This window comes from Paroedura picta, chromosome 4 (genome assembly GCF_049243985.1).
Source record: "Paroedura picta isolate Pp20150507F chromosome 4, Ppicta_v3.0, whole genome shotgun sequence".
Lineage (NCBI taxonomy): Eukaryota > Metazoa > Chordata > Lepidosauria > Squamata > Gekkonidae > Paroedura > Paroedura picta.
The window spans coordinates 113,755,519-114,033,445 of NC_135372.1; the positions used below are offsets into that span (position 1 = coordinate 113,755,519).

At 42.9% G+C, this 277,927-nt stretch overlaps 4 protein-coding genes and 1 long non-coding RNA gene across 17 annotated transcripts; 3 read left to right on the top strand and 2 right to left on the bottom strand.

Moving 5' to 3' along the window:
• Window positions 1–15,021: 15,021 nt before the first annotated feature.
• Window positions 15,022–143,602, top strand: CHD6 (chromodomain helicase DNA binding protein 6). 10 transcript variants are annotated; one of them, XM_077335234.1, is made up of 42 exons: window positions 15,288–15,509; window positions 24,750–24,896; window positions 38,641–38,791; window positions 47,687–47,784; window positions 60,082–60,225; window positions 64,630–64,682; window positions 76,637–77,148; window positions 86,471–86,618; window positions 88,027–88,176; window positions 89,502–89,567; window positions 89,924–89,982; window positions 90,422–90,539; window positions 92,162–92,248; window positions 93,601–93,735; window positions 94,379–94,500; window positions 94,712–94,955; window positions 95,222–95,398; window positions 96,091–96,234; window positions 97,087–97,342; window positions 98,913–99,123; window positions 100,364–100,559; window positions 101,046–101,210; window positions 101,379–101,558; window positions 102,575–102,685; window positions 107,317–107,519; window positions 107,952–108,151; window positions 109,198–109,357; window positions 110,640–110,729; window positions 113,602–113,705; window positions 114,513–114,642; window positions 115,308–115,368; window positions 115,660–115,714; window positions 119,080–119,299; window positions 121,417–121,625; window positions 124,072–125,688; window positions 127,144–127,292; window positions 129,266–129,472; window positions 130,022–130,468; window positions 131,782–131,964; window positions 132,046–132,165; window positions 136,969–137,073; window positions 140,289–143,602. In XM_077335234.1, the coding sequence occupies exons 6-42, from the start codon at window positions 64,650–64,652 to the stop codon at window positions 141,192–141,194; spliced, it is 8,280 nt and encodes a 2,759-aa protein (XP_077191349.1). In that variant the 5' UTR covers window positions 15,288–15,509; window positions 24,750–24,896; window positions 38,641–38,791; window positions 47,687–47,784; window positions 60,082–60,225; window positions 64,630–64,649; the 3' UTR covers window positions 141,195–143,602. The 10 variants fall into 10 exon arrangements, with proteins under 10 accessions (XP_077191356.1, XP_077191349.1, XP_077191357.1 ...); XM_077335242.1 differs by lacking the exon at window positions 47,687–47,784 and having other exon boundaries at window positions 64,630–64,713; XM_077335233.1 differs by lacking the exon at window positions 47,687–47,784.
• A 4,006-nt stretch (window positions 143,603–147,608) lies between these two features.
• Window positions 147,609–186,167, top strand: RBL1 (RB transcriptional corepressor like 1). 3 transcript variants are annotated; one of them, XM_077335243.1, is made up of 22 exons: window positions 147,609–147,812; window positions 151,097–151,230; window positions 151,967–152,167; window positions 153,993–154,057; window positions 154,145–154,273; window positions 154,366–154,526; window positions 158,802–158,851; window positions 159,721–159,904; window positions 161,169–161,335; window positions 162,980–163,092; window positions 163,352–163,455; window positions 164,520–164,657; window positions 165,606–165,770; window positions 166,178–166,313; window positions 175,879–176,145; window positions 176,662–176,879; window positions 177,459–177,635; window positions 179,231–179,302; window positions 179,460–179,532; window positions 179,829–179,995; window positions 182,466–182,630; window positions 183,366–186,167. In XM_077335243.1, exons 1-22 carry the CDS (start codon window positions 147,654–147,656, stop codon window positions 183,534–183,536), a joined length of 3,216 nt encoding a protein of 1,071 aa, XP_077191358.1. In that variant the 5' UTR covers window positions 147,609–147,653; the 3' UTR covers window positions 183,537–186,167. The 3 variants fall into 3 exon arrangements, with proteins under 3 accessions (XP_077191358.1, XP_077191359.1, XP_077191360.1); XM_077335244.1 differs by having other exon boundaries at window positions 182,470–182,630; XM_077335245.1 differs by having other exon boundaries at window positions 147,659–147,812; window positions 151,019–151,230.
• LOC143836222 (uncharacterized) lies at window positions 169,345–190,926 on the bottom strand. The gene is made up of 3 exons (XR_013230548.1): window positions 190,637–190,926; window positions 187,825–187,930; window positions 169,345–171,084 (listed from the first exon to the last, which is right to left on the bottom strand). It is a non-coding gene; the product is annotated as an uncharacterized LOC143836222 (long non-coding RNA).
• Window positions 190,911–213,547, top strand: SAMHD1 (SAM and HD domain containing deoxynucleoside triphosphate triphosphohydrolase 1). 2 transcript variants are annotated; one of them, XM_077335246.1, is made up of 16 exons: window positions 190,911–191,202; window positions 195,198–195,264; window positions 197,532–197,601; window positions 198,417–198,577; window positions 201,032–201,147; window positions 202,431–202,501; window positions 203,569–203,718; window positions 205,000–205,100; window positions 205,397–205,505; window positions 206,830–206,921; window positions 207,502–207,617; window positions 208,279–208,418; window positions 209,206–209,310; window positions 210,810–210,914; window positions 211,190–211,327; window positions 212,333–213,547. In XM_077335246.1, the coding sequence occupies exons 1-16, from the start codon at window positions 190,992–190,994 to the stop codon at window positions 212,453–212,455; spliced, it is 1,875 nt and encodes a 624-aa protein (XP_077191361.1). In that variant the 5' UTR covers window positions 190,911–190,991; the 3' UTR covers window positions 212,456–213,547. The 2 variants fall into 2 exon arrangements, with proteins under 2 accessions (XP_077191361.1, XP_077191362.1); XM_077335247.1 differs by lacking the exon at window positions 190,911–191,202 and adding an exon at window positions 191,210–191,393.
• A 6,038-nt stretch (window positions 213,548–219,585) lies between these two features.
• Window positions 219,586–229,097, bottom strand: TLDC2 (TBC/LysM-associated domain containing 2). Its single transcript, XM_077335248.1, has 6 exons — window positions 228,838–229,097; window positions 227,478–227,612; window positions 226,033–226,185; window positions 224,742–224,837; window positions 222,888–222,961; window positions 219,586–221,105 (listed from the first exon to the last, which is right to left on the bottom strand). The coding sequence occupies exons 1-6, from the start codon at window positions 228,868–228,870 to the stop codon at window positions 220,970–220,972; spliced, it is 627 nt and encodes a 208-aa protein (XP_077191363.1). The 5' UTR covers window positions 228,871–229,097; the 3' UTR covers window positions 219,586–220,969.
• Window positions 229,098–277,927: the final 48,830 nt, after the last annotated feature.

Here is a 277,927-nt window from a genome sequence, read left to right on the forward strand (position 1 = left end):
CATTCTCCTACCACATGTGAGAACTAATTGCTTATCAATTTTACCACATGTAAACATGGTGGGCAGAAAGGCCATGATAGGATCCTGTAGTATAATGTGGCAAATATCTCATATGGGCATATATGATATATAATATTGTATAGATGATACTGTGGCAAATGTCCACTCACCTGCTTGTCCCACCCTTTGAGTAGCCTCCTGCCATCCCTCCCCTCATACCAGTTGCTTGCAGGCTAGAGAAGAGCCCTGGGTGGGCTGGTTTCAGCCAGCAGGCAATATGTCACCTCTAATTTAAGTGTTTTATAATCAGCACAATTCTGGAACAGATTTATTTATTGCTGTACAATTGGATAGAATACCATCTATATGCTTTTATTTCTGTCTGTAGAAATACGATAGATTTTTTAAAAAGAAAGTAGAGAGTACAGGGGAGATAACCACCAATGCATAGTGGTTAGAGGTTCAGACTAAGACTGTTTCCACATGAAGAATCTGCCCCTAGACAGCTTCTGGTTGCTGGTGGGTTTTAGAGCCCTCTCCACATGATAGTGCCTGCATCCCAAGGCTGTCCAGGGGCAGGCTTGCGTTTTGCCCAGATTTGTCTCAGGATGAGGGAAATAGCAAAAATTGGATTTTCCACTTTTTATCTCTCATCCCATAGGCAAATCCATATGGAGGGGGAAATGCATGACAGTCTTGTTAGTACTGTCTGACCCTCACACCCACCCTCCCCTCTCCATTTTCTGCTCTCTCTATTTTTTTTAATGTCGCGGTCTACATTGCTGCAGGACCGCAAAGCTACATTGTCAAAGGTAAAATAAATAACAGTCTTTTTGGGATCAGGCAGGCAAAATACAGTTCCATTTGTGTTTTTTGGAGGTGAATGTGGAAAGAGCCCTCTCTTGATCATTCAGATGTGTGTGCTCCGTGTTTTAAAGCCTACCATTCACATAAAATTACTCTTTGGGCTCCAGTAACCATGTCCAGCCTCTCACAAATCAGGCAGGCAAGACACAGTCCAGTTTTTCTTTTCTGGTGGTGGGGAATTAATGGCCTTTTCGAGAGAAAGAAAGCTGCAATGGGTCAGAGGGAAAACATGGGAGGGGTTTCCTGTATGGAAGATTGCAAATGCAAGATTTACCGTCTCGTGTTTGTCATATTCTATATCTAGAATGTTTTCCCCAAACTACCAGATGATTTCCCACTTTGTCACAAATCTTGCGCCTCCCCCAGGTTTGCAGATCCCTAAATGGAGAGCCAACTTGGTGTAATGGTTAGGAGTGCAGACTTCTAATCTGCCGAACCAGGTTTGATTCTATGCTCCCCAACATGCAACCAGCTAGGTGGCCCTGGGCTTGCCACAGCAGTGAAAAAGCTGTTCTGACTGAGCAGTAATATCAGGGCACTCTCAGCCTCAGCTCCCTCACATGGTGTACTGCCCTATCTAGCCTCACCCAGTGGCAGCTGGGCAGGAGGTGCCTTGGCTGCGGAGCCAAGCCTGAGTTACCACACGAGAGCAAGGTCAGCATCCAGTCCAGGTCGTTACACGTATCGAAGCAAACAGAGTCAGGGGTGAGGTAAAGAGTGGTCGAGGAATACCCAAGGTCAGGATCCAGATAAGCAGGGGTAGTCATCAAAGCCAGTCCAGTTACTGGGAGTGAAGTCGAGAGCCATATGCCAAGGTCAGGGAAGAAGATAGGAAATCACGCAGGAGTTTGCAGAGCAAAGGGAATCCAGGTATGCTGCCCTAGCCGGGCACACGCAGGGTTAGTGCAAGGGCAAGCACGGTTACAGAGTCAAGCAAGTTCAAAGTACGTACCAGAGAGTAGTCAAAAGTCCAGTCCGGGTCTTATCAGGAATTGTTAACGGACGAAGTCCAAAGGAGAACCGAAAGAGTTGTCGTTTATCTTTACCAAGTTCAAGCCGGGAATCTGTGGAGCGTTCAATCAAAGCATAGTCTAGTCGGGTGAAGCAAGGGTCAAGCCGGGAATCAGTCAAACAGAGCTTCGCCGAAGCGTCGGTGAGAAGGAAACTAGTCAAGGCAACGGGTGGACATGTGCACAAGGTTGCAACCACACTGAGAAGCACTTCTGCTGTGCATAAGAACAAGTTGAGCTGTTACACCAAGTGGCTGCACCTAGCACTCAGCTTTCCTCCGATGAATGAGCCCCATCTGAGCCCCACCTAGCCTTTTTCAGGTTGCAGACAGCTGCCAAGGAGTAGGGGGAGAGCGCGACCCGGGGCCCCGTGCATGCGCGGCAGCCCCATGCAAACGTGCATGCACGGACCTGATGTGCATGCACGTTTGTGCCTGGCCTGACTGTAAACACGCACACGCTGCAGTTTTGAGCATGCGCACATGCATGGTGTTGCCATGCATGCACATTTGTGCTCCTGGTGGGGGCACAAACGCACATGCAAGCAGCTCTGCGCATGTGTGCATGTGCAAAACTGGTGCTCATGTGCGTTCGTGCCCCCATTGGGGACAAACAAGCATGCGCATTAGGTCCACACAGGCGCATTAGGTCCACATAGGCGCATTAGGTCCACGCAGGTGTGTTTGCGCTGCTGGTGTGCTGGCGGCCGCGCTTTCCTCTCCCCCCCCCCTCCTGCAGCAAGAAGGTTGCTGGGCCACAAGCTAATCAACCACTTTGGCGTTGGAGGGGGCATGACACAGGGTGTCTGTTGTGAGGAAAGGAAGGGGAAGGTAAGCCGCTTTGAGACCCCTTCAGGTAGAGAAAAGTGGCATATAAGAACCACCTCTTCTTCTGTTGTGACTGGCCCCATTGCTCAGTTTTCCTGTCCTCATTTGAACCATTCATTTTGTATTGAATACAGTAATTCTAGTACATTGTGTTGGTCTGTCTAATCCAGCATCTTGTTTCACACAGTGGCCATCTGGTTTCTCCGGAGGGCCAACAACAGGCATAGAGGTCAAGGCCTTCCCCTGATATTGCCTTCTGGCTCTAAGATTCAGAGGTTTAGTGCTTCTGAATATGGAGGTTACCCTCAGTCACCATGGCTAATAGCCACTGATAGCCAACCCTCCATATTTTTTTAGTTTTGACAAGATCAGGCTAGCCTGGTCCACTCACTCCTTAAAAGATGCTTGTCATGTAACCCCCGCCCAGTCCCCCCTGCCCACACACCTGGCAAACAGGCAGGCCTAGCAGCCCCTTCTGAAAATCTACAGGGAGGGTGTCCTCCTCACCTCTTTGGGGAGCCCATTCCACATAACTGGAAAATGCCCAGGCATGGGTCAATGCCCTAAGTTGTGGGCTAGCCAACGGAAGGCAGGTAGCCTCGTACCCATAGCTGGTGTACAGGGCCATATATAGAAGGAGACAGTCTTTTGGGTTAGAAAACAAACTACAAATCCTAATGTAAGTACATACATCAACATTAAGCACTTTTATAGCTTGATCAGAACTACCCATTTAAGTATTTGACATTTAAATTGCCCCTTAAGTAGCCAAAGTCAAATACTAGGTTGGCAGGGAAAATGCACAGAAATCTCCATTGCTACTGCTGTGAAAGAGCAGCTGCAAAAGCAACAAGAAAACCACGCAGTATCATTGCCACATGGAAGTTGCCTAATTTTCATGTAAGTGGAAAGAGAAATTCAACACAAGCTTTTCCCAGCATGAACATCAAGTGCTTGAAAGGTCCATCTACTGCATTTCTGCTAGTTGAGGGGGGAAATCCACCTAAAGATCACATTCTTTTAGTTCAGCCGTGGAATAGGCTGCCTAAGGAGTTGGTGAGCTCCCCCTCACTGGAAGTCTTCAAGCAAAGGTTGGATACACACTTTCCTTGGATGCTTTAGGATGCTTAGGGCTGATCCTGCGTAGAGCAGGGGGTTGGACTAGATGGCCTGTATGGCCCCTTCCAACTCTATGATTCTGTGATTCTGTATGCAACTAGGGACAATCACCTACCCATTTAGTAAGGCATGTTTACTTTCCAGCCCTTCTGTATGCAGATATTTGCAGCCCCTGATCTGTCCTGGACAATCAGGAATAAACCATAATTAAGACTTCTAAAACGTAATTGAGCTGCAGAGTTGCGTGTAGTTTGACCCTCAGGAGCTCCAGAACTCTGCAAATGACTAGAGCAGCTAAAGGGAAGGGAAAGCTTCCCAAATGGTAGCTGTAACAGGAAAAACGGCGCTTGCAATACGACCTTGGCAGCATCTGAGGTGTTTCCTCCCACTTCTCTTCCTTTCACCCTAAACTAATCCATGCTTCTCTCTCCCCACCCACCCCTTGTTTCCTGAAGCAGAACATACCAAGACTTTCGGAATAAATGTTTTGGTCTTTTCAATGATACTGGTGGAACTGAGGCAGAACAAAATGTTTCCTGGTAAACAGGGTGAACCAGTTGTTTGTATATTTTGTCTTGAGTTGTACCCAGCTGCTTAAGATGAGCAGCGTGGCTCAGAACTGCTCTCTGCCATGCTCCTCTGTCAGTGGGGAGAACGGACAAAGTGAGAGCTAAACAGTTTTCTGGGTGGCCATTGGCCTCTCCTTGCCCCTCTCAGGTACCACATGGTGGCAAACTGAACCCCCTGGCTGAAAGTACAGCTATTTGGATAGTTGCTCTTTTTTTTGCTTTCTTGGAAGTCCACCACAACTTAGGTTTGCATCCATATGACAGGATACTGAGCAATAATTTAGCTCCTCAACTGTCTTGCTCAAACAGGAAAATCTAATTACTAATGACTGGAATAATAGAACAATATAGTGTAATATCCTTTGATGACTGGAAGCAGCCAAGGTTTGAGAAACGGTCCTTACTGACAGAATGAGATAGCACCCTCCCTCCTAGAGAGGGGCTGCAAGTCCTGAATACATGCTATGCCATATCAGGGACAGAGATAAGGCTATAAAATCAGGCAGAGATGTGTATTTGTGATAAGAGCTTTAGACATCTGTACTGACTTCAGAAATGTGCACACTGAATATTAATTTGATAGCTCAAATCCCCAGAGCTCTTGTCCAAACGAGTGTTGCATTTGTTATTTCCCTGTAGTCCACTGCTGAGCACTGAATGCTGTATTAACTCAAATTCTGGAGGTGGGTAACTGGCTGGGGCTTTCCTGAACACCAAGAATGACATAATTCATCTTCTTTTACATCCCTTACAGCCTATCTAGCACATAGTCACTCAAAACAAAGCCTTCTATGCTCTGATAGTTATGGTCTTGCTCCTTACAGTGTGTGATACAGACTCTGTCTTTTTTTCCAGATTGCTAAATTCCCAAGCATATTGTAGGGTTGCCAGCTGGCAACTCTGCTGAAAACTCTGAGGAAGACGGCAGGTGGGCTTACTCAGGTAAGTGGTATCACACAATACTGCAACATCATTTCCAGTTTTTATCATAGAGATTTGGGAAAGCAATAGAACAGAGGTGATCAAGCTATGGCTTTCCAGATGTCCATGGACTACAATTCCCATGAGCCTTGCCACCATGAACCTGGCAGGAGCTAATGGGAATTGTAGTCCGTTAACATCTGGAGAGTCATTGTTTGTCAATCTGTACTGATGCTGGGTTATGTTCAAAATTTTACAAGCTAGGCTCCAGCAATGTGTTGACCGAGAACTTCCAGAAGTACAGGCAGGATTTCGAAGAGGCAGAGGAACTAGAGATCAAATTGCCAACATACACTGGATCATGGAGAAAGCTAGGGAGTTCCAGAAGAACATCTACTTCTGCTTCATTGACTATGCTAAAGCCTTTGATTGTGTGGATCACAACAAATTGTGGCAAGTTCTTAAAGAGATGGGAATACCAGAGCATCTTATTTGTCTCTTGAGAAACCTATATGCAGGTCAAGAAGCAACAGTGAGAACTGAACATGGAATCACTGATTGGTCCAAAATTGAGAAAGAAGTTCGGCAAGGCTGTATACTGTCACCTTGCCTATTTAACTTGTATGCGGAGCACATCATGAGAAAGGTGGGATTAGAGGAGTCACAAATTGGGATCAAGATTGCAGGGAGAAATATCAACAACCTCAGATATGCAGATGATACCACTCTAATGGCAGAAATTGAAGAGAAATAAAGAGCGTGTTGATGCAGGTGAAGGAGGAGAGTGAGAGAAGAATGCAGAGACACAGTGTCTCTCATACTAGAATCACAGCAATGTGTCAGAGTAGCTGGTCCCCACTGTTCCAAATAATACCGCTTTTCAAGAACAGGTCCTCGGTATTTGAAGTTTTGCTTTAGTTTAGTTCCAAGAAAAAAAAATCATAGCTGTAAATGCTGAAGTAATTGTCTGGCCTCTTATTCTACCATATAACTGAAACAATGATTCTCAGGTGTTTAAGTAAGGATTATTAAGCTCAAAGGGTGTTAAACTAGAAGTTGATTCACAGATCAATATTGCTATGTTCGTGTTTTTAACATTTATAACTCTCAAAGGAAACTTGTCTGTCTGGATACTCGGCATTATCATCATCACCATTTAATATTTCTAAAAATGGCTGAAGTGTTGCATCGACAACTTTCTTGGCACAGTTTAAAGAATATAGAAGCAGTTTCTGCAAAATGTAAAATTCCATTTAAAAAAAAAGGAAGAAGAAAAGAATAGGAGCAGTTTATAAAGTGTTGCTGGCTGTGGAAACAGAAGCATTCCAGATGTGCAGTGATGCATTCTGGATTCCCTGAGTGTGTAGGGCTGGAGAACAGGCTTCATCTTTGAAGGTGTCAGCTTTTAAACACCACAGTCTAGTTGACCCAGGTATTCTTGTAACTCAGGCCCCCTCAGGCTGTATGCAGTGTGGCTTGGAGCCCCCCCAAATACGCAAAAAGTTCCACATGCACCCATGGACACTTATGGCTTGTGATTCTAGAACATCAGGCACATTTTGAAATGGAATGGATTTTTAAATGAAACACTGAGATCAGCTGTTTAAACCTGCCTAAATTCTTTGGATCCTGGCCTGACCTAAGCTGCATTGTATCACATGGCCATGGATCCCTCAACATTTAATAAATGCTGATGCATTGCATCACAATTCACCAGGCACGTGTATTGAGATAACTTACAGTAATTTCAGAAGGGGCTGGTAGGAAGAGAATGCAATGGGTTGCGGTTCAATGCATTTTAATAACTTTTGTATATATTTGTTTAAAATGACTATAAAACAGCCATGGAGATGGAAGCAACAGAACAAGAAATGACCATGAATAAAAACAGCAAAAGCAACACAAATCCCTGGGTAAAAGGAACAGCGCCAGATAATATTAGAATCCAGTGATGGGTAATAGCCACAGGACAAACAAAGCAATACTGGTTTACTTAACCGGTAATTAAATTGTGGAATTCACGGCCATTGGACTGGTCCCCGTGATCCTCCTTCCCTTGTACACATACGCTGACCAATCATGGATCAGTTAGATTGTTTACTGTTATTGTTAGAATGTTATTTTCACTGCTTATTGCTATTGTTATTACTGTTACCTTTATTTGATATAGTCACAGAGTTCGAAGTGCTGTTCTTTGCTTTCTGTTCCATGTGAACTGGCCTGAGCCTTAGTAGAGGGCAGTATACAAATGTAATAAATAAATAATTAAAATAAATGAATAGGCCACAAGTATAGATGATTTTAAAAGGTAGTTAGACAAATTCAGGGAGCATAGGTCCATCAATCACTACTAGCTATAATTAAAGGAACCTCCATATTTAGAAGCAGTGAACCTCTGAAACCCAGTGCTAGGACACAACATCAGGGGAAGGCATTGGCCTCTGTTCCCTATTTGTTGACCTCCAGGGCAACTGATTGGCTGTTGTATAAAACCTGGCGCTAGAGTAGATGGACCGTTATTTTATTTCAGTAGGACTCTTCTTATATTAGACTACGAATAAAACCTGTTCTGGGAAAAGAAATGCAAACAAATAAATAAAATTTAAAAAATATAATGGACTCTAGAAAAATGTGGGAAAGCAGGAGCCACAGGCTATAGTAAAGATGGTGGTAAGGAGTTTTTGGCAGACTCCTCTGAAGCAGGGGGAGAGAGACCACTCTCTGTGTCTTCAGAAGGGGTGGGAGAAAGATCCTACCAAACAGCTCACTCTCCACAGCCTGGTAAGAGTCTGTAGGGAGGTATTTAAAGGGCCCACCAAACAGCTGATCTTCTGGATCAGCTGTTTAGCTGACTCCCCAGGCCCTACCAGGCTTTTTAAATATAAGTTGCAGGATGATAAAAAGGGTTCCTTATTTTCTCATGAAGGCCATTCCACAAAATGGGAGCCACAACAGAAAACTCATGTGTATTTGTAGTTGCTGATCTTACCTATTTGTTGGGTGGTGCTATTAGAAGACTTAAGGTAGTAATTTATGAAAAAAATAAGTTTTTAGTTTTCAATAACTGGAAAAAAGGCTCCCACATTTCTATAATTCTACAAATGAAAACTATTGTTTGGATTCAAGTGGGTAGCTGTGTTGGTCTGAAATAGCACAACAACATATGAGTGTTTTCTGGCATTGCTAAAAAAAGGAAAATGAAAGAACTTTACAACCAACAATGATTTATTCAAGGCATGAGCTTTTGAGTGCAAGCACTCTTCCTCAGACAATGGAACAAGGATCATGAAAATACAGATATAGGAGAAAGTAAATTAGTAGCAAATTAGTAAACTGTGTCATAACATCTTAAATATGCAGTATGATCATTCTTTGCTTAAAAAGCTAATCAGTCTTTTGGGTTCAGTTGTAGTTCACAAAAACATTGCTAACCTCATTCAACTCTTATATCCACAATCCCCTTTTTATTTTATTTGGGATGTGACTGTAATGTGATGTAAGCAGTATGTAATGTGATTTGGAATCTAGCTCTCTGATCTCAGGACAAGACAACAAACTCAGCAGGGTTTTTCACTTGTGGGAATGCTTCCATACTTGGGTGGAGATGGATGGGGTAAGCAACTAGTCTCCTTTAATTACTTTCACAACTGGGAAAGTGTCTGCCATTAACTACTAACCTTGACATTTTTATTTCTCCATCTCCTCTTCCTTTTCCAGCAAGTAAAAAAAAATCTGGGCAACTGATGACTAAACTTTGTTTTTAGATTTTAAATGTATTTAATTTAGGATTTCTTATATTTTATCTGTATATTTATTTTTATATGTGATTTTATTATGATGTAGTCCACGCTGAGTCTCAGGAAATGGAGCAGAAAATTATTATAATTATAAACAAACAAACAAAAAAGAGTTGGTTCTTAGAAGCCACTTTTCTCTACCTTAAGGAGTCTCAAAGCGGCTTACAATCACCTTCCCTTTTCCAACAACAGACACCTTGTGAGGTAGGTGAGGCTGAGAGAGCCCTATCTGTGCTGTGACAGGTCCCAAGGTCACTGTGGGGACCGGGAAATCATCCCTGGCTGGCCAGATTAGAAACCGCTGCTCTAAACCACTAAACCCAGCTGGCTACTACACTACACAAACAAACAAATAAATAAGGAAGGAGATTGCTGAGATATATGGTAATTTTGATCAAAAGTAACAGTGGTGCTATGCTAAGCAGAGTCTATAAAGCCCATTTACTTCAATGGATTTATAACTTAGAATGTAACTCAGTCTAGGACTGCACGGTAAATTGTCCAGTGAAAGTACTGGCATAAGATGTTCTGAGCAATCTCTCTCTGCTGGAGAAGCACCGTTTCAAGCTTATCATGACAAGGTGTTACTTTTTGCTGCTCTTGGCAATAGGATTTCAACTTGACAATCAATCCAGTTATGCAGTATTTATTTGGAGGGTGTGAGCTACCAAAAAGCAGTACCACCTGACTATAGTCCCTAGTTTTAAAATACGTCTTCTACAGCTAGGTGTTTCACGGGTAGCAGGCATGCTGCAATGCTGTTAATAATACAGGAGACTATCACACACAGTCTGCTCCTTTGCTGGGAGTTACGGCTGCTTTTGCCGTCTGGCCAAGAACAGCAGCACTGATTTAGCTCAGACTGGGAGTGGTAGATGAGCTTCCACTGCAAAGCCATATTTTTTAGATTTTTATAGCAAAGCTGTAAAAAACAAAATGTCCCGTGATGAAACTTACTAAATGCAGAGTCAGATTTGAGGAGATTTATTTCATTCTACATAGTGACTTTAGCTATCTACAACTCCACGATAGTTAGCTAGGTTTTTGTGCTTTGCTGAGATGAGAAAACTGAAGGATGTTCACCTACCTGGGATCAATTGCCATTGGACTCAGTGAGAGTTTCTTATGTGTAAGCACACAGGATCGTTAGGTTTTTTTTATAGCAATGTTACAGTTTACCCCAAAATTCCAGCCCTATCCCAAACCCTCTCAGACCACTCTCCCAAATCCCCCAGTGCTGTACACTAGCCTTTCTCAACTTTTTAACCATTGAGAAACCCCTGAAACATTCTTGAGGCTTCGAGAAACCCCAGAAATGGCACTATTGTGCAGAATATGGTTGGAAAGCATAGCTGTGTACATGCCCACCCAGGAATCCTCCCCTTTCTACACCCTCCAGGCCCATCATTGGCCATTTTTTTTGGGGGGGGGGAACATGTCAACATGACCACATATGACCATATCACCAGATAAATGTTTAACAAATTTAAAAAATATATGTTAAAGATAATTAACTCCCACTGATTCAGGAAATCCTTCTAGGGCCATCAAGAAACACCATGAAAGTCTTCTGGTACATCTTGCATTCAGGATTGCTGCAACAGAGTTAAAGTGTGGTTTTATACAACATTTAGTCGGGTGTTACTGATGATTCATTATTTCATCATTGTTTTATAGAGTTTTATACTATGTAAACTGCCTCGAAACGGGTAACTGAGAGGGGCGGTATATAAATATCAAAATCAATCAGTCAATCAAAGTATGTGCGAGAAGAGCTGATAAACATGGTAAAAATGGGAAGAGACACACCTGACAATCTAACCTACTTCTCAAACAGGAGGCCTGGATTTAGTAGTATCCCCAGACTCTCTCAGGTCTCTCTCAGAATCAAAACAATAGAATCTTCCAGGATATTAGCCCCCCCCCCCACCTTGTCTTGCCTAGCGTCTATGTTAGTATGTTCCACCCTTATCCAAGTTTGAATCTCCACTCCGCCATGGATACATATTAGGTAACCTTGGGCCAGTTTCAGACTAGCCTACCTCACACCTTTATGAGGATAAAAAGGAGGAAGAGAGAATAATATATGCAGTTTTGGATCCTGATTGGGGATAAAAGTATATAAATGAAGCAAATATATTAATAAATCCATGGCTACATTTTGAATATACCGAGTTTAGAGACAGCTGCTCGTTGTTTTGTTAATGAAATAAATAACTGGGACTCAGCATACTCATGACACATCTACAGGTGATCTTACTCATCCGCTTCATATTAAAAACCATTAGTGGCAACACTGATCCTTGCAAAACTCTCAATAAATTCCTAGGGGATCACTCAGAATCTCCATAGATGGCCCTGAATCCTTTCAGAAAGAGTTGGAATCACTGGATAGTTTGTTATTTCTAAGACTCCAAAGAAATGCTTGGAATGGAACAGTCTGATCAACCATGACCAAAGACAGTGAATGGACCAAAATAATCAACACAGAGGTATTCTATCATCCATCTGTAGGTGTAGATTACTCCCAGAATCTCCGGTAGTGTGTTGCGATTCTATGGTGCACACTCAGAGTTTCACTAGCAGATGAGTTGCCATGGAAAGGGTTCTATGAAAACCATTTGACTTGTCAGTGTGCAGTCAATGCAAAATTATCCCCCCCCCCCAAGTACAAAAATGTTAACTGTGTTATGGTATAACTCACTAAGGCAAGAAGTATAACGAATCAAACCAGACTGGAAAAAAAGAAGGCATGCCAGTTCTAGGCCCACAAATATAGGAAGAACCCAAGTTAAAGGAAGGAATGGTGATTTGTGACATGGTGTATTTTATGCATGGCATGGAAGGCCCTTTACACTCTAGTTGGGCCACTGGATCAGGATTAGCCATCAACAAAATAAGCTGGTGCATGCCCAACTGTTATAACACAAACCCTATTGCACTCACTGAGAACTCTGTAGTGTTTTCTGGCATTGCTAAAAAAAAGGAAAATGAAAGAACTTGGTGGTTTCTTAGGTCTGCTGGGGTCATATTCTGATTACCACCTCATTCTATTTGAGTACTTCCCTTCTGCAAATTTGAATGTCTGAATGGACTGTCCCCTCTAATTCTTACTTTCAGTTCTTAACAATAACTTCACTTTACGATAATGGTGTTCTGTTCCCCTGTTCCACCATTCCACCAAGAATTGAATCAGCAGCCATTATGTCTGCTAGGGTCTCTATGCCAACAGCATTAGTGTACAGGCTATGTAATGGTCAGGCTTCCACAATGGAAACTGAGCACAGGTTAAATAAGCCTTCATATAAAAGCAAAATGGTATGAAACCTTCCTTGTGAGTGGCACAGCTTCCAACAGCTATGGAGCATGACAACAGATGCAAGATGTGGAACGCCCAAAGAATGTCGAAAACGAAGCCCATCTTATACAATGGATGTGACTGCTAGGAAACTGATGTTTGGAATGAAAAATGTTTCCAGAAGTTGTGTTGAACATAGTCCATCAATTATTTTAGAAACGTGAGCACAATGTTTAACCCAGAAAGCGTAGGTGATGGAAAAATAATGAAGAGGGTATGTGAGAAAATTCCATTGGGAAGAAGGTAAAGGAAGTGATAATAAAAAGATAAGAAAAGCTACAATAACAAATGGAAGCAAGAACATGAACCTCTGGTGTAGCAGGCTTAGTTGATGAAGCTTATGAAACTATTCTGGAATAATTGCACCTAAGCATCAGCAATGCTTAATTTCTCAGTTCATGAAAACAACAAGGGAAAAGAATATTTTTGGTGGTGTAAACAGAAATGTTGAAGCTTTAATACCAAACTATCACTTTCTTTCATTGTTTTCCAGGCTCGGATATGCCCTGGCTTGAATGTTCCTTACTACTAAGCAGGTTAACAGAAGGAATCTTATCCATGTGGAATTTGTGTGTGAAGACTGAATAGTGACTCTGGAAAAAGTACAGATTGTCTTGGTGTGTCTTGATTATATGACTGAGGACTAATTAATACTCCTAAATTGGCATGTTCAGATTTTAAGTTGAGTGGGTCTGTTCCAATTAGGAACAGCTTGCGTAGGCTGCAAGATGTCAATAAAGTGCCTTTTAAACTGAAAGGCCTAGATCTCTTGCAACATCACAGAGACCATAGATTGTGCAGTGCAATGCCTTAGGAGGTCAAACTGACCAGTCTTCTGAAGGTTTTGGACATTACCTGTTTACTTTATGTAGTTCACCTTTCTTACTGAGCCTCAAGGCAGATTACAATAAAAATGCAATAAAGCTGTCTAATATGTTTAACAGTGTAGTAAAACTAAATCATGTAGAGAAGAGGTCCCCAACCTTTTTATGACCAGGGACCGGTCAACGCTTGACAATTTTACTGAGCCCGGGGGGGGGGTTCTTTTGCTGAAGGACGTCAATACTGTTCCTGCTCCACTTGCTTTCCCGCCAGCGCCCCTGACTTCCCACCGCCCGCTGGGGGGCGCTGCCAGCAGCAGCTGCGCAGTGCCACGCCAAGGGGGAGCCCCAGCTATGGCAGTTGTGGGAAAGCACCAAAGGTGAGCCAGTGGCAGAGTGACAGGGCAGCCCCAGAGGCAGCAGCCGGGGAGGGGGACGAGGAGGAGCCGCAGCCTGGTACTGACTGATCCACGGACTGGTCCCGGTCTCCAGACCGGGGGTTGGGGATCACTGATGTAGAGTAATAAGCAATGCAATAAAACAGGTAAGGTCATGCGCAAGAGGGAGGCTACTCCCCCCAATTTAAAAAAAAATAATACAAAAAGCTGCTCATTGAACCAATGGAAACCTGTTAACAATGGACTTAGGAAAACAACTGAAATAGAGTTTTAAAAATTCAAGAAAAAGTGAGAAAGAACCAATTAAAAAGTTTCATGAAGGTTTTGGAATGTATTGTAGCTCCACACCCCTTTAAAAATCCTGTGCAGGGGCCTGAAAACAGGACGGTACTTGGTGCCCAGTATATGCCATGCAGTCCGATGAAATCATCATATGAAGTCAGATGAAATCATCTACTTTATCTGGCAGTGGTTCTCTAAGAAACTCAGGCCTTTCCCAGTTCTGCTAGATGTCAGGAACTGAACCGGAGACCTTCTCTATGCACAGCTTCCACCCTGCCATAGACTCTTGCTAGTTTAAACAATCAACATTGGTTTCCTGCATCCTGGGCAACTGGGAAATCCACCAACATCTGCCATTTCATAACAAAGCTGGATCGAGCAATCTGTCATAAATGTGGGTTGGGATATGAACTGAGCATGTGGCGAACCAACTCTACGTCTCCTTCACCGTGTACAGATGTTTGGCATGACTCCGCTCCATCCCACCGTATCAATCTGGTCATATTTTCCGAAGACTAACACCGACTCCACAGCCTGCTTATGGAAAAATAAATAACCGTCGCAATATGAAAAAGTCTCCGACGTTTCTTTTCTAGGGGTTCCTCAACGAATACTTCATAGGAACGCTGTGGGAAGCGGCGTAATAATCGCCCGCACCGCCCTGGCACCTGCCTGGCACCAATTAAATCACATTAGCAATCAGTTAACAAAATGCAGGGCTTCGGGACGTGTTTTGTTAACGCTCGTTGCAGTGATCAGTACGCAGATTTGCTGGGCGGGGAGAACGGGTCTAGCAAGGAGCAGCCTGCCCCTCCGGAGTTCGCAGACGAAGGAAACTTGACCCCTCCCCACCCCTTCCCCGGTCCTTTGCCCGTTTCGTCTTCTTCCCAGATCCGAAAGACCTGCAGCGTCCTGCTGAGAGGTTGCACATCCCACCTCCAGACACTGTGCTTGAAATGCAGGAAATTTCACATCCGGGAAATGAAAAGCGAGCAAAGACGTGGAATGAAGGGGGGGGGAGAGGTTTTATTCCCTCCCTCCCTCCTCCTCCTCCGCTTTTAATGCTGGCTGAAGTAAGTAAAAACCCCCTTGATTGGAGGATGCGGGGGGAGAGGAATCTCCCCCACCCCTGCCACCCCTAGGAAGTTACAGCCTCCGCTGCCGCGGGTGGCAGAGCTGGGGACCTCCGAAGGGGGCCAGCGGAGGGCCGGGGCTGCGGATCCGGGAGGCGCACGGCATTACGCGGGGGAGGGGGGGAATTGCACGGTCCCTGCCCCAGCCAATCCCAGCCGCGATCACATCAATGCAAATAGGAGCACAATGGAGCTAGCAATAAGCGCGCTGCAGCCAAGCTTGGAGCGGGCCGCGCATGGCTGACGGGCCGCCTCTCCAATGGCAGGCGCTGGGGGGCTGCGGGTGGCCAGTGGCTGCGGCGTGGGGGCGTGCCGGGGCCAGGCTAGGCTGTCCTTGCAGGGTGTCTGGGCTAAACTTCACCAAATAATAGCTGTTTGTATTTTGGCTGCTGCAGGAGCCATTTTAGGTAAGTTGGGCTCTGAACTTTTTATTGGCGCGCCGGGCGGCGGCGAGGGGCGCGCGGGGTGCTGGGGCCGGCCCCGGGGCAGCCTATGAATGAACTCCGGGCTCGCGGGGCACGGTCGCCACCGGAGGCGGAGGAGCCGGCGGGCGGGCGGGTGAGCGGCCCGGGCGCGTTGGCGGCGGCGGCGGCGGGGGAGGGGGCTGGCCAGGCGCGTAGTTTCCCTCCCAGACACTGTCATGGCGTTGGGGCGGCTCTGTCCTTGGGAAGACAGAGAGGGAGAGAGAGGGAGGGGACGGTGCCTGTGATGCCCTTGCGCAGAGTTGCGAGGGAGGGAGGGAGGGAGGATGAGGATGCCCATGTGGAGCCAGCCGGGCAGGGATGCCCCGTAGGCTTCCCCTTGCAGCGCCAACCTGCCCCCTTCAAGCACAAGGCTCGGGAGAGGGGAGGGAGAGAGGCCGCAGCTCCTCCCCTCCTCCGGGCGGGCGGGCGGGCGGGCGGGCAAGCCGTGGGGGTAGGACTGTGGCCGCGCTGGCGCTGCCCCTCCAGCCCCCAGAAGTTCTCTGCGCCTGCCCACTGTCTCGCATGGGTGGCGATCCGAAGGATGCGCCGTCCAACCCCAGCGGCGACTCCCGCGGGTCTGGTCCCACGCACTGCAGTTTGCTGCCGCTCTTTCTCCACCCCCCCCTCTCCTCCCACCCCCGGCCAGGGGAAGAAAAAAAAATCCAGTCCAGCCCACCTGCCTCTTTTACAGATCCATCCACAATACGTCCATGAGTCATGTGCATTCCTGCAACCATGACCAAGTTTGGTGCAATTCGGGGGCTGGAGAGAGATTAGCATCGGTGGAGAGAGTTGGAAACTCCATCCGTCTCTCCACCCCTCCCTTTCATTGTTTTGTGTGCCTGCCAGCAACGTTGCCATCGGGGTGACCGGCCTGGAGCTGGTTGGGCTGGTCAGTCGTTGCAGGCTTGATCCCCTCCCCCCAGTTAGGATGCTTCAGAGATTTCCAAGGAGAAAGAAGCTGGTCCCCGCCTTGTGTGACAGCTGTAACTTCCATAGTGCAGTATGTTGTGGTTATGTGACTATGTTCTGTGATGATTCTAGAGTCATTTGCATAGTATGACACATGCAGCGCTGGGTGGCTGAATGGCATCATAAGGACAAATGTGAACCTGGGAAAGTGCGCACACTGACTCCAAGCACTAGTAACTTATGAAGTGCAGAGGTAGCACAGTATGATATGTAGCTAAGCAGAGCCCTTAGTCAGTGAAGTGTTCCCAAATAACCCTTTGGGATTGGGAATATGAATCAGTTCCTGTGCATGCTACAAAATGGTTATGAATGTGGGATGTACTAGTATCCAGTAGTATAATGTCTAATGTAGTGGAAATGCCAGTATGTGGTACCATTAGGACACTGTAATGTGAGAAAGATATCATAAAAGCTGCTGTTTTGTACTTTGCGTGGTATTTAGCAAAATGTAAATTCATATGGTCTAGTACGGTAACATGGCTAACAGCAAAACGTCTCATTGTTTTAGTGATATCTCAGGGCTTCTTGACCTAGGGCATGCAAGGACATCTTCTAACCCTGAACTGATTAGAAGAAACAAATGAAAGCAATTAATGAGCCAGGCTTTCTGTTCTTCACAAGCAGCTGTGGATAGCAATAGTCACCGGCTGCCAACTGATCCGTCCCATTTCTCTTGCTGTGCGTAGCGCAAACACAGATCTGTTGTGATGTTGCAGTGGTTGCCACAATATAAGAGGAATGGAAAGTTACATGAGAGTCACAGCTCATTAAGTCTTTTGCTGTTGTCTCCCTGCAAATTCATGGTTGCATTGCACTATCCTAATACTCATTGTTTTGATGACATCTTTGGGGAATTTTTAATGACTTGTACCAGGGATTCTTGCTGGTAATCGGAATGGATTTCTTAGGACTGATCAATATCCTTTTTAGGTTAAACAGTACAAGTCGGAGGGAAACCTGTGAACTAACAGAAAACATGTAAAGAGAGAAGGAGAAATAAATTGTCATGTGATTGCTGAATAGTGAGACCATTTTTAATACAAAGCTGAGTGTTTTCTCTATTGATTATATATTTCTACCAATTCTGTTAAACTTTAAGTAAAGTTGGAAAGTTCTGCGAGGCATTTTATATTTTTGGTGGTGTTCTTCAGTAAGGATGTTTCCCCAGTGATGGCTTAACTAGATGAGCTGCTGGGAGATCTGTGATATTGGTCTTTCTGGTGTGATTGGTTAGCAGTTTGGATCAGGGACTTGTGGATAGAGAAGAGGGCACTTATAACCCTACATGGTATTGGCAGACAGAACCAGGTTCCCAGTTGGACTCCTGTGAATGTGGGATGGAAAAAAATGACAGACAAATGGGGTGGTTGCCTTCTTTCTTTCCAAGGCTGATAATGGTATGGGAGGGTGGTGTAATTCTGCAAAGTCCTTTGGTGGTGGAGGAGTTAAACCCACTTTTTTGCCCCTGTGTTGTCCTTATCCAGATATAGGTGCCACACAAGTGCTTTTTCTACTTGGAATCATAGAGTTGGAAGGGTCCATAAAGGCCATCTAGTCCAATCTCCTGCTCAACTTTTGAAAACACTGATCTCCTAATGTCTCATTTAGTGAGACTCTGTCAGAGTGTGGTGTAGTGGGTGGGCAGCTGGAAAAAAATCAGTTTCCTGCTTACCTATGTAGCTAATTGGGTGACCTTCGATCAATCATTGTCTCTCAGCCTGACCTGTCTCTTCTACTCTGTCTTAAAATCCTTGGAAGAAGGTGGGATATAAACATTTAAAAAACATTGCAAACCCTTGAAGATTCTTTCTCTGACATAGAATTTGCGCTTTAGATTTAGACATACTTCTTACACAGGTGGTACGATCCGAACTGGCATGATTCTTTATATTGAAAGAAAAACATCCCTGCACGTAGAAGGTTAACATGTTAGGGAAATGATTCTGGCATCTGTTTTATATATGGAAAGAACCTGTTTGTACAGATGAAAAGTTGAATCCCTCTTGCCAGGAATGCAGCCAAGAATAGGCTGGCACCTCACTAAGAACTGGACTTTCTTTGTACTAGAGCTGGTAATATTTTATTGGGCTTTAAAAATAAAGTTAGGATGGGGAGCACTGATTGTTATTCCAGTGAGACTTTGTAAACTTAGATATTTTGATGCTGTTATTCAGTTAAATTGTCACAAGTCATATTCTTTAGGGGATGATAAAATCAGAGTCCAGTAGCACGTTTAAGACCAACTGTTATGATGGTCAGTTCTTAGTCTGATGAAGAGTGCTTGCACTCGAAAACTCACACCTTGAATGGATCTTTGTTGGTCTTAAAGGTGCTACTGGACTCTGATTTTATTGGACTCTGATTTTATTGTCCTACTTCAGACCAACACGGCTACTCATTTGAATCTATCTTTAGGGGATGATATTCTGGTGTTGTAGGCATACATATTGAAGTACATGTTCCAGATTTAACACGTCAATTATGTAAATTTGGAGGGATTACCTGCTACAGTTCTTGTAATAACAGCAGCCAAAAAAGGACTTTTCCTTTAATTAGAATGTGTGGCATATACCTACAGGCTATGCTTCTAGATTGTTATTCATTTTGAACCCTGTGTTCGGTTTGAATGACTGAAATATTTTGTCTCAGGGGATTGCCTGTATCTTTACATTACTGGCAGAGAGTTTGATGAATAAGTCCCCAAAGTTGAACTTTGCACACTTTGCACAACTGGGTAGTGCTAGTGCGTGATTTCAATAACACTGTTCACAGGTATATCTTGGTATCAGGGGAGACTGAAGTTGTGCCTCTTGGGACTCAGTAGGAACTGAACAACCTGGTCGTTGTAGTCCCTGGTAAGATGTTTTCTATGCAATCCTGCTGGAACGTCTGGTAAACGAGCGTATCTTTGTGGGATGCTCTTTCTCCGATACCGTTAATACACTTGGAGTCCTGTGATAGTCTTGGCAGAGGAATGTGAATTACTGGAACTTCGGCTGCAAACTTTTATTTGTATGTTTCTGTCTTCCCACTATCCAAACAGTATGTGGAAAGCAGAAGTAACTTACCTTGTCTTCACAAATAGGAGCTAATTGTTGGGCTAGGATCTGGAAAACCCACATTCAAATAACCACTTTGCCATAGAAGCTGGTTGCCTGCCCTTGGGCCAGTCACACAATCTTAGCGTAACCTGCGTTGCAAGGGTGTTCTGTGGATAAAGTGGAGGACAGGAGATTTGTGCAAGTCACTTTGGGTCCACTTTCGGAAGAAATGTGGGATATAAAGGTTAAAAATATGTTGTTTTTTTGAAATTTGACTTCATCATGGCCTAGTTTAATCATTATGCTCTCACAAATATGAGCCTCTGGAAGCATTGCTTTTAACCTTGGCTATAAATAAGGAAAATATGGTGATATTGTTACCCAAATTAGATTGGAATGAGAAATTTAGCTTGTGAGAAGGGTAACAATAGGATTCTCCACCTGTGTATTCCTTCCTTTAGCAACTCACACAGATATTAGCTTAAATAAAATCAAAGAATCATAGAGTTTGAAGAGACTTCCAGGTCATCTAGTCCAACCCCCTGAAGAATGTAGGGAATTCACAACTACAAGCCCACCTGCAGTGACCCAAATTCCATGCCCAGATGATCCCCCCCAAACAAAACAAAACACCTGGAGGAAATTCACCTCCTGACCACGAAGTGGCAATTGGCATTTCCCTGGGCATGCAAGAAAGGACCACAAGATCCAAGCACTGACACAATCCCTGCTGCCCACCCGTTTACAGTCTGCTCAGGTTTATAGAATCAGCGTGTCAGACGGCTATATAGTCTATGCTTAAGAACTTCCAAAGAAGGAAAGCCCACCACCTCCTGAGGAATCCTGTTCCATTGAGGATCTGCTTAACTGTCAGGACCTTCTTCCGGATGTTTAGCTGAAATTTTTTTTGAATTAATTTCATCCCATTAGCTCTGGTTTGACCCTCTGGGAAAACAGTAAAAACAAAGCTGCTCCATCCTCTCTCTGAAGGCCCTTCAAGTACTTGAAGCTGGATATCCTGACACCTCCTAGGTGTAAACTGCACGGAGCTTTTATTCCAATCTCAGGTCGATTCAGTCCCTGCCGTCTACACAGAATGCGATTTCTGTTTTGATTTCGGGCGATATAATTTTCCTTCTGCAGCAAGAAGGATTGATCTGGAGTGACCCTATCTTTATTGTGCGATATCTTAGAGGGCTTTTAAACCTCAATATTTTAAGATTTGGATTGAGAAAGCAGGCTGTTTTGAACCTTTGTGGTAGAGACACCCTGATTGGCCAAAGGTGGCCATGTGACAAGCTTGCCTTAAAGGAGAAGCCCCTAATTTCTCTCAACTTCTGTCGGTCTTGGATTTTTTCTCCCTCGTCTGCCTTCTTTGATCCTCTCCCCCCCCTCCTCCAAGAAAATAAAGAGGCTCCCTGCTTGGCTCCTCTCCCCCCTTTCAAGAAAAGAAAGAAGGAGGCTTGGCTCCCCCCCCTTCTGAACTACCCTAACCATGTGCAGAACACTTTCCTGTTTCAATGGGGAGGGGGGAAGAGGAAGACCTGAGTTCAAATCGATCTGAATTCAACAGGATTGACAATGGAATAAAAAAAGTAAGTGCAGACTCTGCCCTAGTCATCTTTGCTCTGGGCTAAATAGACTCTGGGTTCCCTCAACCTTTCCTTATACAACTTGGTTTCTAAACCCTTCTCCATCTTCGTTGCCGTTCTCTGGATGTGCTCCACTTTGTCTATATCCCTCTTTAATTGTGGTGCCCAAAACTGAACACAGTACTCTAAGTGAGGTCGAACCAGAGCAGAAAATGATTTTATTGGAAAACAAACTGAAAATAAAGCTAGCATATTTGCACCCAAAAGAAAAATACAGGTGAGATAGTGTGCTATGGCAGTATAATTGGGGGGGAAATAAATATATGTTTATTTTGTGAAGTCCAAGAAGAAACAGCAAATGTAACCAGTGCTCTGGGTATATGCAGGATATCTAGAGGAGACACACACAGAAGAAAAGTGAGTCCACACGTAATGGGAGTATGAGAAGAATCCCAGAGATTCTTTGGTGTGTGCCTTAAACAGCCAGATTTGTGTCTCTTCAACTTTCTCAAACAATGGACTTGACAAGATTGCTCTTGTAACGTAAAGAAATCAGGGAGGTGGAGTGGACAAGGTGTTCTTGTCTGGGGTGTACAAAACATGGAACTGGAGATGCTGGGGACTGAACCTGGGACCTTCTGCATGCCAAGCAGATGAAGATAAATAGAATTGGTTTTATGTACCCTGATTTTTACTGCCTGAAGAAGTCTCAAAGCAACTTACAATTGCCTATCCCTCTGCTCCACAACAGTAGGTGAGACTGAAGCTCTGAGAGGAACTGTGACTGGCCCAAGGTCACCCAGCTAGCTGCATGTAGAGGAGTGGGGAATCAAACCTGGTTCTCCAGATTAGAGGTCGTGCTCTTGTCCACTTCACCGTTAGCTCTTCCTCTGAGCTACAGACCCTTTTAGCTAACTTTTATTTAACAGGGACTCATAGTGATAGAGATGTAGAGGCCTGGGAAAAATCAGAAAAATCTAGAGTTCTTATGCACTCCCCCCCCCCCCGACCCTCAGTTTTTTTCAATGGAAAATTTAAATATTTTTTGAAACAAATTCTACAAAATACTTTCTGGTTCTGCATGAGTTATGTGCTTTTGAAGGCAAGGCTTTATTCTTAAAATGCTTTCTAAGAACTGTGGTGTGAAGTTTTTAAATGTATGAGTGAAGAAGAAGAAGAAGAAGAGTTGGTTCTTATATGCCGCTTTTCCCTACCCGAAGGAGGCTCAAAGCGGCTTACAGTCACCTTCCCATTCCTCTCCCCACAACAGACACCCTGTGGGGTGGGTGAGGCTGAGAGAGCCCTGATATCACTGCTCGGTCAGAACAGCTTTATCAGTGCCGTGGCGAGCCCAAGGTCACCCAGCTGGTTGCATGTGGGGGAGCGCAGAATCGAACCCGGCATGCCAGATTAGAAGTCCGCACTCCTAACCACTACACCAAACTGGCTAGAGAATGTTAATTCCTTTGACTGTGAAAAAAGGTCGTTAAGGTTTGGGCAGATGTCAAAGAGAGCTTATCTCATGTTCCTTAGCCATAGTGGTGAACAGAGCCTGGCTTCACGACTGAAATGGTTGATGTGCATGCCAACATAATGAATGCTTCTTGGCTTTGCTCCTCCCCCTTCAGCTACCTTTACAAATAAAAAAATAAACAAGTCCACATGTTTATCTGTTTATCCCATGAGAATAAATTTTGAAAAATGAATTTTTTTTTAAAGGGAACAACTTCTCTGGGAATTTGTGGTATAACAGTTATTTATTTAGAATGTTTGTATCTTGCTTTTCTTCCGAAAGGAATCCAAAGTGCTCTTTCTCTCTCTCTCCCCTGCCCTCTCAGACAAAACAATAATATGTCTTGGATTTGCTGAGATTCTGCACAAGGTTTACCCCAGGCACTGCGAGTCGTGGGATAAGAGCCCTGGAGCTCATGTTTCTGGATGTGCACTGTCAGTCAGTAGGTTTCCAGTATAAGGTGGAATCTGACAGACTGCGTCCATCATGCATTTGTACGGTAGTGTCCAGAACATGTATTTCTTGCATAGACTGGTTAATGGTCAGGATGCTGGTGATTACTTCTGAAGCCCTGAATGGTCTGGGACCTTCATAGCTGTTGAACCACATCTTCTGACATGTACTCCCCCCTGAAATTTACATTTTCGAACCTGCAATCTGCTTGTGTTGCCTAGCCCCCAGGATGTTCATCTGGCATCTACGAGGATGAGAGCCTTCTTTGTGATGGCCCCATCCTGGTAGAACCAGCTGTCAGATGGTACACAGGGCCTGCAGGACTTATCTAAGTTCTGCAGAGCCTGCAAAGCAGGCTCTTCGGATCTATTAGTCATTAGCTTTTCATTAGTCAGATATATTTTTGTGGGCTGTCTCATTTTTTTTGTATTATGTTTTTAATTGATGTTTGTTAATAAGAGTGTTAATACATTGTCTGTTAGCCACCTTAAGACTGCATGGCAGCAAGAGACAGCATATAAATTTAATAATAGTAATAGTGGGGGTCAAGTTGTTGAATGCCTAGTGGAATTTACCCAGAGCTTCTTTACCATATGACTAGATAATAGAAATGTCACCAATGCAATACAGGTTTAAGAAAGGTGCAAGTAGACAGGGATTTAGGAAGTGTTGCTCCAGCTTGGTCATGAAGATATTGGCATACTGTAGTACCATGTGGGTGCCCATGGCTGTACCATTAATCGGAAGGTACAAGTAATGATCAGATTTGAAGTCGTTATGGTTGAGAACAAAATGGTAGAATTTAGTGGCAAGGTTAGCTATTGTATTGCCAGAAATGTTTCTTATTTTATATCTGTATTCTCACCAGTCCTGAAGAGCTACGATGATGATGTTATCCGTTCAGTCATGTCCGACCCTCAGCGATTCTGTAGGAAAGTTGCCATATGTTTCTGTCAATGACTGCTTCGTTTAGAGCTATACATCCTCTAATTCATTTTTTGTCTTATTTGAAATAGTAGATTGGAATGTAATGAATGTAATGTAATTTGGGATGGTAGGTTGGAATGTATAAGGGGATGATAGAGCATGATAGCAGGGTCTCAGTTAATTACTCTCAGCATTCCTCTGTTAAGAAGGGTACATCTGCCCATCAATCTCCAATTTTGATATATTTATCTCTGTCCCTATGTTTTCCCCATGGAAAACAAACAACAGTGGTTATGTAAGCTAAGCTTGTTGTTCCAGATTGTTTAACACCTTTATTATGATGTATATTTTGATGTATATTACTTTGCTGCTCATCCTCTACCTGTATGTATGGTTTGATAAATTCCATTTCAATGTATCTGAAGAAGAGTGTGTGCATACAAAAGCTTATACCCTGAATAAAATTGTCACTGGACTAGAACTTTGTTCTGTTGTTTCAGACAAACATGACTATCCACCAGAATGTATCTCCAGCGTTAAAATTCAGTTATTCTGTACAAGTGAACTGTTGGTGTTTAAAAGGAAAAGTGTGTTTTTAATAATCTGTGCTGTGGGGTTTGGTTTGATTATTTGCTACTGCTAGATGCAAGCAAGCAACTTGAAATATTTGTTAATTCTTCTGAAGGTGTCTTGTGCAGAATTACTTCATTGGCCCATGTAGCTCCATGCTGTCTGCTTTCACCGGCATCAGCTGTCTTCCTTCTTAGGCAGAGAAAGATCCTTTCTACCACATGCTGCCTGAGGTCTGCAAAGTATGTGCTCTACCATTAAGGTAACTTCCCTTCCTTTTCTTAAAGCTACCCAGCATCTCAAAAAGGGAAAAAAAACCAAACCTGTGTTTACTTTATATTTTTATTGTTGTTTCCTAAGGGCTGAATGTGATTTTTTTCCTGATTGTTAGAAGTAGTAGTAATATTATTATATAATAATGTTGCCCTGTAATTTAGTACTCCATGTACATAATCACCTTGATCAGAGTACTGTGAATGAAGAAGTGTACAAATTATGCATAGACGTAAGCAAGCCCGCTGTAATCCCAATACAGCAGGCGCTAGGCAAGGGAGCCCCCGGCAGCTGCGCGCAGGGCAGCTGGCAGGGGCTCCCTGGCCGGTGGCCTGACGCGGCGAGAGGCGCTTCGCGTCAGGCCGCCTGCCAGGGCCGCCTGCCAGGGCCATGTCAGGCTGCCCCTTCTCTTGGCGTGTCAGGCTGCCGGCCAGGGAGCAACTGTGAGCCGCGCTATGCGCGGCTCACAGTTGCTCCGTTGTCGGCGGGGCGGGAATCGGAGAGTCCAATCGCGCTTCGCACCTGCCGATTGGCCCCGCCGATGGTCTCTCCGGAGGAAGGGGCCAATCGGCACCCTTCCTCATCCCGGACAGACCCTGCCCTAACTCCTCCCCCTAAGCCCTTACGGCTTTACGGGGTTAGGATCATCATGTGTATTAATCACAAGTGTATTTTTTGTTGAGGAACTTCTGGCAACCTGGTGCATGCATATACAGCAAAATAGATACATGCTCATTGTTTGCATATTCCCCCATTTATTTATTTCTGTAATGTGTATCTCATCCATCTGCCAAAACACTTTAGGTGGCATACACATAAAATGATGCAAATGTAAACATTAAACTAAAAATAATCAAGCCACCAGTAAAATGATTAACATAGAAGTGACTGTTACATGGAAGTGTTCTCCATGTAAGAAGAAAGTGGTTCTGAAAAATATGCAAGGCTTGCGTGGCAAATATTAACTAGGAAGCTCATAAAATTAGCATATACTATCACTATATTTATGTGTGTTTTGACCTATCCTGCAGTGTGCAGTTAAGCTGTATATATTTTAATTTAATTCAGTATAGTATTTCTATCCTGCGCTTCCCTAAAGGGCTCAGAGTGGATCGTAGCATATTAAAAAAATACAGGCATTTAAAAATCCTACAAAAATTTTAAATATACAATATTAAAATTCAAATAACTTACAGAGTTTCTCTGAACTTGTAAAAACTACCGGGCTGAATGGTATGTCCTTTTCTATGGTTGTTGCTGTGCTCTGACTCATATTTCATTGTATGACATAGTAGGCGCGTTGGAGATCTCATAACTGAATGTTACATTAAAACAACCGTCTTTCTCTTCAGTATTATGTCATTGGTGTTGCTTTTCTCTTGTTACGTCTCCCCCAGCACCCACCACCTATCTCAGGAGTCCATGCTACCTGTTGTTGATGGAAGTAGACAAATGTTGGTAGTCATTTGCCATATATGGCAGTAATGATATCTTCTCCTCACTCACTGTTTCTATCAACTGAAGAGACTAAGTCGTTTAATGCAAGGGTAGTCAACCTGTGGTGTTCCAGATGTCCATGGACTACAATTCCCATGAGCCTCTGCCTACGCTTGCTGGCAAGGGCACATGAGAATTGTAGTCCATGGACATCTGGAGGACCACAGGTTAACTACCCTTGGTTTAATGGACAGAAAGATAAGAGAAGAGCTGGTTTTTTGTACTGTGCATTTTACTACCCAAAGGAGTCTCAGAGTGGCTTACAACTGGCTACCCCAGACCCACTATATCAACTCATTGCTGTTCTTGGGGATCCCACAGACTCTTGAGGCAACATTTTAAGGGTGTCATGCATTGCAGCGGGAGGGTGGATGTAGAAAAGACCTTTTTCACAGTGAATTCCTCCTGAAGTCTTTGGATACAACCCAGGAAATTGTAAGGTTTGACTTCAAGTACCTGGTAAGCCATGAATTTCCGTGAGTATCATTAAGCCAGTAATAATTCCCTGTCAGGAGCTGAACATAAAATGGGATAGATTCAGGTGGGTAGCCTTGTTGATCTGAAGGAACAGAATAAAGTTTGAGTCTAGTGGCACCTTTAAGACCAACAGACTTTTATTTAAGATGTAAGCTTTTGTGTGCATGCACAGTTCTTCAGACACAATGAAATGGGAATTTACTAGTCCACACATATAGGCAGAGGGTGAGCAATACATTAGTATTCAGCATAATGAAGTTGTTTAAGAGATTCAAGGATGATATAGGAAAAAAGAGCTAAGTTTAAAACATCATTTGTTTGGGTTCAACTCTAGGGGGAAAACATAGTGAAGGAAATAAATATGTCAAGATTGGAGGCTAATGGATAGATGCATACCCAGTTGTAGAACTCTGATAATAAGTAACTGAAACTCTCCCATTTGTCTCCACCCAAGCTTGGAGGGGATGCCCCTAGTAAGAGAACAGAGGTTTCTAGTGACGGTTAATCGACACAGTGTCTCAACGACAAGGGCAGTTATTTTGCAGTGAAAATATGGGTAGGCGGGTATTTACTCCCAAATAAGGCCTAAGTAGAAGGAGAATCTTTCTAAGGAGGAGAAGGAGGACCCCTTCCTAGGTAGCAAAGGGGAATCAGGGGTGTATTTCCTAAAAGAACTTCATTCATCTAAGAAGGCAGTGGGGGACTGGTTCATCCAAAAAGGGGGAAAGTGGTGGTATAAGCTAAGCATGCCCACTTTCTAGGAGCCAAAGGGAGTCCAGGAAAACTCTGTAGATTAAAAGAACAAAGAAAAACAAACATTATTTGGGAATAAACACAGTAAAGAAACCTCTCAGTTTAAGGAAACATTAACATTTGAAAGAAAAATCTAAGAACATCTGAAAAGGCTGTAATTAAGAACAAGAAGCTGTGAAATAACTGATTTGTATAAAGAAAACTGATTCCTCAATTCCAACTACTCTTTCCCTCTTTGTAAATAAAATCTTTAATTAGTTTGTTAGTAGTAATGCCTCAGTGCCATTCTGACAAAGAGTTTCTTTTAAAAGAAAGGACAGGTCTACACCTTCTCAAAAGACTCCAGGGCTGAATAAAGCCCAAAAAATCTAACTGTGACAGGTTGGGACATTTATTGGAGAGCCAGTTTGGTGTAGTGGTTAGGAGTGTGGACTTCTAATCTGGCATGCCAGGCTCGATTCTGCACTCCCCACATGCAACCAGCTGGGTGACCTTGGGCTTGCCATGGCACTGATAAAACTGTTCTGACCAAGCAGTAATTTCTGGGCTCTCTCAGCCTCACCCACCCCACAGGGTGTCTGTTGTGGGGAGAGGAATGGGAAGGCGACTGTAAGCTGCTTTGAGCCTCCTTCGGGTAGGGAAAAGCGGCATATAAGAACCAACTCTTCTTCTTCTTCAAAAAAGCTATGCTGCAAAGGCTAACACCTTTTCTTTTTGGAGGCAAAACTTACTTCACAGTGGGGAAGTGTGTTTGGGAACCATCACACCAACTCCTGTGCAAGAAGGACACAGAACTCTTTCACAAACTTGTGCAAGAGAACTATCTAGTAGATTGCGCCCATGGTGCCTGCTTCCCCCTCATGGGAAGTTCAGCTCTGGAGCCAGCACTGCTATGGCAAGAAGTAGTGGTTGGAAGTAGGAGCCTATGAACCCAACCGGATGTCCACCAAAAGATTCACTATAAAAGCAGTTTCAGCTAGGCCCTGAGTGTCTGTCAGAATGCATCCAGTCTTCACAGGAATTGATTTTAGGTGTGTAGCTGTGTTGGTCTGAAGCAGCAGAATAAAGTTTGAGTCCAGTGGCGCATTTAGAAGAAGAGTTGGTTCTTATATGTTGCTTTTCTCTACCGAAAGGAGGCTCAAAGCGGCTTACAATCCCCTTCCCTTTCCACAAAAGACACCCTGTGGGTGAGGCTGAGAGAGCCCTGATATCACTGCTCGGTCAGAACAGTTTCATCAGTGCCGTGGCGAGCCCAAGGTCACCCAGCTGGCTGCATGTGGCGGAGTGCAGAATGGAACCCGGCGTGCCAGATTAGAAGTCCGCACTCCTAACTACTACACCAAACTGGACCAGCAGAGTTTTATACAAGGTATAAGCTTCTGGTGTTGCTAATAACAGCTGTGTGTAGTTGTTTGAACTGGAGGTCTATAGAAGACTTATATATCTACTTTTTATAGAGTACAGATCTTGGGTAGGATACATGTGGCCTGCTGCCAGGCTCTTTCCTTCTTATCTACGGACCATAATAAGAGTCAGCTGGATCAAATCAGTGGTCCACCAAGAAGAAGAAGAAGAGTTGGTTCTTATATGCTGCTTTTCCCTACCCGAAGGAGGCTCAAAGCGGCTTACAGTCGCCTTCCCATTCCTCTCCCCACAACAAACACCCTGTGGGATGGGTGAGGCTGAGAGAGCCCTGATATTACTGCTCGGTCAGAACAATTTTATCAGTGTCGTGGCGAGCCCAAGGTCACCCAGCTGGTTGCATGTGGGGGAGCGCAGAATCAAACCCGGCATGCCAGAATCGAACCCGGCATGCCTAGTGCAGCTTCATGCCATACACAATGGCCAGCCAGTTTCTCTGGAGGTCCAATAACAGGGTGTTGGCTCCTGGCACTGATGTTGCCTCCTGGCACTGGGATTCAGATGATTATTGCCTCTGAATGTGGAGGTTTCCTTTAGTCACCATGGATAATAGCCACTGATAAACCTGTCCTCCACAAAATGTCTCACCTTCTAAAGCCATCTGTGCCTGTGGCTATCACTATATCCTCTGGCAGCGAATTCCGCACTTCAGTGACTTGTTTAGAAAAATGGTATTTCCTTTCGTATGTGCTGAATCTACTACCTATCAGCCTCGTTGAATGCCTTCAGGTTCTGGTATTTTGGGGGAGGCAGAAAAATTTCTCTTTGCCAACTCTCTCCAAGCCTCTGTCATCTCCACCCCCCCCCCCCGCTTAGTCGTCATTTTAAAAATGAGGAGTCCTAAACTCTTCAGCCTTTCTTCATAGGGAAGGTGCTCTCTGACCCCCTGATCATCTTGGTTGTCCTCTTCTGTACACTTTTCAGTTATGTGATGTCGTTTTTGAAATACACTTATCAAAACTGCACACAGTATTCCAAATGAGACCATGCCATTGATCTATACAGGGTATCATAATATGGGTTGTTTAATTCTCGATCCCTTTGCTTATAATTCCCAAGACAGAGTTTGCTGTTTACACCAATACAGCACACTGAGTTGACACTTTCCTTGAGTTACCTACTACAACCTCCAAATCATTTTTCCTCCCTCTATGCCGGTCCAGAAGTCATTAGAGGAGTTGGGATTTTATTGTTCCAATATGCATCACCTTAAATTTAGCAACATTGAGTTTCATCTGCCACATTGTTGCCTACTCATCCACTTTGCAGAGATCCTCCTAAGAACTCTTCACAGTCAGGTTTGGTTTTGATCACCCTGAATAATAATGTCAACTGAAAACTTGGCCCCTACCTACACAACTCATCCCTAGTTCCAGTTTGTTTATTGACCATTAAATAGTACTCACCCCAATACTGACCCTTGTGGGACCCCTCTGCTTACTTCCCTCCATTGTGAGAACACTCCCTTTAGTCTTATTCTTTGCTTCCTGTCATTTAACCAATTTTTAACCGTAAGAGAAACCATTCTCTTATCCTATACTTGTGAAGTTTACTCAGGAATTTTTGGGGAGGTGCCTGCTTTTAAATGATATATTGGATCCACCATAGGCAGCCAGTGGTTAAGAAGTGAATTCATCCTCCACCAATGAAGTGTAAAGAATTTAATGCACTCAGAATTGCAGAAGAGATGCTGTGATAAAACCATTTCTGAAAATACTAGGTGCTGCAATTAAATTTCTACACACCGATGTCTGGGAATCTGAACACAATGGAAAAATGGGCAAATGAGAACATGATGCAATTTAATAAAGATAAGTGTAAAGTTCTGCATCTGGGTCAGAAAAATGAAAAGCATGCCTACTGGATGGGGGATACGCTTCTAGGTAACGCTGTGTGTGAACGAGACCTTGGAGTCTCGTTCACACACAGGCAGTGTGATGCAGTGTGATGCAGCCGTAAAAAAGGCAAATGCCATTTTGGGCTGTATCAACAGGGGCATCACATCAAAATCACAAGATGTCATAGTCCCATTGTATACGGCACTGGTCAGACCACACCTGGAGTACTGTGTGCAGTTCTGGAGGCCTCACTTCAAGAAGGATGTAGATAAAATTGAAAGGGTTCAGAGGAAAGCGACGAAGATGATCTGGGGCCAAGGGACCAAGCCCTATGAAGATAGGTTGAGGGACTTGGGAATGTTCAGCCTGGAGAAAAGGAGGTTGAGAGGGGACATGATAGCCCTCTTTAAGTATTTGAAAGGTTGTCACTTGGAGGCTGGCAGGATGCTATTTCCATTGGCTGCAGAGGAAAGGACACGCAGTAATGGGTTTAAACTTCAAGTACAACAATATAGGCTAGATATCAGGAAGAAAATTTTCATAGTCAGAGTAGTTCAGCAATGGAATAGGCTGCCTAAGGAGGTGGTGAGCTCCCCCTCACTGGCAGTCTTCAAGCAAAGGTTGGATACACACTTTTCTTGGATGTTTTAGGATGCTTAGGGCTGATCCTGCGTTGAGCAGGAGGTTGGACTAGATGGCCTGTATGGCCCCTTCCAACTCTATGATTCTATGAATTGGTGAGCTCTGCTGTAGCTGACAGCCTGGAGACCTACTGCCCATCAGAGAGGACAATACTGACCTAAGTAAACTCAGTATGTGGCAATGTCATGTATGCACACTCTGACTGGCAGTGGCTTTCCACGGACCCAGAAAGAGGTCCTTTCTGTGGCATTTTTTAGCTAGACATGCCAGGTATTGAACTTAGGACCTTCTACAAGTAATGTATCTGTGTGCTTTAGCACAGTGCTGCAAATGGAAGGTTAAAATCATTGACAGTTGTTTGCCTGCATGATACAGGGTGCAAATCACTTTCTGAATAAACAGATGGCAGATCCTGACTCTGACATGAAAGCTTCTGTGGGGCAGTTGCTGTGGGAATCTGAATCAAGGATTTCTCCATTAAGGAAAGCAACACAACATTGAACAGTAGGTACTGGTAGAGGTAATTGACATTATTAATAGGGTTGTTGTTGTTGTTGTTAGGTGCGAAGTTGTGTCTGACCCATCGCGACCCCATGGACAATGATCCTCCAGGCCTTCCTGTCCTCTACCATTCCCTGGAGTCCATTTAAGTTTACACCTACTGCTTCAGTGACTCCATCCAGCCACCTCATTCTCTATCGTCCCCTTCTTCTTTTGCCCTTGATCGCTCCCAGCATTAGCCTCTTCTCCAGGGAGTCCTTCCTTCTCATGAGGTGGCCAAAGTATTTGAGTTTCATCTTCAGGATCTGGCCTTCTAAAGAGCAGTCAGGGCTGATCTCCTCTAGGACTGACCGGTTTGTTTGCCTTGCTGTCCAAGTGACTCGCAAGAGTCTTCTCCAGCACCAGAGTTCAAAAGCCTCAATTTTTTGACGCTGGGCCTTCCTTATGGTCCAACTTTCACAGCCAGGAATTGAGAGGGCCGGATGCCATGATTTTTATTTTCTTGATGTTGAGTTTCAAGGTATATAGTGAATCTCTGTGATTCCTGTACAAACTAATGGATTGTAGTGGACTAAGGGCTTGTAGTAAGAGCCTCTTGTGGTGCAGAGTGGTAAGGTAGCAGACATGCAGTCTGAAAGCTCTGCCCATGAGGCTGGGAATTCAATCCCAGCAGCTGGCTCAAGGTTGACTCAACCTTCCATCCTTCCGAGGTAGGTAAAATGACTACCCAGCTTGTTGGGGGGTAAACGATAATGACTGGGGAAGGGAATGGCAAACCACCCCATATTGAGTCGCCCAAGAAAACGCTAGAGGGTGTCACCCCAAGGGTCAGACATGATCCAGTGCTTTCACAGGGCATACCTTTACCTTTAAGGGCTTGTAGTGGACACAAAGTACCTGTTATGCAAGTCATAGTGAGTTGTTTGAAGGTTTCCCAGGATCGCACATGTACAGTTTGCATTCACCTCTGTTCAAATATTTTGATAGTTACATTTTAGTAAACATAGTGAGTGTTTAAGTAAACAGCTGATCATTTTCAAACTATTCTAAGCATCTGTCAAAGTTCGTGTCATGGAAAATGTACAGAACTAGGTGAATAAAGGCAACTCGGGCATAGGGTAAAACTGAGGAATGTATTCTAAGCGTAAAAAATGAAAAGAAACTAAAACTTACTCCAGTCTACACAGTATCAAATCCTGGTTTCAATAAAACTCAAGTTAGACCTTATGGTGAAGTGTGATGCTGGTGGTCTCCAGAGAGGGGCATGGTTGCCATGAAAGGAACATGCATTCCTGAGTCCAGCTCCCTGATAGCCAGTCATTGTAATGTGCAGTGGGCCTGGAACTTGGGTCCTCTGAGTAGGCTTATTTACACTGATGATAATATTAGCTAATTTCATTTACTTTCATTTTTCTTTGTTACAACACTACACATGGTGTTTATATATGGTCTTTCCACTATTCCTTGCATCAGAAATCTGTTGTTATGCACTGTGCCTTCAATGCAGATTAGCATTTCCATGAGCACCTGGTGTTCTACTTGTGGAGCATGATTATTCTGCTTTCTGGCTCCCCCGCAAACCTGAAATGCCCCAGACATTTTGGGGTCCAGGGGAAGGGGGGAAATCACACTCCTCAAGTACAATTCCTTGCATCTATGGAAATACTATTCAGGATCCAAATATTTACTTATAACTGTATCAGTAAGGTATGGTTATACCAGAAGCTGTTTTTACTGAGCATATAAACTGAGTGGCTCCCTTTTTTGCAGTTTGTGAGACAAATTTATATCTACAAATGAGATAAGGAGAAGTAATTGGCTTCCAGATAGAAATCTACATAAACCTCAACAAACCTGGTCCTTTAGTACCCCTTCTGGGTGTGATCTTGTGGTTTCCCAGGCCTTTACACATGCTGTTAGTGTTTGGTGGTCATATTTTTATTGCTCCCCTATGTAAAAAACTCCCTGAAAGTGAAAAGCACATTAGAGAAATTCTAGCCTCTTTACATGTCTGGCTAACTATCCTCCCCTAAGTTCTTCTCTAGTTATTAAATAATAAATCTTAACCATTAGTGGCTCTAATTAGTCGTGCCCTCCCACTGCTAGCCCCTGTTGCATCCCTGGGTACAATGGACTTTGAGCCTACTATTGATATAAAGAACTATTGAAAAATGTAAACCCAGTCCTGTAGTTTGATGTGGTTTAGTCCAATCTATTGCCTTCTTCGTTGCTATTTTATTATTATGCATGTGTAGGTCAGGCCTCAGTTACAGAGGTTTTTATTTGGGGGGGGGAGGGTGGTCCATTCACTTTCATTTCTAAAGTAAATCCTCAAATTTCGCTCCAAATAAGGATGTATTATTTCTTTGTTTCCAGGTTGGAAAAAACATATACTATGGACAACTGAACAAATTGCAGTGACTGTGTTTACCTTTAGAAGTTAATATGTGGTTTAGACATTTGTGTCTAGCTATTTTATTTACCAAATGTGTTCCCTACCTTTCTTCCCAGTGGAGACTCCAGGTGGCTTACATATGCCTCCTGTCTTCCACTTTATCCACACAAGAATGCTGTGAAGTAGCCTAGACTGTGAACATGTGACTGGCTGAAGAAAACTTCTATGGAAGAATGGGGATTTGAACCGGGGTTTCTTGGCTCCTAGGGCAGCACTAACCACTACATCATTCTGGCTATTTATTTGGTATCTTTTTACTAGGTTTGGGCGCTTCAACCGCCGGTGCTGCCGTTCGCGTCTAAAACAGCCAGTGGAGCATGGCGGGAGGGGCGGCACAGGTGCGCCAGGCAGTGCACACTCACCGGCGCAGAGTGCCTCTGTGGTGCTGGCTGCTTTGGGCGCGAATGGCTGCTTTGGCGGCCGAAGCACCCAGCCCTACTTTTTACTTAGCTTTTTTTTCTCAGTGAAGATCCAAAAATGGCTTATAGCATCATTTCCCCCTTATCTGCTTTATCCTCTGAACCAGGGGTAGTCAAACTGTGGCCCTCCAGATGTCCATGGACTACAATTCCCTTGAGCCCATGCCAGCGAATGCTGGCAGGGGTTTCTGGGAATTGTAGTCCATGGGTATGGGTCAATTGCCCTTTGAGGTAGGTTAGATTGTGAGAGAGTGACTCAGCCACGCTCTGTCAGTGAGTTTCCATGGCAGAGGGAATTCTAAACTAGGGTTTCCCAGTTCCATGCCTGATGCTCTAACCATTAAGAGCCTTCTAAAACATAGTGTTAATCTTGAAGGACAGGCTCCTGAATGAAGCCATTGCAAATTAAGGGGAGCCATGCAAGAGAGTCAGCTTGGTGTGTTGGTTAAGAGAGGTGACCTCTTATTTATTAATTTAACTTATATATCATCCTACTCAGCAAGCTGAAGAACTGGGTTAGTTCCTCCACTCTTCAATATGCAGCCAGCTAGGTGACCCTGGGCCAGTTACAGTTCTCTGAGCTCTCTCAACCTCACGTACCTCACAGGTTGTCTATTGTGGGGAGAGGAAGAGTAAGTGATTGTAAATTGCTTTCAGATTCCTTTGGGTAGTAAAAAGTGGGATCCCAAAGAAATAATCCCTTCTTCCTCATTTTCTCAGAATCATGTAGCTCTCAGAAAATGCCTTGAACTGCTGGGCTGAGCCATATATATTTTTTATAGTATACCTAGAGGGGTGAATAAAATATTGAATAATTGTTTTCAAAATTTGAATGGGTTTACTTTAACAAAGAAAAATGATAATGCCTTTAGAAATAGAAGCCTGTTTGAAATTAAAAACATGTCAACCTACGTTAAGCCTTAAAACTCACTGTAATTTATTACATCACTTGAATTAAGTTTTTAAAAAATATGCTGACTCAAGAAGTCCTCATCAAACATTAATGACTTTTTATATGCTGGCTGTCCCCCCCTCCCATTTTCTTATATGGTACTCAGGAGGTAGAGGAATATCTTTAACTAGATTTCAAGGTCAATCTTTATAAATATAGATCAGGATGTCACACATTGAAGGATTGTGGCTTTAAACCAAAAGCTTAATCACATGGTTGATATTTTTCACACTTTTAAGAGATGTACCAAATTCAACTCAAGGGCTTTACAATGAATAAAGTAGTCAGTGTCGGTATTAGGTTTAAATATGAGGAGCTTTAAATATGGGCAGTGTTCTACCCCATGGAGCTGCTGATGCATACTGTTTCTTGATGTTGGCTGGGGTCTCGAGGCAGTCATAATATTGAGGCCTTCTAGGAAAAAGCAGTATTTCCACCTTGCAGTTCAAAGATGCATTGTGCAATTTAGAAATATAGAACCCGAGGTTTGTTCTTTGGTAAGGGGCCGGGAGTGGTTTATATGACTCAAGAGTAGGATTAAGGAACCTTCTCTGCTCCCTTCACCTCCAAACATCATACAAACGGTTGCTGAAAAAATTGATGATCTACAGTACAGCACAAGGTCCAGTGTGGTGAAGTAGTTAGGAGTGGCAGACTCTAATTTGGAGAGCTGGGTTTGTTTCCTGATTTGAAACTAGCTGGGTAATTGTGGGCCAGTCACAGTTCTTTCAACCCCACCTACCTCACAGGATGTCTGTTGTGGGGAGAGGAGGGGAAGGTGAGACTCCTTTGGGTAGTAAAAAAGAACCCAACTCTTTTTAGGAGAGTCCAGACATTTTGTGGGTTGCAGGCAAGATATAGGGCAGCATTTATTGTAAAAGAAAGTTGGTATGACACATTGATCACTTATTTATTCTTAAACTTTTATCCTGCCGATCACCAGGGCAGTATACAGATATAAAAATCCCATAAAACCCCAAGAAAAAACAAAATGGGTAGCCAGATTCCCCCTAACCCCTGAACAGACCAACCTAGAATGGTCATCATGTCCTTCTGCTGACTTTCTTCTTAATAAACAATCCCCGCTTGTGGTTATGATCTCACAGTATGCTATACTAATAATATTGCTTTTATCCATCAAACCCTTTCCACACATTACCTCATTGCTGGAATGTAGGAAGTACATTTTCCAGTTTTATTTTACTGGGGTTGGAGAGTGAAATCCATCCAGGATTAAGCTGCTTGGAACATGAAGGCTGGTTAGCTAACGAAAAGTCGGTAGAACCAGATTCAGTTACAAAGAATTTTGCTTTGGACTTGACTAGTCCCTAGAGTGGTTGTGCAAAATTAATATTAAAGAAAATTTAACATCCACAGGAAAATCTTAGAAGTGGGAGCATGAGGATTAGAGTATGAGAGGCCCGTCATAGTATGGGAGAAAATCCGGATTGCATGTAGATATGTCAGTTTAAGAACTCTACATATAATGAATTAAGTCTGCACTCAATCCCATTCTCAGTGCTGGAAGTTGAGAGCTATTAACTGGCTTTGCAGTGTGTGGAAACTGCATCTTCTTTATAGAGTTGCTTGAAGAATTGGTTTCCACTTCAAGAATGGGTTATTAGCCAAATATGTATTTGAAAAAATCTGATTCCCAAATTTATTGTCACGGAAAGGCTATAGCATTATTTACTAACTGTTTTCAGTTGTATAGTTTCTCTCTCAGCCTCACCCACCTCACAGGGTGTCTGTTGTGAGGAGAGGAAAGGGAAGGTGACTGTAAGCCGCTTTGAGCCTCCTTTGGGTAGAGAACAGTGGCATATAAGAACCAACTCTTTTTCTAGTAAGGTTAAATCACACTTGAAAATGTAATTGTGGAGAAATTGTTCTTGTAGAAAGTTTAACAGTGTACTTAGTGCCAGTTCTTAAACTTAGTAGCTTGTTCTTGGCAACAGGCAGAACTACTGTGGTTCATTTTTCTTCATGCTCCTTGCAACAGCAACCTCGGTTGGTATCCTCGTAATCTCAGTCCTGTCTATGACATTCAAAGATGCTTGTTGGTTAACTGACTATGAAAGCTGCTGCCCAGCAATACATCAGTTTCCAGTGTGCTTGAAGTCACATTCTGGAATCTGGTGGGCCTGATGGCCAGCTTCCCAAGAGAGAAGCTTCTTCCTGGGGTTTAATAGCCTGTGTTGTAATGTTAAGAACATGAAATGAAATTCCTTCCCCTAGAAATAAAAGGATGCTAGAAAAAATAGGATGCATTGGTTGTTTGTTGTTTTGTTAGAAAAGTCAGTAATACTTTATGAATAGAATAATCATAAATTTAAACTCTGGTTTCTTAATGATATAATATATTTACAACATTTAATTAATATTTTAATGGGAACTATAACAGCAGTAGGCACAGAAAGTTCTGTGCTATAATGCTACGATTCTGTGTCCAGTATTTTTGTCTATAGCATTTTTACCATGCCCCCTGTACTAGCTTCCTGGAGGACTATTAGTTTTCATCCCACTGAAGTTAACCACGTGGCTAAGGGTACGTTTCTTTACCTTTTTGAAAATGTGGACATACACAATACTTTTCAGTAGAAAGTGTCATAGCTGTGCTAAAGAAAATCATAGTCTTAATTTGGGAAAGAAAGCTGTCTTAACACTGTAGAAGAAATTAATGGTTTCATTCAGATGTCACACTAAACCACAATTAAACTAATTTGCTGTGATGGACATGAATGTAGATTGTTCACTGCGTTTCCCTCCTCTACCTGCAGCATCTTGTGTGGAACATGAAAAGAAAATCCTGGTGAAAGCTAACTCTTATTGGCTGTGATGTCCGACTGCATGTGTTTGGGAAAACTGAAGTTCTTGCTCTGAGGAAGAGGGCATCTTGGAATGTATGATTCCCACCAATTGCTCAGAGGGGTAAGACTGAACTCTTCCTGGCTCCTGGGTTGGAGTCATCCTACATGTCATAGGTCACTACTCTTGGAAGTCCCTTTCAATATTCCCTCAGAGCAAGAACGCAACCTTGGATACTCATTGTGAGGGTTTCTTTTGCTTGGAGGTTAGGAGGGCATCTCCCCCCCCCCCCCCGCAGAAAAACCTAGAAAGAAAAGAAAGAACAGAGGAACATCTACAGAAATAGGCTCCTGAATCTGATTAAACTACATCATCAGGTTGCAGGGAAAGATGTTTGCTGGGTCTAATCCTTCCTTAACCCCACTCATCTCTCTTTTCTGGTCATCATCGGTTATGTTTCTAACAGTGACTTACCTGTTCTGGTTGTTGTTTTCTCCCTCTTGAGTTCCTTCCTGTTCCTGGGCTCATTAACTTGTGAAGTAACCAGACTGGGCTGGGGCAACTCCCACCCAGGAGACAGGAAGAATTTGGTTCTGCCTCCCTGAGCAATTGATGAGACTCAAATATTCCAAGATGCCCTCCTAATTTCATGAGCAGAAAGAGCCCGCACAATGAGTATACAAGGTTCTGTTATCTTCAGAAGCTGGAATTCTATTCAATGGCTGAAGCACAGTTTAGAATCCCAATTTGTCTAGGTGTCTGCAGTCGGACATAGCAGGCAATTAGAGATGATTTTTTTTTGTCTCTGCACAAAAAATGAGAAGAGAAGCAAGGAACACAGCAAACAAGCTATGTCTGTCTATATTGCCAGAATTTAGTTTTAGTTCAGGCAATTCTCTGAGCCATGGTTTGGTGAATCATCGGAAATGAACCTGAATTTGTATAAATGGAGGATGGAATTAAGGCTGAACAGGAAATTGGTTTATATAAGTCAGTTCTTATGGAAAGAATGGTGTACACTCTACATAATGTAGACTGTTTACATGGGCTGTAATGCCAAGGCTTGTGTACAGAGCACTCCGTTCACTTAAGACCTTCTAAGGAGTGTCTTTGGGGAAAATTAGCATCGCTATGTAGATATTCTTCCCAGAATGAACCTGTTATGAGGTATGATATCTTTTGTCTTGACAAAAGTTTTATATCTTTGAATTTTGCATGGATCTTTCTATCTGAGTGACCTTGGATGCTTGTGTGACTCTGATCTGCTAGATCATATGATGATATCAAGATCCTAGTTCTTTGAGTGGGGTTGGCTTTGGAATAAATGAACATCATTTGGAACAGTGATGAAATGTATTGAAACGTATTGTGTAGTCTAACCCAAGAGCTTGTGGCACTGTAGGCAACATTTTTTTTTTACTTTGCTGCTTCCCTCATTCAGTACAGAAAAAAGAAGTACAAATATTTGAAACTTGTTTATATGAAAAAATATATTTAAATAATGTCTAATTTGGCACCCCTTAAAACTTGCCACTTTCGGTGACTGCATGGTCCACCTATATGACTGGTTCATCCCAGCTAATGCAGTATCTTCAAGAAAGTATTGTTCTTCATTTGCAGGAATGTTGCCCTTTCATCATAGTGCAGTGAGCTGTACTCATATGGCAAGAAATTAGGTGTGTGATGAGAAATCCTCTTAATTCTGGTGCTTTAAGAAAACTAGGTGACTTGCATAGCGGTTGCTGTTTTATTAGATTTCCTGTACATTTGAGAGAGCAGGCAAGCTGCTGAATGGCCTGATAGACTATTGAACTGGGAGGACATGGCAGGTAGAGGTGTGCAGCAAAAAAGGAAAAAAAATAATTATTTTGTATCTGGATATATTGGAGCCAAAAATATTGGCATTCCCAGTTTCCCTGGATCCAGATACTGGTAAGGTATTTGGATCCAAGATTTTTTCAGATTTCTGATATTTTTTTGTTTCATTATTCCGTATGGGAAATCTTTCCTGGGGGCTGGAGTGGTATTTTTAAACGTACTGGAACAAAAAATGCAGGGGAGCTGCGCAAAAAATAAAAGGATTTCTCCTCACACACCTAAGTAGCCCTCAGGTGTCCAATTCTATGGTCCTTTGAACAGAATGCCCCCAGCAAGCCTCCATTGTTTCCTGTGAAGGGAAAAACACCTGTGGAAAAATGTAAAACCTAAGAATCTTCTCTCATAAGAAGGCTATTGCAAGTTGTTTCTAAGCCCAACCAATGTAAAACCCAAGAATCCAAAACCATGTAAAACTCAAGAATCTGAATTAAAAAATATGTAAAATCCAAAGTATCCAAACCTATGTAAAATGTGAGAATCTCAACATAATTGTTTATGGTTTTAATTGTTAGCAACCTCGAGGCGACAAAAGTTGTGAGAGGTGGGATATAAATCCAAGTATAAACAAACAAACAAATAAAATACAACAATCCCAACCTGGCACAAACCAACTTCAGCAAAGAACAAACTTTTACAAAGTAACAAAAACACTTGAAACTAACAATCTCACTTAAAGCAGCTTGGCAAGCTATAACAAAGACATGGAAGACACAGAATCACAGGGGGAAGAGAAAAAAAAAAGAGAGGAATAAAACCATCCACCAAATTCTAGCTCCTGGATTTTTAAGGACTTTTTTTTGTATCCTAAAATATCTCGCATATATTTTGGCGACCTAATTATATCTGAAAAATGCCAATAAGGCATTTCAGGTACATATTTGACTCTGTTATATCTGAGTGTGTATAACTAATGGCAAGGCTTTGGAGAAGTAAAATGTGGCAGAACCTCCTCTGTATTAATCCTTAGCTGGCTAAAGTTGCTTGTATTTGTCTCAGTTTTGCAGGAGTTGATATATTAGCTTGTTGCAGCAAAAATAAATAGGAATTTTGTGGCATCTTACTGGCTAATCTGGTTGTGTTCTACCACAAGCTTTTGTGGTCTAAACCCAGTTACATCCGATGAAGTTGTCTCTAGTCCATATAAGCTTCTGTTTGTTGTTAAGGTACTATAAGGGCCCTAATTTGATTTAATCTTTAAGGCTCTGGAGGCTTGCTTTTTAAAAGTCAGCTCTTCTCATTGATTCCCGCGTTCTACTGTTTTTAATGGACGTGTGGAATTTGGGTTTCCTCCAGCATGTAAGGGATTTCTGTGTATTGTTGAGATGTACCCATGAATCTCTTTTGCCACCCTCCTGGGCCATTTTCGCAGTTGTCAGTTTTCTCCGGGTCTCCTTTGTATTGGCCTCTGGGGGTTGACTTCGCTTTTGCGCCTGGCCGTCCACACACGTAGTTTCCAAATGGCAATATCAAGGATTTGCTTTCTTTTCATGCTGTTCACATTAACTTCTGGACCAGTGGTCCCCAACCTTTTTCCGGCTGCGGACCGGCGGCAGCAGGGCGTCCGATTGCCTGGCTGCGCACGCATGAGTCATGCACAGCTGAAAACGTGCGCGCGCTGCACTTTAGCGCAAGCGCGCATGAACATTTTTGGCCACGCATGGCACATGCACCCCCCGCATGCGCATTGCGCGTATGTGACCCTGCTTCCCTCTCCCCCCCTCCCACAGTAAGAAGCTTCCCGGGCCGCAAGCTTGCGGCCTGGGAAGTTTCTTACTGTGGGGGGGGGCGGGGAGAGGGAGCCACGGCCCGGTGCCAGGGCCGTTGTGGCCCGGCACTGGGCCGCAGACCGGTGGTTGAGGACCATCGTTCTGGACCACGTGTTCTCATGTTTTTTTTGGAGATACGGGGCGGGCAGCCCTACCTCTTCCCCTTTTTCCTCATTTTTTGTCTTGCATACGCCCAATAATACATGTTCAATTTAATGTATTGGTTTCTTTGTATCTGAGGAAGTATGAATAAAATTTTGAATAAAACTTTGAGGTGCTGCTGGACTTTAAATTTGTATTTTAAAGCTGAAATGGGGGAGGGAGAGCCTGTTCAGGAAGAAGGCAAAAAGGAGGGGGGGGGGAAGAGAAAGAAAACAATGCCTTTTCAAACGCTTTCAAAGATGCTCTTGGTGGGGTGGGGAAAGAGAATCACCTGGGGAGTTATTTTTTTCCAGAGTGGGAACTGGTGCAGGCAGCCTGGAGATCCTGTGAGGATCTGCAGTCCAAATCAAGCGCAGCATGGCTGGGTTCTTTCTTATTTTGGATGGTAGCAAGATCAAATGCAAACCCTTACAATGCCAACCAATTTGATGAATGGTGGGGAGCAGCTCCTTGTCCCAAGATCGAGGGGTACTTGTTCACTGGTAAGCCTGCAGCTGGCTTTCTTTTTGGAAAGCTTTCCTGGTCTTTAAAACCAGATTGGGAAGAGTTTAAAAGAAAACTGGACATGAAAGAAATAATATTGTGACCCAAAGCAGATTTTCTTAGTGATATTTGGTTTTTTGGAAGTGTGGGGCACACAGCCCCGCCCCCTTCCTTTCCCCCTCTTTTTTCTTTGGGTATACCTCCTTAGGGGGGATTGGAGAGGTCCCTAAATTCCGAGCACAGATTAGATGGTCACCGTTTGGGCTTAGCTGCTAAATAGAGATAAGGGGGTGTCTTTCCGTCATGATTGTGTTTTCCTAATAACGATAGTGCATACCCAGCGTGAACTGAATTTTCTTTTTTAATGGTGGCAAGGTGAGGAGGGAATGAAATGAAAGGCAGAGGAGGTAGGAAGAATCGCAGGTCAGCGAAAGGGTGGGGAAAGAAGTGGAAAGCCACTTCGAATGTTGACCACACGCATTGGATTGCCATGAATTGCGTCCCCAGGAGAGGTGGCAATTCACAGTTTTCCAGAACTCCAGAAAGTTGTGCAATAGCAACATTTTCTCCAGATCTGTGCCTGAGGACCCCGATTTTTGTGTGGAATCAGGAAAATTCCACGCAGCTATAAGAATGCTGCTGCGAAATTTTAGGTCATTGTGGAATCACCCCTGGTGTTTTGCTCTCTGCTGTTTGGAAAGGAATAGTACTTTCCCAATGGGCACAGGAACAGCAATGAATGCAAAATAAACAAAAATGGTAGTTCTATCCCATTCTGGTCACAAATTGTCCTGATCGTTATTTTTTTTGCCATCCCTGTCTTCAGCTTCAGTCATCTAACCTGTATCTAGGACCCCTACCATAGATACCCCTGAACAAAGTATCAGAGTCAGATAATTAGGATTGGTCGAAACCTTTCTCCTATGCTGTACCTTGCTGATTTCCCTGCTTCTGGCAGCTTCTAAGAGCAAAGACATTTGCATACAGCTTAGCTAAGGAAGAGGAGTGTTTATGTATAAGCACAGTATGAGTCAGCCCTGCCTTTCTCGTCTTAGTTGTGTTACCAAATCCTACCTGGTCAGAAATGAATGGTGAGGTTTATCCTTTGATGTAGTTGTACCACGGAAATAAAATAAGCCTGGAATGGTAATTGAAATGCAATGCATGAGGTTTTATGGACGTATTCTAAGCAGATGTATGGAGTGATCTCTGATTTTATCCTTTAGCCCTTGCTATTTGCATGTATTGGGGAGAGCCAGGATCTCCTCCCAACTCACATTCGGCTGTACCCACAGCAGATTCCTCCCTTCACAGTCCAGCAGCTTGCTTGTATGCTGTATGCAACTTGTACAGCAAGGACACACAGAAAGATGGCCCTAGTTGTGGGCACTTCCTGCCCATGGCCCCCTAAAACCTGGAACCTGCCCTGGCTTCATTGATTGAAACATGCGGCCCACTGTGGCCCTTGACCTCAGCTTGGGCTGTACCAAATATACACAGACAGTATACATAGGCATGTGACTTGCCCTGTCCTTATTTCAATGTTTACATTGCTTTCCAGATTGCTGTGTCCCAGTTAGTTTTTCTGAACAAAAGTTACAGGTAACCTCAGGTGTTTTTTTTTTTTTTGCCTCCTAGCTCTATACTAGGGCTGTGTATGTATTACAAATAGGCACAGAAGACGTAGAGAGTAAGACTACAGAATTCAGGTATACTAACAATTGTCCTTCCCTTATGGACCTGTGAAGATGAGCTCAAAAAAGTACATGGTAAAAAGTGTAAGCATCTTGAATGGCAAGACAGTGGTGAAAATATGCAAATGTGTGCTATTTACATAGGTGGTAATAAATTTGTGTAATTCATACATGTTTGTGGCATTTAGCTTTCATAGGTGCAGAATATAGATTGCCGCAGGACTGAATTATTTATTTCAAAATGTGCATTGTACACACAGACTGCTCCCAGGAAGTCACCTTTCCGAGGGCTTTGTGCCCATGCTCTCGTCTCTTTATCATTCTTGTCACTGAGCTTCTGTTTAGTACCCCAACATAGAAGAAAAAGTGGGTGTTGGGGAAGGGTCTGCAGAGAAAACGAGGCCTCTTGGCTTCCTAGGAGGTCCCTGCCACATCCTGAGGCTGCCTGCTAGGCTTTCTGGCGCTCTGCTTCCAGAGGCAGTGAAGTGAGAACACAGAAGAGCTGCTTTCTTGCTCTGCTGTGCTGGAGTTTCAGCTTGGATTCCCACAGTAAATGCGCACTCTCCCATGGAAGAGCTCAGCAGCTGCAGCAAAGCTGTAAACAGCACTTGCTGCAGAATGCTGTGGAGATAAGGTTTGGAGGCACTGTATTCTCTCTCTCCCTTTCTCCCCCCCTACACACACACACACTGCGAAATGCACCTGTCCCTATCTCTTTTCAAGCATCTTGGCAAATTCCAGGGAAGGGAAGGAGACATTCCTCAGTGGGCTGGATGGCATGGCTAGCCGTATCTTTCACAGGGATGCTTTTCCACCCACTCCCCTTCAAACCGCAGGAATGTTGTTGTTGGAGTTCCCACTGGATTGCACCGCAGACACCATACTTTCAAGCTGCAGACGCCTCACTGGCCAAGACGTGTCCAGCCGAGCAGCCCTTGCTGCGAACAAAAGAGGATACATCAGTCTTTCCTTGCAGACAAGAGATGCTGTATGCATCTCTACTTACTTCAGGGATCTTAGTATAATCTTGATAAAGGCTGTAGGGCCAGTAGCTTTGCTTCTGGCCATTTATGCTAATTAGTGGCTCCTGTAAGCTACCAGAATCTTTTATCCTGGATGTACCAGCAAACTCTTCTTTTGATGCTAACCTGACTCAGTTCCTATTTTTTGTGTAGAATTTATGTAGACTACGGTGGGGCAACCTTTGCAGCTAATTAGCCAACATTCCAGCTAATCAAAATCTGTTTGCATATAACAAACAAAATACATTTATTATTAGTTTTATAGACCTTCCCTCCCCGCAAGCCAGCTCAGGGCCGTTTACATCATACATAAAGTGATTTTTCCTCTGAGTTCACGTTTGAGTTTAGTGGTGGGAATACCCTGGAGATGAATGGAGGGAGGCCTGTAGATTGGGTCTTCCCCTATTCAAGTCAGCTATTAGCAGATGCCTCTGTCGGGAATATGCAAGGCTGCCACTTGGTCCTCCATCTCCACATTTGTCAGACATTACAAGTTAGATGCATTCAGTTCTGCGGATGCATCCTTTGGCAGAATAGTGTTGTAACAGATCTTGGAGGTGGATGGAAATGTCCCCCCCCCGGGGTGTGATTACTGCTCTGGGAGTTCCCAGCCAAGATGCCTTCTGCCTCAGAAGGAGAAAGACCATTGATTACTTATTGAAAAGGGTCCTTATGAGGTAAGGAGGGCATCTTCTCCCTCCCCAAAAAAGATGCCTCTATCCACCTTTACCATCTGTCGCTTATCCATTTAGCATGCAGCAGTTGTTAAGTTTGATAGAGTTGGCTTAGAACAGGTCTACCGGACTTAAGTTTGCCATTTGTGTTTTGCTTCTTACTGAAATCTTCTTACATTTGATGTTTTTTCTAGTAATTGTTGTGAGAGTTCTAAATCTTTTAGCAGAAAGCTGTTTTCCCCCACTCAGCTCTTGGAATCCCTAACTGGCTTAGTGGTTCTTCCCACATAGGTAGTATATATAGCCATGTGACTTGCCCTGTCTTTATTTCAGTGTTTACATTGCCTTCTCCTGGCAATGGTAGCTTCCATTGCTTGCTTGTCTTTCTCTCTGTCTGTCTTTCTTTCTCTGCAATGAAGACCCAAAATGACTTTTACAAAATACTTTTACAAAGAATTTCTATTATTTTTTCCAGGTTAAAATATGCCCACTGCACAACAACAAAAGCAGTGTAGGCAAAATAGTGTGTTTTGAATTTGCAGTAGACCTAACACTAGGATAGATGTGTGTGTTTGTATATGCGTGCAGGGGCACTAGGGATGTGGTCTGGAAGCCCCCAAAAGTTTGGGAACTGCTGGTTTCAGGCAAAAGCCATCAGTGCGGCTTTTGATTTTATTTCGGTTTCAATATTGCTTGATACGTGCTCTGTAGTTTTTCTGAACAAGGCACCATTTGGGACTGTTCGACCCCATCAGGCTTTGGAGATGACCTGGAATGTGTGGGAAATGATAATGTTTGTGTAAATTGTTCAGCCTTGTAGCTGCATGGGAAGAAAGGCCATGGCTCAGTGGCAGAACACGTGGTTTGCATGCAGAAGGCCGCAGGTTCAGTCTCAGCATATTCTATATATATTTTTAAGTCTCTGCTAGTTATGTGGGCTGGGAAAAATCTTTGCCTGAAACCCTGGAGAGTTGCCAAATAGTGTAGGAAGTACTGTGCTTAATAAACCAGAACTCTCACTAAATATATGGCAGCTTCATATATATTTACCCACTACTACTGTACTCTTTGCATCTTGGGTGGGGTTCAAGGAAGTTCATAATCACTGTGGAATAGAGATGTCAAACTCATAGAAGTTTAGACCATTAAAAGCAGGTTTCCTTGTTTTATTTTTCAGGGAAAAAACAGAAATTTTGGAAAAATTGAAATCTATGCAATACTTACGTTCCTGTCAAACCTAAAATTATTTCACTGACAAATGCATACTATTATTATCACAAGTTTATATAATGGGTATTAGGCATATTTATGGATTTTAAAAGTATAAAATTTTCTGCAGGAGAACCTGCAAATACACCCCATGAGAGAGACAGATGGCAAGAGACAGAGGCAACCTTCTTTATCCTACCCTATATATCAGTTTTTTCCATCTGAGAGGTAAGACAAAATAAAAATGGAAGGCAGAAAACAAATGCTGTAGTGAACTAAAAGAAGTGTATAATTTGGACAAAAACAGTTTCATGCAGTAATATGTAGGGTTGTCAGCATATGTGGATAACAGTTAAGCTTCATAACATTAAAATTAGTAAACATGTAAATAACGTTATGTGCATCTGAGTGAAAGAGAGAAGAAGAGATGGCTTTTATACCTTACTTTTTACTACTCACAGGAATCTCTAAGTGGCTTACAATCGCCTTCCCGTCCTCTCCCCACAACAGACACCCTGTGTGGTAGGTGAGGCTGAGAGAGCTCTGACAGAACTGCTCTGAGAACAATTAGAGTTCTATTAGAGGACTATGACTAGCCCAAAGTCACCCAGCTGGCTGTATGCGGAGGAGCAGGGAATCAAATCTGGTAACAAGGCAATCTTACAAAACCAGGGTATAGTAGGTAAAAAACAAACACATTATTAGTGGCAGGCACTAAATGAAACATGAGCAATCTGTGACTAAATAGCATGCCTCCTGCTGAGTCATGAGCAAAGAGAGAGTGTCTTGCGTATAGCAGGACACGCAAACATACAAATCTTCTAAAAAGTAAACAACAGTAGCAAGCTCCTGCTTGAGGCAAGCTGCTTTTTCAAAAGCTGCTTCTTTTGCTCCCAGCTTTTGTTCCTTCTTTACATAAAGGACTAACAAATGTAATAATTCCAGTCACAGTTTGGGGTTCCTTGCACATTTTTACTACAGGATGGTGGAGAAGATGCTGAGGTTCATCTGGAGTCCCCTTCCTAAGGCTATTCAGAGCAATAAACCCTTGGAATGAAACTATCAACCTTCTTCTAGACTAGTATTGCCTTTTCTTCATGGTTCTCCCTCCCAAAACTAGGGTATGCTGCATAGCTGCCACCCAGCACAGCAAATTCAGCAAAAGTGTGCTTCTTAATCTAGTTGGGTGGGGGGGGGGGGCTGTTAAATTATGCAATGCAAATCTGAAAAAGAAAAGGAGGAGAGATCGATGGTGGTCAAACAGTTTTAAAAACTGGCTATTCCAAAGAATGACATGAACATGATCCTTCAAAGTGAAAGCCTAACAGTAGAGCAGTCTGCTGTTTGACAAAATATCAGATACACACTCTGATCTTGTTCCTGGAAGAAAGGATCCTTGGAAGCAAGCAGTGCAAATTCCAAGGGCAAGCAGATTCTAGCTAATGGGTATAAGCAGGTTCATGCCAGCCAATAAAGTGGTCAGTTCCACAGTTCTAGATTTGCGTTATGCAGAGGTGCAGGGAGGAGAGAGAGGAAAAAGTTAATGCAGAGTTGAAGACAACAGCTTCTAAGCAGGTGACCGCAGAGGCAGCGTTGGTGATTATGAGACCTTGGCAGACCACAAGGATGACACCCCGGAATCACTCAGCTGGTAGAAAGGGTTGATCAGCCAGCAGGTCCCCTAGAGCCCTACAATTGATTGACCTCCACCTCCACTGCCTGAGTCTGAGGAAGAGAGGAACAATTGTAGGGCAGCAGCTGGTGAAGCTGGCTGCAGGGCAGTGAGGGCCCCCTGCAGAGCCCCACCACACCAAAGCAACTGCCCTAGCTACCCCATGGCTAGGACTGCCCTTGAGCAAAAGAGAAAAGGGGGGTGGGGGAGATGCAAAGACCATGCAGTGTCCCTGCAAAGAAACCAAAGCTGGTTGCAAATTAAAATTCATTCTCCCAAAACAAGATTCCTTACTAGTTTATCTCACAGTATGATTCTGAACAACGAATTTATACCGGGGTGGTTTGTAGATTTGTGTTTGATGTGTGATTTTGTTACTTCAGTGCTTGGTTAATGTTGCTTTTATAAGTCACTCTGAGGATACAAGTAGACACGATGGCACTCCTAGAGGGGTAGAATCATAGAATCATAGAATCATAGAGTTGGAAGGGGCCATACAGGCCATCTAGTCCAACCCCCTGCTCAACGCAGGATTAGCCCTAAGCATCCTAAAGCAGTGCAGCCACCAGTGCTATACAGTCTAACAGAGACAATTTAAAAATTCTGCAAGGGCTGACCTGGATTGGGCATGCAGTGAGGTAAGATCTGGCACTCTATTTTATACCTCTCTCCTGTGTTTTTTTTCTGGTGTCAAACCAGATGAGGGAGGGGGGCGGATTTCAGCACTTGCAAAGATGCAGAGGGAAAGCACCTGGTCCCACCACTGCAGATCTGACAGCATTTTTAAATCAACCCTATTAGGCTCTAATATGATGGCACTGGAGCTCCCAGTCGGACCCAGGAACACAGCCACATCCAGGTGTGCCCTAAGCCATTCTGAAAAGCATAAAAGGTCAGATATATCCACTTCTATAAAGAAAGGAAAAATAGGCTGAGCATTTTGACTGATCAAGCATTTGTCAAGCATTTACAAAAAGAGAGATTTGTTAACTACACTAAACTCTCACGAGTCAATTTGCTGTTAAATAATAAAATATCAATACAATTTTCAGTTGTGGGGGATGTTTCTCCACAGCTTCATAGTTTACAGAAATATTAGATCTCTAGCTTATACCTACTGATATTAATTTCTGAGTGACTGCAGAGACAGATATTTAACAGGGCAATATGATCGCTACCAGACAAAGAGGTAATATATGAAAGTCAGACTGAAACAGGATTCCTGAGGCAGAGTAATCCTCTATGAAATAAGTAGCATACTGCTGCACTTCATATGGCTAAATGAGGAACTACAAGGGTTTGGTCAAAACAGAGAGAAAGAATGAGTAGCTTCAGGCACTCATAACTGGACAGCTGTGGCACCATGGAACAGTAGAGTAACCATAAAAGTTCCTTTCATTTGAGGAAGAAAAGGCAATCTTGCTTTGCTTAGATACTCCTTCTCCCATGATTCCTGGAGGCAGGAAACAGCTCACACTTTTTCACCCCAGAAGGACGATCCACCCTCTGCCATTCAGAAGCTTCCTTAGCTGTCCATTGATTGTGTGCCCTTCGTGTCAAACAAACTGAGAAGAAGAACAGGAATTCTCAGAGATACGTCTACAAACGTAGGTGAAAACGGACCTCCAGAAAATAGGGTGGATATCCAGGATGTCTCACTTTTCTTCATATAGAAAGTTCACAGTAAGTCCAATGGTCTGTAATCATTTAATGGAGAGGAAATCATCCTGATGTGCTTGGAATGACAAAGCCCATTCCCAACTGTCGATCAGGGAGTCTTTATCAACAACTCATTGAAGGGCCTGCCCCCTGAAGGATGCTTCCACCAGTGTGTAAAAAGTCCATTTTAGAGTACCCGATGGAGGGAGATGAAGAGGTCCATGTCATTGCTCTGCAAATGTCCAGTATTGATGCATTAGTATGAAATGCTTTATTGACAAAGGGACTCCTAGTTGAACAAGCAGTGATTCCATCTTGAGGCTGTAAAAATGAGTATGCCAGATCCATATCAATATATTCTTTAAGCCACCTACTGGGTGTGGCTTTACATATTTTTCTATCTCTAACAAGTGGATGGTAGAACATAAAAAAAATTGGTTCACTTATGGGAACTGGATGTCAGTGTATAGTCAGTGTATATACCCACATCATGCCAATTCTCTTCTCTGGGATGGATTGGCTTGAGGCAGAAGGAATGCAGATTCATTCAGAGTCAGAATGAATGTAGATTCATGCATTCCATGGAAGGTAGAATTCACCTTTGACATCAAAAGATCAAGGCAAAGAACTGACATTTCTTTTTGGAAGATGCACAGACCCTGTGCAGTGGGTAGGGCTCCTAGTTTTCATACATGCCAAGTCAATGTGATCACTGCTAAGAACAGAGCCTTAAGCACAAGGTGTTTCAGGCAAATGAAGGCTATGTTAGCACCTGCAGCATAACATGCAGCTTCTGATAGGAGGAATCCTGCAGGGATTTTTAGCAAATGCTTTAACTTACAGATGTCTGGCCAGGAGGAAACCTTTTGCCTGGGTTACAGTGGAACATAAGGCTGACACCTTCATATGAAGCATATTTAACCTGAGTACCTGTGACATCCCATCCTGCTTTGACTATCAGAAACTTATAACCCCAAATCTTGTGGGGCTCTGAAGTGCTACTGAACTCAAAACTGCCCCTTCTGCTCATTAACACAGCTACCCTCCTGAAAAACATCTATGCTGTGGCTCTCACTTTGTGGAATGGCCTACTTGAAATGAAGCTGTGTAAAAAACCAGATTTTTTAATAAGGTTATTTCTATATATCACCCTGCCAACAGAAGTGCGTCTAGTAAAGGCTATGGTATTCCCAGTTGCAATGTATGGCTGTGAAAGTTGGACCATAAGGAAGGCTAAGTGTCAAAGAACTGAGGCTTTTGAACTCTGGTGCTGGAGAAGACTCTTGTGAGTCCCTTGGACTGCAAGGCGAACAAACCGATCAATCCTAGAGGAGATCAGCCCTGACTGCTCCTTAGAAGGCCAGATCCTGAAGATGAAACTCAAATACTTTGGCCACCTCATGAGAAGGAAGGACACCCTGGAGAAGAGCCTAATGCTGGGAGCGATTGAGGGCAAAAGAAGAAGGGGACAACAGAGAATGAGGTGGCTGGATGGAGTCACTGAAGCAGTAGGTGCGAAAAGTGGACTCCGGGGAATGGTAGAGGACAGGAAGGCCTGGAGGATCATTGTCCATGGGGTCGCGATGGGTCGGACATGACTTCGCACCTAACAACAAAATTTCTATCAAGAGAATAAAGTGTAGCATAATGTAAGGATGAACATATTTATATAAGAGTTATATAACAGACTATTCCTTTGTTTACATACTATCTTGCTCTAAACGGCACTATTTTCTACTTTTGTAAAATAATATTTGTCATTCCACTATTGTATATAATAAATAAATATATCATGCCTATGACAAATGTCAGATACATTTTTTTTGCATTCTTTCTGATTTTTGTAATTCTAGTCCTACTGCATTGTTTGTTGGATATCTCATTCTATTTGACTGCCTTGTCTTACACTGTGTAATCCACCTTAATGCACAAAACGAAAAATTGGATTTAAATGAAGTACATAACAAATAATGGTAGGGCAGGAGTATAGGAGACCATCTGCTGTGTTGTCAATAGTACATTTGTGTATTTCATGACTAGAAGGTAACTGTAGTGAGAGACAAAACATTTGGAGGAGGGCAGGATGCTGTTTCCATTGGCTGCAGAGGAAAGTCGACTCTTAAAGGAAAGGAAAAACTTGGATTGTAAGAGTTAGTGAGTGAGGGAAAAATGCTAATTAAGGGACCAAGCCCTATGAAGATAGGTTGAGAGACTTGGGAATGTTCAGCCTGGAGAAAAGGAGGTTGAGAGGAGACATGATAGCCCACTTTAAGTATTTGAAAGGTTGTCATTTGGAGGAGGGCAGGATGCTGTTCCCATTGGCTGCAGAGGAAAGGACACGCAGTAATGGGTTTAAACTACAAGTACAACAATATAGGCTAGATATCAGGAAAAAAATTTTCACAGTCAGAGTAGTTCAGCAGTGGAATAGGCTGCCTAAGGAGGTGGTGAATTCCCCCTCACTGGCATCTTCAAGCAAAGGTTGGATACACACTTTTCTTGGATGCTTTGGGCTGATCCTGCGTTGAGCAGGGGGTTGGACTAGATGGCCTGTATGGCCCCTTCAAACTCTATGATTCTATGATTTCATGCTGGGCTTGCCAAAGAATTTTGTCACTTCCCAGAAAAGGTTCTGAGAAACAGACCATTTCCCATTATAGGCCTTAGGATATGGTACCAGCTGCTGATTTATGTGAGCCTTGGCTGTTATTTGCATTGTTGAGACACAACGTGTTGATGGTGAGGTCCAATTATGAACTGCTTCAGAGTATGGAAATCGCTCTGAGTTTATTCTCCTGGCTGTCTGTATCTGAGACACGATTCCCTGGACTTGAAACAAGGGGCAGTGTGGCCCCATAGTCCACCAGACAGGCATTTGTGGTGAATAGCAGATGCATTGATGGATGGATAGGCCTGCCCATGAGAAATGTGATTCAACTGTGATAAACACATCAACACACAAAGTTGCCTTATATTGAATCAGACCAGTAGGCCATCAAAGTCAATATTGTCTACTCAGAGTGGCAGTGGATCTCTAGGATCTTGAATTCAGGCCCTTCTCATTACCTACAACCTGATCCTTACTGGAGATTCTGGGGTTTGAACCTGAGACCTTCTGCAAGCCTGTGCTCATGGCATTGTCTCTGTCTCAATCAGTCAGAATTTTATTGTTGCGGCTAAAGACTATCACAATTGAATAGATAAAACATACAAATAAAACATGGACAAGAATAGCAAACAACAAGGCCATAATATTAAAAACGTAAAAGTTCATTGAAACATTAGCACCTTTAAGTAATAATGGAGTCTCAACCATTATTTGCAGTTCTTGAATTCTTAGCTGCCAGGGAAAACTGCTACTTTCTCATAGTCCGCGTAGGTAAGAAGGAGGGATAATTCCTCCACCACAAAGGGGAAAGCCAGGCCTTTCAGAATTTCTCTAATGAATTTGTTTCTGAACTCTGGATGCAAAGGACAGATCAGAATGTAGTGTGGAAGGTATTTGGGATTCGGGTGCCACAAACACAAAAATGGGCAGCAATTGATATTTGTGTATAGTGACGATCTAGAGAGGCTGAAAAGCATAGTTTGAACCTCAGAGAAGTTAAGCCATTCTAAGACTAGGAAAGGTGATTTGGTCAAATAACTCTTTAACTACTTGAACCACAGGAAAAATTTGGAGCAGAGAATTATACTTCACTCTTAATCGGGCAAGGGGACAGCCTGAAAGTCATCCACCAGAGAGTAACAGAAGACATTGTTGAAGCCAGCTATATGAATGGCATCTGAAAGCAGCAGTGTGTTGCTCTCCTCAGAAGAGGATTAGTGGAGATATTTCATTGTTTTCTGCAGAATCTAAATAAGGCCATGTGCAAATTAGTTTTAACAGAAGGCAACCCAAATTCAGCCCTCACTAGAGCTCCTAGAGCAGGGGTAGTCAAACTGCGGCCCTCCAGATGTCCATGGACTACAATTCCCAGGAGCTCCTGCCAGCGTTCGCGTTCGCGTTCTTCAGGATCAAACTCAGGGGAAACCAGTTCTGCAAGTTTGCAGTGGAGTTTGGTGGTAGGCCTGCTGATTGGTTTCTGCTTGGGACATCACAAAGACCCTGGAGCGCTTTGCAACTTTTCAGAAAAGTATATCTTTTAAAGAAAATGTATAAATAAGGTGATCAATGAACGTGACACTTATGCTGCCTGTGTTCCTTTCTGCTTTCACAAAGGAACTACTTATAACACTTGAGGCATACCATGTTTCTGAATTGAAGTTAGAGGCACATTACGCTCTCATACCCTTAAGGATTACTTTTAACATATATGAGTGAAAATTGCTTGAAAAGAAACCCATCCTCTTATCTTTCTGCACAAACCCAGATGTGCCTTCTCTGTGCAGCGTTTGCAGCTTCTCTGCATTGGGGAATAATTAGCCAATCACACCTGATGCTGCAGAGTTGGCTGTTCCAAGCAAAAAATGTTTGGAAGAAAACAAAGCTGGAGCACTGAATCTTGAAGAGGTGCAGTGGGCAACCTCCTCAATAGGTGTTTATTGGGGGGGGGGGATATAGTATTCTTTATGCTGAGGGGTGGTTAACAAACCAATTTATTTCTCATGGCACATTGCCCCAGCATGCAGGTTGGAAGTTTTTGGCATGCAGCATAAATGTGGTTTAGTCAAGATATGTTTTTGCACTTCTAAGTTTTCCAAAACTTTTTGAGCTTTTAAAACTGACACAACGTGTGTGTGTGTGTGTGTGTGTGTGTTTAAACTGATGCATTAGTACTGGGTTGGCTTTGCATCTCATTTGTAATGGAACAATTTAATCGTCTTAATTTTATTAATTTTACCTTCATGTTTGGAATCATGGCTTGTGTTGAGTAAACAGACACTGCTTTCGCACTGGAGGCTTTGCACTGGACTGCAGGCTGGAGTTCGAATTTGGGACAGGTTTTGAGAGCATTAGGGGAGCATTTGGCCTGGTGCACCTCGTCCACCCTGGATTTGTGCTCCCACATGGGCGTTGGGGCAGCAAAGTTCTTAGTGTGGAAAGGGTCAGAGTGATGCACTGGGGCTCGTGTATTTAGACATCATTATGCATTATACTTTGGCCACCTAATGAGAAGGAAAGACTCCCTGGAGAAAAGCCTAATGCTGGGAGCCATCGAGGGCAAAAGAAGAAGGGGACGACAGAGAATGAGGTGGCTGGATGGAGTCACTGAAGCAGTGGGTGCGAACTTAAATGGACTCCGGGGAATGGTAGAGGACAGGAAGGCCTGGCGGATCATGGTCCATGGGGTCATGATGGGTCAGACACGACTTTGCACCTAACAACAACAACAACAATGCATTAGAACGTGATCCAATTTGGAAGATTTGTATGAAGTTCTGTGCACAAGGGGGGGTGTTGAGAAGGTTGAGGGCTGCCTGCGATTATAGCAATATCTTTCATTTGTGCAAAACTTGGGCTTAATATCAGCTTGTTATGATGTCTTGACTATATCCCACTTTTTGTTTTACCCATTTGAAGCTGCAAATAGGGAGTCTTTAAAACTGAAATACAATAAGCCTTTGAATGAAGCTAAATGGACTATGCTGAGTCTTAGCACTATTTCTGGGCTGCTGCCATCTTTGTAAAGGTTGAATGGCCTCACACCTCTGGTGTAAGCTGGATTTTATAAAGGCAGAGAGGTTGCCTAGTGAATTGATTCTAGGAAGCATAGGCAATCATTCATTTGCCTTCTTTCTGACGTATCCCTCTGTGTTTCCTGACCTCGCTTTTCTCTGCCTTTGTTTGGATTTATTTCTATAACAGAATTTTCCTCCTACCAGGATGTCAGTAATGAATCCCATATTATGTATGCATGGAGGAAATTTGACCTGCAGAAAACTCCCAGCATGCTGTGTCCAACTAGTCTGGCACTTGCTAGTCAGATAGCTGCTTCTGCTGTGTGATTTCTTGTGTTCTTTTGTCACATGGCTTTTGCCTCTTAGCTAAGGAGTTGCTGTGCGACAATAATGAGTTTGGCACAAGAAAGCGGAAGATGCAGAAGAGCTCATGGGAATAGCACCACCGTAGTATCTCTGCCTGGGCCAAGCTTGTTCTGAGAGATCATCTGCAAATGAAGGGTATTGAATGAGAATATTGTGATAGACTCTGCATCGTGTGACTTCAGCTGATTCAGAATGTATCTGCAAGGCTGCTAACTAACACAAACAGGGATGTAAACATCATGCCAATATTTAAAGAACTCCTTTGATGCCAGCTGGTTTCTTGGCACAATTCAAAAGGCAGGTTTTGACCTATAAAAGTTCCTAATATCTTGGACTGGTATATTTTAAAGGCCACCTGCTCCCATAGGAACCTGTCCAGTTATAAAGGTCTTCATGAATGGCTCATCTGAATGTCCCCTATCTTGGGGATAACACAAGTGGCTACCAAGTAAGAGTGTGCCTACTGTTTAGTTTTTTGTATACATTTTAATGCTGCCTTTCCACTCAATGCTGCCTTTGATAGTTCAAGGCAGTGAACTATCAAAACCATTAAAATAAGCTTTTAAAAATACATAAAAGAGTAAAAAACCCCAACTTCACCAATTTAACAAAATAATATAAAAAGGAAGGAGGGTCATTGAGGGGCTGCCAATGCCATAGGCCTATGGCATTGGCAGCCCCTCACCTACTGGTGAAAGACAATGACAGAGTACCTGGGATTGGAATTCCATAATTTTAGTGTCAAAACTTTCTCAGGTTACTACCTATGTAGCCAAGCTGGCAAGGGCACCCAAAAAAAGGTCACTCAGGATTACTGCGGTGATCAGGTAGGTTCATATGGGAGTAGGCGATCCATAAGGTATATTGAATCCAAGTCATGTAGGTCTTTATTGGTCAATACCAGCAGACTGAATTCGGGCCAGAAGCTGATAAGGAGCCAATGTAGGTGGAATAAGATCAGACCAATATTTTTCTCACAACTTAATCCAGTTAATATCATTATATGCTAGTGGTAATTCTCTTCAAGGGCAACCCCATGTAGAGCTCATTGCAGTAGTCTAGCCTTGATGTTGAAGTCTTTCCCCATGTTTGTTTGACTTGCGCTGTTTTTGTGGTTTTCAGACTAAAGATGTGAAAGCCAGAAAGCCCACAGAGAAATTAAGGAGAGGTTGTTTCCTGTGGACTTTTTTCCAAGGGGAACACTAGAAAAAAACTCTTATAAAATATTTTCTCCTTTGGGACATGTGCATTAAGACAACGTTTTACTTTCATTACATAAAAATATTTAAAGATAATCTTCCGTATAAGGTAATAATCACTCCCTATACACACAAACACACACACACTAGTTTGCAAGCCCGTTGCATCCAAGAATGAAATGGGTGCTAGCAGTGCGCACCCCCAGAGAGGCCTGCCAGTGCCCAACCTCCCTTAGCAGTTCCGGTGGGGCAGTGGGCACACAGGTGGTTTAGCTGGTGCACAGTGGCCGAGGTGGGTGTCCTGCTGTTGGGTTGAGCGATGGCTGCACTGCTGGTTGGTCCGCCATGGCTGCTGGTGGGCGGGCTGACCGGCAACAGAGGCACAGCTCCACGGGACTGCCTTCCTCGTTGGCCAGGCAGTGTCTTGCTGCGAGGCTGGCTGAGCGCCTTGTGGCCAGCTTCTGGAGGCTGGCTCAATCCGCGTGCACCCAGCTTTCCTGGGCATGCCCGAATTGGCCCGTGCAGGCGGAAGCGCGGGCGGACACCCGGAGGTGACCCGGACAGCGCTTTTTTTAAATACTGAAAGGTGGGGTAAAATTTTTTTTAACCCTATGGTTTGGTTTCTCTGGGTTTTGTTTGCAAGATGTGCCCTCTCTAGACTGCAGTCAACAAAAAGTGGGTTGGCAACAACCTGGAGGAAAAAAGTTTCAGCAGAGGCTTAATCTTAAATGGGAAGATGAAGTTTTTCATTGCCCGGGGGGGGGGGGGAGTAAAATCCCATTAAGCCTTTCTTAAAGGAGTAGGACACCCTTTCTCTGGGCTGCTGGCAACTCTAGTTGATGAAGAAATTTCCCTTTGCTTCTTGGTGCACTTGACATTTGCTGCGTAGATACACTCTAAGGTTTCTGAGGAGCCCTGTTCTTCTGTTAGCACTGTGGGACTGGACTGATTTCACTTCTGAGAAACAGCTGAAGTTTGAACTTTGAGAGAATTTGTCTTTGGCCTTTCCCTAGAGCAGTGGTTCAATTTGGAGTTCATTGCTCTATATCACCAGATGAAGTGGGGATGAAAGCCTTTTGGGGGCTACGAAAACAATTACTTGCTTTGCTTCAGATGGCCCAGAGCAACGGTCCCCAACCTTTTTGCGGTTGACGACCGCCTCCGGGGGTTGGGGGAGAGCCGGCAGCCCGGGCACTGCACACGTGTGGCAGCTGCGTGCAAACGGACATGCACAGAGTTGCTGCGCATGTGTGTTTGTGTCCGCCAGCGTGCCGGCAGCCGCGCCTGACTCTCCCCCCCCCCCCACTCACAGTGAGAAGCTAGCCGGGCCACAAGCGAAGTAGCCGCTTTGGCTGCTGCTTCAGCGGCCGCTTCACTCGCGACCTGGCGAGCTTCTGGTTGCGGGAGGGGGGGGGAGGCAGGCGCGGTCGCCAGCAGCCTGGCACTGAGGGTTGCCGACTCCTGGCCCAGAGCACTTCTGTTTCTTACTACATATTGAAATTGTCATGTGGCTTATTGTCATCTAGTGGCCATCTTTAGAGTTTGTTTATGTTTTTTTGAAAGTATTTCTGTGATACTTTGCTGTTTCCTGTTGGAGATGTGGCTTGGAAATGCAGTTTCAGTCTTCAGGGCTCAAAGCCAAACATTGTGTAGCATCCTAGGGCAATCCCGTAGATATTTCAATTCACTGTGCCATGTGTAATACAGTGAGAAGAAACCTGTAGAGTTATATTGGCATTGTATCACTGTAGGTGCCACAGTACAGAGGCCAGCTAAGCTGCTGAGAGGACAGTGAAACTCCTTAGTAATATATTGAGGTCCTTTCTCTCAGCTTGTGATCTCTAATACTTTGTACAGCATCTGGTTATTTATGACCTATTATACATGGGGTCGTGTTGGGTCGGACACAACTTCGCACCTAACAACAACAATACATTTGACAGGGATTTTTTTCTTTGTGCAGCTTTGCTAATCCTCAGTCATTTCGGTGTCTTCCTTGCCTTCCAGGATGCTGAAGTAAGAACGTCCAGGCTCTGACTTGAGAGACTCCACATTTTTCTCGGTCCTTCTTCCCAACTGCACAAGATTCCTCATCCGTCTGCTTTCTACAGGCCACTTGGGATTCCTGGCAATGTATTGCTCTTGGAGAAGGCAAGCACATTTTCCTTCTTTGTGTGTATGTGCGTACATGTAGGTGTATGTGCCAAGGGCAGAAACAAGACTTTTTACATCTCAGTGAAGTTGAAAACAGTACCAGTTAAGTGGCAAGATACATGTTTTGAAATAAGGGTCCAAGTTCTGTGTTTTGCATCTCAGGGGCATATTGTATGTTTTTGACAGCAAACTCAAGTTTTGCCAGCAGCTAAAACTTTCAACAAGACAGCTGCAGTCTGCCATGTATCTTGATGAGCATACCTGTATGATACATATATTCATACTTCACTTTTTAAGTGTGCCTGTCATGTGTATGAAGTGACCTTGAAATGATCTCAGTTTGTAAAGTTTGGAAGAGTTCAGCTTCACTCACTGGGTAGTTGTTCCTCATAGAATTTGGCAGCTTTCTGTTAGATTGATTGCTGATCTGAGGTAAAGCAACTTACTATACACCTGGCCTCAACCAAATGCCTTTTGGAAGAGCTCTGTTGTACAGGCCCTGTGGAACTGCAAGAGCTCCAACTAGGCCCTTAGCTCTCAGCTCCGAAGGAGATCCTGCTTTTGATTTTAACACTCTGGCATGAGGAGAATGAATCTCTGTCTCTGTCTCTCTCTCTCTCACACACACATACTCACATACAAAAAACGGGTGCTTAAAACAAAGGATTATTATTTAGCAGAATAATCAGGAATAGTTATTGAGCAGAAGTATGATTCAGATGTATCATCAAAGGATTGTACATGTCCACAAGAATATGTAACTATCCGCAGTGCCTACAAAATATCTGGACACCTGCCTCCCCAGAACTCTTCTCTTTACAGAGCTGGATAGCTAAAATCCTTCTCTTTGTTCTCTTCTCCTCCTCCCCTAGAGTTACATGGTACATAAGATATCTAGCGATCCTCATGAACCTTAAGATTAAACATAAACCAATTGTGTCTGAAATTTTAGGAGGGAAGCTTGTAAAGAGAGCCGAATGGGAATTTAAATGTAGCTCCAGGATGTCATCTAAAGTGATCCAAAATGGAAAGCATATGGAGCAGGACTGAGTATGACAAGCAAGCACGAGTTGGAATAATAATAGAAGCTCTTGATTTTGGGGCCAGAGAATAAACAAAGCAAACATTTGGATATTTTGAGCTTAGAGGGAGGCAGAGTAAATTTAGGGGAAGTCAGAGAGAAGCCTTCTGAACAGCACAAGAGATTTGAGATGGAGAGAAGAACAAAAGAAGAGCCCTGCCAGATCAGATTGGTGGTTCATGTAGTCCTGAAACCTGTTTCAAGGTCTTCCCCCATAATTTCCTCCTAGTACTGGCATTTGGAGATTTGCTGACTCTGACTATGGAGGTTCCGTTTAGCCACTAAAGATGGTAACCATTGATGGACTTATTCTCCATGAATGTGTCTAACCACAAGTGTATCCAGAAGGGGCTTCCATGGTGGACGTCAGAGATGAGAAAGATGTCAGTTTACTAGGTGGCAAGCTGGTTTCACTGAGTGTCCTTTTGTTAGTGTATTGCACCTGATCAGATCTCGTTCTCTCTGGGTTTTCCATTGAACCAGGCTTCATCTTTCTGGGCTTGTCCAAGTTGAGTAAACTAGCCCTTGTTCCTTCATGACTATAATTAGAACATAAGCAGCCTGCTATCGTCCTGTGCTCTGCAAATACCCTCCAGAATGAGGAATGGCCATACCTTTCTGAATATGACAGAACAAGTCAGGTTCCTCACAGGCCAAGGGATAGAAGTTAATGCCAACATGATGCAGGTTGAAAGGTCATGGCAGCAGCCAGTCTAGACATATAGATTCTTAGTTGTATTGTGCATGGAGGACTGATAATGCTTCTGAGTTGCTTGGCATTACTGGTCCTTAATTAGTCAAATGGTGTACATTTGTTGGTGTAGACAGAGGAGATGTTTCAAGTCAGGAAATGCTTTTAGAAGATAAGGCTTTGTTTATTTAAAATAATTATACCCTGCATTTCTGCCATTAAAATGGCACATGTGGTTGCCCACAGCATGTTTAAAACATGCAGTTGTAATACAAGTTAAAAAATAAAAAACATCTCACACTAGCAGCTTGAAGCAGAATAAAAGCAATACCAAAAATAGCAGTAATACTTGGAAATAATAGAAGTGGCAGATATTGGCACAAGCAAATCAAAGAATTACACCTGAGATGCCTGAAGGTGGTTATTGTTAGTGTTGGGAGTTTGTAAATTGATCCTTAAACCTTATTGATGTGGTATTTCCCTGGGAAATCTCTTACTTTCTGCAACCATCTTATGTCTTCTTGTTTCTCAGGACAACTGTTGTTAGTCTTCCCTTTTCCTCTTTCTTGGAGAAGAGATACTTATTTTCTTTCTTCTTAGCTAGGGCAAAACATGAGGAATAGTTCCCTGAATGATCTAGGAACTCATGATGCAGTATCATTGTTGAAACTAAATCAGTGCCTAGATGGGAAAGCAGTATGATACTTTGAGTTTTTTGAATGGAAAAGCAGTATATAAACATAATATCATAGAATCTTAGTTGGAAGGGGCTATACAAGCCATCTAGTCCAATCTCCTGCTCAATGCAGGATCAGCCTGAGGCATCTGGGATAAGTATCTGTCCAGTCACTGTTTAAAGACTGCCAGTGATGGGGAGCTCACAACCTTCTTAGGCAGTTGATTCACCTGCTAAATTACTCTGTGAAATTTCTGTCCCTGATATCTAGCCGATCTTGTTCTCCATGTAGTTTAAACCCATCACTGTGGGTTCTTTCATCTGCTGCCAACAGGAACCTTTTCCTGCCCTCCTCTTTGTGACAACCTTTCAGATACTTAAAAACCACAGTCATGTCCCCTCTCAACCTCCTCTAGGCTGAACATTCCCAAGCCTTTCCTCATAGGGCTTGGTCCCTAGGCCCCAGATCATTCTCATCACTCTCCTCTGAACCCTCTCAATTTTGTCTATGTCCTTTTTGAAGCGAAGCCTCCAGAACTGCAGAGTACTCCCAAGTGGGGTCTAAACAATGCAATATACAGTGGAACTATGACATCTTGTGATTTTGATGTGATGCCTCTGTTGGTAAACAACGCCCATTGATTTTCCATTCTCATCACTCTCCTCATTCTCTAATAAGCCCATCACTTGGTCAGAGAAGGAAACCAAGCTGGTCTGGCAGGACCTGTTGGAGACAAATCCATACTGATTACCCTGGATCCAGATGATTGTAGGTCACCCCCTTTAAAACCTGCTTCTTTATCTTCACTGCAATTGAGGTCAGGCTCACTGGCCTCTAATTTCCCACGTCATCTCCCTTTTTAAAAGATTGGGATAACATTCACTCTCCTCCAGTCTTCTGGCACCTCTCCAGTCCTCCAAGAGGTCCTAAAGATGGTGGACAAAGGTTCCGGAAGCTCTCCAGAAAGTTCTTTGAGCACTCTTGGGTGCACAGCATCTGACCCAGGGAATGACTGTGATATAGTCAGCTGTGTTCACCAGGGTTGTTAAAAATAAGATACATTTTGCTGGACACTGGAAAATGGATTCAGGTTTTCAGAAATAGGGCAAAGTTGGTGTAACTGTGTAGTTTCAAGCTAATGATGAATACCTTTCCATATACTATACAGGTCCATCATAAAAGGTCATCTGACAATAAAGGACCCTTTGTGTCTTTATTCTATAAGAAGGGCCATTACTTGTAAGTGCAGTGGTGCCTTCTCACATTTAGGCCCCGTTTTCAAAAGAATTGTCATAGAATAGTAGAATTAGAAGGGACCTCCAAGATCATCTGGTCCAACCCCCTGCACAATGCAGGAACTCACAACTGCCTGCCTATCATCAGTGACCCCAATTTCATGCCCAAGTGATCCCCCCACCAAAAATCTTGTCACACTAGTCTCTTTCAGCAAAACCAACAAATGGTTATGGGGTCACTTCAGGACTAACAAATATATTATGGTGCTTACTTATATTACTGCTGTGTATTTGTGAATCTTTAATTTTGCCTGTTTTATTTACATTTCTTTATACCTTGCTTTTTCTCCTCAATCGGGACACTAAGTGGCTTACGACATCACTCTCCCCGCCTCCATTTTATCATCAGAACTACTACCCTATGAGGTACATTAGGCAGAGTGTCTGGTCCAAGGTGACCCCAGCAAGCTTCTGTAGCAGAGTTGGCTGAGTGGGAAAATTGGTTTTCCCAGGTCCTGGTCAGATACTCTAACCACCGCATCATACTGGTATGTTACTGCAGAACTCTTGGCTGGTGGAAGCTCTTACTTTTTGAATAACATTTTTAAATGGACCTTTTGTGAGATTAAAGCCTATATTTTCAAGGAAGGTATTATAATTATATGCTCATTTTCCTCAAGCAGACTTTTTGCAAGCCTTTTGTTTTGTGTTTTGCAGAAATATATATCCTGAAATTGATGATAATGAAAATACAGAAGAAAGAAAAACAGGTTGGTGAACTCCCCCCCTCCCAATGAATCAGTAAGTAAAACATTGCCTGCATGGTTGAGCAGTCCAGTTCTAATGTCTCCACTTGGATCTGAACAGATTGGACTCTGTTTTGTCATGTGAGGAAGGAGAACTTCTTTAACAGTGTTTGTTTCTGTGAGAAGTGGAATTCCCAAGATTCTTTGTATAAATACTATCCTTAGCTATAATTCTGCCATGGCTTCCCAGAGCCCTACTTGAATACTAGTAGATTTAGCAATAAATAAACAATTACTGAAGCATAAATGGAGAGTTACTTCAAGACAAAAATGCCCAGTCTAGTAGGAAAAAAAACCTGGGCTATTAATGAGGGTCCAAGGATTACTTTAGCCTTGGCAAATATCTTCTTGGTGCTGATTACATAGAAGGAGAAGAAGTCTTTTTAATGACGGGGCTAAGAATAGAATTTAGGAATAATAATAAACCAGGGGTTCTTTTAAATCTAGGAATAAAGTTTATTAAAATACATAATGATGATGATGATGAAGAAGAAATAATTTTGGAATATTTTGCCTGGCCTGACTTGAGACCTTTGGTCAAACAAGTCGACTCTTAAAGGAAAGGAAAAACTTGGATTGTAAGAGTTAGTGAATGAGGGAAAAATGCTAACAGTTGGGATTGAAAATAAGGCAAGCTAGAATGAGCCTCCTCCTTTCCTCTGTAGGATATGTTGCTGCTTTTTATATGCTCGTGCAGTTCACTAAATAAGTATGCCCGCAGATTGATGAATCAGTGGCCATTGTATTTCCTGTGTACATGTACATGACTGTGGCCTAAGTGATGAAGGGAAGGAATTTGTTTTAATGTATAGAAGCTGTGCTTTATGGGTGAAATACTTGCATAGAACAAACCAACCTGCTGCGTGTTGATTTGTGACCTGACTGCTATTAATAGGATTTTTTCAGCTGAGCTTCTTAGAAAAGGAATAAATCTGCTCTTCTAAGTGTGCCCTGAAACAAAGTCTTAAAGCAATTCTAGCTCATTTCCCCTAGGGTTTGACTTTAACACCCATGGAATTAAGGGAAAGGAGTTTAGTTCCGGCCTGCTTATCTGGTGATCCTGGATTGCATCCAAATAAAATTTTCCACTAATGGAAGGCATCCCATCAGCAGAACAGAACTTTTAATTTCTCTTCCTCTTGTACAGCAACTCATTGATCTCCTCAAAGTTCTGCCAGGAGTGGCACTGGTGGGGGGCTGCAGTAGGGAGGGGGAATGGACAGAAATTATACCTCCCCTTCTATTAAGGGAAAATTTAATTTAGATCCAACCTCTTCCTTCTAAAGAGTCTTTTTATCATTCTGTTTTGAAGATTGGAGTGCACTTAACCATTTCTTAGCCATCTTCTTATTGGTTCTTCTAGGAAGGCTGCCTTTCAATGCCCCTTCCCTGTTTTATTTTACATGCTTATTGAGAAATTTCATGTGCTCATGCTGATCTGGAAGCCGTGTTAGTTAGAAAAATATGGGGTAGCAGAGGTTTAATAAAAACCTTTAGGGTCAAATGATACCATAATATCTGTAAACCCAGCAAATTAAGTAAGACAGGTCAGAAAGAAGGTATTTTTTCTTAGGAAAAGGATATAGGAATTATTCATTCATTTATATTTATTTCTTAGATTTTTATACTGCCCTCCCATACAGTTCAGGCACTTTACATATAACACCGCGGGGTAATACTTGGAACGATCTAAACATATAACAGAGTAAGAAATAACATCAATAATACAACAGTGGTTTTAAATTAACATAATATCAGTGATTTTGATCAATAATAATATAACAGGAATCACATCTTAGATAGAACCCGTCAGACTGGTACAGGCCATGGAGGAGGTTTTGTGGGGAGGGACCTATAGATGTTATTGGGTTGGTCAGTCTCAGGGAAATGCCTGGTGGAGGAGCTGCCTTTTTCAGGCCCTGTGGAATTGTGGGAGTTCAGGCATTGCAGTATGTTATAGCATGTTATTTGGACAGCGCCTGGTGTTCATCAGTGTTAGGAAATCCCGAGTCTGCCCCTGGCTTCTCTGGAATCCAACAGAGACTGACACAATCTGTATGCAGGTTCAACTTCCTGTTTATATGGTAATAAGAGACTCCAACATCTTCTCCAAAATAAATAATAAAACTAATATTTTTCCTAAGTCCAGCAGCTTGCACAAACTCAGCCTGTACTACAAGTTGATGGTATCTGTATGATGGCTGTATCAAGAAACCTAGATTTTTCTGCTAAGGATACTGAAATTTTGCTGCCAGAATAAATGATGCATTTGCATACAGGGCTTCACAAGTGCAGTTGCCAATAGCGACCATATCTTTGATTCTGATAATTGCCTGCCTCTAACCCAGCATGAAGTGAGATGTGCCACCCCTTCTCAAGAGTTTTTTCCCATGCCACAGAGAACTTAGAAGATGGCTTTCCATTTGCATTGGGTGGAAGGGGAGGGGAGAGGGCAAGAGGAAAGCAAACTCTGCTCCCCCCCACTCTGCCCCACCCCAGGACTGTGGCTTTCCCAGAAGACTCTGATGTGCTTACAAGATTCTGGAAGAATCTTATTTCTGGCGTGCTAATTTTCAGAGGTACTTTGAAGCAGTGAGCCTCTTCAGGCTTTTTTGGGAAACTTTTGAAAGTTTTGAAAACAAATAAAATCCGTAAGACAGTTTGGCCGAATTTCAACAAGACTTGGAAATGTTTTTATTCTTGCTACTTTATTGAGGATTACGTACAATGTATTACTGGTAGCCCTTTCACACAGCTGTTTAGCTTAATGGAACAACTGGTGAAGCACAGATAATCCCTCAGCAGTCAGTTCACACCCAAAGATCAAGGTTGTAATAGAACTTTAGAACTATCACTGTTAAATAAGTTTTATATTGAATGTTCATTGTATTATACTGCATACGAGAGCTATAATGTAAATAAACTGTCCTGAGCCAAAAGGGAGGGTGGCATATATAAATAAAATAAATAAATAAAAACTAAACATATACCCTTGTGAACTATCAGTAAACAATTTAGGCAGAATGTTAGAAAGAAATATTATGAGATATTTTGCTGAATAATTGTATACTTACCAAAAGCCTTTACATTCTGCTCATTAGGGATGGGGCCAAGATGGAGCATCCGTTCTTGATATCAGAATCTGGTCTGTATTCCTGATATTTGACTCATTTCCAACCTAGGCTATCCGTTTATAGATGTTGGTGCAGTCTAAGAGTTCCCTTTCTAATCCATTCATGATTTAAGGTTTCCCTCTCAGCTGAGTCTTGACCATTCAATTCAAAAGGACTTTTAAGGTGCCAAGGAAGAAATCAGGAATAATCCATCACGTCCATCCCTTGACAGCTTAGCCAAATGGTGGAATGAGTCGAGGATTCACTTTGCTTTCCCAGCTCAGTTAATCATCATAAACCTGTCTCTCGATTTGTAGGGTATAATTTATGATCTAATTGCCCCATCCTAACAGAGTGTGTCTGTATTGTTCTAAGAGCACATTAATTCTTGTATAATAGCAGGTACAGGTCTAGGTGGATCTTTGGCTTGATGGAGCATGGAACAACTTCTTACATAATAGTGCAGACTCTTGGCGAAGACCAGGTCGTTGCAGGTGGATCTTGCACAAACCCTACTTTTTGTCTTATTGAGAAACTAGTAATCAAGCCCGCTGCAACTAATGCAGCGGGCTCTAGGGCAGGCAGCCCCCGGCAGTCGCGCTCCGCATGGCTGCCACGGGCTGCCTTGGCCGGCAGCCTGATGCAGCGAGAGGCGCTTTGCGCCTCTGGCCGCGTCAGGCGGCCGGGCAGGGAGCCCCCAGCAGCCGCGCAGAGCGCGACTGCTGGGGGCTGCCTTGGCCGGCGGCCTGATGCGGCGAGAGGCACTTAGCGCCTCTCACCGCGTCAGGGCGCCGACAAGGAAACAACTGCGAGCCGCGCTCTGCGCGGCTCTCAGTTGCTTCCTTGTTGGAAGGGCGGGAATTGGCCAGGCCAATCGGCAGCCGTTTGCGCCTACCAATTGGCCCGGCCGATGGTCTGTCCGGAGGAAGGGGCCAATCAGGCCCCTTCCTCATCACGGTCAAAGCCCACCCTAACTCCTCCCCCAAAGCACTTAGCGCTTTATTTAATCCACGGTGCCCGCGCCGCGGGCATGTTAAGGATTATTTTCATAGAATCATAGAATCATAGAGTTGGAAGGGACCTCCTGGGCCATCTAGTCCAACCCCCTATGCAGGACACTCACAACCCTATTGCTCATCCACTGTAACTTGCCACCCCCTTGAATCTTCAGCCTCTCCATCATATGGCTATCCAGCCTCTGTTTACAAATCTCCAAAGATAGAGAACCCACCACCTCCTGAAGAAGCCTGTTCCACTGAGAAACTGCTCTAACTGTGGATCACTGTGGCTAGGTGTTCCGGGGCAAAGTAGGGTGCTAGTAGTTTGGCTTGGCGAAGATGATAGTATGCCAGCTGTGCTACTTTCATGACCTGAGCCACCATTGAGAGGGAGGCATTGAGAATACATCCAGATTCCTGGCGTAGGGAGCCACTGATAGCTGCACTCCATCCAGGTTGGGTAAGCTCACTTCCTTGCTTGGACCCTTCATGCCCAGCCACAGGGCCTCCATGTTTGAAGGGGTGAGCTTCAGACGACTCCGTTGAGCCACCTTGTCACTGCTTCCAGGCAGCTGGCTAATGCTTCTGAGGGAGAATCAGGGCGGCCATTCATCAGGAGGAAGAGCTGGGTGTCATCTGCATATTGGTGACAACCCAGCCCAAACTTTCATAGCCGTTGAGCAAGGGGGTGCATAAAAATGTTGAATAGGATTGGAGAGAGAACTGCTTCCTGAGGGTGGCGGCTTGATGAACTCTTTCCTATTGCTACCTTGGTCTGTGATCCCGAAGAAAGGAGATCAGCTATTGAAGGTCAGCCCCCCTAATCCTAGCAGTGAGGTGGTGAGCTAGAAGCTCATGGTCGACTGTGTCAAATGCTGCTGAGAGGTCTAATAACACAAGCAGTGCCGACCTGCCCCAGTCCAACTGGTGATGGAGGCAATCCGTCAAGGTGACTAGTGCTGGAAACCTGACTGAGATGGTTCTAAGACTGAAGTTGCTTCCAAGAATTCTGATAGTTGGTCTGCGACAGCCAGGAAACCTGGGCTACAAATGTCAACAAATTTAATTGAAATCAGTAGAAGGTACCTGCAGTGGTGGCAGTGGTGAGGAGAGTGATCAGGAGCTGCAGCGGGCAACAGCAGGGGTAGAAGAAGTCGAAGAGGGGGAAAGGATTTCCCCTGTAAGTACCTTGGGTCCCTTCTTGTGTTTTCATAACTGCAAGATGTTGGTGTGTGTGGTTAGTTTTGCTTTATTTTATTTTTTTTAAGTCACTGAATGAGCACTTCTGAACAAATGTTTACAAAATGGTGTGTTTATTTGGTAGAACTTGTGTGATTATCACTCATTGCATTCAGTGACACATATCCCAAGGCTAACAATTGTGTGAGATAGTTGTGTACAGTAATAGGAGAGAATTTGCTGTTTAGGGAACTATTGCATTTCTGCAACTGCAAAACACTGCACATCAATTGTGCAAGAAGCAGGGAAATTTATAGCAGGCAGAAGGTCCATGAAATTGGATATGGTACCAGTAATATTCTGAGAATTGCAGGGATTATCAGGAGGAGCCTGGCCAACTTGATATAACCCAGTTGGCTGTGGGCCAGAGACTGGCATTTAGGTCAGGTGTGTTTAATTTCTTATGGCTGTTTTAAGTTCATGGCTGTTTGTAGCCAAGTGCATAGATGGTTACAGCAAATCTGTGACAAGGCTTGGAACAGTGAAGGGGTTTGTGAATAAACAGGATGGGTAGTTAATGCCCTGGAATCTCTATAAAAGCTTGGCTTTTTCGCCATGTCTCATAAACAGACTGGATGCTGCTTGGGGCTGACACAACAATGAAGAGTATAGCCTCTTTCTCACCTTGCCCCTCTTATCACCATTGTTTACTGTTCACTTGATCGTCTGTGCCCTTCTGTCTCTTCTTGGATCGTGTAGAAATCATTCTTTCATCTCTTCTTGTCTTAATATATCTTGTCTTAATCCTTATCCATGGTTCCTCTATATATTTGTGAAACAGGCTGGGGGGTGCAATGTGTCTGGCTGTCCAAGTTGGAATAGGGCCAATCAGGTTGCAGCTAGCAACACTGGCTGCACACTGATTGGCCCTGCCCCACAGCTCCCCTCCTCCCTCCCTGGACGCTAGCCATGTCCCTCTCAGACATGCCAGAGACAGAGAGACACACAGAGTCCTGCCAGACCAAACATGAGCCCTCATTCCCTCCTATTGCTCCTGCTGCGAGGGAGGCAGAGAGAGACACAGAGAGAGCTGTCCCAAGTTGCTGACAGAGATACAGAGAGAGCAGCCCCTACTGCGACGGAGGGAGAGGCAGACAGAGAGAGCTGCCCCAAACTGTACACCAGCCCTCCTTCCTTCCTACAAACCAGTCCCAATTACCTGCTATGCCTTCTGCTGTGAGGCACACCGAGACAAGCAGCAGCGAGAGAGGGAGAGAGAGAGACACACAGAGAGATCTGCACCTCCAGGTGTCCCCTGGGTCCTAGCGCCCATTGTACTCCTGCTTGTAGTGGGCTTTCTTGCTAGTATATAATATTAATATTACATTATAATACAGTCTACTGACATATGCTACTGACATATTATCAGAAGATGTGAGGGTAGGAAAAATACAGTCCTAGCACAGAAAGTAACAGCTTCCCTCACAGCTTTCTCCTTAAGAAACAGTCCATAGTACAGGAATGGCCAAACTTGGGCTCCCCAGATATCCACGGATTAGTCCCTTGCAGTAACCTGCTGTTGTTTGAGTCTAACTCCATGGCTCTAGGGTGAGCATTTCTTTCCTTTTTGTTCCAGAATTTTCTACTTCACAAAATGCAAGCTATTTTTTTCTAAACCAACAACAATTTGTCCCTTTGCAAATGTCCTCCTGTCCGTGGCAAGAAATTAACTTCTGTGTTGGGGAAAAAGCATGCCATTTATAATAAGAATGGCAGACGGGGTGCTTTTTGTCTCCATGGTAAGCACAGCTGAGGCGCACTGTGTGCACATCCCTTTGTTGTTCATACCAGGTTTTCATGGCAATGGGCACAGGCTGTGTACATGTTTTTAAGGTCTTTCTGGGGTGATAGGTTACAGGTCTGAAGTTAATTGGGGTGATGTTGGGTTAATTAAATTTTAGTGGCCCTCTGAAGTGTATTGTGGACCTGTGTAAGAAGCACAGTATATCTGCAAATGTGCAAACAGCAAAAAACTAGGTCACATTTTTGAGACCTACTAACCTTGACATTTAGCCTTTTTACTGCATTTCTCTTACTGTGTTCAAAGTGGCTTTTCTTGGGCAGCAAGGATACATTCTCCTACTCCATCCAGCTGTGGATATACTCGAATTCCCACCATTCTGTGTGATTCACAGTGCCTGAACAAGAATTTCATAAAGCTGAACAAACTTCACATTTTGGGTCTCTGCTTTAATGGGACCAAACAGCTTGGCTAGATATCACTGGAAGAGAGAGTCACCCAATGGACTTCCATAGCTAAGTGGGGATTTGAACTAGGTCCACACTCTCAGCCCTACAACACTCACCGAGGTTCTGCTAGTGGTCCGGCAATATGTCTGGTCTCACTTGTGTTTGTTTTCAGGAACTGACTTTCTTGACAACATCTGCGTTGTTCTGTGAGATGCATAGTAGTTTGAAATGATGTATTTCATGAGACCCTTATGGGTTTTTACGTTCTAGAGCCTAAGAGGAGTCCTGATAAATAATTTTTATAATTGCTGGGTATTCTCAGTACACCAGAGGGTCAGTAGCCTAGGTGGATGTTATGTTGGTGTGCTGATGAAGCCTGTGTACCTGCTTTGCAGGGGTAGTGACTCAGTTTAAATGAGATGCTGGATGAGAGCAAGATGGTGTGGGTGAGTCCCTTTGCCTCACCAGAATCATGCTTATGTGTGGCCTAAGGTGGTATATTTGGAGCAGGTGCCAAATCCTGCCCCCTTCAAGAAGGAGAAAAAAGGACAGCATGTGCTAATTGTTAAATATATCAGAATTTCAAACATATGTTTGAAGAGAACATCGGTGTTAATGTATTTACAAGCTGAGGGTAGTGCTGAGAAGTATAATTTTAAACAGTAGTTCTGTCCCTGTTTCTTTCCAGCAGGGGGCCTGAAGTATTTCGGTTATGAGGTCCTATGCAGAGCAATCATTATAGTGACTGTGTGTTATATTTCGTTTTATTGGGGAGGGGGCTAAAAGTATGGGTATAAGTGAGTAAAACGCTTACTGCTGAAATAATTCCCACAAAATTGATTCCACTTGCTCTTTTCATTATGGAAGGACAAATTTATATCACATATCATATTCAAAACATAGAACGGTGCAAACATGCAAAAAAGAAAAAGTTGTGCAGGTGTTTTGTATTTTTAAAAATTCTTAGCTTGGTCTTTATATACAGAAGCATGAGGTAAGAATGTAGTGGCAGAATGAATGTCAGTATTTTATATAGAGGCTGGTAGATTCCAGTTTTGAAAGCTGCTTTACTTTAAAAACCCCTCCTGCAAATGAGAATCATAGAATCATAGAGCTGGAAGGGGCCATTCAGGCCATCTAGTCCAACCCCCTGCTCAATGCAGGATCAGCCCAAAGCATCCTAAAGCATCCAAGAAAAGTGTGTATCCAACCTTTGCTTGAAGACTGCCAGTGAGGGGGAGCTCACCACCTTCTTAGGCAGCCTATTCCACTGCTGAACTACTCTGACTGTGAAAATTTTTTTCCTGATATCTAGCCTATATCATTGTACTTGTAGTTTAAACACATTACAAATTGAGAAAGTAGCTCAATATGGAGGTGGGTGCTGATCTAGATTTTTTTTACTACCGTGCATTTTTTTTATTTGCAAGGGTCTCTGTTATCACCCACCTTGGTCACATGGCCCATTCTACCAGCTCAGTACATTATTAGCTCATTTTTCTACTTGTTAAACCAAACTTCGAAAAGAGGGAAAGGGAGAAAAGAAAAAAGGTAATGCAAATTAGGTTTATACCAATACAGATGAGCTACTGATTACTAATATTCAGAGACTGGCATAATGCAATATTACATTACACTATTTAGCCTCTTAAGGCAGCTTATAATAAAAACCATACATGAAGTCAGCCAATATTCCTGTAACCTAAGAAAACTTAACATCAATAGGAATGGATCATGGGATAGCAAGAGCAAAAAACTTAGTCTTTTAATTCACTTTGTTTCGTATCTGTCTCTCACTTGTCTTATGCCAATAAAGGTATTATTATTAATTTATAGTTTGTCACTCCTGTGTGTAATACAGAACTTTATCAAACTTTATAAAAATTCAAGAGCCCTGCTTATAATGTGATTTTTAAATGATAGCAGATCCTAGTCTTTTTCCTTTCATAGTTAATTTGAGATGCATTTTGGAGTATATTCCATTACTCTGAAATCATACATTTAAGACCATTTATTGTTGTGGTTTTTCCAGTCTAATTTTGCAGGTATAGATAATCATGATCAGTGTGGTGTCTAGAAGAAGACTCAAATAAATTTAAAATTATTCTGGCCTTCATCCCTGTTTCAAGTCAGTTTCTTTGGAAACAGTTTGGGTTATTTTTACAAGTCTGAGAATGACCAGATGCAGCAGCATATGTTCTGTTTCCTAGAATTTTACTATGTGACTGAAGATAGCTATGCCGAGCCAAGCCAGGAGCCAAGAGTCTTGCTCCTTCCTGAAACTGGCAGGTGTGTCATGCTGCAGCTAAACATTCCTTCAATGTAATGTTTCCCTCTTTGGAAGTACTTTTGGAATGATGCCCATGGAAGAATACAACATTTGGAAAATATTACACTGAATTTGAAAATACACATGGACTTTCCAGAATTTTTTTTTTAATGCAGGAGTTGGCAGGAATCTAGCTTCTTGTTCCTACATCTTCCTTATTAAGTTAATGAGGTTGTTCAGTTGAGTGGATCAGTTTTCACTTGTATTCCCTGGAATAATTTCAAAAGTGCTCCTCCTTTAGAAGTGACACATGTAACACCTGTTTGGCAGCAGCGACCACTATGGCTGGTTTCCTGTACTCTGCCCCCATACTGTGCAGCCCATGGCTCATCCGCTGCCCCACTCTTGGATGGGAACTTGTCTGGAACAGAAGCAGCTCAAGGCACTTAGCATTGGTGTGATGAATCTTCCTGCCCTGCATTCAGTCCCATCTCTAATTGTTCATCGTGTGCACCTTGTTTTCTGCGCCCATCTAGCAATTGGCATGAGAGGATTAAAATTGGCCTGACTGACCCCCTACCTACAAATGTAAAATTTCCAGAAATGTTAAAGCCTTAGGTGGGAAACCCTGAACATTTGGGGAAATTTTAATATGTGCAATACTTATTTTCTAACAAACCTAAATATTTTACTGCTTTAACAACATGATTTTTAACTTAGCAGATAAAACTGTAGTGTTTGACATATTTGTGGAACATAACAGTATGAATATCTTAACTTTTCTATAAGAAAAAGAGCAAGTATACCTAATACTTTAGGAGAAGTTGCAAACTACTGCACCCTACGGTCCCATAGCATATATATATGTTAATTATTGGCATGTGTGAATAGGAAAAAATGAAAAGAACGTAGAAAGCAAATACAGTAGTAAACAGAAGAAAATATTGTTTGTACAGAAGCAATCTGGTACAGTCATAGTAGGTACTCTCTCATATTTGTATATTAATTAAACCTCATAACATTGAAAACACAGAACTCTTAATAATGTATTATCACTGAATTCATTATAGCATATTGTTGCCTAAATTATTCATATTTCAACAAAAGAAGTTTTAAAATGTTGTATAGCTCTACGGTATCCACAGGAATTACAAAGAATAAGAAAAGGAACCATGACGGCTGTCCAAATAAGAAAATTCCGCACTAGTCTCAAGATTGAAAAAGTTCTTGTTTATGTAGTTCAGATAGTGGGGCTTCATCAGAACGAGGTCTGGTACTTTTAATCTCATTTTCAATAACCTTTCCTCAGTGACAATGCTTCTAAAAGTACACATCCATTCTTGGTAATTTTTCAGACTCTTCAAGTATCCAAATGGCAAAAAACAGCCTTATCTGAGAGACTACAGACTGTTACACTTTCACTACCCCCACTCCAACAAAATGTGTGGAAGTCCATGTATTGCTGTGGAAATGCAACCAGCATCTTTTCCTTCTTCCCTGGCCAGTTTGGAGATGGTGTATGCTTGGCATCTCTCTTTGCTACATTGGCTTCCATTATTGCACCCTTTTGTAAACCACAAGCAAGGTGCTTCCGTTGCAATCTCTGCCCATTCTTATATCTGTTCTGTTATTTCTCATGAGAATGAAAGCTAAGTTGGAGCTTAGAAAGGATTTTGCCATTCCCACCTAGCTTGCCTTTCCAGGTGGGCAAAGAACAGCAAGAGGCAGATGAAGTGCCTTCAGCAGGCTTAGCAAGAGTAGTGATGGACATTTCCTTCTTGTTCACATTTCCATCATTTGTTCACATTTTTATACATTTTACCCAACTTATCTGGATAAAATATAAAGGGATGGCTTATTACATGGTGTTCTTCTAGCATTAGAATCAGCATCTTTCAATGAGCATGGAAAGCAGATGTAGTATTGGAAGAGATAACATGCCAAGCAGCATTGCAATGCCATTGTTAAAACAGAAATTATGTATTAATTTCCATTCAAAGTCATGCAAGCTGAACAGGCCCAGTTATTTAATACACTAGGAGTTTCATACAACATCTAGACACTTCATATGCATTTGTGGTGACTGTTCTTTCTGTTCTGTCTTTGTAGCTGGTGCATTTTAAAGTGCTGACTCACTCCCCAATGTCTGATGCCTCCATCACCTTCGGATGCAAGCCACAGTCCCCTTTTGACAATAGCACAGATCAGGATGATCTGCATGATCTGGTGACAATCTCCAATTTGGCCAGTGTGAGCCTGGCCCAGAAGGACCAGCAGAATGTGGTATCTGATGTGGTACCTGATGAGACTGTGCAGAACATGGTGACCTCCCATAATGGGGTGGAGGAGGATGGGGGTGGGGGCACCGCGGTGAAGAAGAAACGGAAGAAAAAAGAAGCGGGGCAGCAAGAGCTGAGTAGTGAAAGAGAAACAAAACCAAAGAGGAAGAGAGAGCCTAAGGAACCAAAAGAACCCAAAAAGCCCAAGGAGAAGTCTAAGGAGCCTAAACAGGAAGGCACCAAGAAACCACGTAAGCCACGGGAGCCCAAAGTCCCAAAGGACCCTAAAGAAAAGAAGAACAACTTGGAATCTCCCCCCAAAGCAAGGCCCAAGAAGTCTAGGTTGGTATTTATTACTTTGTATACAGTATTTGCGTGCATGCCTGGCAGCCCTTTTTTTCTCTCTTGTGGAACTACTTAGCTTTATCCTATGTATTATTGATCGGCTATACCAAGGATATTGTGGATGGTAAAGAGATGGCTTAGTTCTGTTGAAGAAGAAAGGTAAGGTAATGATTTAACACAAGGGTCATGATCTAGACTGGAAGACATATATGGAGTATGGACAACTCTCCTGTTATCTTCCTCTTTGGCCACTAATAGATTGAAAATTAAAGGTGAGTTTGCTCATGGAATTAGTAGTTAATAGTGGATTATTTACCTTATTTATAGTGTTTCATTTAGAACCATATTGCTGCCCTTTCAGCCTGCCTGTCAAAGCTGCAGGAGTTTCAGTTTCCAGATTACAGGGTAAAGGCCAGAAGGGACTTAATTATTTTAATTAATTAATTGAATGGAATGAAAATAAATATTTCCAGTTGGGATTCAACTGAAGGTCCACTAACTTGTAGGCAAGTGGCATGAGAGCCAGATCCTCATGGTACGATTCTAAGTAACTGATTTATAGGAAGGATTCACAGGAGTGTCCCTCTTTGACATGGCTGCATCTTTCGCACTTGGAAGTACCATGTGTATATATTGAAGAAGTCTTAAGTCGACGTTTGAATGCATTGATCAGTATAGTGCATGTTTTTGCCCTGGGCGTTAGGTAAAGGTATCCCCTGTGCAAGCATCGAGTCATGTCTGACCCTTGGGGTGATGCCCTCTAGCGTTTTCATGGCAGACTCAATACAGGGTGGTTTGCCAGTGCTTTCCCCAGTCATTACCGTTTACCCCCCAGCAAGCTGGGTACTCATTTTACCGACCTCGGAAGGATGGAAGGCTGAGTCAACCTTGAGCCGGCTGCTGGGATTGAACTCCCAACCTAATGGGCAAAGTTTTCAGACGGCTGCCTTACCACTCTGCGCCACAAGAGGCTCATAACGCCCTGGGCGTTACATGCCATGATTTGGAAAGAAGGAATACATTATTATGATGAATAACAGAATTAGTTGAAAACTGAAGGTGCTTTTTCTGTAAGGCCTTTTTATGTTTTGGTAATTATTCTCTGTCCTTCAAATGTGAGCAATGAAGAGAGGGAAACAGATAGAAAAACAGGTATCCAAAGTTTGAAGTGAGGCTATGGCAAAATTGGGAGGTGAATCCAGTTCTAGGCTTGAATCACTTTTCAGTGTGGCCTTTCTAGAGCTAACATACTTTCCCTCTAATAGCCAAAGGATATGCTTCCTCCCTGTCAGTGTTTGACCATGGCAGATGAGACTCTTGGAATTGTTTGAGGTGTTGCCCAAGCTAACGTAATTAAGAAGATGGTCAGGAGAGAGGAGCTGATAGATTGCAGCTGACTTATGGTGACCCCTTATGGGTTTCAAGGCAAGAGAGGTGGTTCGCCATGACCTTTCTTTGTATAGTGACTCTAATATTCCTTGATGATTTTCCATCCAAATATTAATCAGGCTGACCCTGCTTAGCTTCTGAGATCTGACAAGATAGGGCTAGGCTGGGCTATCCAGGTTGATAATAGGTGGTGGCAATATTTCAAGGTTTTGCAGCTGTTTCATGCTTTTGGCGGAGGAGAGTAAACCAGCATGGCCTCGGATGGATGGCTTTCAGAATTCACATGCAACGACAACAGTAAATGATAAGTCAAGGGATTGCCACTTGTTCCTCAAGGTGTGCAACAGAACAGTAAACAACAACCAAACTTGTACCCTGTCTGAAATTCTATATCCTAGCATATGCTGATTTTGCATTCATCCTCTATCTTAATGAGCCTCTTGTGGCGCAGAGTGGTAAGGCAGTGATATGCTGTCTGGAGTTGTCTGCCCATGAGGTTGGGAGTTCGATCCCAGCAGCCGGCTCAAGGTCGACTCAGCCTTCCATCCTTCCGAGGTCGGTAAAATGAGTACCCAGCTTGCTGGGGGGTAAGCGGTAATGACTGGGGAAGGCACTGGCAAACCACCCCGTATTGAGTCTGCCATGAAAACGCTGGAGGGCGTCACCCCAAGGGTCAGACATGACTCGGTGTTTGCACAGGGGATACCTTTACCTTTTACCTTTACCTCTATCTTAAGATCTATACGGAGTTATTTCTTATAAAGGCATTTAACTTGTGTCTAAAAGGAATTAGGTTCTGCCACTGCACTGTGGCCAGCATGTTAGATACTTCTGTAGAAATATTACAAGCACATTTCAGCATGGAATTTATGCAAATATTCCCATTCAGAGAAAGACAAAAAAGCAGTTTATCTGAAACTATGCTCATCGTGCATCAGGGTTTTTGCTCCTTGTTAGTCAAGTAAATCCTTGTCAGAAATTGTACTGCATTGGGTGTCCATTGTTGTTTAGCCAGGCTAGTGACAAACTGGTCATGCTTGCTGCTTCAGGTGCTCAAAACCCTGGATTTATGTCCAGTGGGCTACTCTACAGTTCATTTGTTGAAATAGATAGGTAAGGAAAGTTCCTTCCAAACAGGCAGGGTAAAAGCATTCATGCAAATTGAGTAATTGCTGCAGACTCTCTAAGCAGCTGCTAATAGTGGCATAATCTCCTCTAAATTATTTCTAATCACAGATAGATACAGCATTCATGAATGGATCAGTTAATTGTGACTACAAAATCAGTGTCTGGGGACCTACCATTGAAGCAGAAGCTCTAGCTTCCATGCAATTTCAGAGTTTCTGATTAATTTAAACGTGTGGCTGGGTCATATCTACCCTAGAAACTGCTTAGCAATTTATATTTTGCCCAACCCCCAGGCACCGTCACAGAAAACTGGAGCGTGATATATTTTGTTTAAAGCGCTTTCTTGCTACTAGTTGACCAAATGATAAAGTATATGCTGGCACCAGGTATGGGAAATTAAATGTCTGGCATTTCCTTCTGCCTGCTGAGACAAATGTACTGCAAATAAGCATTGTTTTAAGTTGGAGCTTTTGAATGTTAATGTGGGGGGAAACACTATAGTAAATTTGTGCTTGAGCTCTGCCTGATTTTGTACTTGGACAGTTATATGGTTTGCTGCTTGGTGAGGACAAAATGCTGAAGGCTCTGCTCTTTCTAGCTCTGCAGCTCTCTTTGCTTAGGGACTCTGGGAATTTTAGCAAAGTACATTTAAAAAGAGTATTTAAATCTGTCTTGTGAATAGAGCATCGTAATCACATGGAAGATTACTCACCTGTGGATGATCTCAGGACCAGGAGGAATTGAAAAGGAAATATAATTACAAGCACTCAGCTTGGTGCTGTCAGTCAAAATTAAGGGTTTTTAAAATGAAATAACAATTTTGGTATACCAGAAGTGGTGGTGTTAGTGAATTTCAGGAGAAAGGCAAAGAAAGACTCCTGTGGTATCTCTCATAGATTGTTGTTTATGGCATAAACATTTGTATGTAAGTAAGTATTTCATCTTCAAATACTTGAAGGGCTGTCATACAGAAGATGGAGCAAAGTTTTTTTCTATTGTCCCAGAGGCTTGGACCAGAACCATTGGGTTGAAATTAATTCAAAATAATGTTTGGCTAAATATCCGGAAGAAGTTCCTGACAGAGCGGTTCCTCAGTGAAACAGGCTTCCTTAGGAGGTGGTGTGTTCTCCTTCTTTGGAAGTTTTTAAGTAGGGATTAGATAGTCATCTGACAGAAATGCTGATTTTATGAACTTAGGCAGATTGTGAGTGGGTGGGCAGGAAGGGATGTGCCTGTGTTTAACTCTTGTGGACTTTCCTGCATACCCAGGGAATTGCTGATTACCACTATGGGATGGTCGGTGAATTTCCTCCAGGCCAGGCTGGATTCTGGAGATTTTTGGTGGGTGGATGGGGAATCACTTGGGCATGAAATTGGGATCACTGTGGCTAGGATTTTTTGGGGGGGAGGGGGAATTTCAAAATTTTGGGGGCCCATTATTCCCTGTGAGGGACTTGGGAAGGGGGTAGAGTGGCTGAATTTCAACTGAATGGCACCAGATTTACAAGAAGTTGCCTGAGGGATAAGCGGTTGAAATGCTAGCACCCTGGGATGAGCCTCTTTTCCCCTCATGCCACTTCCAGCCATCCTTTCTTCAGAAGACCTGCTGAATTCTATAGGAAATGGAGAAGGGGTAAAGGTAAAGGTAAAGGTATCCCCTGTGCAAGCACCGAGTCATGTCTGACCCTTGGGGTGACGCCCTCCAGCGTTTTCATGGCAGACTCAATACGGGGTGGTTTGCCAGTGCCTTCCCCAGTCATTACCGTTTTACCCCCCAGCAAGCTGGGTACTCATTTTACCGACCTCGGAAGGATGGAAGGCTGAGTCAACCTTGAGCCGGCTGCTGGGATTGAACTCCCAGCCTCATGGGCAAAGCTTTCAGACGGCTGCCTTACCACTCTGCGCCACAAGAGGCTCTTGGAGAAGGGGTACCCAGTCTCTTTTTCAATTTTTCCAGCAATCTCTGGATTATTGGGATGCATTCAAGTACTGGAAGACACTTGTATCCAAGGTACAGCCCAGATGACAGCTCAGACTGCTCCTTTTCCTACTGCTGAGGCCCAACAGCTGGAGAGGCAGCTTGTAGCAGGCCTCTACCAAATGCCAACACCTACACCAGTCATCTCTGCAGGTGCATTCCAGTGGCAGCCTCAATGAAGGCCCCGTTATTGTACCATCTGAGCCAGAGGATGGCATGATGGAAGGCTGCTGTGAGGCAGGTTTCCATAAAGCTGGGGGGAAAGCCATGGCCCTCCTTCCCTTTTGATGAACTCCCCCTCCCCAGCTCCTCTCCATCCCCCTTTTATTGCTCATTCTGTTCCATTGAATTACCTCACAAAAGTAAACTAGCTGTACTAAACTGTATTCTAAAACTGGACATAGATGGAGCTGCCCCTGAATGTGACTCACTGATCTGCTGCCCTTTTTCCCGCCCTCTTCAGTACTAACCTGCAGTTCCCTTCTTTAGCCTCCAAACTAACTTATTTGTTTTTGTAAAATTACTCCTAGACTTGCATCAATTGGATTAAAAAACTGGTTCCGACTTTCTAGCCTAAAAGAAGCTGGCTAATTTCTTTGTGGCAACTTGAAAGTATGGAACTCTTTTTCAAAGCTTCAATTAATGTTATTTTTCCTCATCTATGAGCAAAGCCTTAAAAAATTAAGCTAATCCCTTAGTCTTTCTGAAAATTGGACTTCAGTTTTTTGGAAGGCTAAAAGGTCAGCCTAAACCCTATTTTTAAAAAGCCTTCTGTCTTCAATTAAAACATAGGTGAAGACCGTCTAATAATGTTAGGTTAGACACCTAACATTATTTTGGAAGTCTGACCAAAGTCTATTATTGTTTTGTTTTGAGAACAATTAGTAAACTAAAATTTATTTTGTTTGTGTTTTTAAAATATCTCCACCCTACCTACAGTAAATGTATTGAAACCCAACTAGAATTTTTCTTCACAACAGTTACTTTTTCCAAGCCAACAGAAACTCACCAAAATCCCAATAAACCACTTCTCCCAAAACTCAAACAGATTTTTGAAACAACTGTAGAACAGTTTGGCACAAGAGTGCCAAAAGATAAATTTTTGAAAACAACAACCTTGGAACCCTCTCCCCTTTCCCATGTGTGAACTCTTTGAAAATTAAAATGCAAGGCAGATAAAATTAAAAATCCTAAAACATTTCAGGAGACCACAAAATAACAGTGTAAACCTTTAAACTTAAAATAGCAGAAAACAAAAGTAAACTATTCTTAGAAGAATCCCAAAGAAAGCAAAGCCCTCCCCCCCCCAATGAAACTGACTAGGAGGGTGGTAGGTTGAGACACTGCCATTTGGATTTCATTTGGATTTATAGCCCGCCACTCCCCTAAGGTTTGTGGCGGGTAACAGCATATAACCCCCCCTCCCAATAAAAACCCCTAATACATAAACACACTGTGAAGGAGTATAAAGCACAAGAAACATGTTCCTTGTTTTTAAATGGAAAATTTCTAATAGGGGGGGCGGTTATATAAATCCAAGTAATTAATATAAATTTCTGGGAGTTATACAGATAATTTGATAAACTCGACCTGTTGTGACTTTTCTGTTCTCCCTTTTAAAACAGGCACCTACAGGGTAATGTTTTCAGAAACAAACTGGGAAGGTGCTATGCTATACAGTTTCTTTGCATTTTTGTGCTGGGTTTGCTCTTGGTGAGAGAGGTGTAATCTGATCCCCTCTCAACAAAACCAGACAGTTTGTAATCCAGTTAACATAGTTCAGGGTTCTTGTTCAACCCTGTTTTCCTTTGAAGAAGACTCAACTGTGCCAAGTTACCCACTTGCAATGCAACACCCCAACCTAACTCCCCCCTACAGTAGGTTTAAAAAAAAACATTGCTTTGAATATCGCTGGCTGACAAAGAGTTCTTTGCAAAATTAAGGCATGTGCTTTTAGTATTTTTAATGTTAATTGTTTAAGCAAAAGTGCCTCTATATTATGGTTAGTAGGGTTGTTCTGTTTTGTTACGACTTACCTTAGTTTGCTGCCTTAGTTCTAATTAAAATATAAATGTACTGCAAAGCCATAGCTTACCTTGCCAAGCTGATTTCTCTGTTGAGATGGTATATATTGGGAGACACCAGTGGCACATCCTTGTCTGAATCTGTATTAACTATAAAACAGCCTGTTGGATCAGACCATTAGTTCATCTAGAACAGCATACTGTTTCTTACCAGAAGCCCTGGAGGACACAATAAACAAGGCATAGAGCATGAGTGGCCAAACTGTGGTTCTCCTTGGACTGCAAGGCGAACAAACCGGTCAGTCTTAGAGGAGATCAGGCCTGACTGCTCCTTAGAAGGCCAGATCCTGAAGATGAAACTCAAATACTTTGGCCACTTCATTAGAAGGAAAGACTCCCTGGAGAAGAGCCTAATGCTGGGAAGGATTGAGGGCAAAAGAAGAAGGGGACGACAGAGAATGAGGTGGCTGGATGGAGTCACTGAAGCAGTCAGTGCAAGCTTAAATGGACTCCAGGGAATGGTAGAGGACAGGAAGGCCTGGAGGATGGGTCCATGGGGTCGCGATAGGTTGGACACGACTTTGCAACTAACAACAATATAACAACATATGTTTTTTTAAATAATTGTTGCTTTATTTACATTGCAAGCTGCCTTAGTCCCACAAGATAGAAAGTCTGCTTATAAATGTTTTAAATAAATAAGAATAAACTCTTGGTTGAAATGAATGAATTTTTTGTCCATTTGCCATCTGTTTAATCTCCATAGAACATGTATTGATGCAGAGTTGGGGTTTAGATTTGGCTAATCTGAGCTAGAAAAAAACCTGAAAATACCTTGTCATATTTTCAACCTGTTAATTGGGGGGGGGGGGGGATTTTTCTGGCTACTGAAATGGCTGAGCCTAAAAAATCCCCACAGTACTGCCAGATACCTGGAGTTAACACATTTAAAGGAACCAAGATCTTTTAAAATGTTTCAGACTTCACTCCAAGCCCTGTGACTTCATGGCATGGAGTGGAGAAGGCCATTCTGGCTTTGAATGAACTGACTCAAAGGAATTTAAAGGGATCTCAGTCTCTTTAAATCCTCCGATTAATGAAGCATACCTTTAACGTAGAGGGCTGATATTCTTGGAAACAAACAGGGTTGCTTAGCTACTGTATTCCTGGACTATCTGTTGTAGGTGAACCTTAGGTAAGCAAGCAAATCTTCTTTGTCTAACTTTCATGCATTGTGAAATGGAGACATGATCACCAAGCATGATTGCTTCCATGTAGTGTTGGAGGAGCTTCATAATTTAGACCAGGAATGTACCTAGACAGAATGGTGGGCATGTTTTGCTTACAGTGCAACCCCCTCAGTCTTCACGATTGAACTAAAGGAATATGTGTGCATATGTGGAATAAACCATAATCACATGATTGGGAGGGATGCCAAAGAACAAATGTGCTTCTCCAAGGTACCCTCAAGAGTTAGTTAAGCTATGGGCCTTGTGTGAGTGACCAGTAAAATAAAATGTATCTGAAATGTTCACTGTGTCTTGTTTACTTTTTGGACAATTATCATCCAGGGCACTGTGTTGAGTTGTGTAGGCAGAAAAGTTTATGAAATCTAGACTAATGCTTTGTAGGGTTTCTGGGAGCTAAAAGTACTTCAGGCTGCCAGCTGGTTCTCTCTGATTAAAATATTGGCCCAGATTTGACTTTGGATAAAAAGGTGAACTGAGACTGCAACAATGTCATTGTATTTACCAGCTGAGTGCTTCCAAGAGCTGTGTGTCTGGTTAAGGCTTCTGCAAAAAGTAGCTGGGTTGTCTTGTTGATACTGGAATTAATTAAACCTTCTGATCCCAGCCTATATTCCCTCTTGCCCCTTTATTTTGGCTCAGTTTTCTGGTAGACAAGTTGGCATGCCTCTCTCTTTGCATCTTGACTTCCTTACCCAATTTTGCTTATCATTTCGGGGAAAAATATTTCCCCTATTTTGGTGTTCTTCTAAGAACATCAGCTTCTAACAGCCCCGAATCTTATTTTTAAAGAGTAATCAGCTGTCACATTTGGCAAAATAAAACCAAGAATATTTGATACCCACATATTGTATGGAGGCAGCAATAATTAAAGTTATCTCACTGAATGGAACAAAGGCTCTGTAAAAGTGCTATCAACTGACAAGAAGGCAAATACATGAAAAAACTGTTTTTTTTTTAGTTAAACCCTTGTCAAATATTCAGCTTCCATTTCTTGAATGATGTCAGTTGAGCACAACTGCCTGAGTTCACAGAAAGCCTGAAGTTCTGCAGTGATAGTCCTCTCAGAAGAATGTGGGCTGGACTCCAAAGTTTGCATGCCTAAAATTAATCTGGACATATACAAGTCTTTGCCTGATTTTCCCTTATGTTTACACTTTCTTACACTGCACTCAATATTACTTCAAGGTAGCCTGTGAGATATCTCTTGACCTTCAAGAGTGGTGTTGTTTTTTTAAGAAAGAGGCTGTGATGAGAACAGACCATTGAAAAGACCTGGCTGATGCCTTGCATGATCCTTTGGATTCTAAGGTGTTGACCCAAAGAGATGTGGTACAGCTGTCAAAATCATGATGGCTGATGCCTTGCATGATCCTTTGGATTCTAAGGTGTTGACCCAAAGAGATGTGGTACAGCTGTCAAAATCATGATAGCATAAAGGGAGATGTATTAGGGTGGCATTTTGTACAGAAATGCTAAACATGAAGTTGCATGCTGAGCCTGCTTCCTGAGAGATGCACTGTAATACTGTATGTATCAATTCGTGTATACAGCACAGAGCAAGGACCAACTCCTGTTGAGAAGAAGAAAAAAGGGAAGAGGAAACATGACACTTCAGTGGAAAGTCTGGAGCTAGATCAAAGCATCCTTTCGTTGTCTGGACAGAGCCCTGAGGAGTCTGCTGAATCCACTGACAGCCAGGTAAGCTTGGCCCTCTCATCTTTGTGGCTATAGATGGATCTGTCTTGAAGAATGACAGATACTCATACCATGAATCTGTGTGTAAATTGTGCTGCTATATAGCCATTATTGTCCCTGCTTTTTATGTGAACATTTTCTTCTTTATAATGAATTCCATGTTGGGAGTCCCTAAGGATTTCTATGGGTGTCAGTTTGTATTCAAAACCAGAAGTGTGGGAAGCTGTCAGACTGGAGTTTTACATTAAATATGAAAGGATCTCATTTTTATGCACCACCCTTTCATATGGGCAGCAAGGCCTGTGAAGACATTGTGCTTGCTATTGCTTGTGGGTGAGTGATATGGGATTGTTGGCATCTAGGGGTGCATGTGTAACACACACAACTTCTTGTGATCAGTTGGCTGGATGCAACCTCAGAGGCATAATTAGAATGAGGAGAACGTTCTTCCTGCTTCCAAGAATTTTCCTACTGTAGAAATTGGCATGGGATACACATAATGGGAAAGACAGCATTGGAAAACAGATCGGAGAGTGTGGGTGTGTTGGGGACACAGCTTTTGTACAGATATTATCAGGAGGTTGGTAAGAAATTGAAGAAAAAGATGGCAAGCCTCATCATGGAACATGGGTCAGGGCAGTTCCACACATGTATGGTCATTGTTTGTTAACTGCAGCATCAGATGGGAGCTGGTATGTGTTAGAGCCATTGTAGATTAAAAAACTGAACAGAAGTTCCAAAATTGCCTTATGCCAGTTCACGAATTCAGCCGCATATTGTCAGTTGCTGAATAATCATGTCACTAGGAAGCAAATTGTGGACATATGTGTACGAGCCAGCTCCCAAATGCACTCGTGCTACCTGAGAAGATTCCTGGGCAAGAGCCACTGGCACTGAAGAGGGGAGATGAAAGGAATGCTGAAGGGAGGGTTCTGGGACTGCAAGATAAAAGAAATAAGCACGGAGAACAGTTGAATGGATTTTGAGAATTAAACAAGGAAGCAAAGAGTATGTTGTTTGCTGTGATGGGATTAGTGTGCTTCTCAGAGGCAGCTCCAAAAAACGGGGATTACCTTCTGGGTGAGCAGTGTTGTACATATGGCAGTCTCACTGAATATAAAGTTATATATATATACATTTCCACATTTCTAATTCAGACAGAGTGGGGACACAGTTTTTAGATTGCCCATTGCTTCTCTACACCTCCAACCTCCTAGAGAGAGAACAGGTGGAGTATAAAATCACAGTGATATTATTTGTAGTGTAGGGAAGAATGGGAATGAATCATATAAATTCACTAGGTATGTGCCTCTGGAGTTATTCACATTCCCTATCCTGTGACCTGTCCTGGTTGTTACTTGGTTGGCTTAATGTCTAGGATATAACCGTAGTTTATGTGTGGTATGTGCAGAAGCGCCGCTCTGGACGCCAGGTGAAGCGCAGGAAGTACAATGAAGACCTGGATTTCAAGGTGGTGGATGATGATGGAGAAACAATAGCTGTGCTGGGAGCAGGCCGGGCTTCTGCACTCTCTGCATCTACCTTGGCCTGGCAAGCAGAGGTAGGGCCTGGCAAGCAGAGGTTGGGAAACAAGGTTTTGTCTTTTCACGTTTCTGTTGTGAGACTTCATTTATTTATATGAAGGACTAATGCAGTAGCGATGTGACTTGTGTGTGTATATGTTTTAGTTGTTGTACTAGGTTTGAAAGATTCAGGTGGGTAGCTGTGTTGGTCTGAAGTAGCACAACAAAAATAGAGTCCAATAGCACCTTTAAAACTTTGTTGGTCTTAAAGCTGCTATTGGACTCTATCTCGATTTGAAAGAAGAGTTATGTACATAGCTGGACCTGTGGCTGAACAGTGAATAGAATTTTGTTAGCTGAACTTTCATAAGTTACCTTGTCCCACTGTAGTTTCCAAGGAAGAATTTTCATGGGTGGGGGTCAATATGTTATAGAGATACAGTGATGACTTTCCCTTTTATTTTTCAGTGTGTATATTTCTGTGTAAGAGAGTATTAGAATGAATTACACTGTAGTCCTAGACTTATTCCAGTCTAAACTTATTGAAGTCAATAATAGTAGATTTGTTAGACTATGGCAGCAAAGTTAAGTGAAATTCCAGTGACACTTTAAAGAGTTCATGTTATGAGATGCTTGAAGTGTGTCCTGCTATTATTATGTGAGAGAAAATCGTCTCTTTCTCAGCCATTTAGTTCTTCTTCAAGGGATGGTATAGTCTGCCTTTGAAAAATTAGAAACCATCTGAAGAATGAGTCCCCAAATTTGAATAAACTTATGTAAATTATCACATGGTGGCCATCGTTCCATTCTTGGTCAAAGTGCTTAGGTAGGATGATGACTATGTAATTTCCTGATGGAGACAGATTATTTCAACCTATTTTAATCTGGGTTTAGGTCTGGTTTGGGTTGGAGCTTCAGTTCTTCAGTTTGCTTGAATTCCATTAATGCAATTAATTGGAGATTTTTGAAGTGTAAACAAAAAAGGATCATGTATGAAAATGACAAACATGGTGTTTGTAACAGTGTGGGTGGAACTAGCATATGGAATTATGCATAATTTATAGTTCTGTATAACCTTGGCAGCATTGGCGTTGCACAGTGTATCAAGCAGCTCTCAGCTCTTATCCGTACTTCTGTCCCTGTAGATGTCAGGAGTAATATGGAATGTTGACAGTCCTGCGTTCTTTTCCCAACAAGGTTCAGTAAAATCACAGCCCAGGATTAATCTAGGGCTTTACCCCTCAGATAATTCCGATGGGATTTGAGAGTTTGAGATGGTAACTTTGTCCATCTTGTTAATATTTGCTGTTTTGTGACTCTGGAGGTGGCTATAACTAAATTCTCTTCCTCTTGGGACTCACAGGAACCTCCAGAGGATGATGCTAACATCATCGAGAAAATTCTTGCCTCCAGAATGGTACAGAAAGAGGTAAGTGACATTTTGTCGTAGAGACCCTAATAGGCTCCAGGCTAGGGCTTTCCCTTTGTTCTTGGCTGAGTCTCTTGACTATACCATGTAAACTCTGTCAGCAGCAGAATGCTATTAAGCTATGTACCTTCCTCCTGCAGCACTCGGTGCCCTGGGGGGGAACGTAGTACAGAACCCATCCCTTCCTCTTTCTATTCAGGAAGGTGCTTGAGGACCCCTGCTGTCTTGTGCTGCACTCATTCTGCTAAATGAGACTAGTTCTCAGTCCATGTGAGCTCACATTAGCTGTGCAATGAGGTCCTTGTACCTGTCCTGTTCTCCTTGTAAATTATACTTACCACTTTCTGTTGTTCCAGACTCACCCTGGAGGACTGACTTATGAACAGGAGGAGTTCTACGTAAAATACCGTAATTTGTACGTATAGTGTGTGAAATTTCTCTCCCAACATGCTCCCATTGTACATTGACTGCAACGATCACCCTGAGTATTCCATGCACCCACCCAATCTTCTGCACCTTATCTTGATAGGGAAAACATGGTTCTTTGCTGCAGGAATTGGCTCTTTTATCCCTGCTTTGTCATCCTCTTGGGTAGAAAGTCTGGTGCCTGCCACCTCCTTCTTTATTAGCAGGTTGATCTGAACTTCACTCTCTTTATATACGGCAGGAGACAACTTCCTGTGGCTTCTGTCTGCCAGCCACTGGGTGCTCTTCTGCTCCTTCCCTTGATTTCCAGTTATGTCTTTTAAGATCCTAATGTTAAGGATGCCCTAGGTCTGCTTTCTCTTATTCTTTGAGGTGGGCAGTGTAGGGTATCTTTTCTTAATGTCTTAAATTGTATTTTCTGTTTGCAGTTCTTACTTGCATTGTAAATGGGCCATAATGGAAGAGCTGGAAAAGGATCCACGTATCTCCCAGAAGATAAAACGTTTTCGCAACAAACAGGCACAGATGAAGCACATTTTTACTGAGGTGAGCAGTGGAACTGACAGGCTTGTCTTGACATTTTCCCTTCTCCAAATATGTGATACATCACTTTGTCAGGTCTGCAGTAGCTGGCAAGGCCTTTTCAAGTGTCAGATTTCCAAGCAACGTGCAGGTATGGGAGGGAGGGAGGGAGGGAGGAAACCAGGTTCCCTAAAGTAGAAATGTGGCCACCTGTGACACACATAGTTTTGGGGATGATCCGATTTGTTCAGCTACATACCAGCACTTGTGCAGGAGCTTCATCTATTGGTCCCACTCAATATGAACAACATTTCACAGAATTTATTATTCTGCTGCTAGGCTTGTTACCTGTGGCTTCCCTCATGCATCCCTGGTGGGTGTAAATCAGGGCACTATGAAATTGAAATTGCTTTCTAACAGTGTCCGTAAATCCTGAGAATATTCATCCCTTTGTCTGAAAAGGTTCTTGGCACAAGTGTGAAGTGTTTCTGGCAGAAAGTGTCACATTATTCCCCAGTGTTTAGGATGAGCAGCTGCTTCTCTGTTAGTAACACAGGGAAGACTGTGGAAGTGTGATTGCTGAACATAGCATCGTTTCTTAAAATCCCACATGTTCTGGCATCGAAGGCTGTGGCTACCAGAGAAATTGACTTTCTTGCTAGGATGCTTGGAGGATAGTACTCATTTCTAGCAAGAAAGCCAGTTCTCTCTGGTATCTGTGGCGCTTCATGCCAGAATACATGCAATTTTAGAGAGGCTCTGCTGTTTAGGCAAACGCACTTCTACATTCGGCCTTCCATTACTATTAGTAGAGAGTAAGCGGAAACACAGGAAAGCACAAATGGCTGCTGACAGCCTAGAGCTTTGGAGTTGCTTCCCCAGCATCATTTATAAAACTGTCAGTTTCTTCATAGCCTGGGAAGGATTTGGGGTGATGGTGGTCCATTTTGATGAAAAATACATTGCAGGGATGCAAGATTTGTGTGACGGCATCTTGCACATTCCCAAATCTGTGGCGTTGCTTTATGGATGATTTGTGCCAGAAAATACTGCTTCCTTAGATGGATGCCACAGCTTTATTTTGCATGGTGGTATTAGGAACGTTATTGTGGAGATAGGAAACTGTTAGCTGGTGTTTCAGTCTGGCCTCTAATAGTTTCCCATCTGACACAGTGTATACCCGAAAAATACTGCTCTGTGTGTTTGTGGGTTGTTGTTGGTTTTTTTTTTTTTTGCACACTCCTACTGGTACCACTAATTCTTCTACCTCAAAACTCTGGTGAGAGATTTCTCCTTCATTCTGCTGCATGGATCAGCCCCTGAGTCAGTAGCTGAGGTTCGTAAGGAGAGGACCCTTCCTGAGCCTCTGTTCTTGCTGTGGAAGAGGTTATTAGAGAGCTTTTTCCTGTGGCTTAGGTTATGTGCAAGCAAGTTAGTGGGCAGACCAAATGCTGCTGGATCATCAGTCCTTGCTCAGCTCCAGATGTATTCCCTGCATATATAAAGAAGGATGTTGCAGAGGCTTTTTTATGCCATGATCATCTGACAGGACCCTGCATAATGGCAGAAGGGGCTCTTTGTGACCTCCCAATGTCTGATCTACTTTTATCTCTGTACCTCTGCTATTTTATTCCCTGCTCTTTTAGCCTGACGAAGACCTGTTTAACCCAGACTACGTGGAGGTTGATAGAATCTTGGAGGTGGCTCACACAAAAGATGCCGATACTGGGGAGGTAGATGGTATTCTCAGCATGATTATTATTTGCAGCTCACAGCTTCTTAGTTCCTTTAGTGTTATGTCTAACTGCAAGATAGAATGCAGAAGGAGCTTCTTAGCAACACACAGTACTATAAGCTTTTGGCTCCATTTGTTTGAGAGTTCTCAAGGATGTTATACTATGGTTATTTGCAGAAGTTTGAGTAATTTTATCCCATGACTCAGCAATCCCAGTGCCAAAAATAAAAAGTAAAATGCAGGGTTTATGTGAGGCAAATTCCAGGTTCTTGCAAGTCACGCTTATTTCTTCTCCTATCAACATTGAACTACTGGCTGCCTTGTAGTTTATGCATGAGGTTTGCATCAAGACCTAAGGGGAATGTATGAAGTGTGGCATGAATTAAAAAGAAGTTTGGAGAGCTATACATAAAAGAAGCTGGAGAGCTCAGGAAATTTCTTTAAATTGTTTCTGTACATCAGAAACACAAATGTACCCATATATATTTTCAATGCAACAATATATTTTCAGTGCAACAATTGTGCACATTTTCTCTTTGCCTAGCAATCAACACATAACTACAGATTCTTTTACATCTGATTCATGACTACCTGAGTAGTTCTACACAGTATTGTAGCCCCAGGTTGGAGCCAATGTGAGGGATCAAAATGGCAGTTCCAGGCAATTAAAAGTGTGAACATGCTGCTGCAAAGGGGTCACTGTAGTGTTTGTGTAAGGTCCTTGTTATTCCTGGTTTTTGCAGTAAAAATTACCTGCCTGCCTCTTCTTCCAGGAGAAGGGCATACACATACCCTAAAATATCTGTTTTTCAATTGACTGGGAGGCAGACTTTAATCTTATATGGTCTGCTTTGTTTTCTACTACAGCCCCCATAGTCCACTGGTGCACATTAAAATTTTAAATCAAAAGTGCATACCATGATTTTTCCTTATCAAGCTAAGATGAAGCTTTCTCCATAAAGTGAATTCCTTCTAGCCTGGTATTCTTTTAAATCCCATAACCAACAGCCACTGGATAGCTCTACACCTCTGAGTTAAGGTTTGTGTTTGCTTAAGCAAAGCCCCTCCTCTGCTCCAGGTAGCTTTTCATGACAGCAAGCTGTAATGTCATGTTGGTTAATGTTTACACTGTTGCACGCCTATTAACTTTGAGGCACGGCTGCTCTCCCAATCCCTTCCTGTTAGGGATCCTAATTTTTTTTTTTGATATTTCAGTTTGCTTGAGCAAACTTTTCTAGCTTTACAATGTCTCTTGGTTTGTGTACAGTAAGATTTTGTGAGGACTTTTGTCACTTGCTGTTTGTTACTTTTATGAATGCTCAGTGCATTTTCCCCCCACCTGGGTTGCAGGAGGTGACTCACTACCTGGTAAAGTGGTGCTCATTGCCCTACGAGGAAAGCACTTGGGAGCTGGAAGAAGATGTTGATCCAGGGAAGATAAAAGAGTTTGAATCTCTACAAGTCCCACCAGAGATCAAACCCTTGGTAAGAAATTGTGAATAAACTGATCGTTCATTCAGGTCAATGCTGCTAGTACAGAACAGGTGCAATTGAAGGTTATAGTATTTGGTACTGCTGATTAATTGGCAGTCTTTCTCATGGCGGTGCTTGTGCCGTGGTCTTCCTCTTGTTATCTTTACTGAGGTTACTCAGCGCTGACCAATAACTTTCTGTTACTAAACTTTTCCCTGTTTTCATCCAGATCTTTCATATAGTATATGCTGTCTGGCCTTGGCGATTCATGTGGTGTTGCTATTGGCTAGTCACAGACATTTTTATGGGGGCTCTTTCATCTTTGTTGTGCTGCAAGCTCTTTAGGGTGCTTCTGAGTATCTTCTACAGCACAAACTACAGGACTGCTTTGATGAGTAGATCTCTTCCCTCTTTGAATGACAGTCGGAATTCCAAACCTTTCCTGTCTGATCAGCCTGCTTCTGGTTTTGCCCCTTTCCATTTTTTTTACCTTTTTCTCAAAAAAAGTTGATATACAGGCTGAGAGCGTGTATGAGGATATAATTCAGCCAGCCAGGTGGATGGGTTTTTCTTTTACATATAGTTTACTCATTTTTATAAGAGAAAAGTATAAAGAAAAATTTGGTCCACTATTCTTTCTGGTTATCCTTTCTAGGAGCGCCCTGCCTCTGAAACTTGGCAAAAGTTGGGGAAGTCTCGAGATTATAAAAACAATAACCAATTACGGGAGTACCAGCTGGAGGGAATGAATTGGCTGCTGTTTAATTGGTATAACAGGTAGGTTGTGGACACCAGTGAGTCAGTCTGAGTGGATGTCATCCAAGACCTAATGCTGAGGCAGTAAGTTTCTAAGGAAGTGAGAAGGCGCCAACAAGTAAAGAGGCTTGTCTGTTGGATGTGTTACATTGGTGCAGGAATAGTAGGAGAAGTTCTTATTCAGTGGTGAACTTCCTGGGGCTTGTAATGACTGTTTGTGTTCATTCTATAGGAAGAACTGCATCCTAGCTGATGAAATGGGTCTTGGGAAGACAATTCAGTCAATTACATTCCTCTATGAGATTTTCCTGATGAGTCTTCGAGGTCCATTTCTCATCATTGCTCCACTTTCAACCATCACAAATTGGGAGCGGGAGTTCCGCACATGGACTGAGATGAATGCCATTGTGTACCATGGCAGCCAAATTAGCCGCCAGATGATCCAGCAGTATGAGATGGTATACCGTGATGCACAGGTATGTGATTCGTTCAAATCATAGACAACAAGAGCCCTTGCTTCTGACTGCTTGCTTCCAACGGAAATGTGCCTTGCAGAATTTCCCGTGATGTTTCAGGGTGAGTGGGCTGAGATTGTCATTTGTCTAGTCCCTAAGGGTAGCTGTTGGATCCCTCCTCACTTTAGTTCTGCATTTATTGGTGTAATTCATGGGTTTTGCGTGAATAAGGGATTTTTCTCTACACTAGAGAATAAACATCTGCCTCTTGTTTTGGTGGTCCTTAGGGCAGCCCTCTTCATGGGCTCTTTAAGTTCCATGTGGTCATCACTACCTTTGAGATGATCCTTGCTGATTGCCCTGAGCTGAAGAAAATCCAGTGGCGTTGTGTGGTCATCGATGAGGCCCATCGGCTTAAAAACAGGAACTGCAAGTTGCTGGAAGGACTGAAGCTGATGTCTTTGGTGAGAAATTTGTGAGAACTGAGATTCTTATCCTTGTGAATGGTAGGAATGTATGAAGGATACCAATTAGCATGTACTTGAGAGAGGTACTACATGTATGTGTACTCATTTCTAGTGCTGTGGCCTGTAACCAGTCACTTCTGTGCCCTGCTGTAGTGCAGCACATGCCCTGAAGTTTGTGACGTTCCATAAAGAGCTGTTTTTCATCATTGTACAGCTCTGAAAAGACAACAGAGGAAAGATGATCTTACAGATGCCTGCTAGTTGTATAGTGCTTTCTTCACATGCATAATAGAGACGGACAGCACAGCTTTTCTCCACCCTGGTTTTGAAATATGACACTTGTGTTCCATCACTGCAGTTCTCCTACAGGTCAATCCATGTGGCTACTCATGGTCCCATTTACAGCAAGTTTCTTGAAATTGGAAGAGATTTCCAGTAGGAAAACGGCTCACAGCCATTTGACTTGGCAAAGGGTGTTTGCCCATTCCTTAGATGGCAGTGGTTTGGAAGAGCCAGTGTTTCCCCTAAGATGATGTAAGAACATGTTAGAAGCTGTTTTCTCTTTGATATGCTAGGGGAGGAACCCACTTGCAAACTGCTCTGAGTCCACTGCCTTAGTCTCAGAAGTGCAGTCATTTCTATTATATCACTTGAGCAACTGCCCTGATTTTTCTTTGTATGGTGAACAGGAACACAAAGTGCTACTGACTGGGACACCCCTGCAGAACTCTGTGGAGGAACTCTTCAGCCTGCTTAACTTCCTGGAGCCACAGCAGTTTCCATCTGAGACTGCCTTCCTGGAGGAGTTTGGGGACCTCAAGACTGAGGAGCAGGTATACAGAAGGGTTTTTGCAGAGTTAATTGTATGCTAATGAGCAGGACAGGGGCTTAGTTCAGTATTAGAAATCACTACCAATGCAAGCTGAGTGGTGCTGATAACTGCTTGAGCAACTAGGTTCCTGTACAAGGTGGTACTCTGTGAATAAGTCAAACTGTGAACAAGATACTTTGGGGGGATTGTCTCTAATTTTTCTAATTCTAGTCCTATTCCCTGTATATTCAATGTCTCACACTTTTTGATTGCATGGTTTTATACTGTGTAATTTGGCTTGAGGCTCTGCAAGGCAGGCAAACTGTAAATGAAGTAAATAATAAATAACATGTTCTTAAATAGAGGATGCCCCACCAAAGTACATCTGTGCACATAGCTGCACACGCACACACAGTACTCCTTCAGCTATATCTTTTCATCCTTCATGGAAAAGACCTGCAGTGTGCCTCAGTATACATAGATTAATGTGATTTACTTTAGGAGTATTTAGCAAATCTCAAATACATAATTCTAAGATACATTTGTTGCATTTCATCTGTGCTTATACATATAAGTATACATATTTTTCATATCTAGAGTGCATAGTCTATGCTTACTCGCCTTCTGCACACACAGACTACATTTCTAGCCACAAGTATCTTTGCGTGCTTTGGTTTTTTCTACCTGACACTGGCAGAAGGGAGCAGAGGAGGCCATTAAAATGATTGTGCCCTTAAAATTTGCAGGTCTGGGGTTCAGATAAATTCCAAATTTCACCAACACACATGTCATCACTGAGAACTATTCAGATTTTGCTTATTTTGGATAAGTTAACAAGCAGTATTATAGGCGGTCTTTCTTTCTATCCTAACAGGTTAAGAAGCTCCAGTCCCTCCTGAAACCCATGATGCTGCGACGGCTGAAGGATGATGTGGAAAAGAATCTGGCACCCAAACAAGAGACCATCATCGAGGTAGAGCTGACCAATATCCAGAAGAAATACTATCGGGCTATCCTGGAGAAGAATTTCACCTTCCTATCCAAGGGTGCAAACCAGCATAACATGCCCAACCTAATCAACACCATGATGGAGCTGCGGAAGTGCTGCAACCACCCCTACCTCATCAATGGTAAGGAGGAGGATTGGAAGCTAGTTACTGCAACACCTTCGGCCTTTATGACGGGGGAAGTGATGGCTACCACACTTCCTTCTCTGCCAATCATTTAGGAAGGTGGGACTTTCCTCGGTACAGGAATTTGTTTATCTTCCTTGTAATAGAGGAGCAGGGTCTTCTTTGGGTCTCTCTTCACATAAATGATATGGCCTGCTTAGTGCTTACAATTAGTGATCTGAGACATAGTTAAAAACATATGATTGGCACAGAAAAACAAAACAGGAGCCTTTTGATACCAATAATGTCTAATTTTTTAAAATATTCTGGTATAAGCTTTTGTGGACTAGATTTTGTTAGTCCTTAAGATGAAGAAGAGAATAAAAGAGTTTTTTTAGCCCGGTTTTCACTACCAGGAGTCCCAAAGCGACTTAAAAATACCTTCCTCTCCCCACAACAGACACCCTTGGGCTGAAGGAGGTCTGAGAGAACAGCTCTAAGGTAACTGTGACTAGCCCAAGGTCACCTTGCTGGCTGCATGTGGAGGAGTAGGAAATCAAACCCAGTTTTCCAGATTTGAGTTTGCTGCTCTTTAACCACTACACCACACTGGCTGTCAAAATGTGGGGCCTACCCTTGTCCCTGACCCAGAAATTGCAACTAGTCCAGAATGCAGGGCCTGAGTCCTCTCTAGAACATCTTGGAGGGCCCATATCCAACTTGCACTCAGGCAGCTGCACTGGCTTCTAGTTGAATTCCAGATCAAATTGAAGGTATTGGTATTTACCTTTAAGGCCATTTGTGGTCTGGGACTGATGTATCTGAGGGACCGCCTGATAATATCTTCCCAAAGAGTGCTTTGCTCCACCAATGCAAACATGCTGGTAATCCCTGATCCAAGAGATGTACATTTGGCCCCAACTGCAAGCTGGTGGAATGAACTCCTGGAAGAGATGTGGACCCTGTAGGAACTGCAACAGCTCCAAAGGACTTGCAAGACGGACTCTTTTGCCAGGTGCTTGGTTGGGGTCAGGTCAGTGAATCTACTAAACATCATTAATAAGGGCCCTCCTCTGTAGTCTTCTCCCATCCTGTCCATCTGATTTGTGAGCTAATTACTACATTTGGCAGCTACAGGGAACAGAATCATGTTTAAAGATTTAAACTTCTAAAACTTTTAAATTGTTTAATGGTTTTACTGAATTGAATTGTTTTATCAAATTGCTGTAAAATGCCCCAAGATGGCTATGCTAAAAGGGGCAGTCATAGAAATCAAATAATAAATAAGACTCTTGTTTGTCTTTTTCTGCATGAATGCTTTAGTATGAGCCTGCACTGAGCAGGGGATTGGACTAGTTGGCCCCTTCCAATTCCATGATTCTAAAAGACTAACATGGCTATCCTTCCAGAATTCTGATTGACAGTAGGGCCAACTGTATATGACTGAGAGGTAGAATGAGTATGGGTCGTTTATGTGTGCCAAAGAAACCTGGAACTGTCTTCTACCCTTCTTCCTGTGCATTATCCAAATTGGGCTCCTGGTGATTCCCCCCAACCCCCTTTTTGTTTTTTCTTTACTGTGGTCCAGGGGCAGAGGAGAAGATTCTAGAGGATTTCCGGAAAACACACAGCCCGGATGCTCTTGACTTCCAGTTGCAGGCAATGATCCAGGCAGCAGGCAAGCTGGTGCTGATTGATAAACTGTTACCAAAGCTGATTGCAGGCGGGCACAAGGTGCTGATCTTCTCCCAGATGGTGCGCTGTCTTGATATCCTGGAGGATTATCTCATCCAGAGGCGGTCAGTAGAGCCCAAGGAGTTTTCACCTTAGAGATCATCACCCAAATCAATGTAATCTTTCCAGAGCATGCTTAACTGACAGTCTGTTTTCTTATCTCTGGGTTTTGCGTGTGTGTCATATACACTGTTTCTTCTGTGCCATATATGATGTTTTCTCCTTCCCCTCTGTGCAAGTGCTCTTTTAAACACCCTGTTTGTTAGAAAAACAAAGCAGAATTGCTGCTCCATGCTAATTCTCCTGGAATGTGTTACTGGAAAAAGTGCCAACTCTTGGGCATTTTCCAAAGTTTATACTGCCAAGGAAAGTGGGGAGCTAGAGGTAGAAGAGACATGTAAGGAAGAGTGGAGGTATTAGGTATTAGGGCATCTCATTGTTCATATGCATTATATTTATATATATGTACTAGTAAAAAAGCCCATTGTATCCGAAATACAATGGGCGCTAGCAGACTGGGGCAGAGTAAAAGGTGGCTTACCGTTGAGCGGGCGGGCTCCCTTGCAGCGTCTTCTGGGTTGCAGAGCCGCGGAGCGCCTTCCCCGGGGCCTGGGGAGCCTTTTTCCTTCCCCCCCCCTGTTGCGGAAAAAAGCTCCCTGGGGCCTGGGGAGCCTTTTTCCTTCCCCCCCGTTGCGGAAAAAAGCTCCCCAGGCCTTGGGAAAGGCGCTCCGCGGCTCACCCCGGGCCTGGGGAGCCTTTTTCCCCTGGCCGGCGGCCTGACGCGTCGGAGGTGCTTTGCGCGCAAAGCGCGGCTCGCAGTTGCTTCCTTGTGAGTAGGGTGGGAATCGGGGCCAATCGGCACCCTTGCTCATCCCGGACCGAGCCTGCCCTAACTCCTCCCACACAACCCTTACAGCTTTATTTAGTCCGCAGCGCCCGTGGTGCCGCGGGCTGTGTTAAGATATGCTCAAAAGATGTCACACATGTTATCTCAAGCTTTGGAACCACCCTATTAATGATGCTTCCACACAAGCATTAAACAGTGAGTGATGGCCACCTTTTGCCCAAGGCTATCCAAGTGTCAGACTAAGTGCAACCTGGAACAGAGTTATATACTTCTAAGACCTTAGACTTCAGTAGTTTCAGCAGAGTGTGACTCTGCTTAGGATTGTACAGTATCTGACGTATTATCCTAATAGATTTGCTTTTTCTTCACCTACAATTGGAAACTGAAGATCATGATCTCAGGTGGTGGTATTCCTTTCTGTTGTTCCCAAAGCAACCCTTGTCCACCTCTTTATACAGATACACGTATGAGCGCATTGATGGACGAGTGCGTGGGAATTTACGCCAGGCTGCCATTGACCGCTTCTGCAAGCCAGATTCAGACCGTTTTGTCTTCCTGCTCTGCACTCGGGCAGGTGGACTGGGCATCAATCTCACAGCTGCTGACACATGCATCATCTTTGACTCGGATTGGAACCCCCAGAATGACCTGCAGGTATTGGCCATCAGAAAGCCTTAGAGTGAGACCATCTGGATGAAAGGGCTATACACATAGCTTTGTTTTATTTGCAGGGGGGGGGGGTATATGAAATATAACTGGAAGGAATGAATGCAGCTTCTTAGAAGGCAACAGTGTTCCTGCACTTGAAAAGAGGCATCTACCACAGCATACACTTTTCCAGAATTATTATCTACTCCAGATTTATCTGTAAATTTGCTTCTTTTTATGGTGCTCTTTAGTAAAAATAAGCTCTGAAGTATTTTTATGTTGGCATCTTTCATATCAATCTGTGCTATCAGAAGCCCCGAGGGGCAATTAGCCCCTCCTTTCTGATTTCAGCTGTGGAGAATCTTCTGTGGGGGAGGGGGGCTTTTAGGGTATGGCAGTGGTGTGAAGAGTGCTCTCCTTGGCGGAAGTATGACCTCCCCTTCATCTGCCAGCTCTGCTTCAAGTGTTACTTGCACTTTCTTTCTCTCATAGGCTCAGGCTCGCTGCCACCGGATAGGGCAAAGCAAGGCAGTGAAGGTTTATCGCCTTATCACCAGGAATTCTTATGAGCGAGAGATGTTTGACAAGGCCAGCTTGAAGCTGGGTTTGGACAAAGCCGTACTACAGGACATCAACCGTAAAGGTGGCAACAATGGGGTAAGGGAGGGAGCCTCGTAGCACTCAGGAACTCAGGACCTGTGGCTACCTTTTGTTCCTGTCCAAAATTTCTTCAGTTACCGGTTTGTAGAAATTGCCAGAGTTCCTGTCTCCCCCCCCCCCCCGTCCTAAATTGAATCTGAGGGATCACTGTCTTGTCTCTGGCAGGTTCAGCAGCTGTCTAAGATGGAAGTTGAAGATTTGTTGCGAAAGGGAGCTTATGGGGCACTTATGGATGAGGAAGATGAAGGCTCCAAATTCTGTGAGGAAGATATTGATCAGATCCTGCAACGGAGAACGCAGACCATCACTATTCAGACTGAGGGGAAGGGTTCTACATTTTCCAAGGTTAGTTTGCTCTCATTGGGGCAGAAACAAGTTAGGCCCACAAAGTGAGGATACTGGTTACTGATCAGTAGTGTTAGTTATGATGGATAAAAAGCAGAATATTTTCCTGAAATCTTTCAGCTGTAGCTTTCCACGGTTGTTTTTTTCCCCAAAGCCTCTCCCTGTTTCTGGGAAGAATTTCTTTTTGTAAAAAGTTAAGCCTCTTCTGCCTTCATACCCCACTGATCCTCAGAATCCCTCAAGCAGCTACAATCCCATCTTCTTTCTGTGATACCATTGATGGCTGCTGAAGAGGTGTGGTGGAATTAGATGAATAGTATTGCTATAAATCTTAATTGCGATTGTGTGATGAGGACCAGTCATAAAGAAGGGGAGGACTATCACCCTTTGATCAAGTATAGCTGCATGGCTAGATGGAGCACTCTTATGGATTGTTTCTATCCAGCAAGGATGTCCACTTCCTTGAGCTCGGGATATGCTCTTTGCTTTTCTTACCCAAGTGAAATCTCTGTGCAGGGCTTCTTTCTTTTCAAATAACCACTTTGCAAGCCTTGCGGAACAATATCTCCAACAGTGTTTTCAAGGAGCAGGAATTAAAGGTTCTGGTTTTAGCTGTCTTTGTTACCTTTTAAGTCACTTGTCTCCACTATTCCCAATTTTAATGTGATCCATATTTTAAAAAATCCCATCCCAGCTTGTCAATAAATCCTTTCTAAACTGTGTCCAAGAAGGTAAATGTAGTGCCCAGTGTAGTAGAATCACTCGAGAAAACCTACTTTGAGCTCCTTCTGGTGTCTGCTAGGCTCTAAATAGGGTATTGTTATCCTAGGTCTTCATGCCCTTATGGAGCAGAAAGTCACTTGCTGGTCCAACTGTAGTTTCAATTAACAGTTTTACAGCTGTGCTTTGGTGTTATTTCGGTCAATGCAGACATGCCACTGTGGCTCTGCACAAGGAATGTACAGCTACTACTGTTGGGTGAGGCATGCCTCTGCTAACTTTCATTTCACTCCCAGGCCAGCTTTGTTGCTTCTGGGAACAGAACTGACATTTCATTGGATGATCCCAACTTCTGGCAGAAATGGGCAAAAATAGCAGAGCTGGATACAGACGCGAAAAATGAAAAGGTACTGCTACTGCCTAAACAGCTGTTTGCTGCAAACTCTGTTAGTTACTTTGATGTGGAGTGTGCATGTATATTTGTTTTAATGTTTTTAATTGTTCACAACCTTGGAGACAAGTTGAGTGAAAAAGTGGCATAAAACTATTTTAATTAAATAATAATAAACCTCTTCTTGGCTATCTATCCACATATGAAGCTTCTTTATGGTATAATCAGATCATTGGTCTCTCAAGGTCAATACTGTCTGCTATGATTGGTGTTGGCTTTCCAGAATCTTAGATGGAGGTCTTTCAAATCACTTGCCCTCCTGATACTTTCAAGCAGTGGTCCCCAACCTTTTTATTGCCGGGGACCAGTCAACGCTTGATAATTTTACTGAGGCCCAGGAGGGGGTAGTCTTTTGCCAAGGGACATTGCCGCTGCCGCCTGAGCCTCTGCTCCACTTGCTTTCCTGCTGGCGCCCCTGACTTCCCGCCACCTGCTGGGGGTGCTGCCAGCAGCAGCTGTGCAGTGCCATGCCGAGGGGGAGCCCCAGCCATGGCGGCTGCTGGAGAGCACCAAAGGTGAGCTGGGGCAGAGTGGCAAGGCAGCCCCTGAGGCAGCAGCCAGGAAGGAGTACAAGGAGGAGCCACAGCCCAGTACTGACTGATCTACGGACCAGTACTGGTCCATGGACCGGGGTTGGGGACCGCTGCTTTTAAGGAGAGATGCTAGAGATTGAACCTGGGTCCGTCTGCATGCAAAGCAGATACTTTTAAAGATTTTCCCGCAATACTTTTTAAAGATTTCCTCAAAATTGATAAAAGCATCTGTGGTAGCTAATAGTAGGGAAATGGAGTGAGAGGGAAAGGGCCAAGATGTATTTTCCATGGATGTTATTGTTCCCATTGACATCATATCCCCAGTGCTTGTGCTGCATTTTAAAAATCCTAGAAAACAGTCACAGATTGTGCTGTCCTAGCCAGGCACACGCAGTGTTATTGCAAGGGCAAGCACGGTTACTGAGTCAAGCAAGTTCAAAGTACGTACCAGAGAGTAGTCAAAAGTCCAGTCCGGGTCTTATCAGGAATTGTTAGCTGACGAAGTCCAAAGGAGAACCGAAAGAGTTGTCTATCTTTACAAAGGTCAAGCTGGGAATCAGTCAAACAGAGCTTCACCGAAGTATCACAGAGCAGGAAACCAGTCAAGGCACCGGATGGACATGTGCATAAGGTTGCAACCACACTGAGAAGCACTTCTGCTGTGCTTAAGAACAAGCTGAGCTGTCACACCAAGTCGCTGCACCTGGCACTCAGCCTTCCTCCGATGAATGAGCCCCACCTGAGCCCAACCTACCCTGTTGCTTTAGTCTAAGCCGAGCACTTTTCCTGCGTGTTGCCAACGTTGTCCTCCTGCATTCCCCCCTGCGCTCTGGAGATGAGTCTGGGCTGTTCAGGGGTGTTGCTGCAGGCTGAGGTAATGCTGGTGCAGAGGGCATGGTGCTTGTCTGGCTGAGTCCTGGTTGTGTCTCCCTATCGGGACTTGCCTCTCTAAGCAGCATCCTGCTGCTTTGCTCCAGCTCCTCCACTTCTTCCTCTGAGGGAGCTGGCAGAATGAGCTCAGGCAGTGGTGCAGAGGCACCCTCTGGAGATGGGGCCATGACACAGAATTACACAAATATGTAGATCTGACATAGATTTTTGCCTCTGCCCTTGCTCTTAGAGGTGGCCAGCTGTGATTAAGAGCTCTCTGTTAAATTCATCAATTTGCACCCTGTCTCTCAAAATTTGCTTATCCTTCCCTTCTTTCTTTATTAAAACTTTTATTTTATATCCCTTTTTGTCTACTACAGAAACCACCAGATAGTTTGCAGCAAAATATAAAACACTATATAACAATAAAAAAGAACAACAGAATAAGTTGACAGAACAGCCATAAGTCAGCAGGATAGTATTCTTCATCACGCAAATGCACGCATGCTTTGTACTCATTAAGTACATTTGCATAGTAGAGCCCAGTGTTGCATAGAATGATGATGAAGTCAGCAAGAGAAGAGAAAGCCTTTTAATGAAGTAAATGTAGCTGCTTCCAAAAGATATGTAAAAAGGCAAAATACAGTGACTGAAGTTAGTTTTAACATTCTGAATGAAGCTAGTACAATTTTTATAACAGCTGATTGTTCAGTACTTGTTTCAATTTTAAAACAGTCTCTAAATTAAGCACTAGATGCAATTTATCCTCAGTTCTTATGCTTAGCAATTTAAATTCTCTGTGATGTAAAATCAAATCAACTGACATTGTGGGAATGTAAAATCCAAGCATACAATTAAGCCTTTTTCTTTTTAAAATGATCTACTTTTTTTCCTTTTCTGATTTCTCTAACACTGCTTCACAGTGAAAAATCAGCTTGAGGCCTGTGCAAACAGCATGCTATAGAGGGAAACTTTATAACTGTGATATTGTATTTCTTTCAGTAGTCAGTACATTGACAATTGACTGTTCCCTTGGGGTGAAAACAGTGGAGCTTACAGTTGTTATTTGTTTTAAATTGTTTTAATGTTGTTGTTATCCGTTCAGTCGTGTCCGACCCTCGGCGATTCTATAGGAAAGTCTTCGCCATGTGTCCCTGTCTCTTTTAATATTGATAAACTATTCTGTGTATTTTTAACAAATTGGCTGTGAATTTGTGCCTTTAACCACAAAGAGCAGAACTCTGTGGCTTTTCATAGGAATGGGAATCCTTTCTCCTGTATAAGGCTACTGAGAAATGCAGACCATGATTCAGCCTGCAGATTTTGAACTCCTCTGATATTGGCATATATCAGCAGCAGTTACTCCCTCCCCTGTACACTGTACTCTGCTGGAGGCAAGACTGTGGAGTCCTCAAGAGGATGCAGTCAGTCTTGCCTCATCCTTTTGTGCTCACTTATAAGGCAGTTGCTGGCATTGTAGGCAAAAGAGGCTGTCTTCCAGTGTTCCACAACCCCCCTCCCCCCGGCTGATATATGAGATTCCCATCGCCAGCAGCAGTAGGCATCTGGGGCATTGGCCTGCTGTAGCTGTGGCAGCCAATCTTTTTAGCCAGCAGCATCACTGGAAACAAAGCATGTGGTTGCTGTTTATTGTCAAGGAGAGAAGAGCAATGGAACTGCATCTCTACCTGGAAGAATAAGCAGACATATGTGGTTTCCTCTTCCAGAGCTGATCCATTGTGCCCACTTGCTCTGTCAACCAGCTGATTTGCTGTTGTCAAGCCCGCTGTGGCAGAAGTAGTCATCTGCGTGCTGTCTTTGCCTTGGCATATACCCCAGGGGGTCCAGCTTTCTAAAACTCCAGCTAGGGTAGCAGCAGCCAAGGCAGAAGGGGGCTTAGATAGCAGCAGAGGGGTGGATTGCTAGGCAACGAAGCACAAAGAGTTTTTCTTCAACACTGAGATTCACACACACAAATATGCATGTGTGTGGAGAGAATCAAAAATCAGCGTGGCAAACAAGCAGGAAGGCAGGGAAGGAATGGAGTCTTTATTTTTTTGTGCAGGGAAGTCCTTTGAATAAAATTACCAGAGGATGGTCCTTCTGAATGTAGAATTAACACTTTTAAATTCATATGTACATCTGAAAAATCTATAGAATTCCTTTCACAAAGACTTTGATCTTGGTGTTAATTGTGAATAGATTCAAGCCCGTACGATCTTTTACATTTTTATTTGTCAAGCTGCTTTTTAAAAATACTAGCTTTGTGAACAAATACAATATATATTTCAAAATCAGGTCAAATATGAATTCTTATAGCTAATAATGATCACAGAATTGATTTTTAAATCAATCAAATCTCGAGTGTAGATTCTCATAGCTTATTTCTGACATCCCAGATCCTGTATGTTTGTTTGTTTATTTTGTTTATGTAGAAAATGTATCTGATACCTCTGCAGACACCTGTTTAAGATAGCTAACAACTAAAACAGTTCAACCAAGCCATTAAAATCTAATAATTACAAACAAAATATAGCCATTAAAAAAAAAACAAGCCAAGGCATCAAAATAGCATAAAAAACATGGAACAACCAAAAATGATCTTGACAAGATTGTTCTCAAACCAAAAGACCATAAAACAGCATAAAAGGTACATCTTAGATTAAAATCTGGGTTAAAAGGAATGGCACATACAGAGAGTTAAGGGCATTCCAAAAGTTGGGAGCCACAACAGAAAAAAACAGCCTCTGATCATCACCTAGCTCACAGGGGCATACGTAACAGGACTTCAAAAATGGTTCTTAATTGAGGGACTCCACAGCACATGGATCTTCAAGTATACCCCCCATACACACATGCTGTTCTAACTGTGAACACAGAAAGTAGAAATTAATAGCCTCTCCTAGTTGCTAAATAGGGTAAGATTAGGAGCTCTGTTCATTGATGAGGTAAAGAATCCTTAACACAAGAAACTAGCTTTGTTTCCAGGTGTATATCTCAACACAAGAGAGAGGCATAGTCTTAGATTCACATTTTTTCTATAATATAATGGAATTATATATAGAAAAAATAATGTTGATGTTATAATGCAGGACATATAAATCAGTATTTTACTTTTAGAAGCATTTAACCCTAAGGAGTTTGATGAGCAGATATGAGTAGTTCTCTCTCTCTTAACTTGCAGGAGAGCCTAGTGATTGACAGACCCCGAGTCCGTAAGCAGACCAAGCACTACAACTCATTTGAGGAGGATGAGCTTATGGAGTTTTCTGAGCTAGACAGTGACTCTGATGAACGGCCCACGCGCTCACGGCGTCTCAATGAGAAAACGAGGCGCTACTTACGGGCAGAATGTTTCCGTGTGGAGAAGAACTTGCTTATATTTGGGTATGTCTCTGTTACACTTACCCTGGGAACGATACTACCCTGGAATGTTTTCACTTTCTTTAGGTTTAGGAATCTAATAGGAAGGGACCTTGTTCAGTAATCTCTGTGTCCAAATTGGAACAGCTGACCTCAAATTCCAGCACCTATGATTTTTCCCTCCTTATTTCTAGAAGAAAATGCATGGATAGAATAGTTATTTCTGTAGCTGGAACAGGACTAACAATCAGGATCTCTATGGGTGAATTCCTGCCTTTTTCATCAATATCTTATTGATTCTTCATTTCACACTTTCCCTGTTTGTATATCATCTGTTTCCTTGATGTAGCCAGGCTTCATTAATAAAATTCTAATAAAGGATAGAATATGAAAGAGCCAAAGAAATTGCAAGATCCCTACCTTGTATTTATGATATATCTGTTTTGTTTTTTCAAGCTGGGGACGCTGGAAAGACATCTTAACTCATGGCCGGTTTAAATGGCATCTCAATGAGAAAGACATGGAAATGATCTGTCGAGCACTCCTAGTCTATTGTGTCAAACATTATAAGGGGGATGAGAAGATTAAAAGTTTTATCTGGGATTTGATTACCCCCACAAAGGATGGACAGAACCAGGCTCTGCAGAACCATTCAGGTATCACAGACTTCTTTGGCTATTGCCATTTTAATCAGGTTTCATAAACTTTAGCTTTGTTGCACACACAGTTAAAGTAGTTTAATAATAGTGATAGTTTGTTGCACTCAGTTATAGTTGAATCAAAAAGAGTCAGACAATCGTTTAGCTCAATCAATGTGGCTGTTGGGGAGCACTGAGAGAAGGAAATGACCTGCCAAAAAGGGAGAGTAGATAGCATCAGAGGAGAATGAGCAGTGAGTAATCCCAGGAGGCATAATTAGGAAAATTACACACAAGGATTTCTTCAGGAAAGAGGTTCCATGAGTTCTGATTTCATTCAGCATGGTTGTTAGGGATTGAGATCCCAGACCAAATGCTTGAATCTTGAAATCAGTGAGGTTAAACTAGATACACTGGAGAGATGCCACTGGAGGATAACTTCTCTAGGCTTCTACAAAACCTGGAGCCAGCCCTGCATTTGTACATACCTTTGAAATTCAGAAAAAGCACTTGTATCAGCCTGATAGTTTGGGTTAACTTTTGGAAACAGGTTATTGGTGTTGCATGGTTAGGGTTCAGAAGTGGCCAGGAACCAGATTGTTTATTTTCTTGTGTTCAGGCTACTTGAGAGCCAGCTTGGTGTAGTGGTTAGGAGCGTGGATTTCTAATCTGGCAAGCCTGGTTTGATTCCTCCACATGCAGGCAGCTGGGTGATCTTGGGCTTACAAAGCACTGATAAAGCTTTTCTGACCGAGCAGTAATATCAAGGCTCCCTCAGCCTCACCTACTGTTGTGGAGAGAGGAAAGCGAAGGCAATTGTAAGCTGCTTTGAGACTCCTTCGGGTACAGAAAAGCGGCATATAAGAACCAACTCTTCTTCTTCTGCTTTACATAGGATATAAAACTTGGGATAAATGAGTTATTTGAATCTGATGAGTTGTTATTTGATTCTCTAAGGTGTACCAGTTGAACTTCTGCCTGACCTTTTTCAGTTGAATTTAAAAGTATCCAAAGCTATCTGGAGCCTTTGGTGCTATTCACGTGCTTCCCTTTGCATGTTTCAGGCTTGTCAGCGCCAGTGCCAAGGGGAAGGAAGGGAAAGAAACCAAAGAACCAGATGCTGCTTCCTGAGATCAAGAATGCAGACTGGCTTAGTACCTGCAATCCTGAGATTGTCCTGCATGATGACAGCTACAAAAAGCACCTAAAGCAGCATTGCAACAAGTGAGAGAATGGGACATGACCAGGGGACTCCTGAATACATTTGTCCAGTACTGTTTGGCCTTTGAACTGCTGTGTATGTACGCAATTGAGATGCTTCATATCCCCCCTACGGAAGTCCACTCCTGCTTTCATCTCTTTGTACCCCAAACTTAGATTTCCTCTCTGCAACTTTGAGCCAACAGTGACATTTAACAATATGTTTCTTAAAAAATGGAGATTGCTGTCTGGAAGATCCTTGTAGGAAATGGAGGAAAAGTCTTTTCCCCTTAGCTAATGTCACAGATGCAGGAGGTTCAAGAGTTGGGCCCTCTCCTCATTTTCCAGATTGTGTGGAAATTCAAGAGGCTGGAAAACTATAAAAGGAAAATACACCTATCCCCTTAAATTCTAGAACTTGTGCTTCCTTCCCATGGGATTTACAGGTTGTGACCCCTTTTTCTTTAAATCAGTGAGGGAAATGCATTCCATTGACTTGAATGGGGAATACAACTAATAAAATACTTGGATTTCTTCATGATTTCCATGAGAGGCTCTATGCCTGAGAAGCTCTGGTGCTTTTGGTAATACACAGCAGACCCATAGCCTAGTGCTTCTGTTCATATGTCTTTGATGGGTAGACAGTATGGAGAAAGTCAGTATGAAGATAGCGAGAGAGTATGTTTCTTTGTTAACAGTCTGGCTTTAGCTAGTCTGAGATTTCTCTTGGTTGTATTTTGCTTGCAGTTTACCATCCTCCATTATATTGCATGTGCAATTTTTATCTTTTTACACAACCCAGTACCCAGTTTGTTTGTTGTAGCAACTGGGGCTTGCTTTCCTGCTTCTTATTCGATGCTTTCTCAGGGGCCTTAGAGCTGGCTGCTCAATATGCTGATCGAGATAGGAGAGTGAGGTCTCTCTTAGACCGTTTATGCGCTGGAGGTTTCATGCTGGGCTGCAGGCTGGAGTTTGAGTCGTGGCAGGTGGCCCCACCTCTTCCTGCACCCACACGGAGGAGCATTTGGCCCATTGCACATCATCTGCCCTCAAATTGTGCTCCTGCACGAGAGCTGGGGTAGTGAAGTGCCCAGTGCATAAACGGTCTTAGTCACTGCTTCTCATTCACTAGCATAAATTCTAGAACTGGGTTTTATCTCCTGTAGTGATAGGAGCCTCTGGTCTAGTTTAGTTTCCAAACTAGCCTGTTGTTTGGATCTGCAGATTGTGACTGTTGATCTGGAACCAAGAATGCTGGAAACTATGGTTTACTTTCTGTATCACCTATGGCTATTCCTTTTGGCAGGGTGCTGTTGCGAGTGCGAATGCTGTACTACTTGAAAGCTGAAGTACTGGGGGAGGCAGCCGACAAAGCCTTTGAAGGAACTCCTGCCAAGTATGTTATGCTAGCCCTCTGGAATTTGCTGTAGAATTTCCTGAAGATTATACTCTAAAGCAGCCTTTCTCAACTTTTTTACCATTAAGAAACCCGTGAAACATTCTTCAGGCTTTGGGAAACTCCAGAAATGGTGCAGTCCTGCAGAATATGGTTGGGAAGCATAACTGTGTACATGCCCAACCGTTACCCCTCCCCTTCCCATCCCCTTCAAGCCCATCAACCATCTGGGAGTCAACATGACCATATATGGTTATATCACCCGATAAATGTTTAACAAATTTTTAAAAATAGACAAAAAAATTAATTAACTCTCACCCATTTGGGAAACCTTTCCAGAGCCATCAATAAACCCCAAGTTTTCACAAAATCCTGGTTGAGAAAGCCTGCTCTAAAGACATACATCTTGTAAATTTTTCCTGGTTCTGGAAATATATGCAGATGAGAATGAAAATAACGACATCTGCATTTGAAAGAAGGTCAGTGAATAGCAAACCTCCAGAAGCAGACAGAAAATATTTTAATCCAACCATTCCTTCTGAAGTCATTTTCAGTTCAGTACTATGCAGTTACTTCACTGCTAATTATTTTCGCAATCTTAGACTAGAGCACCATTGCATAGGAATGCACTCCCTGCCAGCCTTGTAAACTGAAAAGCATCTATTGAAGGCAAGCACAGAATTATTTTTAACAAATTCAATGTTTGGAGCTGTCAGTGAGATTCCCCCCGCCCCAAATGACAGAACCATATCTAAACAACATAAAATAAAAATTTTAAAACAGTCATAAATTACCAACAAAAGTCAATGGCCCTAGATAGCAACAGATTTTTAATGAATAAAGAATAGTTAATATGAACAAATAAAAATAGTGATGCCAAAAAACACAGAAATATAGGACCAAGTGACATTATATGGGAGATCTGTGATTTCAGTCTTCCCGTGTCTTTATTGACTGCAGATTTGTTCAGAACATCTGTACTGTGGAAGGAAGCGTTTAATACTTCTCCCAAATATCTTTATTTCTGATATAAGTTTCTTTTCCCACATTGGTATTTTGTCCCTAAAAAGGGGGGAAAGTACCACCAATTTTTACTCAGTGGGGCTAGATAACTGAAAGGTGTGATGATTAAAATGCCAACATCCTTCATAGGCAACTGCTATGATCAAATTGGGAGTCCTTCACAGTGAGCTTTTCTCTGGAGACCAAGATGGCAACCTTCATTAAAGAGAAAATTGCCAGTCATCATCACTTTAAATAAAAGAAAATGCTAATTTTCTTATTCTTAATATCTGAAACATTGTATTTCCATATTGTAAGTATAACAAAAGGCTAATTCATTAGGGCTATAAGATATTCACTGGAAATTTATTAATCAGTTGTTCACTGTATTTGCATATCGGCATGGCTGGATTCTGGCTTAGTTCAGACCTCCCCAGTATAAATGGTTTTTAAATGTTTGCATTAAACCACAGTATTTGTGCGAGGGAAAATATGTGAATAACAGTTTACATGAACTGCTATCCTGAGACCTTCAGTGGGGCACATAGCATGCACAAAGTTGAAAAATGCATCCTAAGCTTGGGTTATAGCTGATGGGATGATAATAGGATATCAGACAGAAGAAATTAAGGCATGGATGTTCTACCTATTCTGCTTTATCTACTCAGAAGACAAATTAGAGGAACTTTGCCTACCTGGAGCTCAAAACTGCAGGTCTAGGTTATAGAGCTAGGGCTCGGTGTGTAGCAGGTGAGGCCTTGGCAATTTGTGCAACTTAAAAAGGTCATATGACAGGAGAAAACAAATATGGCTTTGGTTCTGTATTCTGTGCTGCTTACAAAGGTTGCTGCTATATGGATTCTTTAAATTTATGGACAGTTCCATACATATTGTGGTAGATGTTTGGGCTCACTCAAGCTTGGTGTAGTGGTTAGGAGTGTGGACTTCTAATCTGGCATGCCGGGTTCAATTCTGCCCTCCCCAACATGCAGCCAGCTGGGTGACCTTGGGCTCACCATGGCACTGGTAAAACTGTTCTGACCGAGCAGTGATATCAGGGCTCTCTCAGCCTGACCCACCTCACAGGGTGTCTGTTGTGGGGAAAGGAAAGGGAAGGCGACTGTAAGCTGCTTTGAGCCTCCTTCGGGTAGAGAAAAGTGGCATATAAGAACCAACTCTTCTTCTTCTTTATTCTAGCTATTACTAAGGGGGCCTCAACCTACAGCACTGCATAAATAAACTGGAGATCTCACACTATAGTCTGGGCAGTTAATCTTATCATAGCTAATAGTCATTAATGGATCATTCTGCCATGAATTGGTCTAATCTCCTTTTAAATCCTGTAAACTAGTAACCATCTCCCCAGCCCCTGGCACTGAACCTGTAGCCAGCTCTTCTGACTCTGAAACCCAGGTTAGGCCAACTTGCCATAAATGTTGCAGTCTGTAGTCTTTCTCAGCCAAGCTAATGGACTGAATAAAAGGGCAGCTGAAGTTTCCTTTTTGATGTATGAAACTGCATGACACTGCAGTGAACAGTATGTGGCCATACTTGCTATCAAAATATCTCAAGCTTATGAATAAAGCTTATGAAGCTGTATCACACCTACATTTTGCTTTTCAAATAGAGAACATCACAGGGACATTTTAAATACGTGCGTTTGCAACAGACCTAGAGGGCTGTGCTTATGATGGCACTATTGATCTCTGTGTAGGAAAGAATGCTAATTGAGAGGAAGTTGGTAGACCCCTGGTGTACTCTGGATGTACTAGTCTAGAAGATGGTCTTATATCTGTGTCTTATTGCATACATGGAATGCCAAAACCTGTGCAGGATGTTCCAAGAAAAACAACCTCTATTTTCTTCACAGAGATCTGGAAGTTGTACTGCCAGATATCGACTACGTGGAGATCCCTGTGGATTGGTGGAATGCTGAGGCAGATAAATCCCTGCTCATTGGAGTTTTCAAACATGGTATTTCCTTGTATGTGGGTTGGACTGTTAATAGGCATTTCCCACTGTGTGAGGCTCTGCCAGGGAGAGGGAAACGATAGAATCTAGGAGAACTTTTTTTTAAAGACTTCTCAAGATGCAACTTTATTTAAAAGTTTCTTGTTTCTTTACAGATTTTTAATTTATTTATTTTGAGATTTATATTCTGTCCAGTCTTCTATATATCAAACTTCCTTTTTCTGAGGAAGAGTGCTTGCACTCGAAAGCTCACACCTTGACTATATCTTTGTTGGTCTTAAAGGTGCCACTGATTTTGTTTTGTTGTGCTGCTTCAAACCAACACAGCTGCCCACTTGAATGAAAAACATAGGCAATGCTATTTGCAGTAAAAAGCTAAATTCCGATAGATGAATATTCAAAATTAGCATATTTTGTACACACTTTTTAAAGTTGCATAATTGTCTTTTTGTTGCCATAAAGAGAGGCAATAAATGATGCAGAACTTTAATACTTGAAGTACTGCTGAGCTCTCCTCTGCATTTGACGAATTCATCATGCATCGTCTAACTATCTGCCCATGTTATGTGAAATACAGTGCAATCTTAAGCGAAGTTACCCTCTTCTATGTCAGCTGAAGTTAGAGGGCTTAGAATGATACGATTTTGTTCAAGATTGTGCTGATAGTAGTTGTTCACACAAGTTGAGAGGCTGTTTATCCTATCATACTATTGGTAGCTGTTTACATGGACATTAAGGAGATGATACTAGCATTTAAGGCTGGAAGTGACTGGCTGAGTATCCACAAAGTTTTCTTGTGGCTTTTGTCAGGTTATGAACGGTACAATGCCATGCGAGCTGATCCAGCCCTGTGCTTCCTTGAGAAGGTAGGCATGCCGGATGAGAAGCTGCTGTCTGCGGAGCAGAGTGTCACTGATGGAACGCTGGATGCTCCAGAAAGGTAAAGCTCTCAGAAAGGGTTTAGTGAAATCATCAAATTGCCACAAGGTCAGGATTTCTTGTCAGGCATGTGTCATCTATATATTAGCCACAATGTGTGGGAGGGACTGCTTAGGGTGCTGGTCTCACTTCGTTAACATACTAAATTAGAAACTTTATTAGAAAGGCATAAGCTGTTCAGAGTGATGCTGCAGAGTGATAGATAAAGAAGCCTGGCCTCTATGAAACTCCAATACTTTCTGGAACAAATTTCTTCCATAGGCTGTCATGAACCCTGATTCATGCTCCCTTGATTGCCTTGCATTCCGGCATTCCTGACATTGGCTTTGTGCATACTATCTCATATAGCTATGGAATGATATTTGTGCTGCTTAAAGAATTGGATGTACTTTGAGTAATCATATAGTGTTAAATCTGAAGAAGACAAGGAACAAGTACTCCTGTTGTTGGTGATGCTTGTAACAAACTATGCCATTTAGCCTGTAAGCCACCTTGGATGTTGTGGAAAGGCACAATTATTGTTTTAAATAAATAAAATCAGTGTGTGAGTATTAGAACAAATGTTTGTGTAGGCTGTGAATCAGTTGAGAATGATTGATAGCCCTCAAAAAATTTGTTTGATGGCGCTTCTAGACGTTCACCCTATTGTTGATTGGTTTTGTTTAGAGGCAACGTAGACAAAGATGAGGGCAGTGCAGCCAAGGTGGATGGGCTGCAGAAAGAGGAGGTAAGTATCATTGTTGGAAATAGCATGTTGATACTTCGGGTACCTTCTGCTGTCAGAAATAACAAATATCCCCGACCCCAAGTTGAGGTTTTGGTGAGGGTTTATCTTAGGGTTTAGCAAGTGGGTTTGTAGTAGTGCCCTTGCTAGTTGGTGAAGCAAAGATGGAGATATAATTTTTTTAAAGAGTCTATATAAATAAGCTGATATGGTAGACTCCGCTTGACTTAGCATTTTTGTGTTTTTGGCCTAGATTATGAGTTGACATGAGTTTGTTTCTTCTTTTATTCACAGGAGACTTCAGAGTGTTGTGGTGAAGCTGCTGAGAAGAAGGATGATAGTGTGGCAGGTGAGGCTGTGTATATGGAAGTTTTAGGGAATGTGGTTGTTTTATCAGAGTTATTGACTGGCCCTAAGATTTGTTTGCATGTTATAGAACTTGAGTATCCAGGAGACATACAAATATAAAATAGCCATGGTGATGAAGTTTGTGATTATATAGGCTTGGATCCATCAGATATATCCATCAACTAAAGGGATTCCTGACTGCAAAGCGTAATTTCCATGCTTCCCCCACATGCTGCAGCTGCCTCATTGCTGCTCCTAGGGGCAGGGAACTGTCAGAAAAGTTGAGAAGTGGGGTGTCTGAAGTCTGCAGTGAAAGGTGCAAGTTGGCAAGAATCTTCACCCTCCATCTGTGGAAATTCTCCATGTGGTCTGGAATATGTATTTGTCTAGTTTTGTAGAACTTTTGTGTATTTCAAGTAGCATCATTTCCCTAAGAAACACTCTTTTTTCAGTTAAAAAAACCTGAGAGTCTAGTGGAACCTTAGACTAACAAAATTTGGGACAGAGCATGAGCTTTTGTGAGCCACTGCTTACTTCTTCAGTCTTTAGTCTTTAAGGTACTACTTGCTCTTTTCTGCTGCTATAGACAGACTAACACAGCTACCCATCTTGCTCTAACTCTTTATTCACAATATAAAACAGGTTTTGGACACTACTGTGTGTGTGTGTGTGTGTACATATCCAGAACCTTTAATGTTAACTGTCTGGGGAAGCAAGATTCTGTAATTATTTTTTTACTACAGTACTATTGCATTGATGCAGGAGTGCGCAAATTTGCATAGGAAGAAAATGTGTTACTTATGGGTGTTTAAAATTATACTTTTCAATTTAAACATTCTGTACCCTAAAGCACAGCAGTATTCCTAGAAAGGGGTTATTGTGATCTAGTGCAAATTTTTGTAATGAAAAAAAGTCACCAGTTTGTTTTGAATAATAGGGGGAAAACCTTATCTGAAAGAAATATATTTCCTTCAGATGCAGTTTTTTTCTCCTTCTGCACTAGCAAAATGATGAGAAAAAATTACAGTATTAAAAAGAATAGACTTTTATCCAGAAGAAACAAATTTTCTCCTCCTCCTCCTCCTCCTCCCTAAAGACTTTAAAACTCCTAAAGACTTTAACAACAATCCCAACATGGCGGAAGCTCTCATTATTCCTATCCCCTGCTATCAGAGCGGCAGGGAGGGTGGGGAGCAGATCTAACTTACTAGGTCCGGGGGAGGGGGGGAATGCTGGCACTCATTCGCTCTTCACTATAGCTTCCAGAGAACAATTAAAATGATGCATGCAGCACCATCAGCATGCATATGCTAACGTAAGTGGGACATGAACTCTTGAAAAAAAGCATGTCTTCCAAGAAAGCCTTTAATGTCAAATGCACAGTTGTTCACCTGTCACTAGATAAATGGTATAAAAATTGGTTATCGTCAGATGAAATGACCATCTATAACCAAAGACCACAAACCATCGAACTCAGAGATTTTATATATGAAACTAGATATTAAGCCCACTGTGGGCAAAATACAGTGGGCCCTAGCATGATGGTGGAGGGATGGGGCGAAGGAAGGAGGAAAAGGAGAGAGACAGAAACACAGAAAGAAAAGGAGGAAGATAGAGACAGAAGAAGAGGGAGAGAAACAGGTAGCAGAAAGAGGCAGATGGAAGATAGGGAGGAAGGGAGAAAGGGAAAAACAAAGGGAATGCTGGGAGGAAGGGAAGGAAAGGGCAAAGGGAATGCTGGGAGGAAGGAAAGGGCAAAGGGAATGCTGGGAAGAAGGGAGGAACAGAGGAAGGTAGGTGGCCTTGGGACCTTCTGCTGGGCCCAGGGGCAGGCTTGGCTGCTCCAGGGCCCGGCAGAAGGCTCGGGAAGGCGGCGGCAGGCTTTGAGGCCTACTGCCGGGCCGAAGAGCAGTCTCGGCTGCCCCAGGGCCCGGCAGAAGGCTCGGGACGGGAGCGGCAGGCTTTGAGGCCTACTGCCGGGCCGAAGAGCAGTCTCGGCTGCTCCAGGGCCTGGCAGAAGGCTCGGGACGGGGGCGGTGGGCTCCGCGGCCTACTGCCAGGCCTAGGAGCAGGCTCGGCTGCTCCAGGGCCTGGCAGAAGGCTCGGGACGGGGGCGGTGGGCTCCGCGGCCTACTGCCAGGCCTAGGAGCAGGCTCGGCTGCTCCAGGGCCTGGCAGAAGGCTCGGGACGGGGGCGGTGGGCTCCGCGGCCTACTGCCAGGCCTAGGAGCAGCCGAGACTGCTCCAGGGCCTGGCAGAAGGCTCAGGACTTCGGGAGTGGGCTTTGTGGTCTTCTGGCGGGCCCAAGGGCAGGCGAGCCTGCCCCAGGGCCCGGCAGAAGGCTCCCTGGGCGAGGGGAAGCCGGCCGGAGGACTTACCGCTGGGGAAGGCTTCTTCCTCTGAGCGGCAACTCCCTGGCCGGCCCAGGCGAGGCTGGGCGAACCAGCCAATGGGGAGCCGCGCTTTGTGCAGCTCCCCATTGGCTGCTTGGCCCTCGAGTGACACTCGGAGGGCCCAATCAGGAGCCGCTTCGCGGCTCCTGATTGGGCCCTCCGAGTTTTTATCCCGGACAGGGCCCGCCCTAACTCCTCCCCACTTGCCCTTACTCCTTTATTCCTCCCGCTCCTCTGGAGCGGGGGGAGGGTTAAAGATTATATTGGTGAGTCTCAGTCATTCATGTAGTGGGCAGATCTCTGCGTATGACAGCCTCCCAGCTGCAAGCAATTTCAGCTGGCCGCCATTGTGACATTATCTTGTTTATCATAAAGGCCAAAATTTCTTTTCTCCTTTGGATATGCATATGGATGTGTGTGCTTATAATGGTGCTGCAAATGTAAGGTGACCAGATTGTCCCACTTTTGGAGGGACGTCTGGGGTACCTGGCAAATTGTACTTATGTTGCAAGTAAAAAATACATATTACAATACTATTTTTGCGTTCTATGCATTCTATGAAACTTTTTGTTGCTCCATATAGACCAAATTTTTAATCAAGAACCCCACCGGTCAATGGTGTCCCCCTTTACCAATATTAAAATCTGGTCACCTTATGCAAATGCATCCACTTCTGTGATTGTAACCTCCACACTGGTCCAGTATACACTGCTCAGTGTGAAAGACAGCAAAGGGAAACAACTCAAATAAGAGTACTTAATGAAATTTGAATCACAGAAACCCAGAAACCACAAGCTGGCTTCTTGTCCACCCACAGTACTAAAGAGTGGTGGACAGTTTTATGGGTCCCTTTGTATATATATAGGTAGGATAAAGTACTTAATGAATTAGTAGGGTTAGTAGGTGTTTTTATGTGTGTTCAAGGTCTCTTCAGGGATTATGTTAATTACTAATGACCTTGCTGATGTTTGAAGCCCAGGATGGCTCCGACTCAGAAAAATCCAGCTGGCCTGTGTCGTCTGCCTTGACAGCCAGACTGCGGCGTCTTGTTACTGTCTATCAACGTTGCAACCGTAAGGAGTTACCATCCAGACCTGAAATCATAGGGCCTTGTAACCATGGCTATTGGCTGCAAGAGGAGATGTTCAGGAGAGCCAGTGAGGGGGATCCGGTGAACAAAGAATTGCAGAAAAGGTAAAGGAGACAGTAGGCCTCAGCTCATTTATTGGTTTATTATCATCATCCCATCAAATGTGAAAGGTACTTCTAACAATGTGCCAGCATTCTGATTGGACCTCGAGGGGGAGGGCCCTCCCCAATGCGAGTCAATCAGAGGCTTTTCCCTGCCCCTCCTCCCATGTCAACCAAGCGGAGTCAGCAGGAGGTAAGCTGCACAGCTCTGTGGCCAACTAGCAGTTGCTGAAGGCAGGGACGGTGCAGACCAGTTGCCTCCTCTGTGGAGCCTGCATTGGTGCCTGCCGCCTCCTCCCCACCCACGGCAGCTTGGAATGCCGGTTGCCTCTTCTGCACCTGCCCTGCCCCCTTGCTGCTGGTGGGGGCTGCAAGGCTCATCCAGCTCCCCCATGTCTGGCCTTCCCAGCCCCCCATGGCAGCAACAACCCATTGGAGGTGGCAGCGAGCATGGCCCTGCACATCTCACACCGGTGCAACTGATCTGCACTCTCTGCCCTTCCCCGGTTTCCACACTGTCCTTGCCATTGATGGGGTGGCAGGGAAGGGCCAATGTCCCCTCCGGGACTGTTTCACGACTGCAGAATGGTGTGAAAGGCCCACCGCATCCTCCACCACAACCCTGCTACTTTCACCAGCTTCCCCCCCTGCTCCACAATGTACCCACAAGGGTACCTGCCAGGGGGGCACAACATCCCCTGTCTGTTTTAAAAACAGGCTTCTTCACTAGCTTATTTCTAAAACTGATGTTATTCTGTTTGAGGAACTGTTAAGCACCAGGGCCCCCTTTGTGTAAAGTGATGGCAAAATCTACTGAACACTTTAGATTTGAATGGTTTAGCTAGGTCCAGCCTTCACAAAACATGAAGATGCTATTCACATTCCTCTAATATTGTGATGCAACACAGTACACTCCGCCCTCCAAAAACATATGGTCCAACAAGGCAAGGAATGTTCTCCTGTCACTGATAAGAGTGGGAAAAAGACTCAGTGGGAAACAGAGCAGGAAACTACTTAGTTAAGTAAATTTGAGAAACATCTAAACAATTTCTAAGATAGGCAGGACTGGTAATCTATCTTTTGGCATCTGCCAAGGGAAAAGGAAAAAGATTTAATTTCTGCCCTCTTGTAATGTAGCAGGTCCTTGTGCATAGAAGAGGGATATATAATTAATATATAATTAATAAATAAATAAATATTTATTAATTATATATTTTATTATATGATACTAAGTATATAATACTATATTATATTGTATTTATATCCCACCCTCCCTAGCGGCAGTTTATATTTGAACTTATGATATAATACCAGAAATAGCATTTGTGATCCAATACAAAGTAAAACATAATTGTAAACTTATAACATTATTAATGGCATAACACTGAACAGTAGAACATTTAACATATTTAATGATTAACACTGCACTGTAGATTGGTTCTTCATCTGCAGGATGCAGTTTGTGGAGGAGAGGGCCTCTAGTTTGATGGAGCTGATTTATTGGCCTCGACCAAAGGCTTGATAGAAGAGCTCCAGTTTGCAGGCCCTGCGGAATTCTTTTAGTTCTGGCAGGGCCCTGATTTCTGTCAGATGAAGGAACACCAGGTAGTCCTCTTGTTAATACCTAGGCAAGGCAACACCAACTGGCTCACTGAATTAGGATGGAGAAACATTGATAAGTTCTGATGAACTTTCCTCCATTTCTTGTTAACTATCAGTATGGAACTACTTCAGCACAAAGTTGCATGTTCTTATCTTAACAGAGCCCGCAGCGCCTGGGCGCCGCGGACTAAATAAAGCCGTAAGGGCTTAGGGGGAGGAGTTAGGGCGGGCTCTGTCTGAGATGTCCTCTGGCCAGACCATTCGCGCCTGCCGATTGGCCTCGCCGATTCCCGCCCTGGCGAAAAGGGAGCAACTGCGCGGCTCACAGTTGCTCCCTTGCCGGCAGCCTGACGCGGCAAGAGGCGCAAAGTATATTATATATGCAAATCTTAAAATAACACAGAAAAACATACTAGACTTATCAGATCACAACTAATACATAATTTCAGACAGACTAAAAGTTGTCAAAAAATAGTCTTCATGCATTTTTTTTTGTGCATTCCTCTTGTGTTCTACAGATGGACCAGAAGAGAACAAGCAGATTTCTACCGCACTGTCTCATCATTTGGAGTAATCTATGATCCTGAGAAGAAGATCTTTGACTGGACTCAGTTCCGATCTATTTCACGTTTGGAGAAGAAAACTGATGAGAGCTTAGAAAAATATTTCTACAGCTTTGTTGCCATGTGTAAGAATGTTTGTCGTTTGCCCCACTGGAAGGAAGATGGTGAGTGGGAACAATTAAGAACATGTAAACTACTAACTTAAAAGGATATGATTCCCGGGCCCCTTTCCTTAGTGCATTTTGTCTTTCCACACTGGTGCTATAACCATTGCCCCCGATTAAGCCTTTTGAGATTTCACACACTAAAATACCATAAGCATAACTTTCAGGATCTGGAAGGCTGCAGCTGAATATCATGTTTCTCTGTGGCAAAAAGGTGGACAGCCACTGATAATATGCATTACAATTGTCTGTCTGTTCACTATAATAGGGAAATGCATATATATGTGTGTGTGTGTGTGTGTGTGTGTATATGAGAGAGAGAGAGAGCGCTGAAGAACAGAAGAAATTAGATCTATCAATTCTTATATTCTTCAGACATTTTATTACTCGGGTCTCATCTCCATGTATGTAATGACATACTTTACACCCTAGAATTTACATACTCCAAAATAAGATTCCTTATAACCGACCTTACACTTTGTACAGGCTCATAGATAACAAAGTGCCCTTTATTGTCTAGCAGGAGGAAAGGAGAAAGAGGGGGCAGATGACTGAACTCTCAGGCATGAAGCCAACCAGGGCCATAGAAATGCAAGAGATGCTATAGCCAGGGGAATATAAGCAGGTCACAACTTCCTTTTGGGACAGAAAAAACAGTGTCTGCAGAGGAAGGGGCAAGGAAAATTATAAAAACCCTAGGCAGGAAGAGGAAGCTATCTTAAGCCTTAAGCTCCCTGGACATTTAAAGGGACCAAGATCCACTTATATGCCCAACAAACAGCTAATTCCACAGAAAGAGATTTTGAACACCCCCCCACACATACACACACACAAAGGCCACAGATTGACAGCCATTCCATCAATCCCTTTTGCAGTTTTGTTGAAACAGGAATAGATAACAATGAAGGGTAGAGGGTCACAGTTCTATTTCCTTGACATTACTCATTCTGTTGTTTCCCAATGATGTGCATGTTTTTTGTTAACTTGCTTTATTTCTTATTATTTGGATGCTACGAGTCTTATCTCTGTGACCATGTTAAACTCTATTCTGTCACACTTATCAAAGAGTATAGAATCACAGAATCATAGAATAATAGAGTTGGAAGGGACCTCATGGATCATCTAGTCCAACCCCCTGCACTATGCAGGACACTCACATCCCTATCGCTCATCCACTGTAACCTGCCACCCCCTTAAGCTTTCACAGAATCAGCCTCTCCGTCAGATGGCTATCTGGCCTCTGTTAAAAAATTTCCAAAGATGGAGAACCCACCACCTCCCGAAGAAGCCTGTTCCACTGAGAAACTGCTCTAGCTGTCAGGAACTTCTTCCTGATGTCTTGATGGAATTTCTTTTGAATTAATTTCATCCCATTGTTTCTGGTCCGTCCCTCCGGGGCAAGAGAGAACAACTCTGCTCCATCCTCTATATGGCAGCCTTTTAAATATTTGAAGATGGTTATCAAATCCCCTCTCAGTTGTCTCCTCTCCAGGCTAAACAGACCAAGCTCCCCCAACCTTTCTTCATATTTCATATAAATATAATAAATAAACCCCTCACCATCTTTGTTGCCCTCCTCTGGACACGCTCCAGTTTGTTTACATCCCTCTTCAACTGGGGTGCCCAAAACTGAACTCAGTACTCCAAGTGAGACCGAACCAGAGCAGAGTAAAGCAGTACCATCACCTCCCGTGATCTGGACACAATACTCCGTTTGATACAGCCCAAAATCCCATTTGCCTTTTTAGTAGTATAGGGAGAAGCAATGGTTGATATGTTTTTCCATTGAGGGTGCAAGTGAGTATGGTAGTCCTTGCAGTAGCCTAAGGCAAACAAAACACGAGACACAGAAACAAGGTGAAACATGTAAACAGCAGTGCAACAGTAGGTAGTAGGTCCCAAGACAGATTGAGTCCTAGAAATTGACTAGCTGATGGTGGCAGAAATTACCTAGAGAGGCTTGTATTGATTTTGTGAGGTAAGAGAAAGAGACATAGAGAAAATCCTGGCTCAGCAGGAGACCTGGAAAGGCAGCGTGATTTTATCACTCCTATATGGGCTGAAATGAAGACTTATGAGTCGTGTTCTTCCACAGTGTGAAAATTGTGAAATCTGATCAAGTACTGTTTTCTCTAAGGTCTTTATATCTAGAAGCAGGTGTTCCTACACAGAGAGGCAGTGTGCACCATGGGGCTCTATCTATTGGCAGGCAGGAGCTACTGGGTAACCAGTAGACAAAGTCAATGTCCCTCAGATGGCATAAAGACTGTCTTTTCCAGATGCATTTCTTCAGCTTCTTCTGTTACACAAAACCAGGAAATTGAGCTGCTGCTAAGTATCTGCAGTACATATGTTTCTCACATTCATGGCATTATTTTAATACTTTGACTGCAGTTATTATCCTTTATGGTTTTATCAGCCTATCTTTCCTTTTCCTTACCTATAGGCCCAGCAGATCCTAGCATCTATGTGGAGCCAATCACGGAAGAGCGTGCTGCAAGGACATTGTACCGAATAGAGCTCTTGCGGAAGGTCCGAGAGCAAGTGTTGAGGTGTCCGCAGCTGCATGAGCGGCTCAAGCTTTGCCGTCCAAGCTTGTATCTTCCTGTGTGGTGGGAATGTGGTAAACATGACCGGGATCTGCTGATAGGCACAGCTAAACATGGACTGAACCGCACAGACTATTTCATCATGAATGACCCTCAGCTGTCATTTTTAGATGCCTACAGAAATTATGCTCAACACAAAAGGACTGGGGTTATTGGAGCAGAAAACTTGTGCTGCCATCATCAGGCAAACTCTAAACTATATTGTTCCCCTTCATACAGTCAGGTAGAGCGAAAGCATGAATCTGCAGAGGCAGAAACAGAGAGCTGTGTCAAGCTGGTGGGCACAGGTGATGGTCTCTTACGGACAGAAAGCATCTCTCAGGATGGGAGCTGTGAAACCTTTATGTCTAAAGTCCGTGGTATGATGCCTGTTAACTATGATGAGAGTTCTTTGCCTGATTCTCTGATGTGCTTGATGTATGATGAGAAGGGCTGCAACAGTGAACACAGTTCCCTTGCCCGTGACAGTCCTAGCTGCACCGATGTCAGTAGCAATACTACCAAAATAGCCGAGGGCAAAATAGATGGAGATGAAGACCTATCTAGCTGTGATGCAGATACCACAAGAGACCCCTCCTATCTGGATCATTTGCAACTCAGCAGTGACCAAACAGAGAGTCAGAATACAGCACAAGAGCCCTTAGCCAAGGAAGCAGAGTCATCTGATAACTTTTCTGCAGAGCCCTCTGAAGCTCTCCAGCACATGGGGAGTCAGTATGCTAGCTCAGGATCAGGACCATTTGAAAGAGAAGGCATGGAAGGGGTCCTGGGTATTGGTATGTACAGCCCTAGTCTTCATGATTTTGATATCAAAGTCCACCCTGAGAAGAGGTTTATGAGCTTGTTGCATGGGAAGGGATTGGAGGAGAAATCAATGCAGAGTCAGAGCCACAGTGAAGAAGAAGAAGAGGAAGAAGAGGAGGAGGAGGAGGAAGATAATTTGGAGACAGCAGCTGACTCTGTGGGAGGTTTCGGAAGCTGTCTAAATACCTCTGATGGTGGCGAAATCAGAACTGTTGCAAAAGAGGGGCAGAAGCAGAGTTCTTGTATTCTGACCACTCTGGATGCATTCATAGAAGAAAGGAACAAGGAGCTGGTTGAATCAGCCTCAAGTGAGCCAGCGGCATCTAAATGTGATAGTGAGCCAGGGGCTGGAGAGGATGACCAGGCTGAATGTGAGAGCCTCGAGGAACACATTCCAGCCTTGCAGGAGATCCAGGTCTGCCCCCGCCATCACCATCACTCTGCACAAAGCCAGGCTTCAGCAGCAGTTCAAATGGAGTTACTTAAGTCACATTCTGTGTGCATGGAGGTGGACCCCTGGGGAGATGAAACTGAGGGGAAGAGAGATTGCCCCACTGATCAGCCCTTCTGTAGGAGTGAAATAAAGATAGAGGAGGAAGAATGTGAGCACCGAGAACTAGATAAAAGGGATGAAATAAGTCAAAATCAAGGTACTACAAGGATATATTTCTCTTAGCTTTCTTTTGTATTCCCTTGCTGTTTGCGGTTTATTTAAAGTGAAAGTTGCTTCATGACATCCTGTGTTTTTTTTTTAAATAGGGTTTATTTTAACAGATTGTTAAAGATCTTGCAAGATCTTGGCTTGTTGTGTGTCTTACAGTTATACCAGGGTTTCTCAGTCAGGGTCTCTTGAAATCCTGGGGTTTCTTGATGGCTCTAGAAGGGTTTCCTGAATGGGTGGGAGTTAATTTATTTATTTACACACACACACACACATGCACACATACAGAGAGACAGAGAGAGAGAGAGAGAGAGAGAGAGAGAGAGCGCCTCTTGTGGCGCAGAGTGGTAAGGCAGCAGGCATGCAGTCTGAAAGCTCTGCCCATGAGGCTGGGAGTTCAATCCCAGCAGCCGGCTCAAGGTTGACTCAGCCTTCCATCCTTCCGAGGTCAGTAAAATGAGTACCCAGCTTGCTGGGGGGTAAACGGTAATGACTGGGGAAGGCACTGGCAAACCACCCCGTATTGAGTTGGCCATGAAAACACTAGAGGGCGTCACCCCAAGGGTCAGGCATGACTCGGTGCTTGCACAGGGGATACCTTTACCTTTACCTTTAAAATCACTTTTCTGGGAGTACACCAGAAAATACATCTGAGTAGGATTATGAGGGCCAAACAACACATATGGGTTTTTCACAAGTTAAGGCTCCACCACAGTCTAACAGCAGTTGTGGGAAAGGGTTCTTAAAAAATAGAGAGGCCACATGGGCTCAGAATACCATTGCTGGGGCAGAAAGGGCTCCCCCCCCCCGACACACACACACTTTTCCTTTCTGGAAAGAACATGGGAAGGGGAGTTATATTTGACTGGGGAAGGCACTGGCAAACCACCCTGTATTGAGTCTGCCATGAAAACGCTAGAGGGCATCACCACCCCTTCCCAAGCTATGTACTTTGTGACAGAAGGAGCTATGACACCTACCATAGCTCAGCTTTTGCAGGAGATGGGCCTGGAGGGGGGGGAAGGGGAGGGGCCCCAGGTGAGCATGTACACAGCTATGCTTCCCAACTATATTCTGCACCATTGCACCACTTCTGGTTTTTCTCGAAGCCTGAAGAATGGTTCAGGGGTTTCTCAGCAGTAAAACGGTTGAGAAAGACTAAGTTATACTCCTTAATATGTGTTACCAGAATGAGGACGAACTGTCAACTACACCCTACCATTTAGCTTTCAGTAGCTGCTGGAATCTTGTAATTGAATTATTTAGCCACAGCTATTTTCTGTAGGAATTTGATGACAGTGCTGATTGTACCAATATGGGTTCTAGTGATTTTTAAATACACTGTCACATTATGCAATTGTGTAATTCCATGATCTAGAAGTGATTGAAAAATTATTTGAGATCTTAACTAACAGCAGCATTTGCTGTTTACCACTCTGTCTAGATTGTTATGAGAAGCTTTCTGAAGATGAAAGTAAGAGTTCCACGTTTGCCGTGCCTGAAGAGAATGATGAACTTCAAGATGTTCGGGCCCCTACCATAGCTCAGCTTTTGCAGGAGAAGACACTCTACTCTTTCTCAGAATGGCCTAAGGTGGCTTGGTAGCTTAAGTATGCATGAATAAGGGCTGTAGGTTCAGCCTGGACCAAGACCTGCTTATCACCTTATTTTTTAAAGACATAGATACACTCTGACAAGTGTCCTGATGCCTTTGAAAACATAATGTGAGAAGAGGAAATGATAGGTCTGTTTTTCAGCTTTCCCTTTTCATTATATTCTCATATTTCATTTGACATGAATGTTTATCATCACCACCAGTATTCTGTGTCTTTAACAGGTAATGTGAAAAACAGTTTCAAGTGCACATTTCTGTAGGCTTTAGTTCTTTTAAAATTTTTGGACAGCTTTGCTGAGCTTCAGGTCAAATAAGTTCAGAAGCACTGATGGGTCCTCTTGCAGGCCTGCTCTCTGCTGTCTTTTCTCTTACTGGTTGTGCAGAGATCCTGAGGCTCTGTGGTTCCCTTATTTCTATATTCCAGGCTGCAGAACACTGCAGTTGTCATGTAGAAAAATTACTATCAAGAGATAATAAGAGAGGATTGTACTTTGTGATGGGAGGATTAGCTGTGCAGATTATTCTGCTTTTTTCTTTCATTATGCAATCAGATTTTCAAAGTATAGCATCAAGACAGTGGGTCTGTGTCAGACCCCAGAGGTATAAACTAAAACCTTGTTTGATATACTCTGCATCAGGTGACCAGGTGCCCTTATCTTACACAGGCCTAAGACCCAGCACACATGTAGCCTGGTCAAAGAGTCAGATGTCAAATTACCAAACACAGGATTATTGAAACTAACTAGTTTACGAGATTTGATTCTCCTAGGGGTTATAATGTGAGTGAGGGGTTATAATGGTGAATGTGTTCAGTTTTGGGCACCACAGTTGAAGAGGGATGTAGATAAACTGACGCGTGTACAGAGGAGGGCAACAAAGATGGTGAGGGGTTTGGAGACAAAGACTTATGAGGAAAGGTTGGGGGGACGGTCTGTTTAGCCTGGAGAGGAGATGACTGAGAGGGGATCTGATAACCATCTTCAAGTATTTAAAAGGGTGCCATATAGATCAGGGGTGGTCAACCTGTGGTCCTCCAGATATACATGGACTACAATTCCCATGAGCCCCTGCCAGCAAATGGGAATTGTAGTCCATGAACATTTGGAGGATCACAGGTTGACTACCCCTGATATAGAGCAGTGGTCCCCAACCCCCGGTCTGGGGACCGGGACCGGTCCGTGGATCATTGGGTACCGGGCCGCGGCTCCTCCTCGTCCTCCTCCCTGGCTGCTGCCTCGGGGGCTGCCCTGCCACTCTGCCGCTGGCTCAGCTTTGGTGCTCTCCAGTGGCTGCCATGGCTGGGGCTCCCCCTCGGCGTGACACTGCGCATCTGCTACTGGCAGCGCCCCCCAGCAGGCGGCAGGAAGTCAAGGGCGCTGGCGGGAAAGCAAGTGGAGCAGAGGCTCAGGCGGCGGCGTCCCTCAGCAAAAGACTACCCCCCCACTGGGCCTCATTGTCAAGAGTTGACTGGTCGCCGGTGATAGAAAGGTTGGGGACCACTGATATAGAGCATTTGCTGGCAGGGGCTCATGGGAATTGTAGTCCATGGATATCTGGAGGACCACAGGTTGACTACCCCTGATATAGAGGATGGAGGAGAGTTGTTCTCTCTTGCCCCAGAGGGACGGACCAGAGCCAATGGAATGAAATTAATTCAAAAGAAATTCAATCTAAGCATCCGGAAGAAATTCTTGACAGTTAGAGAGGTGGGTTCTCCATCTTTGGAAATTTTTAAACAGAGGCTGGGTAGATATCTGATGGAGAGGCTGATTCTGTAAAGGTTCAAGGGGGTGGCAGGTTACAGTGGATGAGCAATAGAGTTGTGAGTGTCCTGCATTGTGTGGGGGGTTGGACTAGATGACCCCGGAGGTACCTTCCAACTCCATTATTTTGTGATTCTATGATTACCAATGTGTGCAATCTAATGAAGTATACCTAATTCCTTTGGCAGGATCGTGTGATCATCAATCGAATTGACAACATCTGTCATGCCATCTTAAAGGGCAAGTGGCCTTCTTCCAGCCAGCCATTTGAAATACACAATATAATGCCTGCTGCTGTGTTAGCCACTAGTACTGGTAATAGGAACAACTACTCTGAGCAAGAAGGCTCAGAACCCAGCTTTAGCAATGGAGTGATAGCTGCAAAGGTCCAAAAGGTAAATTGATGGGAGATGTTTTGGTAGATGCTTTACCTTCTGTAAAGCTCATTTGCATCACTTTTCGAACTACTGTTATAATCAGCAAACTTCTGTTCTTTAGTTGCAGGCAATTTCCTCCTTATAGGAATTAATTACACCCTTCTAGTATACGGGACCAGCTAGAGGATTCTAAACAGTGAATACTCACTCTGTCCATCTGTGACTGATGAATCCTTTGCAGGCAAAGAGTTTTCAGAACCATTTTTAAAGGATTTGAGTAATTGGATTGGAGGATTCATTTACATGTTATGAATACAAAGAGCCTGCTAGTTCTCATTTTGAGAAAGATTTGTTTGGAACTTCAAGTGAAATGCTTCTACTTTGGACCTGGTTACTTTTCAGCAAGATTGTATCAGTGCCTTCGGTAGAGGATAGTGGTGCTGGGCCAGAGGTCAAACATTTTAGCACAAACTTGTCACCTGCATGTAGCTTGAAGAGGTTTTATTATCTCAGTTATAACAAATGGTCATAAGAGTGACTTCTCTCTGCTCTTGGTTGCAAATACAGGAAGGTTTCTTGGCTCCGACATATATCAAAGATGAACAGAAGCATCAGCGACCATTTGAATTTGAGATGGAAAGAGATGCCAAGCAACGGAGTCTTGAACAGCTAGTTGCATCACATCCCCATCCTCCTATTGTGTTGAATGGCTGGAGGGATGCTGCAATGGATGTTTCAAGAGTACCTGATGGATCACATGGAAGCAACTCGCCTTTCTCTCTGAGCACAAGTATACCTAAATTAGGAACAGTGAATGCCCTACAGGGCTCTCTGGGCATGGACTTGTCTGGTATCCTTCAAGCAGGATTAATTCATCCTGTCACAGGACAGATTGTCAATGGGAGTCTACGAAGGGATGATGCTGCCATGAGGAGGAGGCGAGGCAGGAGAAAAAATGTGGAAGGGATAGACCTGATATTTTTGAAGGAGAGGAGCCTTCAGACAGGACTGCCAGTGAGTAATATTCTCCATCTCATTTCCTTTCTCTCTACACTTTCCCTTCTTTGGAGAACTATTTATCTAATGTCATGTTACGATTGATTTTGGATTTCTTACCCATCTCAATGCTCATAATAGGGAACAGTGTTTGAAAAAGAATGAAAGAGAAAATAATGAACATCATTCCTGTCATAGATCATGCCTTAACAAGGCCAAATTTCAACCTATAGAAAGGGAGCAGGCATGTTTGCATTTGTAAGAGGTAAAGCAGACAAACGGCAGTTCTGTAACTACTTACAAGTTCTACAAGTTGGTATAAGCATTTTGCTTTGCATCATTTTCTATTTTTTCTCTGTATTAATGTTTAACATGACACTTGCCAAAGATCACAAAGATCATAATTAGAAAAACTGCATATTGATATTTTTAAGCATCAAATTAGCCACAGCAGTTTTTCATCAGTGCCCCATATGAATGCTACAGCACTTTCCCAATTAGTCTGCTTGCAAGAATCATTAGACGAAGGGGCAAACCAGCAGCAGTAATGTTTCCAGAAGCTCCGAGAATAGATGTGGAACTTGCAGTTAATTAATTATGTCTAAAAATTGTTGCTGTGAAAAATAGGTTGCCTAGGAAGGGGTGCCATTTTGTATCCTTCACTCTCACATCCATGTTTCAGTTGCTCTTCCAAGAAGGGAAAGGCAACCACATTTACTAGTTGTCTACTGTTTCATATAGTCAGTTTTGTATTAAATTATTCCGAATAACCCACAAAAAGCAGCAATTTTTTAATTGTGTATTATCACAAAATCCTTCAGGAGAGGGGGCAGTCTCCATGAGGCAGTTCACTGAATTCCTTGGAGGAAGGAAAGGATAAAAACACAGATAATGTACACTAGTCAGGAACTGTGGTTTTTTTGGGGTTTTTAAAATCTGTCCTGATCCCTTTATGTAGCATGGCAGACTAGTAAAGCCTGCATAGGCTAGACAGTAGAAACACTGGAGTGTAGAAGGATTGCTCCATGCAACAAACAGCACACTATGTCAGAATATGTATTTTGTGTGTGTGAGTGAGAGTCAACCAAGCCATGGAGAAAAGGGTTGCTTTTCTATAGGGAAGAAATTAAGTTGTGCGTCACTTCATAATAGAAACTTCATCCTGGGCTTCTGAATCATTGTAGACATTTACTTATCCCTTTAATAGACTGAGTTTGGCCAGTTACACTGCCATGACAGGACAGAATATGTTCCTTCTCCAATGACAGTTGGAAAAACTGTATTATTTCAACAATAGTCTTTTACTTCTCTCTTCCCATGATATTATTCAGGAAGATCAAGCCCAGACTGTACCAAGTAATCCAAACCCTGATGGGCCAGCCATCTCTACCTCAACTCAGCAGACAGTTCCAGGCACTAATGTCCAGGCAGAGAAGATTGTTCCAAACAAGACTCTTCTGGACTGGCTGAGACAACAGTCTGATTACACTCTTGAAATTCCTGGCTTTGGCACAGTAAGTGCAAACTTTGCATCCCAATACTGTGCATATTTACTCAGAAATAAGCTCCATCTATATTCTTTCTATTACTTTCAGAATTTTTCAGACAAGCCTAAACAGAGGCGGCAGCGTTGTAAGGACCCCACCAAACTGGATATAAATTCATTGACAGGGGAGGAGCGAGTGCCTGTGGTCCATAAGGGTACAGGGCGGAGGGTAAGCAAAACCATGTTCTGTTCTTGGTCTTTTAAGGGATTTAGCACAAAATGGAAATGCAATCTTAAATTTGACACTCCTTGCCCGATAACATTCTTTTACTATACAGTGCACATGTGGACTACATATGCATAAGGAATAGCACCAAAATATTTAACAGCCAACAAATGCCTAGTAGTAGAAGAATACTGCCGCTTGCTGCTTCCCATGGTAAATAAGCTGGAGTCTCTCCTCTCGAAAAGATCTGTTGGCTGGGAAGGAGGTAGTATTCCTTCCCACAATGACCAAAACATCATCAGAAGCATTATGGGGGTAGTGACTGGGATGAACTTCAGGATGTATTCTGGGGGAAATGCCTGGTCCCAGAAACACTTGGAAGATATGGAAAGAAACTGAAGAAGCCTCAGATATCTGGCATCCTTATCCAGGGAAAGAAGGAAAAATTGAACCAATGTGAGTGGAATTGGGAAAGATTCACACTTTTCTAACTATATTCCATCTAGTTCTGCTTTGCCTACCATCTCTCCAAAGATATCATAGTAAAGAAAGCTCAGAGACGATAATAGCAAAGCCAGGAAAAAGTCAGATGGTGCATGAATGCATCATGATGCTGTGTGAAAGCAGGAAAAAATGCACTTCATACTGACAACCAAGCTGGACCAATATCCTGATGTGAAAGTAACCTGTGTGCTTTTTGACTGAGACTGCAAGGAGAAGAGGCTTAAGTCCCTTTCCCCTGCCACATTGTTTTTCTTATTTGAAACAGCTCTGAGGAACCACTGTTTGTCCAGTTGGGGAAACTGAAATGCACTGATGGCTCCTAATAGGTTTTACGCAAATAGTAGCTCCCTGAGACTATTTCACGTCAGGAAAATATTACTGGGGTTGGGGTGGCTTAAGCACCTTCTTCTGATATGCCACAGTCCCAATCTGGTTCAGGACTCTGGGACCTGAAAATTTAGTTCTGAGCACACAAAGCATCTCTCATGAAATTTGGTTTTGGCAGGCCTGAGAAGGATGCAATGATAGTGTATCATATAGTTAGGCTCTGAGTCACAAAGTACTCACTGGCACTTAGGGAAAGGAGCTGGCTATGTTTGTATTCGTTATGTATCTCTAGATTTCCAACTCATAACTGACAAATGCTTGTAAACCAATTTCAAGTAAGGTCAGGTCTAAATAGATTTTAGCCATTACCTCTTTCCATTCAACGGTAACTGGAATTGCTACTTGTCAGCTGTTTTGCTGTACCATCAAGGGAAGACCATATAAGTTTATCTTCCATCTTCTAGTGCAGCCCCACATTGGAACTGCACATACTCAGGCTAGCCACATTGCTAACTATACAAGAGGGGGCATGTCCCCCTAAGGAACCGACACAGGTGCGGAATTTCCTGCCTCAAACATCATGTCTTTTTGGACAGTATGCCCCCCTTCTCTCAGTTCCATTTTCCCTGCCACAAGGATAGAACATTTTCCAACTAGCTCCATCTAGGCTCCTTTTCCAGAGAATGACGTTTGAAAGATTAGACCTCTTTGAGGTGCATTGTTAATCTTCATCTTCAAAGTTTGCTTGTGGAAGTTGGATTGTTAGGGTTTGTAATCCCTTCAATGGTATCCAAGGCACTTTTAAAGAAATATGCTAAATGCAGCACAAAAATGTTGCATAGTGATGGACACGAGATGTCTCCTATGTCTTGGAGAAACTTATGCTGACACATGCTAGACTAGTAATCAAGCCCGCTGCAGGGGGCGCAGCGGGCGCTAGGTCCTACCTCAGTCGGCGGCGGCGGGCTGGTCGGCGACGGCGGTGGGCTGGTCGGCGGCGGGCTGGTCGTCGTCGGCGAGCTCGTTTAGTTGGCGGCGCGCTGACGCGGCGAGAGGCGCTTCGCGCCTGTCGCCGCGTAAGCGCGCCAGGCAGGGAACCCCCAGCAGCCGCGCTTCGCGCGACTGCCGGGGGCTCCCTGGGTCGGCGCCCTGACGCGGCGAGAGGCGCAGGAGGAACTGCGAGCCGCGCGCATCAGGGGCTCCCTGGGTCGGTGGCCTGACGCAGCGAGAGGCGCTTCGCGCCTCTCGCCGCGTTAGGCCGGGAGGAACTGTGAGCCGCGCTGCGCGCGGCTCGCAGTTCCTGGAGTTGGGAATCGGAGGGGCCAATCGGAGGGTCCCTCCGATTGTCTGTCGTGAGGAAGGGTCCAATCCGGACCCTTCCTCATCACGGACTAATCCCACCTCTACCCCCTTTACCGAATTATATAGTCCGTGGCGCCCGTGGCACCACGGGCGGTTTAAAGATATGCCAGCTGTTCACCTCAAAAGGTGCACTCAGATCATCTGTATTAAAGGCAGAGCTCTGAGAGAAAGCGTTATCTGCCTCTATTCCACCCAGGTTGGTTCCAGATTCAGGAGATTCAGATTCGACTCTTAATTACCATTGTCTGACATCCATTCCAAGCCTCCTTCAGTTTTATTGGTTCTGACTGGTCTGATCACGACAGTTCTGATTCCTCCTAAGAGAGTCTCTTCAGTAGACCCAGAAATGAAAGCCAAAGAGCCAAGATCTATTTCTTTGACCCATTCTATCAAGGCACGCTCTCATCCTGAGCATCCAGTAAAGAAAAAAGTCTAAAAATAAGGAATGGCCTGTTTCTGAGACAGTAGCAAACATCTTTAAACTGTGAAGTTGAGAAGCATCTTGTGGGGAAGTGCCTCTCACACACAGCTTAACCTCACTTGGCTTTGTTTGCCAGTTCTTTCTCAATCACAAATGAGGACATACATTCCAGTATCCCAGCTGGTCAGTTGGTTCTGCCGGACTGTGCTCCTCCATTGTCTTGGCCTGATCCATAGGATACAATTACATCAGAAAGGTTTTCAGTATTTGTGGATACCTCCTTTTTGCCACACAAGACTCTGTGAATGTACCAATTTTCTGTTCACTGGCAGGCAGTGACCCCTGGTCAAAAGGGGATGTATTTAAGATCACATGATCAAGCAAACTTTTTTATGATTTCCTGCTCCTCAGCAGGGTTATAGGGATGGTACTAATGGACCAAATCCTAATGGCCCTTTTTTGGCCATGCTAGCTCTGGTTTTTGGTCCTCCTTTGGTTGGCGAGGGGGAACTTTATACACTTTCCTTCCACTCCAGATCTTTAGTCCAGAGATCAATATTTTACCACAAGGTAGAACATCTACTTTTAACTGCATGGAAAATTCAGCCCTGGCTCAGCCTTTCTTGGGAGAAGTTTTAGATATTCTGTTCTAGTCTTGCAAATCTTCAACCAGATATACTTGCAACAGGAAATGGGCTGGGTTTCAGTGTTGGATTTCTCGCAACAGGAATGTCCCTTTACATGCCCTTTATACTCAGTTTTTGAATACCCATTGTTCATAGTCCAGTTAGGATTGGCTGTTTCTTCAGTAAAAACCCATTTGGCAGCTGTTGTCGCTTTTCATGAGGAGATTCAGGATATCACTGTGTTTGCTCACCAGCTAGCAGTGTTTTCTTATATGGCTTTTGAATGTTCCCCCCTCCTCCAGAACCTCATATTCTTCCGCAGTGGTCTTTGTCATTAGCACTGACTAGACTTGTAATACCTCCTTTGGGACATCAAGCATCGTGCTCTCAAGGAAGGTAGCATTCTTTGGTGGACGTAACCATTCCAGTAGGGTCAGCAAACTAGCAGCTCTTAGGGTTAACTCACCCTTCCCTAAAATCTTTAAATAATGGATTCTATAGTAACCTAGCCATGATTTCCTCCTGAAAGTAGCATTCTTCTGATGTTTTTCCCATCATCTTCATTGGAGGCATAAACATCCCTTCATACACTTGAAATTAGGAGAGCAACCAGAGAGAATCAGACCATTTCATAGAGATGAGGCAGTATTTGTTTGTTGCTGGAGTCCCAGAAAAAGCAGGGCAGCTACTTCACAATCTGTGTCTAGATGGGTGGTAGATGCTGTTCATTCCTGCTACAGATATGCAGGGAGGTAGTGTTCTCTGGATATGACTGCTCACTTGGCATGGGCACAAGGTTTGCTGCTTTTCACCAACATGTCCCACTGGTTGGCATCTGCAAGACAGCAATGTGGGTATCAGAAGATAGCTTTGTGAGATGTTATGCTTTAGATTGTCAGGCTAGAAAGGATGCAGATGTGGGAAAAGTGATTCTGCAAGTGAGAGTCTCAACCTACTTCCATCAGTAAGTAGCTTGGTAATTTCCCAATGTGGGGCTGCACTAGAAGACAGAGGATAAAAACAGTTGCACTTACTGTAACTCTTGTTCATCGACATCTCCTGTGCTGACACTTGTTCACTCCCTCCTACTCTACCGTGTACTTTCACTGGGCCTCTTGTGATAAGTTGAATTCTTGCAGCAGCTTAGGTGGAACTGAGAAAAAGCACATGGGCCCAGGAACATGTGACACTCAAGACAGAAAATTGTTTGTGCCAACTCCTTCTCTGTACAAGCTGATAAAACATACTTTTTTGTAATGAGGAAAATGTTAGTCACCTCGTGTTTCAGAACAATCACCACATGGATCATACTCTAGTTATGAGTTAACAGGCTGATGTCTCACTGGATAAAGTGGCATTGCCTTGTACATTGTGTGATCATGTGCAGCCATGATTGAGAAATATTCCTTCACACACAAATTTTCATACAAAACGTTCTTTTAAGGTGAAGAAAGAAACTAGTTGCACAAATATATTTGGACTATTGTCTGAAGTTGAAGTATTCTACAGCAGCAGTCATTCTGACTTGTTCTTCACTTGATCTTCACTTTTTATTGTGTTTTATAGTTAGGAGGAGCCATGGCACCAGCACTGAAGGAACTACCAAGATGGCTTGATGCTAACATGGAGTATGCTGTTGCAGCTGATTGGTCAGACATTGTTAAGCTTTCAGTAAGTTACCACTCTGGATAAATGTCAGTCATGTAACATTTTTCATACCTCTTCTGTTTCCCATTTCCTGTGAGCATTTATTAAATGCACTGTCTGGCTTCTGGTTGACTTTTGGTTGAGTTCAAGTCTGTGAGAGAAATCTGAGCTGCAACAAGGAACTCCTTATTATCCTACGTATAAACTGGTATAGGGAGTGCTCAAAGAATCTTAGATCACTGAAATCCAGATAGTGACATCATAAAGTAGGTAGGAAACACCTGAATTGCACTGAGGATATAGTTTCCTCCCCTTGTAAAGAAGAAGTGAGATGTTGCTCTTATTGACTGTTTATGTACTGGAGGTTTCATGCTGGGCTGCAGGCTGGAGTTTTAGTTGTGGCAGGTTGCCCCACTTTTTCCTGCACCCACACGGGGGAGCATTTGGCCCAATTTGCCTCATCCACCCCCAATTTGTGCTCCTGCACCGGAGCTGAGGCAGTGAAGTTCCCAGTGCATAAATGGTCATTCAGAGCAAACTTACACTGGTAAGATGAGGAAAGGTTTGAAGAAAAAACAATCCCCAGGTAGCAGAAATTCTTGATTTGTTCAAATTTGCTAGAGTTGATTCTTTGGTATCATAGCTCCTTGGACTCTGCCATTATACACGAGACACCTAACGGTTCTCTACCTTTTTAGCTTTAGCTCACTTTTATGCCATCCCCTCCAAAGTATTACAGGGCAGATTCTATCATATTCCATATTCAGATCATTTCTTCCCTTGCGGTCAGATAAAATCAACACTGTCTCACAAATATCAGAATGTCATTTTTTTTACTGTTTTTTAGGAACTGTTAGATCTCACTGCTTTAAACACATTTCTTGCTTAATAAGATTCAAAGGAATAATCCCTATTTGATGTAGTGACCCGAACACAACCTACTTGGCCACTAAATTTCTAGCATATTTTCCTTTAATAAATAACATATTATTCTTTTAGTCATTGCTCAAGATCATATGATCATAGGAGCTCTGAAAGGAAAGAAGATTAATATTGCTGATTATAAAGTATTGCTGTTTCCTTTCTGGAAGCACACACAAACGGGTAGAATGGGGAGGGCTAGAGGTGCTCAAATTCAGTTGGCACTTCTGGAATAACTGTTTCCCCCTTCTCTGCCTATATCATAAAAATATAAATAAAATTGTTTGGTTTTGAGTTGGGGGGATGCCTCTATCCTTTTGGGTTGGCAGCTTGGGTGCATTTGATTATGATGTAGCAAATTTGATGGCTGGTAGCAAATGAAAAGTTAACTAAATAAAAATAATTAGGAATAAATTGTTAGTAGTAATTACATAATCAAAGATAAAACAAATAAATGAAGTAAATAAGTAATAGGCAATGATACAATAACATACTTCTTCAGAATGCTCAGTAAACAATAATTGACATTATAATATCATCCCAGCAATATGTGCCCTCACAGATGGTGGCTACATTCTAATGAAGGACAAAGCAGCTTTCTTTCTTGTGACACATTGACTTATTACTAAAAATAAGTAGCCAAAAGCTCTGATTGGAATGGTTAGACTGTCTGATAACAGATATGCCAGTCATAGGTTTTAAAACATTAGTTCATTAATTTATTTGTTTAACATCATAAACTCATATGTACAAAGATTAAAACCATAACATTATAAATTATGCAATGATCCATAAGACCAATAGTAGATAAGTCTAAGATGGAAACAGAGGGGGAGGGAGGCCCAACTTGTTGTTTTATGTGCTCATTTTGGCCTCAACCATATGCCTGGTCGAAGAGTGTAATCTTGCAGGCCCTTTGGAACTTAGATAGTTCTGAAAGGGCCCGGATATCTGCTGGCAACATATTCTACGACTGGTTCTGGTTGAGGCCAATTACACTTATTTAGGGCCAGGGCTCACCAACAGGTTGAAATTCGCAGAGCGCAGTACCTTCCAGGAGACATGTTTGGTGAGGCAGTCCCTCAGATATGCAGGACCCGGAGTGCCTAAAGCCTTAAAGATCAGGACCAGCACTTTGAACCTGATCCAGAATTCTATAGGCAGCCAGAGTAGTTGTTGGAGGGTAGGCTGAATGTAGGCCCTCCAGGGGGTCCTTGTGAGGATCTGAGAAGCCACATTCTGTGCTAGTTGTAATTTCCGGATCCAGCCCAAGGGAAAGATCCACATAGAGTTACAGTTATCTAACCTAGAGATGACTGTTGTATGAATTACTGTGGCTAGATACTCCAGGGTCAGGTAAGGAACTAGTGGCTTCATGGTGTAGGTGGAAGAATGCCTGCTGAGCTACCTTAGTGACCTGCACCTCGTTTGTAAGGGAGACATTGAGGATCATACCCAGATTCTTGATGGTGTTAAGAGCACCCCATCCAGGCTGGAAAGTCACACTTCTTTGCATTCTCTTAGTGAAGTGGAGACTGAGAATTAACAATAATATACTTTTATCTGTGGTCATATCAAAAATTCCTTAAAGTTTACAGGAAATATTAAGTACAAGGAGTTGTAATATTAATCCAGTAAAGGGGACCATAACAGTGTTAAATGTGGATTGGTAATTCTACCTACTACTCCAAGTAAAAGTTTTCACACAATGTTTTGTTGTTCATTTTCTTGTTTGATGTTTGCACTATCAATATTTATTTATGAGGCTCTCTGCCTTCCTCATAGTTTCAGAGGATAGCTGTGGAACAGGTAGATCCAAGTCCAGTAGTACCTTAGAGACCAACAAGATTTTTTGGGGTGTGAGCTTTTTGCAATTCAAAGCTTCCTTTATGAAAAATGAGTTGGAAATGAGATGTAAGTCCTTATATTCTAGTCAGAAGTCAGGAGGGGTGTTGCAAAGTAGGAACTCAGGATGCAGAGGTACATTGCAAGTTGTATTCAGCTACATGAACACAGGGGGGAAATGCTTGGGAGCAGAAAATTAGCTTCTGTAGTGCGATAAGATTCTTGTGTTCCTGTTTAGCTATTCGGTTTTGTTCCTGTAGAGTCTGTTGTTCTGAACTTGTGAATGAACTCAAGTTCAGCAATCTCATGTTGTAATTCCCCCTTGAAGCTTCTCTGTATTCTAAGTATTCCTCTTAATTTTCATAATGGGTCATGTAGAACAGGGATTTATTCCATTACATTGGCTATAAGCATATTACTGAACTGTTTAGGATTGTATCTGTATTTGAAATTTTATTCGGTTTCTTTTTCAGGGATTTTTACCTGAACACAAGTTTAATCGTATTCTTACTGAGCCTGTACTCCGAGATGCTGGGCCTCGGAGGAGAGGTAGAAGGCCAAGAAGTGAACTTTTCAAAGCTCCTGGCATAGTGGCAGATGCTGCTTCTGGAATGGGACCATTATTCATGAATGGACTTATTGCTGGGATGGATTTAGTAGGACTTCAGAATATGAGAAACATGCAAGGCATTCCTTTAACTGGGCTTGTTGGGTTTCCTGCTGGATTTGCAGCAGTGCCTGCTGGTGAGGATATTAAAAGCACTCTGAGTATGTTGCCGATGATGCTGCCTGGCATGGCTGCTGTACCACAAATGTTTGGTGTTGGAGGACTTCTCAGTCCATCACTGACAACTACATGTACTTCAACTTCTCCAACTTCATTAGGAAGCACAACTAAAAGTGGTACATCACATACAGAAAAGGATGCTGAAGACAAACAGAGTGGCCAAGGTGCAAAAACAGAATCTCTTTCTGAAGACAAGTCTGGTCCTAGTTCGTTTTCTAATCAGTCAGAACCTGCAATAACTACCAGTAGCCCTGTAGCTTTTAACCCGTTTCTTATTCCAGGAATGTCCTCTGGACTGATCTATCCCTCAATGTTTCTTTCTCCTGGCATTGACATGGCATTATCAAGCCTTCAGCAAACCAGACACTCAGATGCAGCAAACTTAGAAACCCAAAAGCGAAAAAGAAAGAAAACTAAAGGGGAATTAGCAAATCCAGAACAAGAAACAATCTTGTTATCTGAAAAAGAACACGCAAACAATCAAAACTGTACAGAACAAATACCATCTGTGTCAACAGAAAACGAACATGATGTACCAGCAGAGGATGAGGAAGAAGAGGAAAAGTTAAAAGAAATTAAAGATACCAATTAGAACTTTTGTTTATTTCTTTAAAAAAATATTGTGGCTTGTAAGTTTGTCATCCCATAAATATTTGTTATGGCCCTCTGTCCCCACTTCGCCTTCATAAAAACCTGTGTTTCTATAAGTAGTATTATCTACCTAATTCCTGGTAAGAAAATTATGGTGACATGTTAATAGTTGCAAGGTCTTGCCATATAGATAAGCAGTGTTCTATAATTAGTATGGGAGGCACAGAATTTTTGTTCAGTCATCTAGCTATTCATCCCCCCCCCATAATAATCACCCCCAAAACTGCTTGCTTGTATGAGGGGGGGAAATCAGAAGAAAAGAAAGTGCTTTTCTCCTGATGTAAACAGAAAACACAGGAAAAGGTAGATGTTTTTACAATGACACTGAAATTAAAAAAAATCTTGTATTTTGGGGTAAAAAGCACAGTTATAGTAAGTGCTAATGTGTATTTTTTGATTTAAAGTATTTCCCTATTTTATCATGGTTACTAGAATAGTAGTATAGACAGAAGTATATAACTAATGATTGAAAATGCATATATTCATTTCTTTTTTTAAAAAAGGCATTAATGGTAGATATATAATTTACTCCTGTTCACACTACAATGTTTTGGAAACAAACTGCTGTAAGTGAAAAGATTACCTGAACTTTTATATTTCTAAAACCAAATCTTGTTTTATGTTAAGGTACATTTCAGTTGTCCCCTTTTTTATTCTTTGAAGCCCATTTCTAGCTCCTGCTGAGAAAATTACGCACATCTTGCATGTTGTTGTTGTTTTTTAATTTGATTTTTGCAGTGGCCAGGGTGGGAATGAGGGTTATGGAATTGAGTATATAACTACCAGTTGCTTTTTAATTTTACTATATTGTTCATTTTTCACAGAGGCCTCTGAAGAGTATTTTTTCCAATGAAGAATAGACCATTGATTTTAGTTTTCTTATATAGAAACTGGGTCTGAGGTTTAGCAACCTCTTCTCCTTCCCTGATAAATGATGTTATTTTTGAAAACAGAATTCTAAAAAGCTGTATGCTGGGCTTTTACCTTTTAAATGGCCTTTGAGAAAGACTGTTGACAGTTTCAAAGGTTGAGTTGATCCTCTGTTTCTAATGTTAGACTGTGAAGAAAACATTATTGCTCTTTCTTTCCTTTTCTCTTCATCCCTTGCACGTTATGTGTTAATGGTTTAAATTTACTTTTTTAAAAACATAAACCGGTTTCCAAAGCTTGGTATGCTGAAATACCCTCCACAGACAATTCTTAAACAGACTTTTTTTTTCTTCCCACTCTTGTCACTTTTCTTTCACTTGGGCTTGTGTTAATTTACAGCTCATGTTTCAAGACTTGAAAACACACACACACACACACACTTTGTGGTGTGATGTTTAAAAGCAGACCATTAGAAGGGGCTTGGAAGTATGTGCTAGTATTCAGTTTCATATTTGGTTTGTCACAATTTACTGTATTTTTTACTTTTTTTCTGTTACAGTTTTGCTAATTTATCAGATGGTCCAAATGTTTTGACATAACTATTTCAGTTTGCATTATTTATTTATGATGCTTTTTTCATTGTCTTTTATACATTTGGGAATATAAAGTATGTACATGTTAAAACTAGCATCTCAAAGAAGTCTGTTACCCATGAAGTGAAAATAAGTCTGTATGTTGCAGTGAATTTCTTTATCATACAACTGGTTATGTTATTGCAAAAATAGATGATGAATATGCTCTATTTAATAACACCCTGTAGCACAGATACTGTATCACTATCGACAGATTTCTTAGAAATGCTGCTATCTCTGTTTAACTAACATTTTGTTCAGTTTTGCCTCCAGTGGAAGCAGAGAGGGTTTTTTTCAGCTGTTAAATCCAAAATCAATATAATTTATTTATGTAAAAAAAATCACTTGATATATTTTTGAACCTTCTAAGTACTAACTTTTTATTTAGTAGGAAAACATGTACTTGCCCTAAATACTTAAAATACAAATGCTATAAAACTTCATATATCTTGAAAGCCTTACTATGAATGGATGCAGATTTCTCTGTGGAGTCTAGCTGTAATATGTTATATGCTAGGCCAGGATTATACTCGTAAGGAACAGGGTTGAGTGTGAACTTTATTTCGTTTGTCAGCATGTTCTATATACCTTGTTCTTTCTTATTTAACGTATTTGTCTGAGTGTATAGGCTTCTCTTTGACTTCAATGTGTGACCCTTTTGCACTGATTGAGCTGTTCTGGCTTATTTACATTGAAAGGCATAAATGGTTTCTTATTTTTTACCATAATCATCTTCAAGAATGAATGCCAGCTTTTTCACTTATTTCATAATTCTCACACAAACATAGATGATTCATCAAATGTACTGTTAAAATAAACTGTCTGTGCTTGTAAAAATGAACAAATAGATTTAAAAGTCAGATTTTTAATTTTTTAATTTAGTGACTACCTTTTTTAAAAAACAAAAAAGACCTTTGGTGGAGCTTTGCTAAAGATGTGCATACCCTTTTCTTGGAAATCTATTTCTGCTTATTTGGCTTGACTTGGAACTAAAGATGATTTGCCTTTTTCTCTGCATAAGCATTTTGGCCTGTAACTTACCTTCCTTTCATTCATTATCCATGTGACCCAAGAAGCCCTTTCTATGTAGCGTTCACTTTGGACTGAACTGGAGATCTGAGAGTATTTATTTTTCAGGAAACTGATTTATATTATTATCGTTTTATATCAAATTAAGTGTTGCACAATGTTTCGTGCCATTTAAGTAGCAATATAAGGGAGCCCACTTACATAAATACAGAGGCTCCCTACTGAAAGGTAGACAGATTCTGCAAAGACTCACCATAATGATAATCTGGCAATTTGCACAAACCCCAAGTGACAGTGATAATTCTTTTGCATTTGCACAGCACATTGCATTGGTTTGAATAAAACATGTAGTGGTTTCACCTGGTAAGATCTTGAGCATTTCCATTCAAAAATTGTGCTACAATGATAGGTCCCAATAAATGCTTCAGTATCAGATTCCTTCAGGAACACTGTTCTCTTAGGTGAAAATCATCATCTGCTGTTAGAAAATCAAAACAATTTTATTTTAGTTATAATATACAATATTTTTCAGTAATCTGCTTTTTCCCTCTAAGAAACAGAATGGTATACTTCAAGATCATTTTCCTGCTGTTTGACTCAGGGCGTGCAGCAAAATAACCAAGACAGGAAGTCTCAGAACCTTGCACCTTTGCCTGTAATTAACTCTAAATTCCTAAACCAAGGGATGTTTCCTTATGCAGAGCATTCCTTATGCAGAGACCTTTCAGGGGATTCAGATTCATCACAGAGTTGGCAAGAGACAGACGGAGGTAATTTGTCATAGCTTGCCTCCATGTCATGACCCTGGTATTCTTTGGAGCAGGGACCGCTGCGCCGGGAAGCGGGGAGAGGGCGACCCGGGGCCCCGTGCGTGCGCGGCAGCCCCGGCGCATGCGCGGACTTGCCGTGCGTGCGTGTTTGCGCCCCTGACGGACGCAAACGCGCACGTGCGGCAAGTTTGCATCGCCAGCGGCCGCGGCTCCCTCTCCCCGCCCCTCCAGGCCGCAAGGAAATCGGCCGCCAAAGCGGCCGATTAGCTTGCGGCCCGGCAAACTTCTCGCTGTGGGGGGGGGCGGGAAGAGGGAGCCGCGGCCCAGCGCCGAGGCCTTCACGGCCCGGCACCGGGCCGCGGCCCAGGGGTTGGGGACCACTGCTTTGGAGGTTTTCCATCCAAATACTAGCCAGGACCAACCTTAGTTAACTTCTAAGTTTTGATTAGGCTAGCCTGGGCTATCCAGGTCACAGCTGGAGTTGTTTATACACTTTCAAATTATTTATTATCCAGAATCCCCTGTCATAATATTAATTGCTTATTATGATATTGATGGATAATCACATTTCTAGTTAAAAGATCCTTTACTTTTAGGCGGTAGGAAAACAATTGTTCCTTGAGACAACTTTTGTGTTATTCATGTATTTAAATGAATTTCTGTTCCAACTTTCCATTATGTGAGTATTTAAAACAATTTAGAAGGCAAGCATAGACCAAAGTGAGGAGTAACCATTCTGGAGATTGTACAAGCTGCCTTAAATTTGAATCAAAAGTCAATTAATTATCAGATTATTCAATTGTTTAATCTAGATGGAGAAAACTAGCTAAGACCATACCTATCCTCTGAAAAATATTAGTATCACTCACAAGAAATAATTAGTGTAATCCTAAAATCACAGAGCCTCTTGTGGCGCAGAGTGATAAGGCAGCAGACACGCAGTCTGAAATCTCTGCACATGAGGCTGGGAGTTCAATCCCAGCAGCCGGTTCAAGGTTAACTCAGCCTTCCATCCTTCCGAGGTCAGTATAATGAGTACCCAGCTTGCTGGGGGGTAAACGGTAATGACTGGGGAAGGCACTGGCAAACCACCCCGTATTGAGTCTGCCATGAAAACACTAGAGGGCGTCACCCCAAGGGTCAGACATGACTCGGTGCTTGCACAGGGGATACCTTTACCTTTAAAATCACATACGGGTTTTTCACAAGTTAAGGCTCCACCGCAGTCTAATAGCAGTTGTGGGAAAGGGTTCTTAAAAAATAGGCCACATGGGCTCAGAATACCATTGCTGGGGCAGGAAGGGCTCCCCCCTCACACACACTTTTCCTTTCTGGAAAGAACATGGGAAGGTGGAACAGCAATGGACCCAAATTGTTAAAAACAAGGACCAAAAAATTATCCTGAGCCTGCTTAAGATTTCTCTCTATCACTACCTAGTGTGATTAGAGAAAATATGAATACTTCCTTTCGCAACTCTGATGTGAAAAAGCAGCGCTTTTCCTGAAAGAGTATTCCTGATCACGAATCATGCTCCTTATTTCTACCTTTGTTCTGCCCTGCACCATAGCAGCAAAATTGTAGAGCTCTCTGGATAACTACTGATCCAGTCAAACATATGCCAAAGAGTTTGCAGACGACCAGAGGTAGGATGAAAGTGTACAGAAAGAGGCTTGTGACCACCCACTTACAGGACTAATTTAAGAAGAGTGATAAGGCATCCTAAATGTGATGTCTCAATAGGTTTTTGAGGGCTCCAATAATTGATTAAAACTGCACAATATCAGATATGCAAATTTATTGAGATATTGAAGGAAGTTTAAAAAACAAAATGTACTTGATATGATACTGATTGCTTTTTAGTTGTCATGTTTTGTATTGCAAGTATTGTAAATGTGGGAAACATTTACACCTATTTTCGAGGGAAGATACAAATTCTCAGCTGCCTCCTAGAATTTTGCATCAGTGTGCTTGTAGCAATGCCTAGTCATTTTTTATACATTCATTTAAATTTTGTCAAGTACTGTTTTTGCTTTCAAATGTAGCAACTTGGGCTGACTTCTAATGAGGAAGTTTCAAGTGGGTAGCTGTGTTAGGCTGCAGTAGCAGAATGAAATTTGAGTCCAATAGCACCTTAAAGACCATCAAAATTTCCCAGTCTGTGCCCCAGAAAATATGTGAAAAGCACTTTCTCGTATCTTTAAAACTGACGTCGGGGCTGACTTTTAAGTAATTCAACCCATATATTGCTTCAACTTGTATAGACCATAGTTTTATTTAAAATATATTTAAACACCATCTTTCCCCACAAACTGGGCCTGAGGTATTTATTTAATTTGTATACCGCCCTCCTCGAAGGCTCAGGGGATGTTCAGTTACAAACCATAAATCGTCGTTGTTAGGTGCGAAGTCGTGTCCGACCCATCGCGACCACATGGACAATGATCCTCCAGGCCTTCCTGTCCTCTACCATTCCCGAGTCCATAAATAATGGTAAAACATAAAAACGTGCTCCGAGCACAGACAGAACACAGTCCAGAGAAATGTTTTATGTATGTGTAAAATTATAAAACCTACCTAAGCGACACCTCTCTGCTCCGAGCACAGACAGAACACAGTCCAGAGAAATGTTTTATGTATGTGTAAAATTATAAAACCTACCTAAGCGACAGGGGCTTAAAGGGCCGCGAACTTTGCAGCTACCACGTTTATTCAGGGGAGATTCCCACTGAGTGTGATGGGATGCGCTGGAGAAGAAAAGTATTCTCTCTCTCCCTCCACCCCCCGAGCCCCTACTGGCAGTTAACCCGGAGGCCTGATAGGATCTTTGCCCTCAAGGCCAGCAGCGCAAGGGGCTGAGGTAGTCGCTGAGTGTGGGTACAGGAAAGGCCTTAGCTGAACGACACAAAGCTCCTCCCAGACGGCTCTGTGCAACCCCCGCGTCGGGAGCCCCGTAGGGCAGCCCGGCCCTCAACGTTGGGGCGGGACGCGGGGCGTTCCTTGCCTGCCCACTCAGGCAGTTTTGGCGCGCTTCGGCGCAAAGGACTGTGGGCCGTGGCCGGAGTGGCGGTGGTGGGGGCTGCGGGGGAGGGGGATCCATCATGTCGGGAGGAGACGACCCCCCCGGGGAAGCTGGCGCCGCCGAGTGCCCCGTGCGGGCTGCCATCGACCGCCTCTGTCAGGACCTCAACTTGGACGCCAGCAGCGCCGCCGAGGCCGTGCGGGACTTCACCGCGCTGCGAGGCACCTACAGCCTAGAGGTGAGCGCCTGTCAGTCAGTCAGTCAGAGGAGCGGGCGGACGGGGCGGGGGTCTCTCCCCTGGGGGGTGGCGGGGCCGGGTCAAGGGGTCGCCCAGCGAACGGCTAGGTCTCGCCCGAGAGACGCATCTCTGAGGCACTTTTGTAAAGTGGGCTCCGGAGACCTCCCTCTGCCTGTGGCCTTAGAAAGAGAGACGGGCAGCGGTCCCGAGGATGTTTTCCTGGGAGTAAGCCCCGCTGAATGACGTCGGGCTGACTTCTGAGTAGATCACTTCATGGTGTCCCATCGGCCGCACGCCCTTTCGCTCCTGGAAACTGCCCCTTATCTGCTCGGAGTTCACCGAAGAAACTGCGGTCTCTTGTTGCACTTGATGTTGTCCTTGGCCCTGCAAGCGACCACAAAACGGGTCGCCCTGACATGTCCCACGGCTTTTAATGGGGATGTCGCAATCCACCGCTCCTCCCTACGGTTGTCAAGCAAAATAACTGTATGGAAGGTGGCCTGTTTTAGAACGAATCCACCCCACAGACCTCGTAGTGTAATACTGTTTAGCAGAACCAGGCAAACTCGCTGCTTAGTGATCCAGTTTTCCAGAGTTCTTGATCGGGCTAGATGTTTTGCGTAATGGAGATCCAGAGGGCGAGCCAGTGGGATTTTGCATTATTCTAGGATTACCGTTTTTTGAAAAGTAAATGGGAAGACATATTTCCTAACTATTTCAAACAAGTGATCATTATGACAGGATGCATTTTAAATACATCTACTATTTAAGCTCTGATCATTGCCACTAACTAATCTTCTAACCCCAAAAGAGGACATTTTAAACATAAGAAAACAGCTCATAAGAGGATGGACATCAAAAAAATGATGTCCTCTAAAAAGGGGACATTTGGTAACTCTAATTTATTACAATTTGCTTGATCCTAATAAAAGATACATCAATGTGATTTAGATAAGTATCAAGGATGTTTTTCCTAAAGTTCCTATGTTGTGAATGAGTTTCTTGAATCTTACATGGTAACCCTGCTAATAATGTATGGAGGCAATTGTAACTACATTTATTCAGGAGAGAATCCCACTGAGTTTACAACTGCTTGAACTGGGATGATGAGAGGAGGAGGGACATCTCTGTTTTTTACACCTTACATGTGAAACTCATTCTTTACTGCTGTCTCTGGTCTTTGTTTTAAATGCCAGATGACGTAAAAATTTCTGTTCACTTCATCCTTTAATAGCAAGGGTTTTATAAATATTATTATATAATTGTTACATTTTGTTGTTTTATCTGCTCCTAAATAAAAAAAAACGTTTTAAATTCGGAGAGTTGGAAGGCACCTCCAGGGTCATGTAGTCCAGAATGCAGGAAATTACAACTACTTGCCCACCCACAGTGACTTCAGTTTCATGTGCCAGATGATCTATTTTTTATTATTGTTTCAGTTGATTGTATTTGATTGTGATCTGTTATTTAGTTTTGTACACTGCCTTAAGAACTTCTGTTACGATGCAGTATATTAAAAAGCTGAAATAGAATTTATATCTTAGTGAATATGCAGTTCAGTATATGAAACAGTGCAGTCATAACATTTCCCTGGAGTAAGCCCTGCTGAGTAGACTTGAGTAGGATTCTGAGTAGACCTCCTGAGGATACGATAAAATTAAAGTGATCCTTAGCTCTTTTATGTTAATGCTAGAAATAAAGCCCATTGTACAATGGGTGCTAGAAGAGGGAGAGGGGGAGGCCTTCCTGCTCCCTTGGGGCGGGAATCCCTCCATGCACCTAGGGGAGTGGAAGGCCTCGAGGGCCAAGGGTGAAGGGAAGGCTTGCCTGTAGTGCCCTCCAGGAAAAGCCGCAGAAAGATATATAAAAGGGAAGGAAAGGAAGTGAAGATAGGAAGGAAGAAAGGGATTGGAAGGGAGGGATAAAGAAAGATCAGGAAGGAAGAGAAGAGAAGAAAAGAACGGAGGAAGAGGAGGGAGGGAGAAAGAAAGAAAAAAGAAAGGAATAAAGAAAAGCAAGAGGAAGAAGGAAGGATGAATAAAAATCAGGAAGGAAGGACGATGAGAAAGACAGAAGGAAGGAAGAAAAAGAAGGAAGAAGGAAGGATGGGAAAATAAGGAAGGTAGGAAGGAAGTAAGACCTACGTCTTCCATCACACCCCACCCCACTTCACAGGATCAGTCTGGTGCGGCCTGAGGAAGGCTTGAGAGGGCCTGTCAGCCAGCCTCCCCCCCTCCGTTCCTTGGGACACTGAAATTGTCAGGCGCTTGGGCAAGGCAGCCGGGCAAGGCAGCTCCAAGCTGCTCCACTGCTTTAGGACATAAGGGAAGGGTGGTCAGAGCCCTCCCGGCCACCCCCAAGAGCGGGTGAGGCTGCAGGCAGCCACAGGTTTGGGGGATCACGGGAGGCAAGTTCCCCACCGCCCGTTAAAGGGCTACCAGTGGGCTCATTGGGCCGGGAAGCCATCACGCTGCTTCTGCCAGGTGGCCTGAGGGCTTCCTAGGCCAGGAGGAAAGAGAAGCACCCCCTGCCCCTAGAAGCTCCTGTAGGGTCAGGAAGCCCTCACGAGGCGAGAGGGCTGTACATGCCAAGGAGAAAGGGAAGCACCCCCCCCACCTCTGCCTCCTCCTCACCAGCAGCGCTGCAGCTGTGTCAGCCACAGCAGGGAGGTGTATGTGGGACAATAGCAGTGGAGAGGCTTGTGGCTGGCTAGGGAGGGCGGTCCCTCCAGGGACCATCTCCTGATTGGCCCGCGGAGCGTGTCCATCTGGGCGGAAACCGAGGATGGACATTCTCAGGGCCCTGGACACACTCTACCCACTAGCCCTTTTCCCATTATTAGAGGGCCACAATGGTTAGGATATTATAGGGCCACAGTAGTTAGGATTGGCATAAGAAATTAAGCAGTATAGCACCCAGTCAAAACGTCAAATCTTTCTCTGCAGTGCTAAACAGAGAAGCTAATTCTCTTTTGACTGCAGACCTTGTTGTTATGGTCCTTCAGAAACATCAAAAATCATGGATCTATTTTATGTGAAAGCAGTGTTGTTATAACAAGATGTTGTTAATTGCATCTCATATCCTTGCCAGGAAGAACAGGAAATTAGCACAGTGTGCAGTTTAAAACAGAAATTAAATTTTGCGCATCTATGAAATATGGCTACATTTTAATATTGACTTTTGTAATTGAATATTCCTTGCTCAAGTTTCTTGCAGATGCTTGCACAAAGGCTTGAAATGACAAACTGAGTGCTCCTGGAGATTCCATTATTTTCTTTTAACAGGGAGAAACTATACACTGGCTGGCATGTGCTCTGTATGTTGCTTGTCGTAAGAGTATAATCCCTACTGTAGGAAGCGGACTAATGGAAGGAAATTGTGTCTCATTGACAAGGATACTGCGATCAGCAAAGTTAAGGTACTGATAATTCTCCTTTTGAATAATGAGCTTATACCTTTTCCCAGCATTTCCTCTTATTTTGTGTGTGTATTTCCATCTTCAGACATTCAGAATAAGCTGCACTTATTTACCATTATAAAAACTTATTTACCATTATAAAAACTTATTTACCATTATAAAAACTGGATAATTGGCTTGTCAGAACAGGTTAATCATATTCATATTTATTTCACAATGTCCTAGTGAATTTAAATGAAGCCTAATCCTCATTGTATAACCAGTTCACTAAGATAGTTTTCAAAATCATGGACCAATTTGAAATGTCTTCACAATTGATTATTGAACATCCTTTAAACTTAGTTTAGGTCTAATCCTTTCCTTGTGAATCTGAAAAGACTCACTTTTCTTTGCTCACATTCTTGGCTAGAAGTGCATAAAACCTTGTTTACGTCAATTTATGGAGATTACAAAGATGTGTCTACACTGCCAACAGCAAAATGAACAGCAAAAAGTTGTGACTGGTAGCCTTCTGGCTAAAGAATCTGCCAGTAGATAGTGTATTGGATGTGAAGGGTGTACAAGCCCTTTTCAGCAAAGATAGTTCACATATTCTAGTGCTATAGAAGTATTGTATTTCAGTGATGTATATACATGTGTAAACTGGTGAAATAATCATTGAAGTGCTATGTATCTTGATATGTGTTTCCAGTTTTATAAACTACAATATGATGATGTTAACTTTTTTTTTAAATAGTTTAATTCAGTTTTTTAGTAAAATGAAAAAATGGATGGACATGTCAAACCTGTCCCAGGAGTTTAGGGTGAGAGTCGAGAGACTGGAGAGAAACTTCGAAGTGTCCACAGTGATTTTCCAGAAATTCAAACCAATTTTTTTGGATATATTTCAAAATCCTTATGAAGAACAGCCAAAGCTTCAAAGAAGCAGGAAACAAAGGTACGACTGGAGTGTTCAGTGGTCCTGGGGCATTTTGATTCTATATTGTATAAAAATGTGCACAAATAATATTTAGAAAAGTAGCTTGTATAAACTATTTGTCATAGTTATACCTTTTTTTGTTTAGAAGCAATGTTGTATAAAGTTTGAATGGGCATAAACTGGCTCACAAGCCAAAATTCAGCACAAACACGGTCTAGTTTGGAGCCCCCTGAACTGATATTCACAAAAGGCTCCTTCCCTGAATATTTGCTAAACTTTTGTCCAGTTCAGTTTGGCTGTTCAGACCATTTAAAACTAACAGCTGAGTGACGCAGGTCTGCAGCTGACCTGTTAGGTTTAAATGATAGTGAACCATTTGGCTTTGCCTCCTCCCACTTCAAAGTGAGGGAAGTGAAACAGACCGGTGAAATGTCTACCAGCCATTTCAGCCTAACAGCTGACTGGTACACACACTGCCAGCCATTAAACCTGTTGTTTTTGTTTCCCCAGTCCCCCACCCCGGCCACTGCAAAGCTACGGTTGAGAAAAAGGGACAACCAAACTCACTGGTTCAGTTTAGGGCCTTTTGGCTTTTTTTCCAGGTTCATGCCGTCCCTAGTGTTGAGACCATAAGGCCCATTATGCACGGCCGCCGAAACGGCGATTTCGGGTCACATGGAAAACGCGGAGGGGGAAGACGCGAAGCACACTGGTTATGCACGGATGGGGCGTGATGGCGGCAAAACCCAGAGTAACCGATTATGCACGCGGCGATCCTGGCGCCGCTTCTGGTTGCGCCCCGGTCACCCGGAAGCTGCGCTTTCTTCCGCGTTTCGCTAATGTGTTTTTTTCGGCAGCATGCACCAAAGCTGCCGCCGGTTGTAGCCGGCACCGTGCGTTATCGGTGATTTTAGTTGCCGCCATTCCACCTCGAATGTGCGTTATTCCCCCCGTGCATAATGGGTCTAGTAGAAACCATTTAATGACCAGCAGTCCCTCTTGATAAAAGGTCTTCGTGAGCCACTGGTAGCTAATGCTAGCCAGTTTGTCCACCAACTGCCATGTGACTACCTTCTAAGCATTGATAAGTTGTGTTGCATACTTATTTAGATAGTAACAGGCCCCTACAGTGTTTTTTTCCCTAGTATTCTCTAATTCTATTGATGCAGAATCTCCATGTGTTCAAACTAACTGACTAGTAAAAGGGCACTGGCAAATTATGGGTATTTCCTGGAATATGGTTAGCAGGCATTCCAAGTTGGTGGATAGTGATTTTGTTACTTTAAAAACTTCCAGGTATTTTTTTTCCACCTGGTGTACTGACCCTACTGATTGTTGTGGCAGAAAATGCCATCAAGTCACAGCTGACTTATGGCAATCACAGGGTTTCAAGAGATGTTCAGAGGTGATTTGCCCTTGCCTGCCTCTGTGTCACAACCCTGGTGTTCCTTGGAGGTTTCTCATCTAAATATTAAGCAGGACTGTCTGTGCTTAGTTCCCAAGATCTGATGAAATAGGGTTATCCAGGGTCTTTCTGATAGTATTCAAACTAAATTGGCAGTTTCTACACCTTCCTCCTCTCTGCTGCAGAAATCTCTCCATGTCATTCCTTAGAGTTCCCTATCTTCCAGAACAGCATTTTGTGGACATCAGTGAGCGGCATTGGGGGAGAGATGAAAGTTATGTTTTGCTGATTTAGTCTGGATCCCACCAAGTAGTAGCTTGTGACGTTCAAGTGAAATTAATCTTCCAACTGCATGCATGATTTTAAAAGTGGTTGTGAATGGTTTTCTGAGTAAAAGTACTAAAGTATTGAAATTTGGCTTTTCTCTTCATCCCACAGACGAGTACCTTGCAGCATAAAAGATCTGTTCAACTTTGGCTGGACACTGTTTGTTTACACAAAGGGTATGTGGTGGTTGAATTTGATTTCCTATATTAATTTTGAATTGCCTAACTGTAGATCTGATCAACCCGATTTGATCTCTTCCAAAGGTAATTTCAGTATGATTGGAGATGATTTAGTGAATTCCTACCATTTGCTTCTCAGCTGCTTGGACCTAATTTTTGCAAATGTGCTTCTGTGCCCAAATAAAAGAGATTTATTGAATTCATCTTTTAAAGGTATGTTCCTGACCTGCTTTCCTAAAATGTGTTTGTCATATAACTTTTTGAAATGACCTATTTAACAATTTTGTCTATCTCTTTCCCCCAAGGTTTGCCTGCAAACTTCCATGCGGCTGACTTCAGGGCCTCTGAAGAACCTCCATGCATTATTGCCACACTGTGTGAATTACATGATGGCCTTTTAGTTGAAGCCAAGGGCATAAAGGAACATTATTTTAAACCATATATCTCAAAACTCTATGATAGAAAGGTATGTATTCACAAATAATTAACCAGCTATATAGTAGTAGTGATCAAAGGACTCCTGAGGGGGAGAGGTTGTTGCATGGTGTGACTGATAGCAGCCCAATTAAAATGACATTTACTCTGAAGAACTGCAGCCTATGGCAAATAGACAAAAGTATGGAATTTGAGTTTAAGATCAGGTTACATTTATTTTATTTTGTAATCATTGATTTTGTTGGCACCTCTTCATTTTTAAGCTAAAACTGAAGGTCAGCACCCAAAGATTTGATTAATAAGTGCCATTCTCTCATTTGCTGTTCTTGTGTCCTAGATTCATCATCATTCTACCAGCCTTCTTTGCCTTTTCTATAATCAGAGCAGCTCAGCTAATGGTAGTTATTGATTCTCAGCCTGCCCCATCTCTGGGACATTTTGGTAGCTGAGCCAGTTACTGCCCGAATGCTTGCCCCCTAGCAAACAATACATCTTTAAATAGGACAGGGTCCTATTAAATAAAAGAGTAAGGCCACCTGGGGAGGAGTTAGGGCGGGCCCTGTCCAGGATAAAAACTCAGAGGGCCCAATCAGGAGCCGCGAAGCTCGTGATTGGGCACTTCGAGTGTCCATCCAGGGCCAAGCAGCCAATGGGGAGGCGCACAAAGTGCCTTCCTATTGGCCCCTCACCAGGACAGACCAAAATTCCATTCACGCAGCCCAGTCTGGCTGCCAGTCTGCTCCTGACCACCAAAGGGAGAGGAGGTCAGTAGGGCTGCCAAGGGGGATGAGAACAGAGGCTTGGACAGGCTGTGCCAGCCCTTTTCACCCCAAGGCTGTCCTAACTGCCATGTCCAACTGTAAATTGCCTCAGAACCCTGAGAGCTGGCAGGAGGCTGCAGAGTGCTCCCCCTCCCCCCTTCAGGCCTGCTGCGAAGGAGCCTCTGACAGGCCCTGACTGAGGGAAGGAGGCCTTTCCAAGAGCAATGCAGGGGAGCCTGAGGGCCTTCCTTTTGAGGGGGGGGGACTTTCCCCTTCTGCCAAACAGTTGCCTGACAGGGAGGCCACAGAAAAGCCCCTTCTCACTTAAAATACTGCTCTGGCCGGGGGTTAGACACAGCCAAGCCATGTGTCTTTCTTCTTTGCAACTCTCTGCAGATTTGAAGCCACTGCACAGCGTTATTCTGCAGAGGAAGTTGGCTCTTTTGTCTCCTGTTTCATCTGCACAACAACCCTGTGCAGTAGGCCTCAAGTCTTTCAATTCAACAACAACCTGTGTGGGAAGCCTTAAATGTTTCTTCTCTACTACAACCCTGTTCAAAGTAGCCCTTTCTGCCTGGGGGGCTGATCTTTATACTCTGAAGGTGAGCTGTAATTCCAGGAGCTCTCCAGGCCACACCTGTAGGTTGCCTACCCCTGGGTTGGAAATATTCCTGGAGGTTTGGAGGTGGGACTTCAAAATCGTACAATGCCTCAGAGTCCAGCCTTCAAATGAGCCATTTTTGCCTGCAGTTGGTAGGGAGTGGTGCAGGAGTGTCCCTCCTGGCCTATGGGTTATGGCCAGCCCTTATCAGCAACTGTTTGTCTTCTGGGGCGCAGACAGGCAGACCAGCATCAGTCCTGTGAGTCTGGAAAGTGCAGGAAGGTCTAAATAAATATTTACAGCCTGAAACTAAATAGAGAACAAGTAAATGTCTGGAGACACATCGTAACTGAAATAGTAACTGGCAAATAACCTTGGCCTTGCAAATAAAAAAACAGTATTAAAAACCTTACTAAGATCAAGACTGCTGTGCACAGACAGTCTTCCTCTTAGGGTTGCCAGCTTCCCTGTGAGGCTTGCTACCCCACCTCCCTCATGGGGAGTCTGCTATGGGGAGAGAAGGGGAAGACGATTGGAAAATGCTTTGAGACACCTGAGGCCTGCTGGGTCACTGCGGCCCACTCCCAGTTCTCTCAGATCTCTCACAACCCTACATACCTCACAGGTTGACTATTGTGGAGAAACAATTGGAAAAGGTGTTTGTAAACCGCTTTGAGACTCCTTTGGGTAGTAAGCAATAGGGTACAAAAATCCGTTCTTCTAAGGAGCAACCATGAAAGAAGCATGTGGGCACATAACATTTTACCAATAGTGAAAATATGGGAGACAGAAGGAACAGGGTGGACCCCTGTGTACTGTGACTACCCTATGTGTATTAGGGCAGAGAGGCATTTCGGTGAATGTGGCCTAATTCACACAAGAAGGGAAATGACATGGCTCTGGAAAGCTCATCTGTAACCACTATGCCACAATTCCCAAAGGTCAGTCCTCTCCCACAATCAACGAACATTCCACACCACAGGTTCTTGACACCCATATCTCCACACCCATGGCCTCATTTGCCACCATGCCACCACAACCTCCCGCACAACACACATGACAACCCCATGCCCTTACAGACTGGACAACTCCTCCGCTTCCTCTTCCCACTGCCAAGCTCTAGCGCCCGTTGTATTCTTGGAGACAACGGGCTTTGCCCCTAGTTACAATATAAACTGAAGAAATGGCAGTTCAACTTTTACTGTTTTTGTACTAGCTTTTCATTCTTTAACCTGATGGGGATGAAGACTCCATGATTACAAAACCATGGCTTGGTAACTGGGCACAGTCTCACAGGATCACATTCTCTTCTTTCATATGTAATGTGGAGTAAATCTTGTATCTGCCATCGTGCTTACTACCAAACTGAATAGTCTACTTTTTTAATGCCTGAAGAATATATTCCTTCATGTATATTCTTACAGGTGAAGTAGAAAAAAGGAGGAAATCTTTAGGAACTTGGCAGGGGGATTTCCAAAGAAACTGTTATTTAATTAAGGTATTGTTTGATTTATATACCACTCCCCCTTGGACTTGCTGTCTTGGGGCAATGAACAATTATTTCGAATTATACAATCAGTATCAACAGTAAAACAATATAGTTAAAACAGCAAATATAACATTTTTAAAAATTGTGGCAATTGTCACTTCTCAGTTCCAATGATGGATATTTTCTGGCTTGTCAGTATTACAGTTTGGTGATGGGGTTTGGGGGGGAAAGAAAGGAAGGCTATTTTGCTGTTAAGATATTCCCTGTCTGACCTCAACCAAAGGCCCGGCAGAATAGCTTCATCTTGTAGGCCCTGCAGAACTTGGCAAGCTCGATCAGGGCCCTGATCCTTGGGGAACTCATTCCACCAGGCAGGAATCAGGGACAGAAAGGTCCTGGCTTTGGTGGAGGCCAGATGTATTTCTTTGCATCCAGTAATCCTCAGCCAGTTCTCGCTTGCTGAACGTACTCTGTGGGGAACATATTCAGAGAGGCAGTCCCTTAGATAGGTGGAGCCTGGACCCCAAAGGGCTTTGAAGTTGAGTACCAAAACCTTGAACTGAATCTGGAATTCAACTAGGAGCCAGTACAGCTGCCACAGGACTGAGGCCAGATAGGGCGCTGGTAGCTTTGCTTGGTATAGATGGAAAAACAGCTGTGCTACCTTTATGACTTGAGCCTCCATTGTTAAGGAGGCATCAAAGATTGCTCCCAGGTTCCTGGCCATCTATGTAGCAGTAAGCTGCATTCCATCCAGCCTAGGCAGGTGTGCTTCCTGGTGTAGGCCTGAGAAGAAACACCGTGGTACCAGAAATATTAACAACTCTGTTGTAGCAGCTCTAATAGCCGAAATTAGTTCACACTCATCAGAGTTTGGAATCTAAGCAGGGTTGGTTCTCGGATGGGGGATAAAAGATAATGGAGCTGACATGCAAAGAAAGGCAATAGCAAACCACCACTGCTCATCTCTTTAGAAGCAACATGAAGTTGAACTTCGAGTCACCATGAGCTGGCTGCAACCTGACAAAACACTTTACTTTTATTAAGGCAGAAGCTTTCATGAGCTAAAGCCCACTTTGTCCAATGTATCTGAAGAAGTGTGCTCTGACCTGTAAAAGTTTGTGCCATAATAAATATTGACTACCTTATTTTGGCTGCACCTGTATCCCTCTTGGAACCAGTCGTTATTGAAAGAAGGTAAGTTTGCTTGGTGTTCATCAAGGAGCACAATATGATACAGTTTGATGTATATTTTTTATTTTTATTATTTTCAATTGGCAAGCACAAGAAAAGTCTAACAAACAGCAAGTTATTTTTTGAAACAAATAGAGAAGTCCATTCATTTTTGATATGACACTTATCCAAAGCTACCCGAAAGCTATACCGTCAGGAAATGGATCTGTTTGTGGAGGTGGGTGGCAGAAACCTCTTTTATGGTAAAACTTTTTTTTCCAGATTTTAAAAGGTGATTGTCTGTTGGATCTTAACAACTTTGTAGATAACAAGTAAGTGATCGCAGAGTTTTCTGTTGATTTTTCATATGTGTCACTTTAGCATCTAGAGATAAAATGTTTTGGAACTGCTGAATTCTGTCCTGTGATATAGCACAATAACTGTCCAAGGACAGTAACTGGAAAAATGTTTATTGGTATTTAAAAATTAAAGTAGTGAAACCTTAATGATGAAAAGCCAGGCATGTGGATTTATGAAGTTAGGGATTCCCTCAGTGGCACTCACTCTGTGGTCTGTAGAGTCACAGTGGTCATCAATCAAAATAGCCACATTTCCTTTCAAGTATGGCATGAGGGCTGCAACTGAAGTAGACTCACAGCTTGCCTAGTCCTCTAGCAGTGGCTGTTTCAGGGTGAGAACCGCTACCAACCACTAGCTGCACTGGGTGCAAAGGCCTTGCCTATTTTCCTAAAATATGGAGCAGATTTCATTTTGAGGAAAATTGCTCAGAAGAGCCATGGGTGGCATGTCCAAAGAGCCACATATGGTTCCTGAGCCACTGAGTGACTATCTCTGGAACAAGCCATTTATGAAGGCACTCCTGCACCACAGTGATTGGGCCTTCAGGTAAAGAAATCATTTAGTGGTGGTTTCTTATAAGACTTAAATTGTACAGAGCAGAGATGAACAATCAAATCAGCACGTCTGCGGTGCCTTACCCTTTATCCTTGCAATTTCATTCAGTTCCTCTTTGTCCTACTAAATTAATTATGGTTTGCATTTTTAGAGATTTCAAGATACACTCTCTCTTAAGGTATAGAGATAATTAGATAGATATAGATAGATATAAAATTAATAGATAAAATATAAAGATAATCAGCTTGGTATCTTAACATTTCTTCCTAATGTGTCTTGTCTTCAGCAAAGCATTGAATAAGGAATACGAAGAATATGTTCTGACAGTAGGTGATTTTGATGAGAGGGTTTTCTTGGGAGCAGATGCGGAAGAAGAAATTGGAACCCCTCAAAAGTTGTATACTGACATGACAGGGGGGAAGATAACAAGAGTTCACATGGAGTGTCATCTTCAACAACATTTTGAGAAGGTACAATATGTTTTGGAGTAGTGTACTTGCTGTGATTATTTTCAAGAGCAAGAACAATCAAATATTTTAATTCTAGTCATTGCCATCATGTTTTGATTTAATACCTAGGAGATAGCACCGGAGTCAAACTTTTTTCTAGGAGATAGCAGTGAGTATAATATTGCTCCAGTGCTGATCCATGTGTTCTGGCTCCCAGTTTGCTTCTGGGCACAATTCAAGGTACTGGTCTTGACTTTCAGAGTCCTATATGATTTGGGACCAACATACCTGAAGAACCACCTGCTCCCTTATGAACCGGCCCAACCACTACATTCATCTGGTGCTCCCATCATCTGGAATTATATGTGTGAGAACCCAGAAGAGAGCCTGGGTTCTGGAACTCCTGTTTTTCCCCCTTTACCATTTTCCATCCGAGAGTGAGGACTTAACTTTCATTTGCCATTGCCCTACTCCGGTTGCTTCTGCTGCAGGTATCCAGTGGTTTAAAAATTAGAGGTGATATAGTTGTGGTATTATTTATTTATGATTTGGTTTCTTGACCACCACTTCCGGGCCAGGCCGGCCTATGGTGGTTTACAGTAAAATCTCATAAAACACAGATAAAACAATAACAATCCCCTGGGAACATAAATGTTATTAAACCCCTTCCCAACACACCCATAAAGTGTGGACAAGAACTGGCCCACCCTTCTACCCCCTGCCTACAGACCTCAGGAGACACTCCACTGGCCCTAGATGTACAGGGCATTCTGAGAAGGGATCCAAGATCTTCCAACACCTGGTCTCAAATGAACGCCTGGTGGAAGAGCTCGGTCTTACAGGCCCTGTGGATTGTGACAGTTCAGTCAGGGACCTCAGCTCTTCTGGAAGCTCATTCCACCAGGTTGCGGCCAGGGCTGAAGAGGCTCTGGCCCTGGTTGAGGCCAGGGACCACCAATGGATTCAATCCCGCAGAGCAAAAGGACCTGCAGGGAGCATAAGGAAACTGGTGGTCCCTCAGATATGCAGGACCCAGACTGCAGATGGCCTTAAAGGTCAGCACCAGATCCAGATCCAGAACACAACTGGCAATCAGGGCAGCTGTCTCAGCACTGGCTGGATATGGGTCCTTCAAGATAACCTAGTAAGGACCCTAGCAGCTGCATTTTGTACCAACTGTAACTTCCATGTCAAGAACAAGGGAAGGCCTGCATAGAGCTAATCTGTAGTTTTTCAGATAACAATGGACTAAAACATTTACAGAAGTTTCCTTTTGATCTTCTAGGAAAGGTCTTTTGCACCTTCCACTCCCTTGACTGGCAGAAGATACCTGAGAGAGAAGGAAGCAGTAATTACTCCAGTTGCTTCTGCAACACAAAGTGTAAGCCGGCTGCAAAGCATTGTAGCAGGGCTAAAAAATGCACCGAGTGAACAGCTTCTAGCTACCTTTGAGTAAGCGGCCAATATCTTTCTCTTTAGGACCTGCTGATGTTTTCCTTGTGTCTTGTTTCTGGCTGTTATCAAGTAATTTGTTGCTTTAAACTTGAGGAGCAATAAAAAAATCAAACTTTTTCTCAAACAGCCGCCTTCCTAAAATACTAAATGGTGAAATGCCTTTGAAAATTAATGGTCTGGAGAACTTGAATATTTGCATGCTTTTTTGTGTCATAAGCATCACTTTCCAGCTCTTCCTACCTCACTCCAGTTCTACAAGACTGGCAAAGGCTTAACAGTGATGAAGAAAGATAACCCTACTTGCTCAGGTGTACTCTGGTAATTTAAAAGGTTAATAGTTACACACATTTAATATTAATACATATCTTCCAGGATGTGTGTGTTCAGGGTGGCATATGAGGCATTTGGTAGATTTAACTCTTCTGGCTAATATTAATTACGAATGTGGCTCTCTGTAAGCCATTTTGAAATATCCCTAGTGTTCAGCTTTAAGACATATCTGTACTTGGGAAAATGTGTGTTATATATGGACTGTTGCAGTTCTTAGTTAGCCTTAGAAATCGTCTTCAACTTGTATCCTTTTTTTTTGTATTTTCATAGATAAAAAGGTTTTCTATAGATTTTGCTTTGTTTTTTGCTAGTACATGTTGGAGGTAAACCACCTGGCTTACCAGGCAGCCGAGATGGTAAGCCAGCCCCATTATACATATAAGTATCCCACAAGGGCCTCTTGTGGTAAGGCGCAGAGTGGTAAGGCAGCAGTCATGCAGTCTGAAAGCTCTGCCCATGAGGTTGGGAGTTCGATCCCAGCAGCCGGCTCAAGGTTGACTCAGCCTTGGTAAAATGAGTACCCAGCTTGCTTGCTGGGGGGTAAAACGGTAATGACTGGGGAAGGCACTGGCAAACCACCCCGTATTGGGTCTGCCATGAAAACGCTGGAGGGCGTCATCCCAAGGGTCAGACATGATCCAGTGCTTGCACAGGGGATACCCTTTACCTATACCTTTATCCCACAAAGGGATTTTTATAATTTTCAAATCTAAACTGTTGGTACAGTGGCAAAAACTGTGGGATAATTAACAGTATTAATAAATTCTTTATTCTCAAACCAATATTTAGATTATGATCAAATGCAGTTGTCAAGAACTGGTTGTCAAGGAATTGGTGATTGTTTGCACAGGATTTTGGCTATACAATTTTTAAACCCAAGTTTCACTTGATAGTTAGCTAGAGCTCAGTGCCTCATAGTGGCATAAAGGAGGAGGTGGTAGGATCAGAATAGCAGAATTCTATATTGTTACTATTAAAACATGCATGTACTTATGTGTGCATTTATTCATTTAATCTATGTTTATGCTAAGATGATTGTAAAGGGTTAGGATAAGGTTGGGTTACAATTCAAAATAGAAAGTATGAAGGGCAACCCCCCCCCCCCAAAAAAAAAACAGACTAGAAAGTTTAGGGTTCTTGTTTTTTTTTTTTTTTGTTGGACTGTAGGTCTTTAAGAATATTAAATAAGGATAATGTATTAATGATTACCAAAGTCATGGTACACAGAAAGCTTCCTGTCATAAGACAATAAATAAAAATATTTTCCAAATATAACCATTCTATTGTGTGTCTTTCCATGCACTACTACAGATCTTGTGTACGCAACCCAGTTGAAAATATCACAAATAGAGTAAAAGAGATAGGAGAAGCTTTCTGTCAGAGCTACACTCAGTCCACTGATGACCAGCCCGGATCACACATAGGTAAGAATGGGAGAAGGGAAAATTATGAATTACAAAGCGAAAGTTGTCAAAATGTTATATTTACAGCCTAATCCTTTACACAGAAGTAATCCCTCATTTACTCAATGAGCATTACTCCCATAATTTCACTCCTAATATGTTCCTATTTTGATGTTCTCAGTATAAAGTTACATACCTTGCCTTTTTAGGGGGAATGTAATGCAGTGATAGATAAATTATATAAAAGAACAACATCATGAATATTTGGTTTAAACTGCAGATTTTGCTGTAAACCGATTCAAATTGGCTGAAATTCTCTATTATAAAATTTTGGAGACTGTAATGATTCAGGAAATGCGAAGGCTTCATGGAAAAGACATGACTGTGAGTAGAGTTGTTTATTTATTTATGTATTGCATTTATATACCGTCCTCCCCAAAGACTCAGGGCAGTTTACATGAAACAGGAACAGGTAAGTCAGTTTGTAATAATAATGTGGTGATAATAATAATAACAATATAGTGATAACAATAAACAGCATTGTAGAATGGCAGAATACTGGGGAGAACATTAATCAACTCGTTCTGAAGGCCCAGGGGGTTGGCCAGATCTGTAGTGATTGTTGTCAGAGGGAGGCTTGGGGGCCAGTAGGAAGCAGTGGCTCAAGTCGACCTCAACCAAATGTCTGGCGCTCCCTTTGGCAGGCCCTGACAAACTGAGTTCCACTGGGGCCCTGATCTCCTCTGGGAGCTCGTTTTACCAAGTGTGGGCCAGGATGGAGAAAGCTCTGGCCCTGATTATGGTCAAGCAGGCTTCCTTGGGGCCAGGGACCACCAGGAGGTTGGAGGTGGTGGAGCCCAAGGCTCTTTGAGGGGTGTAGGCAGACAGGCAATTCTTCAGGTATACTGGGCCCAGTCTGCATGTGGCCTTAAAGGTGATAACCAAAACCTTAAGCCTGATCCGGAATTCGACTGGAAGCCAGCACAGCTGCTGGAGGATGAGCTGGATGTGGGAGCTCTGAGGACTCCGGCAGCTGTGTTCTGGACCAGTTGGTAGTTTCCGGATCAAGGATAAGGGCAGGCCAGTGTAGAGTGAGTTGCAGAAGTCCAGTCTAGGGGTGACCAAGCAGGCATGGATCACTGTGGCTAGGTGTTCCGGGGCCAAGTAGGGCACCAGTAGTTTGGCTTGGCAAAGATGGTAAAATGCCAGCCATACTACCAATGGGATCTGAGCCTCCACTGAAATGGAGCACGGCTATTAATCCGTAGCTGTATATTCTGTTGTCACTAAGCTGTAGGATAGTGGAACAGCTTCTGAACAAACCTTCAGTTCTTCTTTCAGTATCATAATGCATTTCATTCTCACAAGCAGACACTGAAAAGCACACTGATTACCCATATCTCTTATGGTTATGGGTTGTAATTGTTTTCTCTGATCATTTATTCTAGGCTCTTTTAGAACAAGATATTTTCCATCGTTCCCTACTGGCATGTTGTTTGGAGATTGTGCTGTTTGCATATAGTTCACCACGAACTTTCCCATGGATCATTGAGGTTCTTAACCTCAGACCATTCTATTTTTATAAGGTAAACATGAGAGGATGTCAAAGAGCCATTTCACATGCTGTGTAGCATCAAACCGTTTGTTAACACATTGGGATCAGTAGCCAATTCCAGCTCCCTGGCTAGTATACCTGAGTGGTGCAGATGTCACACAACTGAACCTTAAATCATATTGGGTGTATACTTAAAATAAATCTAATATCTGGTTGACCCAGATTATTTTCCTTTAATACTAGTGAGAGAATCCTAGAAAACCTGGTGTAAAATTCATGAAACAAACTTAAAGTTTGTTCTATCTTCAGAATAGCAACACAGATTGTTAGAATTGCTTCATTTGTGTGATAATACCGTAAGGCAGGAAGACTAATCTTTATACAGCTTTTGCTGTATTCATATTTGGCTAAGGGCTAAGTGGGTGGAGTGTGGGCGGGGCCAGTTTGGGTGAGGGACCAATCGGAAGGCGCGAAGTCAGTTTGGTGTAGTGGTTAGGAGTGCGGACTTCTAATCTGGCATGCCAGGTTCGATTCTGCGCTCCCCCACATGCAACCAGCTGGGTGACCTTGGGCTCACCACAGCACTGATAAAACTGTTCTGACCGGGCAGTGATATCAGGGCTCTCTCAGCCTCACCTACCCCACAGGGTGTCTGTTGTGGGGAGAGGAATGGGAAGGCGACTATAAGCCACTTTGAGCCTCCTTCAGGTAGGGAAAAGCAGCATATAAGAACCAACTCTTCTTCTTCTTGAACTTGTATTATAAAACCAGAGGTTGTGTCCTGTACAAAGTAACTTCTTTGGGTACAGTCATTCAGATATTGAGGTTATATATAATAAGTCCAAAATTAAAAGTTGGTGGGCAAGAGGAATTAATGTTTTGGGTTGTGGAAACTAAATTTTAGCCAGAAGTCAGGTGAAAAGCATAAAGATGCATTCATATTGTGGATGGATGATGAAACGGCTTTCTCTTGTCCAAGGTGATTGAAGTCTTCATTCGATCAGAAGAAGGCCTCTCTAGAGATATGGTGAAACATCTCAACAGCATTGAGGAACAGATTCTTGAAAGCTTAGCCTGGACAAAAGATTCTGCACTGTGGGAGGCTCTCCCAGCATCAGAAAACAAGGTTCCCACATGTGAAGAAGTATGTCAACAAGCAGATAGTTAAATTGAAAAATATTTTTCCTGCTAAAAGGGGAAAAAAATCTCAGATGAAAGTCTATTTTTTTAATTTAATGCTTTTTAAAGTCCTGCCCTTTTTCCAAGCAGCACACAGTGGTGTAGACAGTTCTCCTCTTTTTCCATTTTCTCCTGAGAACAAGTCACTGAGGTAGGTTAGACTGAGCAAGCATGATTGACTCAAGGAACCTAGTAAATTTTATAGCAAGCATGGAATTTAAACCCAGTCCTAATGTGACATTCAAGACCACTGCACCACATTGGCTCTTAAATTAGAACACCTAGTGCAGTTCTCCTTATTTTTATAATTCCTGTATGTAAAAAGGATTTTTGTTCCTCTTTCTTTAAATTTTGTCACCTCTTCTTTTACAGGTAATATTTCCATGTAATTTTGAAACAGGAAATGGGGGAAGAGGACTAGGACATCTTCCTATGATGTCAGCATCTCCTATAGTACATCCTCGAGTAAAAGAAGTTCGGACAGATCTTGGGGGAAATCTTAGGCGAGGTATGTTCAAGTGTTTGCCTTTCATCCTTGCCTTGTATTTGATGATATTCTGTGAACATTGATATTAAATGTTTCTCTTTAGTTGTGATGTTTGATTAGGGTCAGTTGCAATTTAAATCTGAACCTGAAATCTGTTCCATATGGGCCATGAAACTTGCACAGAGTTTTGTGCTAATTTGGTTGGCCCAACAAAATGTTATGAACGTGGTTTTTGTTTTTGGCCAAGAAGGCAACATTGGAAAGTTTCTCTTCTCCATCACAGTCAGAGTAGTTCAGCAGTGGAATAGGCTGCCTAAGGAGGTGGTGAGCTCCCCCTCACTGGCAGTCTTCAAGCAAAGGTTGGATACACACTTTTCTTGGATGCTAGGATGCTTTGGGCTGATCCTGTGTTGAGCAGGGGGTTGTACTAGATGGCCTGTGTGGCCCCTTCCAACTCTATGATTCTATGATCAGTAATATCCTTACAGTGTGGTCTGCTTCTTGCTGCTCCTCTGCTATACATTTTGCTCCTTCGGCAGAATTTATGCAAATTTGCCTAGAGGCAAATCTCCCAGTTCATGCCCTGCCCAGCTCCATGGCAGGGATGAGTTTCTAGATCTCTCTAAATAATTAATATACCTAAGCATCTTAGAAAATCCTTCAGATGCTCAGCAACTCTGTGCCTTATTCCACCTGCTTCAAAACAAAAAGGTTGCTGTGATCAGCATGATGCCCTCCTACTGGAACGGGGGATCTCACTTAGTGCCCAGCACATTTCACTGACTGCTGCTTCCCCCAGCAGGCTCCACAGGCTATAGGAATGGTTGGCAAACCTCTGTTGGTCTCTTCAGTGAACAATCTGACCATTTCCTTTAAATGCCTAGTGAAGAGAATATAAGTTCATCTTTGGGGGTTCTGGGCAGTCACACATGGGCCTGTGTCTTTGTAAGCCGGCATTGGAGAAGAGCTTCCAAGCTTAAACAAGTTTCTTGAAGCTCCCAAGAGTGCTTATGCCTCTCCTTACAGAGGGTGTCTTTCCCAACCAAAAATGATGTGAGATGGGTTAGCACTCTTCCCCCCAGTTCTCTCTTTGCCAGTGTGAAGAGAGGATGTTAGGAAGCATAAAGAAATATCTCAGTTAACTTGTAAGTAAATTACAGCTAAAAAGGAAAAGGATATTTTAATACCAGAGGATTTTCAGATTTCTTTTCTTACTGTTTAAAAAGTGTTGAACTAAAATGGCTCAGAATGATGAGCATTCCCACCTGCCTTTTATTCCTGGGAGAGGAGCACTTGAATGCGGTGTGCACAGTCTTTTATAAAGGCTGACCCCAAAAATGAGAGGACGGGGCCAAGAGACTAAAGGCAGCCCTGTGGGAAAAGTTGACCAGAGGCAAAAGTTTCTGGTTGTGTCACACAACACCACAATGGTGTTTTATGTAATCATAAAAGAGGGCACAAAGTCACAAACTCGCTGTCAAGAGGCCTCAGTAATTTGGTGATCAGCTTTCACCAATGACACCTCCTTGTTGGTGGTCCATATAGCGAGCTGTCTCAACAACCTAACAGGGGCATTACTGAATCCGAAAAATGGGAGTGTCATGCAAAACACCTATGCCTGATCTTGAAAGAGTATAGGCCTATTTGTGACCGCAGACAACACAAGATGTTCTAATTTTTGTTCCCAGGTGGGAGTAGGTCCAAACTCACTAAGGGATGTTTTCCTCAGGCTTTAGACAAGCTGCCTTTTTGATGTTTTCTCTCCATTTGTCCTATTACACAGTGAGAGGGATGTTACTGCTAGCCTACACTCACTGCATCCTGATAGCTTTAGGATGCTTTGGGTTGATCCTGCGTTGAGCAGGGGGTTGGACTAGATGGCCTGTATGGGCCCTTCCAACTCTATGATTCTATAGCTCTGTTCTGGCTATAGAAAGTGTGGTTTCCAACCCTGTTCCATCTAGCCAATGGTTTCCAACCCTGTTGGAAACCATTGGGAACAAGATGATGGGAATAAACAGGAATTCCTGCTCATCTTCACACAGTGAGCAGTTCTGCCCATCCTCATCACCTTCCCTGGGGAAAAGGGACACTGCATGCCACAACTGCAGGGAACAGCTGTGGCTGGCTGCTCAAGCAATGCTTTGGTGTCAGCCTCCAAGTGAGAACTGGAGACCCACTGAGGTCCACTCAGAGCTCACTTGGGTTCTCCTGGAGAGAAGAGGGAGGGCCCTGCAAGGGTGGGGGGGATCTCCTTGCACCACTAGTACCACTAGTGGTGCAGGGATGCCAGCCTCCAGGGGGGACCGGGATGCCAACAAAACAACAGAAGGGGGGAGTCCATGTCTACCCAGACAATCCCTTCAGCCCTGGGTAAGCCTCAGAGAGCAAACAAAGGAGCTTAGGTAACCTGGGTGCTCTTCATCCATGGTTTATTCATCACTGAGTCTCCCATCCAGCTTCCCCCCCCCCCAAAAAAAAAATACAGAAAACTCAAAAGGAAGAGCCACTTTTTACTAATCTAAGGAGTCTCAAAGTGGCTTACAAACACCTTTTCTTTCCTCTCCTCTGCTGTGAGACATTTTGGCATTGGGATTTTTTATGTGTTTGCGTGGGGGGGGGGGAACTTGAGATTAGGCACTGGGCCTGTCACTTACTTTTAACCTTGGGAGTGTGTTTTTCAACCGTGCCACCGAGAGCAGACTCAGAGCGGATGCAGTCACAGCAATTATGTGCTCACCTCAGTCCTCCCCCAAGAATGTTTCTGGGTATCCAGAAGCTGGCAAGTTGACCTTCAAAAAGACCAATTGCTGGACTTTTTCGGGCGCCAGGCAGGAATGATACTCACAGACAGTGCTGCTAGCATGCGAAAATGCCCACTTGCTCTGGACCCTCATCAGTGGGCACAAAAAGTACACACGGGCCAGACAGGACAGGGCTGGCCAGGCTGCCTCCATCCTGGCCCAGTATCTTAAGGGACAGCAGCTCTGCGACTCCTGGGGCTCCGCAAGGTAAGCCCTCACCATCGCAGAGGCACTGCCTGCCCTCGGGCACGCACTGCCCTCAGAGGAAGGAGGACACTGGAGGAACCCCAGCAAGAAGTCCTCATGCTCAGGCATCTGTGCAGGGTGGACCATGGAGGCCAATCTGGCAACAGAGGCAGGGGGGAGGAGCAGTGGACGTGCTGGCTCCTTCTCAGAGAAGGACATCTTGGATGGGTTTTCCCACCATTCTCTCAGGGAGGCAGGTAAAAAACTTCTTGACTTCCTAAGACCAGTAGGCGGACAACTCCTTCCAACCAGTTCTCTTCCTGCCTTTGTTGGGAGCGCACCATTTTTGGCTTGCTCTGACTAAATCTTCTTCTCTTTACTCCAAAACTACTTCTTCCATTCTTTCCCCCCTATATATTATACTTCCACCTGTTTTTTCTTCTTTTCCTTAGGGTCGAGAGCTTTTTGTTCCCCCTTTGAGATTGTTTAGGAGAGTGTGTAGCCTAGCTGCGTGTGGAGCCCTCTGCTGCCAGGGGGGTTTCCTTATGCCTTGGATCCACAGGGAATGACCTGGTCCACTAAGGCGGCATGAAAAAGGGCCAGAACTGAGTCTGAGGACTGACTCGGTGGTTAGCGTGGACAATTCACAAGATGGTCAGGAATTTTTATCTGATGAAGAGGTTGAGGAGGACTTTAAAGTCCCTGAACCTTCAAAACGATTCATCAAACCAGAAGACTATCAAAGTCTATTTTCCAGGGCCCTGGCTGCAGTCAACATCAAGCAGCCTACTCCTCAAGCCCCGAAAAAGGAAGATGCCAATGTCAATAGACTGGGTGACCTAGAATTTTTCCCTGCAATGGAGTCACCAGAGAGGCTTTTTCCTTTTCCACATTTTTTCGAGAAAAAAGTTAGAGAGGAATGGACAAGACCTATGTCTAACATACAGTTTCCAGGTTTTGTTAAAAAATTATACACTCTACCTCAATACACAAAACGCATCCTGCAAGTGCCTATCATGGATGCACCCATTGTAGCTCTTCAGAGTCAGGGGCTGCTGTCAGAGGATGGCCAGGGTACCATTAGGGACACAATTGATAGGAAATCTGATTTTGGTTTGAAGAAAGCCCATGAGGCAATGCTTATGGCCGTCAGGGCATCATCCATCATGTCTATAGTTAATAGAGCCGTGGTTGTCTGGTCTAGGAAGCTCCTCCAGATAATTCCAGAGGGAAAACAAGAGGGAGTTGGAAGGTGTTCAAAGACTGTTACAGGCGGCCTCAGCAGATGCGTCCTTGGACATCATGATATTCTCTGCCAGGGCTCTGGCAGCCACCACTGGTGTTCGCAGAGGGGTTGAAGGCTTGGCAAGCCAATTATAATTCAAATTTTGTTATGGCATATCCATTCCAGGGCGACATGCTGGTAGGTGAGTCTTTGAATAAGGTCTTAGTAGAGACAAGAGATAAACATAAGGTAATGCCCAAATTTATTCACAAGTTGGATAGGAAAGTATTTTCTGTCCCCTTTCACACACAGAACACGTTACCCAAATTTAGACAAGATTATCATAGGGGATCTTGGACACATTCCAGGGGTCAGAACAGGAGAGGTTCTTACCAAGCCACGTTTCAAGGATTCCAAACTTCACAACAGGACAAATCCTACAACAAACAGCAGAGACCCGGACTATATGCCCGTTCCAGTAGGAGGCCGCCTGTCCCAGTTCAAGGACATCTGGTCAAGGGACAGAGTAGAAGCTTGGGCTGCGGAGTTGGTGACCTCAGGTTACAAAATAGAGTTTCTAGGTAGAAGAAGAAGAAGAAGAGTTGGTTCTTATATGCCGCTTTTCCCTACTCAAAGGAGGCTCAAAGCGGCTTATAGTCGCCTTCCCATTCCTCTCTCCACAACAGACACTCTGTGGGGTGGGTAAGGCTGAGAGAGCTCTGATATCACTGCTCGGTCAGAACAGTTTTATCAGTGCCGTCGCAAGCCCAAGGTCACCCAGCTGGCTGCATGTGGGGGAGCGCAGAATCGAACCTGGCATGCCAGATTAGAGGTCCGCACTCCTAACCACTATACCGAACTGGCTTCTAAATTTCCCCCCCAACAGATACTTAACTTCCCCCAAGTTAAAAAACACTCAAAAAAGGGAAAGAACCTGGACAGCGGTTTCTCATTTGTTACAAATTCAGGCAGTGGAGTTAGTACCAGCAGACGAAAGAGGTCAAGGAATGTACTCCTTATTCTTCACCATCCCAAAGAGGAATGGCAATTGGCGGGCCATTCTGGATCTAAAATTCATCAATCAATTCATCCATCTCAAACACTTCTGAATGGAGACCCTGCAGTCGATTGCAGAGAAGTTGCATAAAGGGGAGTACCTGACTTCTCTGGACCTCACAGAGGCCGATCTTCATGTGCCAATCTACCCCCCACATCAATGCTTCTTGAGGCTTCAGGTAGACGACTATCACTTCCAATACAAGGCTCTTCCAAGAGTCTTCACCAAGGTACTAGTCAACCTGGTGGTAATCCTGCACAAGGAGGGCATACATATTCATCCTTTTCTAGACGATCTATTGATCAGGGCATTCTCAGAACAGGTTTCTCTAGAACATACCGAACTTCTTCAGCTTCTTTTAAGACCATACCAGGATGAGATATCTCAAAAAGTACAGAAAAACATTCTGGTTCCCCTGGGGGTAAAACGAAGCCTGATATGGTGGACCATACAGAAAAACCTAACTCAGGGCAGGGTATTTCTGATGGAACAGGAATCCTATCTCTTTCACAGATGTCAGCCTCTCTGGCTGGGGAGCTGTGCTGGGCCATTGTTCGACTCAGGGTACTTGGTCGATTAACGAATGACTTCTACCAATCAATTTGTTGGAGCTAGCGCTCTTACATTTCAGAGATCTGATCCTTCACTCCAACATTCTAATCAGGACAGACAATGTAGCGGCCCGCACATACAAAAACAAACAGGGAGGATCCAGGTCCTCCAGACTACACAAGTAAGCCTTATTAATCCTCAATTGGGCTGAATCCAACCTGAACTCGATTCGGGTGGAACACATCAAGGGGATCTTGAATACTCAGGCGGATTGACTCAGCTGCCAACAGGTCTTGGAGGGGGAATGGTCCTTACACCCGCGGGTGTTCAACATGTACCCGTATTTGCCGGTGTATAAGACGACTGGGCGTATAAGACGACCCCCCAACATTTCCACTCAAAATATAGTTTGTTACATTACATTACAGTACTATGGGCCACTATGGGCAGCTATGTCTATCCCAACTGATGTGCACCCGGCGTATAGGACGACCCCCCCACTTGGAGGCATATTTTTCAGGGGGGAAAAGTAGTCTTATACGCCAGCAAATACTGTATATTCTTATTAGCCACAGGAATTGCTGCAAAGTCAAGGTCTTTTGGGCAAGCCACAGCATGCAACGAGATGACAGCTATTTTGGTCTTTTTATAACAATTGAAAACTTGCACTGTGGTTTGATTGCTCATTCCCTCTATTACTTCCTTGTTTCCTTATTCTTTTCTTTGCACAAGGAAACAGTAATAATCTTGCATATATTTTTGAGTGGCGCTTAAGCCCAGTATATTTTTATTAGCCACAGGAACTGCCACAGAATCAAGTTCTTTTGGGCAAGCCACAGCATGCAACAAAAGTTTACAGTCAGCTATATTTTGGTTATAACAACTGCAGATTTGCATTGTGGTTTGATTGCTCATTCCCTCTAGTATTTCCTTGTTTCCTTATTCTTTCCTTTGCTCATCTAAGGATTACAGAATAGACTTCTCCCAGCCACCATTGAACATGTTCATCCTATCTCCACGATAAAGAAAGGACACGTATCACTAACTCATGCAGTGTTACCAAGCACTTCATCTAGATTCAGGCCATAGAGTCAGTGCCAGAGAATGATTTTTTTTTCAGGAATCTACTCTAGTGTGTTTGTTGTATACAAGGGGAATGTAGACTAGAAGGAAATTCTAGTTTTGAAGCACTTCATAGAGGTGATTCATTCCAGGCAAGAGATTTCCTAGCACTCATAGACCTCAAGGATGCCTACCTTCAAGTTCCCATACAATTTCCTGGCACGCATAGATCTGAAGTTCCCATACAAGTGAGACCGAACCTGAGCAAAGCGGTACCATCACCTCCCGTGATCTAGACACGATACTACATTTGATACAGCCCAAAATCCCATTTGCCTTTTTAGCCACCGAGTCACACTGTTGACGCATGTTCAATGTATGGTCTACTAAGACTCTTAGATCCTTTTCGCACATGCTACTGCCAAGACAAGTCTCCCCTATCCCATATTTGTGTATTTGGTTTTTCCTACCTAAATGCAGAACATTACATTTGTCCCTATTGAATTTCATTCTATTCAGTTTAGACCAGTTCTCAAGCCTATCAAGATCATCCTGTATTCTGATTCTGTCTTCCGTTATGTTTGCTACCCCTCCCAGTTTAGTATCATCTGCAAATTTTATAAATTTCCCCTCTAATCCCTCATCCAAATCATTTATAAATATGTTTAATAACACAGGCACCAGGACAGATCCCTAGGGCACTCCACTTCTCACTCTTTTCCAAGAACTGACAATTTCATTTATCAAATGGTAGATGAACCCACAAGAGGTTCAGCCATACTGGACTTAATACTGACCAACAGGCAAGAGTTGGTGGATGAGGTGAAGGAGGTGGGGACCCTAGCGGGAAGTGACCATGTCCTCATAGAATTCCTTTTGAGATGGGGAGCCAAGGAAGCTTGTAGCCAGACGTGGATGTTGGATTTTTGTAGGGCAAACTTTAATAAACTCTGAGACATGATGAGTGTCATACCATGGACGAGAATGCTGGAAGGGAAGGGAGCATGTGAAGGGTGGGCGCTACTCAAACAAGAGCTATTGCATGCTCAATCAATGACTATCCCAGAAAGACAAAAACACTGCAGGAGCTCTAAGAAGCCTATTTGGATGAACAGAGAACTTCAAGAGGAACTAAGAAAGAAAAGGAAAATGTTCAGGAAATGGAGGGAAGGACAGAGCTCTAAAGAAGAGTACCTACAGGTTACTAGGCACTGTAGATCAATCATCAGAAAGGCCAAAGCTGAGAGTGAGCTAAGATTGGCCAGGGAAGCCCATTGTAACAAGATTTTTCAGTTATGTGAGGAGCAAACGTAAAGTAAAGGAGGCAATAGGATTTTCAGATAGTTAGGTGGATAGGGAATTGGTTAGAGAACCGCACTCAAAGAGTTGTTGTCAATGGTGTTTCATCAGACTGGAGAGAGGTGAGTAGCGGGGTACCTCAGGGCTCGGTGCTCGGCCCGGTACTTTTTAACATATTTATTAATGATCTAGATGAGGGGGTGGAGGGACTATTCATCAAGTTTGCAGATGACACCAAATTGGGAGGACTGGCAAATACTCCGGAAGATAGAGACAGAGTTCAACGAGATCTGAACACAATGGAAAAATGGGCAAATGAGAACAAGATGCAATTTAATAAAGATAAGTGTAAAGTTCTGCATCTGGGTCAGAAAAATGAAAAGCATGCCTACTGGATGGGGGATACGCTTCTAGGTAGCACTGTGTGTGAACGAGACCTTGGGGTACTTGTGGATTGTAAACTAAACATGAGCAGGCAGTGTGATGCAGCGGTAAAAAAGGCAAATGCCATTTTGGGCTGTATCAACAGGGGCATCACATCAAAATCACAAGATGTCATAGTCCCATTGTATACGGCACTGGTCAGACCACACCTGGAGTACTGTGTGCAGTTCTGGAGGCCTCACTTCAAGAAGGACGTAGATAAAATTGAAAGGGTACAAAGGAGAGCGACGAAGATGATCTGGGGCCAAGGGACAAAGCCCTATAATGGGTTTAAACTTCAAGTACAACGATATAGGCTAGATATCAGGAAAAAGTTTTTCACAGTCAGAGTAGTTCAGCAGTGGAATAGGCTGCCTAGGGAGGTGGTGAGCTCCCCCTTACTGGAAGTCTTCAAGCAAAGGTTGGATACACACTTTTCTTGGATGCTTTAGGATGCTTAGGGCTAATCCTGCGTTAATCCTGGGGTTGGACTAGATGGCCTATATGGCCCCTTCCAACTCTATGATTCTATGATACCTTCCAATCCACTGATAAGAGGAAACCTTCATGGTAAATCCAGTGTTTCTTTTTCAATGAGTCAAATAGAAGTTTAAAATAAATGATTCGCTGGGTCCAATTTTCATTTCATATCAGTGATTAAGGTGTGTTTTCTTCACAGAGGACTTGCAAGCAGTGTTTAAGGGTCAGCAACCTAGTGTGAATTTTCTACAACTCCGTGCTTCCATGTAAACTGTTGGTACAGTCTTTCCTAGAAATACCTGGTGCGGTTATTAAATGAAACATTAACTTCAATAGGAAATGTGTAGAATCTAGATGATTTATTTTTAAGCAAGAAAGACTTTTTTATTGTTTTATCTGTATGTGATTATGTCATCACTCAATATTCGTTCCTGATAGTGGAAGCAATGTCTTTCTTTGTAATAATGATGCATTGCTCTATCTTCCCTTTCACTCCAGATATGCAGCCATTGTCTCCAATGTCTGTTCACGAACGCTACAGCTCTCCTGTGGCAGGAAGTGCTAAGAGAAGGTTGTTTGGAGATGAAGGCCCCAAAGAAGCGCTCATGGAGAAGAATATGAGTGAAGGAACTAGGCTAAAAATAGCCCCAGTATTAAGTTTTGCCGATGAAAATGTGTCTGTTTTGCCAGAACAGGCAGTTCTTACTGTGGCAGCAACTGCAGTACCAGGGGAAACCGGACAGACAATGACAATTCCACTGCATGGTAAGTTTTACACTTTTTTCTTCTAGTTGATTTAACATTTTAATCAGCATTAAGAACTTTATAATTAGCTGGAGTGATATACAATTTTGGTACAAGAAATTTCAGTTCATTAAGTGCCTTTTCTTTATGGTTAAGGAAAATGTACTTTAGCATGTTCTGTTATAAAGACACTATATGGAGGAATGCCGGGAGTGATTGAGGGCAAAAGAAGAAGGGGACGACAGAGAATGAGGTGGCTGGATGGAGTCACTGAAGCAGTCAGTGCAAATTTAAATGGAGTCCGGGGAACGGTAGAGAACAGGAAGGCCTGGAGGATCATTGTCCATGGGGTCGCGATGGGTCTGACACGACTTTGCATGTAACAACATGGAGGAATTATACTAATTAGTTGAGAAAAGAATATACATGAAAATACCCTTATAAAAATAAAAGGTTTTATAACTGAGACTTGCAGTTTATCTAGAGAAGTTTATTGCGTATTGATTCCCTCCCCCTTAACTTCTGGATGCACCCTAGGTATTGCAAATCATACTGGAGGGATCACTTTGATACCCATTTCAGTCAACATGCCTCAAGAATCTGAAGGGGATGGCCATGGACAAGTGCCCCTCACTGCTCAAGCCTTAGTCAGTGTATCCCCAAGTCATCCTCATGTGATGCAAGCACAAGATGTATATCAGCCAACAGGAAGCAAGCCAAAGAAAACTGGATCCTTGGCACTATTTTTCAGAAAGGTAAGGGAGTGTTTATACTAAAGGTTCTCCCTACTCCCATGAAAAAATCTTCCTTCCTGTTAAACTCAGTCTTGATGTCTACATTGAATCTATATTTTACAGAGTAACTTTCTTTAACATTATAACATATTGATTTGGGTCCAAGGATATGTTTGACAGAACCAAAATGCCACATAAGAGTGCATAAATTCCCTCCCTTACTGTACGTCTATCTGACCCCCCCCCCCAACAGCTCCAAAACTTGTAGAGTGAGATGTATTTGAAAATCGCAAACCTGCCATGCATGAACAGAAATGCTTCTATGTGTGCAAGTGAGTACAAATTGATGAGTATCAATAAGTCTTAAATCACTTTGGATTATTAGGCTGAAATTCTACTGACAGAAGTATACATTTATGTAGGATGTGATTACTGATATTTCTGATTTTCTTTTTATTATTAAGTTGATAGAACAGTATATAATTTAAAACAATTGAAATTAATGAACTGAGCACAAAAGGATAGTGTTTTGCATTTCTTGCTTGTTTCTCAAATTGCAAACATCAATTTCACTTCATGTTTTGCCTTGTTTCCTCTTAGGTATATCATCTGGCAAGTGTGCGCTTGCGTGATTTGTGCTTAAAACTGGATGTTTCCAATGATTTGCGGAGGAAAATGTGGACATGTTTTGAATTCACATTAGTTAACTGTACAGATCTGATGAAAGATAGACACTTGGATCAAATCATTCTCTGTGCTTTTTACATCATGGCAAAAGTAAGGCCTGCCTTGTTGATGATGCATAATTGTTACAAGCTTATGCCAATCTAGCTATTATTCATGGTCTCTGGATATCACCATTGCTTGTACCTACAGAAAGCCTCATTCTAGAAACTTCTATATATTTAGACTAAAAAAAATCCTTCCCCTCAGTTCAGTGGCATAGTGCCAACTATACATGATCAAGAGAAAGGAGTCATACCTCTTTCATTTCAGGCAATAGCCTTCCCCACCTTAGCTGCTTAAAAACTTGGTGTGTCATTATATTTTTAGAAGAATTGAGTGGGAAACCAATGTACAGTACCATGTACATAAATGCCATTATGTTTCTTATGGGGGATAGTTTTTGTGTCTATAACCAGTTCTGGATGTTTTAAATTCAGAACAGGTGTGGAGCACATAAATGTGAACATACAGATGACAAAGAATTCCAGTTATAGGTATACAGTCTGTCTTCCATTTCTGAATTCTGTCTTTTAAATTCTAAAAGACATAACAAATTTTTAGTAGTTCTGCAACCAACAGAACTAGCACCCAAACCAATAAATTCTAGCACATCTTAACTCAGTGCTAACACTTTACAATGTAAGATTACCATAATCCTATCCGTTTTCAGTAGACATGTTGCAATTTAAGAGATTAGCCCATTTTCACTTAATTGGAACAGTCATGCTCAGATTTTACACCGCATTCTTTAGACTCACTCAAAGGAAGAGGCAGGGGATAACCTGAAATAGAACAAACAAAACAAGAGACAGGCCAGAGACCTTCTTCGATGCTTTGGAGTTCTGCTGTTACTTTTATACTCTTCTCAAGGTATCCTCCCCATCATACTATGGGCTCACTGACAGAAAATCAAATCAATCTAAAATAAGCACCCAGGCCAACCAAGCTTATTCTAGGACTCCAGGTAAAACTGACTCTGGGACCCACTTCACACTACTCAAACCCAACCCATACATCAGATGAAAACAGTTAATGTGACTTGTGCAGCCAGAGTGCCAATACTCCCCCTCTCCTTTGTCTGACTAGTTCTTTTCCTCCCCTGCTCTTGGCAGCTCTGATTTTTTATAGACACCCCACCAATATACTCTTGCTCGCATGACTATTGCTGGCATGCAAATGGCCCCATAGACCACATGAAATCATTAATTATTGGACTTGTACAATTGCTCTTGCTTTGTGAAGCTCCTTGTAGTGTGTTGGAGTGTGCTAAAGATCTCCTGAGTCTCAGGAGAAACTTCTAAGGCAGGACAGTAAGCTACAATTGGTGGAGTACAGCAATCCAGTTTGTCACACAGAAACTCTTTACAAAGTGTCCCTTGGATCCAGGCATAAGAAGAGGCAAGCTTTTCCTGTAGGTTTACCAGTTTTCAGGTGGGGCCCAAAGATTTTCAGAATTACAATTGGTCTCCTGTTACTGAGATCACTTCCCCTGGAGAAAATGGCTGCTATGGGGGGAGGGGGTTGCGTTACATCTCCTCTGAGCTCCCTCCCTTCACCAAAGGCCACCTGCCAAATATCCAGACATTTTCCTACCAGAAATTGGCAACCCTGTTTTCCTGAATGATCAGTTTGACTTTTATGTTCAGGTGTCCAAAGAGGAAAGAACTTTTCAGGAGATAATTGAAAGCTATAGAAACCAACCACAAGCAAACAGCCATGTAAGTATGTTTGAAAACCAACTTAAATATAAACTGTCTTGCTGTGGCCTTCTATGGACAAATATTATAGTCACTTATATACACTCATGAGAACATTGTCAGATTATGTGCCATTGTACCTTTAATTACAAACATTTGCATTTTTTACTTGCTGTAGGTCTACAGAAGTGTGTTGTTGAAAAAAGTATCCATAGAAGTAGATATAAAACAAGAAGAGGTTTCAGAACAGGGTAAGTAAGCAGTTGCTCTGTTCTTAAACTTTACTGGAGGTTTATGTGGAAATGAAGGTGTCTTTAATATGACATTCAGAAATTGGTCTGTGTTTTGCAAACTGTGCAACAAATTGCCGAGTTGTACATTTCCATCCAGTCAGATTTTTATTGGATTGAATATTGCAATATCTCTTAGATGTTGTTAGCAACCCCACAGTTGTCCATAAAATGGAGGTTAAATCACATGAGATCTGCTTGGTAACCCTCTTTTTATCTAAAAGCCTATTGTGTTCTTTGTTTCTTCTTTGTAACAGATTCCCCTCAGAAGATGGGCTATTCACCTGTAGGGACACCATCAGAAAATTCCAGAGACTTGGAAAATGAGGAAAGAGGGCATCTAGTAAAATTTTACAACACCATCTATGTAGGAAGAGTACAGACATTTGCTTTAAAATATGGGACTTCAAACCAGGATCATGTGGTATGTGGATTTTTTTCTCAGGGTTCACAAAGTGACATATAGAATTTGATGATAGTTTAATGACAGAAAGATGACAGGCTTTCTGATATCAAATATGGGTCAGCGTTGAATTTTCCATGCCCCGAGGAAAAACTTATTTATTTATTTTTTAGATTTATATACCGCCCTCCCTGAAGGCTCACTTCATGATGATAATCGATTCAAGTGGGTAGCCGTGTTGTTCTGAAGCAGCACAACAAAACAAAATCAGAGTCCAGTGGCACCTTTAACTAACAAAGATTTATTCAAGGCGTGCTCGGGGGTTGCATAACTAGCACACCTTGAATAAATCTTTGTTGGTCTTAAAGGTGCCACTGGACTCTGATTTTGTTTCATGATGATGATGTTAGCCATTCAGTCAAATTCGACTCTTGGTAATCCTATGGCTCAACTGTTGCCCCAATTTCCAATCTTGCACCGCTTCTTTTAGTTGTGTAATGTTTAGTTGTGTAATGTAATGGCCGGTGTCCATTTTGATCATATCTAACCTCCATGTTCTTTGTCAGTCTGGTTCCCTTTTCCCACTGACCAATCCTAGCATAAATGCCTGATATGACCAAAGTAAGTGAGCCGGAGTTTCGTGATTTTGCCTACCAGTGATATATCAGGCTATATGCTCCATAGTATTTCTTTGTTTATGACTTTTGCTGTTCATGGAGCCCACAGAAGCCTTCTCCAACACCAGAGTTCAAATAAATCCGTTCTTCTCTTGTCTGATTTTTTCATCGTCCAACTTTCACAGCCATAAGTGGCTATTGGAAATACGATAGATTGAACTGATTTACATTTGGTAGTCAGGCTACCTTTATAAGAACTTCTATACCATCTGAAAAACATTTCATAAGAAAAAAAAGCCTTCATAAGCTGTTCAAAAAGAGAGGAATGTTAATGACACAGCAAAATTGCAAATGTTGCACAATCATGCTTCCTTCAGAAAGGATTGGGCATTCATAACTATAGAAAGGAGCAGAGGGCAAATAAATGTGGGAAGTTGAAATTTCTGAGTTGAGGTCAAGATGAGAGTTCATATGAACTTTTGTTGAAAATCCAGTCACAAACCACACAAACACACCTTAATAGTGTGATCAGTCACAAACCAAAAGCCAACAGATGCATAAGGAAACACAAGAAGAAGTCTATGTGTGAGAGAATAGTATATATAAGTAGAAAGGATCACAAGGGAGATAAGCAATCCAGCAGCTCATATATATTCTGAAAATCAGAGATTAAATAAATTACTACAAGATATGGATGTTGATATGAGCAGATTTATTTGGTTGGAAATGATTAAAAGTCTCTCAACTGGGCTGAATTTCTGCAGTCAAGATGAGTGTATTGCCAAAACTATATTTAGTTTCAAATATCACTTATACATATAGAAGAAAGAATAATGAAAGAATGACAAGAAACCACATTTCAAACTATAAGATGAGAAAAAGAGAGGAGGGCTGGCAGTTCGCAGTGTAAAATGATATTACCAAGCTGCTGACTTGATATGAATTGTTGATGGGATTAAAAAGCCAAGACAAAGAATCATAAAACTTGAATTAGCAGTTTTAGATGAAAGTTTACATGATTACCTATGGATACAAAGAAATCAACCAAAACCAATTTAACACATGGAAGGAGCTATGTAATCAGAGATGCACTGCTGAGAATATTGTTTGCATGCCAGAATTTACTAAGCCCTCCAAATTCTTTGCTCATGTCCCCAATAGAGCCCTACCACAGTAAGAACACCAGAAATACAAATGATTTTTAAACATATGGTATAATGATAAATTCTCAGGGAAGAATTAAGTCATGGGAAGATATCACGGATGAAGGAATAAATATTCAATGGTGGTTATATCACCAATTAACTTCAAGATTAAAGAAGGCTAAAAACATTCACAGTCGGGTTTTAAGAGAGATGACAGAGTTTGAACAATTGATCACAATACAAAAACATGTGGATAGAGAATTTTAAAGAACAGGTGTCTAGGTATCAAAGGGAACTATTATGGGGAAGATATAGCAAGTTCACAGTCAGTCAGACATTAAGAAAAAACTGGTACAAAATGTTTTTCAGATGATATAGAACTCCAGGGGATATAGAGAAAGCAAACAAAAACTACAAAGGAAAATGTTGGAAATGTCAAGACATAGAACTTGGTTTCATATGTGGTAGAAGTATAAATCAGTAAAAAGGTACTATGAAGGTATCTTCTCAGCATCTCCTGAATAGCTGGGAAGGGGCCCTCTAAAACGAGATTTAACATCTCTCACCTAGAGGATTGTACCAGATCTGTTAAATGTCAGTATTTACCATTTTTAAGCTTATTTTCAATTACCTTATGCCGATAAAGGTATTCTGATTCTGAGTTTCAATTAGGCTTTGGGTACAGCTAATACTCCTTGCACTCAATGTACAATTGTTTTTCTTTCCAAGGTAGAAGCACCTCCTCTTTCTCCTTTTCCCAGCATTAAACAGCAGCCAGTGTCTCCCCGGCGGATATCTCAGCAACATTCTGTTTATGTTTCACCACATAAGAATGGTTCTTCTTTGACCTCTAAGACTGGACTTTTGTATAAATTTAATGGGAGTCCTTCTAAGGTAGGAGACATGTTTCTATGAGTGTAAAATCACATCTATGCATATAAAGTTCATAGAATCATAGAGTTGGAAGGGACCTCATGGGCACCAGCGGTGCCACTCGGGGCTGCTGCCAGTGCATTGCTGCATGCTCCACAGTGTACTGTGTCCCTATGGGGGACACGTGTCCCACAGGGGTCATTTCAGCAGGACACCAGGTGTCCCGTTGAAATGTGTTCCTCTGGTGGCAGGAAGGTTCTGTCGGGGGGGGGGGGGAGCAGGGGGCGTTTTATTTTGCTAGAAGGTGGGATTGCAAAATTAACAAAAAATGCCCTGGTCCACACTGCAGCACCATCAAGCTGTCCAGGGCACTTTTTGTCCCCTACAGGCCTCCATAGGGCGGAAGAATCTGCGTTCTCTTAGCACGAGACTTCTGGGGCCCGATCTGTGCCAGGCCGGGGAGAGTGGCAGCTTGGCAGCAGCGTCATATAGACACAGGGATTATTCCCAGGTCCATATAGACGCCACCCCAGCCTTTACCGCCCATGTGGAATTTGCTTCTTGAAAGATTAATGGTAAACATGACATGCATGGTATACATGTATGCATGGAAACTAAAGCTGCTGTAAAAATATAATCACCTTTGAAATCTAAGACTCTTGAGACTCTAATAAAGTATGTATTTGGCTCCTCTATGATCATCCTGAAAGAATTTAATAATTATCTAAGTTGATTGTAATTGTTTTAATTGTACAGAGTTTGAAGGAAATCAACAATATGATAAAAGAAGGAGGACAGAAAACTAAGAAGAGAACAATATCAATTGACAGTGATTCAGACTCACCAGCTAAGAGACTGTGCCAGGAAAATGATGATGTTTTACTGAAACGCCTTCAAGATGTTGTCAGTGAAAGAGCAAATCATTAGATCAGCTGTGGAGGACTAACTTTTATTGAGATTAATCTTTTGCAGAAAAAAATCCCTTTTTCTTTTTTTCCTTTCTTTTCCCCATGCAGGCAAACAGCAGTATTAAAAGTAATGTTTTTATGCTTTCTTTTAACATATCTAATTCTACTATTAGGCAAACTTTTGGCAGTTATTGAACTGATGTCATATAGTGTTCAGGGCATTGTTTTAGACTGTGAGAAAGTATACGCTTGGAAACAAGCTAGTGGCTTTGGATGGTATTTAGAGAATAGAAACGGTTCATTTTAAGAGGCTGAAAGTATTCAGGTTCCAACAATTCAATGTCAAGAAAGCACTAATTTTTTATACCTTGGAACAACTGTTCTCTTGTGAATTTCACTTCAAAATATTGAGCTGTATTCTTTAAAAGAAAACAATTTCATTTTGTACTTTTTAAAAATGTAAAGTGAGATTGGAAGATATGGTAATTTAGTCATGAATATAGTAAGGCCAGGTGTCTTTCATTCTCTAATTTACAGTGGACAAGATCAACTTTTAATCAAATGTTTGCATAGCATTTTAGTTTAAACTGTGTGTATAATTGTAAAATGCTGTGCTCTTAACCACTGATAACTTGGCAAACCAGTTCTGTGCTATGAACAAAGTGAGGGTTTGAGATTAGTTTTTGGGATTGGTTAGGGTTTTTTACCCCAATCTGGAAGAGATTAATATTGTAGCAGTAAAAGTAGTATGCAGTGGTCTGTCATAGCGCATATCGGGGGAATTTGCAATCTCTTGCTACCTCATTTTGAGTTTGCTTTCCTCTAGAAGTAAGTAATACTTCTTTTGGATGGAAGCCTTATTTGTAGCTCCAAAGTTAATTCTGCTGCAGCACTACAAATACCTGTGTATTCTGTGTGAATTTTGAAAAGCATGTAGTTCATAATTCATGCAACATTTATTAATCGGTTAGTGTGGTTGCTAATACTTGAAACCTAGATGCATACTGCAGCTGCTGTTGTGGGAAGAAGCCAGCTCTTTTTAGAATCTCAGATGCATGCTCCCAAGTATCTTATGGAGATAGATCTAGATGGGTAGCCATGTTAATTTGTCTGTACCAGTAGAAAAGAGCAAGAGTCCAGTAACATACTAAGAAAATTTGTGGCAGGGTAGGAGCTTTTGTGAGTCAGCGTTCTGTTCTGAAACAGTGATCAGTGACTCATGGAAGCTCATACCCTGCTACAGATTTTTTGAGTATTCACTCTTGCTCTTTTCTACTCCCCAACAGGCAGAGAAGACTGAAGTGGTTTGAAGAGTCGCTTAACTATTTCTCCTGCTCTCTGAAGGACAAAAATAAAGGAATGAATTCCTCCTTCAATACCTTGTTTCTTATTTTTGATTCTTGGGAGACGAAATTGAGGGATGATTTACAATTCTTCTGCCAATAGGGATAGTTGCAGGAAGAATCCTTTGGGATTCTAAACAGAGCAAGCTGCTTCCTCTATATATGCTGTAACATTCAGCAAGACTCCATTCCTATGAATAAATTTATTCCCCTGAAAAGCAACATTTGTGTAGTATCTACACAAAATGTAAGCCTTATCAAATTAGATACACTTGTACATAAAATTATATAGTTACTAGAGGGGCTTGATCTGTCTTCTGTCATGGACAGTGTTTGTCAAGCCAATGTTCAATTCTTATTTTTGAATCATTTGTAAAGATTAAGGAGATTTTATCAGAAATGTTTAAGCCTTTGTGCATAGGCCCTGCTGTCTCTCGTTATGTTCATTACTTAGGTTATACATACTATCATACTGTATTTTGTACTACTTGTTCATGTAGTTGTAGGTAATGATCTGGATCCCACTATTTTTTACACAGCCACAGGAGTGTTCCTCTGGCTTAAGAAGCTGCCTTCTCGTGCCAAGACTTCTCCTGGCATCACAAGGTCTTGCATCACCACTCAACAGGAACAAAATGATGGGATCGTGTTGGTCTGACTTCATTCCATAAGCAACCATTCAGTTGTAACTTCTTTTTATCTTTAATCAATACTCAATGTAAGTTAGATGCTAAAATCTAACATGTTGCAGTGTTTAGAACTGTGTATTTTGGGGGAAAGGAAGCTAAAAAACAGTTCTGCAAAGTAAAGCATCATGCATTTGTGCTTCATTAATGTATAGATTGATATCTCAGGATTTAAATACATTCAGCTTCTGTAGAACACAGTATAACCCTTGATGATAGCTTTGAAATGCATATATATTGCTTCCTGAATATCAAACTTGTTACATTATATAACAAAACATACACCAAAAGTAGCACAATTTCAGCTCTAAATCTAGTAGTTCTTATGTGTTTTTTCTGTAATCAATTGATCTTAATTCCTCATGTGAATTTATCTGTCCGGTAAACATCTGTCATTTCTCAGATCTTGTTTAAAGACTTGGTTTTAAATTTTTATTCATAATGATTTTATGGTTTCTGGTAATTATACTTATACTTCTGGACTTCATACTAAATTCAACATAGAAAAAGCTACTGATGCTATGGTTGGTTGTGCTTTCTAGAAGTGGTTTTTATAAATCTTTATGTGCTTTGGAAACATGCTTGTAAATATACATCTTAAAATAAACAATTCTGACTTTATGATTGGTTTGGTTGTTTGCTTGATTCAATATAGTCAAGTATCAAGAAGTGCTTTTGAGTCCTCTGGGTGTGTATTTCCTCACTTTTTTAGAACACTGCTCTTATGGTGATTAACAATAGGAATTGTGTTTGTTGCAGGAGAGAATTGGGGAATAAGTATTGTAGGATATCATACCCATAGATATTGAGACAAAAGTAAGAATCTTAGCCAAATAGTGGTAAAGTTTACCTTTCTCCCCTGTTTCATTGACAGATATTCTGTTTTGTATTATACTTTCACATTCATGAACCTGAATAGATACATTCCCAGAGAAAAACCATAAACATAAGGCCCTAGATCAGAACACCTGCATTTCATTTAGATATCTAAAAACACCTCTGTTCAAAGGAATGAAATTCTTTAGTGATCAAAGGAACAACAATCTACATAATTGATAATCACATTAATATTATAGTTATTATCTAGTCAGTATATCAATACACAAATATATTCAAGATACATATTAAAGAATATATTAGTATACAGAGTACAATATCTTCAGTGTCTACTAGAATATCATTGAAGGAGATCATGGAAAGGAAAGAAGTATGCATGAATTATGAAAGTGAGTATAAGAACCCAAGGATCCCTCAGGATGGGGAGAGCAGAAAGAACACAAGCACCAGTTTCTTTATAAAAACTATTATGTTGGAGCATAGCTAAATTCCAAAGTTGCATGCAAGGCATGACTCATAAGTAAAACAAAGCAAATCTATCTAAGAGGGCCAATTCCTAGAGCTGGCTGCCCCAAGTTCCTAAAAAAATCTTAGTTAAAGACAGAAATCCAAACTTACAAAGGAACCCTCTGGAGAAAGTGGAAATACTGGTGTTCTAAGTGGGGGGGGGGGACTAGTTATACCCACAAGTGTTGTGATTCACCAATCAAAGAGTTGATTGAAGGTATGGAGCCAAACAATTAGCCTGAACAGGCATGATGAATGGCAGCTGGGAGAAGATGCAGGTGAACTGAGTTGACACTTCACATCAGAGCTCCAAAGTCAAAGGCTTTTTTTTTCAACTCTCTTTCAGAGAGGAAGTTTTGAGCTTTTGATATTGTTAGGTTAGAAATGAATGTTATTTCAAATGTAAGAGTCCAGCTGTCCCCACAGTGAGATAAGACAGAAAGGGTAAAAATTCCTAGATTGCAAATGATGTGATAATAAACTGACTAAAATCCCTTTAAAGTCATGAGTTGGATGAGAGTAAACAGCAAGAGGGGCAAATAAAGAGCAAAGGAGAGAATCTGTCATTGTATGGCAGAAATAGCACTTAGAGAATTGCTCTGTGAGAACAGCTCTAACAGGACTGTGACTAGCCCAAGTCACTCAGCTGGCTGTGTGTGGAGGAATGGGGAATTACATATTCCACTGTGATTTGTTGATCTATGTTAGAGCAGTTCTCTGAGCAATTCTCTCAGAGTTCTTTCATCCCACCTACCTCATATGGTGTCTGTTGTGAGGGGAAGAATGGAAGGTAATTTTAAGACACCTTGAGATCCTTTAGATCAGTGGTCCCCAACCCCCGTTCCGTGGATCATTTGGTACCGGGCCGCGGCTCCTCGTCCTCCTCCCCGGCTGCTGCCTCGGGGGCTGCCCTTCCACTCTGCCGCCAGCTCACCTTTGGTGCTCTCCAGTGGCTGCCATGGCTGGGGCTCCCCCTCGGCGTGGCATTGCGCATCTGCTGCTGGCAGCGCCCCCCAGCAGGCGGTGGGAAGTCAGGGGCGCTGGCGGGAAAGCAAGTGGAGCAGGGGCTCAGGCGGCGGCGGTATCCCTCAGCAAAAGACTACCCCCCCACCAGGCCTCATTGTCAAGCGTTGACTGGTCCCCGGTGATAGAAAGGTTGGGGACCACTGCTTTAGATAGTGAAAAGCAAGATATAAAAATCAACTAACAATTTATATCTAGTAAATGATAAGAGTTGGGTTTTATGCTTTGCTTTTTTCTATCTTCAGAACTCAAAGCAGCTTATGATCACCTCTCTCCACAACAGGCATCTTGCAAGGTAGATGAGACTGACTCTGAGAACGATGACTGGGTCATCCGGCAGGTTTTATGTGGAGGAAGTGGGAATCAGAACAGGTTCTCCAGATTAGGGGCTGTGGCTGCTAGCTCTCTGAATAGGACTACATGATACCCATTCACCTTAAGCTGAATCTAAGAATAAATCCAAATTCTTTGACCAAAGCATGTATGTAGGAAGGCTGATCAGATCTGAAAAGTTTATATAAATCATATGATACTGAGAGTTTATATATGTGTATGTGAAAATGCCCATTTCCTGCTGAATTGCCTGTTTTCAAATGTTTAAAAACAGTGTCTGCTTAAGTGATACCACAACAAATCTGTGAAGGCCAATTGTGGCTAGTTGCCAATTGTGCAGCATTTTGTTTCCTAAGATTTATGACACTAGGCAGACAGGTATTTGTGAGAAGTTTCTGCAATCATTACCAGGCCTGGTTTATGCCAGCTGAATAACTTCCTCAAAGATATTAGGACATCAAGAAAGAAAATGTTTGAAAAGTAGCCTAACATATAAAAAATGAAACAAAACCAACAGGAATAAAATATTCATCCTGTGCATGATTTACATGAGGATCGTTGGCAGGTTAGTATTCTGGTTTGTATTCGTACAAGTAGCCAATTTTAATCAAGATGCTGGTTGAATATATAGTTGCACAGGTGCCAGTCAAAGGGGAAGCATCTGTGGAAGAAACTGTGTGGCATTCCAAGGTAGAACCTAATGGGCACAGCGGGGCAGACAGAAGTTCTCAAGTGAATCATGAAGCTTAACCCAGCTTGGGAATCTTCTCTTTCCTCCTGAGACAGCAAGGAACGGGATAAAACTTTGAACCTCAAGCATAGTGAGCAGTTTGCCTAACCCCTTTCTATTTTGGATGTAATGCATGTAAACTGTACTTGGGTTTGTGCTTTCCTATCTTGAATCTGATTTTAAATATGATGCTGGCCCAGTAAAGACTTTTGCACACTTTTGGTGTCCCCTTTTAACAAGGTTTGCCTCTGTAGCATTGCACTGAAACTGTATATTCAGTGGTCCTTGTGAATGTGAGGAGAGAGGCCTGCATTTATACAAGCAACATTATTCTGTGGTAAAGTGTTTAGTTAGTTATATGGACTGAGAATGATTTGTACAAAATATAATTTTGTGCAAGTAGCAAATGCAGCAAGAGGTGGGCTGAGCTTGGGCTTTGCTGTCCTAATTTGTTTTTTACTTGCGGGAAGTTTTTAACTAGGCAGAAAGTAGGTAGCTGTAAAGGTATCCCCTGTGCAAGCACCGGGTCATGTCTGACCATTGGGGTGACGCCCTCTAGCGTTTTCTTGGCAGACTCAATGCGGGGTGGTTTGCCAGTGCCTTCCCCAGTCATTACCATTTACCCCCCAGCAAGCTGGGTACTCATTTTACCGACCTCGGAAGCATGGAAAGCTGAGTCAACCTTGAGCCGGCTGCTGGGATTGAACTCCCAGCCTCATGGTCAGAGCTTCAGACAGCATGTCACTGCATTACCACCCTGCACCACAAGAGGCTCCTAGGTAGCTGTACTGGTCCACAGAAAAATACGAAAAAAAATCATGCATTAAGATCAACCAAAATGATACATCACACTGTGCAAGCTTCTGAGTTCTCTAGAGTAGCGATCCCCAACCTGTGGGCGGCGGACCACATGTGGTCCGTCGACTAATTGGAAGTGGGCCGTGAAGGACGCCTTCTCCCCCCCCCCCCAGCCCTTTACAATTCACTTTGGGTGTCATTGTGTCCCATCACTCCCATATGGGACTATCTCGTTGCAGAGAAACAAGCTCAGGGTTCCCATTGATTTGTCATTGTCATGAGTTCAAAATTCCATCAAAATAAAATGTTCCTTATGTTCATTGTTGTGGCGTGTCCGTATCTTATTTTGAAGGGATGTTTAAACATTACCATAGCGATCAGAGAGCATTAGGGAAGTGGTTGAGAGTAGAGGAGTAAACTACCCCCCCACCGGGCCTCAATAAAATTGTCAAGCGTTGAGTGGTCCCTGGTGATAAAAAGGTTAGGGACCACTGCTCTAGAGCTCTTCATCAAACTACATGTCAAAAGGGGCAGTGGAGAAACTTCCAGACAGAGATGCTAAAGGCCCTGTTGCATTGGCCACAGAGCACTCAATTCACTTCAGAAGCAGTGAGCTATGTTTTGCTCTCCCACACCTCCCAATCCTGCCTGCGGAACTGTGTTATTTCTATTTGTCTTAATGGAAGGTACTGCATGGATTTCTTTTCAAAATTCTGACAGGGGGATGCCTAACAAAAATGGCACTCTCCAGGGAAACCTCCAGTAGAGAAGCTCATTCGATGAACAAAACAAGTTTAAACCATATCGGGAAAGTGGGGGTGGGATTCAGGACACTTAACCCCGGGGCACCTCGAAGACTCACCTATACATGCTTAGATTCAGGTGGGTCTGGCGTGCACAGGAAAGCTCACACCTTGGACCATAGATACTTGACGCGGCCCTCGCTCTGAGCCTTTGCAGCGAGCCCTGCCTCCCCGGCCCTGAGGGTCAGAGGCACAAGCCCCTTGTTGACTTGGCAGCCCAGCCCTGCACGCGTCTGTCTCAGAAACTGCCTGATGACCCGCCCACCGCGGCCCTGAGAGGCGGCCGCGGGTCACGTGCCTGCTTTTCCCGGGGTGGGCGGGGGGTTAGCGGCTCGCTGGGCTGGCGGGGAAAGCGGGGGATATACTCTGCCGAGCTCGAGAGCGCCGCGCGCCTTCCTGCCAGGAGCGAGAGGGATGCAGAACTCCGACAAGGTGGGCGGCGCCAAACGGGCACGGCCCGACAGCCCGGCCGATGGGCTCCACACGCCCGCAAAGCAGCAGGTCTCTGCGTGGCGAGATGCGGACCTCAGCCAGCTGCACCCCCGGCACTGGGGGACCGAGGAACTGTGCTGCTATCTCCGCCGGGAGGGCGTGGAGGACCCGGAGGTGCATCAGTGCTTCCGAGGTGAGCGGGAGGAAGCCGGGGAATGAGCGGGAGTGGCGCGTGCGAGCGCCGTGCTGGAGCCCGTTGTGTCCACCTGTGCGGCATCTTGAATGGGCGGAAGATTTGGGTTTATTGCGCTCCCCACCGCCGGCTTCCTGAGTTTATAAGGGGGATTCTCGCTAGGATGCTGGCTAAAGTTGGTTCTTTCACAAGTAAAGACCCTCCCTAATCATACTTTGAAACCTCCAGCAAACTTGTTTTTCTTATCAGGGCATCTGGTCTAAAGCATTGCTCTTTGCCTTTCTTGGGGTTTGCATTTCAGAAGGCAAAAGAACAAATGGACACAAATCTGAAACTAAACATCACAGTGGTCAGAAATCTGTGGATGAATGTTGCCGTTTCCCAAGTTATTCTGTTATTCACTGGACTGCTGTAGAGCTTCAGTGGGGGAATCCAATGGGATATTGCTGTTTTAACGTTGATCAAGTAAAGTCAGTATGAATTTTCTACCAGGCCTGAAGGGCTTCTTGGGTTGCTACAGATGCTAATCTATTGGCACATTCCCACCACTTATGGATGTTAATTAAAATATTGTTGTGTATATTGCAATTGTTCTATTGTGGATTTATTCTAATTTGCTTATCAACAGTTGGGGCTGCACCCACTCTTTGCAAATAGGTTTCACTTTTGATTTTGCTTCTGTATTAAACTGTTCTCTCTTTGTACTCTCTTCCCCTGTTGTCTCTTTGCTGTCTGTAGGTTTGACTATCTCTAATGATTGAATACTTCATGTGTGTGTGATGAGAGCTCAGATTCATGAAAATTTATACTAGAATAAGTTTTGTTAGTCTTTAAAGTTTCTACTGAACCTCTTTATTTAGCTTTATTATGTCTGCTACTGCTGTTCGCATGGTACTGATCTAAGGTCACACAAAGTGCATGTTTTTTCACAAGTAAGCTCCACTTTATTTAGTAGGGCTCAGGTAAGTGATTGCAGCCATAATAATACAGACTAGAAATCCTGTCATGTTGTAAAAAGCCCTGGGTATCTGCTAGGCTTCTTGCCAGAATGGTGCTGCCTCAAGAACTTTATCCAGTTCTTTCCAGGCTGTCATAGCAGCAGCATACTCTTCTACTTTGGGTCAAGCCACGAGCATGCTTCTGTTTCCTGTCTTTACTACCTCTGACTTATGATGGCCACATTCAGTTTTCAAGGCAGTTTGCCATTGCCTGCTTCTGCATCACATCCCTGTTATTCTTGGGTTGTCTCCCATCCATTTACTAGCTATTGCTTAGTTTTTGAGAGCTGATGAGTGTCAAAGCACCATCAAATTCCCAATAAGCATACTTGAAAAAAAATTATCCGTATTGAAGAAGTAAGCAAAACAAGGCAATGTGCCCTTGCTAGAACTAGATGGTGCATAAACCAGCACCTCTATATGCAATCCCAGACCCCTCCCCTAATTAGCTTCTTGGCATGCAAGAAGCCAGATGCAAATCTTCAGCATTCTCACACTACGAAGCCCATATAAAGAAAAGCAATAAATTACTCCCTTCTGTGCTCCATGGCAACCACCCCAGCTATGCAAGGTCAGAAAGATAACTGGGGAACTCAGAAGACACTGGTTGGAAATTTAAAGCAAATTCTCCCCCCCCCCCCGAACACCCAGCAGATACCAGAAGCAAAAGGCCCCAAACTCAAGTCAAGCAGAGGCATAAAATATGTCAAACAAATAAAACCAATACATATAGATCAGTTTAATACAGCAAAGCAAAATAAAAGATTGATACATCAGAACAAATAGAAATACAGACAGGATGACAAATGTGAAATAGAGAACATGAGTCAGGCTAGCCTGGGCTATACAGATCACAGTAGCTTTACTACCTAGGTGAGGATTTGAATCCCTCCAGGCAGAAGTTCACATTCTATTTTGTGAGAATGATGATGATGAAGTGCTTTGTTTTGCATTCTAAAGAAATGTGCATTTAAACAAATGCTCAAATTCTGTGTCGCTGAATATGCCGCTCTCCAGAATTAAGAGTTGTCATTGTTTCCTTCTGCTTAGCTTCACTGATTTAGAAAAAACTATTAAATGTACAATACATTACAAAAACTGTTCTAGAATAAATGATTAATGGCCTCTGGGTGTAACTTGAGTCACAAGATTTTAAATGCTTGGGAGTATGGTTGCAGTTTGTGGGTGTGTGTTGGAGAGAGCAATCTGATTCCACATAGAAGTATATAATATTAGGGAGGTGCAGTTTTTATTGGGAAATTAGAACATAAGAGAAGCCATGTTGGATCAGACGAGTGGCCCATCTAGTCACACACACGCTGTCATATAGTGGCCAAAACCAATATGTTATCAGGAGATCCATCTGCCAGGCCAGAACTCAAGAAGCCCTCCCATTGTTGCCCCCATAAGCACCAAGAATACAGAGCATCCCTGCCCCAGAATCAGTGTTCCATCTATACATTGTGGCTAATAGCTACTGATGCTGGTCTATTTGGTCTCCTCTTGGAGCTCTCTTACACTCCTTCCTACAGGAGTGAGTTCCATGTGATTATTTATTTGTTTATTTGATTTCTATACCATCCTTCCATAAGGCTCAGGGTGGTTTGCATACAACATGGGGGATACAGTATTTCTTTACTGTTCAGAGTTCCACAGACCTTTGGAAACATAACAGCTTGATATGTCTTTCCCCCCAAAAAATATTAAAAGATAGAGGCAAGATGAATAGGCTCATCTTGTGGAACAGACAAAATAATAACAAACAAGATGACTAAACTGAAGCTTCAGTGCGAAAGCAGAGTGATCCAGAGCTAAGAAGAGTCCTTGGCTCAATTATCACAACTGCCACAAACTTTCATGTGGCTTTAGCCATGCCTCTTGTAGCCTCAAGATACACTCCAACTGTAAGATGGGGATAAGATTTGGATGAAGAGGCACCAAATAATGCCATATTTAGGTAGCTATGAATAATTCTGAATCCATTTTTTTGAGTATTTTGAATAATTCCTAATATTTGGTGTCCCATTAATTCCTGTAGAAAGCAGGCTACACTGCCTACAATAGAAGGAAAGTAAAATCTATGCTTCCAGGAACTTGGCCCGAATTCTTAAGAGAGGAAAGTGGCAGCTGTGGTTCATAGGGTGTGGTCTGACTTCTTGAGAAAGGAAAGTGAAAGCTGTGTCTTGGAAAGCTGCCCTCCCCTGCGGCTCAGGGCGGTTTGCAAAGAACATGAATTGCATGATACAGTACAACATAATGTCATAATAATCATAGAGTCATAGACTGATAGAGTTGGAAGGTACCTCCTGGGTCATCTAGTCCAATCCCTTGCACAATGCAGGAACTCACAACTTGCACAATGTCAATGCGGTATCTGCAACATAGTCATAAAATAATGTAGTTAATATTTATTCAAAGGACTTTTAATCACAGTAAATTTATGGTCGTACTCCCATAATGTATATCTGGTTGGGAGGGGGTTCTGGTAGCCCAATAGGTGTTGTTATTGGCCTCAGCCAAATGCCTGGTGGAAGAGCTCCATTTTTGCAGGCCCTGCAGAACTGTGGTAACTCCGACAGGGCCCGGCTCTCTTCTGGGAGCTCTTGAAGAGTTCAGAAGTGCAGAGGAGAAAGGAGGTTTGCTGATAAAAATGCAGACTGTTAGGCCAACATGGGATAAAATCCAAACAGGAAAACAGGGTTGCGCTTACCTGTAACTGTTGTTTATAAAGTGGTGTTCTATTTATTCACCTGTTCACTTTGTTTATAATCCTCTTGTCTCACTGACACACTAGATAGGTTGCACAGTTAAAACCAGTGTAGATAGAACATAGATTGCTTAGTATTTGCTCATCTCAGAATGCATTGGTGCCAATAACGATCATATGCAGTCATTACAAACGAGTCGTTTTTCTGCAAAGAACTTTGTACATTGCTGTCTATTTTTGTAATGTTTTTCCAAATGAAAGATGCTAATCATTGTTTCTTAACTCCTTAGTAAAGAAAATGACTGGTTCAGTACTGCCATTCGTCAATGACTCTTATCTTGAGGAAATAGGGATTCGGTAAGGGAAACTTTCATTTAACCCAATTTCTTATGTGTGTTTTAAGTAGTTATGAATAAAAACTCAAGGAAGTTGTCTCTCCCCTCCCTTATATGTGTGTGTGTGTGTGTGTGTCTGTGAGAGAGAGAAGGGGGTGAAAGGGAAAGGGAGAACTCAAGAGTGTCATTAACATGTTCTTTAATATCCTGTCCTTCTTATTATGCTATGTCCTGATGATTATTTGGCTGCAAGAAGTAAACCTTTCCGTGCTGTTGGCTCCTTCCTCCAGCCCACTCTGACTGCTGGAAAGGCATGACCAGGGGAAGATGTACCCTTGGAAACAGGAGCTCGGGGGGTGGGGGGTTACATTAAGGAGGATAGTCAGGCAAGATAACCCCTGCTTCCTTTTTTGGCTGTGAAAGAGTTGCAGAATACAACCCATTATTAGGCCATTTTCAGCTCATGTGGACTGCAGCAGAATATAACACAGGTTACAATCGAATTCAAAGAGAGGGAGAGGTTTTCCTCAAGAGTCAGATGATGATGAGGATGATGTCATCCGTTTAGTCGTGTCCGACCCTTGGCAATTCTACAGGAAAGTCTTCTCCATGTGGCCCTGTCTCTGACTGCTTCTTTTAGTTGGTTCATGGTCATTCCTGTATCGGCTTTGATCGTGTCGAGCCAATGGATCCTTTGGCGACCACGTTTCCTTCTGCCTCTGACCATGCAAAGCATTAAGATTTTTCTAGCGAGTTTGATTGCGTGATGTGTCCAAAGTAAGGCCCATTATGCATTGGCTGTACTGCCTGCATTGGCGGCAGCAGCGCTTCGGGGAAAATCCCCGATAACGCTTGCTGCCACTGCCAGTGTGGGCGCCTCCCGGCCCAGGGCTATGGAAGGCCCATGTTAAGCAAACGTGGGATCTTCCGTAGCTTCCTGGGTAAGCCGGGGCTGCGGTGGGTCGGCGTTGTGCATAATCTCCAGCACCAGGCCTGTCGGCCCGACCCTACAGTGTCCCTTAAGGGACACCGCATGCCCCTGCCGGGGCAGGGGCGACCCCCTGGCCCCACCAGTGTGTGTGGAGGCGGCCTGGCCCCTCCCCACCTCCCCCACCCCCACTGCTTCACTTACCTTGGCCGGCAGCAATCTGGCCCTCCTGGCTCCAGTGTTAAGCGCATGCATGCTACGGCGGGGCATCATGCCCCACCACAACAGCACAGCGCTAGCGCGGGGAAGCTTATCCAGTGCTGCATGTTTACCTCCAACATACTGTCTTGTCCACTTTGAGAATCCGCTGAAGCATGCTTGTGCCATGAAAAATTAATGCTACAGCTTATTGTTTAGTTTTACAAATGCTGTAATATTTAATTACTACATACCTCCTTCCACTATAGTAGTAGGAACACATTCAATTTTATTGCATTCTTAGAGTATTACTAGACTTGTTAAATGAAGTACTGAGATCATAGTTTTTTTCACTAGGGAAGAAGAAGCGTCTAGCTTTTATCAGTGTACCAGTGGAGAAGTCTGTTTTAAAAATGGGCAGGGCACAAGATGACCCCCTCACCTGCTATCTCCATGGGTGCATCATGGGGGGATCAGCTCCATTGCCAGGGAAAGTGGTGGGGCTGCAGTGGATGCGGTGGGCCTTTTCAGTCCCCTCCATGCAATGAGGCCACCATGGAGAGGAGCAGGGTGCCTGCAGGGAGCATGGGCAGCCTTCCCTGCCACTCCACAGTCGCAAGATGGCCCCAGAGAGGGCTTCGGGCCCTTGTGAATGCCCCCCACATGGTGAGGACAGCATGAAGAGTGGGATGGGTGCAAAGAGCATGGACATGCTGGACCATTCTTGCCACTGCTGGCTTTCCTAGTCCCCGCGGCAGCTGCCACCCTTTTTAGCCCCGCCAGCAGTGAGAAGGTATACATCATCATCAGAAGTATCCTTCACATTTTATGTGCTATGATGATTATGGTGATGAATTGTAATATATATCCAAATTTCCTTTTCTCATGTCAGCAAATATTTAATACAGATTGTGGCTAGAAGAGGGAAACAATGCATATGCAGAAAAATGGATTTTAGTGTTATAGTAAAGTGTCTTCAGAATAAATATTTTTTCTTCATTGGGTTGTCACAGTTGAAAAAAGAATGGTAACTTCCAAATATGTTGACAATCCTTTATTAAAATTGATACAGAAACACTAACAGTCCTAACAGTTAACACTTTACCTTAATTTAAAATACACTGTAAGGTAAAACTATAAGCTGTTTTTTTAACCGTTTTTAGACTACCACAGAGAACAATCGTTCTTCTCTGTCTGCGCAAGCTGGAACAAACTCATGTTGACATAATGAAGGTGAGTTAAGATGCTACAATAATCCATAACAAAACACAAAAAATTAATAGTTTATAGTGTTATCCTAGTTTAAGATGGATATCCTAACAAGGCTAAGAAAATTTGTGGCAGGTATGGACCTCCATGGATTACGGCTCAGAAGTGAGCAGCACTTCAGAAAAGCTCATGCCCAGCACCTATTCTCCTAGTCTTTAAGGGGCTACTGGATTCTTTTTTTTTTTCTATCCTAAATGGAGTAACATCTCTGGATTCAATAGACTTTAAAGGGTACAGCTGTGTTTAGGCTGTCATAGTAAAGATTGTATTCAGTCATCTTTTTTCCTTATGACGCCTACTCAACAGCAGATGTTACTGAATTCAGAGCAATCCAGGTTTAGCAATCCCTACCTCTCAGCCACAGGACCTCTTTCTTGGAGGGGTTGAGTTTCAGGCAACTGCTGGAACCATTCACTCTCAGGGGCACCAGAGAGAAAGAGGAAGGAGGCTCTGCATATTTGTCCTGCTGGTTTTATTTGTGGGTTATCTTTTTGTTTGTTTGTTTTATTCAGCAACATTTTTAGGACATTTTTTCAAAACAGGTTATCTGCATTAATGGCAGATTTTTAAAATTAGGTTCGACAACCTCGATATAACTTCTGTGTTGTGAGCTATTCATCCAATTGATGTATATGTTTAGCTATTAAACAGCCTTACATTTTAATTATCCTGTGTCTTAATTTTTGGGGGTATGAAATGTGAAAAAGAATTTTGGGGTCTGTCCATTTACTTGAAAATAACACAATTTTTGTACTTTTAAATTTTTGTACACCTTTCAGGTATTTAATGATCCAATTCATGGCCATATTGAAATGCATCCTCTTCTCGTTCGAATCATTGATACACCCCAGTTCCAGCGTCTACGATACATTAAACAATTAGGTGGCACTTACTACGTGTTCCCAGGAGCAACACACAATCGCTTTGAACATTCCCTTGGGTAAGTAGGTGTCAGGATCAATCCCTGCTCTTTGCCATGCTTGAGTTTTCAGTGAACCTAAGGGACTCCATCTTGGAGTGCTGTGCCTTTGCAGAAACATTCCCATGTAACCAGAATGCTTATGCCTGTAGTTTTCCTTCAATTCCCCCCCTTCTTTGATCCTTGCATTTTCACACCGCATAGCCCCCCTGCTGTGAAACAATGTTGCCCAGTTCCTGTAAACATCTTATCTGCTAGCCCGAGGTGCCGGCCTGACCAAGGCCGTGCTAACTTCAACACCTTGGCCTGGGATGGCAGCTGGGTGAGGGGTTCCCCCCTCCCTTGGGAACGTTTGGGTTTCGGCGGGAGAATTGTATTGAAACTGCTTGCTTCCTGATATTGGTCTTGACTTCGAATGTTATAGTGTTCAGAGCTACTTCCAATTAAAGCTTTCTTTCTATAGAAGTTTGTTTGTGAGTTTTGTCTGCGCTTGACAGTAGGTACCCTCTTCGTTCTCTGTAGATATTCTGTGTATTCGTTTCTACTGAATTGGTGTACTTGGCCACCTGACTCATATTACTGATATTCACAGGCACAGCCTGTTCTTAGAATCATAGAGTTGGAAAGGGCCAAGCAGGCTACCTAGTCCATCCCTCGCTCACCATTGCTTCAAGACCACCAGTGAGGGCAGCTAATTTCACTGCTGAACTCCTCTGTGAAATTTTTTCCCCTGGCTTTTAACCAGTACCATTCTACATGCAGCTTATACCCATTACTGTAGATCCTATACTCTGCTGCCAGCAGGAACCGCTCCTTGCCCTCCTCCAAGTGACAACCTTTTAGATACTTAAAGAGAGTGATCCTGTCCCCTCTCAATTCTTCGATAACACCAGATTCATTGTAGTATATATAGCAAAAGGAAAGGCACTCTTTAGCATAATGGGCTTTATATGACACTTCTACAAATCCCTATGGTGAAAGATCCCCATCTATTTTATATGAACATCATATAGCTGTACTGTTTGGTGTTTCTGATTTGTTTGTTTTAGTCTGGCTAGATATGTACCCCTAAGTGTGGAAGAGGAATGTATAAGATAGTATAGGATCTACAGTAATGGGTATAAGTTACAAGCCTTGTCAATGTACCAGGGGGAAAAAACCACACCTCTAGCTCATATCTTATTGACTGATTTCTGTCCTGCTGAACTTACCCTGGCTAAGAGAATGAGCTATGATCTGTTTCGTGCTCATGGGCTAGGGTTGCCAGGTCCACTTGGGGAAATGCCTGCAGATTTTCAGGGTGGAGGCTGAGGAGGGTGCAGTTTGGGGAGGGGAGGGACTACAGTGGATATAATGCCATAAAACCCACCTTCCAAAGCACCCATTTTCTCCATATGGTTTTCTCTCTCACATGGAGATAAGTTGTAATAGTGGGAGATTTCCAGCTACCAGCTGGAGGTTGACGTCCCACTCTGAGTTTCTATCTGATGTATGGTTATATCAATAAAAAGTTTTGTTCTTGTTTGTTATTGGGATAATTATTATTACTACTCAGTCGATCTGTACAAATTATGTGACTTTGCATCTTAAGCATGTGATACAACACTGGATGTGGGAGTACCTCTCATGTGCCATTCGTGGCTCACGTTGATTTGGTTGACTTATCCCAGACTTGAATTGTACTCCTCGGAGTTGCCCCTCCCATCTTGCTGTGTCTGGTGTTTCCCAGCCCTCTGCATATCAGAGGGTTCTTTACAGCGCAAGTGTGTTGTCTATGTCCTAGCTTGGTATGCTAAACAAGCCCACTAGCTTATAAACAGTCCTGCTAATTCTTCAACAGCTGTGTGTTGCCCAGACATACTGTCACTTGTTTTCACACTGTTACTGATCAAACGAAGATGGTGGTTGGCACCTAAAATATGATCATTTGGGGGTGGGTGGAGGCCGAGAAGTAAAAAGGTATAACTACCCTGTTTTTTCTGGACAATATAGTCTTCAGTGATGATTACCTGCCTATGATCTCCTTTTGAATGTATCCTGCTTTTCTTCAATAAAGTCTAACATTAGTTTTACCTCATGACTGACACTTCTGTGAGAATTCTTGGACCGCACTCCTAGGGTCGTGACTGTACCCTTGTGCATCCCCTTCTCCCATCTGTGAAGCACAAGAACCACGTGCTTAGGTGCAACAAAATAATTTGTAGTGTTTAAGATTAAAATTTTGCTAATTCATTATGGACATATTTTGCTCTGAAGCAATATTATCCAATATTACCAACTTTTCCGAACTAGTCCCTCGTTGTGTGAATAGGTGGAGAGGATTTATGGTTGCAAATGATAGGCTAACAAACTTTCACAACTGGATTTTAGTTCAGAATGTGTAAACATCTCACAAATATGCTACAACTATGACCTGTCAAGTTATTTTTTAAAGTCATAAATTCAACAAGTAGAGATCTGTACTTCTTGTGACAGGGTTGGCCATCTAGCAGGCTGCTTGGTCCGAGCACTGCAGCAGCGACAACCAGAGCTGGATATCAATCAGAGAGATCTTTTATGTGTTCAGATTGCTGGTCTTTGTCATGATCTGGGTAAGCCATTTTCCCTGGATTGTATACAGTGTAACATACAATATAATTTATATGCAGTGTACCGTATGAAGAAATATATTGGCAATTTTTAGGCTATGTTGACATTCATGTATTTGTTTTGCTTCATTTATACCTCATCTTTCTCCGCAGTGGGGATCTAAAGTGGTTGATGTCATTCTCTGTCTTGCAACAGCCCTGTGAGGTAGGCTAGGCTGAGAGCATATGACTGGCCCAAGGTCATCCAGCTTCGATGGCAGAGTGGCAATTTGAACCAGGGCCTCCCAGATCCTAGTTTAATATTCTAACCATTGTGCAATGCTGTTCCTTTGAAGTTGTTCATCAGTATTACTATATCTTTAGAAATTAAAAGTAGTTTTAATAGGTAATATTAACAGGAAAAAGAGTCTTAACACGTCTGTCGTCCCACATGATCATGAAAGGCCATTTACACAAGCCCTGCATGACAAGGCTTTCTCTGTGTTGTGCTTCTTCAGGTTGTGGACGGTGCTGCTACACATGCTTGAATGCTGCCAATGAGAGGAACTCTCAGCAGACTACATTAGCATGCCAGGGAGATGACCCCTTTCAATGAAATGCCAATTTTCTGCATGATCCAAGTAGAGCAGAATTGAGTTCCTTATTTAAGCCTCATGTCTGAATTCCTCAAGCCAGACTTGGAAGCAAAATATTGACTGAGGGGAAAGAAAGCAAAAGCTAAAAACACAATTACCTAATAATTTGTTTTAGTGTAATTATGCACTGACCTGTCTTTATGCATGTAAAATGCTACAAATCCAGGAATTATGATTGGAATGAAAAAATATTTCAAATATTTTGAATGTTAGTTTGAATCCAGCACCTCTTGCCTTCAAGACATAGAAAGGAAGACTTGTGATATACAAACTCAGTCCTTCTGTCTATGTATCTTATCTTTTTATTCAACCTGCAGGAGAACGTAGTTGGAGCTGTATACGTGCATAACAAAATCAATAATCTGATGTTCTTGAGTCCTGTATGGTTTTTAGCCAATTAAGAGGCCTAGCTAACAGTGTAAAGCAGGTAGAACTTGGAGATGGGACAGCACCAGATGTTTTCTGCATCACATAGAGGACAACAAAAGATAGCCAAGGTCTAAACAACTGGAAGGTTTCCCATTGAGAGAGCCAATTTTACTGTATAAAAAGGCATTGGTATAGTCAAGAGGAATATAAAAATCAGTATGCTAAACAAGTGTACATCATACCTGTGATACACAAATGAATTGCACACTCCTTCCTTTTTAGGACATGGGCCATTCTCACATATGTTTGATGGAAGATTCATCCCACTTGCAAATCCAAAAGCCCAGTGGAAGGTGGGTATGCTGCATTTAGATTGGAACCTTTTGTGCATGTATACACACACACACACACACACACACACACAAGGAATGTTTGTATTAGGATTATGTGCTGTCATGTGGTGGTGTGAAAAAAGCAGAAGTGCATGGATCTCTGAATTGTTCTTTCAAGAAAAATGACCGTAGGATCTTGAAGATACATAGACATACTTCTGTTGGTTTATGAAATTTTTAACTCTTCTTTCAGAGGTTATGTACCTCAAATGCATTTTTCTAGAACATATTTTGTTTCTTTGACTTTGCTGCTTTGTTTGCTGTCTGAATGTTTCCAATTTCAGCCTTACCAAAATTGTTCAAATATTTTGTTATTTTGCAGGATTGTGAAATACCGTTAGAAACTTTAGCAGTTGACAAGGGAGAACTGCATTCTCTCATCCTTTGGTCATTGTGCAACTTGCTGTGACCACTGAGGAAAGCTGTGTAGAATTTTTTCCTACCCACACTTACCCCCTCCTTCTGAGTTTTTAATAATTCAAACACACCTCACTTATTCAGTGTTAGAAAAGCGTCCTTTCAACATGTGCATGTTTAAAGTGAAGCAAAGACAGGCTGCAATAATGAAATTAATCATTTATATATGCTACAAGAGTCCTCTTGACGTAAGGAGCTAAAATCCTGGGTACCATTGTTATGTTTACAGAGATTGTATTGTTAATTGGGTGTGTTTTCTTTTGCAAGGTGAGCCAGTTTGGTGTACTAGTTAAGAATGTGGACTTCTAATCTAGTAAGCCGGGTTTGATTCCCTGCTCTGGCCACATGCAGCCAGCTGGGTGACCTTGGGCTCACCACAGCGCTGCTAAAGCTGTTCTGACTGAGCAGTGATATCAGGGCTTTCTCAGCCTCACCCACCTCACAGGGTGTCTGTTGTGGGGAGAGGAAAGGGGAGGTGATTGTAAGCCGCTTTGAGACTCCTTCAGGTAAAGAAAAGTGGCATATAAGAACCAAGTATTCTTCTTTTAATTATGGGCATTAATTATGGGCAGAACACAGTTCTGTTTTTATTTGTTTGTTTTATTTTGCAGCATGAACAGGCTTCTGTAAAGATGTTTGAGTACTTGATTGATTCCAATAATCTGAAAACAGACATGAAGCATTATGGTCTCTGTCTGCCTGAAGATGTAGAGTTTATCAAAGAACAAATAGGAGGTCCCACAAAAATCAATGACTCCTCAGTGAGTATCTTTCTCTCGCTCTGGATATTAACAGTATTAAGTGCTATTCAGTTTAGTATCTGAATGAATGAATGAATTATTATGCTCATAGAACAGCACAAAAATATATACATTACTACCAGAAATAGTTGCAATATTTTAGTAAACTAGTCTTTGCTATTTCTAAGGGACGAGACCCTAAAGGGAAAAGGAGAAGGAATTTGTGGTAGATATTTGTAGACAAGTGTATTTTACTCAGATACTTGTGCTTGGGTTGTACAGGGGTCCCCAGCCTTTTTGAGCCTTCTGTGTACCTTTGGAATTTTGACAGTGTGATGCACACAGCCACAACATGGCTGCCATAGGAGGTGGAGGCAGCCACAAAATGGCTGCTGCAACTTCTTTCACTTAGTGAAAATTCTTGTGGCATAGTGGCAGCTGCTCTCACAGCACTGTTTTTAAAAATCTGCACAGCCAGTCTGATCTCCAATGGCCAATCAGAAGCCTTGCTAAGCAAAACCACCACTTTGCCTCACCCACTTTCTGAAGACATTTGGTGAGTAAGAGAAAAGGCATCAGAAGAAGCTACAGGTGTGTCATTGGGGACCCCTAGTCTAGTGCTGGAACACATTCTGTGTAAGAAATTCCAGGTTCAGTTCCTGACAATCCAGTTAATAGATCTCTGGTAACAAAGCTATAATGTATATTTGAATTAGACTTAGAGGAGCTGATGCTATGAAGCAGACCATAGTCATGGGATGGACAAACGGTCTAACCCAGTATAAGGATACACCATGTTTTTACTTTCACAGGGAAGCCAGGTTGATCTGCAGTAAAACAGCCAGATTTGAGTCCAATAGCACCTGAGAGACCAACAAGATTTTTGGGTATAATCTTTTGAAAGTCAAAGCTTCCTTTGTCAGATATGAGTGTGAATCAATTCACCTTCCAGGCTAGTTGGCAGAAACAAAGTATGAAATCTTTGTACAAATCAGTGTGACTTACAATGCGTGGCGTAACTTCTTGTAAGAGCAGATTGAAGTCTGTAAACGATCGTAGGGATTTTGAACTCAGAAGTTCTAGCGGGCAGAGTATTTGAACAAATAGCAAAAGGTACTTGATACTTGGTGTCAAAAAAGTTGTCCCCCCCCCCGCATCATTGCTGTACTAGCAATAATGGCCTATTTCACAATGTACAAAACTATTAGTAGAGTTGCTTAGAAATCCTGTTTTGATATCAATTTGGTGCTTACTGTAACCACTAATATAGTTTTTGTTCGGTTTGCTTGTCCTGTCTTCTAGTGGCCTTACCGTGGACGATCTAAAGAGAAGAGCTTTCTTTATGAAATTGTGGCTAACCAAAAAAATGGCATTGATGTAGATAAATGGGATTACTTTGCCAGGTATTGACTTTTTTTTTGTTCAAACAGAATTTTGAAAGATTTTTGTTACAGTTTTCCTTACAGACAAATCCATTTTCATAAAAATTTCCCATTAAAGTAAATAACAGTGTGATAAGAATTTATTAGAAAGAAAAGAAAAATTAATACATATTTGCACATAATTCATTGTACAAAACACATGGTCACCATTATCTAGTAAGCTTCTCATGGGAAAGAAAAATATCCATTATTTAACCTTTCCCGTCCCATTAATAATGCTGATCTTTGAGTATTGACTACTTCTGAAATGTTTTTAGGGATTGTCATCATCTTGGAATCCAGAACAATTTTGACTATAAGCGCTTCATGAAATTTGCTCGGGTCTGTGAAGTCGATGGTGAAAAGCATATTTGTACCCGTGATAAGGTAAGCTCAATAATAGAAGAAAGTAGCATATCAGGTATGATGTTACATTCTTGGTGGCAGTGTGAAGGAGGAGTATGCATTCGGCTCTAGCTGAGCAGGGGGGAAAAACCAAAAATACCTTCTTGCTCTTTTTGAATGAATAAATAAACAAAGATCTCCATATATTCTGAAAATATTTGGGATTTTTCAGGACTGCTGAGTATCTGAAGTTAAAGGGTGTTTGAAGAGATTGCAAGCCATTTAAATACCTTGAGAGTTCACTTCTGACTTGTAAAAGGCATTTAAAGGGACCGTGTTCCCTTTACATGCCTTTTTCTCTCTTACATTGAAACTAGTATAGGATGGGAACACCTTTTTGGGAGGCTGATAGAATTGCACCCCCTGATCCAATGTTTTTTAAACTTGGGGAATTTTTTGAGGAGAGGCACCAGCAGCTATGCTGAGAATTTGGTGCGTCTACCTAGAATCATAGAGTTAGAAGGGGCCATAGGCTATCTGGTCCAACTCCCTTTCAGTGCAGGATCACCCTAAAAAAAAATAGATTCCCGAATACCCCCGAATTGAGTCCCCAATATATCCTATGAAGACTATTGACTATAATGGTCCCCATAGGGTGTAATGGAGCCAAATCCTAATACCATGTCAATATTGGGATTCTGAAATATCAAAAAATACAAAGATTTTTTGGTTCAATATCCCTGAACCCAAAAAATGCCCACACTAATTTTTTAGTGCCTGACATTTTCATTGTCAGAATTGATGCCCAAGATATGAGGTAGAATGTTCACTTTCCTATTCAATCTATTAAAGGAAACAAGGCCTCTTGCAGAAGAATTCTTTTGCTGTTGAGGAACTTTTCATTTTTTAAAGGAATCTTTTATTTTGTGTTGCAGTCTTCATCATGCGTATGAAGACCCATTGAACTCATTAGGACCTACTCCCAAGGAAACAAAGTTAGGGTCATATTGCATTTTATTCAGAAATCAACATCTGCTGAGGAACCAAGTAGACACAGTTGATTAAACATGTACTGATACTAGTTCTTACTTGTACAAAAAGTTTCTTTAGACACCCTCTTGCTTCTCTAAAGATGGGCTTTGGATCTGTGCTATCCACTCCCAGACGTCTACTTTGAGGCACAAGCATTTGTGGGAAAAGTTTTTTCATTGTCTTTTGTGTAGCCCGAGGGTCCTCCTTGGCAAACTGCTATTTCCCAAGCGGTGTGAACAAGATGCCTGGTATTTGCCGTGAATCATCCATTGTCTTAGCACCGTGTTCTAAGTATAGAAGCTAGTTAAAAGGCAGGTTTTATCTTGGACTCTAGGAAGTTGGAAATTTATATGACATGTTCCATACCCGTAACTGCCTGCATCGCAGAGCCTATCAGCACAAGGTGGGCAACATCATTGAAACCATGTAAGTTGGGGTTGATGGGATGTGGGATGGGGCCTGGTGTTAGTCTCGATGATACGAACATGAATTTGCAAATTTATTCAGATTTTATCAATTTCTTTGTTTTTAGATGGTACACATGTATTTCATAGCAGGCCCCAACTTAGAAGAGGCATTCCACCTTGTGTGTGGGTGAAGGGAGATTGATGCCTACAAACTGCAGTTTTTAGAAGTACTTGTATTGAAAGTATGTTTCAAAATGGGTTGTTCAATTTAATCAGGGTGGAGTTGCCGTTGATCACAAGGCTTTTATTTAATTAATTTCACTAGGGAATCAGTTGGAGGGCGGAACTCAACTTCTAGGGTGTTTCGGGAAGCCAAATAGGTGAATTACCACTTTTCACAAATCATTGTTGGAAGAGAATTTTGCTGAATGTTGAAATAAAAAGACAAATAATCTTAATCTGAGCTACTGCCACCTTTATCTCCACTTTGCTTATTTCTAGCGGTCATGATTTAGGAAAGTAATGTTTTAAAATTAGTTGAAATCTTTGATCGTAAGTAATATTGAAGTTGAGAATTCATAGCACATGTTTCAATCCAGGATTACAGATGCTTTCTTAAAGGCTGATAAGTATATCAAGGTAAAGGGCTCCAATGGAAAAGAATACCACCTCTCTACAGCAATAGACGATATGGAAGCTTACACTAACCTAACAGGTATGGGCAATTGTTAATGATATCTGATAGTCAAAAGCAGTGGTCCCCAATCTTTTTATCAGTGAGGACCAGTCAACGCTTGACAATGTTACTGAGGCCTGGGGGGGGGGGGAGTAGTCTTTTGCCGAGGGACGTTGCTGCCGTCGCCTGAGCCCCTGCTCCATTTGCTTTTCCACCGGCACCCCTGACTTCCAGCCGCCCGCTGGGGAGTGCTGCCGGCAGCACCTGCACAGTGCCATGCCAAGGGGGAGCCCCAGCCATGGTGGCCGCCGGAGAGCACCAAAGGTGAGCCGCCGGCAGAGTGGCAGGGCAGCCCCCGAGGCAGCAGCTGGAGAGGAGAACAACGAAGAGCCGCAGCCCAGTACCAACTGATCCACGGATCGGCACCGGTCCCAGAACCGGGGGTTGGGGACCACTGGTCAAAAACACTGACTTTGGAAAATATCTTATTGATTTCAGGAAAGATTGAGTTTTTATTTGCATATGCAAGCTTCTGATCCCATTTGAGCACAAACACATTGGTTTACTTTTCCACCTGTGTTTTGAAGGTTCAGACTTATAGATAACCCCTAGATTATAGATTACATTTTTCAGATGCTCAAAAGAAAATGCTTGGTAGAGTTTGATTATCATAACATTACATTTGATTGATTTCTGGCAGATGACATCTTTCTGACAATTCTGCGCTCTGATCTGCCAGAGCTGCATGAAGCACAGGAAATTTTGCGTAAAATAGAACGTCGTGATCTCTACAAATTCCTAGGAGAGACTCAACCTAAAGAGGGCAAGGAAATCAAAAAGGTAGACATAGTTATCAAAGTTGCATTGGTTAGGTGTTTTAATTTTCCTATGTTTTTGCCAGCTGCATTAGTCTGCTTTAGGGCTGCCAACTTCAAGGTGGTGGCTCATGATCTGCTTGGGAATTCAACTGATCTCCATGCGACAGAGATCAGTTCACCTAGAGAAAATGGCTGCTTTGAAAAGTGGACTCTGTGGCATTATAATCTGTGGTAAGGGTGGCCAAACTGTGGCTCTCTAGATGCCTGTGGACTACAATGACCCTGAGCCCCTGCTAGCATGCTCATGGTCATTGTAGTCCATCCCTGCTGTATGGCATGATTGTGCCTTTGAAATCCCTCCCTCCCACCCTCCTCATGCTCCATCCCTATGTCCCTCCCTGGAGCTAGCAACCCTAGTCAGCTTGGAGAAAGGTTCTTTGTATTCAGGCTTTATTAGGAGACATCATATACATACTCCAAGTTCTTGTGAATGATGATGCAAAGTATCTTTATTTTTCTGACCTGTACATGTGTAACCTTAAGCTGGACACTTGTTTCACAGCCAAAATTACCCCACAAATGGTAGTCAGGATAATGTAGGAAGGGTGTGGAGTCTGTGCAAACCTGAACTCTTTGGATGAAGTATGGGGTAAAAAATAAACATCTGTTCATGAGAGAAAAGTTTACTTTGCTTTAAAAGCTGTGCTTGTCTGAATCATTGCAGATCAGTTTATATTACTTTTGTTTTGAAAATGTGAATTTACTGATAATCTGATTATACAAAAAAGTGAAAGGCTTTGTTTCCACAGGAACAGTATGATGAATTGCCTGCTGAAGTTGCTGCATCTAAGCCAGCTGCATCCAAGCCAGATAAAGGAATTCAGGATTTGATGGCAGAAGACTTCATAGTTGATGTAATTTTTTTAGAAACACACTTTTCATTATGCTGCTTTGATTTACTTTTGTAGAACATATGGTTTTTACCCTGCAGATGTTCCACTGGGAGAAATTAAACTGTCTCTGCCCTCCCATTCCTACAGCCATTCTTTGTGGCCTGCATATGGCATGAGAAAAAGCCATGTGAGTTGAAGGGCTTCTGTGAAAAAGGGAATTGGTTGAGATCACCTGCCTTCCCTCTTGTGTTAGTAAAACTTCTGTTAGAGACCATTGTAGCAGCAGCATTCTAAGACCTGTGGCGGCATAACTGGTAGGTATCCTCAAGTGGGTAGCCGTGTTGGTCTGAAACAGCACAACCAAACAAAATCAGAGTCCAGTGGCACCTTTAAGACCAACAAAGATTTATTCAAGGTGTGAGCTTTCGAGTGCAAGCACTCTTCCTCAGACTAGGAAGTGTCTGACAAAGGGTGCTTGCACTCGAAAGCTCACACCTTGAATAAATCTTCGTTGGTCTTAAAGGTGCCAATGGATTCTGATTTTGGTTGGTTGGGTATCCTGTGCTCTCTGATATTTTAAACAAGGAACTGAGGACGTAGCAACTGCATTGGAGTCTAGAATAACACTGCCTGCTACTGGTGTGCATTTGGATCTCCCTGAGCCGAAAATATACTGGAAAAAATACGTCACCTAGAATTTGGGGGGGGGGGGGGGGACAATATTTTTGGGAACCAGGAAGATAGGGGGAAACAGCTCCCCCACCTTCTTCTGCAGGGTGATTTAAAGGGATTGTAAAAAAGATCCGGAAATAGCTGAGAGGTAGGTGCTGTTGCTCAGCTGTATTTTGGGGCTTTGCTGGTCCTGGGTTGGAAACGTGCCTGATGTTCAAACAGTAGCTTAAGTACATTTTTTTCTTTGCTTTTTTCCCTATATTGGGCCTAGAGGATTTGCAAAAATTCAGGATTTCTGAAAAATCCAAAATCCAAGTGCTTTGCCAGTATTAGGATCCGGGATTTTTAGAAATCCCAAAATATTTTTGAATCCAGTAGACCCAAATGGGGGGAGGGGGGAGATGGGACCCTGTACTTCTTGATAATGGTTTAAATGATCCCCTCCTGATCATTCTTGTAGGCTGTGGCCTAAGCAATTCTATTTTATATAACAATTCTGTATTATCCTTACGTTCTTCCATGGCTCTTCGTACATGGCCAAATCTTTCTCAAGTACCTGAAGCCTTGACAGCTCTTTCTCTTATCTGTGAATCTTCTACAATATACTTGAACATCTTCCACTAAGTTATTTCTCCCAAGGTACACTCCTGATGCTATTTCTGGCCTGTTCTGGCACAGCTATGCCAGTATCTACATTGGTGTAATATTGGGATGTTTTGTCGGTGTATCTCTGTTATACCGGCATTGGTTTAGTTGTTCCCCTAAGTAGTTTATCAGCTGTCTTTAGAAGAGTGCCTTATGTCCAGACAATAGCTTGATGACATTTTATTTGTTTTGCCTCTGTAAAGGTGATCAACATGAATTATGGAATGAATGAGGAGAATCCTATCAATAATGTTAGTTTCTATTGCAAGTCTGATATCACTAAGGCTATCAAAATTACTAAAGAACAGGTAAGTTTAAAGCTCGGTGGTGAAATGTCTATGAGAAAAGGCATCCCAGTAGTGGTGATGCCATTCTGATAAGAGGTACTGTACTGTGAATATAAGCAAATGCTCATTTAATATTTCTCAGTATCAAACTATGACATTCTTGTTACTCATGTTATTGCAGTGATTCAGAATTTTGTATTTTGGAATGGAGAATCAGGGAATTCATTGAAGAGTTTGCTTTTTCAAAGTGGTATCTATGCTTCTTTTAAATTCTGACCTTCTCTCTTGTTTTTGAGGTTTCAAAGTTTCTGCCGGAGACATTTGCTGAACAGTTGATCAGGGTTTACTGCAAGAGATTGGATAAAGAGAGCCTTGATGTTGCTAGAAAATATTTTGTTCAGTGGTGCATAAGCAAAGATTTTAGTAAACCACGGGTAAGATATTTTTAGTTGACCACAGATTTTGTATTTAGCATGTGTCTTTACCAAATATATATTTTCGATTATTCATTTAAGTAGTTGTAGTCTGCTTTTGCAATAAAATCTGCAACATAGCTTAAAATAAAAATGTGCTTCCCCAGCAAAAGAAGCAGCTGCTGTAGCTGCAAGATTGCTCCTTAAAACTAGTATAATGAAAGAGTAACTCGGCATCAATGAGTGCAGTGTAGTTGCTTCCCTAGTTCTGCTTGAGGATATCATTCTGTAAGTGAGGCAGTACTTGTGGAACAAATATGCATTAGAACCACTCAAATTTGTAAAATGTGTTGATGTTCTGTGCTTGGATTGACAGAGAGAAACTGAGATCTTGCTGAGACTTAACTCTTTTGTCCATCATATGTAAATGTTGCTGGACATTGTTGAGTCTGTTGTTTTGAGTAAGATAAAGGTAAAGGTATCCCCTGTGCAAGCACCCGGTCATGTCTGACCCTTGGGGTGATGCCCTCTAGCGTTTTCTGTTTCTGTTTTGAGTAGTTTGATAGAAACACCCAGTAGGAGTTGAGTGTCTTTTGGCAGTAATAAGTAAACATCTCACTTGCTCTATGTAGTCCCATACTGATGGTTCTTAGATGCTTCCTGTCAAGAGATTTGTAAGTATCACTACATACACCAAAGGAAAGATAGAATTCTTTAAAATCCCAGAAATTGCTTTGGGAAAGGTGATGTCCAGCCCTTATTACTGAATTATAGGGCAAATATCACACACACACACACCATCGCTACCAATAAAGTATAATTCTAGATATAAGCTTTTGTGTGCATGTACTAGATTCACACTTGTTTCCATTTATGGAACAATGTAATACATTCCTCATGCTTTCCTTGCAGTGAGAAGGGAAGGGTCAGTAGCATATCTGTCAATGACTCTAGGTTGGAATTTATCTCCAGATCTTATTGAGTTGAAGACAGGATTTATTTTTTTTTCCTTTGATGTTTTGCTAGGATGGTGATGTGGTTGCCCCTGAACTTACTCCAATGAAAGAAAGCTGGAATTCCAAAAAAGGTGAAAAGTCAGCAGAAAAAAGAGCAACGGATTTCAAAAAGGCTCTTTTCCAACAGACTTAGTGGCTTAAGCTTCTTCCCAGTAACCAGGAGTTTCATGCTACCATTTTTAATGCATGAGTTTGCATAGACAGATTTTATCAAGCTTTACTGCAAATGACAATGTTCCATAAAAGCATTGGTAAAAATATACACAGTGCTTTTAAGAGAAGCTTAATGCTTGCTTAGCAGTGGACACTTTAAAAACTCCCAATTTGTTGTGGCATTCAAATGGAAATTTAACCACTGGCAATGAGAACACTATTGCTTAAGAAGAGTGCCCTCTTTCCCTGCCGGGTTGAATACGCATTAGCGAAGTAAGAACTGATGGCTTCAGAGGCACTTGCAAAATTACATTTAACAATCAAAGGAGGCCAAACAAACATATTATCCTATCACTGACAAACTATTATAGCTTGTTTACCAAGGAAAATACTATAAACTCATGGCTTTTGAGGACTGGGAGAGGGACACACCTATACCATTTGTCTTAAATATGATACTTGGGACAGAAATTTGATGATGATGATTTATTACGGTCATTGATCAGCATCAAAGTATTTTGGCCAATTATACTGTGACTTTTCTCATAATTTGAGGGAAGTGAGTCTATGCTGCTTTAGAGCTTACAGGTTTAAAAAACAAAACAAAAACTTTTAGTGCTTTTTAATGGCCAAAGTCAATACCTGGAAACAAGAAGCCAGTGACATAGTGTTCTTTGATTACATGCTACGGAGGAAATAATTAGTTGAAATAGAGGGACCGGTGGCTGCTTAAAAAAATATATTATGCTACAGGTTTTGTCTTTTCTTTTCTGAAAAGACTGAATGTATTCTTAACTCTTCTATGTTGCCAGGTATATTGATCTTATGTATAAGTTTATGTATGTATAATTCTTCTAAGATATATTCTTTTGGGAAATATTTCTGTGATGTGCACTTTATGCTGCCAAAAATAATGTTTTGTATACTAGAACTATTTCCTGGTGGAGTTTGCTGTCATGTACTGAGATTTAACTCAGGTTTAATTTCTGGATTTATTTCTATTTTTCTCTAAGCCCTTTTTAATGATGATCTGTAGAAAATTTCATAAATCGTTTAAATTTTATGCTTAAAAGTTGTTGTGTGGATTTCTGTTAACTCCAGACATATTAAACACTAGACATAATCCATTGCCGTGTCAAATCCTCCCCTCTTCCCAGCCTACCTTATGTGCTGTGCTTATATGTGGAATAATCTGTCCCTCACTAAGGATCAAGAACAGCAATAGTAGATGGTGTCTCACATAGGGTACAAAATAAATCATGCTAATCTTGACTTCTTCCTTTCCTCACATGCAGGATTTTCCTTCTTTCTTGCTGAGGAGCCCCTTTATTTTCTTCTTAGTTGTTTGTCAGTCAGTAACCTTTTATTGGCATAAAATGTATGACATATAAAAATAGGGTTTAAAATTTCAACAAAATAATAAAATGGGGTTACATAACCAAACAGATCTTAAAATGATTAAATAAACTATAAAAGATAAAATACAAGGTAGCAGCATATTATAAAAGCATCTTAGTTAAAACTCTGGCAACTAAAATGGTTATCTCTGGGTCTTTGTCAGAGAGCAGAAATTGCAAGGTCATAGATTTACTTACAGAAGGCTTGTTTCCCAGCAAAACAACAAAGCTGTCATCCCGACACTGCTCATATAAGGGGCAATCTAACAAAATGTGTGAGACAGAGTCAGGGAAACCAGAACCACACGGACAGAGTCTCACATGGTATGGGATATGGTGGAATCTTCCCTCTAAGACCTTTGAGGGGAAAGCATTCATTCGTGCCAGGAGAAAAGCTCTTTTCAGGGGTGGGACATCAAGGAGATGCAAATATGTAGGCATAATATTTCTCTGCATAATGATGCCAAAGAATGCTGGTGAGCAGACTCGAGGCTGGGTAGGTATGAGTTCCTGCAGCTCATGGTCTAATATTCTCTGTTTAATAATCCGGAAGATACATTTTTCTTCCCGAGGTAGTAGGGAGTTCAGATCGATGCCAATGGAGACTAATTTTTGTTCAATAGCCTGGAACCATTGAAATTTAAGAGGGTCACTTTTTAGACAAGTTAAAAGGCTGCCAGTTTCTATTCTAAAAAACAGTCTGACCCAAAATTTAAAAGTAGCTATCCAGGCCCTTGTCTCTACCCTAATTTGGCCAAATTCTGCGCAAATGGCATGGTAGGAGACACAGTTGGGAACCCCTGCAATTTGCCTATAGAAAGCAGATTGAACACCCTCAATAGATTTATTAAAAGCAGGAACCCATAAGGGGCATCCAAACAGGAGCTGGGACATTACTTTGGCATTAAAAATTTTAATTGCTGCAGGGATAAATTGGTTACCTTTCGCAGAGAAAAAGAACTGTTTTATCAAGGAAGATGAGGATTTGGCCAGATTGATAGCTCGTTGGCAGTGGGAGCTCCATTTCTGGTTATACTGGAAGGTAACACCTAGATACTTAAATGTTTTGACTTGTTCTATTGAAGTGCCTCCAATAGACCAAGTCATTGCATGCCAGCTCTTAGAGAAAACCAAAACTTTTGTTTTACCATAGTTAATTACTAACTTATTATCTTGGCAATATTGGTAAAAGGTGAATAAGTATCGTTGTAAGCCAACCCTTGTATATGAGAGTATTGTAGTATCGTCGGCATACAACAACAAAGGAATATGCTGGGAACCAAGTTTTGGGGGATGACCATTAATAGGTTCCAGTTTTAACGCTAAATCATTAATGAATAAATTAAACAACAAGGGGGCCAGAATACAGCCTTGCTTAACTCCAATGGTCATTGAGATCTTGGAGGTTAAATCTCCCTTTGAAGAATACCGGACTTGGCAGGAGGTGGACACATAAAGGTTTTGGATGAGAAACACAAGTCTCGGTTCCATACCCATTGATCGCAATTTATTCCAGATCATATCCCTATCTATCTTATCAAAGGCACTTTTAAGATCTATAAAAGCTGTGTATAGCCTCTTACCATTTTGGGACGTATATTTCTCCGCCAGGCATGAGAGTTAAACAATGATCTATAGTAGAGTTACCCTGCAAGAAACCAATCTGTTCAGGACCTATAATTCTTTGAGAGCGAGCCCAATCAGTTAGGCGCCGTTCGAGATGTTTTGCATAAATCTTACCTATAATTGATAATAAACTAATAGGTCTAAAATTATTAGGGTCATTATGGTCACCATTTTTAAACATGGGAACAATGATTGAATTCAACCAAGAACTTGGGACAATCCCATGTAAGTCAATTAAGGTAAATAAGTTGGCCAAGGGAGGAGCCCACCATTTAGGGTTGTTTTTTAGAAGTTCAGCTGAAAGGGCATCCTGGCCTGGGGCTTTGCCTATCTTAAGGCTCAGAATTAGTTCCTCTACTTCGTCAGGCAAAACTGGGGACCATCTAGGGACATTAGTTGGGATGGAGTCATTCAGCAGATTTTCTGGAGCTGCTGGGACATTAAATAGAGCAGAAAAATGATCAACCCAAACTTGGGGGGCAATAATAAGTTCTAAATTATCAGTCTTCCCCCTCAAGGGTCCTCTTACAGCTGACCAGAATGCTTTGGAATTTTTGGATTTAACAATGTCAAATAGGCGGGCCCAATTATCGTGAGAGTAAAGCCGTTTTTTCTCTCGGATAAGATAATTATACTGTTTTTTTTGTTCAAAGTAACTGTGGATAATAGTCTGATCCTCCGACGATTGGGCCTGTCTAAATAGCTCTCTCCGTTTTTTTTTTTGAGATATGACATTCTTGGTCAAACCAGGAGGAATTGCTGCCTTTGTTACAGACTGGTTGTGCTTTAAGGCCGCAAAGGTCAACTATCTGAGAATACAGCTCTACAGCAGTCATAGGTGAGCTTGAGTTAATTAAAGTCTCCCGAAGTTCTATCATTCTTTCAGATTCCAAAAGAGATGTGATCTCTTTCTCCATCTTAGCGGACCATCTAATCCGTTTCAAACAAGATTCAGTGGGAACTGCTGGTAGAGATACACTGGGACTGCAAACATCTATCCCAGTATGATCCTAGTTTAGAGTCAGTGGAAGGTGGTCACTCTCAGTATGTGACTCTATAGAGAAAGAAGAAATATTTTGGAAGCAGTTAAAAGTGCATAAGCCGTAATCAATCACACTCTGTCCTCGAGGGGACGCGAATGTGAAATCTGCAGATGTGGGAAACTTGCTTTGACCATTTAATATCAGAAAATTGTGCTCTATACAGAATTCAGTTAATTTGATCCCTGCCTCATTAACGACACTGTCCTTTGAGTTCCTCAAAGGCCAAATGGAGGGTAGTAAGTCCTCATCATCTTCCCCAAACCCCAACCTTGCAAAGATATCATTATTATTAGTGCCAATTCGAGCATTAAAGTATCCTAAAATAATGAATTGTGCTGAGGAGTGGTCCTTATATATTGAAAATATAAAATTAGAAAATTTGGCCCAGTTTTGGTTGAGAGTCAAATAATTCTGGGCAGGAGGGAGGTAAACATTAATTATTATTAATGAGGAATTATTCCAGTGCAATAGGATGGCCATAGCTAAATTTTGGCAGCAGCCTAAAGTAGAAGGGTTAGCAACAGAGTCAATCTTCAGCAAGGTGGAAATGCCCGCTTTGTAACGTCCCTTGGGCTCATTTTTATAGGCTGATAAGTTAAATGATGCAAATCCTTTGACATGAATTTTTTCTTGAAACCAAGTTTCCTGGAGGAGAATACAATCAAAGGAGGTTAAGAATTCCGCAAAATCAGAGTCTCCGGATTTGTTTTTCCATCCAGCGATGTTCCAGGATGCTATCCGAAGTCTAGGATGGGAATGGTCTCCAAATAGTCAATCATTTCTTGCAGCTGGTTCTTCAGGTTGCGTCCACTGGGGAGAAGGATCAGAGTTGGTCTGAGTGAGCTCCTCCCCTTCTGGGGTCTTATGATCTTCCTGGAGAGATTTTGCTTGTGGAGATTTTCCTTCCATGTTTGCATTAGTCTTTGGCGTATTATGGGATGAGGTGGAAGGTGAAGAATCTAACAACAGCTTCTTTTCTTCAATCGTCTTATAAAGTTCCCTGGATGCAATGTGTGGTGTTTTATTTACTAACTAGGAAAAGAGCCCATTGTAACCCAAATACAATGGGCGCTAGAATGGGAAGGACAGGGCAGCAGGGAGGAAGGAAGCAAACCTTAAAGGAGCTGTTGTAGAGGGCGGGCGGCGGCAGCAAGCGGCAAGGGACTCCGATTGTCATTCCGGCGGCAAGGGACCAATCGCGAGCCCCCCCCCATCGCTGCAGCCTCGCCGCCGCCATTCCTTCGTACGCTGGCACCAGGAAGATCGCCGCCGCCCTCCGACTTGAGCTGGCCCAGCACCAGCGCCTGTCGCACCGCGCCCTTCACTGATTAACGGCTGCTGCCGCCACCCACCACAACTGCGCGCGGCTGCCTTCCTGCTCCCGCCCACTGCACAGCGAGAATACTTTCGCCGACCTGTCCTGGAGCACCGACGATGCGCACCCCGCCCACACGCCGCCCAAACCTCAGCCGCACGCACTGAAGGACCTGCGCCGAGACCGCTGCCTGCCTCCTGCCCTCCGAGCCCGCAAGCTCCTTACCGGCCGCTGCGCGTTCCTTCCTGACGTTCAGACAACAGGTATGCCTCGGCCCGCTGCTGCGACCACTTCACGGGCCGCTCACTGTCCCAGCTCCGATCCATCTCCGTGGCGCCACAAGACTCCAATGCTCCGCTAGTGCGGGCGGCGGCGGGCGGCGGGCGGCCATTTTTGAAGCGTCTTGCCAGGAAGCGTATTCGTCCTGCGGGCGGCCATTTTTGAAGCGTCTTGCCAGGAAGCGTCTTCGTCCTGCGGGCGGCCATTTTTGAAGCGTCTTGCCAGGAAGCGTCTTCGTCCTGCGGGCGGCTGCCGGGAACTCCGTAGCCGGTGGCCTGACGCGACAGGAGGCGCTTCGCGCCTCCCGCCGCGGCTAGCCGCCGGGCAGGGAGCGCCCGCCAGCCGCGCATAGCGCGGCTGGCGGGTGCTCCCTGGTCGGCGGCCTGACGCCTCGGCGGCCTGACGCTGCGCGCGGCTCGCAGTTACTCCGGCAAGGAATCGAAAGGACCAATCGGCAGGCGCTTTGCGCCTGCCGATTGGTCCCTCCGATAGTCTCTCCGGGGGAAGGGGCCAATCGGCACCCTTCCTCATCCCGGACACAGCCCGCCTTCCACGGGCTTACAGCTTTATTTAGTCCGTGGTGCCCGCGGTGCCACGGGCGGTGTACAGATTCTGAAAATTCCTGGGCCAGAGATTTAGTATTGGATTGGTTGTTTTGTATTTGGCTCAGCAAAGTACTAAGAATTATTCGTGAGTCCAACTCAAAATCTTCTCTGTGATCTGTTGGCTGTGATGAGGCCATGGGTCTTTCTATTCTCTTTCCTTGAGGATTTGCTTCAAGTTCATCTCTTGACCCCCTCGGTTTATTTTTTTCTTCCATTTCCGGGCCTTTAAATGGGTCTGGTTTCCTCAGACTCACCTCCATTGCTGAACAGAAGGTGGATTCTAAAGCTGGCATTGAGTCAGGAGTTACTGGTCTCCCTTCACTTGTGTTTAGGGAGAGATCTAAGTCTATTTGGCTTTCTTTGTAGCTGCTATTCTTTGCTCTTAAAGTCTGAATAGTCTGGACAGGAGATAGGCTTAAATTCCTTAAAAGTTGTTGTGTGGATTTCTGTTAACTCCAGACATATTAAACTCTAGACATGATCCATTGGCGTGTCAAATCCTCCCCTCTTCCCAGCCTACCTTATGTGCTGTTCTTACATGTGGAATAATCTGTCCCTCATTAAGGATCAAGAACAGCAATAGTAGATGGTGTCTCACATAGGGTACAAAATAAATCATGCTAATCTTGACTTCTTCCTTTCCTCACATGCAGGATTTTCCTTCTTTCTTGCTGAGGAGCCCCTTTATTTTCTTCTTAGTTGTTTGTCTATGGCTGTCCCAGCCAATCACTTCATTTTATTTATTTAATTATATTATGCTAGCCCAGCCAAGGGAACTGAGGGAAGAGGCAAAATCACCTTCTTATATTCTGCTTTTGAAATAGCACACAAGAGGCTTTTGAAAATTCAAAATAAACAAAATGTTTTATTTAACTTGGGAGGAAAAAAGGCTAGATGGAGTTAGGTGTAGGATGTATGAAGTGAATAGATAATAAAACTGCGGTAACTTTGTATTCACAAAACACCTGATAATTTGTTGCCAACAAGTGAGCATTTCTGCTATTCAACAGGGTCTTTAAAATTTGAAATCTTTGAGGAGACAGGCTTTCTTGTCAGTTTCTGCTTAAAGTATAGGTTTCTGAGTTTCCCTAAATCCTTCTTTGTATGGAAACCAAGGCTCACTCCATTTTTCTAGAAGTTATTTCCCTTCTTAACTGGGCAGGGATTGCTTCTCTTTACCAGAAGCTAGTTGCCCCCTTTTTTCTTGAATGAGGATTCTCCTTGATCCTCTCATTCTCTTAGCCTCCTTTCTAGTCCAGAATTAGTGCTCTTTCATGTTACACAAGAGTTAATCCCAAAGGTCTGCCTTTAAAATCCCTGAAGGTCTGTTTTCCCTAGTGGGGATCCAATATTGCTTACAATTGTACAAAACAGCCATTGGAAAAGTTCTAACTGGGTTATGGATAATGAGGGGGAAAACACCCCTTAAATGCTTAAATAACTTTGTTGATACATGTACTAAACCCATAGTGAAACAGAGTTGAATGTCATCATGAGAACCCCTACTCCAGTTTCCAAAATATACCATGTGGTAAACATCTGACTTTTTTCCTGTATCATGGAAAGCATGATACAGGACTTTTTTCCTGTATCATGGAAAACATTTATAAAAAGGGTGGGCATTATCTGGCAGAATGAATATGACTGAGGAGTTATTCTGCACAGAAATAGTTAGCCAGGCTATCACCTAACCAGGCAAGTACACCAGTAAAATGCAGCTTAAACAGCAGAAGAGTTGGTTCTTATGTCGCTGTTCTCTACCAGGAGTCTCAAAGTGGCTTAGTCGCCTTCCCTTTCCTCTCCCCACAACAGACACCATGTGAGGTGGGTGAGGCTGAGAGAGCCCTGATATTACTGCTGAGTCAGAACAGCTTTATCAGTGCTGTGGTGAGCCCAAGGTCACCCAGCTGGCTGCATGTGGGGGAGGAGCAGGAAATCAAACTCAGATTGTCAGATTAGATGTCGGGGCTCCTAACCACTACACCAAGCAACAGAAAATGATTGTCTAAGGATGGAAAGGTGGGGAGCAGCAGAGCAGATGAAGCAGCAGCAGTGCAAGAGGGTGGGATTTGAGAAAACGGTTAGCTTAATCCAGCATATTTTTTCTTCCATGCTTATCAAGACATTAGATATTCTGGAAATGTATGTTCTTTTGAGGAGATCTTGAGAAATCATCCTGTTCTTAAGTTACTTGCAATATTCATGCAGGGAGGAACCTCATTTTTTAGGTCAAGCCAGAGCCCAAACTTCCAAGTCTTGGATGAGGAATTCCTCTCTTGGGGATAATGCTTCATTATTGAATGTTTCACAGGGATGACTTCCTCCATGATTCAGATCTCCATCTAGCCATAATCCAAATTTCCCACTGCAAATATAAGAAGAAAGTTATACTGCAGCATATGTTTCTCATTAACAACAGAGTGGGCTTGGTTCATTTGCATTGGTCCTCATAGGTGGGCTTGCTGTCACTGTGGTGGACTTGCTGTCTCCCTGTGGCACAGTTTCCTCACACTGATCTGTGGCTAGATCATGGCAGCATGTAGTGGTGGCAAGATCAAAATTACTTTGTTCCTTCCTCTGTTGGCTTTACAATTACTTTGAGCCTAGTACCACCTTGATAAGATTATAAAATTGTAGACTTAAGAGTGCAACTAAACAACACGTGTGACATGTAAGGACTGATGTTCCCAAGCATGGCAAAGCTGGATTCAACGAGTGGGAACAGCAGAGGTAAGGAGGGTCTTTAGCCTTCATTTTCTGAGTCATGGAATGGCAGTGGGAGCCCTGTTTGTCCCACTGTGGGGATCCACATTTACTAAGTGTAGTGTTACATATATCATGTAACAGTCCAAATGCTTCTCGGGCTTATCTGCTCTTGTTAGCATTCTTTAAAATTATATACTTCCTGTGTGTAACTCTGCCATATGATGAATAGATAGCAATCTTCAACCGACATCCACTCATGCAACAAAAAACATGGAGTTAATATGTGAGTTCTCTGTAGAGATTTATTTATACTTATCAACCGCCACTCTTGAGCTCAGCCGGCTCGTGGCGATTTACAATAAAATCCATAAAACCACATAAAACACACAATGGCAGAAAAAGCTAATCTGTTTAGCTCACTCCACCCATCCACAGTTGATGACACCAGGCCACAATAGTCCACAGTAATCCACCACAGCCCTAAGGAGAAGTGCCTATGCACAGATGAACAAGGCATATTCCACTGCAAGGCCAATTCAGGGAGGGACCTCATCTTGCAAACCTGGCCTCAACCAAACATCTGGCGGAAGAGCTCAGTCTTGCAGGCCCTGCACAACTCTTAACAGCTCCGTCAGGGCCCTCAGCTTTTCCAGGAGCTCATTCCACCAGATCGGGCAGGACTGAAAAGGCCCTGGCCGAGGCCAGGCATGCTTCCTGGGGGCCAGGGACAACCAGCAGATCTATCCCCACAGAGTGAAGAGCCTTGCAAGGGACATAAAGAGACAAGCAGTCCCTCAGATATGCAGGACCCAGGCTGCGGATGGCCTTAAAGGTAAGAACCAAAACTTGAACTTGACCTGGAAGCTAATTGGTAACCAATGCAGCTGCCTCAGGCTGGACATGAGCCCTTCAAGATGATCTTGAGGACCTTAGAAGCCAAATTTTACACCAACTGCAATTTCTGGGTCAGAGACAAGGGAAGACCCTCCTAGAGTGAGTTGATGCTAAAGCAGATAAAGATAAAGCAGATCAAGGTGGAAATAAAGATACTCTTTACTTATGGCCTGTGATCTCCAAGCAATCCAGGTTCCAAGTTAGCTACAAATTGTTGTTTTTTTTTACCTAATAGCCATCCACAAATATAAAGATATAAACAGGAGCCCTGGTTAGGATGGGCAGTTGTTGTTTCTGAAAGTCCAACAAGCATGGAGACAAACACAGTTGCTATGGCAATTGCCAGTGCAGTCAAATTTTCACTCAAAGTTGATTAGCTGCTGAACTGCTTAATTGTCTCAAGAAGCACTGAGGAAATTGGCTCCAGAGTCAAGACACTGCCAATAAATGTCAGGTTTGCTGGGTTCCTTAGCTGCAAATTTTCAAAGAAACATTGCATTCTGCACCAAAAATACACTCCAATGCCCACTCTTTCACAGCTACATACCTGCCTCCACCGATCGCCAGTGAATCAGCATCTCCTTTCATAAAGAAGGTGTTTTTGCCAGTCCATTTAAATACCTGGAGATGGGAAAAACATTTACAACTAGCAAATAGGCATCTTGGAAATAAAAGCCACAGCTGTTACTGTGTCTTTGTGTCCCAGAAATTGCCTGAACTTCTTTAAATCATACACTGAACTGAAATTTATTGATCACTGTATCCGTATCCTTTATTAAATTCTTGTAGACTGACTAAGAGCTCCTCCACCAGGCATTCACTTAAGTCTGACCGGCCCAACAACATCCAGGGGTCCCCCCTCAGATACCCCCTCCATGACCTGAACCAGCCTGACTTTGGGGGTTTGTCCAAGTTGTAGTAGTTGTTATTGCTGACCAAAACCATTGGAGTTCTGTTGATTTAGATCCACTGTTGGATTGTTGCTAATGTGTTATTTTGTGACAGTGTTATATGTTCAGACTGTTCCATGTATTACCCCTGCAATGTTGTATGTGAACCACCCTGAGCTGTATGGGAGGGTGGTATAGAAATCTTTAAATAAATAAATGAAGTAATCTCTGATTGTACCTGTGTCTGACAGAATCTGCAATAGCCAGTATAGTGTAGTGGTTATAGCACTGATCCTCTGAATGAGACCTGGCTTTAAATCTCCACTCAGCCATGACTTTTAGATCAGGAATTATTTCTTAGCCTAACCTACCTCCCAGGGTATTTGTGAAGATAAAATTGAGGTGCGGAGAACTACCGTATTTGCCGGTGTATAAGAAAACTGGGCGTATAAGACGACCCCCCAACATTTCCACTCAAAATATAGAGTTTGTTACATTACATTACAGTACTATGGGCCACTATGGGCAGCTATGTCTATCCCAACTGAAGTGCGCCCGGCGTATAGGACGACCCCCCCACTTGGTGGCATGTTTTTCAGGGGGGAAAAGTAGTCTTATACGCCAGCAAATACTGTATGTAGGCTGCCCTAAGCTCATACAAAGTGCAAAACAAAAACCTGAAAAATGTAGTTAAAGGAATTGAGGTATTCACAAGCTCCCTTTATTCTGTTTGGCATTACTGGTATACCACTTTCTCCCATCTGCTTCAGTTATAGTAAGATTATAGTAGGACAATGGCCATACAGTGGTGGAGTGGAGGGCAATGGCAGTTTGGATCCAGACTAAATTTTGGCAGTTTCTACCGCTGCTGCTGAACCTACTTCAAGGTCCCTGGTTTCCCAGAATAAGTGCCTTGTGGAGATCAGTGGGCTGTTACCTGGGATGAGGCAATTCTGGGAAACTTCCATTCTGCCTTTGGAAAATATAGCCTGGAGCCAACTCATTGAGGCCATTAATTGTTATGACCAGACTAATTTTCAGCTGTGACAGATGTTAATATCTCTGAACTAGCACACACAAAGTCACACATTCCTGCAGCAGTGCCCCTATATAGCAGTGGTCCCCAACCCCCGGTCTAGGGACCGGTACCAGTCCATAGATCAGTCGGTACCAGGCCATGGCTCCTCCTCATCCTCTTCCCTGGCTGCTGCTTCGGGGGCTGCCCTGCCACTCTGCCACCGGCTCACCTTTGGTGCTCTCCAGCGACCGCCATGGCTGGGGCTCCCCCTCGGCTTGGCACTGCGCAGATGCTGCTGGCAGCGCCCCCCAGTGGACGGTAGGAAATCAGCAGCACCGGCAGGAAAGCAAGCGGAGCAGGGGCTCAGGCAGTGATGTCCTTCGGCAAAAGACTACACCCCGGGCCTCAGTAAAATTGTCAAGTGTTGACCAGTCCCCGGTGATAAAAAGGTTGGGGACCACTGCTATATAGGAATCTGTATGGTTTCAATCACCTTCAGTTGTGGAGTGAAGGAGAATAAGAACATTTCTCCGTTACCATAGAAGCAGCTGCTGACATGGATGGCTGTAGAAGAAAAGGCTCCAAATATCTGAAAAAAGGATGCAGAAGAGGGAGATTTATGTATACAGATAAGGCTTTTGTATTTGCAGAATGCCTAAAGAAGCTCAAAATGCAGGCAAGATAGCACTCTGAACCTGGATGTCCATACCTGCATTCAAAAAGCGTAGTTAGTTGTCCTTTTAGATTTCTTAAAGGGTATGAATTTTTCTAAGTCGAATATTAGGCCCTGCTCTACCCTGTTTTTAAGTGTCAGTTCCTTTACAGTCAGAGGTTTTCCAAGGGGAAATTTGTCCATGAAAAGGTAAGCTGAAAGGAATCTTTATCAAAAATACCCCCAAGAATTAAAGCTAGTATGTAAAAAATGGCACTTCATTTCAAGAAGGGCCAAGTACTTGATGTTTTGCCACAATAAAAAGTATATTTCAGTGACTGCAGAATTCAGCACGCTGATACACTCAAATGTGCCAGCATAACATCAGTTATGCATCTCAGATTTTATGCAGCAAAGATATACTTCCGAGTCAGTAACAGTAGCCAGAAAAGGTTTCCACTGCACAGGATTTCGGTGGACATAGCTGTACACCTCATTATGCCTAGCAGAAACAACATAAATGATAAAATACATAAATTAATGTTCATACTTTACAGATTGTATATTTCAGCTATTCTTGATAACATATTCATTCAGTAAATTTTTTAAAAATTGCATACAGTATATACTTTCTGGAGCATAGTGACCTATGTGAGTGTATGTATTGTGACTGAAATGCTACTTATGCACTCCAGAGAAACATATGCATTGATTCAATTAATCCTAATTTTCTAAATCTAATCTTTTGAATCCCATTAATTAATCCTAATTTTCTAAATCTAATCTTTTGAATCCCAATGCAATCTTATTCCAGTGAGAACACTTTTCATTTGAAATGAATAGATACCACTGGATGCTTGTTTATATTATATTACATGGTGGCAAGCTAGTTCATAAGCCATGTGTACCTCCCAGACAATTTCTTTACTAAGTTATTCATTTTTTACTTTGTTGGTAGCTCCAGCAACCATGTTCTGGGAGCCATATATTAAGGTGCAGGTAGAAATGTCTGAAATAAAATCCTGTGGAGAGAGAATTTCAGCAGTCACGTTGCCAGGCTCAGGCATTTGTAAATTCTAAAGACCCCCAATGTTGATAAGGTTTGCTGTTCTACCTTTCAGCCCCTGCTTACCTGACCATCAGTGTCTCTAATGACAAGCAAGACAGGACAGACTAAGTCAGTCATGCTTCGGTACATGGTCTTCAGGCTAAATCCGTCCCTTGCTGTACAGTAGATGAGGTTCCATGGATGTCCAATTACTCTCAGGGGGAAGTGTAGGGCAAGCTGAGGAAATATCAGATATGCCAGCTCAGTCCTCTTATTACCCCTTAAGCAGTCTCTCTTCTCCTTAGAGCAGTGGTTCCTACTCTTCTTGAGTATGAGGACTTCTTTTTTAACATCACAATGTTTCACAGGCCCCCCACATGATAGTAATTTTGTACTATTAGTATCCCTTGAGAGAAAATAAACCAGCCATGGTTTGGACTTGTTTAATGGGCCAGATGAAGGAGAACAAGATCCCTGAAGGAAATGGCAGGACATGTTATATTTCCACAACGGAATGTTTAGTGTTTACTAATCTAGGTGGCAAAATAAATGAGAAGTCTAATGGCACCTTAACACATAGCAAAATTTATCCGAGCATAGTGTCACAGAATCATAGAGTTGGCAGGGACCTCTTGAATCATCTAGTCTAAACCCCTGCACCAAGCAGGACACTCACAACCCTATCCCTCATCCACTGTAACCTGCCACCTACTTGAATCTTCACAGAATGAGCCTCTCTGTCAGATTGGCTATCCAGCCTCTGTTTAAAAATTTTCAAAGATTGAAAACCCACCACCTCCTGAGGAAGCCTGTTCTACTGAGAAACCACTCTGTCAGGAACTTCTTCCAGATGTTTAGATGGAATTTTTAAAAAATTAATTTCATCCCATTGGTTCTGGTCCATCCCTCTGGGCCAAAAGAAAACAGCTCTGCTCCATCCTACATGGCAGCCTTTTAAATACTTGAAGATGGTTATCAGATCCCCTCTTAGTTGTCTCCTCTCCAGGCTAAACAGAATAAGCTCACCCAACCTTTCTTCATACGTCTTGGTCTCCAAACCCCTCACCATCTTTGTTGCCCTTCTCTACATCCCTCTTCAACTGTGGTGCCCAAAACTGAACACGGTACTCCAAGTGAGGCCGAACCAGAGCAGAGTAAAGCAGTACCATCACCTCCTGTGATCTGGACATGATACTCCGTTTCATACAGCCCAAAATCCCATTTGCCTTTTTAGCCACCGAGTCACACTGCGGACTCGTGTTCAATGTATGGTCTGTTAAGACTCCTAGATCCTTTTTGCACATACTACTGCCAAGACAAGTCTCCCTCATCCTATTTTGGTATATATGGGTTTTCCCACCTAAATGCAGAACTTTATATTTGTCCCTACTAAATTTCATTTTATTCAGGCTAGCCCATTTTATTTGGTTTAGGTAAGACTGAGAGAGTTCTGAGAGAGCTGTGAATGGGCCAAGGTAAACCTGCTGGCTGCATGTGGAGGAGTAGGGAATGTTGGGAAATGTGCTCACCTTCTGGATTTCTTCTAAGTGCACAATGTTGCTCTTTTCATTCAGCACGGGTTCATGAAAGTCTTCTGTGCATGGGTTCTCCTGTTCATGAACTACTTCAGGTTCCAGAGGGAAAGTTTCCTCTAGTAGGTTGGGCTAGTGAAAAGTCAAGCATTATTAAAGGCCATGTGACAACTTGTCCGTCCCCCTCCCTATCATTTGGTAGAAAAGATGGAATTCTAGCATGTTAGAAGGACATCTTTCGGAAAGGAAAAATAAAAGTTAACAGACAGGGCACAGAAACTGACACACAGCAATTAATATTAAGTCACTTGTTTTGGAGACATTTTAATTTCAGGAGCATTCATTCAGTGAATCATCATGAGTTCTTGTTGCCATTTTGATTGTTACTCCAGGTAAGTGACCTGAAATGTATGTGACTAACCAGCTACCCTGTGAGGAAAAATATTACCCTGATGACCTCAGACCACACAAATGTCCTTCAACTTGTATTTTCAAAACATATTACTGTCTCTAAAATAAACAGGATTTTATTTTTTTTATTAGGTTTGGATCCAAAGCAGCTTGTTAAATCATTCTTCTCTCCTCTGCCTTATCCCGAGACAGTTTGATGGATCCATGGTCCCCATAGTGGAGTAGAGTTCCAAACCGATTTATTATTATTATTATTATTATTATTATTATTATTATTATTATTATTATTATTTGGATTTATTATCTGCCACTCTCGGCAGAGCCGGTTCGTGGCAGGTTTATCACAGATCCTAGTTTGACACACTAACCATGATGCCATGCTAGTTTTCTGGAGGCACCTTAAAGACTAACAGAATTTTATTTAAACTTTTGTGAGCTGAGTTTACTTTGTAAGAACTGAACCATTTACAATCAGAATTACAAGATGAAGGGCCTTGTCTTACAACTAACGTTGCCAGTTGCCTGGAGAAACAAAAATAGAGATATCATGAGATATTATTTAAAAGAATAGGTTTTTATACTCCATAATTGTGACTCTAGTTAGGAACAAAGCCAAATTTTATCTGGATCACAGCTTCCTCTTTAGATTTCAGACTGTCCAACTCTTGTTGCGTTTTGATGTTTTCCTCACACTGTGAGACTGCCTTGAATTAAGGATAATATGAACCCAATTAAGAACGATAGCCCTTCCCCCAATTAACAACAATAACATTCAGACCCAGTGGTGTAGTGCCAATAGTTTCCGTCCCCAGTACTGATGCTGGATGGTTTCAAAAAGATGAAAATGATGATAGTGGGGAGATATAATGCTAGTTTGACTTCATTTTCAGTTCCTACTGTTCACTTCCCCCACCCCTCTCCCAATGCACAGACCCCCAGAACTTACCAGGCGTGTGTAGCGGCAGCATGGTGTTTTCATCCTGAGATTATCCAAAGCAGGGCTAGCAAAGGGCTTTCTTTCCTGGGAGGGAGGCAGAGCGGGGAGTGGAGAGCAGGTGTCTGCCAATGGCCTGTTGAAAGCAACACACTTCCCTATAAACACAATGTACTTTACCCCTTCTCTGCTGTCACCTGAGATTACTTGAAACCTCTGCTTCTCATATGCTTTTCTATACCTACACTCTACAGCTTCAGAAACACAAGTGACAGAGGAGAAAGAGAGAAACTGGACAAATCCAGCTCTTGAGGTAACAAAGAACAACAACAAAAGCTTTTAATGGTCAGATCTGTGTGCAGGAGGGATCCCTTTTCGTGGGAGGGAATTAGGAGGAAGAATAAATGAACAAGTACAGGGATTTTGCATAAGAGTGTTTGGAAATGCAGGGATCCAAGTGTAGGTTTGGGGGTGCATAGGGTCCCCAATGGCTGCTTTGGAAGATGGACTCCATGGCATAAATCTACCCCATTGAATTCCCTGTCTAAATCCTTCTCAGGCTCCACCTACCAAATCTCCCCATATTCCCATATTCACTCTGACAACACAGTCACCAGACCTAGCAACACCAGCCATACCATCTCAGGACCATTCTCTTGCTCAATTTCCAGTGTTATATAGACCATTAAATGTCAGCAAGGACTTTCTACACTGGACAACCAAGTCAGTCCCTCTGGGCACATTAATAAATGGACATAAATCCAATATTAATAATTGCAATACCCAAAAAGCAGTGGGAGAACATTTTAATCATCCAGGTCATTCCATCATTGATCTAAGAGTGGCAGTCCTTAAATAGACAAGCTTCAAGGGGAGATTACAATGTGCAACTGCTGAACACGGTTTCATTCACAAATTCAGAACAATGGGTCCCCGAGGGTTGAATGGGAACACTGGATTCTTATCTCACTACAGATGCTAATTTTTTACCCCCAAACATTTCCCTTTTGCTCTGATCAAGCTGATTACTGTGCACATTGTACGTCTACATCCTGAGTTCCTTCTTAGTTGCACCCTCCCAGCTAGGACTGGGATATAAGGTCTCAGGGATTTCCATTCCTACTTGTATCTTGTGAAGAGAACTTTGACTCTTAAATGCTCATACACTGAAAATCTTGTTGGTTTCTAGAGTTCTACTGGACTGAAGTCAAATGCTGTTCTTTTGAGTATTTATCCGTAGGACCAGGCAGTAACCCAATAGCATTGTGTCAACCGCAACAAAGGTGGCTAGTATCATTTATTGTCAAATAGAATGGTCCCTACCCTTATATGCTGGAGAGAGATCTCAGCTTAGGATCTAATTTCATGTCTCTCCCAGATATACATAACTGAGCCAAAGCCCCCTACTGCAGCCCATCATATAATGAAAAATCGCTTTGGGGAAGGGAATTTGAAGCAGAGAAACAGCAGAGGAGGAGCCTGATATTTCTCATCCCCAAATTACCCCCCAAGTGGCTTTTCGTCCTGTGAGATTTGAATATGCCTTTGAAGCTCTATAGAGCACACCCAACGTGCAATTAGGTGCAATTTGAACTGCAGTTTGGATAAACAGCCTGAGAAAACGAGGATTAAGCGCTTAATTTTTTAAAAATATAAATACTATGCAGTTACAGTATCTTCTATGGAAAAGGGCAATTTGAAATAAATCAACACCCATGTATGTTCTTTTTACTCCCAAGTTGTTTTAGTGACCTTGGGCTTCTTAGGGCTCTCTCAGCCTCACCTGTCTGTAGTGGAGAGAGGAAGGGAAGGTGATTGTAAGCCACTTTGAGACTCCTTTGGGATTTTTTCCATTTGTTCATCTTAATAAGTTAAATCAAAATGTAAAAAATTCAAATAAATCAGCCTCAAAAATTCAACTAATAAAACTACAATTATACCTTAAAATAGTCACAAGTGAGAGATCAACATGATATCTATTATAAAGGTTAAAATCAACTTTTACTACAGTCCTATTACAGTGGCTTCAGAACATTGTCATGAGGGGATCATGAAGTCAAGTTTGACTACTATTTCTGTAGTTTTTCTGTTATTCCCTGAAAGAAAATTTCAGAGACAATAGTCAGCAGGATGAAAGGCTTAACGAGAGCAATCATGTCCACCCCCACCCCAGCCTCTTCTCCAAACTGTACATCAGCCTTTCTCAACCTTTTTACCACTGAGAAACCCCGGAAACATTCTTCAGACTTAAAGAAACCTCAGAAATGCCCCGATCATGCAGAATATGGTTGGGAAGAAAGGCCCATCATTGGCCATTTTGGGAGGGAGGGTGGGTCAACATGACCAATTTTGATCATATCACCCCAAAAATGTTTGAAAAAATTTAAAAATTTAAGGAAACCCATCCAGGGCTGTCAAGAAACCTCAGAGTTTCATGGAAGTCTACTGTCCATTCTCAAGTCCCTCAACCCTTCCTCATAGAACTTGGTCCCCAGGCCCCTGATCATCTTTGTCTTTCTGTTAGCACTTACTCCATTCTGTCCACATCCTTTCTGGAATGAGGCTTCCATAACTGTACTGAGTACTCCAGGTGTGGTCTGGTTCTATGTGGTGTACAGTGGAACTATGACATCTTGTGATTTGGATGTTATGCCTCTGTTTGATGCACTACTTTAGCCTTTTTTGCCCCTGGAAATGTGGCTAACGCATTCCTTTAAAACTGCCACCTGTCTCTGCTAAGTGCACAATTAATGTGGTTTTAGTCTAGATCTGACTAAGATGTCCTCAGGGATTAAATATACTAATTCAAAGCTTCTGTATCTGCACTAGTCTTTCCCCATGCAGATCTTCAGTTTGGGCAGGTCCCCTGCCTCTTTGCACGTGCATAACAGTAGGGACAGGAAGGCCTGGAGGATCATTGTCCATGGGGTCGTGATGGGTCGGACACGACTTCGCACCTAACAACAACAACAACAACAACAGTAGGGACAGCAAAAGGTTGTGTTTTTTTCCAGAATCAAGAGCACAATACCACCACCATAGATTAACACTTTGGATTATTATGATGATTCCCCTCCCCCTGGACTTCTGTTATTCTTCTAATCTAGTTCTACTGAAGTACAATACACACCAAAACAATGTTTACCTAATTAAACTACACAGGTTCCAAACTGCATCTTTCTGAATTAGGAACTTGTTTCTTCTTTTGGTTAAAAGAGTGCTATTGTTCCCAACTCATCTATTTTCTATATTTAGTTCCTGACCTAAGATCCCATTGTACCTTCACTTTCACTTTTACAATTATCTCTCCCACCCCACAGAACTCTAAAGGTTTAGAGGCCTAATTTACTACAATGATAAGTGGTACAACCCACAACAGCTCAAGCAAAATTGCCTGTTTACAGGATGCTCACATTCACCTGAACAGGGATCTTGGGGAGGCTTTTTACCAAAGCACACACCCAAGTAAATTTAGGTCCAGAGGCAGTGAATTTCTTTTGGTTGTGTAATGAGTACCTCATAAGTCCTTCACTATCAGATTCCATTACTGTTGAAACAAACATTATTGGATAGTTATAAAAAATCATTTGTCTCCTGGCTAGTTCTGGCTGGTCTATTCTGTCATCCCACTCATCTGTGCCAGTTTCTTGCTAGTAGGGACAATAAGTGCCTCTTGCTTGTACAACATTATTTTGGGATCAATAGACAGGTAGTTATAAGTGTTGTCATTTATAACAACTCTGTTGCAATGTATGTTTTGCCAGCAAACCTTGTGCTACGAAAAGGTCAAAGGCTGATGCCATTTTTCCTCCTCCTCTGTGTCCCCTGGCTATAAGCAGATGTCCAAAACAGTGATGCTGTGAGAAGATGATTTTATTCCTGTATAGTAACAGTAACCCCTACATGTTTTGCATTATACTTTTTCAGGGGGATCTGTGAAACATAAAAGCATGCTGCTACTTTTACATTTCACAGGTCCCCCTGAGCAGTGGTCCTCAACCTTCCTAATGCCGTGACCCTTTAATACGATTCCTCATGTTATGGTGACCCCCAACCATAAAATTATGCAAGTGTTCTTTCACAGAAATTAAACCGAAACTGACCGATGGCATGAAGTTCCATTGGTCATGATTGTATATAAATTATTTTTTCCCCTGAGGTTTCTCAGTTCAGTTCTGCTTCTTGTCCCACCAGTTTGAGAGCCAGTTTGGTGTAGTGGTTAGGAGTGCGGACTTCTAATCTGGCATGCTGGGTTCAATTCTGCAACCCCCCCACACGCAGCCAGCTGGTGACCTTGGGCTCGCCACGGCACTGATAAAACTGTTCTGACTGAGCAGTGATATCAGGGCTCTCTCAGCCTCACCCACCTCACAAGGTTGTGGGGAGAGCAAAGGGAAGGTGACTGTAAGCCACTTTGAGACTCCTTTGGGTAGAGAAAAGCGGCATCTAAGAACCAACTCTTCTTCTTCAGTAATATCAGGGCTCTCTCAGCCTCACCTCCCTCACAGGGTGTCAGTTGTGGGGAGAGGAAAGGGAAGGCGATTGTGAGCTGCTTTGAGCCTCCTTCAGATAGAGAAAAGCAGCAGGTAAGAACCAACTCTTCTTCTTCTTCTTCTTCTTCTTCTTCTTCTTCTTCTTCTTCTTCTTCTTCTTCTTCTTCTTCTTCTTCTTCTTCAGTGCCAATCTCACTTTTTTTCACCTGCAGGAGGAGTGGCAACAGTGGCCATGTCCACCTGGCCAAGCTGCTCGCCCTGCTGCGACCCCTATGAAAGGGTAATTCAACCCCCAAAGGGGTCCCAATGCCCAGGTTGAGAACCGCTGCCCCTGAGGAAACTTAATGCAAAATGAGTAGGGGTTATTACTATACTGGAATACAATAATCTTCTCATTGCACCACTGTTTTGTCTTTGTCTCTGTGCTCCAATCGGTGGGGCCCTTTCCACCCTTCTTATTACAGTCAGTTTTCCCTCCATGTGATAATACAGCAATTCACTGAGGAAGTCAGGCACAAACTGGTTTGTTTGTTTATATAAGCCTTGATGTAATCACATCCCACCCCAAACCCCAGCACCTTGCAAAAATCTCTGGCCTGCAGGTACCAAACTAAAGAATTAAAATGGAAAGAACAGTCTTCTCCTCCAAAACAATCCTACCTATTAATTGACTAATGAGAATCTGGTTAAAAAGGCAGCCTTTCAAATAATTGGAAAATAGATCATTCCACAATGCTGAAATTATGGTTGAGAGAGAACAGATAAGGCCTGTGGAGTGGCCATGAAATAAGTCAGTGGGAGGGTACCACTTGGAGGAGCCCCCATCAGGATCTGTGGTGGCAAACCGGGATGCTATTTCCAATAGCACTTTGATATTGTTGCATGTTCCCTGTTTCTTTTGGATGGTGAGAAGTTCCAGAGGCAGGACTAAGTTTGGTTTCCTTTGGGCTAGTGTGTACTAGAGACTCATGGCATTTTTGCTTCTGGCTTTCTTACAAATACAGTACACACGATAAAGGAAACAAGCCAGCGGGGCTGCAACCCACATCAGGAGAGGAGAGACTGCACTTCACTTGTCTGGCTGACAGTTTGCTCCCTTCTCCCCTCTCTCTTCCAAACACCGAACCTGCCTTTTTTCACAATGTGCTTCTTCCATTCATCAAGGAAGGGTTGCCTTCTGCAAACTCTCATTCAAGATCAGAGTCTCTTCCTAACAACTTCTTCTGTGAGAGAAGAAACATACCCATCTGTCACCAAATATTAGATTTGATCCCATGGATTCATTCAATTTGCGGCAACACATTCCTACAGTGCAAAGAACCTTTGGCTGGTGCAAGAGGCTCTTCTGCTGGCTAAAGAAGGAACTGTACCACAGCAGTTGTATCATATGGTCAAATTACCCAATACAAAGCTTTATTTGGGGCAGTTTATTATTGTGTTTTTTACCAACACAGGGCTACACCGGTATAGCATTATCCCCCCCCCCCACACCCTAGCACTAGAAGAGGTCCTAGGTTTTTTAAATAACTGTATTTTAACATAAACTGGTTTTAATCATTGTACGTGTTTTAACTGAATGTACTAGCATGTTGTAAGCTGCCCTGAGCCCTCAAGGAAATTTAACAAATACATAAATACCCTGAACTGCAATAGCCCAGACAGACCTGTTTTAGTTAGATCTCGGAAGCTAAAAAGAGTTGGCCCTGGTCAGTATTTGGATTAGGTGACCATTAAGGAATATTGAGGTCACTATACAGAGAGAGGCAATGGCAAACCCCGTTGGCTGATACCCCCCCCCCCAATATGTTATAACCCTCCCTTTCAAAAAGACTAAGAATGTATACATAATCATGAAAATATTGTCATAATAAAATATAACAATAAGGGTCATAACAATAAGGGTCATAAAGCATGTTGCAGATTATGGTATACACTCTCTGCTGTTGTTAGCATCCCATTTTATAAACCACAGGAGATGCCTGTCCTTTTCTAGCAAAAGGCTCTGAATGTTACTTTTATCACTTCCTGCAGGTAGCCTGGGAACTGTAATATTGTGAGTGTGGTAAGAATTAGGTGTTAAAGACCACTAAGAGAATGGCACATCACAAAATGGCATATCAGAGACTCTTCAGGAGAAATCATCATGACAAATGCCCTGATCTTCAAATCTGTGTGCTAACAGATAGTTTGAGTAACAAACCAGAGAACTGGGAATATTATTTATAGTGAAAGTAGCATTTCATGGTGGGTTTTTTGAGAGTCATCCTACCTAGGTCCTCACCCAATCTTCTCCAAGAAGACTTGCAGTGTCATCTTAAGGAGAGTCATGCTTTTCTGAACCCAAGAACTTATAGGAAGTAATTCTGCTTTGGACAGAATTGCTGGTCAATTAGAATTCCACCTTGACTTTCCAAAAAGGCACTTGGGTTATGTACATACTGTGGTATACTGTTCCTTTAACAGCACATGGCTTTTGGAGGTGGAGAGTTGGTACCCACACACTGAAAAACTTACCTTGTTCATGTTCCTGTTGTGAGTTAATAAATATTGTTGTGGTTAAGAATTTTGGAATGGCCTATGTTCTTAATATATAATACAGACTGCCCTGGCCCTCTACAGATGCCCTGGGGGTCACTGTTGTAAGCTATTGCCTGCTAATGGCCACAGAGGTTGGTATTTCCTGACTGCAGCCTTGACTAATTGCTGGTTCTTTCTGGGATGCAGGTGTGCAGGGAGCTCAACTGGGAGATGAGATTGTTTCTATAGACACAGTGGCTGTTTGTCTGTGCAAAACAAAGCTGTGGCTTCTAGACAGAGAGGTCACTTTCAAGCGTGCAAATATCAACCTTAGACACACCCTTGGATACCAGTGTGGATTCTGCACGTATCAAGGCCAAAACCAAATAGATAAACAAACAAATAAAGCAAGCACACCCAAACAGCAAATTCTTTTTCAAGAAACATTTAATCAGGCAACTTTTAAGTATGGAGATTTCTATGGTATAATTTATTTTGCTTTTACTGGCCATGGACAGGTGCCCACCAAAACTATACCCTTCCCCAGAGTGTACTATGTTCTCATTGCCACATAGATCATGGGTGAAATATTACTGCTTCAAACAAATAGGGGTACATACTCACCAAAAATAATCATATGATAAGCAGGGCTCTGCAAATACTAGGGTTTTTAGAAGGCTGTGAAAGCTATTGCATCATGCCTGAATGTTACTCATACTCATGAAGTTTAAAAAAAACACAGAATAAATGTCTTGCTCCTGAGCCTTTGTAAATATGTGGAAGAGCCTTTGCAAATATGTGGAGGTTTCTTTTTAAAGATGTCACATTATTCTCATGCAGCTCCTGAAAATTAAAAAGACTAAGGGTGTGTGTGTGTGTGTGTGGGAGAATCCTGACTATTATGTGAGCATACAGTAGGAGCGGGGGCTTCAATGCACATCAGGTGAAACACAGATAACAATGGAGATTATCCTTGACTGTTTAGAAACTCCATTGCAAAGCTGATTCAGTACAACATTGCATGAGTAACTTGGCCATCAATGAAAAACACACTGGTGTGGAAGCAAGCCAGAAGGGGCTCCTGAAGTCCAGAACCATCGGAACAAGGCTTGAGTGTTCTGACTGATTAGATGGAACCTTCCTGAGAAGGTATATAAGGGGCAGTTGAGTAAGGCAGAAGAGAAGCAGCTGGAAGGGTGTCATCCCTGAACACTGCTAGTATAGGCTTTCTGAGAGCTGCATATGTGAGAGGCTGAAAGCAAGGAGGGTTCATCATCAAAGAGAAGGGAGGCGAAGAGGCCAGAAGGCCTCCGTTTGAAGTGATGGTGTGAGACAAAGCACCCTAACTTCCCTCAAGGGTTAATGTGATTATTACAGGACCTAGTCTGGCTTGCAGGTGTTGATGATTTGAACCTTCCAGTAGCCTCCATCCTTATCTCTTTTGAAGGCTGAACTTTGGAATGAGGTCATTGGGTAATTATGAGAACTTGTGTTCAGCTGTATAATCAAATGGGGGAGTGGGGATTAGGAAAAATGTTAAAGTCTTCTGGAAAGTTCCATCAAGAGAAATTCATGATTGGATCCAAAGCATCACCTGGTGCCAGAGGGCAAAAAGCTATGATAACGGTATAGGCCATAGGGAAGCCATGTTAACTTTATGCTCATGCCATGCTCATACATTTTGCTATGTTATGCTTCATCATGATAGACTGCAATATACAGAATGGTTTTAGGATACAGTTTGGATTTTTATGCTGCAAGAAGATGTGCCCTCCAATATATTAGAACTGTTAGCTTTTTTTGTTTTGTTTGTTATTAAGCTATAGAAGTTGTACTGTGTAGTTATATCTTTTAACATCTTTAAAATAAACTTTTGAATATTTTAACAGATCTGCTTTATTTGGTGTATTTAATCATGAGGATCCACAGGGGAGGGGGAGGCGGCTTTTGCTTGGCAGCGGCAGCAGCTCCTGCTTGGTGACGGCAGCCTGTTTCCTCTCCCCCTCTCCCGTTCCCGCTCCTTTCCCCTCCCCTCCTGTTGGTGCCGAGGGGGCTGCAGCCGGGCATCCTCACCTGGGCTCCGCTGGTTGTGCAGGGCACTGCTTCGGGGGCTGGGCCCTGCTGGCGGTGGCAGGGGGGGCTGCCCGTGGCCAGGTGGGACTTTTTTTTAAAGCCCCCCGCCTTTTCTTCAAAAAGTGTTATTGTCCCGCAAGATGCTGGATGAATGGGCACCTTAACCTTTAAGACCAACAAAGATTTATTCAGGGCGTGAGCTTTCGAGTGCAAGCACTCTTCGTCAGACTATGATCTCCTTACATGACATGGAATATATTATGTCTGTTCTTGTCACCTCCCTGCTGAATGGGACATCATACCCATGATTCTGCCACATGCCACATGAAGCGATAAAGCCCATTCTACCCCTTCTGGGCTCTACCATGGCTACACTCCCCATTTGCAGAATATGTGCCCCCCTCCCAGAGATTATAAACTTCTTCCTCTAACCAGGAGAATTCCCGAAAGGGCTACGGGAGACACTGGTTCGCCTGCTGCTCAAAAAGCATCCCTGGACCTGCGACAATGTATCAACTATCGTCCTGTCTCACACTGGAAAGGGCTGTTGTGGACCAACTATCAGCATTCCTGGAAGAAGCTTCAGTCTTAGACCCATCCCAGTCAGATTTCCAGCCTGGCCATGGGGTAAAGACAGTGCTAGTCGCTCTGGTGGATGACCTCCATCAGCAGTTGGACTGGGTTGGGTTGGTGCTGCTTGTGTTATTAGACCTCTCAGCAGCATTCGACACAGTCATTGAGCTTCTAGCTCACCACCTCGCCGATGCTGGGATTAGAGGGACTGCCCTTCAGTGGCTGATCTCTTTTCTTCTGGATCACAGACAGAGGGTAGCAATAGGAGAGAGTTCATCAAGCCATCTTCAGTTTGCATGTGGAATCCCTCAGGGAGCACTTTTATCTCCAATCCTATTCAATATCTTTATGCCCCCTCTTGCTCAACTGGTGTGGAAGTTTGGGTTGGGTTGCCACCAATATGATGACACCCAGCTCTTCCTCCTGATGGACGGTCACCCTGATTCTCCCCCGGAAGCATTAGCCAGCTACCTGGAAGCAGTGATGAGGTGGCTCAGTCATCTGACACTCAATATTTCAAAGATGGAGGTCCTGTGGCTAGGCAGGAAGGGTCCAAACAAGGAAGCGCGCCTACCCAACCTGGATAGAGTACAGCTATCAGTGGCTCACTCCACCAGGAACCTGGGTGTGATTCTTGATGCCTCCCTTTCAATGGAGGCTCAGGTCACAAAGGTAGCATGGCTGGCATTCTATCATCTTCGCCAAGCCAAACTACTACTTGGCACCGGAACACCTACCCACAGTGATCCATGCGACAGTCACCTCCAGACTGGACTTCTGCAACTCGCTCTACACAGGCCTGCCTTTAACCTTGTTCCAGAAACTGCAGCTGGTCCAAAATGCAGCATCCAGGGTCCTCACAGAAACACCATGGAGGTGCCAAATTTGACTCATCCTCCAACAGCTGTGCTGGCTCCCGGTCAAATTCTGGATCAGGCTTAAAGTTATGGAAATTACCTTTAAGGCCACATGCGGTCTGGGCCCGGTATACCTCAGCGCCCGTCTTTCTGCCTACACCATTCAAATAGCCTTACGCTCCAAAACCTCTATCTGCCTGATGATCCCTGGCCTCAAGGAAGCTTGCTTGACATCAACGAGGGCCAGAGCTTTCTCCACCCTGGCCACCAGGCATTTGGTTGAGGTTGACCAATCACCTTCCATTGGCCCCTGAGCCTCCCTCCCATGAAAACCACCATGGATTCGTCCAACCCACAGGGCCGCCAGTATGTTATAGTTGAATTGTTGTTCTCACCATTGTTCTACTGTTCTATTACATTGTTCTATTGTTATCACTGTACTGTTACTGTTTATAACTACTGAGTTACCTGTATTGTTTCCCTGTTTTATGTAAACCGCCCTGAGCCTCAGGGGAGGGTGGTATGTAAATATAATAATAAATTTAATAAATAAATATGTGAATTAGGTATATATCTTAAATTAGCACTAGATGGCAGTGTAAGGCAGCTATATGATCACTTTCTGAGCATTATTATGAAAGTAGGCAAGTTGCTACAGCCATGTCTGTCAAAATATAAAAGCTAAAACACCATCTATGTAATACCTTTATTAGTACTGGCCTGATGACACCTAATAGTGTGTGTGCTTGTGAGTTCCCCAGAACTGTTAATCAGGGCAGATGTTACAAAATAAAAAAGCGGAAAAAAGCGGATTTAAGCAGGTTCTTCAGGTCATGATATTAAGATGATGATGACACATATGTGTGATGTGATTATTATTTATAAATTCATAAACAGTGTGATCAGTAAACAGTCTCAGCAACACAACCATAATAGTTTATGCTTAGAATACCAAGAATTCAATATTGTCCCCCAAAATCAATAGGCAGGGAGATTCAAGTTGGGCTGCTGCCCTTCAAAAGGGGGTCTGGAGGTCTGCTGAAATTACAGTTGATCCCCAGGCTACAGAGAGCAGTTCCTCACAGCCACTTTGGAAGGTGAACTCCATGGCAACATACCTTTCTCCCTCCTCTCTCCAAGCCCCACCCTCCCCAGACTCCACCCTCTCAATCTCCAGCTATTCCCCAGTCCAGAAATGGCAACCATAGGTCATTAAAGACAAACAATGTAAGTTCTTCTTCCTAATGGGGTGGATCTGCCCACATTTCCTGTTAGTGGAAAAGGGAGGAGTGATTTTGTAGTGTGAACAAAGTGGTGCAAGGGATCATGGGACCTGCTTGGGCAAAAACTATGTGGGCTGTAATAAAGAGAATGGGTCAAGATGTGAGTGAAAAAACTGACTGGATCTAAACCAGTGTATAATTCTTCCCCCACAGAAAGGCCCAGACAATGTCTAGGTCTAATAATTGCTATTATCCACTATAGCCTACAGGGCAATTTCTATTTTCAGAGAGAGAGAGAACATTTCCACCTGCTGGTTGCCAGAGATAGGTACCTTAAATGGGACAAGATTCAAAAGTGTGTCCAAGCTGCTTCCTTTACCTTGCCCTCTTCTAGCCTCCTCTCCCTCCACCTGTCAAATTTTGGGGCAGCAGTGATCGTGTCCTAAAGTTATGGAAGAATGTAATTAATTATTTTTTTTTTCAAAAAAAACATAACAGGTGACAGATGCTTCCCACAGAATACAGTCTGACCCAGAATCTCCGTGACCTTCAATTAGGCCTGGAATGCTAACATACAATCCCAGACAGATTAGAAAAAGGGAAAAGGAACAGGATGTCACAGCCCTTTTGGGCTGGCACTGAAATGAGGCCCTGTCCAGCCATTTGATGGCACTTTCTCTTTACTTTTAGGGAAGCAGGAGGTTTCCGAGCAAAGCAAAACACTGATTAGCATCTCCGTAGCTGGGCTCCAAGCCAGGGGAAGGGTGTGTGCCCTGCTCTGTGTAATTTACTGGGAGTACATAGCCTTTGCCAAAGGCTTGTTGTTTGGAATGTTCAAGGCACTAACATCCCAGGAGAATATTGATAGCACTGTAATCTGCATTGCTTTGGATGAGCAGCACTTGACGCTCTGTGGAAAGAACGGTGCCCTGGTAAAGAATTTAACCCAAGCAGCTAACATGACCCCAAGATCTCTGTTACCTCAATATCTTGTTGCATTTGCACAAAGCGTATTTGAAAGGAAATCTCACTGTGTATATTCGGATATAAGAAATGGGAGAAGTTGAAATATCCCACCAGCCCCGCTGTTTTGAATTCTTCTTGGGCAGCATCCAAAACTGTGTGCGGAGCTATGAATTAATAAAGTAGTTGTCATCCTGTATAATCATATAAGAAGGAATTCATGCTGAAAAATAGACACACCAGCACCCAAGTCTGCTTGGAAACCACATTCCCTCCCTTGATGCCTCAAATGGATGAGGGCATTGAAACAGAACTAAAATATACTAAAAGCACATCAGTAATACACGGTAGGAAAATATATTTATTTGCTGCAACCTTTATATACATCACTTCCTTTTGACATGTTATAGTAGAATACTGCCCATCTTGCAGTCTTACTAATCATGGCCAGGGATTCTGTTTTTTTTTTTTGGGGGGGGGGAGCACCATTGGGAATGTCCCAACCCAGAGAGGGCAATCCTAGCAGACTTTTAGAGGCCATAATTCCTGAAAAGATTATGGTGCTTGCCGTATGTAACTCAGAATAGAAACAATACTAAACTGTAAAATAAAACTGTTTTCCGGAGTGACACAACTTATTTGTATGCTAAAATCAAAGCAGCTTCTTTCTAGATTTTCTGATTGCAGAATTCTAGTTAAGTTCCCCAAAGCTGACTCAACAAAGCATGTCTGCTTCCATACACAGGAAGGAAAGTGAATCCAGTCTGTTCTGACACATTGCTGTTCTTGGAGGGATTCTATTCTTTTCAGGTGAGAAAAAGAACATTCGGCAGAGCAGTCAGTAATCATCAATGTCAGAAAAACAAGTAGTGTGATCTGTACATCTGGAAATACTAATTGTATTCCATCTTTCGCTATTGTGTCACAAAGATCAATGTGGCTGGATTTCATGTGTCTTATTTCATGGCACTTTGAGCACCTGTAACAGTGGATCTGTAAGTTACCAAAGAGATCCATATTCACGTTAGCAGCCAATTCGTTTCTGAGAATCTTAATGTTTGTCAGATGATCCATATAATTTAGAAAAGAAAATCTACTTGACACTTTTTTGTACTTTTTACCTTTCCTTGTCACATGAACTATAAGTGTATCAGTTATGATTATGGCAAAGTAACCAGATAATCTGACCTTTGTCTCTAAGGTTCAGTGCTCTTTCCTGCAACACTGCTGTCATTCACTTGCTTTTTCCCTGTTCCGCTAGTAAGACCAGCAGGCTTCTTTGTAGTTACTACAGGCTTTCTCAAACAGGATTTTGTGAAACCCTGAGATTTCTTGACAGCTCTGGAAGGGTTTCCTGAATGACTAGGAGTCAGTTAATTTTGTATATATATATTTAAATTTGTTAAACATTTATCAGGTGATATGACCATATATGATCATGTTGACCCACATCCCCTCCATGGCCAATGATGGGCCTGGAGGGTATGAGAAAGGGAGGATCCCTGGGTGAACATGTACACAGGTATGCTTCCTAACCATATTCTGTACAATTGCACCTCTTCTGGGAGTTCTCGAAGTTTGAAGGAAGTTTCAGGGGTTTCTCAATGGTAAAAAAGTTGAGAAAAGCAGAGTTACCATCAAGCAAGGTATCTTTTGATATGTCTTCAAATCTTTCACAATCACCCCTCACTTCTTGTTGTGCCCCTGCTTTGCTGGTGCCCTTAGCTTGTGCTTAGTTGGCCTCCTGGGTAACTCAGCACTAGAGTTGCCAGCTCTGGGTTGGGAAATGCCTTTGGGGTGAAGCCAGGAGTGGGTGGGATTTGGGGTGAGGAGGGAACCTCAATGAAATATAATACTATGGAATCCACCCTCCAAAGAAGCCCTTTTGTACAGTGGAAATGATCTCTATTGCCTGGAGATGAGCTATAATTTCAGAGGCTCCTCAGGTCCCAGCTGGAGATTGACATCCCTACCCAGCACTGATTCTGGGAAATCCGAGGTTCAGTTCGCGTTTCAGACGTGACTCTTCTAGGGGGCTTTATGCAAACAACTCCCTTTATGCAAACAACTCCCATCTGTAATTGTTCTGACTTAACCTGCAGGGTTGTTTTGTAAGGATTACTGAGAGAACAAATTGGAAATGTCTTGAAACACTGTACAAGTGAAATTTCATTTACTTATGCTGCAGAGAGAGACAACCTCACTACGGGCTGTGCCCATTTGGTCTGACATACTTATGCTACACTGAATGAGGGAAACTATGCTGGAGCTTGTTGCCATGACTGTGGTTCTTGCTTGACTCCCAGCTCTGCAAGCCTTCCTTGCTGCTCCCACCCCCAGTATTTGAGTGGCTTGTGAGTGTTCAATGGACTTCGAAGGGTGAACACTGCTTAGGATTGCATTATAAATGCTGCATGGGGTAGGTCCACCGGGCAGCATTCTGAGCTACCAGGAGCTACCTCAAAACATTGCAAGGAATTTATTTCAGTCATTGAGGGATGACTCCATAGCATTCTACACTGAGGTCTCTCCCTGCCTCAAATCCTACCTCCACCTCCAAAGTTTCTAGGTATTTCTCAACCCAGAGCTGGCAGCCCTAGTCATGGCTGTTCCTGGAGAAGGCTGCCTGAAGTGATCTGTTTTAGGCTGCAGGTATTTTGAGTGTGGGATTTATTTATTTACTTTGTTTCTTATCTGCCTGAAACTCAAGGTGGACTACACACTTTTAAAAGCACAAGAAGCACAATAGGAAACATACAATCAACAGTCACTACAGCTGAGCGAAAAAATTAGGGAACGGTGCACTAAAAGTGTGATGGATAAAAACAGTGCAACTGAGGTGAGTTTCAAAACTGCAGAATAATGCAGTGAAAACAGTGTATCATTCACATGGAACAAAGCCATGCAAACTGACTATAATTTCTTAGATGTTGATGACAACAGGAATCCCTGATAAGAATGCCGTCCTGAACCATTGTGTTTTACATATTACTGTACACTTTAAATTTGAGTTTGTAAGCTACCTTGACCCATGGGGAAAAGGCAGGGTATAAATATTTTACTAAAGAAGTGATTATTCTTTTCCTTAGAAGCTTTTAAGGAGAAGAAACATAATTACGATAAAAAAGCTGCTGGTACCGAAATGTGGGATGTGATAGGTGAGTGTCACCGCGAAAGGACCAGAATTCCAAAACATCACATTGTCTCACAGACATTATTTACTAATAGAGAATGAGGAGCCTTGTTGCTAGGCACAGCTGTTGCCATGATCGAGAGAGGGGTGCGTGTGTGCGTGTAGAATGTATAGTAACACATGCAACCGTGTTGCTAGGCATAAATGTTGCTATGGTGAGAGAAAGGGAAGATAACTGTGGCAACTAATATTCGTATACACACTCCAAGTGACCCAAATGTTCTATAAAATTTCAAAACATGGGTGAGAGAGGTTATCTTTCATGGACAGCTCCCTTGCCCATTCTCACTCCACACTTAATGTCAGTGGGGCAATGGACTTAGGCTCTCCCTTTAGAGAAAAAAAGAGAGGAGGTGTTCAAAGGCATACCTTTGTCTGAGCCTGTCTTTTCACTATGAACATTTCAAGGGGAAGAAAATGGGGAGGCAAAGAAATACTCCCCTCTTTCCCCATTTTTTGTTGGTTCCAACTTGTCAATTGTAATTTTCAGGAATGCAGAATGTCACTGTTAGCACAGAGATTTGTCCTCCATGCTTCACATTTTGTGTTGTTTTCTAAAAGCACTGCTATCTAGGTCACAGCAGGGTTGTACAGCTTGAAGTATATGTTCTGAGCTCCCAAATCACAAATGTTACTGTATCAACTGAAAAGACAAAAGTGCTAATGCAGTGCCTCTTTATTTTTAAAATGTATTTGGTGTCACTTATGCCCCTCCTTTCTCCCCAGTGGAGACACAAAGCAGCTTACATTGTTCTCCTCCCTTCCACTTTATGCTCACAACAACCCTGTCAAGTAGGTTAGGCTGAATATATGTGAATGGCTTAAGGTCACCCAGCAAGCTTCTATGGGAGAGTGGGGATACAGACCTGGAGATCTCCCAGTTCCAGTCCAACACTCAAAACCCTGGCAGTACTTTAGAACAGGGGTAGTCAACCTGTGGTCCTCCAGATGTTCATGGACTACAATTCCCATTCTCTGGCAGGGGCTCATGGGAACTGTAGTCCATGGACATCTGGAGGACCACAGGTTGACTACCCCTGCTTTAGAGAATCATTCCAACGGATGTCATACAATACAAGAAGTTGGTTCAGCACCAGCTTTCTGTGGGTGCAAGACCCATGGAGCATGACTTCCTAGGTTCCCCTTTCCAGCATGGAATGCCCTTGGGAATCCTGTTCCTTTGGGAGAGAGGGCCCCCAGAAACAGGATCCCTGGAAGCATTTTGGAATGGTGGAACCAGGAAGATTGTGGGTGGAAGTCCTAGTCTTGGCAGAAATACAGTGGTGGATCCAACCTGATAATAAGTGTGTGAGTGCAAGTTGACTGAATTACCTCTCTGAAACATGGGCCCGATCAAAAGTTATGGGTGCATAATCTGTCTCTGGTTCAAGTTCAGGCTGTTTTAGGGCCTTAGCAAGTAGCTTACTGGATTTCCACCTATTCTCTTCCATTATAAGCCATTCTGCCATCATTCCTCCACCATTGTTATAAGATAGGTGAGTGTACCAAGGCACGCTGGGAAAAGAAAACACTTTCCATCAGTTTTCATAGTCAAATTGCTGCCTCTTGTAATGTGTCACCAGAGCCAATAGTTTTGAACATTTACCATAGAAGGCCCCTGGCAAACTATCGTATATGGATGAAGCACTGGCTATGTGTTAGACCTGGTGGATCAGGACCTGGACTGTATAGAAAGGGCCCATTAAGATAAACCATGGTAAGACCCTTTCTGTCTCAGCACAATGAGGGCAACTTGGGGACAGCTCAGACACAAATGGACCAAAGAAAGTACATTTCCTAGTTTGTTAGAGGTTAGTTCTCTGCTGTGAGGTCACAGCAGAATCTGCCAGATTTCTCTTGGCAATTGCTTTTTCAAATAATCCCACACTTCTACTGGCAAGAGATAGTTATAGATGTGTTGTGAATGGTCTCAGGGCACAGTGAAACCAGACGTGCTCTGTGTTGTAGGGCAGGGTAGGAATATGTAAAGAAATCTTTAGTCTGTGTTAAAGTACCAGGAGGAAAATGCAGGTGCTCAAAGACCTGTGCTTCTGATGTCCTCCCAGGTTTTTGTTCTCTAGTTGCTTTTTCATGCCAAATTCAGCAGCTGGACTTGTTTGTATTGCTGCTGACAAATTGGTCTGCCAAGGAGGGGCAGTGTTTAGGGGGAAGGCAGGAAGTCATGTGTGTCAGATCACGTGTGGTTGTTTCTCAGGAGAGCCTCAAGGGGTCTGGTCAGTTCACTGGATCTATGCATGAAGTAGCTATTATGAACAATTAAATGGCATCACAGGAAGAAGAAAATGAGAAAGGTAACAAATTCTCTTAAAATTCATGGGTTTTAAGCAATGCAGACTCAGCCTCATGATAAATCTCCTATTGAAACTTATCCTCTCTTCTTGAAACTGGAAATGATACTTCTGCCTGCAAGATATGATCTCATTCATTCCTTGGAGAGAATTCAAAGTGAATGTCTCACCCGACTACTGAGATAGGAAACATCTCTAATCTGATGCCAGCAGAAAAAATCAACCATATTCTCTTTTCTTACTACTAGCAATTGATTCTGGAGATAGAGTTGTATTAAGGGTGAAACGACAGGTTACCTCCACAAACACATGTTCCCCAATCTGTGATTTCCGAAGTTATAGCAGTGTAGGAATGAGGGTAGATATTTGTAAAGGTGAATCAGCGAAAGGGGCTGATGCTTAATTGTTACTGTTATCCCTTGCACTTTCTCCATGCCTGACCATTTCCTCCTCAGCTATGCTTAAAAACAATTTAAAATGCAGGTGTAGGGCGGGTGTTGCAGGAGAAATTTGGTGGGCAACTCTAAACTTTCCCCTTCCATTTGCCAATTTCCACCTGTGGATGCCTCTAGATTTCCTATACAGCTTGAAGTTGGGAACCCTGTATTTTCTTTGAGATATGTGGGTCTGCTTTCAGCTGACCTAATGGAACAGTGGCTTCTGGTGGCCTTGTCCTATCTGCCTAGAGATCCCATCTTATTCATTCATTCATTCATTCATTCATTCATTCATTCATTCATTCATTCATTCATTCATTTATGCCCCACCTTTCTCCCCAGTAGGAATCCCAAATGACCTGCAACATGGTTTTTTCTTCTTCCATTGATCATACTAGTGGCCACAGCTATGAGTCATTGGGAAAGGGGCTTTTACATTTAATAATGCCACTTTAATTGTAATTTGTAATTTTTAGTTGTATTGTGATTGTTTTATAGGGTGTTTTAAATTGTTATTTGATGTTTTATTGTTAGCTGCTGTGAGCCAGCTTGCTGGGAGCGGAGAATAAAAATCTAACAAACAAACAAATAAATAAAAGTTTGATCCTCACAACAACCCTGTGAAGAGGGTTGGGCCAAGAGGCTGTCCTAAGGTTACCCAGCAAGCTTCCACAGTAGAGTGGGGATTAGGGCTCCTAAAATCCCAGTCCAGTACTCTAAGCACTATAAAATGGTACACAGTGGGGCAAAATCTCCTACCTAGGCATCAACTGCACCCAGACCATCTTCACTTCAGGAAGATGGCTGCATCAAGGAACTTCCAACAATTTAGGACATGTCATGTGAACTTTACAATGAAGCAACTTGAGGGTGATTACACTTTTCTCATATCAGAGCTATAACCTATATGTCAGCAAATGGCGAGGATCAGCAAGAATTGGCTCATCTCCTATCTACCCCCATTTGTGCTTGCTTGTTTTTGCTCACTTCATGTTCCTCCACAGCAGGAGCTAATCTGGTTATCTATAATCCCATTTACGGGGCAGAGCCATTTGATAACAAGTCTCCTATGGTCTCAGAGATTTGAAGGGCTTGGCCAAAGGGATTAGCTATGATCTATGTGGTTTACTGCTCCTTTAAACCTTTCTCTAAGATTTGGGCTTTGCTCCTTGTTTCTTTCCTCCCCTCCCAGACAACTGAATGACATTAATATATGTCTGTGTTCTCCTTTATCTTGGTATTTTATTGTCTTTCATACGACGGGCATTTCAACATGGACTGTCCACTAAGCTAGCTGTACAATACAAGTAGATTTCGGCAGAGTTGTGTTATATGCCAGTAAAAGTCTTCTAATTCTCACGATGTTGGGCATTCTTTCATACAACCCTGAATTCATGTGGAACACCCAGAGGTTAAATGCCTGCAGAAGCCATACCCCTGGCACTGAATGTAGTGCCAGGCATGGCTCATATATTTGCTTCTAAGTAGGGAGAAAAGGACATTTCAGTGATGTTGAACATCCCATTAGAGGACCCCAAATGCATGTCAAGCCCTGACACCACACTGTACTTAGAGCCTTTCAGAAATAGCAAAGAGTGGTAGAAAAGTGGGGGTATGAAAAGCAGACCAGCATGTGATAGTGGCAGTTCCTTGTTAAAGATGGAACTACCCAGACATGTAGAAGACGGTAGTGAAGGGGGGTCTAATTTTAACAGCAAAAGGGATATATTGGTAAGGAGGGCAGAACACTTTCCCTGCATCCAACTTATCTCCCTGCAAATTTCCCTTGGTACCTCCAGGCACTCATCAGAATTTCGTTAGAGGCTGGGCAAAAAGTGCTCAGGGAGAGGGGTCTGCTGGGATGTGCTGGAGAGCCTGGAATCTCCTGGAATGGCAGCTGATCTCTAGACAACTGAGGTCAGTTCCCCTGGTGACAATGGCTGCTTTTAGAGTCAATCCTCCAAAACATTATACCCTGCAGGGCTCCCTACTCTCTCTAAAACCCAGGCTCTACCCCCAAATCTACAGGAATTTCACAACTCAGAGTTGGCAACCCTAGGACTCTAGGTGGTGGTGCAAGTTTGTGCAGGAAGAGGCTTTAGACATGATCTCTTCATTTTGTGGGCTTTTTTTTGGTCCCAAATAGGGATAGGACATGTCTGACTTCAAATTTGCCAGTTTGGTGTAGTGGTTAGGAATGCAGACTTCTAATCTGGCAAGCCGGTTTCGATTCCCCACTCCCCCACATGCAGCCAGCTGGGTGACCTTGGGCTCACCACAGCACTGATAAAGCTGTTATGACCGAGCAGTAATATTAGGACTCCCTCCTGTGTCTGTTGTAGGGAGACGAAGGGAAGGCAATTTTGTAAGCCGTGTTGAGATTCCTTCGCGTAGAGAAAAGCATCATATAAGAACCAATTCTTCTTCTTCTTCTTCTTCTTCTTCTTCAGCAGTGATTCTCAACCTGGGGGCCAGGAACCCTTTGGGGGGTCCTTTCACAGGGGTCGTTGCAGGGTCAGTGCCACTGTTGCCGCTTCTCCTGAAGGCACCCGCCAATTTATATACAATCACGAACAATGGATCTTCATGCCATTGGTCAGTTTCAGTTTAATTTCTGTGAAAGAACACTTGCATAATTTTATGAGGAACTGTATTAAAGAGTTGCGGCATTAGTGTCAAGCGTTGAAAGAACTCACAACTAGCTTCTTAAAATAAGAAAGCTTTATTGAGAAGTACTACAAGCATCAAGACTGGTGAAGTCAAATCTGACTTGAGTACAGATTTGCTTCCACTTATCAATATGATTCTCCCGCCCAAAACTTGAAAGTTCCCAAGGGAGGGGAGAAGGAGAGAAGAGACACAAGCAATTAAAACAGTGATACATTCTCATGGCCTTGACTGTTCTGTACAATTGATAGCAAAAGCAGGCCCAGCCGAGAGGCCTCAACAAGTGATAAGAGTTACAACAACATATATTTCACTTTCTACTGCTAGCGTGATTACAGGACCTAGAGCAACCAGGCGCCAAGCAATATAACTGTCATGGAAGAACTCAGGCTAATTTATGGCAGGGATTCTAACAACCTGACAATTAGGAAGGTTGAGGACCTATGTTTTAAAGGGGCTGTGGGGAAAATCCATCATGTGGGAATTCTATCAGTGTGGGATAAGTAGTGTGAAACAATTGTTTCTTTGCTGGTCTAAAGCTATCGCAAGTGAAAAGACGGGGCTTCCTAAAATTCCGGATGCCCCACAGATATTTCAGTTGCTTCCAAGGGGGCTGTATGTCCTCTGTTAAGAATCATTATACTAGGGAGCATGAATTGCTTATTAAACAAACAGCCCTCATTCTGTGCTAGGGAAGAAATATGTAAATGCGTTAATACTTTGCTCCGGAAAACATGAATTCAGGGGAAATCTCCCAATAGCTGTTCATAGCCCATGTACTTGCATGGGACAGACAGGTAAAACAAAGGCCTTCTGATAAGTGCAAGCTTATCTTTCAAATGCAGATAGTATAAGCCTTGTGGACCCAGCCCATATGCATGTTCTTTGTTAGACATGAGGAACAGGCAACTAGTAGTTGTAGAGTAATCCTGTACCTAACATGTTTTGAGGCTACTGTATTATAACTCTGGACTTGAACTTTCTTTCAAACGGCCATGGAGCTGTAGAAGCATGGACAGAGATTAGAAATAGGGAAGATATGGAGTTGGGTGCTATTTATTTATTTGGATTTTGGATTTTTATCACTTCCTTCTGATAGGTTTCAAGGGTAGTTGTGTTGATCTGCAAGACTGGAGTTCTATCATATCTTAGAGGTCGACAAAATGTTTGGGGGATGAACTTTCAGGAGTCAAAACTCTCTTTGTAAGCTAAAGAGAGCCTTGACTCTCAAAAACATAGGCCCTGAAAATCTAGCTGTTCTGATAAGTTGCATCCTATGCTTCTGTTTATTTATTTATAAGTTAAAAATTTGTATACTACCCCTCTCAGACTGATTGCCTTGGGGCAGTGAGCAGCAATGTGCTTAAAATTTAAGCAATAAAACGCATAAAAACGTTCAAAACAAATTCATAGTTAATTATGAAAGTTAGACAATTTTGCCTGTTGCGGGTTTCGCCTGATGCAGAATGGCTTCATCTCATAGAGAAAGAAGTTTCTTTGTTGAAGCAAGTCTTTCTGTGTTGGAGGAAGAGTTGGTGGAATGGAGGCACAGGATTCATCCCTTTGGCTTCTGTGATTTTACCAGGCAGCATGTAGGTGCCCCCCCCCGCTAGCTGTAGGGAACAGAAGAAAGAAGTTGTTTTTAATACTCCTCTTGTCACTACCTGAAGGAGTCTCAAAGTGGTTTACAGTCACCTTCCAGTCCTCTTTCCACAATAGACACCCTGTGAGGTAAGTGGAGCTGAGAGAGCTCAGAAAGAACTGCTCTGTGAGAACAGCTCTAACAGGACTGTGACTAACCCAAGGTCACCTAGCTGGCTTCACATGGAGGAGAGGGGAATCAAACCCAGCTCTCCACATTAGAGGCCACCACTCTTAACCACTACATCAAGCTATGTTCTCTGTCTTTTAAAATAAAGTTAATGATACCATGTCTTGGACCATATGCCAGTGTATTCAGTTAGGCAGCCGCAGAGGTACAGAGCCCTGGTAAAGAAATCACTGTTACCACTGTGCAAATACAAATATTGGGACTGAAGGAAGGCAAGTAGTTCTTGAGCAAGGTATTATTTATTTATTCTTTCTAATACTGGGTTTCCATTGTCCTGGTACCTTTGTGCATGTCGGCGTTGCCCTGAGGAGCCATATTGGCACACTGCATTTGCCCCATGGAGGTTACTTGAAGTGGCCTCAGTGTGGTGGTTAGTGTAGAACAATTTGTTAGGTGGACCACACAAAGCCCACCCCATGGAGTCCCCATGGTGCTGCGAGGCTTTCCTGGTATCAACAATGGCCTGTGCATGTATGGGCAGGAGGGGGAGTTGATACCTATAGCAATATAATGCAAGCTGCTGAATATCCCATGTGTAAATACCACACAGCATCACTGTCGCCACCCGGGAAGTATTAAAAGGGGCATATGGGATCAAGGGAATCCTCTAGAGCCCGTGTTTCAACCTCCTTCATATACTGAATATTCTCTGTCCCACTTCCACTAGCACAATGGTTAAATCATTCATTGCCTCAGTCAGGCACTCATGAGCCTCTGGTGGTTTCCATGGCAATGGCTCTTATGTGAAGAAGCAGGCCGGCCTAGTAATAAGCATCCTGGGTAGGAGAAAAGGGATTTAGTGTACTCCAGTTAGAGTTATTGTGTCACTGTGGAGCAATAATAGGATTGGAAGATGGAGCTTCCAATTCTGCTCTCCACTTGTCATAATAAACAAATGTGTAAGGGGGAAAGGGATGGGAAACACAGGCTTATTCTGAATGTTAATACCTTGCTGACTAACCCTAAAGGATTCTTTCAGTTGTCTACAAATGCAATAAAATACAAATACGAATTCAGGGAAGTCTCCCAATAGCTGTTCATAGCCCATGTATTTTCATGGGACAGACAGGTAAAACAAAGGCCTTCTGATAAGTGCAAGCTTATCTTTCAAATGCAGATAGTATAAGCCTTGTGGACCCAGCCCATATTCATGTCTTTGTTAGACATGAGGAACAGGCAACTAGTAGTTGTAGAGTAATCCTGTACCTAACATGTTTTGAGGCTACTGTATTATAACTCTGGACTTGAACTTTCTTTCAAAGGGCCAGGAGAATGAAAGTGCCATGGAGCATAGCTGGTCTTTAGAAGCATGGACAGAGATTAGAAATAGGGAAGATATGGAGTTGGGTGCTATTTATTTATTTGGATTTTGGATTTTTATCAGTTCCTTCTGATAAGTTTCAAGGGTAGCTGTGTTGATCTGCAAGACTGGAGTTCTATCATATCTTAGAGGTCGACAAAATGTTTGGGGGATGAACTTTCAGGAGTCAAAATGTTCTTTGTAAGCTAAAGAGAGCCTTGACTCTCAAAAACATAGGCCCTGAAAATCTAGTTGTTCTGCTAAATTGCATCCTATGCTTCTGTTTATTTATTTATAATTTAAAAATTTGTATACTGCCCCTCTCAGACTGATTGCCTTGGGGCAGTGATCAGCAATGGGCATGCATAAAAACATTCAAAACCAATTCACAGTTAATTATGAAAGTTAGACGATTTTGCCTGTTGCGGGTTTCGCCTGATGCAGAATGGCTTCATCTCATAGAGAAGGAAGTTTCTTTGTTGAAGCAAGTCTTTCTGTGTTGGAGGAAGAGTTGGTGGAATGGAGGCGCAGGATTCATCCCTTTGGCTTCTGTGATTTTACCAGGCAGCATGTATGTGCCCCCCCCCCCGCTAGCTGTTGGGAACAGAAGAAAGAAGTTGTTTTTAATACTCCTCTTGTCACTACCTGAAGGAGTCTCAAAGTGGTTTACAGTCACCTTCCAATCCTCTTTCCACAATAGACACCCTGTGAGGTAAGTGGAGCTGAGAGAGCCCAGACAGAACTGCTCTGTGAGAACACGCATGGGTTTAGGAACAGAGGACAAGATGAAAGCATATATAAAACACCCCGAAAACCACAGACTAACTAGCTGCCAGCAAAAAAGAAGCTAAAATTCAGCAGCTGTGGGCCTCTTCAAATTAAAAAAAAATAAGACTTTCTGAAGGATAAAGGGAAGTTAGCCTAATTTGTTGCTGCTGTTGTTAGTTGCGAAGTCATGTCCAACCCCCATGGACAATGATCCTCCAGGCCTTCCTGTCCTCTACCATTCCCTGGAGTCTGAAGGGCTGCCTCAGAGAAATCTCAAGTCTGATTAATTAATCCGTAACCACATTTCAGATGGCAGAGAGCACTCAGACATGATTCCCCCAAATCACTAAGGCATGGGGAAACTCAAGGGAGGTTGCACATTTTCAGCCCCAAACCATTTAAGACTTTAATGAATATATACAGCATTTTGAACTGGAGTCAAAAACTAACCAGTAATCACTGTAGGGTTTTTACGTTGCATTTAGCTACAAAAGGCCCCAATCAAAAGCCTAGCTGTGGCATTCAGGACTAACTGTGGTCTAGGAATGGCCACAGCTGGTACATCAAGCCCTGCTGGGAAAAGGCAACCCTGGCTACCAGTGCTGCCTGAGCATCAAGTACTGAAGCCTGAAATCCAGGAGGTCTCCCAGGCTGCAGTCTCCTCAGGCAATTATTAGTTCACTTCTGGTACTGAAGCTGGGATGTGAGAAAGATCCTTCAAGCAATAAAACACAGTGAGGTGGAATGAGGACAGGGTTTAGCTCCATGCACTAGTTCCGCAGCTCTGTTGCCTGTAAGAATGCATGCCTTTAAACATGAACAAGCAAACACATTTATGCAATTAATTGAATCATAGGATCATAGAGTTGGAAGGGACCTCCAGGGCCATCTAGTCCAACCCCCTACACAATGCATGCAGATCCCTACATCTCTTGTCTGGCTTGGTCCTAAGTGTTTGCAGGCAATGAGAATGCAAAGTGCATATGCATGCTGTATGCATGCAACATTCTGTTGTATATCCTGATTCACACAATTGAGTGCAGGGAAACTAAGCACCTAGTTATGGTGCTACTGAAATTCTTGAACTGGACCCCCCAAGCTGTAGTTTGTCCCCTGAGAAGCTACTGTAAAGGTGCAGTGTGGACCAGGGCCATGTCACTAGGGAAGGAGGAGTTTGAGTCATCTTCTCATGCCATTTTCCCAGCTGAAAATTCCCCTCCCCAGTAGCCTTGTGCTTTACGGCTGGAGGAAAAGACATGCTGTGGGCCCCTGCTTTGTTCCTCCTTTTCCCCCCCAGCGGGGATATTTTAAGTCAAGAAAACAGGGTGTGCAAGCACATATACAAGCATGTGCAGCAAAAAGTGAACTCAGCCTTCCATATCACTCCTAGGGTTGAGAAATACCTCACTCTGGAGGTGGAGTCTGGAGTGGGGAGGAACCTCAATGCAGTATAATGCTATGGAGTCTACCCTCCAAAGCAGCCATTTTCTCCAGGAAACTGATCTGTATTGCCTGGAGAGGAGCTATAATTCCAGGGGATCCCCAGGTTCCACCTGGAAGGTGGTAACCCCTAACTCCCCCTCTGCTTTGTAGGGTCAGTTTACATATAAATAATTCCAGTCAGAAAATTGCAGCACTATGCCTAGGGGAATGTATGCAAACACCAGAGTTGCATTCAGATGCTGCAATAAACCAAGGTTTGCTTAAATTGGGGGGCTTTTTGCACGCCTTCAAAATCGCACAATGGTTGCCAATTGGAAACGCTATTGATTTGCCATAACGCACGACGTCGTAGACAATCTGCCACACACCTGAAACCAATCTGCAAAAAGCGCTTCCTTGTAGCGCTTTCAGGGGAATCCCAAAAAGTGGATTCACCCTCCGGAAAGCGCTACACTCTTGCAACCAATCTGCAACACTAGCGAAAAAGACCTGTGCGTTAACATTGTTGCGGTTTCTTCAAAGTCCCTCCTCCTGAGCCTGTCCTCCAAACTTCCGGCGAAGCGATCGCCATTTTTTTTTCTCCGAGCGAGCGGGGATAAACGCACCAGCGAGCCTCTTTCTGTTTAGAGGCTTCCCTGGCTTCAGTCCTTCACCTTTAGTCACTAAGCACAAACCACAGAAAAGCCCGTTTGCTAAAATAAAGTCCCTTTATTTTTTACACATTAATTCAGCCGAAAATCGGGCCCGTGAGAGGGGGGGGGGATTTTTTTTTTCACTCGAGGCAGCGTGGCAACGATCATACGATCAAACGACAGCTCACATTAGGCAGCTGGATGGGTCTCTCCGTTGCAACGAATCTACACAGATTCGTTACAATGGGTCTGTTTTTTTTTTTTAAAACCTTTCTTAAAGGGAAAGGGGCTGTTTGGGAGCATGCTAACGGCTGCCCATTGGCTGCTTGACGGCCAGGGGCGGGACGAGCTTGGCAATAGCGCTTCCTTTCTAGCGATTTCTGCCGAGACCGGAAGCTGTGGGAAACGCTACAAAACGCAACTGGATTCCACTACAAAGGCAGGTATGCATAACGACGAATTCCACTATTTTAAATGGCGATTTTTCATTCAGTGACCAATTTGCAACAAAGATCCCGGTGCGTAAAGCCCCTGGTTGTTGCACAAATGCTGGTTAATCTGTCCAATGGATGGGCTTGATCCAGCATGGCAGCTCTAGTGTTCTTATATTCTTAACAGACCAAAGTTTGCCTCTGTTCCTGCATCCATGAAGGGTTGTCTTGCTACATCTTGCTACAAACTACATCTGAATTCAGCCTAGGAAATTTGTCTTTCAGCCTAGGTGTTTATAAACTCTTTTGGATACTGACTGAAAGAAAGATAACAACAATTGGACTTCTCTAGCAAAGAATTGTACTTTTTGCTCTGCTGAGAGTAGTTCCAGCAGCTGCTGTCAAACTTAAGCCATTCTACCACAAACTGTAGTCTGGGTGTCTTCCAAACCTCAGTGGTTTTCATCAGAATCTCCAAAAGCTACTCATATGTGTTTAATTTAATATGTGAACAACACTCTGTGGATCAACTGGCTCAGAAGAATCAAAGAAATAGGTTTGGTGTGTTATAGTGGAGCATTGGACTTGTCCAGGGGTGACCCCAGGTCAAATCCTTGCTTACCATGAAACTGACTGGGTGAACCCAATCAGAGTCTTTTTCTTTCACACTAATCTAATTCACTTCACAGACCGTTTCTGCATGGAAGCATTAAACTTGCACCACCTCCTACTTGGAAACATGCAGTTGGAAGCCGTGTGTTTGCAAGCTTCCTGATGGGACACCCTTCCAGCATTTTCCTGCTACCTCATCGTGGATTTTTGCCTCCCGACAAGGTGGCAAGGGAAAATAAAGTGAGCTTCTCTACCCCACTCCTTGGCTTGTCAATCACTGCAAGCCTCCAATCCTAGCACAGCAGTTGAGCCCCCAAACTTCCTTCCCTCCCGAGCCCCGAAATCTTTTGCTATGCGGTAATGCAACAACACAAGAGCATTTTAAAAAATTAACACTTCAGCGTTGCTATGGAAAAACGCCACAACAATAAAGCATGCCCTTACTTTTTGGGATTCTTGGTGTTTGGGTCTCTATTTACATTTGGGTATATTTGTGAAAGGCTGGACATGGTAACTGGACCCCAATGAGTGATTTTGTGTGAACAATAAGGCTTAAAATGAGGAGCACAGATGCCTATCTGATTGGGAGAGGGCTGCTTCATCATGCACACACCCTTTCCCCGTTAAAACCCAAATGCCAGAAAACACAAACAGGGATGTGTCTTGGCTGCCTGACCCCAAAACAGATGATGACAATGAACAGAATATTTTATTTTAACTTGTAACTTTGTGGTTCCACAGGAGTACAGACTATGCCATTAAAAAAAATTATATTGTGAGCAGGAAATGGAAAGGGGAGGATGGGTGCAAAGGTGGGACAACACTAGCAAGACTGTTGCACATTTCTCCCTCCACACAGGCTTACCCCTGATTGCTCTCTGATGTGAAGTGCAATAAAGAGTGGCAAATCCAGTTTTGGACATTTCCCACATTGCGAGACAAATCTGGCCAAAACTCATGCCAGCCCTTGGACAGCCTTGAATTGCTGACAATGTCATGTGGAAACAGCACTAAAACCCGCCAGCAACTAGAGGCTGTCCAGGGGCAAATCCCTTGTACAGAAATGGTCACAGGGTTGTTTTTGAGCAGAGCACGGAGGGAAAGGGAACTATGTATGCTGCCCTCAGCTCCGTGGAAGAAGGACAGGATTTAAAAGGGCACTTAAACAAACAGAGTCTTCTTGCCACTACAGCCTCCTCCTTTTCTTGGCTTGTCTTTGGTTGGTTGTCTCTGTCTTCTTGAAAAGTGAGTGACAACTGATGGGAGAATGAGCACCACGTGCCCCCTGCTTTATAACCCCCTCCCAGTCCAAGCATTTCCAAACACTAATCAGTGCACTATGGGATTTTCTCTAAGATAGGTATAGATTTTTATGTCTGTTAAATGATCTGTGCCAGTCCGTTCCCCTTCCTTCTTTCACCTGGATGCTGACTTTCTCCCTTGGCTGCTCAAGCATCTACAAATCTTACCAGCAGCATGATCCCATCGCTGACAGTTTCTAGCAGAGGTTCCCCGTAGATGTTTAAATGAGATTCAAATAGACAATGATTGCCTGTCAAGAGAGGTTCTGTGAACAGTGGGGATATGCCAGCCACATGGAACTGAAAATTAGCCTCTGTTTTTCAGAGCTGCCCTATACTTTCACTGTTAATTCCAGTTTATCTGGGACCCTTGTGTGTTCAAGGATGAGAAACAATACAAATTGATATCATCTGACTCTCTCAGTTAATTATTGTCTGATATTGTATTAAGTGATATATTTATGCAGTCCTGCTTATGTATGACTCTAATGCCAAATTTACCCTTGGATTTTGGGAAAATGTGACATATGCACAAGGACAGGCAAATACGTAAGTCTGAAATATACTGTGCCTAAAGGTAAAGGTAAAGGTATCCCCTGTGCAAGCACCGAGTCATGTCTGACCCTTGGGGTGACGCCCTCTAGCGTTTTCATGGCAGACTCAATACGGGGTGGTTTGCCAGTGCCTTCCCCAGTCATTACCGTTTACCGACCTCGGAAGGATGGAAGGCTGAGTCAACCTTGAGCCGGCTGCTGGGATTGAACTCCCAGCCTCATGGGCAAAGCTTTCAGATGGCTGCCTTACCACTCTGCGCCACAAGAGGCTCATATACTGTGCCTAGTAAAATACTTATTTTGGGATCTCAGCTCTAGTGAGGTCTGCTTCACTGCTAATCAGGAACCAATTTGTAAGTACAAAATGTATGCATAATGAAGATTGCTCATCTAAACAAATTGTCCATTGTTCCATCAAAAGAATGTAAGCAGGAACCCAGGCTGTCATTAAGTCACTATCTGAATATATTTTGAATGGAAAAACTGCAATTTATGGATGTCATTTGAAATTACTCCACAGGAAACTGTGGAGTCTAGTAATCTCAATATAAGGGAGATCTATGAGAATGTGTGGCTAGGAATGGAAATGCTTGAAGCTCTCTAAGAAGATAGCCAGCATGGCTGAACTCCTCCTTTCCCAGGCTGGAGAAACTACATGGTTTAGTAGGACAAAGATAAGCTTGGTGGTGATAAGTTCATAGCAGACAGTGTATTATCTATCTTTTTAAAAAGCCATGTCTTGTTCGCTATTTATAATGCCTTTTTACTTTTTAAGCCAATTGTCAGGTGAATGATCTGAGGAGCACTTGAGCTATACTATTCTACCATTCCTTGCCTGATCCGACTGGGAGAAACAGGATTACTTCATCAAACCTTTCCTTTTTGACTGTGTATTTGCAAAAGTTCTTGCCAGAGCTGACCAGAGCTGACCACCTGATTACCAGTTATTTAAAGGTGTCTTTGCAAGAAGGTTTCTTCAGGGATTGTTTGTTCTCATACAATGTGTCTTTGATTCTGCCCTTCACATCTGCATGGCAGATGGATGGACTGGTAAGAGACAGGCTGAATTGCTCCAGGTCTTGTAATGTCTTCTGTTTCTAGGGATGCAGAACTAAAAGAGAGGGGGAAAAGAGATGCTTCCGGACAGCAGTGCTCTAAGAAAATTTCAAACGAAACTGTAGAAGAAAATGCTGTGTACAGCTAATTTGTGTAAGGATAAGGATAATGGGCATTGGGAGTTGGAAATAACCTGCTGCCATCTTCCGAAGTTAACGACAAGTGTTCTTTCCCCTGCCAAGGCATAGAAAACATTGCTTATTGCTGGCTCCTCTTTACACAGAATATAAAAGCAACAGAAGCTGAATAGTATTTTGCAGAGGGGCTAAAACAACTTTAATTACTGGACTGTGTTATCAGCCAACTTCCCCTCTTGGCTGACTCGTACCTGACAGAGGGCTGTGATGAGCGGTGCCCAGTTGTTCTCTCCCAGAACTCTGGAGCCCTGATGACCTCTGCCAAAAGGCAGCATTTTGTTTTGATTTGTTGCCTAAGCTCTCTGTCTTCAAAGTGAATTCCCATCGGCAGGCACTGGAAGAGAATCATGTGCAAGCTTTGGGCTGCTCCTATTGATCTGCAAGCTATGCAAAGGCTCTGTTATTGCTGAGGTGAGATTGAAGCACAAACCCTTTCTATCTCTCGGAACTTTCCAACTGTCCTAGAATTAAGAATAAAACGGAGACACAAGCCTTTGGGAGCAGACTAAAGACTACAAAAGTCTACAGGATGACGTGCTATGTGGTTTAGCTTCCAACAGGGCTGTCACAAGTATTTAGACATGAATTAAGTTACTCTTTATCCAGCACACTGCTGATACATAGGACATTTACAGCTGAGCTGATACAGAAGGATAATATGGGTTGTTTTGATTCCTAGCTATACCTGTGCTACAAAAAGAAACATATATAAAACAAATTTTAACCCCCCCAGTGTAAGGTATGTGTATGGGGGAGGGAGGTTTAAGGTTGCCAGATCCAGGTTGGGAAACTACTGGAGTTTTGGGGATGGAGCCTGGGGAGAACAGGACCTCACTGGGTTGCAATGCCATAGAGTCCACCCTCTGTGGAGATGAGCTGCAATTCCCAGGTCCCATCTGGAAGTGGCATCCTTATATTAGAAGCCTCTAGTTCCCTTCACAGAACTTCAATTCCCAACATTCTCTCTTAAAAGGGAATGACTATTAAATCAATTTAAGTCTGTAGTTTAGTCATACTATAATTTTACTTAGTGAGGTGGAAGTCACAGCTCAGAACCTCTGTACTTCATAAGTAACTATGACAACCTCACTCACTTCCCTCTCTCAGAGACACATTTTCTTTCTGTTTCCCTTTCCCTTTCTGACTGAGCAGCCCTTTTTATCTATTTCCTTCTTTTCTAAAGAACAAATGGCTGTTCCACCCTTTGACAGTATGATATATTGCTTCTGGTTGAACCTTGGAATCTGAGGGAAGGGATGAGTTCATTCTTTTAACTTAAACTACTGCAGTGGCACCCAAGGGCCTTTTTAATATTCAAAGATGACAAAATATTCTATTTAACATAGAGGGGAAAGGTCTGATGAAATCAGGGGTAAAACTTCTAGTGTAAATCAGTATAGGCACAGACTACAGTTCCTATGTTTCGAGCAATTGAAAGTTTCTTAAAGTTTTCACAGTGACTTTAGAATCTTTGAGAGGCTTTTGTTTTCTAAACATTCCAATATGTTTTCTTGAGCATATTTGTCTTTTTTGGTTTTCAGAAGGCAGGGATACTCTGTCTGGTACCCAACATTCTTCTCTAAACTCACCAGTACTCTTATTGAAATTTAACTGACTCCTGAGGATTTAAAAGGCAGTTTTGAAACACACTAGACCAGGGATCTCTCCACTATTGAGAGCTATCTCTCTGTTTTATCTGGGTAAGGAAATTCTTCTCTCACTAGATGATCAATCCCTTTTTCTGGCCTGAATGGCAGTTTTCACCTAACCACCCACTCTTCCTGTCAATCTTCCCAGTTCTCTGTTTATGCTCTCTGTCAGAATTAAACCCTTCTCATTCTGGACTAGACTCAGGGTTTTTCCGCATGCCATAAATGTAGTGTCATGCTTACCTCATGAAGATGCTATATTCCGGGAGCGCCACATGATGTCACCCACATCCCGCTTCTGGCCAGCAAACGGCTCAATACATCCTCCGTTTTAAAGCGCAAGTTGGAAAATTGCATAAAATGGATTGACCAACCTAAAAAGCACTAACTACCAGCAACCTGCAGGCAACCAGCAGAAGGAAGGTATGGAGGCTCAAATGCGCTAAAGTCGCCTGCTTTGTCCCGCCCTTGCACCCGCCTCCCTATCCCTTGTTCCCGGGGACCGGAATTTCTTTTTAAAAATGGCAAACATCCTGGAACAACAAATAGGCAGACACGTGTGTAGGCAATGACAATAATAATTTTTTTTTCAAAGTTGTAACACAAAGCATGCCTCTTGAAAATTTTCTCTCCCCCCCAAATCAGGATCAATATTAATTTTTATATGTATCAAAGGACTCATGATCCCATAAGGGGTGGCATTACAAAAGCACTATGCATCTATGATTATATGCATAGGCATTGCAATGGAGAAGTATTAATTTTTTAAAATCTTGCAGAACCTTTGTGTCAAAATATGGAGGAAGGGGATTGGTTGCCTGAATTGATTGACAAGCAAAAGCGAGTTACATATAAGGTGTATGCCATTTCCAGCAGCATGTGTGGAGGGTGAGAAGCATGAAAAGGCAGCAGGCAAACCGAGACAGCAAAAAGGTGAGGAGGGGCTGGGGAGTGTGATAAAATCTAGCGCTTTTCCATTCAGCTGGCATAACACTATTTTTACTGATGTGCGGAAATGTGCGGAAATGCCCTCAAACTGAATTCTCCTGATTATTCAGCTTTCAAGACTATCTCTGCTCAACTGATGCTAGCCAATGAAATTCTTTGGAGCAGCCTGTCACTGAAGGCTCTGTGAGGAATTAATCCTTCATAGTTCATTACCTGTTAACACAGCACTTCTGAGCTTCTAAAAGTGCAGTCCATCACAGCAACAATACCCTGAATGCATAATATTCTCAACATGTGACCATGAAGGATGGATGCAGTAAAATATTTTTCCCTATGAAGAGAGAAATATAGAAGTATTAAAGTCTTATAGGATGGTATAGTGGTTTGAGTGTTCACCTAGGATAAGGACATAAAAAAAAAAACCTTGCTGGATCAGACAACTAGACTATCTAGCTCAGCATTCTGTTTCACACAGTATCAAACCGGTTCATCTGGAGGACCAAAAAGAGACTAAGGCCTCCCCGTGATGTTGCCTCCTGGCTCTGAGATGCAGATATTTAGTGCCTTTGAAGTTCCACTCAGTCACTTTGGCTAGTAGATAGTTGATAGACCACTGATAGGATGTGGGAGACTCAGGTTTAAATTCCCCCCTTCACCATGGAGGCTCATTGGGTGACCTTGGGTCAGTAGGTTTCTCTCAGTCTAACCTACTTCTCTGGTGTGTTATTGTGTGATGATAAAATGACAATGGGATAATAATGTTGTAAACAATGAGTCCCCAATGAGGAGATGGCATTGAAATAAATATCTGAATCCTGTACTATTTTTCTCCCTAATTTCACATGACCTCTAACCATAGATTACTAACCACTACCAGTCAAAAATTTACCTCAGATATGTCTAATGTTCTCTGCTTTGCATCCATCACTTATATGTGAATACGTATCTTTTCCACATAATATATTTCTGGTAAGGGCTTGGAGGAGGAGCGTGTCTCATGGCTTAAGTGCTACTCAAACGCTTAACACCCACTCAGGGCTGTTGTCCTGCCCCTGAGTGCCTCCTCCTCCAACCAGCTTGCCTGTCTGTCCAGCAGCTAGCCAATTGCCTTCTGTTCCCCACCCCTGACCACCCCCTCCTCCTTCCACTTCCCTCCAAGGCTCGGAGGCTGCATATCCCTGCTGCTTGAGAGCTGCCCCTGCTGGTGAGTTCCCTAATAGCAGAGTACCACCTCACCCCCCCCCCCAATCTAGCGCCAGTTGTATTCCTGAATGCAACAGATTTGGCCTCTAGTCAGTCTATATTCTGTGGCTTTTTGTTTGTATTTATTTGCAAAAGAGTAATGAGCAGTGAGGATTTATCAGCTAGGTTAGCACCATGAAACTGCCTGAAGCATGGGGAGTCTTCAGTATGTCATGATGTAATAGTATGTCATGGAGGATAGAAAGATGTTATGGGGGGGGGGGAGAGACATTTCACATGGAAGAGAAAGGGAAGCGAGTCACAATAGGATGGACAGTCTATGATGGAAACAGACCAGTTTCAAAGAGCTTGTAATGGAGGTGGTTAAGTCAAGAGCACAAAACATCTGCTCAGCAGCACCCCCCACAGCCACTCACACAAGGTGGTGCTGAGTATGTGGGACATGTGCAACTATTATGCTGACTTTGAGAAGTACTTTGGAGTACCTGCTGGTTTGTGAGGCGCTGACTGCCTGCTATGCTGCTGAAGCCTAAGAATGAGGACTCACCAGATTTTAAGAACATCACAGCAGGTTCTTCCCTTACAGAGGGAACCTGGCATTGCAAATTATATTGGAGGACTGACATTTCAGCAAGTTGGAGTCTGGATCAGCTGTCTTTTGGGCTTCTCCGCTGTCTCCTTTAAACAACACACGCACATTTCTTCATATGTTTTTCACCTTTGCTCCCAAAATGTCTCAGCTGAAACAAATGAAAATCTGCTCGGTCAACATCATAGCTGCATAGTGGTCTACAATGGCAAATTTTCCTCCACTTAAAATGACTTAGAAAAGTATTCAATTAAATTTTAAGTTATCTCTAATTGGCTTGCTTTAAATGTAGCAAGACTCTTTCAAAAAAGGGTCAAAATAAGGAAAATGTGCTCAAGACTCTGTAGGGTAAAATGTGTTGTAAAATTGAATATTAATATTTATTAAAATTAAAACCCAAGGTTTAACATATAGCCTCATTAAAATCCAAGTGCACATTCATGCTAATGCCACCACTGACCAGATGTGTTTCAGCATCACTGCCTTTATCAAAGGTCAGGCATAAATAAATAAAGCAGCATACATAAAATACAAGAACAGCTATGTTTAATATACAGTTGGCTCCCTTACATACAGTGATGTAATATGTAGGACACAAAAGACCGTAATCGATTCTGTGGACCAGAAGGCCAGATAAAATTATTTGAGGCCTCTTGTGTTTCTAAAGCAGGCCCTGGTCCAGATGAGCACTTCCGGTGTCCAGTGAGTGTCCTATAGGAGCCAGCCTTTCTCCAAAGTATGCAAGGGAATGTCTTGCATTATATCAAGCAAGGGAGGTAAGGATGAGAAACATCTCTCTCTCCCCCAAAAGGTATGCTCCCTTCAGTGAGAGCTAATGACTGCCCTGATTTTCCCAGGACAATTCTAATTAAGAAACTTCTCTTTCAGGACAAAATGATGGTAAAATATATACAGAATAAGAAATAACCATCTTAACTCTTCAAAAAGGAAAGAATTTGAGTTTTCCAGTGGCAGAGAGCTAGCTTGGTGTAGTGTCTAGGAGTCTCTTATCTGGAGAACCAGGTTTGATTCCCCACTTGTCCTCCGCATGCAGCCAGCTGGGTGACCTGGGGCCAATCACAGTTCCTCTCAGAGCTCTCTCAGCCTCACCACTGTCAACAAAGTACCTGTTGTGGGGAGAGGAAGGATAGGTGATTGTAAGTCACTTTGAGACTCCTTTGGGTAGTAAAATGTGGGATACAAAAAGCCAGCTCTTCTCTTCTCAAATAGCATGCCCTCTTAGAATATGTGGTTCACAGCCATAAATCCAAGTGCACATAGATTTCTGAATCAGTTTGGCCCTAAAAGGAGAAGCCAAAAGCCATTAAGTTCCTTTGGCAGATCAGATTTTGTCTCCCTGGCCCACAAAACTTTCCTTCTATGGGTCCATTTGAAACAAACTGCTGAATCAACTACTTCTACATTTTTCTGGCTCAGAAGAGGAATATATTAATTTTTTATTGGCTAACCCCTTTTGTTACCCTTAAAGTGACTACTTTTATCTCTTTATCAATAAATATAAATAAGAAAAGAGTATCTGCTAAATCAACAAGAATTTTAGCTAAATTGTAATTCCAGATTATTTTATGGATATTTTCCCCCGTTGAATTTATTTCTCACCATCACAGTTTTAAACTTTTAAAATTTTATTGTGTAATGTAAAAATGTTTTAACCCTTCTGTTGTCTGTTGTGGAGGGTACACTGTTATATATTGATATATATACTGGGATGTTACGGCTTATGGCTAACAACAACAACAATAAAAAAACAATCCTACTATAAATAACAGTCATTAATACCAAATGTTAATTTTATTTTTTAAATAACCTTGAGTTGTTGCTTGACATCTTCCCTCTACAATTCAAAGTCTGAGTCCAGTGTTATCTTTAAGACCAATTAAGTAAATTCTGAAATAAACTTTCATGTGCATGCACACCTGATGAAGTGTGTATACACATGAAACTTTGTATCCAAAATAAAACTTAGTTGGTCTTAAGGTAACGTGACCAAATGTCCCGGATCTGGTGGGACCGTCCTGCCTTTTTAAGAGTCTTCACGCATCCCGCGTCGTAGGACTTATTCAAGGTATAAGTGTATACCTTGAATAAAACTTAATTGCTCTTAAAGATTCCACTGGATTCAAACTTTGTTCTGCTGCTTCAGACCAACATGGTGATCCACCTGAATCCATCTGGTAGGGCTTGTGCTTCTGTATTTTCTCCTACATAAAGTTACCATGTGTTTATTAAGACGGATATTGTCTTCTTGTAGGATTGCAGCATTTTGCAGCTCCCACATGGCCTAGTTCCATTGCAGAAATGGTTGAAGAAGCAGATGGCGATCATGGTGTAGACTGGAGATATTCCCCCTCGTTGTTTGCTGCATTCTGCTTTGTCCCATTTGTTGTGGTTTGTGTGTCTGAAATGTTGATCAACTGGTTCTGAATGTTGTCAGTTGCTAGTTTAAAAAAAATACTTTTTGCAGCTTTCAGCTTTTGCCTAGAATTTTCAAATGAAAATTACGATAATGAAACATGGCTGCAGAGCAGTATTGTCATAAGATAAAACTGCACACGATGGATGATGAGGGTTTACTGTTCTTCTAATACTGGGCAAGCGATGTGGGAACATTTGGCAATCCTGTTTTACCTCCTGAGTTTTCAAACTTCTCTGTGAGCAGAACTCTCTTCTGCCAGCTTCACAGGCTGGCAGAGAGAGGGCTTGCAAATGGCCATGCATTGGTCTCCCTGCCCTGTTTTTCTTCTGCTTCACTTCTCGAGTATGGAGACAAAATTAATTGTGGCATTAATTGGTTGTTCAGATTCACTGAACAGACAACTAATTGTGCTGGAGGACTGATGATGAGGCCACTAGCCTCTTTTTCTTTTACTCATTTCTTCATGTTTGAACGAAGGGGGTCGCAGGAACATCTGGGCAAGTTGCAGAGGGAATGGAGACTTTTAACCACATGCTCATTCAATGGCAAATTCTACAACACTGAGCTTTTCCCAAGCCATGACTTTGCCTCTCCAGGTTTTATTTTGAGCTGTCTGTGTTACTATTGCAGTCTGGTTTTCAATGAGCTATTCATATCTGATAATACAGCATGTTAGATCCTTTGTAGCATTCAAATATCTTCATATACATGGACTCATAAATGGTGCTGGTGACTGTACCAGCTCATGTTGCCAATTGAGATGGGGGGGGGGCACTGAGGTCCTATCCTAATGGTCAAGATAGGCAGTGTTGGCAGGAGCTCATAGTAATTGTAGTCCATGGGCATCTGAAGAGCCATAGTTTGGCCACCCCTGCCCCAGAACAACAGTTTTGTGCATGTGGGCACCTTTGCAATTCTGACACTGGATGATGGGTGCAACCACCATATGGCTTCCACAAGAGACGCAACAAAATCTCAGGGACCGAGGTTATGCATAACTCTAACAGTAACTCTTCAACATTTCAGGTAGAATCTCTGTTTAACGAGATGTCTTTTAAAATAAACTTATTATCTAAGAATATTTTCTGTATACACACAGCTTGTTTTCAGTCATACAGTCTGGATAGATTTCTGAGATGCTGAACATGGTAACTGGAGTCCAAAAAGTCACTTTTTGTAAACGGTTGGCTGAAAAACAAAGCACTCAGACCCCTGTATGATCAGGAGAAGGCTGCTCAATCACCTGCCCCCCCTCTTTCCCAGCTCATTTCCCACCTCCAGAAAACACAAATGGGGCTGTGTTTTGCCTGGCTGATCCCCAAAAGACTGGACACTTTGCAGAAGATTTTATTTTACCTTTGACAATGTAGCTTTGCAGTCGTACTGCAACATTGACCATGCTGTTTAAAAAAAGAAATTTACTCAGAGCAGGAAATGGAGAGGGGAAGGTGGGTGCAAGGGCAGGACAATGCTGCCGAGACTATTGCGCCTTTCTGGTTGCTCACCAATGGGATGCGAGATAAAAGGTGGCAAATCCACTTTTTACAATTTCCCTCGTCCTGAGGCAAATATGGGCAAAATGCATGCCAGCCCCTGGACAGCCTAGGGATGCAGGCGATGTCATGTGGAAGAGGCTCTAAAATCTGCCAGCAATCAGAAGATGTCCAGAGGTAGATTCCTCATGCGGAAATGGCCAAGGAATATTTGCTGTGCATTTTAATATTTGATCAAAGATGTGTTGGCAGTGAAGGTTGTGTGCTGTACAACAGAATTAAAAGGATTGCATCTTCATAAACAGGTGAAAACTTTGAGCACGCTTTGCAGTCAAATCACAAATCAAATTTAAACAGTGATTTTGAGTCAATTTGCAAATGCATTGAGAGTCAACTGCCTCGTTGCCAGGTTTTTGGATGCAGTCACAATTGTAGAGGCTCCATTGATTGTCTTCATATGCTCTGCCTGCAGCTGCTGTATGCAAGTCACATGACTTCCTGAGATGCACTGAATGCCAGCTTTGATTTACACCCTGATAAATGGAACATTTTATGAGATACTGAATTACAGATCTACAGACTCAGGGTGGACCAAGTAGAATATATTAAAAACAAAACCAAACCGCAACAGATACCCCTTCCAAATGAATATTCAAATTAATGTTTAGCAGAACCTATTCTGAATTTAGAATCACAGAATCATAGAGTTGGAAGGGGCCATACAGGCCATCTAATCCAACCCCCTGCTCAACGCAGGATCAGCCTAAAGCATCCAGGATAGGTATGTATCCAGCTTGAAGACTGCCAGTTAGGGGAAACACATCACCACTTCCTTAGGCAGTCTATTCCACTGCTGAACTACTCTGGCTGTGAACACTTTCTCCCTGATATCTAGCGGATATCGTTCTCCACATAGCTTAAACTCATTAAACTCATTGTGTCTATTGTGTGCATACTTCTGGTCTCTGCATCCAGTTGGTTTCTAGAGCTGAATCTCACAGAAACAGAAACCAAAAAGGAGAGAAAATTTATGGGAATTTGCAGTTTTATCAGGAACAGATTAAGAGATGTGAATACTCTTTGCTTAGAATATGTATTTGTGCCAACAACCCTTCACACATGTGAACACTTCCTGATTCTCATCCCATAAATTCAAAGATAAGACAAGCCTGCAGATTTTGGGGCACCATAAGGGTGGTAGAATTTGTTCTTGAAAAAACACATGTACATAAGAGTCATTGGAATGGCAGAGGAAAGTACAAGATGCTGCTTGGTGTGTCCATAATGTGCAAACTGTTTAGGGTGTTCAGAGAAGAGCTGTGGTTCATTATGGGAGAACATGTGTTGTGTCCAGTAAGTCTCAGCATCTGGTACCTCCAGTTAATCTTCCTCAAACTTTTAAAACTTTTGCTTCCTTTCTACACAGTCTGTTCTACAGAGATCTTTGCGTACATATAGCTTTGGGTTGAAGATCCACAGTAGTAACCTCACAGAACAGAACAAAGTATTTCTGTAGCCTCCTAGAGCCATATATGGAAATGTAAGAACAAAGCTCTTTCTGGAGTCCCTTTAAAAAATCACATAGGAATGATGGGGTAGGAAGGTTTCAGTTACCACCAATGTGGATCAGTGAAGGTCCACTGATGTGGGTCATTTAAAGTCCATTGGAGTTAACTGCCTCAAAAGGGTACAACTGTCCGTTAATCTGCCCAGTTCTTGGCTTGTGGTAGGGAAGGAAGGCATTACCTGCCTCAGATTCTATCCCCCCCCCCCCAGAACTTCAAATTTGCCCTCAAGGTGCCCCATATGCTCCAACCATGTGGGAACCAAGCAGGTGAATTGCTGCTGGCTCAGAGTAAACAATACAAGGCTGTACAGACCATTGGTGTTTCATATCCTGATAAGTATGCTAGTACATTCGTATGTGTTCCTGCTGCTGAAGGAAGCCTGCCAGGTTGGTGTAGTGTGGTGGGAGCCTATGGCACCTGGGGTAGGGAAAAGCTCAGCCTCTATGCCTTGAATAACAACAAAAGGGAAAGGCCAAAGCCAGCCCTGTTCTGCATGGGTCTGTACAGGTGTGATGAAAACAATCTGCTTTGGTCAACTATCCTGACCAGTTTTTTCTGAAGTCCAAGCATCTTTTCCCTTGTCAGCAAATAACCTCCTGAGGAATGTGTGTGCACGCGCAATTTCCTGTCTGCCCAGGCAATGGTATGTGTATTATCGAGAATGCAGTGAGGGATGAATACACCTACTTAAATGGTTTTGGTGCCTTGTTTGTAATTTTTCTCTCATTGGCTTGTTGGTAAGTTTTACAGCCTTTATCTGATTGGCCAAAAGGTCTGGCTGCCAGTTATGAATGTCTATTTTGTTTCCCATGTAAAGACTTAAACAAGTGTTGTCCAAGGAGCTTATACATTCTACCCAATGATGCTTGCTAAATAGGGGGTGGACATTCTATTGTGATTTCCTCCATCTGGGACAGTGACCATGCTGCAACCCAGGAAAGTTTATGCACAACTTGGTTAAAACAGGTACTTGGCAAACTTGTAGTTGAAAAAAATGTTTAATTCCTTTCACTATTATTTCTCCTGCTGGATGGCTGCACAGATTCACCTCAGAATCTTTAGCCAGATGTCTGCTGGCAGTGAAGCTCAACCCTTCAAAGACAGAGGTCCTATGGCTGGGCAGGAAGGGTCCAAGCAAGCAAGTGCAATTGCCCATCCTGGATGGGGTACAACTTTCAGTGGCTCACTCCGCCAGGAACCTGGGCATGATCCTGGACACCTCTCTCTTTATGGAGGCACAGATCACGAGAGTAGCGTGGCTGGTGTTCTGCCACCTGCACCAAGCCAAACTACTAGTGCCCTACTTGGCCCTGGAACACCTCACCACAGTGATCCATGCAACGGTTACCTCTAGACTGGATTTCTGCAACTTGCTCTACGTAGGCCTACCCTTATCCCTGATCCGGAATATATAACCGGTCCAGAATGCAGCAGCCAGGGTTCTCATGGAAACATCATGGAAGGCCCACAACCAGCCAATACTCCAACAGGTGTACTGGTTTCCAGTTGAATCCCAGATCAAGCTTAACGTCTTAGTAATTACCTTCAAGTCCTTCCGCAGTCTGGGACCAATGTACTTGAGGGACTGCCTCTCTGCCTATGCCCCCCAAAGAGCACTATGCTCAGCCAACTCCAATCAGCTGGTAATCTCTGGCCTCAAGGAAGCATGCATGGCTTCAACCAGGACCAGGTCATTCTCTGTTCTGGCCCCCACTTGGTGGAATGAGCTCCCAGAGGAATCCGGGCCCTGGCGGAGCTAGCACATTTCTGCAGGGCATGCAAAATGGAGCTCTTCCACCAAGCATTTAGTTGAGGCCAGTGAAACTGACACCGTCTATTGGGTCCTTCAGAACCCCCCTCCCAACCTGACCAATCTGCAGGATTATGGTCGAAATGTAATAGTTATACAGTAGAAAATTAGATATTCAATGTTACTGATGTTGTTGTTGATTGATGCAGTTACTGAATTCACATTGTATATGTTTAATGCCCAGAACTGCAAGAGACAGTGGTATAAAAATATAATAAATGAATCAATCAATAAAATAAAGAGTTGCAGTTCAGGCAATTCCTCAAAAGACAAAAAAAGAGAAGCCTTTTTAGTCTCTTGCAGCAAATACAACAGGGTTTTACCTTTTAACCCATCAGGGATTTGGTAGATTTATCTACATCTAAGGGCTTGATAGTTGTCCTCAGTGAATCAACTCATATGGTATCTCTGCTTTCAGTATGTGCTTGTTCGTATTTTAATTGTACCCTACAGTGGTGTCCTCTTAGAATTTTCAAACGCAATATTGTCTACAAAATTAAATTTGTGGACGTGTTAACTAACAACAATTGATTAGGTCATAAGATACCTCTGCTTTCAATATGTGTTTGGTTAATCTCATCTTGCAAAAAAGATACCCCCCCCCCAAGATCTCTTTTTTCTTTCATGTCCAGGGCTGACAAAGTAAACTGTTGTCTATAAAAGCACATGCCACAATCAATATTTTAGTATTTAAGGTGCCACAGAATTCCTGGTCTTTTTTATCTACACTTTCAGCAACAACGATTACAGTTCTTGCTCAGAATGTCTTGAACTCCTGAGTACAAAAACATTTCGTTCTTCTTATATTAAGTTCAAGGTATTTTGCCATTCCAAGCAGGAGGCATCAAACACCATCTGTCCCGAGTACAAGACAAGGCCTGTGCTGCCAGCAGGGCTGCAGGGGCTTGTATTGAAACTGGGCAGGTGGTGTGGGCTTGGGAAGCGTGCCTCCTCTCAGGCCACTGGGTGGTAGGCTCCAGAGTTGGCAGTGCCTCTGGCGCTTTCTCCCAGCTGCTGACAGAAAGCACAGCTGTATGAGAAATGGGAAGATGGGATAGAACCACCAGACAACTACTTTATGGAATAGGCTTCGTTTCCCCTTTTTGGCAATCTTCAGAAAAGGGATGGCAACAATCTAGCAGGGAATGTTAGCAAAACCTTCATGTTTATTTCCATTTATTTATGTTATTTATAGTCTGCCTTTCTCAAGGTGGATTAACCAGAGTGAATCAGGATACTCAAGAAAATAGGACAGGGGTAGTCAAACTACAGCCCTCCAGATGTCCATGGACTACAATTCCCACGAACCCCTGCCAGCATTAGTTGACAGGGGCTCATGGGAACTGTAGTCCATGGACATCTGGAGGGCCGCAGTTTGACTACCTCTGAAATAGGACATTCAGTAACTAACAACGTTTTAGCATTGTAGGAGTCTGGAACCATCAGAAAGAACTGAAGTGTAGCATAAGGTTTAACACAATGGAACAGAAATTACATAATAGAATCCTACTGATAACTAGTTATGTGTAGCACTGCAGTCTCAGTCATGGTTAGAACATTCCACAAGGCAGGAGCCACAGTGGAGAAAGCACATCTATGGTCAGTTGTTGGATTCTCTCTGCTGGAATAGCCAAGCAGGAAGACTTTCTGCTACTGGACTCTGATTTTATTTTGAACAGAAAGACTTTGTTGGATTGTTCCTGTTCAGCTTCTCCTTGAACGACCACTTCAGAAATGGGCATGCAAGGAAAGATTTCGAAATAGAAAGTCATGCTGTCAATAGCAGTGCTCACCATATTATGGTACCCCAACTAACAGCGTTTGTACTTTGAGTAGGAGACCTAGCCCTGCTCCCACTTTCCTCCTGCTCACCTGAGTAGAGCCTGATTGAAAAATTCCCATTTTCATCAAGACCTAATTTGGCATGATATCTGAGTGCAGGCTTCTACAGGTTCCTTGGACAGCAAAAGTCACCAACGAGGAAATATTACAGTGCATAAAGTCTGATATATCATTGGTAGGCAAAATCATGAAACTCCGGTTAACTTACTTTGGCCATATCATGCAATCCAATTCAATGGAGAAAGCAATTATGCTAGGATTGGTTAGTGGAAAAAGGAAACCAGGCCAACGAAGGGCAGAGTGGATGGCCACAATTGGGATGGAAACTACACAGAACATTGCATGGCTGAGAGAGGAGGTGCAGGACCAAGGATTGTGGCAGTGCAACCGGATCATCAAGAATCAGACACGACTAAATGGCTGACAACAACATTTGTTTACTCCCCATAGTACTGCTCTGGGATTTAACCAACAGTTATGACCTCAGTGCATGAATAGAAACAAACTGCATTTGCTGAAATGCCTGTATTTGGATGTCATGGTGAACTGGAGTTTCGAGATTTGAGCTTGACTTGACTCAAAAGTTAGTAGTTAAGTTCTGTGTATGTGGAAGAGAAAGGGGAGCAGGTGAGCATGGCAACGAACGGTGTCCATGCCTGACTGCAGCTGAATGACAGGTTCTTGTAAATATGCTATCTCAAGCCTCTTTGCAGCCATTCTCCAACAGACAGTGATTCTGAAGAATGTAATATGGAAGCACATTTTTGGTGTAGTCAGTAGTACATAGGTCAGTTTAATATCTTCTTACTGAGTTGTCCATAAGGCCACTGTGGTGTAGGGGTTTGATCCCTAGTCTCTAAGCTTTCCCACAATACACCTTGGGGATCCCACATCTGGCCTGTACCCAACAACTCAATTGGCTCACAGCTGAATTCTGGATTAGGCTTAAGGTTTTGATACTTCCCTACAAGCCCGTATGCGGCCTGGGCCCAGTGTACCTGAGAGACTACCTCCCTGCCTATACCCCCAAAAGAGCCCTACACTCTGCCACCTCCAACTGTCTGGTGATCCCTGGCCTCAAAGAAGCACGTCGGACCTCAACAAGGGACAGAGCCTTCTCTGTCCTGGCCCCCAACTGGTGGAATGAGCTCCTTGAAGAGATTAGGGCCCTCCCCGAACTCCCACAATTTCGCTGGGCCTGCAAAAGGGAGCTCCTCTACCAGGCATTTGCTTGAGGCTGACCGACCCAACAGCATCTGCTGGTCCCCCCTCAGACACCCTCCTCCATGACTGAATATACCGACGCACCTAAAGATCTCAAAGTTACTGTTTCTGTTAAAATATTGTTCTATTTGATGTGCTATGTTACAATAGATATATTGTTATGATGTTTTATGCAATTGGCCTATGACATTTTATGTAAACCGCCCAGAGCCATATGGAAGGATGGTATAAAAACAAACAAACACATTGGAATTAGTTTTAGGCATGGTTCTTCTGCATCTCTCTTTCCCCTCATTTTCACAGTTTATTTTTTTCCACACATATGATAAACAACCCAGATTTTAAGGGTAGGCTGCTGTCATTGGTGGTTTCACAGCCTCATTTAAATTTTTTTTTGCACGTGCTTATATCAGTATAGCCCTGGCCCAGATAATCCAGGCTAGCTGAATCCCATCAGATCTCGGAAGCATTTGGAAGGGAGACCATCAAGGAATACTAGGGTGGTGATGTGGAGGCAGGCGATGATAAACTACCTCTGAATGTCTCTTGCCTTGAAATCCCCACAGGGTGACCATAAATCAGCTGTGACTTGAAGTCAAAAAAAAGGGAAAAAAAGATATATCAGTATTATGGCTGCAGTTTTAGAAATGGCAAAAAGTATCGATATATCGTCGTTCTGAAAGATCAAGCAAGTTCTTTGAATTACTAGCTTTCATTAAAGAAACCCAAATATCTAGTTCTTTCCTTCACGGAGATATGCCTTTTAACTTACATCTTGACAAGAAAGAATGCTAGAGACTTACTTAAAAAAAAACGTTTGGAACTCAGAGAACTTGTTTGACCTATAATTAAAACAACATATCAAAATTTGCTAGATGACCTTGGGCCAGTCACACACTTTCAACCAAACCTACCTCACCAGGTTGTCATGGGGATATAATGGAGAAGAGAATAAAGTAAGCTGTTTTATGCCCCCATCTCTAATCTATTTTGTTGTATTAGAGTTACACCCTTCTTTTAAGCCCACTGCCCTGAGCTGGATGTCCCAGGCTAGCCCAGTCTTGCTGGACCATGGAAGTTAAGCAGTATCTACCATGGTTAGTAGTTGGATGGGAGAACACCAAGGAAGATCAGGGTTACAGCTTAAGAAGAGCTCTCCTAGATCAGAGCAGTGCTTCATCTAGTCCAACATCCTGTCTCACACAGCAACAGACTAGGGTGTAGTCCGCACAGGGCTTTTTACCCAGTCCCAGTTCGAATGAATCCCTCCTATCTACACTGGATTCGATTTGCATTTTGATTTTGGGCGCTTTAAATTTTCCCTCTGCAACAAGCATGATTAATTCGTGGTGACCTTACCTTTCCCCGTGATATCCTGGAATGGATATAAGCCTCAATATTTCAAAAACTGCCATTAGATGTGCAGATCTCTGCTCTTTGCGAAATAACTCTGCCTCACGCCTCCTGCCTCCAATGCTTTAGCAAAGAAGTATTCCCTGATTGGCCAGGGCGTCAGTTCAAAGTCTTTCTTTTTCCTGGTTGCAAGGTTTCCCTTAAAGTGAATGCACTCCAGAAGCCCTAACTTCTCTCAGCAGAGATTTGTCTCTAGGTTCCCCCCCCTCTGCTGTCTCCAATCCTCCCCCCCCTTCAAGAAAAGAAACAGACTCCTGCTGTGCTTGGCTCCCCCCTTTCTGAGCTTCCACAATCGAGTGCAGAACACTTTCTGTTTCAGTTGGGGGTGGGGGAGATAGAGGAAGACCGAGTTCAAATTGATCCTAATTCAGCAGGATCCACATCGGAATAAACCAAGTAATCAGCCCAGGAAAGAGCAATATTCAGACCCACTGATTTGACAAAGGAGGTGAAGGATGGAAACTCAGTAGGAAAAAATGATGTGGTTGGAAGAGAATCAGAAGGCTGTTATAAACCAAGCTGAAGGAAAGTACCTTTGGCAAATAACTGAAACAATCTTGTTCTATAAATAGCGTCCTCTTAAATAAACTCTGGCAGAGCAGAGCTAACAAATTTTGATTAACAGAAACAGCCTATGTACAAGAGAGTAGCAGCACAGCTGGCAAAAGTGCTTGAACAACTGCCCCATGATGAAGATAGCCCAAGGTAACACCTATCTATAGTTGGCATACAAAACAGAAGTCCCATGGCATCTACAAGATTATTCTTCTAGAACTAATCCTTAATCTGATATGAAAGTCATGAAGCGTTTATACTGGCAATAATTATGTTAGCCTTTAAAATACCACTGGACTCTTACTTTGTTTTTGGTGCAAAAGACTAACACAGCTGTCTGGAAGTTATTACCACTGGTGGCATATGATATTTACACCAACAGCGCACTGAATTGCAGATTTGTGCAGTTGTAGGGGTTTTGATAATAAATGAATGTAGTGGTTGAAGCCCCTGGTTCAGATCTCAGCTCAGTCTTTAACTGATTGGGTGGCCTTAGAAAAATCTCTGTGACTCAGTTCCCCCATGTGTATTCCAATGGGCGGGGGATAATCATGACGGCCTACTTTACAGGGAGGATGCATGGATTACTGAGGTGGTTCTCATATCCCTCTGCAAAAAAAGGTCAGTTGGAACTTGAGGGGAGGAAAGCTCCAAGGGGTTCGTCTCTGAATCCTTACTGCTGCAAGTACTGATGCTCACCTTGAGTCAAGCCTGGCACAGGAAAGACCCTAGGGCAGGGGTAGTCAACCTGTGGTCCTCCAGATGTCCATGGACTACAATTCCCATGAGCCCCTGCCAGCAAATGCTGGCAGGGGCTCATGGAAATTGTAGTCCATGGACATCTGGAGGACCACAGGTTGACTACCCCTGCCCTAGGGAAGATTTACACCATGAAGGTAAACCAGTGTAGGGGAAGCACTTAGAGGCTGCACCACATGTAC

What these genes read in the sequence shown, in the direction of transcription:
- RBL1 (XM_077335243.1), top strand. Translation starts at nt 147,654, where the DNA reads ATGTCGGGAGGAGACGACCCCCCCGGGGAAGCTGGCGCCGCCGAGTGC. An exon ending in ACTGTTTGTTTACACAAAGG is followed by an intron (nt 154,058 to 154,144) that starts GTATGTGGTGGT and finishes TCTCTTCCAAAG; the next exon opens with GTAATTTCAGTATGATTGGA. An exon ending in TTCAACAACATTTTGAGAAG is followed by an intron (nt 159,905 to 161,168) that starts GTACAATATGTT and finishes TTGATCTTCTAG; the next exon opens with GAAAGGTCTTTTGCACCTTC.
- SAMHD1 (XM_077335246.1), top strand. Translation starts at nt 190,992, where the DNA reads ATGCAGAACTCCGACAAGGTGGGCGGCGCCAAACGGGCACGGCCCGAC. An exon ending in CTCATGTTGACATAATGAAG is followed by an intron (nt 197,602 to 198,416) that starts GTGAGTTAAGAT and finishes TACACCTTTCAG; the next exon opens with GTATTTAATGATCCAATTCA. An exon ending in AAATGGGATTACTTTGCCAG is followed by an intron (nt 205,101 to 205,396) that starts GTATTGACTTTT and finishes AAATGTTTTTAG; the next exon opens with GGATTGTCATCATCTTGGAA.
- CHD6 (XM_077335241.1), top strand. Translation starts at nt 64,650, where the DNA reads ATGATAATGAAAATACAGAAGAAAGAAAAACAG. An exon ending in TACGTAAAATACCGTAATTT is followed by an intron (nt 89,983 to 90,421) that starts GTACGTATAGTG and finishes TTCTGTTTGCAG; the next exon opens with TTCTTACTTGCATTGTAAAT. An exon ending in TAGCTGCAAAGGTCCAAAAG is followed by an intron (nt 129,473 to 130,021) that starts GTAAATTGATGG and finishes TTGCAAATACAG; the next exon opens with GAAGGTTTCTTGGCTCCGAC.
- TLDC2 (XM_077335248.1), bottom strand. Translation starts at nt 228,870, where the DNA reads ATGAAAACACCATGCTGCCGCTACACACGCCTG. An exon ending in ACTTAGAAGAAATCCAGAAG is followed by an intron (nt 226,186 to 227,477) that starts GTGAGCACATTT and finishes ATATTTCCTCAG; the next exon opens with CTTGCCCTACACTTCCCCCT. An exon ending in TTAGAGACACTGATGGTCAG is followed by an intron (nt 224,838 to 226,032) that starts GTAAGCAGGGGC and finishes TCCTTTTTTCAG; the next exon opens with ATATTTGGAGCCTTTTCTTC.